Source organism: Neovison vison, chromosome 10 (assembly GCF_020171115.1).
Source record: "Neovison vison isolate M4711 chromosome 10, ASM_NN_V1, whole genome shotgun sequence".
In the NCBI taxonomy this organism is placed as follows: domain Eukaryota; kingdom Metazoa; phylum Chordata; class Mammalia; order Carnivora; family Mustelidae; genus Neogale; species Neogale vison.
This window is the reverse complement of record NC_058100.1, coordinates 43543739-43810440: the sequence shown is the minus strand read 5'-3', so window position 1 is coordinate 43810440 and position 266702 is coordinate 43543739. Positions and strand designations below refer to the sequence as shown.

The 266702-nt window shown below is 41.5% G+C and overlaps 2 protein-coding genes across 6 annotated transcripts; one reads left to right on the top strand and one right to left on the bottom strand.

Moving 5' to 3' along the window:
* Positions 1 to 89367: 89367 nt before the first annotated feature.
* On the bottom strand, positions 89368 to 158426 carry DTL (denticleless E3 ubiquitin protein ligase homolog). Of its 4 annotated transcripts, none has more exons than XM_044267136.1 (16): positions 158255 to 158426; positions 153153 to 153278; positions 152276 to 152374; positions 151198 to 151259; positions 150992 to 151112; positions 148049 to 148114; positions 146549 to 146661; positions 144939 to 145012; positions 142901 to 143004; positions 142531 to 142635; positions 140391 to 140503; positions 133861 to 133950; positions 131018 to 131153; positions 120805 to 121637; positions 118330 to 118440; positions 89368 to 89626 (listed from the first exon to the last, which is right to left on the bottom strand). In XM_044267136.1, the coding sequence occupies exons 1-15, from the start codon at positions 158304 to 158306 to the stop codon at positions 118342 to 118344; spliced, it is 2193 nt and encodes a 730-aa protein (XP_044123071.1). In that variant the 5' UTR covers positions 158307 to 158426; the 3' UTR covers positions 89368 to 89626; positions 118330 to 118341. The 4 variants fall into 4 exon arrangements, with proteins under 4 accessions (XP_044123071.1, XP_044123072.1, XP_044123070.1 ...); XM_044267137.1 differs by lacking the exon at positions 89368 to 89626 and adding an exon at positions 96807 to 97291; XM_044267135.1 differs by lacking the exon at positions 89368 to 89626 and adding an exon at positions 97298 to 99179.
* A 225-nt stretch (positions 158427 to 158651) lies between these two features.
* Positions 158652 to 250192, top strand: INTS7 (integrator complex subunit 7). Of its 2 annotated transcripts, XM_044267132.1 has the most exons (20): positions 158652 to 158855; positions 172686 to 172815; positions 175515 to 175661; positions 181712 to 181849; positions 188879 to 188925; positions 192352 to 192551; positions 193058 to 193180; positions 208323 to 208440; positions 213643 to 213777; positions 216405 to 216502; positions 219000 to 219239; positions 221031 to 221168; positions 222274 to 222480; positions 232313 to 232507; positions 233020 to 233123; positions 234179 to 234247; positions 240153 to 240285; positions 243496 to 243594; positions 245345 to 245530; positions 248694 to 250192. In XM_044267132.1, the coding sequence occupies exons 1-20, from the start codon at positions 158762 to 158764 to the stop codon at positions 248979 to 248981; spliced, it is 2889 nt and encodes a 962-aa protein (XP_044123067.1). In that variant the 5' UTR covers positions 158652 to 158761; the 3' UTR covers positions 248982 to 250192. The 2 variants fall into 2 exon arrangements, with proteins under 2 accessions (XP_044123067.1, XP_044123068.1); XM_044267133.1 differs by lacking the exons at positions 158652 to 158855; positions 172686 to 172815; positions 175515 to 175661 and adding an exon at positions 179284 to 179373.
* The last annotated feature ends 16510 nt before the right edge of the window (positions 250193 to 266702 follow it).

Here is a 266702-nt window from a genome sequence, read left to right as displayed (position 1 = left end):
CTAACAATGCTTACAAAATTCCCCCCAAAGATCAAACTTATCTGCAGGTAACTTAACTGTCCAGACACTTAGCCATGTAGAAATACCATGTCCAATATCCAAAAAAAATTACTAGACATGCAAATAAGCAGGAAACTGTGGTTCATAAACAAGAAAAAAAAAATCAATAGAAACAGATCCAGAAGTGATGGAGATTATGCAATTAGGTGGCAAGAACTATAAAAGAGTTATTATAAATATGCTCAGGAATTTAAAGAAAAACATGAAAATAATGAGGAGTGAAATGGATACTATAAAAAGGAATCTAGTGCAACTTCTAGAGTTGAAAAGTACAATATCTGAAATGAAAAAATCCATTAAATGGGCTTAACAGCAGCTTAAATCATGCCGAAGAAAGTATCAGCAGACTTGAAAATATAGCAAAAGAAATTATTCACACTACAGAAAAGAAGAGAGCCAGGGAGGAAAAAGGAATGGACCCTTGATGAGATATTAGAAAATCGTCAAAAATAGTGTAATTGAAATTCCAAAGAAGGGTGGGGAGAGCAAGAAGTAATATTTGAAGAAATAGCAGCAGAACATTTTCCAAATTTGGTAAAAACCATAAACCCATCAATTTAAGAACTCCAACAAATCTCAACTAGGATAAAAATCAATATAGGTAGAAATTTTACTGTGAATTTTTTCAACAATTCAACAATGAATTTTTTCAACAATTCAACAATGAATTTTTTCAACAATGGAGTGATTTTCTGAATGGACCAAATTAAAGGTGCTGGTTCAGGGAGGTGAGGGAAAGATCTGTAAACTGGAGGTAACTGTACAACTTATGATGTGGGAAAGTAGAAACCAGACTAGAAGATACAAACACAGAAGGATAATAAAGAAGAAGGGATGGGCGATCTGGAGTAACCAAATGTGGGCGGCGCCAACATATTGCAGAGCCAGGAGAAAAACTCACGAAAACAAAGGAGGGTGGAATGGGATCTCTAGGTTTCCTCCCTTTCTCTTTTCTTTTCTTTCTTTTCCTTCCTTCCTTCCTTCCTTCATTCCTTCCTCCCTTCCTTCCTTCTGTCTTTCCATCCTTCTTTCTTTTGATCTCCTTGTCACTATTCTTTATTTCTGGACAATAGTTATCTTAGAATTGAAGCTCCATTTGAAGCTCCATTCTTTTCCCTACCCAGTCTATCCTGCAGTTCACAGCAGGGTGGCATTCTTAACCTAAAGAATCACATCATTCCTCTGCCAGACATATTTAGAGAAAGTAGGACCCTCAGTAGTTCTTGTATAAGACTACCACAGGGATGGGTCATTGTCCCCCTTTAATTAAACAGATATGATTTGGCCCTCAGTTTTCCAAAGTTCCTATCTTTAGAGCTTCACTTTGTTCTCTACTTTGTCTTGGTTTTATTGAGCCAAAGTCTCTGTGAGTTTATAGACTATAACTATTAGAAGTGCTTTATGCTTCATTTCTCTCCTTTTCCTTCTAAGTGGACCCATACCTGTCCTTTTAGCCTCTTCCATGCCTGGAGTTGTTCAAGACGGATATTGACACTCTTAATCCCAGTTTGTAGGCCTTGACACTGGGAGGACACCAGGATATCTCTCTGGAGCCAGAGCTCCTGGCAAGGAGGGGTTGAAAAAGGTATACTGGACTTAGAATCAGGGTTTGAATTATAGCTCCAGTTGTGCTAAGAGAGAGTCAAGACTATGTTGTCCAATATGGTAGCCACTAGCCACAAGTGGCTCTTGAACTCTGTGTGATAAAGGAACTGAATTTAAATTTTTATTTAATTTAATTTTAATCCAAAACCTGAAACACTCCAAATCATTTTGCCATTAAACACATTGTAGAAAATATTGTTATATTGTTGTGTATGTGTCAGGTGTGTGCATACATATAAACACACCTCTGATCTAACTGATATCAGTGCATTGAATGGTTTGAATGAATTTTTTTACACACCAGTGTACTATTATAATATGTTTTTTGAATATTTTATGCAGACAATGCAAGTTATGGTGATCCCTGTATAAATCATAATTGGTAATAAAATTGAAATACTTTATTTTAATTATAATAAATTATGTTTCTAGTTTAAACAAGTAAGTATGGAAAAATTTTAGTACTTAAAGCACAGGCATACTACTGATGCAGAATTGAATAGAGATGCAAGAGTTAGTAGGTACTCTAAATCAGTAAAGACAAAAGAAACCAGAAGAAGGCATGTCGTAAATTTCCAAAATTAACAACAATTGCAATTTGCTGCAGCAAAGCAAAATGAAAAAGCTGTTTGTTTGTAAAGATAATAAAGTGGACAATATTAGGAGATAGTTTCAGCCAACACATAGTGAATTTGCTAAGAAGTTTCCTTTTTTTTTTTTTTAAGATTTTATTTATTTATTTGAAAGACAGAGATCACAAGTAGGCAGAAAGGCAGGCAGAGAGAGAGGAAGGGAAGCAGGTTCCCTGCTGAGCAGAGAGCTCGATGCGGGGCTCAATGTGGGGCTCGATCCCAGGACCCTGGGAGACCTGAGCCGAAGGCAGAGGCTTTAACCCACTGAGCAACCCAGGCCTCCCAAGAAGTTTCCTTTTAATAGTCAAAAGAGAATCAATATTAGTTGCCTGAAATTAGAATTCAATGTCCAAACAGATATTTTTAAAACTACTTTTGTTAGAACTTCTAACTTTGGTAGCTATAAGGTGACTTAGATTCTTAGACACAAAGATCCTTTTTACATGAGGAGATAATAAAAGAAATTATTATTTCAGTTAAGAAAATTTTGTTAGAAAATTATGAGGAAAAAAGCTTAAAAAGAAACTTTCCAAAAAAATAAAAGCTCATCAATTAATCCTATAAACCACTGCCCACTGGATATAAAATCTTTCTAATTATATCAAACTCTAATTGATGCAAAGTGTGATGCATGGCAAGAGCTTTCTTCGGTGTTGGGGAAATCATGCAATACAAGAGATCCTGTCCTCTTAATACTTGGGATGTGTTTCATCTTAAAAGGTTTTCCAATTTACTTGGGAAAAAAAGTCTTATTTCATATCTTAAAAACTGAACATGTTGGTGTAGATGTGGTTGAGTTATTAACATCTGTCAAAGAAAAACTTCATCGAGATATGAAAACATATTTTCTATCTCAGCAAAGGGTCCTCTAACTATGTAAGGTCAAAAGTCTGGATTTACTGAAATGGTAAAATAAGAAACTGATCTTTTTTCTATTGCTTCATTCTTTTTATCTGATAAATATTGGAGACATTTGTGTCCAGTTTTCTGGATAGTGTCATGGATATAGTAGTTAAAATTATTCTTAATGTACAAATGCTATGAATTATCAACTTGTGGAATTGTAGAAATAGAAAATGAATGTAATGATCTTGTTCTTTTCCAAAGCCCATTGGTTTGAGTAGGGGAGGTCTTTTACCAAGATTTATCATACTCTTAACTCAAATTGAAGATTTTCTTGAAATGAAAGGAATACCTGCTAAAAATTCAATAGTCAAAGACAAAAAGATAGTAGCGTGATTTATATTTCATTTCTGAATATCACGTTGCATTTGAATGAGCTAAATTTGAAGTTCCAAGGAAGGAAAATGTATTTGCTAGAATGTACAAGAATTTATGATGAAATGGAAATTTTTCATAATAATAATAATTTAACCCATTTTTCTAACATGAATGAATATACAGAAGGTTTTCATTGTAAGCAAGAGGATTATGTAAATTAGTTGTAAAAACTAAAGTATTGTGAACCTTTCACTGATATTGATGAATTTATAGTTACTCTTTTTTTTTTAAGATTTTATTTATTTATTTGACAGAGACAGAGATCACAAGTAGGCAGAGAGGCAGGCAGAGAGAGGAAGGAAAGCAGGCTCCCTGCTGAGCAGAGAGCCTGATGTGGGGCTTGATCCCAGGACCCTGAGATAATAACCTGAGCTGAAGGCAGAGGCTTTAACCCACTGAGCCACCCAGGCGCCCTATAGTTACTCTTAATTTATGCACTACTCTTTGATTTCAGTGTTAATACAACTAAGTTGACACAGAGTTAGTGAATTATTTAGCATGGACAATTTTGGAAACACAGAATTTGCTTCAAAGCCAGATCATTTCTTCTAAAATACAGGAACCAGTTTTGACAATATGGATGCAAATATTTAAAAATGATTTTTGGAACTTGACTCAGTTATCAGAAAACTTTTAAGTTTGTTTGGAAAAACTTGGTGATGTCAGCCTACTTTTTCAGCTATAAGTTATGTGAAATACAAATACAGACCAAACATTTCTGATGCAAATTTAGCATTTGAACTGAAATGTGCTCTGAATTGAAAAATACATGCTAGATTTAGGGATTTCACATAAAAATGTGAAACATATAATTAACTGCTATTGATCGCACTGTTGAAACACTAATATTTTAGAGGTATTTGGTTAAATATATGCATTATTAAACTTAACTTTACCTTTTTCTTTTTACCTTTTCGCATGACTACCAGAACATTTAAACTTATGCATATGGCTCACATCTGTGGTGTGTATTGTATGTATTTTTTTACTTTCCAGTTTTATTGAGATAAAGTTCATGAACAACTTTGGGTCATTTTAAAAAAATTTTTATTTAAAGATTTTTACTTATTTATTTGTCAGACAGAGATCACAAGTAGGCAGAGCAGCAGGCAGAGAGAGAGGGAGAAGCAGGCTCCCCACTGAGCAGAGAGCCCGATGCGGGGCTCGATCCAGGACCCTGAGATCATGACCTGAGCCGAAGGCAGAGAGAAGCTTAACCCTGAGCCACCCAGGCGCCCCTAGATCATTATATTTTTATGGGCATCTCTGCATTAGAGTAGAGGCTTCACAACCTGTGCTTTGAAACCAGGCAGCCTGAATTTCAGTCTAGTCGCTGGCAATACTGGTTGTGTACCTTGGGCAAGTTGTCTAACAGCTCCACACTTTGTTTTTTTCCATCTAAAATTAGGATAATGGGCTGCCTGGGTAGCTCAGTCAGTTAAGCCTCTGCCTTCAGCTCAGGTCATGATCCCAGAGTCCTGGGATCGAGTCCCACATCGGGCTCTCTGCGGAGCGGGGGAGCCTGCTTCTCCCTCTGCCTCTGCTGCTCCCTCCACCTGTGCACTTGACTACTCTCTCTCTCAAACAAATAGATAAAATCTTACCAAAAATGAGGATAATAAGAGTTCTTACCTCGTGGGGGTGGTTACAAGAATACTTAAACTGTGTCTGGCCCATGTGGAATAGCAGCTGCTGTTGTCATCATGATTATCTATTAACTCTGTGACCTTGAAAGCTCCTTAGCCACAACTTACTAATATCTAAAATAGTAACCACAGGATCTGCATCACAACATATCTTCCTGAACTAATGAGATAACGTATGCAAAATTGCTTGACAGGAGGTAGGTGACCACTGAGTGCTTGCTGGAATCTTCTAGATCTTAGCTGGCATTCAGAAGGCTCTGTAATCTGGCTCAGCTCACCATTCTTAAATTCAATAGTGGGTGTGAAAGCAGGTGCAAACCATCAAGTGCCCTTGAGTTGTTAAACATTATTTTTATTGGGGTGTCTGGGTGGCTTAGTCGGTTAAGCCTCTGCCTTCAGCTCAGGTCATGATCCCAGAGTCCTAGGATCAAGCCCCACGTTGGGCTCCCTGCTCAGTGAGAAGCCTGCTTCTCCCACTCCTCCTGCTTGTGATCTCTAGCAAATAAATAAATAAATAAAATCTTTTTAAAAAATAAAACATTATTTTTATTATTCTTTACCATGAAACTCCTTGTGTGAGTATTTGGTCCCTAAACTAGCCTTTCTTGGGGCCTCCTTAATTCTGCCTTTTATCACCTAGACTGAAGGCCCATTCCTCCATGAGGCCCTTAATGTGGACTCCAGTCCCATTATGATCTCTCTCTCCTCTAAATTCCTGAAATATTTCCCACCCATTGTGTACATTTGGCATTTAATCATATCCTATCTTGTATTGTTGTCTAAAGTAATCATGGGTATGTCTCTCTGATCAGGTTAGAGTGTACGTTTTATAATTTGTGAATTCCCCCAATAGCACATGATAATTTTTTCAAGAAATATTTGGTCAATGAGTGGGAACTATTGGAAAAATTATGGGGAATAAAGAGTTCTGATGGGAGAGAGATCCCTGTATCCTGTACAAAGAGTACAATGAAGAGAGGAAGTTTAAAGCAAAACTTTGAGATAAGCATGAAAGAGCCAGACAGAGCTGATATGGAAAGTGAGAAGGGCAGAGGGGGTAGGACACAGCAAAGGTCAGGGAGCAAAGTGGACCTCCACCCTGAAGGACAGTCCTAGAACTCAGGACACAGCTCCTTCTTCCCACAGTCCCTCGGAAAGCTATTTCTAACCACATCCAAATTTAGAAAGTGATACAAGGTCTCATCCCAATCAGTTCTCTTGCCGATTCAGATGGTTTATTCCCAGACCTTCCTTCCTCTTGCCCTGGGAGCGTTCCCCACAGCTGGGTATTTAAGATGTTTAGAAATCCCTCCCTCTGCATGAGTTTTGCTGACCACCTGAAAGTGAATGAGTTCACGTACCCTCCTCTCCTATCGTCCGCACTCACAATTCCCCTGGGGCCCTCTATCAGGAGAAGACACCCTTCTGCCTGGGTCACTGTAGATTCCAAATACAGTGTCTGTTAGCAGGTGGCCCATAACCCTGGCATGAACTAATGTCACATGATTGATTCCTGTTTGGGCCACTGTGGAGGAAAAACACCATTAATGTGGAGAGAAAAAAGCTGTTGTTCAACCATGACTCATGGATTTAACTCTTAACACAAGGTTCAAGTTTATTTTGCATTCTTGTTGCTCCAAGGTGAGGGTGAACTGGAAAGGAGAAAGGGAGGCAGCATGGTGGGAGTCAGGAAAGGTATGATTCAGGCCTTAACACTAACTTTAGTGTGAGTTTGGGGACCAACTCATTTGGGTTTGCAAAATACAGAGGTGTTGTCCCATGTCAAAATTCTGTTATTCTAGGGTTATACTGTTGTCATTAGGTATGATGCATTAATGACAATCATACCTAGAAGGGCATGGACCCTCCCTGGGGAAAAGGGCCAGTAGTCACTGGACTTAGGGAAGTAGAACATCTCAGACCTGGCTACCAGGCTCAGGGACTCATGACTAACAGAGGCCAGCTCACAGGAGGAGGCACCAAACTGTCTTCATCACTTCTTCATGCTTTCTCCATCCACCCAGATACAACCAGTCTCTTTTCCTCTCTTTCTTTCTAACTATTCCCAGCCCCCAAGCTGAAATCTGATTACGTAATTAAGCACTCAGTAAGTGTTCTCCAATGCTGATTTTTAATGAAGTTGGCCAATTCTGCTTCCTGTTTTGAAAGACACAAACCCATTTAAAAAGCTAGTCTGTGCCCCCAATACCCACTGCTTCTTAGAAACCAAATAGGCATTTTAACCATCGGTTTAGAGTAAAAATAATCATATGTAAATAGGTTAACGTTCTCACAAAAGAGATGGTAGCTGTTAAAAACAGAAAAGCTGGTAGCAGGATAGCATTGTGATGGAAAAAAAAAAACAACAAAAAAAACTAGTACCGGTCTGTCAGTCTCTCTCACTCTCTAGTTGATCCTTCCTATTCTCAGTTTGTTCTAGGTTAATGCCAAAAAGATCATGGATATGGTGACTCTTAGAGCCTGCTTTTTTCATGGGATTTTGGAGTGGCCCATAAGAGATAACTGTAAGAACTTTGAAGGCAATTTCCCAACAAATCACTTCTCAGTCTCCTGAGTACCTTTGGAGAGACCACCGTGGGATGAATTCTAGAAATTCATGTAGAGGCCTTCAAGCTCTACACCAGGCCCACTCATTTTCCTTGGTGGAAGTAGAATCAGGCTGCCCTTCCCAGTCTTCTCAGTGTGCACACTGAATAGTACAAAAGGAAAAGAGAGAGAAAGGTTGTAAGGGTAAGGGTGTTGGGAAAAATGGTGGACATTTGCAAGGGTGTTGTAGTTTTTCTCCATAAGCTCTTCTGTTTTCTCACCCTAGATCCGTGACTACCAACCACTGAAGGATTAAACTCTAACACTATTACTTCCCTACTTAAAATCTTTCATCCCCAGGTCATTCACTGCTGTATCCTTGACTTGCCAGTTCAAAGTCCATCCTGCCTGCGTCTTTAAACTCATTTCTCAACACTCCCTGCCCCACCTTGTGGCTCTCTCCTTTCAATGCTTCTGCCATCCTGAATTCCCTCTCAGGATGCTCTTTCCCACCTTCTTCGCCTTCCATCTAATGCTTGTTCTTAAAGAGAAGTCAGGTGTCACCATTCTGGATACCCCCTTGAGCTTGGTCTTCCTCCTCTGTTAGCTCTGAGCACCCAGGGAAATCTCCATCATGGTCTTCATTACAGGGTTCTGTAATTACTTCTTCACTTTACCATGTCCCTGACTAGATTGGACCATAAACTCTTTGAAGGGAAGACTATGTATGAACCATCATTGCATTTCTGGTGTCTTGCCCAATTCCATTCATTTACAGAAGATCAGTACGTGTTCAACTAGATGATTAGGTATCAGTTGGGGATAGAACTATCCCAACCAACCAGTGCCATGGAATTCAGTTGGTTTTGTCTCCAGTTCTCTCCTTGGCACAACCTTAAGCTCTTTGGACATACTCTGACCTGGGCCCTGTGTCCACACAGACTCACGCTCTTTTCTCCATCTAGACTTGGACTTATCAACTTTGAGGGAGACTCTTTCGGAAATCTGTTTCCTGCTTAAACCCACTTGGTTCTTTCCCCTCATCTCTTTGCCCCCCTCATCATTACGTGTGCTGCTATATTTGGGGTGCATGTTTCTGAGTCTACTTCTGCTTGCATACATATGTTCCCTGCCTCATCCACTCAGGTCAAAGTTTGACAGATGACCATGGCTCTCCACCAAGCCCTCTGCAACGCTGCGTGCGGAGTGCAAGTTGCCTCCTTCAATGCTCCAACACCTGGGACAATTCACAAACCCTGTGGTCTGTCACCATCACTGCAAGAGGCCAATTTGTACAGCTTTCCCTCTAGCTCTTCATTTCCAGTGAAATGAAATATACTGATCTCTGTACTAGATCCACACTGAGCTGCTGAACACTTTCAAGATTTCACTTTTGCTCAGGGATGTTTGGTGAGGTGATATGTCATGACTTCAACAAGCTTAGAACAATGACACAAAACATGATATTTCAACTGGAGTGAAAACACCTCTAACCATGACTCAATATACCTTTTGGGGGAGAAGGAGTAAATATTGAAGTTTGACCTTTTAGGGATTGGGATTCACCAAAATGCCAGGTCTCTACTACTACTAGAAAACTATCTTTATATAAGGTGGTAACTCTTGACCATCTATCTGTAGGGTATATGCTTTTATGGTTTACTTCTTAATTTTCTTTCTTAAAAGAGAAGACTATGTTAAACCACTTTTTCTCTTGTGCAGTGGTCTCCACTTGAGAAATGCTGACCAAAGTTAGGACTACCATCTGTGACCACAGGATGGAATGGGAGTGAACTAGTCCACGAAGGAATCAGAAATGTGACCTTGGCCCTATTACCACTCACCCAAGTAGGAAATGGGCCCAGAGGAGCTTGGCCTGGCAAAGTTGGAGCCTGATGACCACGAACTTGTGAAAGAGTGGACCCTGTGAATGACCAGTTACAAGTCCCTGTGGCTTCTGGGGCAGTCTGACCCCAGATCCCTGGTCACTGGCTTCCTCCCCAAAATAGTTTCCTATTTGAAATGGTCTTTCCCGCTTCAGCAAATGGGAATAAGTCAAGCTAAATGCCTTTCAAGCAGTGTGTCATGATGGTTAAGAGCAGGGGACAGAGAATGAGGCATATGTAGCCTGCCTCCCAGTACAGCCACCTGGTTGCTATCTGGTCTCGGGCAGGTAGCTTAGCATCTCTAAACCTTATTCGCTCATGTTTACAAAGGGGATGGTGACAGCACCTACTTCATGTGTGTGCTGGGGGATTAAATGAGAAAAGCCATGTGGGTGCTGAGCCCTGTGGTGGGCGAATGGTTGTACTCCCTCAATGGCAGCTCTTCTTCCTATGTTAGTGACATTAAGAACAGTAAAGATAAGAAGTCATATTTAAAATGACGAAGGCAAGTCAGGGCCCAGGTCAGCTGTACCCTCAGATCACCCCCCCATCCCGCCCTGGTGGCTCCTGCCTGCCTTCTTCCAAGGTGACCCAGCTTGGCACGGCCGGCTCTGCTCAGGGCTGCTGAGTGAGGTAAGAAATTCGGCCAGGATCAGGCTGCCTGAGCCTGACCCCGCAGCTCCAGCTGCGGGAGGAGGAGCACAAGGGGCAGGGGAGAAGCGGGGAGTTAGTAGGCTGGCCAGGACTCTGGCGAGGAAGTGGGTTTGTGGTGGGGTGAGGGCGGGGTAAGGGAGAGGGGAAGGGCAGAGTTTGAGAAGGTTCAGCAGGAAGGAAGGCAGTTGAGAAAAAAAATAATCTACCTTGTGTCTTATTGGCCCCTTGTTATCGTTTTCTGGAAATGAAGAATCAGAAAGAAACCAACACAAGGCTTCTGGGGTGTCTCAAAATATCAGGCCTTTCTCTCTGATGTTTTTGGGGGTGTCTCACTAATGTCCTATCCCCAGTTCCAAAGAAGGAAAAAATGGGCTGTGTTTTTAAAAATGGTCAGACTTTCAGACCAAGGGCTAATGTGCCTTTTTAGCCCCAAAACTCTGGTTGCACAACCCAGTGTTATTTCCACAGGCAGCTGAAGTAATTCTGCTCTTGAAATCCTGCCCTCGGTGACTTTTTTTTTTTTTCTTTTTTGTTAGCTCAGTGATTAAATAATCATGGCAGAACAGTTCCCCAGTTTCGTGGGGCACAGACCTGGGCGGTCATCAGCAGCTACCACGCATTTCCAGAACAAGTCCTGTGTCCGGGTGCTGGGGGCTGGAGTCATAGAGCTGGTCCCCACCCTCAGGGAGCACCTGGTCTAATGCCCTTCCCCAGCCTTCAGTTAACCAACCAAGATGCATGTTGGTGCAGACGGAATGACCCACCGGAGCTGTGCCCGAGGGAACCCCGAGAAGGTTCTCCTATCATAACAGGAAGCAAAGGTCACAGGAGAGCAGGATTTCAAAAGCAGGATTTCTTCAGCACCTTGGAAACACCCACTTGCCTGCCCACCTTCCCCTCAGTTTCCCCTCTTATCTCTGCTCAATGACTCACTGTTCTAGATCTTTCTCCAACTGGACTTCAGTTTCCAAACTTGAATCAGGCTTTTTGTTGGGGAGGAGGGAAGGAGAAATAAAAGATTTCACCAGTCAATGTAAATGACTCTAAGTCTCCTCCGTTCCCCCACGAAATGGCCTATCGTTTGGAATAGTTTATTCTTTGAAATATCAGAGCTCAGCGGTTCGTCCTCACCTCACCTTTTGTACATTCCAAACCAACCCTTCATCTTCATCTTCAAAATCAGCCTGGGTTCCTCCTCTCTCTTAAAAGGTACCACCATCCACCCAGCTGTTCAAGCTTTGACCCACACCTGCCAGCTTCATAAGTAGGCACCGACAGTGTGGGCGGATTCTTGGTTCGTCTGAAATGTCACTCCACGGGCTCATTGTCGCAGTCACCCCCGTAGAGTGGCAGCCTTTATCACTTCCTCATGCCTGGACTCAATAACAACCCCTCACGGGCTTCTCAGCTCACTCCATGCTGCCCAGCATGTCAAAATTAATTCACCCAGAGCACAGATTTCATCACTCCCTCTGCGGCACAGAAGCCCCTTCGTGGCCTATGGTGCCAAGTCCAGCCACACACTCAGCCTGGCATAACCCACATTCCTCTGCGGGTCCGGCCGCCAACTTCCCCAGACAATCTCCTCACTCCCCAAAAGACACCCACTGCTCCCACCAGGCTGCTTTAATAGGGCGCTCTGCTTGGTGGGGGACAGATGCTAACTCATGGGAAGGGAAAGATGGAGGGAGGCAAAGAGGGGGGAAGTACTCAGCACCATCTCCTCCACCCACCCTTCTAGCCCTTACCATGAGAACCTCCTGGGAACCACTCCGTCTGTGTCTGGCCACTCCTTAAAAAACAAACAAGAAAACCCCAACGCTTTTATCATGGAAATTTCCAAACTTACATAAAAAAGCCCTTGTGAACCCATTTGCCAGCTTCTATAGCCATCAGTTTTCGCCATGTTTTATTTCATGGATCCTCCTTCCATATTTGTAGGGGTGGGGATGGGAGGGAACCATTTTAAAGCAAATTCCAGACATTATGTCAATTTATTCCCAAATATCTTTTTTTTTTTTTTTAACACAGCTGCAATGCCATCCTGGCACCCAATAAAATTGCTAATGCCTTCCTACCATCTACCTCTCAGTCTATATTCAAGTTTCCCAGATTGTCTAAAAAAATCACTTTCAGAGCTGAGTGTATTTAATCAGGTTTCAAACAGCAGTGTACTTTCTCATTGCACTGGCTGGTGTCTGTGAGTTCTCTTTCAACACCTTTTGAACTTTTTCCTCCATGCCATTGACTAAAAAAATTAACAGACCAAGTTCACTGTCCTGTACAATGCCCAACAGTCTAGATTTGGCTGATTTTCTCCTTGTGGTATCATTTACAGACCACTCATTTCTACCCTTATACGTTGCCTTACACCGTCTTTAACCTAACTTTTGTGTGAGTATGCACTGCTACTTCCGGTGCAAGTACAAGCTCCCAAAGAAAAAGTGTGTTTGTGTGTGTGTGTGTGTGTATGTATCTGTGCGTTTTGGTTTCAGTGTTATGAAGAGTAGTTCACATATCAGATCCTCAATAAATACTTGCTAAAATAGCTTTTATTAAGCTCTACTGTCTGCAGAATTGTGTCCTGTAGAGAGACATACAGAAAGAAAGAGACAGATTCTTAGCCTTGTGTTTCCTGTGTTGTTAATTACATAGGACAGTGGTTCTCCAACTTAAACAAGCATCAGCATCAACTGAGGGCTTGTCAAAAACCAGGATTGCTGCGCTCCAGTCCCAGAGTTCCTGATTCAGTGAGTCTGGGATTGGCCCTGAGAATTTGCATTTCTAACAGACTCCCAGGTGATGCTGCTGGACCAGGGAACTTTGAGAACCACTAATATCAGATGTGAGCTTCAGAAAATCTTCTACAGTCCCTGGCGCCCGTGATGCAGTTTTGATTCCCAAGGCTGCCTACTTCTGCTACACGGTGGGTGACTTGGGTTTTCTAAAACTTTCAGTGGGGAGGAGCTACTTTGAAGATACATTTTCTGGTGGAGAGGGGTGAGATAAGGGAGCGGACTGTGGATAGAGGAGTGCCTTGCTCACATGGAGAGAAGGATCCACTAGGTCCTGTGAGTCACAGGAAGTTTGAGAGGAGCAGGCAGCAGGGGTCTGGACCCTAAAAACCTCAAGCCAGGGGCTCTGCATATAAAATGTATGCATGCAACTTTGTCCTGTACAGGACTGTCACAGGCAGGATGGGGCTGAAGCTTTTTGCTCCTGCTCTTTTTCCAGTGGTGCATCCAGATGTGGATGGAAAAGATGCCCTTTGGAAGGAGTGGGGAAAAATGAGAAAACTCAAAGTTTTTTTGTTTTTGTTTTTTTTAAAGATTTATTTATTTTAAAGAGAGAACAAGAGAGAGTGGGGGGAGGGACAGAGGGAGAGGAGAGAGAATCCCAAATATATTCCCCACTAAGCACAGAGCCCCATGCAGGGTTTGATCTCGTGATCCTGAGCTCATGACCTGAGCTGAAATCAAGAGTCGGATGCTTAACTGACTGAGCCACCCAGGCGCCCCAAACTTGAAAGTCTTTTAAGAACATCCTGGAATCAAAATCATTAAATAAAAAAAACCTTGTTACTTTCCCTATTCCAGGCTTATGTCTTTCCCCGAAGATAGTAGTGTTTTCTTTATCTCACTCAATAACAGAATAATTTGTGTTATTTCTTCTTTGTATCCCTTACCTCATTCTTCAGGGACAGACTCCCTTATCTACCTCTTAAATGTGGGCATTCACCCTGTTTTAGACTTGGCCCTCATCACTTCCCACTATACATCCTCTCCCAGAGAAACATTAGCTACTTCTTTAGCTTCAACTTCCCACCCATATGTTCATGGCTCTCCCCAAAATATCTACAGCCTAGACCTTTCTCTTGAGCTCCAGACTGTAACTCCAGCTTCCTGCTAGATGCCTCCAGGTAGATGCTCAGTATGTCCAATCTAATTTGTTTTTTCCATCTCACCATTTATCCCTTCCACTGGCCTTGGAACCCCATCGTCCAAGATGGTGTCACCATCTCTTGAATTGTTCAAGCTTGAGATCAGGGAGATCTCTTCAAATCTTCTCTTTTTCTCACCTGCCCTCTATCTAATCATTCATCAAGCCCTGTATTTTCACTCCTGCAATGTTTTTTAAATTTTAGATCCTCCTTGCAATCTCCCCTGCCTTTGACTTAGTTTCAATCCTCATCGCCTCTTTGCTAACGAGGTGCCTCCTTGCTAACGAGGCACCACATTCTTACTATGTGCCAGGAGCAGTGCTCAAACACTTAGCTACCTTCTCTGATTTAAGTACAAGTGCCATCCCCATTTTACAAAACAAGAAAATCAAAAGGCTTAAAGATATTGAGAAACTTGCCCAAGGTCCCCTGCTCACTGGTAAGTGCCCTGTACTGATATCCGGGAGTGTCAGGTGCATATTGGAAACAACTGGGGAGATTTTAAAGCCTACTCTTTATCCCATCCACATCCCAGACCAATTGAATCAAAACACCAGCTACTTCTACCACTTTCTACCCAGATGTTCATGTCTCTCCCCAAAATATCCCCAGCCCAGACTTATTTCTTGAGTTCCAGGCTCCTTCCTCAGGCAACGCTCCTGGGCAGTTGGGGTTGAGAACCACTGCTTAACTGCCCCTATGCATAACTACTTACCCTGCCCTCCATCCTGTCCCACTTCAAAGCTTCCTCCAGAATGCTCTCTACCTGTCCTTTCAAAACCCCACCAGGATCATGCTACCCCAGGGGCTCCCCTGTGCTGGTGCAATGAAGAAGATACATCTCAGTGGCGCATCCAGACCTCCACGGTCTGAATTCTCATCTGTGAGCTCCCTTCCCTTACTCTCTACTTGCAGCCACACCGCACACTTGAGACTTCTAGGACTTGGCACATGCTGTTTGCTCAGCCTGAAGTGGCCTTTCCTGCTTTTCTCTCCCCCTTACCTCTCTAGCAAAGAGCGTTTCTTTTTTTCTTTGCCGTAACATTTAAAATGTCATCTCTACAACTTCCCCGGGGTAGTGTTAATGGCTTATCCTTTGTTCTCTTTGTAATTTGCCTCCTTACTCTGAGCTGCAATGGTTTATTTACACCCTTGTCTCTTTCAAAAGACTTTGAGTCTCTAGAAGAGCTTTGTCTTGCTCATGTTTACTGCATGATCTAGCCCGTGTTAAGCACTCAGTAAATGCTGAATGAATGAATGAATGATCGAACTTCAAGACTCTTGCCGGTGTAAGCTGCCTCCTGTTGCTGGGCTGTATGGTCAAGAGCAGAGTCTTTGAGTCAGTTGAGACCAAATCCAGGTTCTGCCCCTTGACTAGCTGGTCGGCCACTCCCCAGAGGCTAACTTTATTCCCCGTTTAAGGTTAGTCTCTTCGCCTCTGAAATGGGCATTTTGATGGTCCCTGCCTCACAGAATGGCTCTAAGGGTTCAATGAGATTAGTCCATAGCACTCAGTAATGTCCATTATTATTATTTGCTTAGAAAACAGCTTTCTAGCATATCGTTTGATACCACTTATGAAAATTACAACTATATGTGTGCACGTGTGTATGTAAATATATGCGTGTGTGTGTGTGTGTGTGTGTGTGGAGAGAGAGAGAGAGAATATATAGATATCTGTATCTACATATAAAGAGAGAGACGTGGAAGAATGCTTGCTAAGGTGACATTGAGTGGGTTTTTTCCACTTACATTTTTATTTATTCTTAGACTGTTCTACAATAAATATTGATTTATACACTTAGCCACTTCAACTCTCCAAATACAGACACACACACACTCTAACCTATAATACAAACCCCACAAACACACACATTAAACACACAAACCCACATACTTCCTCAGGAGACAGAAACTCTGAGTCCAGAAGTGACCAGGCCTCGGGCCCGTGGAGAAGGTGCCTGTGGAGAGGACGTGCAGAGCTCGGGCCATCTCTGGCTCTCAGCCAGGAGGGAGGGGCGGGCCCTCTGCCAACTGTGGAACCAGGAAGTGACATTCCAATTCATCCAAGCCTTCAAGTAAACACCCAACCTGGGAGTCTGGAGAGAGGACCCCCCACACACACACTTTATGAAATGTGGCCCCTTGGAGGCACAGCCTGGCTGCAAAACTCTGTTTCTCAGGGTGGAGCAGAGGGGTGAGGAGTGGAGATCTCAAGCCCACGGCGGCACAGTGCACAAAGGACAGTTGGGAAGTTTCCAGGGTAGAAAGGAACCAACTAACTGCAGTCAGAAAATGATTTATTTTTATTCCCCAAAGTTCAGGAAATACAAGAGGAACTGGATAGAAGGAGCTCCATCCCACGGTTTAATTGGAAGTTCTTTATTTTTCCACCAAAAGGGAAAACTTGCAATGATTTTTGAACTGGCTTTGATGCTCAAGCCTCAGTCTTGCTGGAGTCTGATAACAGAGGTATTACCGCCATCAGCCTGCTCCGTGTTGACTTGCGTCGTGACCAAGAAAAACCAGGTGTCCCATGGCCTTCAGAAATCAAACTTACTTTCCCGTGGAAGGGAGCAAGTGATGCCAAGTATTAGGACAGAAATGAGGGAAATTTCTGGACCTGTGAGATCAGCAGCCAATGGAAGGATGGAAGACTTACCCAGGGCCGGCTCCAATGTCTGGCCCCAGGACTGCATTCAGGTTAGAGTCAGTGTGGGGAGGTCACAGGTCAAGGAATAGAAGAGGGAATCCCCAGTTCCCTAAAAAGACATGATCTCCGCCCTCAGATATTTACATTGTACTTGGCGAAATGAAAAGGGCACTTAGGAAATAATTAGAAAAAAGTCTCCTATTTCCTTTAACCTTCTATCTTGGGCAGGGTAGACCCTGGGTTCTGAGAAGTTTACAGAAATATGTCACTGACCGGGGCCACCACCATGTGCAGCCACAGATGTCCTACCTCCTTCAACACCTACATACGACTAAGGATCCCATTCATCACCAACTAAAAGAAGGAGTATAACATGAATGTCCAAAATTTTACTAACTTGCAGCCCTGGTGAATGAGGACTCCAGCCCCTCCTTTCACAGCCCCAAAGTTCGTTTGTTCCTTCTTTCCTTCCTTTTATTAAGATATCATTTACACACCACACAATTTACCATTTTAAAGTGCACCGTTTAGTGGATTTTAGTATATTCACAAGGTTTTGCAATCATCACCACTAATTCCAGAATGTCGCCATCACTGAAAAAGGAACTCTGTCCACGAAGCCGTCCCTCTTCTTCCTCTCTTGCCGCAGCCCCCGGCAACCACTAATTCTACTTTCCATCTCCCCGGATTTGCCTGTCCTGCACCTTTCCTGTAAATAGAATCATACACTACGTGGCCTTTGGGACCTGGCTTCTTTCAGTTGTGTTTTCAGGGCTCATCCATTGGTATCGATGTCTCAATACTTTATTCCTTTTCTCAGCTCTTTCTGGGCATCCCAGATGGTTGTTCCAATGTGCTCAAGCCCAAGTCTGCTCGGGAACTTCTGCCGGGAAGTCACTTGGGAGAAGTGCCTCACAGAGGCTGCCTCTGGCCACAGCAGATGTCCTTCTCTCCTCTCAGTAGTGGTATTACCTCCTAGTGTTCTTCAAACTGTAAACTGCTTCGTGTTAAATGATCTTCAGTTCCTATCAGTCCTTCTTCCCTCTCTGCACCGGGGCTATACCGTGTGCGGTTTCGGGAACCTGGTCTCCTTCCCTGCCCCGGGGGCTGCCCCTGTTCCCCGGGCCTGTAGGAAGACCCCACTTTCAGCTTGTAATGTCAGCCTCCTCTCCTGCCTGAAGGAGGGCCTGGCCTGTTCCCTCATCTCTCTCTAGTTCACTCGGATCCTCAAGACCAGGGCGGAAAGGGGCCCAATACAAAACAAGCACACCCTAAAATAAGAATGGAGGTGAAAGTGATCTTTATGGATGTGTTTCCGGGAAAACCCAGCAGGGGTATGGGAAAGTAGCCTGGGGTATACGTGGAAGCCAAAAAGGGAGGGAAATCCAGGGAGGTCCCACAGAGGGCAACTGGAGCTCGGTCCTGCTGGGGATCAAGGGTGCAGGCAGACCTCGGAGCAGGTGTTGGTCCTTTGCCCCGTCAGTCACTTGTGGGGGGCTGTGTACCTTCCGGACCCTGAGCTTGCAGGTTCCCCTGGCAAAGGACGTCCTGACAGCCTGAGGGCAGCCCTTTGTGGTGGAGACCCAAGGGCTGGCTCTTAGAAGTGAAAGCACACAGGCTCAGCTATCCTCCTATTCTTTTTTTTTTTTTTTTTAAAGATTTTATTTATTTGACAGACAGAGATCACAAGTAGGCAGAGAGACAGGCAGAGAGAGAGAGGAAGGGAAGCAGGCTCCCCGCAGAGAAGAGAGCCCGATGCGGTGCTCAATCCCAGGACCCTGAAGATCATGACCTGAGCAGAAGGCAGAGGCTTTAAACCACTGAGCCACCCGGGCACCCCCTTCCCTCCCATTCTTGACAACTCCTTGTCCCCTACACATCAGCGCCACGCACAGGCCATCACAGAGCACCACGCTAAGACTCAGCAGCTGTTAGTTAACAGCTGGATGATAGCTCAGTTGATGGCTCGGTGGATCAGCCGGCAGACGAACTTCATTAGAGCCCTCAAAGTAATTTTCTTTACAACCACAAAACCCTTGAAAAAAATAGAGGATATTACACACATCTCTGGCTAACCCTTTGCTGCTTCCAGCACAGATTTTGGGAATGAACGCAAATGAAGGCGACAGCTGCTGGGCTGGGATGTAAGTCCATTAGATGTCAACTAGATTCAGACATTCAGTGAACTCAGCTTCATGAGGTTCTAGGTGAGGAACTCCACTGTCAACCAAGTGTTCCAAGTTTGATAAGCTAAGGATTCAGGCTCACGTTGTAACTCTCAGCCTGGGTTCTAGAAGAGTCCCTCTCTGGCATCTGGAATGGGCATCATCTTCCTCCTTGTCTATGTGCACAGAAGCCGAGGGAGCAGCGACCAGGGTCTCTGACTGACTTAGGCATGTTACTGAACCTCGTTATTGTTCTGCTTTCTCTGCTGCTTTACTAAAGTCCCAAGGTCAAGGTAAAGATTACATCAGCGGATGTGAAAGGGCTTTGGGAAACAGACTCACCAAGGTAATGGATTATTTCTTTGAATGCCTTTTGGCTTTGTAAAAGGAATCTTGGGCAACTGAGAAGAGTTTCAAGGAGTAAAGTCGAGAAGCTTCCCTTGAGACCTTGGGGAGGCCTGAACCTCAGTGGGAGGTCACCAGGAGACCAGACCTGGCCTGTGCCCGCCCACTCACTGACCTGTCAGGCTATAACATGACCGCTCAGAAAAAGTCCACCAGGGGCCCCAGCACCACAAAGATGTAAGGAGAGAAGGCAAAGGAAGACTATAAGATAGGGTGAGGGGAAAATGAAGGAAAGTCAACAAGAGAGGGAAGGGGTAGGAAGCAAAGATGTCAGGGGCAAAGGAGAGACAGGAGACAGAGGTGGCCATGCTGGAGGGGGGTGGGCACCATCGGTGGCTACTCCCCGGATGTCTGCAGCCTGCACTTCCAGGTGCTGACTCGATGATGGAGGCCACATTCGCCACATCCTTGTCACAGTCCTGCCTCCACCCTCTGGCTACCTTCCCACATCATTTGAGGAGGAAGAAGTCCAGGAAGGTCTCCAAGGCAGTATGACCTTAACCCCCCCACCCCACCCCACCCCACTCGTCCTGCAGGCTTTGGGCAGAAGGTGGCCAGGAGAGTCAGGAAGCTGAAGGTCTGATCTGGGCCGGCAAACAGAGGGCCCTCAGTGAGTGTGCCAGCCTGTAAATTGTCCTTTTGTTTCACAGGCTTTACTGAACACGGTTTAACTTCATGTGACTGTGCTATTTCAGGAGGAGTAAATATTGCCGGCAGTCTGTTTAAAAAGGCCAGTGACCTGAAATGTGTGTGTGTGTGTGTGTGTGTGTGTGTTTCCTTTTCTTTTCCATTTGAATTATCTCCAAAAGACAGGTCTGCCCAAGCACCGTGTTGATTTAATTCCCTGGCTTTTATTTCTAACTTTCCCTTTCTGTCTCGTGATATATGGAGCTGGCAAACAAAGGGAGAAACAAGAAGGGGACAAAGACACAAGCGCTGACCTAGGCCTGAGGGAAGAGGGGGAGATGTCCAGGGTGTAGCCCGGAAGAGGGCAGGAGCCATGGGCTCTCTGCTGCCTTCGCTGCTTCCGGAACTGGTTTCTGACCTATAATTACAGCCTCTTTCCTCCGATTTCCTCTGTGAAAATAGCAACATTCAGACTAAGCACAGAATAGACAAAAGCCCTACGTAAAGGATCAGGGATTTATAAATACAGTTAAAATGATAGGATTGTTACCCACAGCCCCCCACCACACCCACCCCCGTCTAGGTCTGCAAGAGTGGGTTGGGAAAGGAGGGCATGGTTCTCGAAACTTGTCTCAGGTCCTAAGCTACCCACACGCACTCTTCCAGGGGCCTTGTCAAGGAGAGGTTTGCTACAGGTTTTTTCTCACTGGATGTCCATCATTGTAAGAGCGGATGTCTCTTGCCAGATGCATTCCCCTCTCAGGAGTTTTAGGTAGACTTTTTAAGGACTCTCACTCACCATCTGATTGTTCAGGGGGAAGAGGATATCCTTGTTTCAGCAAATACCTCCTACTCTTCTGGATTTTTCCTCCCAGACAAACACTGTATTCCCATTGGACTTGTCATGTTCTTACAGGGCCCGGCACCCTGGTCTTGGCTTACCCACGCAGGCCCTCCCACAAAGATCTCTTAACTTGGGACAAGTAAGAGATCACCAGGAAAGTTGCTGCCTGGTGATAGAGACTGTCAAGTAGAAATATGGCCATGGAAAGTGGAGTCATCCTGTTGCAGTGAAAGACAATGAAGAAACAGGGTCCAGAGGCAGAGACGAAGGCCTGTCCTCTACTGAAGTCTTTGGTTCTCATGGTTCCTAAGGCCTAGTTCCATGTATCCCTGATCTTCGCATAGTTTAGATACTCAACCTTTCCTTGAATTCCGTGAATTAGTACATTCCCTCTTTTGCCTCAACCAGTTCAAGTGGGGTTTTTGATGTGTGCAACCAAAACTCTTGACCAATAGGATAGCAGCAATGCCAAGAATTCTCCAGGGAAGTTGACAAACCAATATTATCCGTGCAGCTCCTCAAAACTGGTTTTGTGAAGGGCTGAGAACAGCATTTATACCATGCTGACTTTGACTTACTGTCACTATTTCCCAGAAAGATGAGTCTTGGGAAAAAGAGCAACAATACTCCAAGCAGCATTCATGACCCAGCTGCTGAAGAAGAGGAAGGAATCTGGGGACTGGACTTGTGTCGCGGCCTCTGTCTTCATGTGTCATCATGCCTAAGCTTTCCAGAGAGGAGGTTTCCAGAAAAGAGTAGCAGAATTATCTTCCTATCACCCACCACAATGTTTCAGCTCCCACTCTGGGGTCTACTACAGTAGTTAAATCCAACTTCCATGCCTGCCTATTCATAGAGCCAAAGAATAGTGACTGATCATGGTCAGCGTAACGGCCCTTCCTATGCTTAGAGCTGTCACCTCCACCGTAAATGACTGCAGTCCTTTCTGCATCAACAGAGCAGATGTGACGACCTGGTGTGACAGGGTAGAATGTGTCCTGGGCTGGGCATCAAAGACCTGCATTCCAGCTGTGTTTGTGCTACCAGGCACTTAGAAAACTAGCTAAGTCCATGGGTCCAATTTCCTCATCTGCTAAATAAGAAATTGGGTTACATCATCTCTAAACTCCCTTCTCGTTCTCATAAGTCATTATTCAAAGGTAAGTTCCTGGCCTGGAATCATGCTCCTCAATGAATACTATTTGCTTCCCACCAAAAGCAGGAGGGACAAAGAGGAAAGAGAACAAGACATTCAGACATTTGTTTTCCCCTCATGTTTAAGGTAAGATGAATCTTTTTACAAAATTAGGTTATTTCAATGTACTATTAGATTCTTAACTAATCAAGTTTATTACACAAGGAATACATGTTTCCTATAGAAAATGTAGATCTAAGTAAGTAAAAAGGAAAGAACTTAATCTATAAACCATCCTATCAAAGATAGCCTCAATTAATATTTTATGTGTGTAAATGAAAAAGCTTTCTGTCCACATATATACATATTTTTATGAAAATAGGATCAGAATATCCATTTTGTTTTTCAAGCTCGTCTTAATGACATACTGAAAACATCTTTCTTTCTATGTTAATAAATATACTTAAATTGATTTTAATTGCATTGATTTTTTTTTAAAGATTTTATTTATTTATTTGACAGACAGAGATCACAAGGAGGCAGAGAAGCAGGCAGATAGAGAGGAAGGGAAGCAGGCCCCCTGCTGAGCAGAGAGCCCGATGTGGGACTCGATCCCAGGATCCTGAGATCATGACCTGAGCCGAAGGCAGCGGCTTAACCCACTGAGCCACCCAGGCGCCCCAATTGCATTGATTTTAATAGCTAAATAGCAACCTGTTGTTTGGGTGTACCTTAATTTATTCAACCCATCCTTTATGGCTGGATTTTTCATTATGATAAACAATCATATATATATATATATATACTTCATGCATATATACACTTTGTGTGTGTGCGTGTGTGTATGTATATATTTTTTTAAGAGTTCTGAGTGAACAGACAGTACAAATGAATATGATTTGGGTTTCAGAACAGCGACATCCTTCCTTGTGGGCTCATGTGTTAGTCAAGTTCTTTCGGGCTTCAGGGAAGCATTTGACTCCTCTGTCCCACATGACCCTGGTCACAACCGATTGGACTGGCATTCTCTCCTCCCCCAAAGCAGCCACCTGGAGGCTGGCCAAAGGCCTACGAGGGGCCTGGCAGGAGTCCTGCGCTCTGAGAGGGAGTCCTTTCCTGGGTGCTGCTGGCCGAGCTGAGCAGATTCTCCCTCAGGGCATCGCATGCTTGATGGATGGGTGACCTCCGTAGGAGGGGCAGGCAAGGGGACAGATCTGTGGTGTAAGCCCCATGCACTGAAGTCACCGGTGCATTCATTTCCTACCACCTGGGAGAAGAAGGAATCTCTTCCCGTGTGATGGCCAGGGTTCACCTTCTCCGGCTCCAGGTAGCTTACGAAGGAGGACGAACATGGTCTTTGCAGCCTGAGATCCCGGGTTTGGATCCCGGCTCTGTACTTCTTACTGTGTGATCTTAGGCTCCTCTCTTAGCCTCCCTGTTCCCGAGCTTCCACATGTAACAATAAGGCCAATAAGGTCACCTACAAAAGGTGCCTGTGAAAATGAAATGAGTGAATGTATGTCAAAGCCTTGCGAAGAGTGCCCAGTCCACAACGGGAACGGTTATGACTCCGGCTCTGCTGGTACGTTTACTCTACCTAGACTCTCGGGAATCTTAGGAGTTTACAGGTCACTGATATCTGCAAAGACACAATGATGACTTCAGATATCCTGCTATCATTAGTTTACTCTGGAAGTACTTCTGTTCCTTCCATCAGTTTCCTAACCTCCTTAAGGGCTTGGGCTCTGCCTCAGTTCCCTCCACTCCCCCCACAGTGCCTTGTGCAGGGTGAGTGCCCAATACATGATCAATTCTGCCATTTAGTGTGAGAGCGTTTTCCAGGCAGCCCCAGCACAGCCAGCTTGGACCAGCGTAGTGGTCAGCCGGGCCAGCTGCCCAGCCAGCCCTCCCCCACCGCAGCCTACCCAGAGCCGCTGACCCCGGAAGGCAAGCAGCCACCAGCAGCCCCAGTGGCAAGCAGAATCTTGGTGCTCAGTGCAGAGCTGCAATCTCAAGACCAAAAGTTGTATCTTATTCAGTTTGCAGACTTAGAAAAAACATCCCTGCCAAAGTGACCCAGAGCCTCCTCGCCATGTGCCAGCGCTGACAAAATACGGGGTTACAATCTGTTTGGGGGGCTCCTCCCTCCAGGGACACCTGCTTGTTTCTAGTTGGGGGGTGTCTCTGAGGCTAGAGCCCTGGACAAATAATGGAATGAAGGCAGTGAAGGTTGCTGGCCCTTCTCACTTCCTTAGTCTCCTCCGGACCTACATGTTCACCAACACAGGCCACCAAATGTGGACCTTTAATGTGTGATGCTGAGCAGCTCCTGGAGCCCTGGTTTCCTGTTAGCTGGAAAGGCTTAGCTGAGCAGGGCAACGAGAAAGGCAGGAATTCTGGAGGACAGGCAGCAAGTTTAGTACAAAGGTGTTAGGGATTATTTAGCGTTTCCCTGTGCCAGCATTAGGCTGGGTGTGTTGTGTAGTATTAATAACAATAATAGTAACAGCTAACACACACATAGCACCTGCCAACTACCATTCTAAGCATCTCACACATATTAGCTCCTTTAACCATTCCTCCGAGTCACTGGAGTAGGTAGCATGATTCATTCCATTTTACATGCGAGGAAACGGAGGCACAGAGAAGTAACTTCCTTAAGTTCCCACAGCTATTATTCAGTGGCACACCCAGACTCGTACTTCATCCTGCTCTTAAAGCTTTTTGATTAACTGTTAATGTGTATGCACGCACACATTCAAAACTCAGAGGAACTCGTAATAGTTCATAGGTTAATGTGGACCCATTTTATGGAGAAGAAAACTGAAGCCCAGAGAGGTGAAACATGTTCAGGTCACACAAGCAATAAGGGGTGGATTTCACCCCAGGTCTGTCTGGCTGCATGAGGCCTCAACACAGAGAAGACCACGTAACAGGACAGGAGAATGCTCCGTGGCCTTGGGGAAGGAGGCCACTGAAGACGGAAAGAACTGGAGATCAGGCGGTCGGGTCTGCTGGAAGTAGCATCAGGCAGAGCAAAGGAGCCGGCCCTCTGAGTCCTGGTTCTTTGCTGCTTTAGGCCCTACCAACGAGCTGGCTGGGAGAGCGGCCCGAAGTCCCACAGCACATCCCTTGTAGAAAGGTGAACCCAGTGGAGCCGAAAACGGGCTCTAAACAAAGCCAGATCTCCAAATGGAAGAATCTCGAAGCTTTTCTCACTCTTCATGCTCACTTTCTAAGTCATCTAATTTTTTTTTTTCTGTGTTTCTCTCCCCGCTGAGGTTTTTCAGTCCCCCTTCAAACGATCTCTGGCTCAAGATCATTAAAATTCTAGAATCACAGAACTGCCGGGAACCTTAGCAGTGATCTAATGTCCTTTGTCAAGGCTTCTCAAGGCAACCGTTGCTTCTCATTGTACGTTTAAACCATTTCTTCCTTAGGGAGAAGACTTGCCCCTGGTTAATGGGACTGAGGACCTGGTTAGTAGCAGAGCTCCTTCAGCCACTTGCCTGGAATCATGCAATGGAGGCTGATGCCGAAGCTGCTTCGGCTGCCTCTAGAGAGATGGCTTTACATGCTAGCTCCTTACTACGGCCAGCAGCGGCAGCCGGGTCCTCACCGGGGAGGATTACAGGGTTGAACCCTCCTTTTCCAAATCACAAGGAGGCCAGGGAAGATCACCAGGAACACAGAAATCATAGGCTCTACTAAGAAATCCACAGATCCTTGGGGTGCCTGGGGGGCTCAGTCAGTTAAAACGTTAAATAAAATTCTTTAAAAAAAAATCCACAGCTCCATAATGGTAATACCGTGAGACTGTACTCACGGATACCCATACATAGCTTTATGCAAGCACAAAGCATCCAGAGACCTCACCAAGAAAAGAGCCCAGGAAAAGAAGCAAGGCCTAGAGAAACTGCAGGCCTGGAGGCAGGAGGGTTTATTAGCTGAAGGCAGGTGACATGGGTTTTGCAATTCAACTTTCCCCTTTCTACCTGGGGGAACATAACCTGTGATACACCTTGGCATTCTCAGACTTTGTTCTCACCAGGCAGCTGTGTGATTGGGTGGTTCCCCACACTGAAGAGGAAATGAATGAGTTATATTTTGTAAAGTTATACTTTACAGATTCTTATCTCCTTGTCACCTTATCAGCACCAAGCCTTAACTGATGCCCCAGCTCCTTTCAGATGGCGAGGAGGAGGAGGACAGGTCCAATGGAACGGAGGCTTATGTTGACCTCAGCGTCTCTGGTCCTATTCACTGTGGGGCTGGGTTCCCAGCTATGACACTGCTGAGGCCCTAGGCTCCCAGTGGGGAGAAAGGGCCACGGCACCAACAGGCACTTCAGGACACCGATGACCTTAATTACACGCCAGTTATCTCTTCATGGAGGCTAACAGCAGCATTAGATAAGTGTCTGCTAAGCGTCAGGCACTCCAATGACTGCTACACACGCCTTCCCCAGTGAATCAGTTCATAGTTATCCCCATTTTGTAGATGAGGAAACCAGCAGAGGTGAAGTCATTGTGCCAAGGTTGTCCCGTTGTATTGTGATCTCCACGAGAGAAGAGCCTGCTTTATTACTGCTGCCTCCCAGAACGGTGCTAGGCGTCGGGACAATGTTTAGGAAGAAGTTTTTGAATGGGTGGATGAATCGGGAATAAATGGTGAAGCAGGGAAGACTGTATTTTCCAGAAAGGTTTTCCAGGCTGACTGAAAGAACGGTAATAACCCACAGCTCTTTTAACCTCCTCTGGCTCCGTGCATTTGCCATTGATTGTTTTCCGTGGGAAGTGTCTTTCTACTCTGGGGGTGTGCAAGGTTGGTTGCTAATTTGGGAACGCGTGTGAATCCTGGGCCCAGAGTCATGACCAAGGCTGGTGAGTCATATTCCCCACAGGAGCACCCTACACACTGGCTGTCAGAATAAAGCAGAAGTTGCCAGCTCGACCCCCGCTCTGCCTGTCTCATTTTACCTTCTTGAGATGACGAAGGATGTTCTGCAGAGGGCGGGGTCAGGGTAACAGTAGACTTTGCGATATTCTTGCTCTCTGGAAACCTGAAATTGCACAAGCTCTGTTGGAAGCCTCACATTCTACTGGAAGAGTCTGTCCCTCCCCCTAGGATATCAGCGTGACCCTCTAAATGGCTGTGGTATCTTTATCATAGGCAGTGTCTGCGGGAGCTCCGCTAGGCAATTCCAGGCAGGTGTATATAACCTGCCGCCAGGAGACAGTTAGCCTCTGTAACAAAGGACACATTTCCTCATTCCTTACTCAGAGAGGAGTTTAAAAATATAAGTGCCCCCGGGAGAGGAAGCACATTGATTCAAAGTCACACAAAGTTGTAAAAAGCTGATGGCAGGTCCTTCTGGAACAGAAAGAAGACAGAATTGGGGGGAATTAAAACCGGGGCAGGAGAGGTTTGGCATCACAGACTGTTGGGTACTTAAAATACAATCTGGGGCGCCTGGGGGGCTCCATCGGCCTCAAGCTTCTGCCTTCGGCTCAGGTCATAACCTCTGAGTCCTGGGTTTGAGTCCCGTGTCGAGCTTCCTGCTCAGTAGGGAGTCTGCCCCCACCCCTTATACAAATAAATTAAATATTTTAAAAAATCAATATACTGACTCGCATTCACATTGTGGGTTATTCGGGCTCCATTGCGTGGCTGGGGTAGATGACTGACTCTTTGCCTCCAGGTCTCTCAGGGGGAGAAATATAAAGCCAGAGAGAAAAGAGAAAAGGTCTTTTTTTTTTTTTTTAAAGATTTTATTTATTTATTTGACAGACAGAGATCATAAGTAGGCAGAGAGACAGGCAGAGAGAGAGGAAGGGAGGCAGGCTCCCGGCCGAGCAGAGAGCCCAATGCGGGGCTCGATCCCAGGACCCTGAGACCATGACCTGAGCCGAAGGCAGAGGCTTAACCCACTGAGCCACCCAGGCACCTCAAGAAAAGGTCTTTGGCTAAACTCTATCACTTGTTACCTGTGAACAATACTCGGATCAAGTTCTGGTAAACAGTGAGGCTAAAAGTTAGAGATTTTCACTTTCTCTTCCAATTTGAACTTTCATAAATTCTGCCATCCTCTTTCTTATAGAGAGCCAAGAGTGTGTATTATCTGGGTGTGTGAGGACACACGGACTCCGTGAGTAGCCCCATGACACTCCCAAACAGTTCTGGAGGCTAGAAAGTCCAAGATCAAGATGATGGCCTACTCAGTTCTTGGTGAGGTCATTCTTTCTAACTTATAGATGGCCACTTTCTCACCATGTCCTCCATGGCCACTCTTCGGAGTGTGTATGTCAAGAAAGAGCTTTGGTGTCTCTCTCCTCTTCTTCTAAAGGCACCAGTCCCATCATGGGGCCCCACCATCATGTCCTCCTCTAACCTAATGACCTCCCAAAGGCCCCACCTCCAAATACCATCACACTGCTGGATTAGGACTTCAGCATATGAATTTGGTGTGGGACACAGACATTCAGTCCATAACAACTACCAATGTAACAGACTTCAGAGAGCCTCTTTCCAAATCTGTATTTTTCCCCCCTTGAATGATATGCTCTTGGCCAATACTAATATTTTTTAAGTATACTAAGACTAAACTAATTAGAGAAATAAAAAAATTAAATATCTTCATAACAACTAGCAGAGCTGTAGAAATGCAATTCATCAGTCCCTAGGGTCTCTCCACTCCACCATTGCTGGTCAAAGAGGACCTGCACTATTTATTCGTGGTAAGGAAAGCAATTAAGATCAGGGGCTCTAGAGTGAGAATGATCTGGGTTCATTGTGATTCTAGGGCTTCCTACCTATGACCTCTCCAAGCTTTGATTTCCTCATCTATAAAATGGAGGGAATGATAATAACTTCTATCATTATGTATAGTTTTACAGGCATGTGAGGGTTAAATTAAATAATACATGAAATGCCCTGCTGCAGAGCAGACACTAAATATATAATAGCTATTACTATTTTGCTGCAGTTGTTATTATTGGACACGATACTTAGGTCTTTCTGGCTCATATGTGTTCTTTCTACCATTAGGTTGAGACATCCAAGAAGCAAGAGTTAAGTTTCCCTCAATAGACTCCCTCTTACCTTCCTGAGTTTATAAAAGGTCTCCTGCTTCCTGTAGCTCATGGAGCAGCCAAGGTAGGGTTCTGCCCTTGGACAGCCTAAGAACTAATGTTCTGACGACTGGGTAGAAGGATTCTTTCAGAATCCTGAACTCCTGGTAAAACTTGCAGCACAAGGCTGGCCTTGTTTGCTAGGAGGCCAGGAGATCTTCCCCCCTCCAACCCCTACTATTCCACCCCAGTGAGCACAGATCTTCATCTATACCTCTTCACCCCGACCTGCCTGCTTCCTCGTACATGACACCTCACTCCTGAGCCCACTTCACACACTGTCCTTCAAGGGTGATCTTTCCTTCATTTTAGCTTTCATTTCTGCCAGGATGCCCTGGGGTCTGCCATCCGAGCAGGCATCTTAGAACATACCCAGTACCTCATGGATGTGTCACCTGTATATTATCAGAGTAGAAGCAGGTGTCATTCCTCCCCTGCCCTCATCATCCTAACCATACCCAGTGACATCAAAATCTGTTGTACATCTTGGCCCTGGACCCTCCTCCTCCCTGGGCTGATTACCCAATTATGTCTTTTGGAAAGCTTTCTGCCTTCTTCCCCAAGCCAAGGGTGCCTGAATTTACCTCTATCATTACCCACTGCATTGGACAGACTTGTGTCCCTATCTTCCTCCCCCATGAAGCCAAGTTCCCAGAAGGCTGGGGCATGTGATATTCATCTCGGTATCCCCAGCACTTAACATTGTGTTTAAAACATAGTAAGCATGCAATAAATGTTGAAGAAAGAGAAAGGAGGGAAGAAAAAGGTAAGAAGCAAGAAAGAAGAAGAAAGAAAGGATAAGAAAGGATGAGAGGCATAGGATGGAGAAAAGAGTGGGAGGAGGCTAGATTGAAATCTGTGGAATTCCCAGTGGCCCTGAGCATTGACGCTAAAACCCCTCCTCCTCCATATTAAATCTTCCAACTTTTCCCTCCCTGTTAATATAAAAATAGAATGAGTTTATATACACTCATTAAAATAGTTGGCTAAATAATCATGATGGTTCCTGGAGTCCTTGGCCATCAGCAAGCCCTATAAAGGACTCTCTAGCTGATAGCAGGGCATAAAAGCGTCATCAAACACAAACAGTCCTTTTTCCTGGTTACAGGCACACAATCCATTCAAAGGTCAAGGTCAGTCACTTGTGTACGTGAGGCCTCTACAGCTGACAAACGTTTCCCCATACATCCAGGGAGAGGGGAGAAGGACCAACAAGCTCTTAGGAATTCCCTGCCGGTCATAATAACCTTACAGATGTCTCCACAAATGGAGAGAAGCAGGGGCCCAGAGAGGTAAACAGCAAAACAAAAAAAGCCAGATAATCATAAAAGTGTCCACATGTGTACACACACAGACACACTCAAGGGAGTTTAACTTTCCTGATACAGTTTTGCTGAAATTAATCATTAAATGGCCCTGTGTACCTTGAATAGAAGCCAACTGCTCAGCCAAGGGAGGTGACAGAGAAGCGTATCAACAGAATCAACCTGGAATGCAGATTAGGCAGTCCACCGGGCAGATAATCTTGAGTTTCTTGCATTAACTTTTGATATCTTGTCTGCCTTTGTCTAATTTAGAATTTTAGAGATGGATTAGGTATGAGATCTGGAGAAAGTTTGCTCTACAAACCTTGGCTTATCCCTGTCAATTGGGTCATTGTTCTCTCTCCACTGAACAGAAATAATAGTTGGACCCTGAAGCCTGAGCTACACTCTGCTGGTTGTGTTTGGAGGACAACTCCTCTTGGCTTTGGGAGCTAATTCATGTGTTCTCTCCTTTCCTCAGAGCATGGCTCCTCATCAACATCATGAAATCTCTGGGAACAAAGAGTGTGTATCATCCACAATTCACTTTGCGGTCAAGAATTTCATCACTCAGGGTGGAAATCACGTGGGTTGGGAGTATTAGAAAAATGAGTGTAGTTGTAGAAAAAGGTAAATAACTATAGATTACTTTTTAAATACTGTCACGTGTTAATCTAGTCCCTGGAGAGAGAGAGGGAGAGATTGAAGTAGAGTTAGCAGCAAGTCTGACGTGAGCCAACCTAGCACTCAGGCGAGGAAGGCAGGAAATGGGAGAAAGGGGCATGAGAAGGAAGAAGGCACATGTCACAGCAGGGAACTGTCCTCCCCAAATCCAAGGAGAATGGGGGCTTCCAGGAGATCAGGTGGTCCTCCCTCAGGCACCTACCTGGTCTGGATGCAGATGGCTCCCTGGGCCCACCTCCTTCCCACTCTCCTCTTTTTTCCTCCTTCCCTCCCTGACTCTTCCTTCCATCCACTTTAATTAACCATCTGCACATGAAGTACAATGCAGGTCATGGGAATATGAAGGAAACAAAAGTTCCTAACCTCGAGTTATTGAGTAGAAAGACTAGTAACCGACGCATTTGACAAATCAACAACGCAGTCACATCCCAGCGCCAATGGGGCCTTGCTGGAAGCTGTGGCCCTTCCCACCTGAACCCAAGGCAGCCCTCCATCTAGCTGTCTTCAGGAACAATGAGGAACAATTCAGGAACAATGAGGTTCTCAAACTTCTGCACACTTATAGCTCTAGATGAAAAGAGAACGGGACATTTCAACTAAACTCAATGTAAGCATGTTGATTGGATCTTGTTGGGGGAAAAAATCCATTAGAAGACATAGAACAGAGGGCCTGGGGATGCCTGGGTGGCTCAGTGTGTTAAAGCCTCTGCCTTCGGCTCAGGTCATGGTTCCAGGGTCCTAGGATCGAGCCCTGCATCGGGCTCTCTGCTCAACTGGGGGGGAGCCTGCCTCCTCCTCTCTCTCTGCCTGCGTCTCTGCCTACTTGTGATCTCTGTCTGTCAAATAAATAAATAAAATCTTTAAAAAAAAAAAAAAAAGAACAGGGGTGCCTGGGTGGCTCATGGGTTAAAGCCTCTGCCTTTGGCTCAGGTCATGGTCCCAGGGTCCTAGGATTGGCCCCGCATTGGGCTTTCTGCTTGGCAGGGAGCCTGCTTCCTCCTCTCTCTCTCCCTGTCTCTCTGCCTACTTGTGATCTCCGTCTGTCAAATAAATAAATAAAATCTTAAAAAAAAAAAAAAGAAGAACATTTTGGAAAATTTTATGTAGATGGGAAATTAGGTGATTTAGGTGGTTATCATTAATTTTCTTAAGTATAATAAAGACGATTGTGAATATGTAGGAGAACATCCTTATTTTTCAAGAGAGAGGTATTGGAGTATTCGGGAGTCATGTCTACATCTTACTTTGAAATGGTGAAGAGAAAAATATATTTTTGTGGCAAAATGTAAACAGCTGTAGAATAAACAACTGTGGAACTAAGGAGACAATGTGAGTGCCAACTGTGCTGTTCTTTCAACTTTTCTCCACATTTGAATCTTTCCATGGCAAAACCGATGAGAGGATTCTCACCACTGGTTGGCTGTTTTACTAAGGATTTCAGTAGAATAAAGTCATTTGTGTGTCACTTAGCCAACAAATCACCACAGGTCACATTTACCATGTACCAGGAAATTCGGAGTTAACATGGGTTTTCTCCTTGAGGCCACACAGCAACATTGCATGACGGGCTTTTCTCTACGGATGGAGCAGGCAACCGAAGCTTGGCGGGAGGAACCGCTTGCTGCCTATCCCATGACCCACAGCTGGTAACTCTCCGTGCCAGATCCCAGCTTGGCTTTGATCTGGGTCCAGACTACCCACTCTTAACTGCTACTCTCCACCCACGGCCTTCTGGGAAACACCTTGACATGAGATGTCTGGGTGAGGTAATGGTGACAGAAATCAGTGCCGTGAAGGGCCATCTCTTAACCTGTGAGTACAAGCAACCATTGTGAGAGTCTTTCCTGCTTTGATAGACAAGCAGAGCCTCGAGGGGCTGCCAGGGTAGGAGAGCCCATTGGTAAGGGAGCAAAGGGCAGAGAAAGAGGGAAGTGGGGAACAGAAGCATGGCTAACCCTATGGACCCACAGCGGTTTGGGGGCAGATTAAAGCTGTTAGGCAGATATTTCTGTCTGGAGCAACAAAGTATTTCCTGTGTACTAGAAAAGTCACTGTAGTCAATGCCGCGCCACATTACTACTGAAGGCTGGAAAAAAATCAGAACTGAGACATAAAATGATGTTTTCTTCCCTAATGGTTTCTTTTTTTCTTTTTTTAAGATTTTATTGGAGAGAGAGCAACAGAGAACATGAACAGACAGAGGGGAGGAGGCAGAGAGAGAAGCAGACTCCCTACTTAGCAGGGAGCCCGATGTGGGCCTCGATCCCAGGACCCCGGGATCATGACCTGAGCCCAAGGCAGATGCTTCACTGACTGAGCCACCCAGGCATCCCACTAACAGTTTCTTAATCAAGGTGTCATTATGTCTAAAGTTCCTACTGCTGACCCACCATCCGGGACATGCACTGTGATTTCTGAGAGTGAGGCTGGGCCGTGTTGAGTCATCTTTACCCTCTCACCCCCTTATGACCACAGCCAGAAAGAGTGGAGGGCAGACTGTGCCCAGCCTATTGGCGTCTATAGGAATTTCAGCCATGCCTTGACCTTACTTGCCCTCTGCTCCAGTCTCCTGACCAGCCCGTGGCACAGGGCAAAGCCACAGCTCCACGCTAGCCTGGCAGACCCACCATGGAGGAAACCCGGGTCAAGTTCTATTTTGCTCTTGGTGTAAGAAATGTAAGAGTTAGAGAAATCATGTAAAAAGTCAAAAGGATGTCAACTTTGCAAACACTGGTCTCCCAGGGGTTTGGCATTGGAGCAAAAGTCACTTCCTTCGGTGCCCTTTTCATACAGCTTGGCTTTTCCCATGAGGCCAGAGGTACCTCAGAACACCTCTGTCTGGAGGGTGTTTCGAGTAACTCAGGACCAATTGTTTATGTAGGGGGCAAAGGGTCTCCTTGGACAGAACTTGGGGGCTGCCTCAGGGACATTCATTTTTTTTAAACACACATGATCGTGCCAAATGATTTCAGTGCCTGTTTCTAGAAGCTTCACAGCGTTGTGACAATCACAGAGCTTCCCTCAGCCCCGGAACCAGGGCAGCCCACACCGAAGCAGCCCTCGGAAGACAGAGGTGAGGTCAACTCTGATGATTCCTGTGAAGCAGAATCCATTTCAACTGAGGCAAAAAGGAAATCATTTCCCCAACTGCAGAAGGCTACAGAAAGGACAGCTAATTTAACAGTTCGAAAATGAAAGGTGCTCTTAAGGGGGAGAAATGGAACAACGGAAAAGTATTTGTTGAAATAAATGGTTTCCATGGGGCACTGCCCCCTCAAGGTCTCCCTCAATTCACCTAGTTCTCTTGCCTTGAACCCAGCTTGCACCGCCCCCCCCAGCTGTGAGCATCCCACAAGCTCTTTCTTGCTCTTTCTTCCTTGCCTATAAGCCTCAGCGCCCCCCCAACCTACCCAACAACCCCCAGCGCTGGTCCCTTTCCTCCAGCTTCTCTGAGCTCCAAGATTCCATTTTCTCAGCAATCTTTCTAAAAGTAAGCATGAGCCCCTTCCTCTCCTGCTTCAAACTTGTGGCTGGCCCCAGATCCCCTACATGAAGAAATCCCACACAATCTGGCACGGAAGGCCTTCCGGATCTGTCCCCTGCCCCTTCTCCTAGACTCACCTTCTATCCCACCCGGCATGCATCCTTTGTTCCAGTTACACAGACTTCCCTAAATTCTCACCCTGTCTTTAATAGGTTGTCTCTGTTCATAACCTCTCACTCACCATCCCCCCCATCCAGAATGTCATTCCTCAGTCCACACACGACACTGAAACTTCAAGACTCTGCTCCAACGTTCCATCCTCAATGGACTCTGCCCAGAACTACCTTCTTTTTCTCTCTTCCTCTCTCTCCATACCCCAGATGCTGTACACACACACACACACACACACACACTTTCTCTCCATGCCCCAGGTTCCTTCCCCAGCCACCCAAACATCTCACCCCTTTCCAAGGCTCGGCTCTGTCCTCTGTTCACACACCTGCTGCCCTTGAGGACGGGGTCCACACCATGCTCTTCTTTGCGTTTGGTTCTTAGCACAGTGTCAGCCGCCCAGTAAAGACTTCATCATGTGGAAGGAATCTAGACTCTAGATCCTCCCCAGCCAGCAAGGCCAGGCTCAAATTATGCCTTTCTTCAGTCTTTCCAGACACCCGACAGGAAACATTCCTGCCTCCTCAGAACCCTGTATCCTATATTGTCTGTAAATTGTTACTTCTCTCATATATATATTCATTCCTATATATAGGAATATATAATAGGAATATATAGGAATATATATGAATATATAATAGGAATATATAATCCTATATATATAATCCTATATATATGAATATATATGATATATATGAATATATATTATATATGATATATATGAATAAATATATATATATTTAGATTTGGTAGGATTGAAAAAATTTGTCCTTTGAAACTATACTACGCTCTCAGGAAGTAATACTTTTACTCCCTTTCTTCCCCGATCCGTCTTTGATTTTGTTTAGGAAATATTGTTGATTAATTAATTTGTCAGTGGTCCTTTAGGACATCAACACCAATTGTTTCATTAACGTCTCTTCACTTATAGAGAAAATGTAGGCGAAAGACTGACTTCATTTATCCCCTGTTAAGAAGCCCAGCGTTTCCGCAAGCTGAATGTTCTGTATTCGGAGGTTGCAGGGAAGCCATGGGCTAATAGAATAAAAAGGCCTGGCCCTGGGCCCTGGTCACCTTCTCCATTGTCTGTCCTTCTGCTAGGCCCCTTTCCAGGCTGGGCTGTTTCCCTTCCCAGAGCCAAAGGATTCAGGTTTACACATTGAAGTCCTCTTTGATTTTTCTGGAGATAATCCTTTCAGTGTCTGGTTCTCTGCTGTCCCAGTGATGTTTCATCCACAAGGCTGGTAGCTCTCTACCTTACCATGGCCCTATGGCCCTAAGTGAGGAAATTCATAGATATCGCTTCTTTCAAAGTGACCTTGGAGAAATTTTTTTTTTTTTTTTTTTTGTCTCACCATTTCAGAAATTCTAAAAGACAGATCTGGGGAAGGAGAAAACTATGTAGAAAAACTCTTACATAGCTTCTACCTTCCGCTTCTCTGTATCACCAGCTCCCTGAAGAGACCAGTTGCCGGAGGCCTTTGGCGAAGGACAGTGGTTTGCTAGACAGTGTTCCTGGGCTGCACTGGAACAACCTCAGAGTGGCCTCAGAGTTGAATCAGACCAAAGGGAAAGCAGCTGGCATCTCTACCACCACTCTCTCTCCAACTCTATGACCCTGGCTTATCCTCTGTAGCCATCCTGACATAAAGTACCCCTCAAAGACTTTGGTGGAGGGCCAAGTATTTGTTAGTTGATAGGAAGGAGTTTGGTTTCCATGTCAGACTTTGGTATAGGCTCCCTCCGACCGTCCCTCTTGCCCATGTTCTTCACATCCTTGCAACAGATGGTGGGTGAGATAGGAATCCAAAACCATACCGCTGTTCAGAGTCAAGCAGTGGTAAGGCATTGAGAACAAGACGGCAAGGTCTAGGACTACTTGCTGGATAGATGGACACACGTGGGTCCAGGCCAGTCTAGGAAGGCCAATGTGACATAATTACCATTAAGCAAAGATGGGCTCAACCTAGTCTCCAAGAATCCAGGAGCTTCTCCTAGGCAGTCAGCCAGAAGGCTAATAGCATCTTGGGGTTTTGACAGGTATGGGACCTCAAGCTGGGGGTCTAGGTCCTGGGGCAGGAAATAAGCTGTTGGATCTTATAAAGGGAATGCTGAATGATCAGGCAGGGGCTTGGTTAAAATAGACTATTACAAAGCAGATTGATAACGAGGAATCAAGATACTGAAGTTAAATCTTGCTCACCAGCTGCAGAGCTGCCGTGGTGGTGGGCAGCAAGTAGAGAGACTAGAGCCAGGCCTGATGCCAGACCTGGGCAAGACTTGAGTATGCAGGTGGAGTCCTCCCTATTCCAGATGACCAGCACCCTAAGGACAAGGACCACGTGTGACTCACTCTCCAGTCAGTAAGTGCCTGGCACATAGCAGGTGCTAACACTCATTGAGTGGATGACCTTGTGTAGGTTGTTGGGGAGAACAATGACGATGCTAGCACAGCCTTCTTCAATCAGAAAAGCAGAGTTAGTCCCTGTCCCGCAGGGAGCACCGTTACCAGAGCTTTGACTGGACCCTTCCAGCTCTAGCCTCTGGACTTATTGTTTTTTTTTTTTAAATTTCTTTTCTACATAACAGAATTCATTGTTTTTGCACCACACCCTGTGCTCCATGCAATACGTGCCCTCCTTAATACCCACCACCTGGTACCCCCAGCCTCCCACCCCCCACCCCTTCAAAACCCTCAGATTGTTTTTCATAGTCCATAGTCTCTCATGGTTCATCTCCCCTTCCAATTTCCCTCAACTCCCTTCTCCTCTCCATCTCCCCATGTCCTCCATGCTATTTGTTATGCTCCACAAATAAGTGAAACCATATGATATTTGACTCTCTCTGCTTGACTTATTTCGCTCAGCATAATCTCTTCCAGTCCTGTCCATGTTGCTACAGAAGTTGGGTATTAATCCTTTCTGATGGAGGCATAATACTCCATAGTGTATATGGACCACATCCTCCTTATCCATTTGTAGCCTCTGGACTTATTTTAACAAACGCTGTAACGCTTGCCTCAGTCCAGCAAAGTCAACTGACTTAATTCTCAACTCTAAGAGGTAGGTTCTTTTATTAGCCCCATTTTATAGGAGACAGAAGCACAGAGAAGTCAAGTAACTTGACCAAGGTTTCTTGGTCAAATGATGGGATCTGGTAATGAAACCAGGCATTTTGACTCTAGAGCCTGTGCTCATGTAGACTAGCCTCTAGGGGATCCAGACCCATCGCTATCCATGATTTGACATTTAGGTAGTGCCGACCTCTGTGAACTTCCAGAAGCCATTCACTACTCCTGTTAAGTATCCTGGAAAGTCTGAGCTGGTGGCAGTGGCTACCAGATGTGGAAATGCTTCCCACTGCCGTAGCATGTCTCTGAAATGCAAATGAGACACAGCTTGGGAAAGCATTGCCTAGCAGAACTCCTCCCTGCTCTGGGCCTGGACTATGTTAGGGCCAGCTTCACCTGGCTGGAGGCTGTGAACTCACACAGGTCTCTGCGCTCAGAAGGACCTGCTTGGTGTAACGCTCTTCTGTTACCATCTTAGAATTCCTTACAATTTTTTTTTTTAAAGATTTTATTTATTTATTTGACAGACAGAGATCACAAGCAGGCAGACAGGCAGGCAGAGAGAGGGAGAGGAGGAAGCAGGCTCCCCCCAGAGCAGAGAGCCCGATGCGGGACTCGATCCCACGACCCTGAGATCATGACCCGAGCCGAAGGCAGAGGCTTAACCCACTGAGCCACCCAGGCGCCCCAATTCCTTACAATTTTTGAACAAGGGTTCTGAGATCGTTACTTGGCACTGAGCTCTACAAATGATGCAGCTGGTCCTGCTTGTGTTTTTATGTGTCCATCAGATTCAACCGGATTTCTTTTCACTCACCCTCCTTTTTTTGCTTGTAGGAATCAGACTTTTACCCATAAATTCAGGGCTCCTGGGTGGCTCAGTCAGTTGAGTGTCCGACTATTGATTTCGGCTCAGGTCATGATCTTGGGGTGCTGGGATGAAGCCACCTGTTGGGCTCTACGCTGTGTTTGGAACATGCCTGAGATTCTCTCTCTCTCCTTGGTTCTCTGTCTCCCCCCCTGCTCACACACTTTCTAAATAAATTAATAAATTAAATCTTAAAAAAATACATCTGTAAATTCCTCTCATTGTTAGGTGATAAGAGAGCATGCAGGTCAACTCCAGTTTTTAAGAGTCTCTTATCTTAATCTGCTTCTCCTGAAGCCAATTTGAATTTTTCTCTCAGAAGATCTTTGACGCTGATCCTTCCCCCATCCCTCCCACCCTCTCCTCAAACTGAGATCTTAATCTTATAGCTCCCTGCCCACCCAGGAGAGAGATAAAGGAGTGAGGCAGAGGTGGGCTGTCAGGAAAGAGACACCCTGATTCAAAGGGACTGTCCACAGTGTTACAAGATAAATGGAGGCATAGTAAACTGTTCAGGAGTTTAACTTAAAAATCAATTTGGATTAGGCAGCACCAAACCAGAAGTGGTTAGGAGAGCACCACCCACAGGAGGAAAGATATTTATGGCGAAAAGTACAGAAACAAAGCCATGGATTGGCCATGGCTTAAAGCCCAGTGGGCTGCTTGTAACTGCTTGTCCTTAAGGTTTTGATTTCATCACCTTGAGGCATTTACAGCCTTAGATTCTGGTTTGCTTTCACAGGCTGCTGGGGCATTAGAGCCACAGAAGTCTGCTGGCCTCCTTGCCTAATTAATTTGAGAGTAGTCTAGATTTAAAGAGATTTTTAGGGACACACTGACCAAACTAATGTGTGGACTTCGTTTAGGTTCTGATTCAAACAAACCGATTGTAAGAAGATATGTCTTAGATGACCAAGAAACACTGAATATGGACAGGGTATTAAAGGATACTGAGGAATCGTGCTTTTTTTTGCTGGTGTGTAAAAGGCATTGTGGTTATGTAAGAAAATGCCCTTATTTCTTTTCGAGATGCAAAGTGAATTATTTAGGAGGTTTGTGACATGGTATCTGGGGTTTGCTTTAAGATGCTTTAGAGGAAAGAAGGTTTGGAGAGGGAAGGAGATGAAAGAGCTCTGGAAAGCACTGAAGCTTGTTGAAGTTGCAGATGGGGTTTCTTGTACTCTTGTCTTTGTTTATATTTGGAAGTTGTCATAATAAATAGTTAAACATGAAAGAGAGGAAGAGTGAGAGAGAGCGCATCTCGACCATAGTGTGCCCAGAAGAGCAGAAGCAGATGTTTACTGTTGTTCTCTTTTCCTGGCTCAGGGGAGTCTGATCTCTGAATGAGCTGTTTTTCACGTGTGTAGATGACTCTCGACTTGATAATGTCCTCCGAAACGTCACCTTCTAGAACCGGATCCGTGACAGTGGGACTGGTTCTGCCCAGCCATCCTCCCTCCTTCTCCTGCCTGTTCCCTCTCGTGAGTAAGATCTTATGAGGATACTAGTATAACTGGAGCTACAGAGGCTCAAACTTGTGACCTTGACTTACTAGCCTCCTTCCCTCATTTCATCACATCCAAATCCTGTTCCTTCCCTGGGCCTCGTTCCCATGCTACCTCCTCTGTGAAGCCTTCTGTAACCACCCGGCCTGGCCTGATCTCCTTGTCCTCATCTCCCACAGCAATTACAGTCCAGCATCTAGCATTTAACTCATCTATTTTGTCCCGAGTTGTTCTTGGATAATTTTGCGCGACCCATTCTTCTCTCCCCTGCCTTCTAGCCCGGCAATGTTCAGGGTGGTCTGAACAGCTCTGTTCCGCACCGAGACAGCAGGACAGCGTTTGTGTGTATGTTTATTCACTCATTCTCCAACCACTGAGCAGCTACTATGGGCTAGGCATGGTGCTAGATGCTGGGGATTTGACACTGAACAAGATAGATCCGGTCTCTGCCCAGGAGTGCTTTTTGCTCAAGGTGAGAAGACATTAATTAAGCTCACGACAAAGCAGTTCCTAACAGTGGTGGTGAGTGCCGTGAAGGCAGCGCCCACGGTGCTCTGAGTATGCCGAACCGGGGACCTGGCTGCTTTGAAGAGTCAGGGAGGTTCCCCCATAAGGAAGTGACTATAGGAAAGGACTTGAAGGAAATGTAGTAATTAGCCTGGCAAGGAGGTGGGGAGGAGCATTCCAGGCAGAGGAAACAGCATAGGGGAGGCCCCTGGCGGGGGGAGGAAGGAGTTTGGCATTCTAGAAGTCCAGTTTTACTGATACGCAGAGACCAAGGTTGAACATAAGCGTGCTTCTGGAGTTGAGATGAATTCTTAAGCACATTGGAACTGGGTTCTTATTATCATGTGAAGTAGATTATTGCGGTAATCACCTCCCCTTTGTTCTCGTCTCCCTGCATTCATGTCTCTGCAATGTGTTCCTTTCCCACAAGTGGCAGAATCTGTTTCTCTATCTGTTGAATCTGGGCTTGGCTGTATGACCTTATTGGACAAATGGGACACAAGCAAATCTGACAAAGAAGAAGCTCTTGCTCTTGGGAACTCTGGATCAGCGTGTGAGCAAGCCTGTTCCTGCCACACTGAGGATGAGAGGGACTATAAGAAAAGAAGCTCTGGCCACACCCTTGGTCCAGCATTCCACTTGAGGGCCCTGGATATATAAGTGAGGCCATCTCAGACCATTTAGCCCCAACCAAACCAGCCCGGACCAGAAGAACCACCCAAACAACCCACAGAGTCGTGAACTATAATAAATATTTGTTATTTTACATCACTAGGTTTTGGGGTAGTTTGTTATGAAAAGCTAATTGATATATCATCTTTGCAGCTCCCATCTTAATACGCCTGGCAACCAACTGTCTCCTACATTCAAAGCATTTGTTAGGGGCACAATAATAATAAAAATTCAAAGGTTACAATCTAATCGGGGAGATGTCTTACCTGTAAAAAGATAAGTAACACTGCAGTTCAAAATGAGAAATGCTAAGGGAATTCTATCAATAGATCAATAGTGCTATGCGAATAAGGAAGAAGAAATGATCCCCAAGGCAGAGAAAATTTCTGTAGGAGCTGGAACGTCCACTGGGTCTTAAAGGGCCCTGATTTAATCTTAGGTGATTGCAGAGGAATGAGGGGGGTGGATCTCCAAGACAGAAGAATGCAAACAACATGTCCAGGAAGCTGGTGAGCAGTGTGGTTTGGCCAGAGCATAAAGGAAATCAATGAGAGATAAAGTTGGAATGGGGGGAGGCCAGGCTATGGAGAGCTGGAAACCTGGGGTTAGAGGGGATAGGTTTAGCAAATAAGAACACAGGGTGCTCAGCAGTATTCAGGACATACTAATACTAAAAAATGACTTGTTGCTTATTTGAAACTCAAATTTAACTGGAAGTTCTGGTTTTTAATCTGGCCACCCTAGCTAGGGTGGCACTCAGTTGCCTAGAGAAAGAGATAAAATGAGTGAGTAACATGGGCAGGATGTAAGGCAATAGAGTAGGGTGGGGACCATGGCAAAACAGTGAAAGCGCACTTACTCCACTGAGGGTATCAGCTCGCATTTACCCCTGGCCAATTGTTGCCAAGTGAACATGTAGGTCCAACACTTCCAACTCGTCCAATTTTCTCAAGAGAAGTTGAAACCTTGCATTTCTACGTGAAATCTCCTAATTCTTGAACATAAAGGAATACTTCCACATTTAAAAAAATCTGTGTGGGCAAACCAAAACATGTCTGCCAGCTGTATCTAGTCTGAGGACCTCTGGTTTCCAATCTCTATTTGAAGTCCCAGATACCTAGTTTCGTTTTGTTTTATCACAGTAATATATGCCTATGAAAACGTCAAACACAAAACATTAAGGTGAATGGGAAAGCTTCCCTCCCTCTCCTTTCCTCACATCCTACTCCCTTCCCCCGAGGGAGTCCCTGTCAACAGTCTGGACACACAACGCTAAGGATTTTGAACTTTATAACCTGAAAGCTGGGGTAAAGACAGAATCACAAATTCTAGGAGACCTTTCGAATCGATGTACCAAAAGGTATGTGTGTAAGGAAATGCGCACAAGAATGTTTATGGCTGTGAAAAATTAAAAATGTCCTAATTCCCATTTTAGAGAACTGTATAAATAAACTGTGATATATTCACAACAAAATCCTCTAAAGAAGATGAACTAGGTATTTATGTATCAAATGGACAGATTCTCAAAACCATCAGGGGAGTATAGAAAATACATTACATAAAATTACTTTCTCTATTTTTATTTCTATTTATCCATCTGTCTGTCCATTGATTGATCAATTGATTGATCTATCCAGTCTAAGTATAAAAAATATAGGCCAGATGGAAACCTGTCTAGTTCCCTATAATGATTTCCTATTGCTGCTCTAACTAACTGATACAAACTTAGTAACTGGAAAAACACCGCTCTATTATCTTACACTTCCTAAGGTCAGAAGTCTGCATGGGTCAGCAGGGCTGTGTTCCTTCTGGAGGATCTGGGACAGAATCCTTTCCTGTTCCAGCTCCTGGCGGCTGCCCACATTCCTTGGCTCTTGGCCACATCTCCTCAACCTCTGCTTTCATCATCAGGTCTTCGCTGACTCTGACACCCTCTAATAAAGACACTTGTGATTACATTGGACTTGGTTGGATAATCCAGAATAATCTTCCCATCTCAAAATCCGTCATTTAGTTACCTCTGCACATTCCTATTTTCCACGTAAGGTCACATATCCCCAGTTTAGCACATGGATACCTTTGGGGGGCCTTATTCAGCCATGATCATGTTTATCTGGGGAAAGGGGGCAAAGAGGATCAGGGAAACAAACTAAGAGAACTTCAACTTTGTCTGCCAGTTTTTAGTTCCTTGCTTTAAAAGTCTTCTGAGACAAATATATCAAATTGTAATTTTTCGGTTATGGGTGGTAAGTGTTAGCTACATTGTTCCCTGTGTGTATACTATTCCTGCTATTAATTTTGTTTCAAAATTACCCAAAAAAGCGAAAGGGGGTTAGGAACGGAATGTATTTTCTCCTACTTTATAGCCAAGAAAAGTGTGCTGTGTTACTGTGTGAAACTATAAGGGAAGAATCAGGAAGGAAATCGAAGAAAGAAGGGAAGAAAGGAAAAGAGGGGGAAGGAAGGAAGGAAAGGAGGGAGGGAGGGAAGCAGGGAGGGAGGAGGGAAGGAGAGAAAAAGAAGGAAGGAAGGTTTTTAGACCAGACAGAAGGGGCCATAGAGAACAGCTAGGCCGGTGGTTGTCTAATAGCCCCGGGAAGGCCTTGCCTGGGACAATACTTCAAGACATTGCTGTGGCCAAGATTGAGGCCTTTAAAGGCCCCCCCCCCCACCTTCTACTCACCATTATCCCTGCCCCCCACCCTCAACCAAGACACATCTGTTTTTATCTGATTTTTATGATGGCATTTTACACAACATGTCATCATCCAAAAAGATGTTAAGTAAATACGTACACACACACACACACACACACACACGCATGCCTGAATACACACTTACACACATGCATACATACACAATTTGAGAACCACTGACCCATCCCACCCTTCATTATTGTGTGATTGGGGAATCAAAATCTGGAAAAGATGAAGTGACTTGAGACCGCATAAAAAGGTGTTACTATCTCAGTAAATCTCTTTTCTTTGTGAGTCAGAGACCAGGCTGTTATAAACCCACAGAGGAAAGCCTTAAGATTTTCCAGTAACTGGAATTGTTTTATCTGAACCCGTTTCCTGGAATCATGGATTTCTAGGACAGGGGTGTGGAGACAATGAAGGAGGGGGTGTTTCTTGAGGAGGAAAGATCCTTTTTACATCCTCCCTGCTTCCAGAAGAATATAGAAACTGCTGAAAAGAGGGTTATTAGGAAGGGAAGGAATAGTAATAAATCTTTAAATCTAAAGTATAATTTAAAAAAACCTGGTTTCCTCAGAGCTCAAGTGGACACAAGAGAGTTATTTTCTCCTCTGCCTCCTTTTCTCCTCTTGCTTTTATTAAATATATGTTTTCCTTATTCTGTCTTTCCAAGCCTGCTTTTTGTCTCTCTCTTTTGTTTTACTTTTTTATTATATTTTATTTGATGTGAAAGGATAGGGCTGGAAATCATCCCTCCCAGGCGTGGGTATGTGTGTGGTGGGGCCTCCATCCCAGAGGAGACTTTGCCAGCTGCAGAGTGAAGGCCGTGTGGCAGTTCAGAGGGTCCGCCAACACAGAGGAGAGCAGAGGAGGCAACCAGTCAGCCCTAGGACACCTGTATGGCAATGTGCTATGCAGCACAGAACACAGAGTGAAGACATCCCCAACTGGGGGCCATCAATCTCAAGCTTCTGAAGAGATTTTTCCTAGCAGCGGTCTAGTAACTCGATTTCTGAGTGAAGAGTTGTATTAAGGTGCTGACCTCAAACCTCAAACCTGTATGTATAGATTAGTTTTTGGGTGTATTGAGAGAACTGGTAACTAACATTTTTTGGACCTGTAACTGTTGGGAGACTGCCATTGTCCTGGGCATTTGCAGACTCTAGTGGGACCTGTTGGTGTCCCCACTCAACTTCCATTTCTCCCTATCTTCCTTGCTAACTGAACCCTGATTTCTTTCATCAATTCTTTCCTTTTGAGGGTCAGAGAAAGGTGACCCGTCTCCAATTCCAAAGGTAGCTATTAATGGGTCTAAGCTAATTATCATATTAATAGGTCTAAGCTAATTATCATTATCCCTTGATAATGACTGGCTTAGGAAAGATCATGTGATACAATTCTGTCAGAAATCATCCTAATTGATGTTTATAGTTAGTATTTATCACCTTTTAAAAAAAGATTTTATATATTTGTTTGAGAGACAGAGAGAGAGCACAGACGGAGAGTGAGATGGAGAAGCAAACTCTCCAATGAGCAGAGAGCCTGATGTGGGGTTTGATCCCAGCACCTTAAGATCATGATCTGAGCTGAAGGCAGATGCTTAACCAACTGAGCCACCCAGGCGCCCTGCTATTTCCTTTTTTTTATAGATTATGGGTTAAGAAATGCATTTAAATTAATACACTTGATAATTAGCTTAGCCCAAATTCAATATAGTTCTGATTTGATGGAAGAAGATGGAATGAGGCAGCACCTTAACAGCGAGGGCAGAATTTTGTTCACCAGGGCCTAGTACGGTGCTTGGACACAATACCAATCTTGAATAAATTAGCCCAGATCCCAGGTTTATTTTATGCCCTATGCTACTACATTAGAAGTGACAAGTAACTTCTATTTCTTGCAGTATAGTAGGCCAGATATTCTTTAAAAATCCCATCACTACCAAATACATAAATTATCTAAAAATACTTTAAATTTTTAAAAAATTTTTAAAATGTACTGTTGAGCTGATGTGCTTGTGTGTGTGTGTGTGGACATGCAAACACATGCATACACTCACAAAGAAACAGAAAAACTGAAAGACAAAAAAACCAAAGGAATAGCAAATTTAGAAAGGTAAGTGAATATTAGAGCCAGAAGCACCCTGAGGAAAATCTCTCAATTTCTAGCAACCACAGACCCCACAGAAGCTGAAGGCTCAGATCAGAGACCCCAGCTCAAAGCTGGGCTTCTGAAGGGCTGAACCACAGTGTGCGAGGGGCACCTCCAAAGGGACTTAACAAAGAACTACGTGTGTTGGCTTTTGCTCTCAGTTTCGGAGGAAAAAAATGTCTTCTGAAATATGTGTCACCATAAACCAGCCCTCAACTCAGTCTGGGGTCCAGATTCACCCCACTTGTGTATTCTCCAACTGAGAATTTCATTTTAATTGATCCTGGGTACTCAGCCATCAGAAAGGATGAACACCCAACTTTGCATCAACATGGATGGGACTGGAGGGGATTATGCTGAGTGAAAAAAGTCAAGCAGAGAGAGTCAATCATCACATGGTTTCACTTAGTTGTGGAGCATAAGGAATAACTCGGAGGACATTAGGAGAAGGAAAGGAAAAGTGAAGGGGGGAAATCGGAGGGGGAGACGAACCATGGGAGACTGTGGACTCCGGGAAACAGACTGAGGATTTTGGAGGGGAGGGGGTAGGGGGATGGGTGAGCCTGGTGGTGGGTATTAAGGAGGGCACAGACTGCATGGAGCACTGGGTATTGTACATAAACAGTGACTCATGGAACACTGCATCAAAAATTAATGATGTCCTGTATGATGACTAACACAACACAATTTTAAAAAACAAGTATTTGATCTTGAGTAGATAGTGATTCCGAGTGCCCAGAAGAAGCAGATATAAATCCTCGATGGAGGAAGGACACCGCCCTCAGCCAGGCCACAGAGTATTCCATCAGGTAAAGATCTAATAAATATCAACTGGCAGTTTTCAAAAACAAATCGCTAAACACACAAGGAAATAAAATATCGTGAATGAGAGTCAACAGAAGAATCAGGTTACAAAGACTTCAGATACTAGAATTACCAAAGCAGAATATAAATTAAATATATTTAGTGTCAGTGGAATAAGAGAGAAGTCTTGGGGGTAGAAAAAAGGTGAGAGAAGGAAGAGGATGTTACGCTTGCATTCTTTTAAAAAAAACATAGTTAACAGGCACTAAATACTCAAAAGTTCCAAGGACATATGCATGTTTTTAAGATTCTAACCATGCAGAATGTAAGGAAATTTGAAATGAGAAAAAGAATTTACTAAGTGTTGGGGTGCCTGGGTGGCTCAGTAGGTTAAAGCCTCTGCCTTCGGCTCAGGTCTTGATCCCAGTGTCCTGGGATCGAGCCCCACATCGGGATGTCTGCTCCGCAGGAGAGCCTGATTCCTTCTCTCTCTCTCTCTGCCTGCCTCTCTCCTACTTGTGATCTCTGTCTGTCAAATAAATAAAATCTTAAAAAAAAAAAAAAAAGCATTTACTAAGTGTCTCCAATAGAAAGCTGTGCATGGTTTCAGGTGTACCCTTTAGGATGCTCTGATTCTAGCCTTTCATTGCCTCTGATCTGTTTTACAGCTCTGAGAAGAGTAGAGTGCAGATAGCAAAGCAAAATAATGTTTGTCCATGGACACCGAAGTGAATTCTGGCCAGTGGAGAGACAATATCCCCCTCTCCATGCTAGAAAAACCAGTTTTGCATCCATTTACAAATTCTTTTCAATATTCCTGATCCATAAATGTGTTATCCTTTGGATCCCTTTGAACCAGGCATAACACCTGCCTCATCCTCTCATGAGTAATGAGTTTAAACAATATTTAATATGTGCTCATTTGATATCTGCAGGAGAGTCACAATTTTCACCTTTTTAAAAAAGTCGTTCTTAAAACAAGAAGTATAGCAACATAGCGTAAACCATGAAAAGTCTCCTTCCTTTTTCAAGCCTTGGAAACCCACTAATAACCTGGTAATCCTGGAGAGCAAGGAGGAGAAAAGGTGGTGACCAGTCACTTAGAGGGCTCCCCTCCTTCTGGGCAGAGTCTACCACTGTCCTAGAGGCTGTTCCCAGAGTTAGTTTTGCTCAGTTTTCTTTGGTGTGGGACTCTCTGGGTTCAAGTCATGGATCTGGCAGTCAACAATCCAATGGCACACACAGTGTGGCTTTAGAGAATGCCTCTTTTGGGGGTCCTTCACCAGGCTTTCTCATTGGAACTAGCAGGAGTTTATTAAAACACAAGGGCACAGGCCTTGCAGGCCTCGTACTGAATGGAAAATGCTAGAGGCTGGGCAGACTTATTTTCCCAAGAAGGGAGGGGTAACAAACAAGCCACAATTGGCCCCCACCTTGGCCAGCACTGGTTCACCAGAATATTGTTATCTGTGGGGTGCCAAAAATCCCATAAGACCAGGCAATATGGTGGGAAAGGTGCAGGCTTTGAAGCCAGGCAGGGCTGTGATGAAATTCAGGCCCAGTCCCTTGCTGGCTGTGTGACTTTGGGGAAGGTGCTTCATCTCTCTGAGCCTGTTCCCCTGTCTGTGTAGTAGAGATCATTAGAACTTTCTTTAAGCCTTTGGTGAGGATTAATTTAGGCCCAGTGGCACCTGGTGGTCAGCCAGTATTAGCATCACTTGTCTTCTTAGGATGGAGCTGCATGGAGCTGACATAGAAGGAAACTGCATTTTCTGCATGAGGAAGAGCTGCCATGATGTTGATCAGAGTTCCCGGTGGGTGGGCCACTGAGCATTCGTTCCAGCTCACAGGTGCTTGTAGTAGGGGGGCTGGTGGGGCAGCGACAGGCAGTGTTGGCAGTCAGGAGTGGTTCATTGGCTTCTTCCTTATTAAAAAATAAACTCCTGTCCATTTCCAGAAGCAAGGAGTCTTCATATTAGGTATTCTCTCCCGACATTCTAATGGGAGATAATGGGAACGGGGATGCGATGAGGTGGAGCTTGGAAATCAGTTTCAGTTTCTTTGCTGTTGTGTCTGTGCTATTCACATTATGACTTTTCTTGCTCTGGGGCTCTCACTGACATTTTGCCTTTATGTCTGATCATTGATGCCTCTTGCCTTGTTTCCAAGAGCACACGTACCCCATCTCTGTGTCAGATGTGCAGCAGAAACATCCAGGAGCCCCTAGTGGAATGTGAGCTTCTTACCCGTCTTATTCCCCTTCACAGCCCCAGCACTTAGCATAGTACCTGGCACCAAGATGGTCCTCAGACATGGGTGCTGAACCAGTGGCTCTTTACTGCCCTGGAAGTGAGACTCACTTAGAGATGGGCAGCTCTGTTTCTCTAAAAGGTGGTTCTGTCCATCTCTGGCTTAACTGGGCAAGCGGAAAAACAAGAGGTGGTTTCCAGCTTGAAACCATGGTTTCCATGACCTCCAGCTTCTCCCCCTGGGCAATGCGAAACACTTGGGATTTGGAACCTGAAACCTAAATTCAAGAGACAGACTTCCCACTTACTAACTGCATAAGCCTTGGGCCATTTTCTTAAGCCTTCTGAACTTCAGTTTGTTTATTTACTTGTTTCCAGGAAAATATAATAAGAGTTTTCTTTCCTGCTTCATAAGCAGAGAAGTCGTGACAATTACACAGATAAGGTTTATGAAAATGCTCTATCAAGAAGCATATGGGGGCACCTGGATGGCTTAGTCGGTTGAGTGTCTGACTTTTGATCTCAGCTCAGGTCTTGATCTCAGGGTCTTGAGTTCGAGTTCCACGGTGGGTGTGCAACATATATTATAAATATATATGTATATATATACACACACATATGCATATATACATATATATGCATACAAAATATATATAAAATAAGTATATGAATGACAACTGTTATTTTTTACTAAGCGATTTTACTAGAGGGTTCCAAGCGTCATGGTTCCAAGGTATTAGACACCCATTATACGTCAGGGGTTTCAGTAAGTGCCTAACAGAGAGGCGAAAAAAGTACTATGAGGGCGCCCAAAGAAATGAGCCATTCACAGACCGCACCCAGTCTGGGGGTGTTCTGGATGCTTCTGTTGCTAAAGCACCCCATAACCTTTCATCCTGTGGAGTCTGAACCTGTAAATAACACCCAAGTCATTCTCGGTTTGCTTCAGGACGCCCCCAGGCCGAGTGTGTGAATGGCTCCTTTCTTTATACCAGTACCGATCACCATCTCCGGGAATACAGACCTTCCTTGACTTATAATGGGGTTACACCCCAATAAACCCAACGTAAGTTAAGTTGAAAATGCATTTAATATATACCTAACCTACTAGACATCATCGCTTAGCCTAGCCTACCTTAAACATGCCCAGAACACTTCCACTAGCCTACAGTTGGCCAACATCATCTAGCATAAAGCCCATTTTATAATAAAGTGACGAACAGCTCATGCAATTGACTGGATACTGTACTGAAAGTGAATAACAGCATGGTCGTCTGGGTACAGAACGGTTATAAGTGTGCCGGGTGTTTACTCTCGTGATTGTGGCTGATGTTAACATCACGAGAGTACCATATCGAATATTGCTAGCCTGGGGACAAGATCAAAATTCAAAGTATGATTTCTACTGAATGCTTATTGTTTTCTCATCCAAGCTGAACCATCTTATATCGAGGACCGGCCATATTGAGGAATCAACCAAGCATGATCCCAGCGGAAGCCGCGTGTGGCTCACGGACCCTGCGTGATTTCAAGCATCAGAGTCAGTTCTAACAGTAAATACCACACTGGGGAAAATTAATAGACAAGCAAGGTGTTTGATATTTCCCTCCTCTCCCACTTCAGATCAGATGCTATAGATGTGCCAAGTCCTCTGCTGGTAGCCAGCCCTGCTGAGTCCTGGCGCTCACCGCCTCCTTCTTTGCTCTGCGTGCCGTCCCCCACACAGTTTTGCTCCCAGGAGTCTATCAGAAGCCGTGGGTGAGGGAAAAGGAAGAGCAAAGAGAAAAATTAAGAAACTACCACTTTTGTTAGGAAGCAGTGTGCTGTTTTGGATTGAAATTTGTCTGAAAATAGGCCATTCAGTCACGCAGACAATGATCCATCATATGTAAGCACCGAACACTCAGGCAGATCTTATAAACATGGCAGTCAACGTGCACGTGACCCGTGTGTACTTGGAGATGGTGTGAGGAGACCGTGAGCACAGCCTTCATGGTTAAGACGTTGGGATTGAGCACTAGCTCTGCTGCTTACTAGTTCGGCGACCTTTTCTATGATTCGTTTCTTCCTCTATAAAATAGGAACAATCCAGTACTTGCCTCATGGACCATTGTGAGGACTGAGGAAAACAGACTCTTCATTATAGCGGCCTGAAGGGAAACAGTGACCCTCATCAGACCGTTTTCCCCTGCTTTCCTCTCCCCTTGTCCATGACTTTCTTCTCCTCTCTCACAGCCACACCTGATTCAATGCGGACTCCTCCTCCTTCATGGCATCGAGCCCAGAGGACTTGCCCTCTCCTCCTTGTACTGGGCGGGCAGGGGGGGAGCTATGTTCTTGGCTTTGAGACAGATTCTTAAATTGTCTTCTGCAGTTGCAAGTGACTCAGTCGTTGCTTAGAGATTTAATTAAGCAGCAATAAGAGGCTTGAAACAGATAGACCTCTGGGGACTTTTGCTCTTCTTTGGTTGGCTGTGAGCAGGGTGAGAATGGAACAGCAAGGAAACTTCCAGAATTTCACTGACCAATATGGTAGCCACAGAAGCTACTGATCGCTTGAAATGTGATTGTCCAAATTCAGATGTGCTGTAAGTATAAAATACATACTGGATTTTGAAGATTTATATGAAAAAAAATGCAAATTTCTCAACAATTTTTCATATTGATTGCAAGTTGAAATGATAATATTGTTGACATATTGGCTTTACTTATTTTAGTGTAGCTACTAGAAATGTAAAATTGACCAATGTGGCTGCTGGATAGTGCTGTTCATAACTTAATAATGGCTAATAACATGTCAGCATTTCTAAAAAGTGACTTTAACGTAAATCTCCTTTTACCTTATGAAGTAGATATTATTATAACAAATGATCAGATAAGGGCAGCAAGACCACAGTCCATTCTGTGTTTGGACAATCTGTAAACTTGCCTGGTTGGAGCAGATCTAAGCGGATAATCAGATGGAAGAACACTGACTTGGGAATCAAACCTGGCTTCTCATCCATCCTATAGCATTAAATAGCTGTGTGACTTCCAGTAAATTACTGCCCCTCTCTGAACCTCAGGTTTTACTTGAAAAATAAAGAGACTGGGTAAATTAGAATTTAAAAGTAGGAAATTAGTAGCCGATGGGCCAGATATAGCCACAGATTTGTTTGAGTGTTTTGGCAGACACAGTGTTAGAGAATTTACGTGTTTACATACTCCTAGATAGGGATCAGGTTCTCCCACAGACCGGGGCTCTGAGCATTCCCTTTGGACTCACAATCCACCAATTTACACACTTTCATTACCTGCCTCAAAAACTAGAAGGCACTTGAGTTTGTAACCCTGGGCTGCAAATTGTTTTTTTGCACTCTCTAAATGAGTAAAAAAGATTTTAAAATCTTTTTAAAAAGTAAAATCTTTTAGAGAGAGCACCCGTGTGTGTATGTGAGGGTGTGTGCAAGCTGGAGGGGTGGTAGGCAGAGGGAGAGAGAGAATCCCAAGCAGACTCCAACGAGCACGGAGCCTGAAGCAGGCCTCGATCACAGGACCTCGAAACCATGACCCGAGCTGAAATCAAGAGACAGACTCTTAACCAACTGAGCTACCCAGGCACCCCTTAGTTGTAAATTTTAAACTCCAGGTGGAAGAATTCCATGGAAAGACTGCTGACCCTTCCTTCTGTGCATTCTAATGCACCATTGTTAGAGCTGGGCGGCCTTAAGTAGTGGTCACCAGTCTACTCCAGCCCAAATTTTGACCTCTCCTGCTAGTACTTTTTTTTTTTTTAATGACATTACCATCTTGAATTTCTAACAAAAACAGCATTATATCCTCCTATAGAATCATAAATATTAATCTAGAAGGAAACTTAAAAATAATCTATTCAGGGGTGCCTGGGTGGTTCAGTGGATTAAAGCCTCTGCCTTCAGCTCAGGTCATGATCCCAGGGTTCTGGGATCGAGTACTGCATTGGGCTCTCTGCTCAGCTGGGAGCCTGCTTTTCATCCTCTCTTTTTCTGCCTGCCTTCTGCCTACTTGTGATCTCTGCCTGTCAAGTAAATAAATAAAATCTAAAAAAAAAATTAATCTATTCAGGGAAAAACTTTCATTTTATAGAGGAGGAAACCAAAAGAAATTGAAGGCATATAGTGCTTTTATACTTGTGTGTGTCAGTGACTCTCTCATCTGTCTTTGCAAATAAGACAAAAATAAGATAAAATTTTTAAGCTATTTTTAATTAAAATACTATGCAATGCCTTTACATGAAATCCAGGTAGAATTTTCTCCTTGTTCTCCTTCTCCTTCTTTTTTAAATAAAAATTCAATGGGATGGCTGGCTAGAAAAAGAAATAGTAATCTAGAACTGCTTCCCTCCCCTCATGGTTATGCTATATAAAACTTGCAACCAAAAAATAGGTAAATGTAACCCATGCAATGCAAGTACATAGCTGAAGGATTTTAAAGCACTGAAAGAAGGCTTTTTGCAGGAATAATAGCAATTTGGATGTGAGCTACTGCTTCTGCATATTAAACACAAGTCTTTGTCTCTTTCACCTCAGTAGTGTGAGAAAGCAAAATCTGATTTGATAGAGGATTAGGAAAAGACCATAAATAAAAGGGTGTGTTGTTTCCTGAGGGACAATCTTCCTAATGGCATTCTGCCCAGAAGCCCTTTCTTCTTGGCTGACCCACGGGACCAGGATACGCTGTGTAACCAGACTGAGACCTGGGGGCGTTGGGGAGAGACCACAAAGCGGATCGATGCCTCCAGACTCCAGACTTGAGCCAGTCCTGACGCTGAAGCCTGACTGGTCAGTGCTGCTGTTGAATAAACACAGTCACGGAAACTACACGTGATCTCTGCATGGAGAAGCTCAAAGTCAGCCATGGAACAGATCCGTCCCAAGCTTAGCCAGTCACAGGCACCGCAGAAGTGTCTGAAGGAATGACCACCCCCCTGTACTGCTCCCAGGCTTCTCTTGCCAGGAGAGACATCTCATCTTGAGTACACGGCTGGATTTAGGCAAAGAATAGCTCCTTGTGTTTCTCCCGAACACATCACACATCGTGACCATGACCTCTACTCTCAGAAAGCCAATGTCCAAAAGGCGAAAAGACAGACCTGTTTTTTGTCCACAAAAATATAAACAGGTAAATGCTAGAGGTCGCTTTAGGGATTCAAGGAGGGGGGGAAGCAAAAAACAGCCTTTGTAAATGGCAAATGCCGCTCTAACCAAGCCAAGTTCACAAAAAAAGAAAAGTAATAGTAAAATGGTTTGGGGAGATAAAGGTTTTCTTAACACTCCCTGTCCTTTTCTCCTTTGTCAGTTTTCTCTAGCAGCAGGCCCTTAGTTTGCCTGTTTTCTCCAACAACCTGTCTTTCAAGACGCCTCAGGGAATCCCACTTCTCTTAAGAAGCTTTCTCTAAGCCTCCAGTCCATAGAGTCTCTGCCTTTACCATCTGTACTGTTCGTTTGTCAATTGAATATGGCCTTGAGTTGCTTTTTACTATACATTTTTTAAAGATTTTTATTTGACAGACAGAGATCACAAGTAGGCAGAGAGGCAGGCAGAGAGAGGAAGCGAAGCAGGCTCCCCGCTGAGCAGAGAGCCCAATGAGGGGCTCCATCCCAGGACCCTGGGATCCTGACCTGAGCTGAAGGCAGAAACTTTAACCCACTGAGCCACCCAGGCGCCCCGCTTTTTGCTATATTTATACACCTGCGCCTCAGCTTCCTGACTTGACTGTAGACCCTTCCCCGGCTGGGTGAAGTGTGAGTGATGGGTCTCGCTGAGCTGAGCACAGAGCTCTCGAGAGGAGACTGGGTCAACAGGCCCTCCATCAGCCATGGCCCAGGGCCTTCCCTGCTTCCCCTTCCCAGCATGCCTGGGGACACCGCTTCACTGACCACACCAGGTTCCCTTCTTTGTGGCCAGACAGGAACCACACTCACCTGTCCCGCATTTTCCCTCACCGGAGGGCCAAAAAAGAGATGTTTATCTTTTTATTCAAGAGATAAGTTATCAGGGAAACAAAGTATTATCAACTGTTTAGGGAGGTTTATAATAGCAATTGCCGTTATCCAGATTACTAAGATTTTCTCAGAAAACCAAACCTTTCCCTGCTGAACAGAGCTAGACCGTTAAGAAAAACAAAATTAAAAAAAATACAAATAAAACCGAACCAAACAAAAACAGGAAACAAAGAAAAACCTTCCATAGTTTCCTTCCGGAGGTATTTAAAAACAAAAACAAAAACAAAAACATAACAAACTTGTATTTATACAATCCACAAGTTAAGTGCAGGTAGGTTCATAAAATAAGCATTAACAATAAAATTAAGTCTGGGCTGCAGTGTCTTGGTGGCTCTGTTGGTTAAGTGTCGGACTCTTGGTTTGGGTTCAGGTCATGATCTCTGGGTCCCGGAATTGAGCCCCGCATCGGGCTCCTGCTCAGTGCAGAGTCTGCTTGAGGTTCTTTCCCTCACCCTCCCCTCCCCTCCTCCCTCTGCTTTTGTATGCGCTCATGCTCTCTCTCATAAATAAATATTTAAATAAATGAATAAATGAATGAATGAATGAATAAATAAATAAATAAAATCTTTCAAGAAAAGCTACAGTCCAGCCTGAACTGCACACTTAAATGGTTAAGATGGTAAATTTTTTGCTATGTGCATTTTTACAATTAAAAACTTTAAAAAGTACAGCCTGTACACAACATCAAGCATTATAAGAAGAGGAGCATGTTGAAAATGGACAACGTGAGGGTACAGACCGAGGGTCGAAGACACGTGAAGCTCTTTCAACCTAACTGAAGGGCAAGGGCAGTCGGTGTCCAAGCAACACCCCAGGTTAGGTAAGGAGGAAAAATAACCATTAAAATTAAGTATGGTACAAAGTTGGTATAAAGTTAGGCACTTGTTAGGAAATGAAAATTGTCCTTGGAATTCCAATGGGATTGGACACATAACTAAGTGCTAGATTCATGAGATGGCTGTTTTTGTTTATAATTTTCTGCCTTTGAGAAAGAAAATAAGGTGGAGTCGAGAATGATAATAATATTAGTCGTCTATGTGACTTCATTCTTTTCCCCCTAAGTTAAAAGTCAGAACGTGCCAAGAACATAAAATTCCAGCCAGACCAATGAGGTAAGGGACAAAGGAAGGAAATGGTCACTCAGACCGGGTGTCTTTGATGGGCACATCTGCAGAGAAAGTCGAACAGCCCTCCCTGCTCAAGACATTCTTTAAAAAGCTTCCCCATTAAACAAGATGGGATCGGGAGGGAGGCAAGCCATGAGACTCCTAATCTCACAAAACAAACTGAGGGTTGCCGGGGGGTCGGGGGTTGGGATAGGGTGGCTGGGTGTTGGACACTGGGGAGGGTTTGGAGGGTTTGTGCTATGGTGAGTGCTGTGAATTGTGTAAGCCTGATGATTCACAGACCTGTACCCCTGGGGCAAATAATACATTATATGTTAATTAAAAAAAAAAAGCTTCCCCATTGTTGCAGCATCTCTCAAACGTATCTGACTTGGGAACACTTTTTATACATAAGATATTGAAAAAAATACCTATGGGAGCTCCTGAATGCCATCATAATAATGATGATAATAGCTAGCATTTGCTGATACTTATATGCCAACACTGTTCTAAACACTTTAATATATACTGACACTGGGGTACCTGGGTGGTACAGTTGGTTGTGATCTCAGGGTCCTGGGATTGAACCCTGTGACATGCTCCCTGCTCAGCACAGAGTCTGCTTGTCTCCCCCTCTCCCTGCCCTCCCCCTGCTCATGCATCTCCCTCTCTCTCTAAAATAAATAAACAAATAAATCTTACATATACTGACATTTATCCTCAGAGCAACCTGCAAGGTAGATATTGTTAATATCTCCCATTTTACAGATGAGGAAACAGAGGCACAAACTGACATGGAGTAAATTGTTCAAGGTCACAGAGCTAGTGAGGGGTCATGTCAGGATTTGAATCAAAGTAAAGTTTGAGTCTAAAGCCTGTGTGGGCCTTAACCACTGTGGAGGACTAAATGACTGTGTCCACGATCCCCAAAATTTGTATGTTGAAGCTCCAGCCCCAGTGTGATGGCATTTGGAGATGGGGGGCTTTGGGAGGCAAAGGTTTAGAAGAAGTCATGAGAGTGGGGTCTCCACGATAGGATTAGCACCCTTATTAAAAGAAGACATAAGAGAACTCTCTGTCTCTGTCTGTCTGCCTGTCTCTTCTTTGTCTGTACAAAGAAGAGGTCATGTAAGCACACAATAAGATGGAGGCCTCAGAATGAAACCCACCTCGCCAACACCTTGATCTTGGACTTCCAGCTCCAGAACCATGAGAAATGAATTCTGTTGAATAAGGCACCAATTTATGGTATTAGTTACAGTGGCCCATGAAGACTAAGACAACCGCTAGACTACATCCTCCTTCGGCTCAGCACAGGATTGTAAGGAATGGGTGTGTAATGTTTAGGCCACGAGATACACTGAATAGTATTACAACGAAAGCTGAAATAATACACAAGATGCCTTACTGGCGATGATTATAGACTGGTAAGCTCTGCTACCTTCCCTAATCTCCCAGTGAAGCATGCAGGGCCTTGCCTGCCCCTGGGGCTTGCTGGACATACCATTTCTAAAGGCAAGGGGACACTGTAGGGTAAAAAACCATACAAATATGTTCAATATCTTAAAAAAAACTTAACATTTACTTTTAGAGTACTTTTAGAGTGACATAAAAATTGCAAAGATAGTACAGAGAGTTCCTGTATACCCCTTGCTCAGTTTCCCCTATTGCTCACAGGTTATACTAGCATGGTACATTTGTTATAATTAATGAACTGATATTGATACATTATTACTAACTAATATACATTCTTCATCCAGATTTTCTTAGTTTTTACCAAATGTTCTTTCTGTATACCAGGATCTCATCTAGGATGTCACATTACATCTACTCCTCATGTCCTGAGGCTCCTCTTGGTTATGACTCTTAACTAGACTTTACTTGTTTCTGATGACCCTGACAGTTTTGAGGTATAGGGTCAGGTATTTTGTAGAATTTTCCTCTCTTGAGATTTGGCGGATGTTTTTCTCATGATTAGGAGGATTATAGGTTTTTAGGAGAAGGAACACAGAAACCAAGAACCATTTACACCATATTGTATCAAGGGTATATACTAACAACATGACTTCATCTCTGTTGATGTTGACCTTGATCGCATGAGGTCGTATTTGTCCTATTTCTCCACTGTGAAGTTACTCCCTCTGCCCCTTTCCATACTCTACTCACTGGAAGGAAATTACTATGCACAGCCCACACTGGAGGAGTAGGGAGGTACACTTGACCTCCCTGAGAGTGGGGTGTCTCCTTGGCCCTGAGGACGCCTCATCCAGGGAGGAGAGATGCAAATGGTGGAAGCATGTTCCTTGGTACAGGACTGTACTCGGAATAAGAAAACTCTAAAGCATGGACCCGAGTCTGGGGTCCCTCCTGCCTGGGCAGACAGATACCTTTAGGGAAACAGGATGCATTTTATAAGAATCTAATCATTGTCGTGGATAAACTACCAATGGAAGTTAGTACGCATTTGGGCTACACGAAAATAATGTAGGCATAATACAAATTTGAAGGTAGCATCAAGCCCACACCTTGGGAGTTCTTCCGTCGAGTAAGACCAGGTGTCCCAACAGGTGAATGTCCCAGCTTTCAGTCCTAGCGGTTACTGTTTTCTTAACCTTCTTGCCCACTCGGGCCCTTCCTGCCTGTGGCTCCCCTGGTGGCCACAGTTCCCGACATGCCGGGTAGGACTTCCGCTGTGTCTTCTGAGACCCTTCCTTACAAACGCATTTTCTTATTCTTCTTCATCCTTTATTGTTTCTTCTCACCTGCTTCCCCACACTCTCAGAGCCTTTCTTCTGGCACTTTCTCCAGCAGACCTGCCACTTTTCCGGTCCTATTGCCCTTTGCCGTCAGCCCTCAAGCCAAGCCCGTGCTGCTGGTCCTGCAGCTGCTCCTCCGGCTCACACGCTCCCGAGACTCTCACCTTTCCTGCTGCTGGAATGCGCCCTCCCTGAGGCCTGCCTTCCGTAATGCGCAGGAGTCTTCGGCCAAATCCACACGGCGAGGGAAGCTACTTATGCCTTTCGGAAATCTCATCATTTGGGCAGGAAGTGACCGACTTCCTGGCAAAGAATTCCCAGGAACATCTTCCCAGGGGGAAGAAAGAGAAAACATATCTCTGACGTACATAGATGGTTTCCTTACTTGTCACGGGCCCTGCCCCAGCCCAGTGATACGGCTCAAGGCTGAAGCGCTCCTGCCGGTGACAGAAGCCCACCCTGTGTGACCCATTTAGGCTTGGGGCCTTGGATGTGGCAAGCGTGTGGCCTCGCCTGAATCAAGCTGAACTTCCTGGGGCTGGAACCCAGTTTCCTATTTACTCTCTTGACTCCTGTTGATCTTTTCACAGGATGCTGCCAGACGCTGGCTAATGCCTGAAAGTTAATTTTTTGCTACAGCTGAGGATTCAACGTACGTCAGAATGCCGAGTCAAGCAGATCAAGGCTGGGGTACGGAGAGGTACGTGAACTTTCTTTTAGAAAGAAGAACAGCCCCTCATGGAGCCAGAAACTACCCTCCCGCCCTTCTCCAAGAAAATCCATGAAAACCCCCAAAACAAAACAATTTGCGGTATTGACTGGAACATACAAGAACTTCGTCTCAGGATTATGTAAGAGATGGCAATAAACTAGGCTCTTTTCAGAGTGACACGATGATGTAAAAGGACCAAAGGGCTAAGAATGAGTGCTCTGTCTCTGGTTGCTGGAGAAGCTGTGAGGGCTTCTCATACTCTAGCAATGACCAAAAGTAAAGTCCCTGCTGACTTTGGTATCATACTGAGCCTTAATAATAATTTTTTCCCGGGGCGCCTGGGTGGCTCAGTGGGTTAAGTCGCTGCCTTTGGCTCAGGTCATGATCTCAGGGTCCTGGGATCGAGTCCCGCATCGGGCTCTCTGCTCAGCAGGGGGCCTGCTTCCCTTCCTCTCTATCTGCCTGCTTCTCTGCCTACTTGTGATCTCTGTCTGTCAAATAAATGAATAAAATCTTTAAAAAAAAATAATAATTTTTTCCCAAATATTTTAGTATAAATTCTAGTAGTCAAAGACGTGCCTCCAGCTTGAAAAGACTAAGAACCACCGCACCACTGCCGTGAACACTCAAGATCACCAGCCCCAGGGGCCAACTGAAACATGAGGGCTGCTCTTTGGGGTAAAATTTCCTCTTCTTGCTGGAACCTTCTTGCCCAGAATTGCTGGCTTCCTGGCAACCCAGAAAGCTTGCTGGTCAAAGATTTTTCTCCTCGGTTTGGTAGTTCCAAGGTATAGTCTAATCAATCTAATTAACTAATTTGTGCCAACATGAAAACGACATTGGTTCCTTCCCTCCATTCACCATATGTTTTTGCGGCAGTCTCAGAAGACCCTATCCCTCTAGTGCCTGTGAAGGTGGAAGACTGACATACAACGAGACCTTGTTGGGGCAGATCTTTCTGCACAGGTGTGCTTTGGGACCCTCTTGGTCTCTCCTGGCACACTGGCTGTTCTCTGTATACAAACAGTGCTCACTGTAGCTATGGGCCTGATGGGCTGGCTGACTGATAGACTTTTCTGGATGACAGATGAAGGTCCAAGGTTGTTTTTCTCAGTGGTATCTTTTAGGATGGTGTTCAGGAAGATTGTCTTGGAGGAGTGTCTGGTATAGACATGATGCACACCATAACTCCCTTTCCCCTTGAAAGCCTGAAGTGTGGCGCTGGCTGAACCAAGTGGCTTTTCTTCTCCCAAATCAGGAGGTTGGGAGACATACTAGTCACCTGCGTTGGTTGAAAAGCTCCATCTATTGTTTTCTATATGTCACTTTTGTCCCTTCTTTCTTTCCTCCTCTTTGTCTTCTTTTGGATTGATAATTTTTTTATGATTTTATTTTATTTCCACTATTGGATTATTAGCTATAACTCTTTAAAAAATTTTTCTGGTGGTTGCTCTCTATGGTTTACAACATACATCTTATCACAATCTACTTTCAAATAACTTTATAATTTTATATCACTTCACATATAGTGAAAGCAACTTACAACAGTTTATTTCCATTTCTTCCCTCCTATCTTTTATGCTGTTGTCATACAGTTCACTCCAACATAGGCTATAAACCCCAAGATAGACATTGTAATTATTTTTACATGAATCAATTATCTTTTAAAGAAATTTAAAAGCAGGATAATTTTATTTTATAGTTGTCCTACTCTTTGACATTTCTGGTGCCCTTATTCCTTTGGGTAGACTAAATTTCCATCACCTTCCACCTGAAGAACTCCCTTCAACATGTCTTCTGACAACAGATTCTTTTGGCTTTTCTTTGAAAGTGCATTTATTTTTGCTTTTGTTTCTGAGAAGATATTTTCATCAGGTATAGAATTCTAGGTTGATAGTTTTTATTTTCAACATCATAGAGAAGCTCTGCTGTCTCTAACTTGCAAAGTTTCTGACAAGAAGAGTGCTATCATTCTTGTCTTTTGCTCCTCTGTATATTCTTTTTTCCTCTGACTACTTTTAAGATTTTAATTTTTTTTTTATTTAAAGATTTTTATTTACTTATTTGATAGACAGAGATCACAAGTAGGCAGAAGGCAGGCAGAGAGAGAGGGGGAGAAGCAGGGTCCCCGCTGAGCAGAGAGCCCGATGTGGGGCTCGATCCCAGGACCCTGAGATCATGACCTGAGCCGAAGGCAGAGGCTTAAACCACTGAGCCACCCAGGCGCCCCAAGATTTTAATTTTTATCACTACCTTCTAGCAATTTATATGGTGTGTCTTCACAGTTTTCTTTGTTTATTCTGCTTGGAATTTATTGATCTGCTTGTATCTATAAGTTTATAGTTTTCAACAATTTAGAGAAATTTTCAGCCTTATTTCTTCAAAAATTTTTTCTATTGTCCCTCCTTTCCTGGAACTCAAATTACAGGAATGTTACACTTGATACTGACTCATGGGCAACTGAAGTTTTTTTTTTCCACTTTTTTTTCCTTTGGACTGTTTCTATTGCTATGTCCTTAATTCATTGATTTTTTAAAAAGATTTATTTATTTATATGACAGAGATCATAAGTTGGCAGAGAGGCAGGCAGAGAGAGAGGAGAAAGCAGGCTCCCTGCTGAGCAGAGAGCCCGATGCGGGGCTCGATCCCAGGACCCTGAGATCATGACCTGAGCTGAAGGCAGAGGCTTTAACCCACTGAGCCACCCAGGTGTCCCTTCATTGATCTTTTATATTATTTGATCTGGTTTTTTTTTTCCAATTTATTTATTTTCAGAAAAACATTATTCATTATTTTTTCGCCACACCCAGTGCTCCATGCAAGCTGTGCCCTCTATAATACCCACCACCTGGTACCCCAACCTCCCACCCCCCGCCACTTCAAACTGATCTGTTTTTAATTCCAGTTGGTATATTTTTCCTTTAGGTATTGCATCTTCCATCTCTAGGAACTTTATTCAGATCCTTTTTGCATCTTGCACTTTTCCCTTCATTGTGTTTATGTTTCCTTCTATCTTCCTCAGCATGTGGAGCAAATTTACAATAGCTGCATTAATGTTCTTGTCTGCTAACTCCCTCATTGGCGTCATTTCTGGGTCTGTTTCTACTAGCTGATTTTTCTCCTGGTTATGGATAGTATTTCCCTACTTTGATGCATGTGTGGAGAGTTTTGCTTTGTTATGGGACCTGGTAAATTGTATGTTGTTGGGTACTGGGTTTGTTGCTATCCTTGTTTTTTGTTTTTTTGTTTTTCCCTTCTCTAAAGGACCAGAGTCATGTGCTATCATCCAAGGCTTGAAACCATTGTGTCATAGTCTGCCCAGATTTTTAGCTTTTTAAGTTAAGAGAGTAAATACTTGGAGTTCCCATTATTCCATTACAGCCAGAAGTTGGGATATAATGATATAACATATCACATTTTACATCATGATGTTTTCACTTAACAGTAGATGTTGGTCATTTTTCTATTTTATCGTATAATTTTGGTAAACATTGTTTTAAACTGTATATGTACATGTACTTATCAAACAACTATCAGTTGTGTAGCTCCTATGCTCCAGGCTCTGAATAAAGCAATGAACCAAACAGGCAAGATTGCCACTGTCACAGAGGTTTTGCTCTAGTGGAGGGAAGACAGGTTAAAGATAAGAAATAAATGAGCAAACCACAGAGTGGTAAGAGCTATAAAACAGGGCAATGTGTCCGAGAGTGCAAGGACAGCTATTGAAGACGGGTGTTTAGGGAAGTCCTCTCTAAGATAAGGAACCTAAGCTGTGACTGATTGAGGCCCAGCCTTGGGCAGGGTGTGCCAGGTGGAGGGAACATAGCTATAGGAGCACTGGGGAAGTAGCAGGCCCAGCATGCTGGAGGAACAGAGAGGAGAACAGTTCAGTGAGAGTATAGTGAGCAAGGGGGAAGAGTGGTACCAGATAAAATCAGGGAGAGAGATAGGGGCCAAGTCTTTATGGGACAAAGGATACCATGCAAGCACATAATTTCTTTACTTAGTTATACCATTATATAATGAATGTACTTATCCTGTCCTGTTGAAACTTAGTTTTTTACATTTTGAAATGTTTTATCATAAATGACACTGCAGCAAACAATCTTGGTTTTCTCTTTTTTCTTTCTTCTTTCTATAGTTTGTATTCTTTTCATATGGTAACATTCCAGGACTGGAATTAAAGAGTCAGAGGTTTTGTAGTGGAGGCTGTTGATACCATGGGATTCCTTTTGCAGTCAGAGGAGTCCTTCCTTCAGCCCCTGCAGGGGCTTGACCCACTGGAGCCACCTCCCCGAATGTCTGGGAATGACACCCCTCCACAGCTTACAGGCCAGTGACTCACTAGTATGGGGATATAAAAACATTCACCTCCTTGCCTCCACGCAGGACAAGCTGTGATGCCATTTATACTCAGGAGCTCCCAAAAGAACCAGGTTAAGACCACATTTCTCCTGAAACCACACTCCTGCTTAACTTCTTTCCCTTCCCTATCCTACTCCCTTCCCTCCTTTCATGCCTCTCCTAGAACCCTCTCTCCAAAAGTCACCTGCACATGAATCTGCACATGAGGTCTTCCTCCTAGGGAACTCAACCTGCAACAGGATATGGACCTTCTGAAATTTTCTGACTTACTAAATCCTAATTAAGAATTCTATGGGTAGAAGGGCGCCTGGCTGGCTCAGTCAGAAGAGCGTGTGACTCGATAACGGGATCGTGGGTTCGAGCCCCACATTGGGTGTAGGGAATACTAATACAAATAAATAAACTTAAAAAAAAAAGAATTCTATTTGTAGAAACACTATCTTCACTGAACACAATATGAAATATACCGTTCGTATGAAGGGGATGAAGGAGGTGGGAGGTTAAGTATTGAAGGACACTGAAAGGCCCTGAGGTGAAGGACTAAATGTTGCTGATGACCACGTGTAGAAGGAAGATTAAGATTCCATCGGCTTTGGACAGGTAAGGAGCACAAGTCTGTGAAGACTTAGGAATAGCCAGACTCAGCTTCAATGAGAGTAGCTCATTGACTCCCAGGTGAACTTGTTGCCCCTGTTCTCAGCAACAATGAGAGCCTGCCCATCACCTCTCTGGTCCCAGAGCACATATCTTATTTTCCTCTGAAAGAATCTGCCATTTGATCCCAGAGGCCCTGTGGATTTAGGATAAGATGACAAGAGAACAGAAACACTAAAGCCAGGGATGGGAGCAATGGTCAGAAGAAAGACAGGGACGAGAAGACAGAGGAGAATGAGGGCTCAGACCAGGGAAGGAAAAGTCAGGGCATTCTGACCCTTCAGTCATGATTCTTTTTTCTCTCTCCTCTGTGGATAAAGACCACAGTCCACGAAAAGCTTAGGGTCAGCCGAGGCTATCACTCCCCCAACCTCCTCCCCAGCCCCTGCTCCTCTTGCCCACTCTCCCATGTCGCCACCACCTCCCCATCCTTTGAAGAAAGGATCTTGGACAAAGGACCCCACGCAGAGTGTTTAGAAGGACCCTCTTATTGAGAGTCTGGGCAGATTCCAACCTGGCTTCCAAAGTAGATGGTAATTCTACTGCCAAGCATTTCAGAAGAGGCCAAGATCTAGAATCATTAACAAATTCATCCAAACATCAGGAAGCTTAGAAAAGACGATGTGCAGGAAGGCTGGATTCTTGGGCTATGTTTACCTATGTCAGGGTGAGGACAGCAGGGAGTAAACACAGTAATCCCCCCTTATCCATGGTTAAGTCACCCCTTGCCAACTGTGGTCCTGGAGCAACGATCCTCCTTCTGACGTGTCATCAGAAGGTTGGTAGTAGCCTAATTGCAATGTCTGTGTCAGTCCCCTCACTTCGCCCCATCACAGAGGCATCTTTTCATTTCACATCATCACAAGTAGGGTGAGCACAGCACAATGAGAGAGTGTGAGAGGACGATCACATCCGTATAACTTTCATCACATCCGTATAACTTTCATCACATCCGTATAACTTTCATTACAATGTATTGTTACAATTGTCCAGCTTTAGTATTAGTTATTGTTGTTCATCTCTTTCCGTGCCGAATTCATAAACTTCATTAGAGACAGGTATGTGTAGAGAAGAAACACAGTACATATAGGGTTTGGTACTATCTGTGGTCACAGGCATCCACTGGGGGTCTTAGAACAAATCCCCCATGAATAAAGGAGGCCTGTGAAACACACCCGAATATGCCCCTATGTGCTGAACACACAGTCCTTCAAACTCTAACACGGCATGTCCCTTGAGTTGCCCAGATCCATGGATGGGTCTTACTGAGCAAGTCAGAGGTCTAAGAATAACTGAAATTTGCACAGGACTTTACAGCTTCCAAAATACTTTCATAAACATTATTATTTAGCAGCGTTTCATCTGTAAGCTCTAACTCTGGTTATGCTGTTGCTTTCATTTCTCCAGATGAGCACATGGGGAGCCAGAGCAGTTAATAACTTGCCCAAGAACTGGGTGCCAAGAGGCAGCAACCATTTTCTTCTGAATAACCATAGTCTGAATCTTGTATAGTTCTCACTCTCTCTGCCTGCTTTGTCCCCTTCTCTGCTCACTGGAGTCTTTCTGCGTCCTGGTGTTCAGGGCTACAGGATCTGATAGCCTAGTGAAGGCACTAGGGAGTTGGCCATTCATGAGTTCCAGAGTCCGCTCTCTCTCTCTCAGGGTATCTCCATACTTACTGGATAAGGAGCATTCAAGCCCACCCTTTTTATTTTGGGGTACAGCTCCCAGCTTCCTGGACATAAGAAGAACTTCTTTCCCTCCCTGATTTGCTCTTCTGCGACTCCCAAGATGGCAAGGCCTCTCCACACTGATGGGAACGTGGAAAGATGGCAAGACCTGAGAACATACCCTCGGAAGCAACAACAGTGAGCCTACATAACAGCCTGGATAGGAAGCGCGTGGGGGGTTCCACTGGCCGCAGTGAATGTTAATTATTTTTTTCTTAACCCTGCCCCACTGGTTGCCCTTTCTTCTGCACCCCCAGAGCTGTCTACCTAACTAATCTGGGAGGACGAAATGCCATTTCTTTCTCTTAGTACCCTAAATTAAGTATCATTAGGAAGATAAATGTTCTGCCTTAAACAAATAAATCACCTCACACAGTCCAGAGAGAGATGTAAATTATGAAAATTTCTAGATAATCGGTCTCTTGGGATTATCCACACCACTGTCGATTTCCCTAGCAGGAATAATTGAGAATTAACATACAAAACGGACTCACCTGACGCCCAGAGCCTCGGGGTTTACACTGACTTGCAGACGGGCTGTGAAGCTGCCATGGAAGGAAGTCTGTAGTGATAGCATTTGGAAGGATTTGTCATCCCGAGGAGCACGGTGGTGGTATTTTCAGCATTTGCAAGCTCTGAGTCATAGCAAACATGCTGTGTGGTGGGGATAGACCCAGCTCTGGATTGGATGGCTTCCCAAGGCAGAGTCAACCAACAGGCCCGGGAAGCTCGTTAATCTCTTTGGGGCGTCAGTACCATAGCCAACCCAAGCCATCGGTGAGCGCCAATGCACGGCTAAGATTCCCAGGCTGGGACGTGTGGGGGCAAGACTTGCCCAGAAAAGGATATAGTAGAGCCTCCAGACGAGAGGCCCATTCCCCGGCTCCCAGGAACAGAGGCAACGTAGTCCGGGGAGGGCGATGATGGTAGCAGAGGAGTGGGGGCCGGAAGAGGACGAGTGACTTGTACCCCCTCAGAGGAGTCATGCCTGCCATTCCTTGGCACCGCAAAAGCAAGTCATGCAGCCATGCCTGTGCCTGCAGTTCTGTTGGCTAACCTGAGAGGTCTCTGGAGGGGGATTCCTGCTTCTCTGGTCAGCAACGCTGAGCACTGAATTTGGAGCAAGAGCCCTGCCTCGGGTTTGGAGGCAAAGATACAAGGAAGAAGAGGCGTTTCCCCCTAGGAATTGCTGTGGCAATGCGGGGAGGGTTCTGGGTCAAACGCCAAAGTCCCGGGAGGTATCTAGGGGCAGGCTGGGCCGGTGCTTTGCCAACTAGCGTTCCTCCCGTCCCCCCCATTCTGCCACTCCAGTTTCCTGGAGGAGATGGGATAAACGCATCAGAAGGTACCAACATGAAGCAACAGGAAAGGTAGTGATGGAGTCGGGTCTCCACTTTTCCGTCTTATGCGTGATCCTTGTAGGCCTCAGCAGGCCCGACCACCGACAGGAGGGCTGAAGCCTGGACACCGCGTCCAGAGGGCCTATGTGTGGGAGAAAACAGGTGATTCGAGTCAAAAGTCCAAAGCGCTAGTTACACAGAAGACTGGAAGGAGAAAACGCTATGAAAAGAACTCTTTTTCTCTTACCCGCAGCTGAGAATCTGAGGAGAGACTCTGCTCTTGTTTCGGTCAAGATGTGAACTTCCTGAAGGCTGAGAAGATGATTCAGGTGTTCTCCCTGGAGAGGTGATTGGCATGGAGAGAGGGCAGGTGCAGGTGGTTCAGGGCTGGTTTGGGACTCACTGCTTTATCTATAGTGACGCAGGAAGCCGAGGCCCCTGCCTTCTGTGGGCCCCAATCCTGTGACAGGTTTTGCCATGCAAACTCGCAGGCCATTGCCATGCGGCTGCTCTGACGGGCCTCTGCAACTGCTCCATTAATGTCTCAGGGGAAGATCATTTGGGGGTCAAGATAGGGAAGGAGGGAGTTAAGGTGTTCTCCAGCTAAGCAGATTCAGCCAGGGCCAGGAAGGTTTTCTAGAAAAGGTGGATTTCAAATCTGCTTGACTGAAAAAAGGAGCTCTCTTCCATCTCATGCATCATCTACAAATGCTTCTTGTGTACAATGACCTCGTCGGCAGTGGTTGTATATCTTTTAAACATTCAAGTTGATCAATCTCCTTTGATAGATCGTGGTGAGCTGAGGTATGGAGGGAGCTTGCGTTGCCTGAGGAGTCCGGGTGGCACCCTGACATGTGCTCGGCTTTGTTGCCAGAAGGAGCTGGGCTCCAGCCCTAACCTGGGCCATTGATGAGTCATGGTTCCTTGAATAAGTTGCTTGACCTACCTGATTCCACAAGATCCTTGATTATAGAATGGAGACAGTCCCTCCATGGGGAAGGAACTGAGAATTAAATGGGACAGTATACAGCACTAGGCCAAAAGTAGCTTCAGGAATTTCATTTCTGTGTGTGTCCGAAGAGTAGTGGGAGGGCAGGACCTGGATGGAGCTCAGTGACAGGTGTGCCCGGTGTGGGGCCTTCCCTGTGCTTTCCTTTAATGGAGTGCCATTTGGAGGAGCGCCAACCTGAGCCGAAGTGCCTATCCGAGATGGTAGCTCATCCAGAGACTCCTCCACATAGAACCAGTGGTGGGTCCGGGATGCACGAGCTGCGCAGCCCATGTCTCAGCACTGCCTCTGGCAAACAGGGCCATCCCCAGGAGCACCCCCCCCCCTCGAGCCCAGGCTCCGCAGCTGTGCATGGACAACACATGCAACATAGACGTGGGATCAAAGCCCAGAAGTGGTACCTTGGCCCTGCCTATGGAGTGTCTCCTCGGGACTGATGATAGAGAAATGAAAAACAGTATTGAGGGGGACGGATTAGTTAAGATCACACGCACCAACTTTTAGTAAGTACTCTTTCATTTTTCTTCTGACTTTTCAGTATGACTTATGGGTTCTTGTATGAGGATGTGACCCTCGCAGCTTAGTGTGTCAAGCAGGAAAGAGGAATCTGAAGTCCCAGCTTCCAGCTCCAGCACTTGTAAACCAAGAGAGACCTTGGGCAAATCCTTTCATCTTGCCAAGCTTCAATGATCTCATCTGTAAAACAAGGGGGCTGACAGGGATGTCATTGGGATCCAATAAAATAAGGAATGTAAAGGCCCTTGATGAACTGGGGGCCAAAGGGATATACATGGTAGCTTGCTTGTGTGTGTCAGATGTCACTGACCTTCTGCTTGAAGCGTCTGTAATTATCAGGTTGACTTCCTGCACTATTTAACATCTGAGACTATTTCCTTTTTGGCTCTTCAATCCCTACCCCAGTCTCCCTCCTCCATCAGGTCAAAAGAACTGAGACCTTGTTGACCCCATTGAGCCTGTGGCAGGTCAGACGTTCCTGAATGGTCATTATGGACTCTTGGGGACAGAAGGGGATGACCCCAGCTTGCTGGTGTGAGCAGGAGAGTCTTTTCTCATTGCCCTGCAAACCTTCTCAAGACTTAGGTTTTTCCAGCCTTTTCTTCAAGAGGGGTCAAGAGAAGAAAGAAAATAAAAGAAAAAGGAAACAAGAGAAGACTGAAGAAAAGGTGACACAGGAGTGTAGGGGTATGGGATGGTAACTGTCATGGCGTCTGAGTTCCTGGACCCACCAACTGTCCATGAAAGTTTTGAATATGACAAATGTTTCCTGCAAAGTATCTCAAGTCCCCTCTCTTTGTCTTGCTCATCAAACACTACCAAGGTTGCAGAAGACAAGGCTATAGCCACATGACATGAAAACTAAGAGGGTGTGGGGCACCTGGGTGGCTCAGTGGGTTAAGGCCTCTGCCTTTGGCTCAGGTCATGATCCCGGGGTCCTGGGATCGAGCCCCACGTCGGGCTCTCTGCTCAGCGGGAAGCTTGCTTCCCTTCCTCTCTCTCTGCCTGCCTCTCTGTCTCGTGATCTCTGTCTGTCAAATAAATAAGTGAAAATCTTTTAAAAAAAAATGAGTTAAAAAAAAAAAAAACTAAGAGGGTGTGCAGTTTCTGGCCATTCTGTGTGAATGTGACTTTATGGTCACTTCCTCATCTTGCTTTTAGCATAAACCACCCTGTCCTACAGTTTTCTTTCACTAAAAAATAAAACCACTTTTCTGACTATAAAATAATACTTACAGGAAACCCATGAAGGAAATGATAAGAAAAAAAGACTATAATTCCACCATGGCCAACATCTTGGGCGTATCTCCTTTCACAACCACAAAATGTGGGTGATGACATGTATACAATTTTGTGTTTTTTCACTTAATGTTATGCCATGAGAAATTTCCTGTCATGTTGAAATTCTGAGAAAATCATGGATTTTAATGGCTGTAGAATGTCCACACGTATAGATGAATCATAAGTTACCGAACGGATTCCCTATTGTTCAACATTTAGACTGTTTTTATTTTTTTCCATTAAAAATAACATAGCTATTAATATCCTTCTACATAAGGACCCATGCCTCTAATTATTTCCTTAACATAAATTACTAGAAATAGAACCAGTGGGTCAAAAGAGGAGGAATATTTTTAAAAAGTCTTGATGTATGGTGCCAAATTGCCCTCCAGAAAATATGTACTGATTTGCCCTTCCAGGAATAGTGTGCGATAATACTCATTTCCCCACACTACCAACAAGGCTGCATATTATCTGTTTGATATTTATTTTTTTTATCATCTCCGTTTTAATCTCTGCTCTGTTTTTAAGATTTTCTTTATTTATTTGAGAGGGAGAGAGAGAAAAGTGTGTGACCTAGAGCACAAGAGCAGGGGGAGGGAGAAGCAGGCTCCCCAGTGAGCAGGGCCGAGGAGGGGCTCGATCCCAGGACCCTGGGATCAGGACCTAAGCCAAAGGCAGACGCTTAACCGACTGAGCCACCCACCCAGGCGCCCCTTATCTTTGCTCTTTTAATAAGTGAAATGTAGACATCTATTTTTCATTCATTAATTCACCGAAGTAACAAGAATTACTGGGCATCCATGATATGTCAAGCACTGTACTTGATGCTGAAGAAAGGAGCTCACAGTCTAGTAGAAGGAGTGGGGTATGGGGAGCATATAGGATGTTCTGAGAATATTAAGGAGAGACCTGAAGCCCAGATGGGAGGAATCAAGGAGGGCTTCCTGAAGGAGGCAGTGGCTGACAGGTGTTAGGGGTTGGGAATTTCAGGGGCAGAGAGCTGCATCTGCAAAGTTATAGTAGGCAAAGAAAGCGTGGTGTTGGAGGAGTTTCCTACTGCCTTTGCATATCTAGAACTTAGAGAGGGACAGAGAAAATGCAGGAGGTGAGGCCAGAGAACAGGGACCATAACACATAAAGTGAGAATGAAGGTGGCTAGTTTCAGGGTTCACCAGTGTGTGGAGGGACAACCCCCCCCCCAGCATCAATATCCTGCTCTCCAAGCTCTGCATCCCATCCCCTTGTCTAAAGGAAGTCAAGATCATGGCGGAAAATCAATGCTATTTTCAGGGTCTGTTGCACCAAGTACTTAGGGGACTCGTTATGGAGAAATTCCATTATGGAGAACTTTGTGAACAAGTCTAGGTTATCACCTGCCAGTGGCTAGGCAGGCCACAATTCTGCAGTCCCAGGCCTTCATGCTTCGACAAGGGTGCCAGCGCGAAGGCGGGAAGATTTGGTCTGTCATTGGCACAGACGCCTGGTAGTCGGCGGAGCTTCACACACTGGAGCATCCCTGTAAGGACCAGAGACTATTGGCACGGCTCTAGCAAGTGCTCTGGGGAAATGCTCCTATTGGGTGCAGGTCAAATAAGGTTCCACAGTCAGGCTGCTTGACTGCACTGTAATCGCTTTCCAGACGTCCACATAAGCCCCTTTCCTTCCAGGATGCACACCTGCTGCCTGAGTGTCCAGTGAGACACGTTCCAGTGTGAGCTTCTGCCACAAACCCAGAATACCATTCCCCCTGGGCACTCTGGCCTCAGTTCTGGATTTGATTCAACGGGCCAGACGCCTTCTTCTCTATAATGACTTAGTTCGCATCACCCTGCCCACCCCCACCTTTCCCACCCCAGCACTTACGATCATGCCTCCTCAGGCACCACTCCCTCCCCAGGCCAGTCCATTGGACGACTGAAATCCAGCCAGGAACAAGCGTCAGACCCTTTCTCATAGGCCAGACTGTTCAATTTCCGTGTAAATCAGTGGGTGCAAATACATACATGGAGGGAACGGAGTTCTCGAACTGTTGGGATCAAAGGCATCTAAATACCATCTCCTGGTCAGGCAGCACACCTGGCTTTGTTAAGCCACTTAGATTTTATTCTGTACATAAAGAGGATCCAATAAAGTTTTCATATAATCTATTAGTATACAAATTGCAGTATACTAATATTGTATACACTAATATACTAATTAATGATTAATATCCATAATATACAAAGAGCTCTCAGAAACTGATTTGCAAAGACAAACCTGGTAGAAATGGGTAATAATATGAATATGCAATTCATAGGAGAGAAAATCCAAATGTCCAATAAATATATCTAAAAATACTAATGAAGGGTATTTCAACAGCCCGGGTGGCTCAGTTTGTTAAGCGTCTGCCTTCGGCTGAGGTCATGATCTCAGGGTCCTGGAACTGAGTCCCACGTTGGGTTTCCTGCTCAGCAGGGAGTCTGCTTCTCTCTCCCTTTCCCACTCTCTCTGCTTGTGTTCCCTCTCTAGCTGTCTCTATCTCTGTCAAATAAATAAATAAAACCTTAAAAAAATAAAATGCAAATTAAAATTAAAGTAGTAAAGTAATATCGCTTTGTACCCTTTGGACTGGTAAACATTAGGAACAGTGATGACACCTGCTACGGATGAAAATGGAGAGGAAATAGATCCTCAGATAAGATGTGAATTGCTACAATCTTTTTGGCGATCAGGGGAAGACTATAAAATTTTAATACGTGTGTCCTTCAACCCAGCAGTCCCATTGCTAGGAATCCAGTCTGTAGAAATAAATCATAGTACAAAGGCGTTTATTGCCGTACAGTTTGTGGTTAGCAGAACACTGAAAATAAAGTGAACACCCACTTTTAGGGCAATGATCGAATAAATTATAGTGTATACTTACCACGGGGAGTAAGTAATGTAGCCATTTAAAAAGTATAGGCTAGATGTATAGTAAATGACTTGGAGGGATTTCCATGACGTGTGATTAAGTAGGAAGAGCTCTATGCAAAGGTGTATGTGTCCTCTCATCTAATTTGGCTGCTAATCGCAAAACAAGAACCCTAAAAGCTTTGTGTGTTAGTGTGTGTGTGCGTGCATGTGTGCGTGTGTGTGTGAATGTGTGTGTGCACCTTTTCCCCTGCCCTGTCTTGCAGAGAGGAGTGGCCAATGAGATATAATGGGAGCTTGGGGCTGAGTGTTTGGTGAAGTTCTTATTTGCCCCTGGTCTTCTCCTTTACTCCTTCCCTCCTCCCTCCCTTCCTTCCCTTCTCTCTCTCTCTTTCTTTCTCCTTTCTTTCTTTCTTTCTTTCTTTCTTTCTTTCTTTCTTTCTCTCTTTCTCTCTTCTTTCTTTCTTCTCTCCTCTGCCTACAGATTTCTTCAACACACAACAACCTCCTCCAGTGGGAAGGAGGTGGCTGGCCACACCCACGATCAAACCCACTTCTAAACTGGCCTTCAGTTGGGGACGCAGGCCCGACCTCAGCAAGCTTGTCGCAGCAGGGAGCCCAGCACTGGGGCCTAGACGTCTCTGTCACTTTCCCTGCGGGGAGTTGGGCAAGTGGCTCTTCCTCCAGACCTTTGCCTGCCGGTGCCAGGACGCTGCTCTGCAAAGCGGCAGGTGCGCTCTCAGCGGGCAGGTGGAGGTGGTCGTGGAGACTCTGGCTGCCCTGGCTGGTGAGGGACAGGTCGGAATGTCTCCCGGCAGACCATTTCTGCCGAGCTCCATGACTTGAAGGACTGCATGGCCTTCATGACACGAAGATGGGCGCATTCTTTTCTACCTGCTCTCGTCTGCCAGGCGTGTGGATGTCCTTCTTGGCCACCGTCCCTCCCTCCTTGAAAAGAAGTTCATAAACGGCAATAGGGTTCTTCTCAGGCATCAGCAAAGCAGCGGCTGCATTGTTTGCGTCAGGGGTGGGGACTGGAAAGCTGACTTCCCCTTTTCTTATCTGAAATAAGGATATGATGGCTGGCGCTTTTACAGCCATTTTATGGCCTTGCAGTTATGACAGTGTGAAAGATTGCAAGGCAGATAGGAACCCGGCTCCCTGGCCACTTTATGGGGCCCTGGACTTCGTATGTGTGAGGATAAACCCTCAAGGGTTGAAACCTCTGTAGCTGGGTCACTGATAGGAGGAGCCAAACACAATATATGATGATGTGAACATGGAGAAAAGGTGTGAAAGTACACACGCGGAGTTCTGAGCATTGATTCACTGCAGTGGGGTGGGGTGTAGGAAGGTATGGAAAAATGGAAATAAGTTGTTTTTTTTTTTTTAAAGTGCCTTCTACTAAAAAAAAACAACAAAAAACCAACACTATGATATTATTGTACAATTAGATGGTCATTCTTCCTGGGCCCTCTTTGTTCCTACTTGAAATTATCCTCCCCTTAGGGCTATCCTGTGGCATCTGAATCCCAGAGAAGGGACAAGATTCAGGCTCTTTTCTCATATGCTTGAGCAACATTCAAAGATTAACGAAGGAATAGAAGTAACTCGGGTAGTAAGATTTCAGGTGGTCATTTCTTTGGTCCTTATCTTTGAGGATTGTCTTATTTTTATATTAATGTGTTATTTATATAATCAGGAAAAAAAAGCAAAGCTGTTTTCATTGCAGGACAACAAAAAAGACAAAGAGACTGGATTGAGGCAAGGTTGCAGGCACGGTCACCTGGGAGGGTATTTTAATAATCTAGGTAAGAAACGATGATGGGCTGGGGTGCCTGGGTGGCTCAGTGGGTTAAAGCCTCTGCCTTCAGCTCAGGTCATAATCCCAGGGTCCTGGGATTGAGCCCCGCATCGGGTTCTCTGCTCAGCAGGGAGCCTGCTTCCTCCTCTCTCTCTGCCTGCCTCTCTGCCTACTTGTGATCTCCGTCTGTCAAATAAATAAAATCTTAAAGAAATGATGATGGGCTGAATACAAGTAATGGCAGTGGAGACGGAGAGATCCTGTTCATAGCATGAATGATTGGAAGAGGAGGAGAAAGCGAGGTTTGCAGCTTCAACAAGGGGAAGAGAGGAACGCCGTTTCCTGGGATGAGGAAGATCTATGCACACCGAAACCCGCAAATGAGTGGCAAGATCACAAAGTTTTCCAGTACAGTTTGTGCAATATTCTGTAATGATCATGTACTACCTTTATAATCACAGAAACATGTAAGATGATATTTAACAACAAGAATAACAAAAGTTTTGCGGCTCAAGAAAGGATAAAGAAAGGCCAATAGCTAAAGTATGTAAGATTGATATTTCATGCGCTCCTGATGGGACAGACATTTGCCTGTTCGTGACTTTTGAAAAAGCCTGGAAGGGGTTGAGGGGGGTAATCGTGGCAACAATGCTTCTGTAGGGCAAGACGGAAGGGAGCCTGAGTGCAGCTTGAAAAATTAGCCTTGGACAGGATATGTCTTCCTGTGATTACGAAGGGAAGGCGCTGTGAGTAGGGATAAATGCAGTAATTCAGGGATGCCTAGTTGGCTCAGCCAACAGAGCGTGCAACTCTTTTTTTTTTTTAAGCATTTATTTATTTGAGAGAGAGAGTGAGCAGGGGAGGGGTAGAGGGAGAGAAAGAGCCTCAAGCAGACTCGGTGCTGAGCACAGACCCCCGACAGGGGGCTTAATTCCTAGACTCCAAAATCACAGCCCAAGCTGAAACCAAGATTCAGGTGCTTAACCAACTGAGCCACCTAGAACATGCAGCTCTTAATCTCAGGGTCATGAGTTTGAGCCCCATGTTGGGTGTAGAGATCACTCTACATAAATAAATATATAAATAAAATTTTTTTTTAAAATGCCATAATTTGTAGGTGCAGGGGCAGGAGATCGAGGAAGTTCATGACTGATAACTTCGCAGTCTACTTTTTAAAAAGATTTTATTTATGTATTTATGCATGTGTGAGAGAGAGAAGAGCACAAGTAGGGGGAGTGACAGGCAGAGGGAGAAGCAAGCTCCCTGCTGAGCAAGGAGCCCGATGTGGGACTCAGTCCCAGGACCCGGAGATGGTGACCTGAGCTGAAGGCAGACGCTTAACTGACTGACCACCCCCCACCCCAGGAATCTCAACCTTGATGTCTATTACTGAAGCCAGCCAGGGTATCTTCTGAGAGGGAGATTTTGATGAGCTACAGTGAAGAAGGAAACTGACAGCACAGTGGCCCCAAACACCCAGCTCTGGGTGGACACGTGACTCTGCTGAGGCCCTGACCTATGTTACCTCTCAGGGAGCAGATATATCCACTGTTCTGTTGCACAGTTCTGATGTGTATGTGCCTTGCTCTGGATCTGTGGTGTCATTGCTTCCCATGTGAATTCTACTCCATCTCCCTCATATTTACAGAAATCCTACTCAGTCTGCAAGGCCCAGCTCCTTTACTCATTTATTCAGGTATTAACTGATCCAATTTCCAGTTAGTCTCTCAGAATCGCATCCCTTCGAGGGTCAGGTACTTGCAAAAGCTCCATTTATGCCTTTTTTCTTTGATACCTGTGCTATCTGATCATGAAAGAGTCATTTCAGGACAGAAGCTTGCCTTGAAGTCTGACTTCCTGATGATTTTTGATTGGGGGCCAGTATTATATTCAGTCTTGTATGAGTGTACATGTGCTTCCTCTAGTTCTGCTATTAGGGATTTAATTTACTGGAGGGGAAGCACCTGTAACCCGTTTGGAAAAATGTTTAATGGCAATTCTCCCGGATGTGACCCACTTGACAGTAAAAGTTCCCGTGGAATCATTGTAGCCCAGTTCATGTGGAGATACAATCAGGCATTTGGCTGCCTAGTTGGAAATGTCTGGGTTCTCCAGAGGACTTCAACTCCGCCATACCTAGTCTCTGATTGTTATCAGGATCTCCAGGGTTTCCACCCCTCCATCTCCACCTCCAGCACACCTCCTAACACGTTTTTCTTCCACGCCCTGCATGAAAACTGTGGCATATGCTCCGGTGCTCTTAGCATCCAAGGTTCCTCACTTTCCCATTGTATCTTTGTTCCAGGTCACCAGTCTTTAATCAATCCAGGCATCTCTTTTTCTTCTGTGTCAAGGCTACTGAGCCTTTCATCAGGGCCTAGGTTTGGGCCCCAACGTGGCCAGCAGGGATTAGAGGGACCTAAGGACAAGGAGTCAGCCCTGACGTCACTGGTAGGAATCAGTGAGGCTGCAGGACCAAGGACTGGTCTTAGAGTAGTCAGGACTTTGGTTATATATAGGTAGATTGAGCAAAAATGTAATATATCGAAGATAATGAAAGCCAATTCTCTCACTTTTAAGTGAAGGGAGTGATAAGTATGGAAAAGGGAAATCTAAGATCAACCCTGAAATGCTGGATTGGAATTGGAGGTATTAGTGAAATCTCGTGGTTTTTAATAGATAGATATGGAAATATAGATGTGGATTGTGTATTTATATTTATAGTTATATTTCCTAGCTTTGTCTACTGAGAGGACAGGGGCCTAGAAACAATGAATGACACTCTAGTAGGACACTCTAGTAGGCACGCTGAGTACCTAGATCCTGGTTTATGAATGTCTATCACCTTGCACAAAATGAATCGAGGCATCTTGCTGAAATGGCTGATTTCAGGATAAGGGCAGAGAAGTATAAGATGATCCTGGGCCTGTTATGAAAAGTAACAAAAGTACTAACATACCAAAAGGACACAGGAGATAATTTGAAGGGATTCTTACTGACCAAATGGGGAACAATTTGAAGATAAAAATAAAAAAAATAATAATAGTAATGATTATAAGTCATTAATAGTAATTCAGTGAGTTCATACAATTGACTTTTAACCAAAAATTAACAATTTGTGTGGCTTGTAACTTATAAAAATAATTGACATTATAACAATGGCATGAAAGTCAGAAAGAGAGTACTACTATTGTATGTTTCTTACCTTATACATAAAGTGATACAATTTTATAATATTATTTCAAAATATGCCTGTGATAAGTTATGAATGCATATTGTAATTTCTAAAGCAACCACTAAAATAAACAAAACCCTATGAGAAATAGCTAAAATAGAACACAAAAATGTTTTTCTATATACAAAAGAAAGCAGGAAGAGAGGTAAAGAGGAATGGAGAACAGATGGGATAAATTAAAAATAAATAGCAAAAGAGTGGACCTAAACCCAGTTGTATCAATAATTACACTAAATATAAGTGGTCTAAACACTACCATTAAAAGATGGTCTGTATAAATAGGGTAGGCTAGGAAAGCATCATTACAAAGGTGACATTGAACAAATACTTGAAGGAAATGAGGGAGAAACAGATGCAGATAACTGGGGTCAGAGTGGTTGCAGACAGAGGAAGAACATGTACAAAAGAGATACTGTTTTAAAAAGAGAGCTGATCAGCAAACTTTGCTCAGAGCCGAGACTGTTTGGACTCTCAATAACTGAAACATCCAGAAATATTCCTAGGATTATATATTGGTAAGTTATCATGGGCTTAATGCTTCACAGAAATAGCCCTTAAAACATGACTAGTTCTACTTCTCAACCAGGTCTTTTTTTTTTTTCTTAAAGTTTTTTTTTTTTTTTTTTTTTTTTGAGAGAGAGAGAGAGATCACAAGCAGAGGGAAGAGGCAGATGAAGAGGCAGGCTCCCTGCAGGGAGCCCCATGAGGGACTTCATTCCAGGACTCTGGGGACCTGAGCCAAAGGTAGATGACTGAGCCACCCAGGAGCCCCTCAACCAGGTCTTTTCTGAGCCACTTATTCTTTGTATTCTGGAGCAAGCCCCATATGGAAAAGGTACTCAGTCAAGCCTTTAAAGTATATGGTGATAATGATTACAGAGTCATGGATTTAGGGATGGGAAGATAACTCACAGCCCATCTTTTTTTTTTTTTTAAAGATTTTTTAATTTATTTATTTGACAGAGAGAGATCACAAGTAGACGGAAAGGCAGGCAGAGAGAAAGGGAGAAAGGGAAGCAGGCTCTCCGCTCGGCAGGGAGCCCGATATGGGACTCGATCCCAGGACCCTGAGATCATGACCTGAGTCGAAGGCAGTGGCTTAACCCACTGAGCCACCCAGGCGCCCCCTCACAACCCATCTTGTTCCAACCTCATACCTGTAGCATGGTTGACAGATATGAGTTGGAGTCATGCCCAATGGAATGACCTCACATCTTCTGGGGAGAACTCTGCATCCGAGGGAAGACTCTATTAGAAGGTTCTTTCTTCTGTGGAACACAAACCTGCTTCACTGTACTTGAATTTTTTCTGCATGTAAGCAATCCTGATGAATGTCTTACCACATCTAGTGAGACACAAAGTTAGGAGGCTTTCAAGTCGACCATAAGTTTCTTGGCTTTCATCACCTTCACAGGGCCTGTCAAATGGTTTAGATTTCAAAACTTAAACCCTTGGCCTTCACTAAACCTTCCCAGTACCTTCTGTCAAGAGGCTTCCTGGACTTTTGAAGGGAAAGTAAACCAAATGGGAGTTTGTTTCTCATCAGTAAAGTCAAAGTGCTTGCAGAGGCCAGCTGGTCTATTTTTGTCTGTAGGTCATGGATGGTTGCCAAGAATGAGCAGAGGGGTTTGCCTGTTGTAAAGACCAGAGACAGGGGTTGGTGAAGATGGTTACTGATGCAGAAGGAAAGCTCATGAACAGGACTCAGAAACTGGGAGCGTTGTTGAGATGGCCCTAGCTCTGTCTTCAGGCTCAGACCTCTCATTTTTCTCCTCAACTGCATCCTCTTCTCTATGGGCTCAGGACTGCTAAGGGACTCATTTCTCTCCTAACAGAAAGTAGGTCTCAAGCCTTTGGTTGGGCCAGATCTTGTAGTGCCCTCATCTTAATATATGATGCTCTGATTTTTGGTACTCTGAATCCAAAGTGTCCCCTCCATCCTCACTAATGGAGCTCAGCTTTGGCTGGACGCAAAGGCTGGGCGGGAGGACATAGCCATTGGGGGTAGCACTAAATGTCGAAGGGAGCCAAGTCAATCCCAGGGATTGCAGACTGACTCAGATTCACAAACTGAGTATAGCCCCCAAAGCACCAACTCCATAGGCCCCTGAATGCTGGGGTTTCAGAAGCCATGGGACCAGGTTGAGCTGGTATTAAAGGAAAGCAGTTTGGGAACAGGCCAACACAGTGTCCTGAGTTACTTTAACATTCGCTCTTTCCTTAAGGGTCTGTAGGGAGCCCGATGTGGGGCTCTGATCCCAGAACCCTGGGATCATGACCTGAGCTGAAGGCAGACACTTGACGACTGAGCCACCCAGGCACTCCCAGAAAGCTATCTTTTGAAAATTCCCCAGATGACTCTGGTATCTGGGAGTCATCAGCTTAAAGAGTTGGAGGTCTGGCAGATACCTGTGCTGGGTCTTTTGCCTGCGGACATCTGGAATTCCTGCCCTCAGCTTTGGGGCTGTGCTCACTTTAACTTTCCTCTCATCTACCTTGCTATTTCCCATGACTTGATCACCTGCCTGCCTAGTCTTAGCAGGTCTCAGGGCTGCTGTGAAGAGGAAGTGAGCAAATGTTCAAGACTGCTTAGCATCGAACCTCATACTCCGTAATCACCTAATAAAAGTCCGTCGTTATTATTATTATCATCTCTGCTTAAAACTGTATAGTATACCCAACTGTATGACTCATTGGCCATGCAATTATATCCCTTAAAGATACTAGAATTAGGTCAACCTGCTACCGCCATTAATCCCTGGAATCTCTCCTCCTCTAGGAAGTTTCCTGTTTGGCCCCACTGGGCTCTCACTTGGTGCCAGTTTGACTTTCTCAGGTTTCCTTTCTTTCTATTCTTTTGGCAGGATCTGGAGCAGGTGTAAGGCCCTTTGTATTTGTTTGGAAATGCTCTTGACTGGCTGGGAGGAGTTGGGCCTCCCACTCATCGTGTTTTGGTGGTTCGTTTCCATTCTTTGTGGTTGTGTTTCTGATTGTGGTACAACTACTTGGAATTGAAATGCAGTTTCTTTGGAGACAGGGGTATTCTGTAGACACAGTGTGAAATTCCTTGGGCTGGGAGGGTCCCCAGAATGTAACACAATATCTCTACTGGTTCTAGAACTACCCAAAGTAGATAGGATCCTACTGTTACAACTAGAACTAGGGTATATACAGGATTCACTAATTTGTTCACTTTTGTAGCTCATGTTTATGAGTACTTTGAATGTGCCAGGCACTGTATTAACACTGACAAGAAAAAGAGGACCCCTACCACTCATTCCAGCCCAGATCCTCTTTGTACCCTCTCCTGTCCATAGATTACAACATCAACAGTTTAAACTTCACTCATTCACACTCACAGTTACTGAACGTCTACTGTGTGCTAGTTCAAGTGTTAAGAGGCTATCCAGTAGCTTACTTTTGGCCATGGAGGGTTTGTTCCTAGACCCCCAGTGGATGCCCGAGACTACAGATAATACCAAATCCAGTGCATACTGGTTTTTCCCATACCTATGAAAAACCTATGGTTTTTCCCTTTACCTATGATAAAGTTTAGTTTGTAAGTTAGGCACAAGAAGAGATGAACCACCTCCCCAATAATAAAATAGAACAGATACAACAATATAACTGAACATGATGTGAATGTGGTCTCTCTCTTTCTAACTATGTTGCTGCAACGTCCTCACTTTCCTGTGATGACATGAGATGATAAAATGCCTGCGTGATGAGATGACATGAGGTGAATGGTGTAGGCATTTGCGGGGTAGCGCCAGGCCACCACTGACCTTCTGATAGATGTCAGGAGGAGGATCCTCTGCTTCCAGATCACGCTTGCCCGAGGGTAACTGAAACCGCGGAAAAGCGAAAAGGCAGATAAGGGAGGGATGACCATAGTTCTGGTCAGCCAGGAGTTCCCAGTGTGGTAGGAAAGGAAGCTCAGAAGCATGTAACTATCCTGTTTCAAGTCCTGTTTTGCAACAGTGAAATGTACTTATTCTACCAAAAGTTTAGTGCTAAAATAGAGCTAGAAAAGAAATGTGTGCAAAGCACGAGAGCGTAAGAATTCTGTGTGTGGTGCTGTGCTCCTCAGTACAGCAAAAACAGCCTCTGCTTTTATGGAACAGAGTCTGAAAGTGTAGGCTTAAGAGAAATTGGAGGTTCTATCTTGCTTACTACTTACTTCGCAGCTGCGTGACCTTGGGCAAATTACCCTCCCTCTCTGAGCCTCGCATCTCTCATCTAGAAGACAGAGGAAATAACACCTACCACATGGATTACTGGGAAGAGTAAATGAGACCTTTTTGTTTTGTTTCATTTCTAAAGAACTTTCTGTTTAGTCCCCTTTTATTCTAATCTACCACCTTTCATAGTATAGACTGTTGTCCTAGGCTTCGAATTCCCAAGGACCGTGACTGTGTCATATTCAGCTTGTTACCTATGGTGGTCACTGGGTGTGGTGGTGACCTCCGTTCACACCTGGGTTAGAGTCCCTCACAACGGCCGCTCCTGCTCCCATCCAGGGACGCCGGCCACCGTCCAGGGGCTTGTGGCTCGGTGGGGTGGCGTTCGTCCTCAGCCCAGAAGAACAATCTGTGGCCTGGGGGCCTGCAGCAGGACACGGCATGGCCGAGCTTCAGATGCCTGACGTGCTCCCTCTGTTTTAACCGCCACCCACGCCCAGGTTCCTCACCTCAGCCTCTGCCCCTTCTCTTGCTGTCCATGTTGCACTGCCTTGTCTCTTGGCTGCTGATTTCCTCCCCGACCTGACTGTCCAGGCTGGCTCTCTGGGCCTCACTGGTACAACTCTCTCTGCCTCAGAAACCCATGGTCCCACCGGAGCCATCCCAACTGACTTCTAACTCTCTCACCTGCACTCAGTGCCCTCGTGGATACCTTGCCACTAGTTTTTCTGCCCCAGCTGGACTTCTGTCCCGCCCTGACCCATTCAGCAAATGCGCACTGAGTTCTTAAAGTATGCCAGGTTCTCTGTGCTAGGGAACCCACAGAGGGAAAGACACGGTCCTACCTTGAATGACATCTGTGATGGCTCCTATCTTTTGGAAAAGGGCTGTCCAGCCTCCACAATGAGGTTTTCTTGCCCAGTTTGATGAGAAGACACCAAGATGCCTTCTGGTAGGGCCCTAGAGCAAGCTCTTTTTTATTTTAAAGAGTTTTTATTTATTCATTTGAGAGAGAGAAGAGCTAGTGAAAGCATGAGCAGAGGGAGGGTCAATGAGGGAGGGAGAAGCAGGCTCCCCGCTGAGCAGGGAGCCCAGTGTGGGGCTTGATCCCAGGATCCCGGGATCATGATCTGAGCCGAAGGCAGATGCTTAACCCACTGAGCCACCCAGGCAACCCGTGTGTGTGTTTTTAAGAGAGGATATACTTTCATTGTTACATAAATATTTTTTGTATAAGAATGCATAAAGAACAAATTATTATGGGCATATCTGGGGAGGAGAACAAGAAGGTACTAGGAAGCTATATTTATTTTATTTTTTATTATCTTATCTTATTTTATTTTATTTGGAACCTATATTCATTTTAAACTCTACAATGGGTACTTAATGGGTACTTTCATAATAAAAATACAAAGTTGACAGGGTACTTATGTTACTCTTATAATAAAAATGCAAATTCATATAAAGTCATGGCAAACCAAATACACTTTAATTAGGAGTTTGCTCCGAGTCTCCCTCTGGTGATAGGGTGGCCTGCCTCCTCTCCTCACTCACTACCAAGTCTGAATCTGACAAGAGGCACAGGAGACGATGGGCAAACAAAACATACAAAGACATAAACACACCAAAATCATACATGATAAAAAAAATTTCTCTAGGTTTCCAAATGGGACAATTATAACAGCAGAGGCTAAATTTTCTAGAGATGGGTCTCTCTTAAAAAGGTGTTATTTATTTATTTTGAGGGGGATCGAGGGACTGAGGGAGAGGGAGAATCTCCAGCAGGCTCCACGCTGTGCACGGAGCCTGATGCACGGCTTGATATGGGGCTCGATCTCAAGAGCCTGAGATCGCTACCCTGAGACCGTGACCTGAGTTGAAACCAAGAGTCGGATGCTCAACCGACTGAGCCACCCAGGTGCCCTTAGAGAAAGATCTCTTTGAAGCTGCAGACTTTGCACTCATATTGGAGGGAGCGGGTGCCCTCTGTATTCTAAAAACTATTGCAGAACAGTAAATTCTTCCTCCCACGCCTTTTTCCTTCTGCGCTGAAAAAGGAGTGCAGTTTAAAGCTTTCCTTCTTAAGATAAGTGTCTTCCAAGAAGGGAAGGGCTGAATTTTAGGTCACTTGTCCACCCACTTCCTGAGAACAGGTCACTTCCTCAGTCCTTATTGTGGACCCCGCCTGAGAGCATGGGGGAAGGACTATTCTTTCGCTCGGTGGCTTGGTCAAATGGCCTTTGAGGGGTCAAGTTTGTCTGGAGACCTGTTGAATTTCCTTGGATTTTTGTTAACCTGAAACTTCTCGCTCAGGGAAAAGGAGGGAACAAAACAACCAGGTCAAAAGATTTGAGAGGGTGGAGATAGTGTTTTTTTTTAATAGATTCATTCCATTCCTGCCCTTTTCCTACCTTTCAGGATCACTTAACCTTTCCAGCCTTGGAGAGCTTTCCTTCTTAACAGTGAGGGGGCAGGAGATGGGGGAAAATGCTAGTAAGTGGCCAGACCCTATAGGGTCTGACCCAGTCTTTCTGCCTCAAAAGCCTGCAGTCTCCTGGCTCATCCCTTCTCCCTGTGGAAATTCAGTGCCCCTTCAGGCTGGGCTTTTCTCAGTTGTAAGCACCACTCCCTCTGCCATCCAGACTGTTCCACTCTCCTCCTCCCCCCCCACCCCCTCCGCCACCCGCTCCCTATTCAAATACTGCCCCCCCTTTGCAGGTTGCCTTCGATCCTTTCATGAAGATCTCCCTGAGTGCTGATATTATGCTAAGAAGATACTGGATTTTAAAAACACTTCACAAACAGTGTGCAAAATATTATTATCACTGATGACCTTAGCCAGGGGGCACACTCAAGCTGTAGGCTTAGCGCCGTGGCAACCGGGCATTCTCCAGGTTGGCTTTTCCAAACAGGTGACCTAGAGCAGCAAGGGGTACCGATGGCCTAGTGGGCCAAGAAGCTCCCTAGCTCAGGGTGAGAGAAGCCAGCCCCACTCAGTTTGCTGGCCAGAGGTGCAGGGAGAAAGCAGCCTGTGGTTTGCATGTCAAACCCCAGTCTGTTTTGCCTCAAATACGAAGGGCTCATTTTCTAAGAGGAAGTCAGTTCTTGCCACAGCTTACCTGATGCCACCAAAACTCTTGGTTGCTCTCCCTCTCAGAAAACAGCAGGATACAGTGTGGTCGCAGGACAGAATTAGGACATTCATTCAACCAGTTCCTCTGACCAGGGCATTCTGGCTGTCACCATCTGACCCAACCTCTGACCCAGAGGTTCCTGTTTCCAGATTTGTTAGTAGAAAGAGAATCGGGGCTTGAGTGAGAGAATCATGAAATGGAAGTGGTAGAAGCGAATCGAGGAGAAACCCAACACTCTCTGATTAGGTAAATGAGGCCTAGCGAGATTTTAGAAGTGGTTTCTCAATGTCAATCCTTAGATCTGTCTTCTGGTGGTGGGCGGTGGCATAAAAAAAAGCATAAAGAAGTGAGTTTTTAAAAATTAACTACATTTATTCGATTTAGAATAAGTGTCTTTTGTTCTGATATTGTGGTCTTCTCTGTTTTCTTTTTTTTTTTTTTAAGGATTTAAAGTAATTTTGAATACTCTTAAGGAGTATTACCTACTTGTTTAAAAAAACATTTGTTTAAAAACATATGTAATGACTGTACATGAAATTCCAAAGTTCAGATCCCGCGGGGTTAGGTAACTTAGTAAAGGCCCTATATGTCTAGTCAAGGGCAGTGTTGACTTTGAATTTCTACTACTCATTGTTTTCTTCTAAAGCCACAGAGACACTTAATGTATGACCTGGGGTAAATTATTTACATCCTGAGCTCTGGATTTTGCCATCTGTAAAATGAGGGATAACAAAATCTGCCCTGGGTCACCAAGTATTCATGAGGCAAAAACAAGGTAAGGGAGACAAAGAAGTTTGGAAAGTGAGGTTTTTACGCTGACCAAGGGCTCGGTCAGTCCATTGATTCTTGTGGCCCTGGCTGTGTGGACTATTTGCTTTGAAGCCTCTATTGGTTTCCCAGGGCTGCCGGAACAGGTACCACAAACGGGGGGCTTAGAACAATAAGTTTGAAGCAGTTCTGGAGGCTAGACATCTGATACCGTGGTAGTGGCAGGGCCATACCCACTCCGAAGCCTCTGGAAGACTGTTCTTCCTTGCCTTGTCCACTGTTGGTGACCCCGGCTGTTCTTTGGCTCCTTCCAGCAGAACACCTTTCTCTGCTTCTGGTTTTCCATGACTGTCTCCTGTCTCTATGACCCTGTCTCTTCACACAGCAGTGTTCTTTTCATGAGGAAGCCAGTCGTGTCACCTGAGTATGACCCCCTGTTAACGTGCCTTCATCTCCAATGAGCCTGTTTCCAAACAAGGTCATGGTCTGAGCTCCAAGGAGGTAGGACTTCAACAGGTCCTCTTTGCAGGAGGGAACAACTCAACCCAGAACAAAGACCATCCAGGTACATTTTAAGGTGTGGTTTCAGGGGCCCCAGCCGCCCTGACTCTAAGGAAAGCAAATTTCAGTCACCCCACTCTTTCAAAAAGGTCCGCTATGAGGCAAAAACAGAGGGAATTGGAGGTCTGGGGGGAGAGGCTGGAGGCAGTGGTGGAAAATTAAAGCAGCTGGTTAATCAACAAACCGGATCCTTGGCTCCTGAGGGATGGCACACTTTAGAGCACCAAAAGCTTGACCAAGCTTGAAAGCAAATTCCAAGCTGTGCTCACTCCTCAGAGAACCCTTAGTCAGAGTGCTGCTCCCCCGGAACAATCTGCATTGCCAGGGAAAGGTGAGCTTTCTTAAGTCAACACACTTGGGCCTGAAGCAATATTTGTTTCTGAAGGGTCTGAGCTGGGCCCTGCTCTGCCAGGAGCAGACACACTGGCGGCGGCGGGGGCACTGCTGGCCAGCCGGGCCTCGCCAGGCCCTGGGGCCAGTAGAATCAACACCAGCCCTCTTCTTGTCTAGCTGCAAGCCTCCGCTCCCTTCCCAGAGTTTTTTTTTGTTTTTCATTCTGACTCAAAGGTCAAAAGCAGCTGTGTCCAGTTCTCCCAAGGACTGGGCCAAAGGAGGACACAGTCACAAGGAAACTCTGCTCAGATCTTGCAAAGCATTCTCTCTTCATGAAGTTTGTGGACCCTGAGACATGTTCCTTGAGGAAGACAGGGCAGCATTCTGGGTTTTGTAGGCCCTTGGCACTTTTGCCTTTGTGGGTTCCTCCCTCCATATAAAAATATTTAAAAATTATGTTTTATATAGTTGGTATAAAGATTAGCATAATTCAGTCTGGATTCTTTTTATATACATCCATTGGTTTTATATATATATATATTATATATATATACATACATACATACATATATACATAGATATGTATATATGTACATATATTTATTTTATATATCCATTGATTATATATATTTCTCTTAAAACCAGAAGGATTTAAAAGAAATTAAAATGGAACCATTTTTGTTGGTCCCTAAAATATCATGGGCCCTTGGCACTGTGCCAACTGTGCCTATGGCTAAGTCAGCTCTGGGGAGAGGCTATGCTATTTTTAAGCATGTGGCAGTGGGACAGTGAGGGGCGTGTGTCTGTATCTGTGTGTGTGTGTGTGTGTGTGTGTGTGAGAGAGAGAGAGAGAGAGAGAGAGAGAGAGAATGTGATTTAGATCTAGGAGATGATTTAAAATCAATCCAGTCTGGACACACAGGAATGACCAAAATGACCTCGTGAGGCCCATGTAGGCTCAGGAAAAGATACCAAGCCCTTTCCCTTTAGAGTCTGGTACTCCCTTTCCGCCTATGTACCCAGATATATAACCCTATCTACCTTGTCAGTGGTTCCCTCACATCCAAGTTCAATATCTGGATACCTTGCCTCACTGTCAGTAGAAAATGTAGAGGTAGATATGCAAAACAGGGTGATGAGAAAAGGAGAAAGCCAGAATTGATTACCTGGACCGCTGGTGTAAACAGGGGCCTAGGGCCAGAGATTACTGCATATCAACGCAAAACCCTCCTTGCGGAGGGTCCCCAAAAGCATTGTTCATCGGGGCCAGAACTGTTCATGGTTTTGAGCACAAAGCATTTCATCTAACCTAGTGCTTACCTACCTTCTCCTCCATTTAAGAAAGTTGTACTAGTTTTAGTGAGTCTAGGAAGCGCTCACTGAGCCATTAGACTCAGCTGTGTATTGGCAAACTTCTGTAAAGGGCCAGGTCCTACGTATTTTAGGTGTTGTAGGCCTTAATTAACTACTTAATTCTGCTGTTATAATGCAAAAGCAGTCATGGATAGTATGTAAAAAAAAAAAAAGAAGGCCACAGATGTGTTCCAATAAGACTTTATTTACAAAAACAGATGGAGGGCCAGATTTGGCCCGTTTGCCAAACTCTATCTTTTTCTTCCTGACCACATCTGTTCTTTCTTTCCAGAACATTTCTTGAGTGTCTGTTATGTGCTATACACTATCAGGGACATTATTAGGTCTTGTAATATTTAAGGTTTCCTGTTTATGCTTCCTGTTTCTTCAGTGGCATCAAAGGTCCCGTTTTCGTCTGTATCCTCCACGAGGCTTAACGTCATGCCGAACTGAGCATGGTTCGGCTTCTTGTGATATTCTTTGCTTACATATTTCTCTCTTGAAATCAATGGGGAAAGCATTAGTTAAAATCATTAAAATCCACAAATTTGTATCCGGTCCTCAATTACCTTTCCTTTCAGGTTTCTGCTTTCCTCATGGAGCAACCTCCAGCTCTGGTCTGCAAGGCCCATCCTACGGAGCTTTGCTGGCAGTTCACTACATTCAACACTTGTCAGTCAACAAATATTTATTTAGCACCTACCAATATACTCAAGACTACTATTTTTTTAAAGATGCGATCTCTATTCTAAGTGTTTATAAAGTGTGGACATGGGCGGCACACCAAAAAACCACATGTCCCACTAGTGGTAACCTTTTGAAGTCCTTTCCCACATTGACTCTTGGGTTGGCTGGGTGGCTTCCTCAGCCAATAAGATATTAATACACATGAAACAAGTAAGTGTGTAGTTGCATTTTGGAGCTCTTCTTCTTGAAATGCTCCCTTTTAGAACTCAGCCGCCATGCTGTAAGGACGCCCAGGATAACCTGCTAGAGAGGAGACCATGTGGAGAGGCCCCGGAGACTGAGGCACCATATGGAGGAGAAAGAGAAGGGCCAGCCAGCCTCCAGTGGTTCCAAGCTCCTCCGCTGAGCTATCAGACATGTGAATGAAGCCTTCTTGGATCTCCCATTACAACTGAGCCTCCAGGTGACTGTGGCTATATGAAAGACATGGAGCCAACCGGCAAAAGAACCACCGAACTGATCCCAGTCCATATTGTAGAATTCTGAGTAATCATCATTTAAGTCACTAAGTTTTGGTATAGTTTGTAATGCAGCAATAGACACATTAATTGATAACTGATCGGCAGTAATTAGGAAGAATGTACACATGCCCACACACATATACACAAAAACACCTGCACAGAGAATCTTTTTTTTTTTTTTTTTAATTTATTTGAGAGAGGGAGAGTAGGCAGAGAGAGAGAGGAGGAAGCAGACTTCCTGCTGAGCAGAGAGCCTGATGTGGGGCTCAATCCCAGGACCCTGGAATCATGACCTGAGCCGAAGGCAGAGGCTTCAACCCACTGAGCCACCCAGGCGCCCATGCACAGAGAATCTAACCAAGAAGACGCACCAGGCCATACCTGCTCGATCAAAGACTTGTATCAGCAACTCAAAGCCCAAAGACGAGGGCGGGTAAGCCTGGAAAAAAACCACTGAGGAAGAGTTCTGGGCCTGAATGACAGGATTTGAATACATATAAAAGAGCAACCTACGCAAAGAAACAGCAAGAGCAAAGGCTCATCTGTCTCCGGACTACGTGCCTTTAAAAGAAGACTTTGAGTGATAAAAGCATCCCTGAGGACAGACTCTAATGATGGACTTCCAGGAAACGTGATGTAAGGAGGCATTTTGGTATGTGGCTAAGGCACCCTCTCGTTTCTCTCAGAACATACACGTGGGTGGCAACCTACTCCACTTACTCATAAAGCCAGCCCTGATAAAAAAATAAGCTATTATCAATTTAGAAAACTCCTAGGGCAAAATCCCCAGAACCCTAGTAGGAGGTCCTCTCTTAGGAGGAATAGTCAGGAACAGCGAAGCTTTCACTGTCTATTTTATAAAACGCACACATGCAAGGTTTCAGGGTCTTGTTATTATCCATCCTGGTCCATCTTGTTTACTAATAATTTGGTTTCTTGTTTATCTATGTACTACCTAATTTTTGAAGGCAAATCGCTTCTCCACCGGCTGAGTTTTTGGTTCCCTGATGGCAACACCACTGGCTGAGATTCAGAGCTGGGCAATGATCACACTTACTGGAGTTGACTGTTGTCTTCTCTGCAATCCCCACCACAGCGGGAGATCCTCAAAGACAAAGATTTCTTCTGTTTAGTGTTGTGTCTCCATTGCCTACATATTGATTGACATATAGCAAGTGTTCAATAAACGCATAATGAATTAATGAGAAACCCAGGAATATGAGAACCACAAAACCAGGCACATTAGAATGGAAGATACAACAGGCATAAAAGATTACTAACATTTATTGGCACAACTCTATTCCAGATTCTGTATTAAGCATGGGATGAATCTTTTGTTCGCTCATAGTGTTCAGCAAGTTTTAGTTACACCTGGAGGGGTTCAATTACTTATCTGCATCTAGAATTCAACCGGGCCCCTCTATTCCCAAGTCCATGCTGGGAAGTCCAAGTTCTAGTTCTCCTCTTGGATGTTGAATACTACCCAGCCTCTCCTATTTGAGGGTTCACTGAATAGGGACAAAGACGGAGAAGAGATTGACAGGGGGGCTCCCTCAGAGAACTTTTGCTTGGCCCTCAGGAACTTTTACCTGGCCCTCAGGAAGGAGCTCACTTTGCTGAACTTTTGCTTGGCCCTCAGGAAGGAGCTCACTTACCCCGATGTGTGTGCTGAGGACCATTAGGTGCAGACAGATGTCCTCAGAATCTCTGAAGACTTTTCATGGGCACAAGGAGGCAGGAGTTGGCTCTCAGTCTGTGATGGGAATCAGGGCAAGTTCCTCCCGGGCTATTCTTTTCTCCTTCAGGACCGAGTTACTGTTCTCTGGAAGGTCTGACAGGCAGGAGAGGGCAGCCAGACCTGCCTACTCCTTGGGCGGGCCATTACAACTTGACTCTATTTCCCCAAGTTTTGTGATTAAGATCTGGAGCTCGGGTGGGGCAGGGACTTGGCGTTGGGGATGAAGTCAGTGATGGACATTCGGGGCTCACAAAGAACAGGGTGGAGCTGGGGTGACTCAGGGGGCGGCACCCAATGTGGGTCAGCCTTTGGCAGGGAAGGGCAGATCTGAGGAAAGTATCTAACTGTATCCCTGTCCCTGCAGCTTTGCAGACACCATTTGTCAGCTGCAGTGCGGTAAGTTAACCTGTGGCTTGGTCTCCAATGGTCTGGGCTCACATCCTAGCATGGCCATTTACTCTCCCGATGGCCCCGGCAAAATCATTTAAATTTTCAGGGTTTGTTTCCCTTTTACAGCATGGGACTGAAATGCTAGGTTGCAGTGACAAATAAATAGGAAAGCATGCTGAACATCTGTTCCCCTCCTTCTCTCTGTCCTGCTGGCCCCATCAATCCCCAGAACCTTAAAGGTGAGCTGGCAGGCCACGTTATGCCTCTTATGTGTCCCTTTTGCCTTCCTTGGTTGCTTCTTCCATTAAAAAAATACTAAAAATTTTATGGCTACATTGGTATAAAGAGGGATATAATTCAAACTGGGCTTATTATCATGTAGTCATTATTATTATACTCATTTTCCTCTGATTCTAACAGAAATTAACATTATAATTTTGTGGGCCCCTAAAAGCATCACGGGCCCTCAGCATCAGGCCATAAGCTATTCCTGCAGGCATGGGTCTCTTCCTTGTTCCTGAAATCTTTGAGTCTCATTGCAACCAAAATGGTTCAGGACAGTAAATTCACAATGGAAGAGATATTTTCCCCCTGAGATCTCCTGGGTCGGTGAGGGTGTGTGTGTTGCACGTGACTGTGGGTATTTCTGCAGTGGGCTTGTGTGTCTGTGCCTCACGGTGTAGCTGTTTTGGAGTGGAGGCAAGGAGTGTGAAAGCCTAAATTATAAAGTGCCTGAAACTTCATTCATTCATCCAACAAAAAAATTTTTTTTGGAGCATTTATCACATGACAAGCCCTGTTATAGGAACTGGAGATACAGTACAACCATCAAAAAAGACCAAGTCCCTGTCTTCACGAAGCTTACCTTCCAGGGGAGGGAAAGAGACAAGAAACCAAACAACTTTGTCAGGTGACAAGTGTTAAGCAAGGCGTGTAGGAAGAGCCAGTGGTGCTAAGGTGAGAATGGAGTGTCTGTTACACAGATGATCTGAAAACACGTCTTTGGTAAGGTAATATTGGAGCAGAGCCTCTAAGGAAGTAAGGAATGGAGCCGTGCGGCTATTTGGGGGACCAGCATTCCAGGAAGAACGAAAGGCATGTACAGGGCATCCGGGTGGTGCAGTTGGTTTACTGAACGACTCTTGGTTTTGTTCAATTTGTGGTCCCAAGGTCGTGAGATCGAGCCCCGCATTGACTGCACCCAGCATGGAATCTGCTTGGGATTCTCTCTCCTTCACCTCCTCCTCATGCTTGTGCTCTCTTTCTCAAATAAATACATAAATCTTTTTTAAAAAAGAAAAAAAAGAAAAAACAGAAAGGCAAGTACAGAGACCCTGTCGCAAGAGGCTTCTCAGTGAGCTTGAGAAAGAGAATGGAGGCCAGAGTCTGGAGCGGTGCGGCAGGAGATCAAGTCAGGCAGCGCAGGGCCAGATCATGCAGGGCTTTGCAGGCTGTTGTAATGACTCTAGCTTGTAGTCCAAGTATGATGAGAAGCCTCTAGAAGAATTTGTTGGAGGAGTGTCATGATTTGGCTTAGCTCTTAATAGTATCACTTAGCTGCTTGCATGGAATAGATAGGAGGAGGCAAGCCCAGAAGCAGGGAGGCCAGGCCAGGTAGGAGACAATTTATATGGATGTGGACCAGAAGGTTAGCAGTGGGTGATGCTGGGAAGTGGTCAAAGTGGGGATATAAAGGTAAAGCCAGTAAGATCGGCTGGTTATTAAGATGTCGGGGGAACCCGAAAAAGAGAGGAGTCAAGGAAAACTCCCAAACAGGAAGCATGGCATTGGCATTTACTAAAATGGAGCAAGGGAACAGGTGAAGAAAGGATTCTAAGAGTTTTATTTTGAATGAGTTAATTTGAGATTATTTTCTTTCTTTCATTTTTTTGTTGCTGTTAGTCACCATACTACAGTACATCATTCGTTTTGGATGTCGTGTTCCATGATTCATTGTGTAACACTCAGGGCTCCATGCAATCCGTGCCTTCCTCATCCCCATCTCAGACTGAAGCTCTGGCCAGGGCTTTGTAGCCCCCCAGGGACCAGTCTTTGCATGTGGGCTGCCACCAGCAAGGGGATGCAAAAACGAACCGAGGAAGCTCCCTTCAGCTGACAATATTGTCCAGAGAGGGACAGGGCTGTGGGTCATCAACAGGCAACACTCATGGGTGCTGAGGGAATGCATGTCTTAGTCCTGGAGGGGGGATCTGGATGCTGCCTCACAGTATCCCCTACAGGCCACCTTGTATGCTGTTCAAATCCACTCCATCTGGGAACAATTTCTCCAGAACTGTAATTGGTCTGTTTCCTTGGGGAATTTATGGAAGGTTTGTGGGATTAACTAGCCACACCTCTCTTTGTCTTCACTACTGTAGCTAGTCTTGAGGCCACAATTAATACCCATCATCCCTCTCCTGTACTATCCATTCAAGAGTCCCTTCATCACTGGCTGCCACCTTTGCTGCTCCAAGTGGCTCACCTCGTGCTGTGACGCAGACCCTCATCCCTAAGGGATCTGAGCAGTGGGTCACCATACCCTTCCCAGATTAAGGCGGCTGCACTTTTCCATTTACCTTTATAATCAGGAGAGGGAGTATTAAGAGACATCCCAGTAGATCACATGAGTGCCAAAGATATTCTTCATTGCTCCCAGAGTGTAACACGACACCTTGAAGATTAGGGTTGATCACCTTGGCCAATGTGGTGATCCTTTTTCTGTCTTGTAGTCTCCTGGCATGAGGAGCCTGAAGTGACCACGCAGCAGCCGTGGCTTAAAGCTTACTGGAACTCCTACTGTACCTCCTCCTGGTGGAAGCTTTCTCCCTTTGGGAACCAGGGCTTCTAGATCCACAAAGCCACAAGTTGTCACGGCTGGAAGCACCAATTCCCCAAGGAGGTCACTGGAGTGGTGGTGAATGTGTCTTCCTCTTGGTTCCTGGACCTCTGTATTCTGCCCATTAGAGAGACAGTACTGTATAATGGCTGTTGTTCAGGATGAAATCGCATCCTGGGGGACAACAACACAATTTCGTGGTGTATCAATTCCAAATTGGTGCCTCAGCTGTATCTTAAAGCAGCCACTTTGGCCCTCTATCAGGCCAGCAGCATCTGGGTATGAGATAGGACGAGGGATCCCATGATCATGTGCCCACTCCCATATTTCCTTCACTGAAAAGTGAGGCCCATGGTCTGAGGCAAGGTCACATTTGATCCCAGGTCAGTGAATCTAGTGTTCTATAAGACTTTGGATTGTGGTGTTAGCTCAGGCTCCACAGGCAGCAAATCCAGACATGAAATACCAACCAGGAATATGTCGTTTTAAAATTAAATCTTTATTTGATAATTGGAAATACACATGTGGTTGTGAAACTTAAGAGATCCTATGGACACTTTTACCCAGTTTCCCTCAATGGTACATCTTGCCAAACTATAGTGAAATGTCACAATTGGGACGTCAACACCGGTACAACTCAGGTTGCTCCCATTTTACTTGTACTCATTTGCGTGTGTGTGGTTGGGCACATGCACTTAGTTCTATACAATTTTATCACCCACGTGGGTTTGTATACCTACTGCCATAGTCAAGATACAGAACTGGTCCATCCCCATAAGGATCCCTGTATTGGTCTTTTATAACCATAGCTGCCTCCCGCTTCCTTCCCTCATCCCTAATGCTGGACAACCACGGATCTGTTCTCCATTTCTAAAAATTATGCCATTTCAAAAGTGTTTTATAAACAGTATTCTACGGTATCTAAGTTTTAGGAAATGGCTTTTTTATCACTCAGTGTAATTCCCTGAAGATTCATCCAAGACCCATTCATCAATAGTTCATTCTTTTTGTAGCTGAATATTCCATGGTACAAATATACCACAATTTGTTTAACTATTTATTCACTGGAGGACATCTGGGCTGTTTTCATATTTTTTTAAGTTGTAATGAATAAACCTTCTTTGAATATTTGTGTATAGGTGTTTGTGTGAACATAAGTCTTAATTTCTCTGGGATAAAATGGCCAAGAGTATAATTGCTGGGTCATCCCAGTAATTATATATTCGGTTTTATTAAAAAAACTACCAAACTGTTTTCCAGTGAAGCTGGACCATTTTATATTCTCCCCAGCAATGTGTGAGGGATCCAGTTTTTCTACATCCTCACCAGCTTTTGATGTCACAATTTTTTATTTTAGTAAGTATGTAGTGATATCTCATTGTGTCTTTAATTTGGCCAGTGATATTGAACATCTTTCTATGTGCTTATTTGTGTCTGTATATCTTTTTCAGTGAAATGTCCATTCCCATTTTTGCCCATTTTATAACTGGACTTTTTAACTGTAGAGTTTTAAGATTTTTATATATGTATATTTTCAGATACCAGTTCTCTGTCAGACATATGTTTAACAAATATTTTCTCCCAATTATTGTTTGTTTTTAAGTCATCTTTATAGGGGGTTTCACTGAAGAAAAGTCTTACATCTTGATGAGGTCAAATTTATCAATTTTTCCTTGTGAGTCATGCTTTTGGCGTCAAGTCAAAAAACTCTTTGCCTGGTTCTAGATCCCAAAGATTTTCTCGTTGTTTTTTTTTTTTTTTTTCAGTTGTTGTTAGTTTTATAGCTTTACATTTCACATGTAAGCTCGTGATCCATTTTGAGGTAATGCATGAGGATATGCATATGCCTTTGAGTTAAGGATACATCTTAATGCCAGTCAGACTGGTGTTTCCTCTTCCAAAGTGAGTAAATTCCAGTGTAATCAACTTGCCCCAAGTGGCTGGCTTCTGTCCTTGAAGGGTGGTTTCGTGGCAGTTGTTCTCTGGTGGCCCTAAATATGTGGCAAAATACTTCACACTTCATTCTTACTTACACAGGTCTATCCACCTGCCTCCAGACTTCCCCGTCCCTTATCTTTTAAGCTTTGTCCTTCCCAGGGCCCAGACCAATATGGCCAAGTTATTCATCACTACCTAGATATTCTTTACCTCAGGCTATTTATCTTTTCTTACAAGAGAATGACAGGTGCATGGAAGCTCTATCCATTATGAAGGTTTCCCTTCACCACTGTTTTTCAGGGCTGCCCCTGGATGGGCTGTAATGCAGCACCAGTCCACTTGTGGGGTGACCCATCTGTGACCCAACCTTGGCTTCTTCCTCCTCTATCAGCTGGTCATAAGAGACCCATCTCATGTCTCCAAGTAGGAGCTGAGGGAAATGTGGTAGTTGACACTGGTATCTGGAAGCTACATAGCTTTTCCAATCTAGCCTCAAAGTCAATACAGTATCACCACCTTGTTCAATTGGTAGAAACAGTAGCAAACCTTCCCAGATTAAAGGACAAAAAAAAAAAAAAGAAAAAAAAAATCAGACTCTCCTTCTTGATGTGGGTGTAGCAACTCACATTGTAGAAGAGCATGTGGTATGGGAGATTCTGGGTCATCTTTGGAAAATACAATCTGCCACAAGGTCTCTCTGTTCTGGCTGGTAAAAACTTGAATGATTCCCAGCCCTGCATGAGTCCTGGGCATTTTTCAGCTTACAGCTCCCAGGAATTAGTCTTTCTCTAGTGGTTTTTCTCTGTCTGGTCTTGTGAAGTACTATCCTGTGCGTATACAGGCGGGTGTTTGTCCAAAGAGTCAACTCCTCATCCAGAGCTCCTTCTCCACGTATCTCCTTCTCCATGTATCTCCTTCCTTTTTGGCATTTATCTAGCAAATTTTAGCTCTCTTGGCTTCCCCCAAACTCTAATTTGCCTCCTCAGTTCAGCAAGACCACTGGTCTCTGTTATGGTTTTCCCAAACAATCTATAAAAAAACAACAGTTCCATAAAGGAGGCTGAGTAATCTGAAAATTTCCTCCACAATTGAAGGTTATCTGTTTCCCATCCCTCAGGGACCACAGTTCTATTCTGCCTCTTGTCCAATGGCTAAAAATAGTTGTTTCATACCTTTGATCCAGTTTTTTGGTTGGCTATGGTGAGAGAGTACTTTCCATTTTTTCATGGGTAGAAGCAGAGCCTGAATATATTTTGAAGATAAGGTCAATGGGATTTGATGATGAGTTGGACATAGGTTGTGAGAAAAAGAGGGATATACATCAAGGATGACTTTAAGTTTTTTGGCCCGAAGTTGGCAGGGTGGCATTGCTATAACTTGAGGTTAGATCAGAATTGGGGTTGGAAGAGTAAGTTAGAGGAGTTTAGCTTTAAAAATGTTAAACCTAAATACCTATTAAACATCCAAGTCGGGCTGTCAACTTCTCAGTTGGATATAAGAGTCAGATGTTCAGGCTGGAGATTGGGCTAGAAATACATAATTGGGAATTGTCTCTGCATAGATGGTATTAGAAGCCATGGATCTGAATGAGATTACCAAGGAAGAAAGTGTAGATAGAAAAGTGAAGTCCAAGGACTGAGACCTGGGACACTCCAATAGTAAATATTTGGGGAGACGGAGGATCCCTGGAGTTGTTTGTGCTAACTCTCCCTCTCCTCTGTCCCCATGCTCTCTCACTCCCATGACTGTGCCCCATTCTGTCTTACTAATTTGCTGGCTCTGACTTCTGTTGACCTGTGTTGTCCTGTGGCCATCCTAGTCTGGGCCTGACAGATCGGTTCCAGGATTGACAATGGGCCTCAGAAACTGCTCTAGCCATTCCACGTCCTCAGAATCCTCTGGCGTTGTTTGAGATCCACCTGGCTCCATCAGGACTGACTCCTGCCAAAGTATAGAGTAGGAATAAGGCGAATGGCTCAGGACTTCCAGAGTGAGCAGTTCCTTGGCCATAACCCCTTATCATCTGTGATAGTACCTTCCATTGAAAGCTCAGAAGGACAGGGAAAGAACAGATAGATCATTCTAGACCAAGCCAGTTTCTTCTGCCAAAGATTCTGTCCTGTACAATATTGCTGTGTGGGCAAATTTGGTAGTGGTATTCTATGCTATTGGCCTCAAAACACTAAGTGTATATGTTTCAAATATCTCTAATTTCCCCATAACAAATTATTATTGACTGGATGGTAGTAATCAATATTAACATCATTCATCTAGCCACATGTGAAAAGGATTAGATAATTTTATCAGAGTATTATTTATGAAAATAAATAAAAATTAATAAAAATATTAGAAATAACCTACAATAACTAATAATAGGAGACAAAATAAGTATGTTGTGGTACACCCATAATAAACACATATTAAAATAATTTTGCAGATATGGGAAGATGCTTATAATATATTGTTGGTCCAAACTTATTTTTTTTCCCAGAGGGGGAGAGGAGGGGAGGGGCAGAGAAAGTAAGAGAATCCTAAGCAGGCTCCAGCCTCAAGCCTGACACAGGGCTCCAACCCACAACCGTGGGATCACAACCAGAGCTGAAATCAAGAGTCGGATGCTTAACCGACTGAGTCATCCAGGCGGCCTGATTTAAACATTTTAACAAGGCAGTACAGTGTGGTGTTTAAAAGCACTTTCAAATAAACAGATTTAAAGAGAACGCCATACCTTGAACTCTAACAACTAATGGCTATGTAGAGAAGGATGCCAAGAAAACTGAGCAAGATCAGGGTCAAGGATATAAGAAAATCATCGTGTCATAGAAGGCAGGGGAAGACTTTTTTTTTTTTTTTAAAGAAAAAAGGAATGGTCATTCATCCATTCAATAGAGTTAAATGCTGAAGAGGCCAAGATGACAAAAAGATGACCACCGTATTGACCATGATGACCACTGATGACCAAGGCCAGAGCTGTTTCAGCAGAATAATGAGAGAAAAAGCCAGACTGGAGTGGGCTGAAGAGTCCATGGGAGATGAGGGAGTAGAACTATTTTAAGGAATTAGATATGTAAGGGAAGAGAGGCAGAAGGCCACAGATAGAGGATGTATGTTCAGGGATCCTTTTTTCTTCAGAGAGACAGGAGTTTATTAAAATAACCACAAGATGGATACAGTAGGGAGGGAAAGACTGGATGCACAAGAGCAAGACGGGATCAATTACAGATAAAGTTCATCAAAAGGGGGGGTGAGGATGGGCTATAACCTACAATTGGGAGAACTGCTCTTGGTTTGATAGTGGAAGGAGGGAGTCTTCAATCGCAGCAGGAAGCAAGAAGGGTGAATGCATGGGTAGGTTTAAACATTTGGTAACACAAAGGAAGGACTCAATGACGACTTGTGTGGAGGACATCAGAGGGGTCAGGGGAGTGGGGAAGGTTTGAAGCCGTTGATAGGAGTTGATAGGATTGTGAGTTGACCAGAGACAAGGAGTAAATTTTCAACCACCCTTTTGTCCCGTGTGGGACTGGTGATCCTAAATTGGGGTGCAACTCATCTCCCCGACAGTGAGACTTTCTTCGGTAGTATTTTGTTGCTTGGGTGCAGGCAAGAAGGAAGAAGACAGAACGGTTCATCTGTGGTTGGGGCTTAGCCATAAAGGACATGAAAATGTCTCCCTCCTGCTTGGGGGGCTGGGAGGGTGGAGATGAGCCCCAGCTCTTCCCCAGAGGGAAGGGGAAAGAGGGTAGTTCCTCTGTCCCCACTAAATGAGTTGCTCTGAAGTCCACCTTCCAAACTTCCTGTCCCTGGGAAAGCCTGTCCTTTGTTAGCCTGACGGATTCCCCCACGTAGAGCTCAGCCTCCCATATGCTCTTTGCTGTTTCTGCAGGCTTGTCAGGAACAATCCCTTTTGGTTTTCAGAGAGGTCTTTTTATACGTGCTACTTCTTGATCCGTACTGTGCTTGTGAGTACATGGGAGGAACAGGGCTTGACTCCCTGAGGAAGGTCACCGTTAAGCTCTAGTGAGGACAAAATAGCCTTCTTTAATGCTCCACTCGCTTGATACTCTGGTGCCAACACTTCCTATAAGAAGCCACAGGACTTCTCTTTCCTCTGGCCCTTTGCTTCTGCGGAGAGCAAAATAGAATGGAGCCACTTACTTTCCTCAGGTCTCAGCTTTTTACCCAAGGAGAAGAAAGAGGGCAGCCAAGTTATAATTTGTGCATGTGTCACATTCCTAACCTGGTTGCCGGGCCAGGGTTGGCACTGGGAAGGGAAGGGCTGGCGGAATGGAAGGAGTGAGGGAATCAGGTTCCAGCTCCCGCACAGGCCTCAGCTGTGACTACTGCTGCTTAGAGAACAGAGGGGAGAGGGCGAACAAAAGGTGAACCACTGTTGGCTCTGCTGAAGAGTGGACAAAGTTCCCCAAGAAGACTGGCTTTGGGAACAGGCTGGCCTGGGAAGAAAAGTTGCCCTCCCACCCCCACCCGATATACATGCTCCAACCAGAAAAAGGCCACATGTGTTTCCTATGTGTTTTTGCTCCCTCCGAGCAGAGGAACCTCATTTAAATAAGCTACTGGCCGGCTGACAGACTGGGAGGTCACTTGTCATTTCTGGCCCTGTTACTTCATCCACAACATGAGAGCGGAAAGGGATGAGATCCAAGACTCTTTCTGACTATAAATCTGATAAATCTGATTGAACCGGAATGACATCAAATTTTCATTGTTTTATGAGCACTGGATCCCGAGGTCTTAACATATATTGGATGATATACACAGAGTCCCAGCTCTAGTCCCGGCAATGGTCTCAGAGGAAGGGATCGGGGAGAGAGAAGAATTTAGGAGGGCTCCACCCTGAAGAACGTGTTGCAACCCATGGCTCTGACTCTCCCTTTTTCGGCCTCAGCTTCCTCAACTGTAAAATGAGATTCTGAGCCTAGAAGACCTATAAAATGCTGTTCTGATTTTCTGGGTTCCGTGTCTCTGTCTTCAGGTAATTCTGAGCCCCAGTGGACAAAGACAGTGTCCTTACTGAACTATCTGCGTGGCATGTGTGCGGAGCTATAGTGGAACATGATTCCTATCTCAAGAAGCTCACAATGGGTTTTTAAAACTGCTAAGCCACACACATAAGAAAGTATAGTATAACACGCAGTATCATTCATGGCTAAATGTGTAACACAGACACCGCAGGCTGGCTCTCTCTGGGCACACTCATGCTGCAGGCGGGAGGAGCCACAATTACAGCTTGCTTCTCCCACAGCCTCCTTCTACTTCAGCTCTCAAAAGGGGATTTGTGGGGGTCAGACTGCTGGGTTCAGTTTTGGCTCTGCCACTTGCAAACGCTGGGGAAGCTACTCAACTTTTGTAAGCTGTAAAGCCAGTTTCCTGGTCTTCAGGATGGGGTTAATAAAAGGACTCCCTTGCCATGTTGTTGTAAAGATTATATGAATTCTCAATAACTGGGTATAGAGAAAATGCACCTCAACATAATAAAGACCATATATAATAAGCACACAGCTAATATACTCAACAGTGAAAAGCCGAAAGCTTTTTCTTTAAGATGAATAGGGCAAGGATGCCCACTCTTACTACTTTAATTTATCATACTGTTAGAAGTCCCAGTCAGAGGCACCTGGGTGGCTCAGTGGGTTAGAGTCTCTGCCTTCAGCTCAGGTCATGTTCTCAGGGTTCTGGGATCGAGCCCCGCATCGGGCTCTCTGCTCAGTGGGGAGCCTGCTTCCTCCTCTCTCTCTGCCTGCCTCTCTGCCTACTTGTGATCTCTATCCGTCAAATAAATAAATAAAATCTTAAAAAAAAAAAAAAAAAGAAGTCCCAGTCAGAGCAATCAGGTGAGAAAAAGAAATAAAAAGACCTCTGAATCAGAAAGAAAGAAGTAAAAATGTCTCTATTGACAGATGACATGATATTATTTATAGAAACCCCAATGACTCCACCAAAAAAACTCCCAAGAATAAACAAATTCAATAAAGATGTAGGACACATAATCAATATACAAAAATCAGTTGGGTTTCTATACACTAGCAACGATCAGAGGGAAATTAAGAAAACAACCCCATTTACAGTTGCACTGAAAGAATAAAATACCAAGGAATAAATTTAACCAAGGAGGTGAATGATTTGCACGCTGTAAACTATAAATCACCGATCAAAGAAATCAAAGACATAAATAAATGGAAAGATATTCCATGTTCATGGATTCAAAGAATTAATATTATTAAAATGTCCATACTGCCCAAGGCAAGCTACAGATTCAATGCAATCCCTATCAAAATTCGAATGGAATATTTCACAAAAATAGAACAAACAATCCTAAAATTTGTATAGAACCACAGAAGACTCCAAATAGCCAAAGAAATGTTGTAAAAGAAGAATAACGTTGGAAGCATCACACTTCCTGATTTCAAACAAAATTACAAAGCTATAGTAATCAGAAACAGTATGGTATTGGCATGAAAACAGATGCTGAGTTCAATGGGAACAGAAAAGAGAGCCCAGAGATAAACCTAGGCATATATGGTTAATCACTTTTCAACAAAAGACCCAAGGATATATGGTGGAGGAAAGGGCAGTCTCTTCAATAAATGGTGCTAGGAAAACTAGGCAGCCCCATGCAAAAGAATGAAACTAGACTCATATCTTACACTATACACAAACACCAATTCAAACAGAGACTTAAACATAAAACCTAAAACCATAGAAGTGCTAGAAGAAGACATAGGGGCTAAGTTCCTTTATATCAGTCTTGGCAATGATTTCTTTGGATTTGACATCAGTAGCAAAGACAACAAAAGCAAAAATAGGTAAGCGGAACTACATCAAACTAAAAGCTTCTGTATAGCAAAGGAAACCATAAACAAAATGAAAAGGCAACCTACTGAACATAAAATATTTGCAAATCATATATAAGGAGTTAATATCCAAATACATCATACAACTCAATCATACAACTCATACAACATCATAGAACTCAATAGCAAAAAAACCCCCCAAACGATTCAATTAAAAAATGGTCAGAGGAACTGAATAGACATTTTTCCCAAAGAAGACAGACAGATAGCCAATAGGTAAATGAAAAAGTACTGAACGCCACTAATTATCAGAGAAATGCAAATCAAAAGCACAATGAGCTACCAGCTCACACCTTTACTGTTAGAATGGCTATCATCAAAAAGATGAGAGATAACACTTGTTGGTGAGAAAACAGAATCCTTGTATACTGTTGATGGGAAGGTAGTGTTGTACCACTATAGAAAATATGGAGGTGCTTCAAAAAATTAAAAAATAGAACTCCCATTTGACTCCGCAATTCCACTGCTGGACATTTATTCAAAAGAAGTGAAAACAGGACCTTGAAGAATCATTTGCGCTCCCACTTCCATTGCAGCACTATTCACAATCTTCAAGGTATGGAAATGATGAAAGTGTCCATCAACAGATGAATGGATAAAGACGTGAGATACACACACACACACACACACACACACACACACACACTGGAATACTACTGTCATAGGAAAAAGGAAATCTGGCAACATGGATGGACCTTGAGGGCATTTTGCTAAGGGAAAAAAGTGAGATGCAGAAAGACAAAAACTGCGGAATCTAAAAACTAAAAAAGAAAAAAAAATCTAAAAACTAAAAAAAACAAGAGGAAAAAAGTCAAAGTCATAGAAACCACTTTTCTATGGTTTGCCGGAGGCCTGTGAAAGAAAATTTCCCCTAGTGTAATGATAAAGTCTCCCTGATGCAGTGATGTCCACGTCTGTCACAGAGACAGGTGGCAGTGATGGAGAAGGAGCCCACACCTGTAGCCATCACTGGTTTGGTTCTTAGACTGGCACAAGCCAGAGGCATGCAGGCAGGGGATGGGTCCAGTAAAAGGGGCAGAGTTCCCATTGGATTCTAACCACTGCTGTGCTGTAGAGTTCCTGAGTTCACTGCAAACCACTCAAACCTGTTGGACCCCAATTCCTTTATTTCTTAGGGGTATTTAATATAAAAAGAGAAAACTTGAATTCCTAAGAAGAAATCCCAGGAAATTAACAGGGTTTACTTTTTAAGAAAAGGGGGAAGTATAGAAGAAGTCAAGGTATTAATGGGGATTCATTCAGAGTCGAGACTTGGGAGGCCTTGAATGGATCTAACGGAGGTTGGAGGGTTTAAGGCAACCAGACTTACAATAAAAGAGCCACAACATCTCCAGGGCAGAGTCTTAGGACCTATCTGCTCAGTAGCAACTAATCCAAAGGGTTGTCCTAAGGCCCTTCAGGGCCCATTAGTTCAAGTTGTTAAAGCCCTGTGCTGATGGGATCACAGGTGTGACCTCCGTGTACATGTGACTGTCCCCATATTAGACTGAGTCCTCGCCCCAGTCAGTAGTCGCACATGTACTCACCATGGACAGAACGGGGGACGGGCTGGGAGAGTACAGGTGAATCCCTACCTTTGGAATTTAGCTCAAAGTACACTTGGCTCAAACTCCACATGTTGATACCTCAGGTTTGGTGCAGTGTTTGTATGGTGTCCTGCATGTCACTGGCATTTCATAGTCATTTTGAAAAAACATGTGAGCAGCAAGAGAAGACAGGATTCTCCTCTGAGGGCCATTAACCTGAGGCACTAGCATTGTGGGTTGACCAGTTGGCCTGACTGGCAATTCTCCTTCAGGAACTCGGTACTCAGAATTCTTGATCTTTGAGGAAACCACAGCGTTCTTTCTTGAGGGCTCCCTGGGCATCTCAGCCAGGCCTGTGGGGCTGGTCACCCAGTGAGAGCTGTATCTAGCTCAGGCATGCAGAACTAGAGGGCTGGGCCTGTGACGGCAGGTCCCAAAATAAGGTGCCAAGCCCTACTTCTCACTTTCCCCTTGTGCCCTGTGAGATGCTGGCACTGCCTTCGGAGCCATTACTCAGCAGCCAGAATGTACAGAAATAGGCCTGGTGCACTGACCCATCAGGTCACAGTTCTCTCCTCTGGCAGAGTCCTGTCCTGAGGTGGTAGGCCCGGGCAGAGCTGTGTGGGGACGTGACCTGGCCTCCCACTCTCACTTCCTGTCAGGCAGTAATCTTACCAGAGGACTGGGCTTTACTTAACTGTTTCTAGGCCATTGAACATATATCTCCTTGCCTCTGGGCTCTACAGTACATTAACCCGTGAACTCACTTCCTTACCTTCCCCACCTTTTCCACACACACTCTTCACACCTGCCTACCCTAAATGAAAACCTGACCTGCCTTGTCTCCCTGCCCTCTCCAGAGGAGGCTGCTTCTCTACCTTCCCCGGTTTTCAAGGTCAGAACAACCTGGCATTGAGTTCCCTTTGTTTTCCCTAAACCATGCTTCTCCACCCCTCTTGAGCACGCCACTCCACTGACTGGTCACCTTGTCCATTCAACTGTTTACTGATTTTTTGGCATTCTCTTATCCTCCTCAGTGGCTTAACTCCTGTCTCACAGCTTTCCTGGCCACTTCATCCCTGAGAGGCAAAGAGACCCTCCAAATACTCTGGATTCACATCATCTTGAAAACTACAAATGATTAAATTCTGCCCAACCCATCACTCACTGTGATGAACAGAATTTGAACATGGGCATCAGAATGGCACATCACCTCAAATTCTCACAGCCCTACTTGGACTACAACCTACTTAATTTCTTTCTAACTGTCAAAGTATTTCTTCTTCATCTGTTCACCCTCCCCAGAATCTCTCGCTTCCTCCACGTCCAGTCTGGACCTACTGGTCCGCCATTTCCAAGATGCTCATGGATTCCTTTCTTTATTCTTCCCTGGGTCCTTTCTTGCTGATTTCCTATCTTGGCTAATCTCTAATTCAGCTTTCTTTGCCTCTCCTCCCAGATTACGGAGCTCTGCCAGAAATTTTTAATTTCTGTGCTGCCTGAGCCCTCGACAAACCATACTGTTAAGATCCTGTATGTCTCTCTTCCCTACCATTTGTTCTCTCGTTTTTTTTAAGATTTTATTTATTTATTTGACAGACAGAGATCACAGGTAGGCAGAGAGGCAGCCAGAGAGAGAGGAAGGGAAGCAGGCTCCCTGCTGAGCAGAGAGCCCGATGCAGAGCTCCATCCCAGGACCCTGGGATCATGACGGGAGCTAAAGGTAGAGGCTTTAACCCACTGAGCCACCCAGGTGCCCCCTGACCATCTCTTTCTAAAATGACTCCTTCTCACTCACTTCTATCACTTCTTATTTCTTTTTTATTATTATTATTTTTAATTTTTAAGAGATTTTATTTATTCATTTGAGAGAGAGCACGAGAAGGGGAGAGAGGCAGAAGAGAAAGCAGACTCTCCGCCCAGCAGGGGGCTGCGGGGCTTGATCCCAGGAACCTGGGACCATGACCCAAACTGAAGGCAGATGCCCAGCCATCTGAGCCACCCAGGCGCCCCCAACTTATTTCTTTAATCACCCTCAAATGTTGGCTTTTCTCCCTATGTTCTCCCAGTAGCACTGGCCTGGCTTGGGAACTTGTTAGAAATGTAGATTTTCAGGTTCCACCTCAGACTCCCTGAATCAATAAACAATGGGGACACTCGCTCAAGTTTGAGAACCACTGTCCCACACATTTTCTCCCCAGAGCTCCAGTTGTACTCATACAACTACCTACGGGGGCATCTCCACTAGCTGTCCGTTAGGAGTCTCCCTGGAAAATAACTTCTCAAAATCCTATCATTTCTGTATCCGCTTTCCCCAAATGATACCACCGTTACTCAGTTGGCAGTGCCAGGACCCTGGGATTCACAATTCCTCGTTTACCCACAAAAGAAAACACGAGTGTGCCATTACAGGAGCAGCTCCCCCATCGGCATGTCCTCTAATCGGTACCATCATTACTTTCCCGCAGGCCCATCCTCCTCACCGCTTGGATTTCTAGTGTCCTTCTAATTGGGTCACCGAAGTCTGGTCCGTTTCCAGACTTCTCGACCCTCCACATTGCTACCAGAATCATCTAAAATAAAAATTGGACTGGGCTTATCCCCTGCTTAGTCATTCAGTGGCTGTCCAAGGCCTTTGAGGTAAAGTTCAAACTCAGTATGGTGGCACTGCAGGAGTGTTTCTGCCCTGACCCCTGCTTGCCTCTGCGGCCTCAACTCCTGCTGGGTCTTTATGTGCTCTCTCTGCTCCCACTCTAACAGGAAACTGGAACTACTTCAAGAGTTCCTCAGTCAGCCGCGCTTTCTCATACCCTCAAACCGTTGTTCATGCTATTTTGCTAGCTCCTTTGTGAGGAATGTCCTTCCTTCACTTTACCATCTGGAAAACGTTCTTCTCTAGGGCTCGGCTCAGTCAGCTTTGGCATGAACCGCCCCCCTTCCGACCCCGGATGTGCATGTTCAGTCTGGTGCGCGCCCACAGCCCCCATGTCATGTCTTCATCAGAACCCTTATGACCCTGTGCTCTGCCCCGTGCTAGGCAACTGGGAGCAGCTTGAGCACAGGCCTGTATGTTAACTTTATTTAGTGCAATGCCGGACACACAATAGGTATTCAGCAATAGCTGCTTAGTAAGAAAGATTGCTTTCTCTCTCTTTTTGAAACGCACCTACTGCTGTTTCCTGACTGCACCATCTTTTCATTCCCAGTTTAGCCTCATGATGCTATGAACAAAGCTCTTGAGAAGGACCAAGATGTGGCTTTATGTCTCATTTTAACTTATTCTGCCCCAGCGAACCACTTGTTTCTCAAAAACTTCTCTTCCCCAAGTTCCTCAACTGATTCTTTTTGAATTCTCTTTACTTTATGGTCTGCCTCTGCACTGACTCCCCTCCTTCTCCAGGGTAGTTACAACTGCTCTGCATTACAGAGGGTGGCTGGTGGTGCCGGTAGCTGGTAGCTGGCTCGCTGGGAGAAAAAGGCCCTGATTTGTGGCTTTTGTTTATTCCATAATGCAAAGACTCTCATCAGGATCAATTTCAAGCTACCAGCATTTTAACGACCAGCTCACAAAATGCCCGAGTATTTCATAACTGGCTCTCATGAACATACCATTGGGTATGCAGAAACGAGTAAGACTAGTTTGACATCTAGGAGGATACAATCTGGTGGAAGGAATATGGAAATAATTAGAAGACAAATGTGATAAGCACTACTGACAGCATTTAAACAAGGCACCAGGCATGGGGCTGAATGAAAGGCTTAATTAGGAAAAGCTGTTAATACCTCCTATGGGAAGGTAGGAGAGTTTGAACTGAACCTTAAAAATGGTATGTAGAGGGGCGCCTGGGTGGCTCAGTGGGTTAAGCCTCTGCCTTCAGCTCAGGTCATGATCCCAGGGTGCTGGGATCGAGCCCCATATCGGGCTCTCTGCTCAGCGAGGAGCCTGCTTCCTCCTCTCTCTCTGCCTGCCTCTCTGCCTACTTGTGATCTCTCTCTCTGTCCAATAAATAAATAAAAATCTTAAAAAAAAATGGTATGTAGAGGGGCACCTGGGTGGCTCAGTGGGTTAAAGCCTCTGCCTTCGGGTCAGGTCATGATCCCGGGGTCCTGGGATCGAGCCCCATGTCGGGCTCTCTGCTCAGTGGGAAGCCTGCTTCCTCCTCTCTCTCTCTGCCTGCCTCTCTGCCTACTTGCAATCTCTGCCTGTCAATAAATAAATAAAATCTTTAAAAAAAAATGGTATGTAGAGGAACGGCTGTAGACCATGAAGACTGGGGTGCAAAGAATGCGGGGTACAGAATGGATTCTGCCACTAGTTTTGTGACCTTAGTCAAATTGGTTAACTTTCCTGGGCTAGTTTCTGCATCTTGAAAATAAGAATTTTACTTCCACAGCCCATTCTGCTTGGATTTGATGATGGTCCTTGGGAAGAGAAAAATATGAGTGGGGGAGTAAGGAAAAAGGAAGAAATACACTTAGTGTGAAGCTTTTGGGAGGCCAAATGCTGTAGGAATCTCTCTTCTAACTGGTCCTCCCTACTAACTTCTGGCTCAGTCCCCATTATGAAAATCCAACCCCATGTCTGAATGATTGTGTGGTTTGCTGAAAGCTCAGTTCTTGTCTTTTTACCTGAATGAATATAGTGAATCCTAATAGTATATGTGGATGCAAGTCAGCTCATCCTTCTGTGTTGAGGGAACAGAGGATTTTCCTTTTCCCTTAGAAAGTATTAAAAAGATCCCACAAACTTCCCTAGTATTTATTCCATTTGAATAATTGTTATTATCTAATCTATCTAGAATTTCCCCATCCTTGCTTCTTGCCTAATCTGCTCTCAAGAACTATCGGATCTTCATTCCTTTTCAAAAACATTTAAAAAATCATGAATCATAAAAGATAGAAATGTGCACAAAACATAAATGTAAGAAATAATTATAAAGCAGCAAACACCCATGCAACCACCAATACTGATTTAGGAAGTCCTCCCTGTGTTATTCCCCGAGTATGACCTTCCAGGAGGGATCCACTATCTTGGATTTATTGTGATAATGATCTTTGTTTGCCTTTTACCACCCATGCATGTATCCTTCAATCCTACTTCCGTATTGCATTTTTCATTAACATTTGTTATGAAGAGAACCATACTGTATGCGTTCCCTTGTTTCTCGCTTCTTTTGTTCACCACTCTAACCTTCATACATGTTGTGTGTAGCTATTCTTTTTTTTTTAAGGATTTTATTTATTTATTTGACAGTGAGAGAGAGATCATGAGCAGGCAGAGGCAGGCAGAGAGCGAGGAGGAAGCAGGCTCCCCGCTGAGCAGAGAGCCCGATGGGGGGCTCGATCCTAGGACCCAAAGATCACGATCTGAGCCAAAGGCAGAGACTTTAACCCACTGATCCACCCAGGCACCCCATAGTTTATTCTTTTCATTTCATGGTTACACAGTGTTCTACCATGAGTATTCCAGTTCACCAATTCAACTGTGGCTGGATACTGGCAGTGTTTCCAGCCTTTGCGCAGTATCAACAATGCTGCTCTGAACATCTTCCTCATGCCCAGCATATGTGAGCTTCCCAAGGGTACAGAGGTTAGAATCATTAGGTCACAGGGTATATACATCCTGATCTCCATTCTTCATTCTTTCCCCAACATTAGTGAGCAAGACTTTTTTTCTTTTCTGAAGAATTTTAACTTCTATGCCTTTGTTCCTTTTTTCCGAGACGTCAATCATCTTTGTTAATCTTACGTTCCTATAACACACATAATCATTACTGATTCTAGCTTCTAGCTCTGTATATCACCTTCCTCCAGTAGTTGTGAATGGTGCCCACTCCAAGTAACATTACTTCATTTATTACTCAAAGAAGAAATGTATTTGGAACATTTTGAGAGTTCTTCTTGTTTGAATGTGTGCAAAACAGAAATCCTGCATTTGATTATTAATAGAGGGCCAGGGACAACTTCTTTCTTTGAGGCATTATAAGTACAGGAATTAAGACTATGGGCTTTGAGTCAGACCAAATCTGTAAGCTGCTGGCTGTGTCCTTAGGCTAATTACCTACTTCTTTGTGTTTTAGTTTCCTCATCTGTCAAAACGTGGATAACAAATTATATCCACCAATAGGGTTATTGTGTGTATTCCATGAAACAATCTACAAGTTCGATCAAAAGAGGTTTGTTAACTTGGTCTTTAGGGAGAAAGACATGGAAAGACAGGCTTTCAAAATGCTTACAGGTTATGTAGTGAGGAAATATATTATGAGTTTGTCTCCGGTGTTTATACTGAGCCTAAACACTTTCCACTCCTCTTTCTGGAACAGCTGGTTAGGACAGGTAAATGAGATGTTGCCAAGGGCCACAGAATGGAGTGAAGTGAATTGGCCTATTTGGGAATCAAATCCACAACTGGCTTTAATTACCATTCAACTGAGTTCAGTGGGCAACATAACATGAAAAAGGAGAAAGCGAATGGGACTAGAAATACTGGCAAACAAGAAAGCAAGAGGACACTATAGAATAGCTCAAATTAACAAGCTGCTTTAAATGGCATCCTCTCTTTTTGAAATTTATTGTGCAGGAGAGTTGGCTGTAACAGAAAGCATTCCTAATCATCAAAAAACCACAATCTAATTTTCCTTATCCTCCTGACTCTCCATGTATAATTCTAGACTTTGTTGCTTACATATCCTGGTTTTAGGATATAGTTTTCCACAGCTAGAAACTTAATTATAGGTTCAGCACTTCAAGGCCAATACCTAATTGCCTAATTAGGGAGCTGAAAAATGTTTAGTATAACCACCCTCCTTCCTACCCCTACCCTGAAGTTATTAATGTTCACTTCAAATTGTTTACTAGTCAACCCTTGTGAAAATACTGGTTTTGGGACTCTGAGTCTCTTAGTCCTACATAAAGCTATCTGAATTCAATAAGACTTTTGAGGAAGCAGCATTTCCAGCTTGACATTAACTGGTAGGCCAAATAATGACCCATTATAGAGACAAAAATGCTTAGTGGAATTTAATTTTAATTATTTCAGTTCCTGTACAACTGTTTATTTCACAGTTACACATAATAAACTCTATTATGCTTCTTACTGAAAATTCTTGGAAAATTTTGAGTGCATGGTAGGTTATGGAAAAAAAGGTGGAAGAGAAAAAGGGGAAGAATGGTTCTGAACGATTATTGAATGATGTGGTGTGACAGTACTTGCTAACTTCATGTCAACATGGCAAGGCCAGATGATTTATTTATAGTTTACTTTTCAGTAACATTTATTATCTGGTAGTATATTGCTGGGGGAAGGGCTGATTTGTATAATTATTTTACTTTTACTCTATGACTTGAAAAATGAGTAGGCTGATAACAGGAAACAAAAAGCCGCCCTTAACATCTTCATTTGAATTGATAGTTTTGGCACCAACCCAGGCGGAGGGCTGAGCATGGTGGGATTATCTGTTTGCAGAGGTACAGATGCCAGCTCCTAATAAGAGAACGCCACATTCTGTAAATCCCCGTAAATTTGGAAACCAGGATCCTGAACAGTAGCAGTGGCAGCATAATTTGGTGCTCAGATGCTAAGCGAAACCCCAGTGTTGTGTTTGTCTGCCAAAGTGTCAAAGAAAGCCCCATGGCTGGTATTTTGGCACTGACGTGACACTGATAACAGGTAATAGTGGCATCAAAAAGAAGCCCAGGGAAGAATCTCATTAAGTGAGAAAAAAGAATCTTGGGTCTACGCATTACTTCTCAACCAAATGTGTGAATCTTGCATCCTACAAAATTAGTTACTAAGAGAGCAATGTGGCCTGCTTTGCGCTTCATCTCATGTGCTGACTCACTGGCCATGGAACATAACAGCCTAACGAGCGATCAAGAGTTGGCCCTGAAGGCCAGCCAGCTGCAGCTTCCTCCCCAAAGGTGAACACACGTTAAACAATGTAGCTGAGCTGGGACAGCAGTCAGGAAATGGGAGGGTGGGCTCCGTGGGAGCCAATGCTTTGCTTGCTTTGGTGTCTAGGATACAGATTTGCAAATTATAACCTCTCTGAATACTGGCGGAGACCACAGATGAAATAACCTCTGTAATCTTAATGTGTGTTTGGTAGGTGAGAATCATGAATCTCCAACACCTGCAGAACTGGAGTTATTTTTGTTTTCATTTTGTTTTTCTAAAGGTCTACTTGCTCCTTTTGAAAAGCAGGACTGGGAGGCTCAGGCAACATCGAGGGGAAAAAAAAGTTTCCCATACCTTTGAGGACCACAGCTCTAGTGGAATGGGATGAGTGAACAGGAGTGAATGAATGAACAAGAATGAGTTAGAACTGAAAAGTCAGACCTTTACGCCTACTTATCAAATAATGATAGAATCCCTTCTTTCCCTATCTTGAGACTAATAGCTAACAGCAATTGTTCAATAAATGTAGCTAGTATGTGCCAGGCACTGTCCTAAGAGCTATATTCGTGTGATAACCACACAATCCCATTTTATAAATGAGAAAACTGATTCTCAGAGAGGTTAAGGAACGTGCCCAGGGCCACACAGCTAGGGCTTGGATTCAAGGCTAGGCAGTTTGGGTATAAAGATCAGGCTTTTAACTATTATTCATAATATTGTAAAGAATATAATAAAAAAATGCATGAGAAAGTCATTTTACTTTGAAAAGTTCCAGAGCTCTAAGCAGCTGTTGAATGAAGTTCCTGGAAGGAAGAGTCTGCATTGCATCTAGACAGCACTTTTGCTACATTAATAGCTGCTCTCAAACAGCATCTCTCAAAGGACTTGAAAATCTGATCTTTGCCTATTTCTTTCAAATGCTGACTTTACCCATCGAAGCACCATAGATAAAGTGACTCCTTTGACAACAAAAACTAGAGAGAAGAGCTCTGCAGACCAGGTGCCTCACACAGGGCTTGGCACCCAGGTGATGAATAAGATGGTGACTGCATTGAAAGCTTTCCAATCAAAGGCATTTTGAAATGTGGTATTCATAGTCCACAAAATGGATTGAATACAAATTATTTAGAATGTCAAAACAGGAAGGGGCATGTGGCAAGTTAAGGAAATTGAGGAGAAATGAAGTATAAATGGAATACTAAACCTTTGAAATTCAAAATAAAAAACCTGGTTATATATCCTTGAAATCCTCTTTCTTGGCTTAGCCAGGAAATAGAGGGATAAGCTTTGGGGATGGAACAAGCCTATTCTTTAATAATATAATACTTCTTATTTGTGTACTATGAACTTGCTGTAAGCCTACTGATCTGAACAAGCTACTTAATATGCTCAGGAGATTTTTTTTTTTTTTTAAGATTTTTTTATTTGACAGAGAGAGAGATCACAAGTAGGCAGAACAGTGGGCAGAAAGAGAGGGGGAAAGCAGGCTCCCTGATCAACAGTGAGTCTGACATAGGGCTTGATCCCAGGACCCTGAGACCATGACCTGAGCCGAAGGCAGAGGCTTTACCCACTGAGCCACCCAGGCAACCCTACTCAGGTGATTTTTTGAAAAGGTTGACTTTCCCCTATATCATTCCCTAACGACCCTTGTGGTTTTTAGCAGGCACTCAAACATAGCTCAGAAATAAATCAGGTTTTTCTACCACTTTAGACAATGAAATGGATCGCTTATCACAAGCTTTCCGTAATTCCCAAGAATTTAAAGACTGGTTATTTCATGATGTGGCTTGATCCAAACCTGGGACAGCCAAAGAATCTCCTATGAAGACCTGTTGAGAAGTAGTGAGACTTGATGAGCAAGAGCTCACGGGGCCCACATTCAGCCCTTTAACTACCTTAAGGAGGACAACAACTCAGTCTCCCCAGCATGACATTCTCACCCCGTCTCTCTTCTGCTGCACATCCGTAAAATGTGCATGCTACCTAGTTGTGGAACTGATTCTATGAGACTCCTGGGCCTTTGCTTTAAGAGCAGTGTGAAAGGAAGTCCAGACCCTCCTGGGACTAAGAAAAGCAGAAAAACAGACCAAGCGCGGCAGTTTGTCTGCTGTGACAGGCTCTCAAAAAGCACATGTTGCCCTGATATGTGACCTATACAAGATCATGACATAGGCTATTCTAAGCTGGGGGACAAAGCAACATACACACACAAACTTTTAGGAAATTATCTCCAGGCATCCATATTGCACAGCTGAGGATTTAAAAAATGATGCCTATACAGGGTGTTCCAAAAGTCTCAGTGAAGTTTTAAGCTACTGGGGCTGGAGATGGGGTGGTGAACTGAACTCCCCCTCTGCCAATCCTGCAGGGGTAGCTACAGATGGTCTTGATTTATCATCAGTTAAATGGGCAGCCCAGATTAAAGGAAACATTTTAAAGGACTAATTAGTCAACCCTCACAAAAGTAAATTAAGGGCCTGTGTTGAAACAGCCAAAGGAAACTCTAATACAGCACTGTAGCAATAACGCTTGGAGTGTATTCAAATGGAAAAGCTTGGGCTGGAAATACTTGTTTAGAAAAAGAACTACATCACTCCACCCTACTTCATCAATCCAAGCCATCTTAAACACTCAAGGTCCCACCAAGCAAGACATATTTTATTAAAACCTCTTTCAGCTTGAACTAGATCATATCCTTGGGAATAAACAATTTTACTCAATGAAGAAGTAGAAAGTATTCTTGATTACTACTATAGTTCTTTTGTGTAGACTGCTTCTAGGTTAATGCAAAAAGCTCAGAAAAGGATATCAGATAAGGTAAAAGGCTTTATTATTCAGGATCAGCTCGAAGTCTGACACTGACAGAGGCAGGAATAATTATTATCTCATTACATTTGACCTTTGGCACCCATTTGAAGTACTAGTTTTCCAAGTGGGACATGTTACAGCCAGTAGATTCTCAGCACAGTTTCTGTTAGCCACATTTACCCCAATTTTACTCAGCAGAGCTGTTAGGAGATGTTCAAGGATACAAAGAATATAATACCTACTTTAGCTTTTCCCCACCCCACCCCTCTGACTTTCAAAGCAAGAGATAGGTAGCATTATTAGCAGATATGGTCATAAATAACACCTTTCCACAGCCTAACATTAAAAAATCAAACACCAGTTATAATCAGAGTTTCTAAATATTCAGTTATTGCTGTGGAGTGCTTTGTTTCAAAAACAGCAATTCTGTGGCTTCTCTTTATTTCACTCCTTGCATAAAACCAAGGAGAATCCATGTTTAATTCAGATACGTAGTTCTGGCTGGTACAAGCTTAACTTAGAGGAATCAAAGGAATTAAAATTTGTCATTAAGAAGAGATTTTTAAATTATGACAAAAATATGAATAAAATCTACATATTTCTTAGGGATATGGATAAAACGAATCGAGTTTCATGATTGTTAGGGGATTCCCTTCCAAGGACATAGTACATAGAGGGTACACGGAGCTTGTGTCTCTGAGGTTATAAAGGGGAAAAGTAGAAAACAATAGTTCATTTCAAGATGATTGATATGTAACTGCTGACTAAAGGGAAGATGTTCAAAATATTTTGCACATCATTAACTGAGAATCAATCTAAACACCTTCTATATTAAATATTTAGAGAAATTTCCAGGACTTTTCAGCTCAGGGCTATACTAGAAGGTTACTATTTTTTATGTATATGAAGAGAATCCAAAAAATGAAGCTAAAGCCAAGAATTCTTTTTTAGGTTCTGGATTTTCAGTTCGGAGCTATGTTCTTTTATTAAAATATCAGTAAGAAATTATTACTTTTTCTTAAATTCAATGACTTACATTTTTAAAAAGTTGCAGCCCCTAGAGAATTGAATGCAAGTTGAATTCAAACCCCAACTTGAATGTATGACTATTGATTTTATAAATATCTTTGTCTAATAAATGGCAAAAATTGTAACCTCTTATAGAACATGATGTTGAGTTGGTACCATAGTAAATTGCTTAGTGAAAATAGAAGACCTTAAGTCTCATGTGAGAGATTATATTTGGGGGAAAAAAGACAAGTAAAGTTTCTATGTTATTCACCTAGTTTCTCCAAAGAGTTGGTAGTTATCACTGCTCTTAAAATAAAGATGATTTTAACTTAAGAGACTGTATTTTAACACTGAACACTGAATCAAGATAAATGCACTTATCTGAATATCACATTTTTACACATACTAAAAAAACAAAACAAAAAACTCCCAAAAGTGTAGTGAAAAGATTATATAAATTTTAAATGAAACTATATTTGAGGCAGCACAGAACCCGAGGTCCCCAGCAGAAGACTTCTTCAGCAACCGGCCTTCACAGACAGGCCTCCTGCTGTGACCCGCAGGTACTTTGCACTGTGCACCCTCAGTCTCAGAGTAACAACAGACAAGTCTTGCTTTCTGCCTCTACGAACTGGGATGTCATTATTGTAGAGAAGAGGCATAATTTAAAAAGTGAAGACTACTCATTCAAAAAGTTACAGAGTGATAAGCTTACTTTATGGAATTAAACGCAGCATTCTTCCCAAGGAAGCTGCATATAAGCTATGGTAGTAGAACCAGAGCAGGTAAACTTCAGAGTTGAAAGGATTTTCTCTGAAAATTTAAAAACAAAACAAAACAAAACACAAAAAAACAAAAAAGAAAGGTAGCTTTCTTAAAGATTAGAGTTATAGAATCATTCTGTTGTACTTTTTGTCTCGTTTTAATGGGCCAAAGTTCAGTTAACTCACTCAGATTAGAATCTATAATTCTGTTGACTGTTCGGGACTGCAGTAGTCATCTTGGGATTTTCTATGAAAGTATGTACAGATTTTCCTCATGGAGCTGGGAGTAATAGTGACCTAGAAAAAGAAAGTTTAGATTTGAGAGATTTTCTAAGATAAAGTTCAGCTGTTAACTTCAACAAGTTATCACTAAAAGGCATTTTAAATTAATGTCTAGAAATTTGATTATTTAGTCAGTGAGCTTTCAGTCCCAAATATTCTGATGGCAATGTGTCTTCTGGCTAATCTGTACTGAATTTAATAAAAACTGAATAGGTAGTACACAAGGATGGAAGGGAGAGATTTTTCATGTGAATGGAAAATATTCACCAGTTAAACCTTCTAGTAGGAACCAAAGGTTATAATAACCCTCCTCCTTGAAATAAATGAGCAAATTGGGGCGCCTGGGTGGCTCAGTGGGTTAAAGCCTCTGCCTTCAGCTCAGGTCATGATCCCAGGGTCCTGGTATCGAGCCCCACATCGGGCTCTCTCTGCTCAGCAGGGAGCCTGCTTCCCTTCTCTCTCTCTGCCTACTTGTGATCTCTGTCTGTCAAATAAATAAATAAATAAATAAATAAATAAATCTTAAAAAAAAAAAAAAAAGAAAAGAAATGAGTAAACCACCCCCCTTAAATTTACAAATGGAATAGTGATTCAAATGGCAGCTGCTACTTTCTTTGGAAGAAATGACATTATCATCATGCACATAAAGCAGAAAATTCTTTTAAAGAAACGTTAGCTTCAAACACTGAAATTATAAAACCAGAAATGTATGGGACCAGCACACTATTTTTGAAAGTCTTTAAAATTAACACATTAGTGAAAACAATTTCTCACTGAAATTATTTTTCTGCTAACATATAGCTGAGAACAGTTCCTCTGGGAAAAAAATAAGAAATTTGATTAGGGGTAAAAAAAACAGGTACAGTGATAATTTTGAAAGAAGAAAGGAAAGACTCCTTATAGCTAGTTTTTTTTTTTTTTTTTTAAATGTTCTGTAGCAAGTCTTGGTCGGAGCTTGTGTTTGAAGTAATCTTGAAAATATTTCTGGTTTATTTTTCCTCTAATTATGGGATAGACTTCATGACAGTAGGAGGGGAAATGAACACTTATTAAACTAGAATTGGCCTGAGGATATCTTGCCTTTGCATTTTAGATTCTTGGAGTGGATTTTAATCATTCTACCGTCTTCTTAACACAGAGCAAGAGCTACTATGAAGCACAGCAGAACCTCCCTTAGCCCATCTCGCCTTAACTTGCAAACTGATTACCTGATGATTTTTAGTTTTTTTGACTGGTGCCCATACCCACCCAATGCTCTTAGCTACTTCCCCCACCACCATGAATGAGTCACTTGCTTTCCAAGGTTCACAAACCTATTTTCTGCCAGAGTACATGTTTTTGAAATTGCTTAACTTAAATTTATGCCAGTCAATGAAATGAGTCCTAAATAGGTAAGTGAAACTAAGGTGAATGTTTTAAAAGTATAGATAGAGGCGAATTGCCAAAAATACTGGTATGAACAAGATGACTGTAAATAAGATCGGAGAAAATCATAAAAACCTAGAAGGATTCTACATTGAAATTGCTTTGTAAGTGTCTAAGTTTCACTGTATTTTAAATAATCATAAACTGTAATTACAAACTGGAAATCTATTTATGGATTTTGGTAACTTGCCCACAAATGTCAGCTTTATCTATAAAAAGGAAGGGAATCCATAAAAAGTGGTGGCCAGGGGCTGGGGTGGGGTGGGGAGGGAATAATATCAAACAATGAAGAGGGAAGATATCTTGGAATTGATATACTAGAGGATGATGAAGGCTTTGAAGAGTCAAGCAACAGGGCTAAGGGTTATAGACCTTGACAAAAGTTTTTTTTAATTAATTAATTTATTTGAAAGAGAGGGAGAGAGAGTGAGAGTACGCACCCTCAAGTGCAGGGTGAGTGGGGATGGGGGAAGGGGCAGGGGAGGGAAGACTCCCTGCTCACCTGGCAGCCAGGAGGGCTGAATCTCACAACCTGCCCCGCAATCAAGAGTCAGAAGCTTAATGGGAAGAGCCACTCAGGCGCCCCCAGACTTGGACAGAAGGCATTTTGATGGGAGTAAATAGGGTTGCTAGATAATAAAATACAGCAACACTCAGTTACATTTGAATTTCAAATAACTTTTTAGTATAAGGAATTTTTAGTATAAATATGTCCCATGCAATATTTGTCTCAAATTTTTATGTGCTAAATCTGGCAACCCTAGGTATAAATAGATTTACTGGGGGGGAAAAAAAAAAAAAAAAGAAAGAAAGAAAAGGAAAGGAAAAAGAAAGCATCCTGACTTCTGAGAAGGGATTTGTGTCTGACCTTTCAGAAAGGAAGTTAGGGAATGTATCTCCTCACTGGCCACTTTCAAGTTAGGAAATGCATCTTCCCATCAACCGCCAACTTACCGGGCCTGGAGAAGTCTTTCCGCTCTGTCTCCTGGAATTGGGGGTCTGGGAGGATGGACTTCGCGGAGACGAATTTTCAGCCTTCCGTTTGGCTGCCATGGCCAGTAACCAGTTTTTATTCTCTGGGGAGCTATTCTCTTTGCCTACCACCTCAGACCCCTCTCCACAAGATCCCAAAGGAAGAGGTAGTGTTCCGCAGCTTTCTGAAGCATAAGGACTGGCGGGAGAAGGAGGCTCTGAGATACTCATACTAGCTCCTTCAATCTTGCTTGGTTTGGCGGGACCTAGAGAGTCCTTACCAAGGTCTTCCTGGTTACCAGCAAGGCAACAGAGATCCAAGTGAAGCTTTTCAACTGGGTCATCAAGCTCAGTCACACAGTTGCAACTCTTTACACACTTCTGTTTCACACTCTCCAGACAACTTGAGTCTAGCCTCCTCTTTACTCGATTTCTAGACTCTGAGCAAGCCACTGCTTGGGATGATTTCAGACTCACAGGAATGAGGGCTTTTCTTGGAGATGTGATCTTGGTCTCAGAAGTGGGTGGCGTGATGGGCGGTGATGAGGATGGTGTTCGGGTCATCCAGTTTCTAATGGACATCTTGAAGGACGAGGGTGGCTTCGGAGAGACGGAGGAGACTGAGCCTCTTCTGCTGATAGGAGACCGGGCTTTGGCAGGAGGGGTTTTAATAGAGAATGTAGGAGTATTTGAAGGAAGAGGGAGGTCTCCTGCACAGCTTGGAGCACAAGCTGCTGATGATGGGGAAGAAATGGATGGACTGCTCCTTACTCTGGGCGCTTTGGCAGGAGTATTCTGGCTACTTGTCACTGTCACTGAAAAAAAAAAAAAAAAAAAAGAGTCACAAAAATCAGGGGTGAAAGTCAGAAAATTCCTGAATTCTCATCAAGGAAAATTATAACTAACTTACTCATACAGGAATGGTTTTCCAAGTGATTAGGTTATATAAATCATTGGATTCTTACCATACCCTAGCAACATTTTCCTTCCCCTTTCCTAACTGCCCTCCTCCCAACCACTGTTGTAAAACATAGACAATCTAGAAAACACAGAAAAATTTTTTAAAAAATTTAAATGAGTCCAGGTAAACCGCTTTAAACATTTTTTTCTATACTTGTGCATGTGATATATACATTATATATGTCAAATTTTTTCTATATGAAAACAAGACTATAATGTATATACTATTTGTATGTAATGTATATGCTAACCTTCTACTTAGCATACCATGAATATTTTGCACATTAATATAAATTTATATTATCATTTTTAATAGCTTCAAGTATTCTAAGGTAACAGTAAGACATTCAGGTTGTTAATAATATTTTGTTTTCATATGTAAAGTTGCCATTAGGATTCCTGTATATACTTTTGAGCAATGCTAGGGCAAAGAGGCACCACACAATGGCTCCCAAACAGAATTACTGGTCTAAAATTTGGCACATTCATTTACTGTTGACTTGAACCCAACCTTTTACCTCCTCTACTTCAGCTTCCCTATCTGTTAAATGGAAAGATTTTAATCTCCACAAAAAACAATCCCATCAATTACTCATTGAGGTTATTAGGCCTCACTTGGTTTTCCATCTTAACTTATGAATGGCTACTTTCCACAAGCCAAAGAATGTCAAAGAACATTTCAGAAGCTAAATGCTTTCTCTTAGTAAAGCAAATCAAACCGTGATAGAACTCTTCTCTATGTCCTGTCTCTTGTTTACAAGAAACAGCAAGTACTTTAGGCAAATTCTTTAAAAACTTCATGCTTCTTCCCCCTTAGGCCCCACCACAGACAACTCATATTTTCTTACTTTCCTTCTGAGCTTTTTAGATTGCTGAAATAGTGTTCCTATCTCCAATAACAAGGAAAGGCCATCAGTTTATTTTCTAAGTCACAAACTCTTTGAATTATAACTGATATTTAATTCAGTTTACCGAATTGTATTCATATGCAATTGAATTTAGAATGAGCTGACATAAAAATACAATCTCTCTTTTAGTTAGAATACAGATTTACAAGCATTAATTTCAGGAATTTAGTTATCCTGTATGTTCTACCCCGTGCTTTTTACTAATAAAGCAGTTTTGCCTTGAGATAGAGAAATTCTACAAACTGACTTTTACCTGAACTTTTCCCATCAACCGTATTTTTAGAAATGGGCAAAGTGATACCAATCCTTTAATAAATCATTCCTGGAAAACCCCATTTTTTTTTTTTTTTTAAAGATTTTACTTATTTGACAGCCAGAGGTCACAAGTAGGCAGAGAGGCAGGCAGAGAGAGAGGAGGAAGCAGCCTCCTTGAGAAGCAGAGAGCCCAATGTGGGGCTCGATCCCAGGATGCTGGGATCATGACCTGAGCGGAAGGCAGAGGCTTTAACCCACTGAGCCACCCAGGCACCCCAAAGAAAACCCATTTTTGTTGTAACATGATATATAAGGGAAGTTAGTGACAGGACCTGTCCCTAAAGCATCTGGTCATTGTTCTCATACTCGTGTTCTAAAGCTCGATTAGCTATTACTTCAGGAGGACAAAAACTTTTCATTTTTTCACTCCTCAGAGCAGGTCAACAGTCAGCGCACAGCCCCTATAGTCATTAGTTCTATTAAAGTGGGCTGAAGGATATGGTTAAGGCAGAAAGTCCTAAAATAGTATGGGTTTTACAACATGCAGGTTCTAAGACAGGATTACGGGAGAAGGAAAAAGCTGGGCCAGGGCCGCTGGGGTTGGGCCACACAGATAGCTAAGTTTCTGATACTCGAGCAGTAGACATCTGAAGTATTTACTGAAGGTCAGCGGGATATCTGATGTGGTGGAAAGCTAGGGCATTTCTCTTTCTTTAGGATGTTAGAATGAAGGAAGTATTGGACAATGGGGGTTCAAAGAGAAGATTTTATTAACTTGGAAGGATAATAAAACTCTAGGACAAATTTAAATCTTTTTAAAAAAAACAGTAATTAGATTATTTAGATAATAAAGTTCATGGTAAAAAAAACAAAACAAAACAAAAACTACAACCAAACAGTTAACAGAAGGGAATAAGGTGAAAAGTCAAAAGTCCCCTTTTTAATCTTCTCATTTTACTCATGTTCTTGTGCAACCCACAATTTTCTATATGCCTGTTAGTGCACACAAGGGTATATCATACCTTAAAAAACCCAACAATGGATTATTACACACATAATTGTTACACATAATGGATTATTACACACACATTCTGCAATTCGCCCTTTTCTCTTCATCTGCCCCATCATCACCTGCCCCTAGGTGCTCCCAATCTAGTCCAGCTTTTGAGCAATGCTAGGGCAAAGAGGCCTAGCACTGCATTCTTTTTAACAGCTATTCGATACATCACTATATTGGCGCATCGATTTAACACGACAGGCCCATCTAGCACATCATCTACTGACTCTCCGCTGACCCTAAGCACTGCACGAGATCTGATGACCCAGTAGCATAAACTGTATTACTATCCTAAAAGCTTCCTGAAAGTCAGCTCCTTTGAGGAATGAGAGGAGAGCTTACGAATGATCAGTCAATTTGCAGCTCCTTTCTGTACAAAAGTTTGCCATCTGGCCTCACCCCACCTTTTCAGTCATATCATGTACTCTGCTACTCTGGGATCCTGTTGCAGGAGACTACTCACTGCTTCCTGAATAAGCTGCGCCCTGTCACATCTCTGTCTTTGTTCATGTGGCTTTCTTGCCAAGCCTGCCCCTTCTTGGCCAGGCAAAAATTCTCATGTTTCAAGCTCTGATGACATCGGTAACTTCATTGTTACACAATTCACAAACTCCTTTCATTGTGAAGAATTCACAAACTTCTTTCCTCCTCTCCCACAGTAAGTAGGTTCCTTTTGTTTATGTAGCTAGGAGCAGTGTTAATAATGTGCCAAAGCTTTTGTATCTGCCTCCTGGACTAGACTGGGAGCACCTAGGGGCAGGTGATGATGGTTTACTCATTTTTTTTTTTTTTTAAGTCTAGTGTCCCTATAGCACCCAGCAAGGAATTATTAAACAATTTTTATTAAATGTCATTACTTCGGAGACAGATGATGGTGAGGTACCAGGCATCAAAAAACAGACTCTAAGAATTCTGCTGACTGGTGAGACTATAGCAAGCACATGAGATAGAACAGGTAAGGTTTCCTTCTCTTTACGATATGGACAATCATCTTTGTCACTCAATAATGCCTAGACCAGAGGTTCTCAATCCTGACTACATAAAAGAATTACTTGGAGCTTTAGAAAAATACAGGTACTTGGTCCCCATCCCAGACCTACTGAACAATCATTGGGGATACACTTTTAAAAAGCTCCACCACTGGTGACGATGCACAGCTGGGGCTGAGAACCCTTCACCTTGACAGTGCTGAGATTGCTGGTTGAAACGGTGAAACAATAGTAAGTGACAGAGCAGGTGCTGGCTGGGAAAAGTAGGGCAGAGGGAAAAGGGGCTGTGCCTTCAGTTTAAAGCCTTCTGGCTGGTGTGCTAAAAGGGCCAGAGGAGAAGATATGAAGCCTAGGACAGCAGTGAAGGTTTGGGGTGGCAATTAGAGTCAGGAAAGCATAGGACCATAACTTTCAAAATGGAAGTGTGATTAGCGGCAGCCTATCTGTTGCTGGAAGCTGGGTTACAGGGATGAATAGCCAATGTACCAGCCTTTGGCTTTCACGTGGGGTTGCTGGTCGGTAGAGCTCTTCAAGAGAACTCTAGCAGCATCCAGAAACAGAGAAATCTAGGTATAACTCTTGGTCAGGTTTTTTCTTTTCTTTTCTTTTTCCCCCCCAATATTTACTTATTAGAGAGAGAGAGAGAGCACACAAGGGGAAAGCAGCAGAGGGAGGGGGGAAGCAGGCTCCCTGCTGAGCAGGGAGCCCAACGTGGGGCTCAATTCCAGCACCCTGGGATCATGACCTGAACCAAATGCAGATGCCTGACCAATGAGCCACCAAGTGCCCCCCTTGCTCGGGTCTTAACTCGATCTTTGCTTTCCTATGTTGAGTCCTAAAGGAGGCAGTAGGGCACAGTGCTTCTAAGCATGGGCTCTAAACCCAGACTGCAAATGTTTAAACTCTGGTTCTACTACAACTTGACGGCTGTGTGACCTTAGGCAAGTCCAACTTCCTTGAGCTTCAGTTTTGGTTGTTTGGCGAACTAAGAAAGATAATCCATGTGGATCTTTAGAATGATTGTACTCAATAATGGCTAAAGGTTGTTGTTGCTATTATTTTGGTCCAAATTTGGAACCACATGTGTAAATTCTTTTGTGACTTGGCTTCCAAAACTAAATAATTAATGACACACTAAAAATACTTAGTTAAGCAACTCACTTTTCATTAATATTCTTAAAATGATTACTGCAATTAACACAGAAATGCCACCCCTGAGAATCTGTTTTAATGGGATGGGGGAACCCTTAATTCAGAGAACAATTTTCACGAAATATTGGAAACATAATATCCAACTACAAGAGAGTAGCTAAACTATGGAACATTTACTCAGTGGATTATTTTAAATATTTTGCTATAAGATAACATAGAAAGTGCTTAGGACATAAGTTCAGTGAAAGCAACCTCAAGAAATCCAAATGTATTTACAGTACAAACATGATTCCGTTAATAAGAATCTCTCCGTGGAAAAGGAGGAAAAATCTCAAAAAATAAAGTGTCAAAATTGTGAGTGGTGGAAACACTGATGGCTATTTCCTCATATGATTCTTCTCTTTTTCATTTCCCAAAATTAGGGAGAGATAAGTAACTATAAAGACAAGGCAGCAAATAGACATCCATATTCATGGATCACAAGACTTAACACATCATTAAGGTGGCAATATTCCCCAAGCTGATCTAGAGATCTGATGCAATCCATATCAAAATCCTAGAGGACTATTTTGCAGAAATTGACAAGCTTGTTCTAAAATGTGTATAGAACTACATGAGGACAAGAATAGTCAAAATAACCTTGAAAATGAAGAAAACCAGGGGACTCAGCCTTTCTGATTTCCAAACCTGCTACAAAGCTACGGTAATCAAGACAATGTGGTATCAGCATAAGGACAGACATATGCATCAATGGAACAGAAATGAGAATCTAGAAATAAACCCTTACATTTATGGTCAACTAAGTTTTGGCAAAGGTGTGAAAACAATTTATGGGGTATAGTCTTTTTTAAAAAATGATACCAAGAAACCAGGATATCCACGTATAAGAGTGAATTTTGATCCTTACCTCATATCATACACAAAAATAAACAACACAACGGACCAGAGGGCCTTAAAACTAAAAAACTCATAGAATAAAATATAGGAGTAAATCTTTGTGACCTTGAGTTAAGCAATGGTTTCTTAGATATAACATCAAAAGCACAAATGACAAAGGAAAAGACAAATTAAATTTCATCAAAATTAGAAATTTTTTTGTCAAAAAAAAAAAACCATTAAGCAAGTAAAAAGACAGCCTATAGAGTAAGATAAAATATTTTCAAATCACTGTATGACAAGGGACTTATATCCAGAGTATATAAAGAATACTTTTAACTCAACATTAAAAAGACAAATAAATTTAATTTGCCCAATAAAATATAGGCAAAGAATGTACAGAAGGCGTTCTTCCAAAGAAAATATACAGATGGCAAATAGGCACCTGAGAAAGTGCTCTATGTCATTAACCGTGAGGGGAATTAAAATCTAAACCACAATGGGATGCCACTTCACATTTACTAGGAGGGCTATACTTAAGAGCTAGGATATAAGGACATTGGAATCTTCATTTCTGATGCTGAAGAAACTCTAGGATGAGATTGTGTTGATGACTGCTTCACTCTGAATGCCCTAAAGACCACTGCACTCTGTACTCTAAATGGGTAGACTTGTGATATACGAGTATATCTTGACAAGGCTCTAATAAAAAGCCTCAAGGGGGAAGAAAAGTATAGGAAATAAAAAGTAAAAGCAGTTTACCATGTAACTCCATTCTGAATAGAAAAAAAAATACTAAATCTTGATCAAACCAAAATTATGATCTTGTATTGGAAAGACAGGGGAATGGGGAGCGTGCAGGGATTTGGAGTGGTGGAGATCCAGAGGGCTAAACCCTCCTCTCCCATATTAAGAGGTCAACAGATAACGTTGAACATTGCACCAAAACAAAACCCCAAAGAAACAGAAATGCACAAATATTATTTAGAGATGTACATATCAAAGAATCAGCTAAAACATTTGACAGAGGCTACCCCTGAAAAAGGGGAACTGTGGGGCAGGGTGCCTGGGGGCTCTTTTTTTATCTTATTCACTGCTGTAGGACTTGTTGACTTGTTAAACTATGATACAAATAAAAAACCATTTTTTTAAAAGAGAGGAAAAACCAAAAACCAAAAATAAAAGCATCAAAGGTTTTACTGAAGTAGACTCAGAATAGAAGACCCGTCTGGAGTCCAGTTCTGCTTATAACAACTTGTAAGAGACTAAGTAAGTAAGTAGTTAGAAAAATGAGTATATACTCGGTCTCACCTTCAACTCCCCATTACCTTATGCCTTGATGGCTAATGTAAAATCAATCCTTAAGCTTGAATTTCAAGCTTATTACTATGTATCTATTGATAACATCGGAATCCCCTCTGGCTGGCTCAGTGCTTGGAAGACTTTTGCTCTTGGTGCACTGTTCCACTCTTCAACACTGTCTCTGTCAGGTCACGGTTATTACAAAATCCACATACATGATACTTCCAGTACTTTGCTTGCTCAGTGTCTGCCTCCTTCTACATAGCTTTGTCCTTTCACTCACTCAAGCCCCTTATTTCTTGACCTTACTACTACCAACCTGCAAATCCTCCATTTTCTCAATGTCAATCACCACCTATTTTCCAGCTCACTTCCGAGCAATTCCAAATTCCAATTCCAAAATTCCTTCATCCTCTGGGGATCCTCAATTTATTCACCTTCCCACTTCAATATGGTCCCCTAAGTGCCACTATATCCTCATTTCCCTCCTCCCCCAGTTTCATTCCTACAGTTCATTACAGTCATCCTCTCTTACCTACCCTCAACTCCCTTGCCCCCCACCCCTCACTTCACACTCGTGGACTGAAGCCACATCCCTTAAACTCCCCACCTACAGTGTACTTGTACCTGGGCAGCAGACATACAACCACGCTGACTTTTCAACTTTCAACTCATGGCTATCAGCCTCCAGTTGACCCACTGCCCAATACCATATCTCCCCAGTCCCTTACTCTTCTTTTCTCTGTATGACTCATGTCAGACTTTCTTATCTCTCCTTGGATCTCAACCACCTCCTTCCCTATCTTTATTTTCACTTGAAGATCCTGATTCCTATCTCCCTAAGAGAAGCTATCAACTTCCACAGGTTCTGAACATCCCACCTACTTCACTGTATTTATATTTTCTACCTTTTCTCTAATTACTATGGATGACTTTCCATACCCCTGGCAAAGGCCTATCCTTTTACTTGTAAATTTGGTGTCATCTCTCTCACACTTGAGAACATTGCTCCAGCAAATTTCCCTGCATCAAGTCCCACCCCCCCCCATAGGATCCTTCCAGTCACACACAAATGCTGTTAATACAAAGCAAAAACAAATTGCAACACTGCTTCTTCCTCAGCTACCACTTCATTTCTCTCCTTTCCTTTCTAGCAAAACTCCTTGGAAGAGCCCTCTATTCTTGTAGTCTCCAAGATCTCTTCTCTGATCCTCCTTAACACCCATTAGACACTGACACTCTGCCAACTGCTTTCATTAAAAGTCACCGAATAAGCCTGATAGTGCCAAATCCAAAGGCCAATTTTTAGCCCTTGTCTTACATGGAGTTCTAAAAACATTTGACCAAATTCATCCCTCTCTCCATTATTTACTGGGCTTCCAGGATACAATACTCTCCTGGTTTTTCTCTATTTCTGGTTGTGTCTGCTCTTTCACCCCTCCAATCTCTAAACAGTGGGGTGTTCCAAGGCTCAGAACCCAGACCTATCCTCTTTTCTTAGCTATAGCTTCCTTCACCTACATGTTGTTGAATCCCAAATTTATAGCTCTAGTCTCAAACTGCAGAATTAAACATCCAACTACCTCTCTGACATCTTCATTTGAATGTTTAATAATCATATCAAACAACATATCCAAATGGAACTTTAGCTATTCCCTCCCAAACCTGTTTCTTCTGCAGTGATTCCTGTCTAGGTTAACAGCAATTCCAGTCTTCCAGCTTCTCAAGTCCTAAACTCTAAAGTTATCCTCAGTAACTCCATTACATTCCATATCTGATTCCTCATTATATTTACAATATATCCAGAACTTGAAGACTTCTTACCATATCTTTTGCTACCCCTCTGTCCAAGTCACCATCATTGCTTCCTAGATTATTTCAAAGGAGTTCAAAATTAGCTTCCAGCTTTTACACTGATCCCTTTATAATTTGTTTTCAACACAGGAGTAAAAATAATCAAGTTAGGAAAAGTCAGATCATCATACTCCTCTATTTAAAACCCTGCAATAGCTTTTCAATATGTCAGAATAAAAGCCCAAATCATACAAGAAACTCATTTTCCACTACTATTCCCATCCCTCTCGTTAGCTTGCTCTAGCCACGGGGGCTCTAACCACATTAGCCTCCTTGAGGAACAAAAAATACATCAGGCCTACTCCTGCTTAAGGGCTTCTGTGCTTGCTGCTTTATCTGCCTGGAATGTTCTTCAAAATGTCCACATGGCTCCCTGTTTCACTTCCCTTACTCAAACGTCATCTAAACATTGAGGCCTCCCTGAGCACCTAATTTTCCAGTGTTCCTTTTTTCATAAGTATTTATAGCTACCTGACATAGTACATATTTTCTTTAATTGTTCCTCTGCCTCTCATACTAATCTATAATCTTCATTTACATTTTTGGGATTTTTTATTTTTTTGTTCATTGCTAAATCTTCAGCAACTCAGAGCCGTGCCTAGCACATCATAGGTGTTCAATAAATACTTTGAAAATAAGTGATCCACCACTATATTCCAGTGCCTCTTGTAGATGATAAGCATAGTAGTGCTCAGAAAAGAGTTATTGAAAAGAATGTAAAGAAAGATGATGCTTTCCTTTAAAAATTTATCAAGTAAGATCAAATTTAGCTTATCACTCTGCATTGCAGAATGAAACCAATCAAACCATAAGCAACTTAGAAAAATGCATGGGATCCTTACCTAGGTCAGCTCTGGCTTCTTTTTTCTTCTGAGAGGCCCAGCCCACTAAGGAGAGTTTATCTCCTCCTGACTTCTCCTCTAAGCCTCTATTCAAGCGCCAGATTTTCAGTGTATTGTCATCAGAGCAGGTAGCAATCTAATGAGAATCAGGAAGGAAGTTAAGAAGTTTCAATCAAAGATATATAACAAAGTAAAAAGTAGATCTTAAGGACCCATGACTAGAGAATTATTTTGTGTGATATACCAGGATGTAGAAAAGGAGATCTAAAAAATCATATACTTCATCCCTTGCTTTCAGGAATCACTCCAAATTTCCATAGGACTGTATATTCTTTATAATTCTGATGGTATGTCTTCTGTTACCAGTCACATCTTACCTAACCTAAAGCCCTACTATAAAATCAGGTTCCTTTCGTTATTACTCTCAAAAACCTGGGCAAGTCATTATCTTCATCACTTTCTATATAATTATGAAATATAATTATGACACCCTTTTTTATTTCCTCTCTTATATGATAAACCAGTATATGCCACCAACATTCAATTTCTACCACTTTCTTCTGAATTCTACATGTTCTGGCTTACTGCTAAAGTAATGCGATCATTTCCAAGATCAGGCTTAGTCCGTGACTCTAGTAAGCTGTGATAAGTAGAATGAAACCATTCTTTGAGATTCTTTTTCAGATAGGTAAAGGAGCAATCTGGGAAAACAACAAGTTCACTAGGCTGAAAGAAGTTAAAAATAACCTTTGCCCCTTTAAAAATATCTGACTATTCCCGATCTTGGTCCCAAGCCTTTTATGGCAGAGAAAGTCCAGCTTGAAGAGCTTGTGGCAAATGGCCACTGGTACCAGAGCTGTTCCCCAGCATTTGTTTATATAATTTCTCTATTTCAGTCACTGAAGAGAGAGAAAAAAAAGAACACACGTTCTCTTAAGTCTTGGCCCCCAAGAGACTGGCAACTTTTTCCTTTCCTTACTGGGAGGCCAAAAGAAGACACACATATTTAACTGCTCAAGAAGAAATGCCTGGAATCCCCAGTTACTCGATGGTCTATTAACAAGAATTATTTCCAGAGCACCTACTGAGAGAGTAACAATTTACATTTTTTATGTTGTTTAATTCTCACAATGTAAAAAGCCTTGAACTCCAATAACCTCATCTACAAAATAAGAAAGAATAAAATTATTTGCCCAAGGTCACCACAATTAAGTGGCAGAGCTAGAAGTGAAAATTTTTCTAATTTCAAAGGCTAGATTTTAAAACCATATTTTTACCTTCTTAACTTTAGGCTAGGAACAAAGTTATTTAAAAAAAAATTTTTTTTAAAGAAGTGGTTATTAGATTAGTGTAGGTAAACAGCCTTGTCATTACCTATGAGTCTTTTCTGTGCATATATAGATAAGGGCAATATATGATAGTTGAAAAAAGAGAACATAATTAAGTGAGTAATTGAAAAACTCTCTAAATTCTACAAAGATACAAAACTCCATGTTAAAAGCAGATTATTTCACTGGGAGGTACACGGACCTCAGAAGAAAAAGGTCATTGGGATGTAATTATTGGTGATTAAAGCAATGAGTTAAAAAAAAAAAATCTGTAGGGCTGACCACAGAAATGGTTATACAGATATAGAAACAAAAAGAAATCCACGGCAGTACTGGAAAGCTAGCAGGGATGCCATGAATAGACTAGACCATAAGAAGTTTCTAGAAGATAAAAAACAGATGGGAACAAAACCTCAAAACATCATAAATGAAAGTGGAGATATCCACAGAAGTGATATTTCTTGTAAACCCCAAATAACCCAAAGACCAGAGGCAGTAGGGGCTGAGAGAATGAGTGGAACTTGGGCCAGTATTTATGAAATCCCTACATGTACACAAAGTTTATGTTTCTTGCCTTTTTACATTTCAGGTATTTTATTTGTCTTTAAGTATCACTGTCAAAAAAAATCTTAAGGGAGAAATGTCTAAAACATCTTGGAGCTACTCATATAGGGTGGCCATAGATAACCTACCATATTACAACTTCACAGTAAGCACTGTTTAGGCATGTGAAAACTAAATTTGACTGTGAAGAACAGTCAAGATGTTACAACCTTTAACATGCCATGTTGATAGTATGTAGAAAGTTAATAAAACTAGTTTTCCACCTTAGATTTTCAGATGAAATTTAATTACATTAAAAACTTAACTCTATGTTTAGGAAAGGAATTACTCTAGGGAATCAAGAAATCCATTCTAATCTCGCCATTTGCAATGACATGGTTGGAACTAGAGGGTATTATGCTAAGAGAAACAAGTCAATCAGAAAGATAATTATCATATGATCTCATTTATACATGGAGTTTAAGAAATAAAACAGGATCATAGGGGAAGAGAGGAGAAAATAAAACAAGGTGATATCAGAGAGGGAAACAAATCATAAGGGACTCTTAATCATAGGAAACAGAGGGTTGCTGGAGGGGAGGGGGATAGGGTAACTGGGTGATGGACATTAAGGAGGGTATGTGATGTAATGAGCACAGGTATTATATAACACTGATGAGACAGTCACTGATCTCTACCTCTGAAACCAGTAATATATATTATTAATTAACTGAGTTTAAATTTTTAAAAAAATCCATTTTTATTCCTTAGTGTAAGTTTCTCTATTGCTAAAGAAAAGTAGAGTATGTATGGTTAATGCAGACACAGATCCTGGATGGCCTCTAGATCTTTCAATCCCTAAAAATAAAAGTCTGTGTTAACTCTCAAACTAACCTTCTCAAACTAACCTTGGGAAAATCTACAGATCTGTGATCTATTTTTTAAACCAATGACAGAGATTTATTTACAAACCTTTGTGAAGTCTGATGGACACCAGCACACAGATGTGACCTCTTGAGAGTGACCCTGGAGCACAGTAGGAGGATGCCAGGGTGTGGAGACCTATCACACCACCAAGAAAGAAAAAAAGTAAGTCAGCAGAGCATTAATAGGTCTCTCAGATAGAGCCTTTGAATCTCTCATTTGTGTCTTACAGAGTTGTTACCAAAGATCTCTAGGTATACCTAGTTATAGCTCAGAAAAGAGTCCTAATGCGCAATAAAAGTATTTCTGTCATTAACCTGAGAAAACAGAATGAAAATAGCCAAAATCAGTTAATAATATCAACTTAAATATATAGCCTAGACATTTTCAGATCTTTTCTAATCAGCTACTTCCAGGAACAGTACATTAAATAAATCCTGAAGGCATCTCAGACGTACTACCAGTTCTCTGGCATCAAGGGGACAGTCTTTCACCCAAAAGACTCACTGATTTTTACCAAAGTCCCTAAAGTTATACCCCTTCATTTTGAAGGAATATAAACCATATACTTTTTTAAAAATTTATTTATTTTCAGAAAAACATTATTCATTATTTTTTCACCACACCCAGTGCTCCATGCAAGCCGTGCCCTCTATAATACCCACCACCTGGTACCCCAACCTCCCACCCCCCCCCGCCACTTCAAACCCCTCAGATTGTTTTTCAGAGCCATGAGAGACTATGGACTCTGATAAACCATATACTTTTAATGGCACTTCGGTATCTTTTTTTGGGAAAAAAGAAATCCTCTAAAATTTCATTTTGGTAGATGTGTTTAAAGAAATCTTAAGTTTTCAATTAAGTACTGCCACATCTTAATGAATCAAGAAGGGTCATATTGTGCAGTAGTATACACGTGACAAAGGATCAGACTTCCCCTCTCACTATATGCCACTAGTGATGCATTTGACAGTTGACTCATTCAAGAGTTGTCAATCCCTTTCAGAGGTCATGGGAATTAATCAGCACAATATGGCGTATAAACTCACGTAACTATTATTAGCACGTGTTTGAAAAGAGACATTATTCTCTTTTCATTTTCCTGAGGCTCTGAATCATTGCTCATCTGTATGAAGAAAGTGGAGGCGACTCTGGAAAGAATATTTGCAGAGAATGACTAAGAAAACTTAATAGATGCCTTCAATTGTAGTGAAGAGAGTCAACACACTGATTCACAAGGTCATCCAACTCAATTATATTACTACTCTCTTGGGTTAAATGGCACATGTAATGATTCAAAAAGCAAAAGAAAAGAGCAGAGTCTAATTTGTCTTGCTGGGTTAATTAGAGTTTAACAGAAAAAGCTTTTTTCCTGAGTATTATCTAAAAGGATCTCACTTTCTGCCTCCTACAATAGCACAGAGAACAATAACTCATTCTCTGACAAGGTAGCATATTTTAGAAAAGACTTTCAAGATAGTCTCTAAGTATTTCAGGAGCCACAGAAATTCTCCTTCCTCCTGCATTTGGGATGGCCCCAGCCTATTAAGTTTCTCTTCACTCAAGACCCAAGCAGGTCTGCTAGCCCCAAATTAAAAGGGTGAGAAAATCCTAATGTCCTCTTGACCAACCCTCCCTGGTAGCAACGTGTTCTTCTACTCCACTGGTTTACTCTGCTTGTGGCCTTTAGCCTGTCATTTCAAGATAATTGCCTCTTCTTCAATTTTCTAGGCATTACAATACCCAAGGGAACCTAAACATGTATATAAAGGATTAAAATACATTTCAAGAAAAACCATCACATCCGCCAACAGGGTATATCCACATTTTTGCATTTATCTACAGGATCTAAGAGAAAAAAATAAAAGACCCCTTGGAAAAACTTTTTACAAACTGATAATAAGGTAGGAATAATAATGACAATAAAAGTCAGCATTTGTTGAGTCAGATGCTTAGTATAGCAATAAAGTAGGGGGAAGTTAAAAGTTAAACAGAATTATTATATGACCCAGCAACTTTTCTAAAGATCTACTCATTCATTTGAGAGAGAGATTGAGAGAGTGCATGTGCATGTGAGTGGGGGGCCAGGAGGATAAGATAGGGAGAGAGAGAGAGAGAGAATCTCAAGCAGACTCCCTGCCCAGCAAGGAGCCCAATGTGGGGCTCAATTCCATAACCCTGAGACCACCATCTGAGCCGAAATCAAGAGTTGGATGCTCAACTGACTGAGCCACCCAGGTGTCCCAGGATGCAGCAATTCTGCTCTTAGGTATACACACAGAAATATATGTTCAAACATATATATATGTGTTCAAATATATGTTCAAACAGAAACTTGTACATGAATGCTCATTGTGGCTTTATTTATAAAGCCAAAATGTGGAATAATTCACATGTCCACCAACTAATAAATGGATAAATAAAATGTGGTCTATCCATATGATGGATATTCAACCATAAAAAGGAATGAAGTATTGATACGTGCAACAACACAACAAATCTGGAAAACATGTTGACTGAAATAAGCCAGACATAAAAGATCACATATTGTCAAATTCCATTTATAGGATATGTCCAGAATAGGCAAATCCATAGACAGAACATGGGTTAGTGGTTGCCAGGGCCTGAAGGCAGGGGAGAATGAAGAGAGACTCTTCAAGGGCAGTGTTTCTTTCTGGAGTAATGAAAATGTCTGGGAATGAGACAGTGGTGATGGCTACTAAAAATCAACTGTACATTTAAAAACAACTATAATGATGAATTTTATATTATGTGAATTCTATCTCAATTAAAAAAAAGGAGTGGAGGGAAAGGCATATTGTGGGCTGAAATGAGTACTAATCCCCAGCAAGTCTGTATGAATGGTAGTTACAGGAGCTTATTTTTATTCAAATAAGTTTTTATTTATTGTCACCTCATTATGATAAAACATTACCATAATATCACTTTTTTAAAAGATTATTTATTTGAAAGAGAGAGAGATGACAAGTGGGCAAGAGAGGCAGGCAGAGAGAGACGGGGAAGCAGGCTCCTTGCTGAGCAGAGAGCCCCATGCAGGGCTCAATCCCAAGCCCCTGAGCCAAAGGCAGAGGCTTAACCCACTGAGCCATCCAGGTACCCCTAATTTCTTTTTTTTTTAAAAACCTCCCTCTACTTTTAAATAGAAGAAACTATTAAGTCCAAGAGACATTTACACCTATGCATTCTGAAGATGGTCAAAACACAGAAAACTGTCCTCTCTTATATATTTTAATTGTTATACAGACTTTAATTCAAGACACGAAGAATCCCCAAGTTAAAACTCTTACAACTATGAAGGTTACTACTAGAAATAATTGGCTCTAAGCTACACATCTAATAAAACATTCTGTATCCTTAAACGTGCAAAAAAGATCAGCAACTTTCCTCAAAAAATCCCCTTACTCTGCCCAGGCAGAAACCAAATCTCGTCTTTATTTCTGCCATGAGATCATTTACACTTCCTAAAGTGTCAGGCTCAATGTTTCGCCAGTCAGCGGTAGAATGACTGTGCCAAATGAGTTTATTTATAACCACTTCAATACTATTCAGTGGCTATAACAGAAATCAACCAGGGAAGGTAAGGGTGGGACAAAGGCTAAGAAATTAAAAAGAAAAATATTTATTAACTCTTTTTATTTTTAACTCTTGGTCCTTAGTATCAGAGAGTCTAACTATATTACAACTCCCTTTTGCCGAGCAGTGGTAAAGATTAAAAGGCCATTCTCTTCTGTCTTGAGATCTCTTTTCTTTGATAACTCCTGATTCTTGATAACTCTTTTCTTTCACTCTGTTTTCTTGTGCCCATGGGCTTTTTAGCATAGGAAAAATCCCAACACTTGAGAGATTCTGACCTTTTGGAAACATGGCAGAGCTATAAGATAACCTAACGGCGTGATACTCAGCTTGCATGGAATGGTTTTTAAACTACACCCCCACTGTTCTTCTTCATCATGGAAAAGAGAAACTGAGCCACCTCACTAGGCAAATTCAATTTTAGGAGCAGTAAGCTTGCCAGGATCTCAAATATCAGAGCCTGCACACTGAGTTATGTGTGGACAGGCAGGAGAACATCATGTCTGAACCACATCATTCAGCACTGACATGTGACCCAGCCGAGGAATTTAAAAAGGGTCACCCATGTACGTGATAGCCACTGACTGGATGTCTGAAAATGGGTTACTAACAAGAGCCAAGTCTCTTTACTGCATGTCTTTAGAGAGAGAAACTATTAGAGAGAGAAACCTCAACCCTCACTCCCTGAAACAAACAAACAAAAAGCCTTTGTACTATAGAAGATAGGTAGAGAGAAACTTTCAGTTGCAAACACATTTATGTAGAATATATAATCATATGCATAATTATGTATACATAACTAAAAACTGATTTTAAATGATTTCCTTAAATGATCAGTGCAGGGCTATTTTTTGCATAATCTTTTTTTTTAAGAAATTATTTTTAAAGAATTAAAAAACTTAAAATGACACAGACTTTGATAGGAATAAAATCTTCCTACTTAGTTGAGAGCCATAGTAAAAAAAGGGATGAAAAGATAGTGAGAGAAGTTATGCTGAGTGAAATAATCAAGCAGAGAAAGTCAATTATCATATGGTTTCACTTATTTGTGGAACATAAGGAATAGCATGGAGGACATTAAGAGAAGGAAGGAAAAAATGAAGGGGGAATCGGAGGGGGAGACAAACCATGAGAGACTATGGACTCCAAGAAACTGAGGGTTTTAGAGGGTGGGGGGATGGGTTGGGCCAGTGATGGGTATTAAGAAAGGTTATACATAAACAATGATTCTTGGAATACTACAACAAAAACTAATGGCATACTGTATGGTGACTAACAGAACATAATAAAGAAGAAAAAAGAAGAAAAAGGAAAGACAGTGAGAGAAGGAGAAAGGAAGAACAAAAAGATAGTAAAATAAGAAGCATTTACACCAAATTTGAAACTCAAAATTTAAAATATAAGAACAAAGCATTAATGTTAGTAACGTATATCATTAAAGTTTAAAACTCAAGTCAGAAAATTTTATAGACAAGAAACTAGGTACAAACTTTTATGGGATCAGAGTCTCAGGTATATATTTTATAAGCAAATTTTCATTTTAAAAATATAACACATGAAAGAACTGTGCTTATAGAAAGAGACCAAGTACAACACAAAAGGATCTTGAATAGAACAATGTCTCCACCATGTGACCATCTAGGATATAATCACTAAAAACTCTTAAGTTAGTGTTGTATTTTTGCACCTCTAGGTACACAGAGAAGTCACTTTAAGTATGTCCTCCAGGACCAGACGAAATTAAACAGAATTATGCTTCATACTTGACAGGTTCTATCCCATCCTAAGCCAACATTAAAGATAACGACTTTCTAGAGGTTGGCAGGACTAATAATGATATGATTTCCTCTTGAAAAGGGATTTGATAACATTGAAACTATGAATCTATCAAGTTTTAGACATTATGACTCTAAAATCCAAAATATGGGGCACCTGGGTAGCTTAGTTGGTTAGGCATCCAACTCTCGATTTCAGGTCAAGTCATGATCTTGTAGGGCACTGCACTCAGCATAGAGCTGCTTGTCCCTCTCCCTCTGCTCCCCACTCTGCTCACTTGTTTTCTCTCTCTAGTAAATAAATTTTCAAAATAACAACAAAGAATAAAATCCATAATGTGTGAACTCTGATCGTCCCAATTCATTAGTGTCAAGGATATTTATGATATCACAGGGCAATCTAGAAGATAATTAATTTCTAGCCCTTGGAAAACTATGCCATAATGCTCTTATGTCTCTGAACTCCCAGACATTTCTATAATTAATTAGTCCCACAAGAGCTGTTTTTCAGTAGTCAGCAAGTGCTCCTTGTGTGATATTTCAGTTTTCTCCACTGAACCTCATATGGACAAATTTAAATTTCTTAGCTTACAGTAGTCACTTTATGAATCACTGTTATTTAAGTAAAAAAAGAAAATAAATAAACTTGTGAACAGAAATGGAATCTGTCAAGTAAATTAAGTAATGCCATTAAATACATAATAAAACTGATAAAAGTAGTCACATCTATTCTAGTAACCTTAAGACTGGCCACCTATAAGAGAGTAAAGAATACAATTACCATACAAATATTTTTTAGTGTTTTGTGCAAGATATTATAGTTGATTTGGGCATAGGATCCTGGGAATTAAAATATATTTTGAATGAAGAGCTTGAAAACTCAGGGCAGAAAGATAATCCAACACATTTTTCCAGGAAACACGACAAGGTAGTTAAGGTTCTCTCTAAGCTTCTGAATTCTCAATTTTCTGATAATCTGCGAAACTGCTGGAGTACATGGATGATCTATTTCTGAGAAGCTCTGGGCATGAAAGTATGATATATGTGTCAGTCAGAGCGAGGTTTGGCTGTGTTAAGAAGGAAGAAGCAACTTTTACTGAACATCTAATGTAGAAATAGTATGCATTTATGTTAAACTTACTCATCTGAGAAGAAATATCTGTAAGAATACTTAGTTCTCACATTTGTGAGGGAAGTTTGGTAACTTACCTTCCAGATGTAGGCAGCTTCATCACTTGAGCCACTGACTAAAAACTGGTCATCTGGACTAAGACTTGATTTAACATAAAAGGTGGAGTTCTGATGTCCATTGAAGACAGCCACTGTCAGAGGAAAAAAAAAAAACACGTATTACTTGATTCTTGTTATTTCTAGTGTTCACTTAAATGCAGACACTATACATGTCCTAACAAGTTTTATTAGTGTATTAACTACTGCATATTGAAACAGATAGTCAAGCTTTATTCACTAAATTAAAGGGAACTGGACATTGTCAAAAAGTAAAGAAGTCTCAGAAAGAAGTTTTTATATTAAATCCAATCTCATGATCTAAGCCCAGATATTTGGTATGGAGCTGGCTATGGAAAAGAAAGTGAAGGAAAACATTCTTAAGAAGAATGCAACCAGGGTCCACTCTTTTAGTAAATGCTTTTATTAGGCCCTCTTTTCCCACAGTAGCATATGGCTTTCTCTGTTGAGTAATACATTGGTCCTCTTCCTCTTAGACTTCAAATACTGAGGGTAAATTTCATATTTTATTCTTTCCTCACTAGACCTCACAGTGCTTTGAAAAGAGATTTCCAAACATCTGTTGCATGAATAGGTAAGAATCAGTGGAAAGAATTAAGATTTATGGATAGCTCATTTGGGATGTAGGAATCAGTTAATCAATTTACTTATTTATTTATTGTGGGAATTTTTTAATCCAAAACTTTAAAAAGGCTGAAAAGAAGGAGCTAGTGGGGTAAACTATATGTTTGTATGCAAGATACTCCAACTAGGTTAGGGTTAGCCTTTAGGTTTATTGAGACTTCTTAATATCTGTAATAAAAGGGCAAGCAATCCAGTCTGGCACAATGTGCTTGATGAGTTCTTCTATCCTAAGACGACCAAAACCTGAGGCCTCTGGTACCAGAATACTAATAGGAAATACAAGAAAAAAATCTCAGTTTTTGAAGAATTTAGGGATACATTTAAGCAGAGGGAAAAAAGTTCACTCTAATCTTCAACAGAAAGGAAGTAAGAATTATCAAGGGACATAATAGCTTTCCTTCAGTGCTCATAGAAATCTTTTCCTTTTGCCAGAACAAAACTGGAAAAAGACTTTATTTTTAGCTTTTCAAGAAAAAGCCTACATATCAAATACTCTCCACACCAATGCTTCCACTGTAGATGTTAAGCAGAATATGAATCAATTCAGATGCACATTTTTATCTACTCCAATAGGTAAATCCCCACAAAATAAACAGGCTCCTTTGCTCTGAATACAACTCTAAAACTATAATTGTTTATCTTTCTTAACTCTAACTATGAATGGAAAACTACAGACCAAATTTCCCACTAGACCTGTAAGTATTTATTGCCCTCTGCTGGTCTACTCAAGTACACTGTAAATGCTTCAAAGCATTCAAAAAATCTTTGATTAGTTCAACTTTATCTTTCTTTGATAATTTGGACTCTAAAAATGCTTCAGTGAATTGCTTCAGAGTCATCCTTATGAACATCACTTAGTATAATAAAACACTGTAAATTAAAAGTATAGGAGATAAAGTATTAAGCCCAGGACCCTTTCTGAAATTTGAAGAAGATAAGCAATTACCCAATATCAGACCAGATTCCAATTTTAATTTTCTTGAAGGGAAAAAAAAAAGGTGAGGCTGGGGAAAACTAGAGATAAAATAGACACTGCCCAACATTAAGAAGGCTGAAGTAGATAAAAACCTATCTAGGGACTTAAAAAATTCAGCCCCCTAATTTTAATAAATAACCCCCGAACAAGACAAAAACTGAGAACAGCCTTCTATAGTTTATAAAACTCGAGACATTTCTAAATATAGTCAAAGGGACATAATTTCAGGAAAGACTCAATGTTAAAATACAATTAAGTCACCATATACAGCCGGATTCTGTTTACTTGTGAAATATCACAAGGAAAATACACCCAAGAAAACATCACTGGAACTAATCAAAGACGCCAAAGCCCTCCTATGTCTTAAAAAATTTGGTTCAGAAAAAAAGATCAAAAAAATTATCATTAACAAAAATCTCTGCATTCGTTTCTGGGCAAGAGATTTTATTTTATTTTATTTTATTTTTCCAGGGTAGAGATTTTAAATGGGTAAGATCTTACCTGGAGAAGTCTTTAATCCGGTCATATTGAACATGTAGATATTGTCATCTGTGCAGTTAGCGAATAGAGTAGATCCCGTGGAATCCAAAATCAGACTTGAGTATCCTAGAAAAAGGTAACTTTAGTTAGCATGTCCTGATTACAGCAAGTAGAACTGAAGTGACAATGTTGAGGAAAGAAGATCATTCCACAAGATTATCAGAATTCTTCTTCCTCCAAATATATACAAACCAAAAATATTCTGAGTTTTTAACTTCTGAATTTCCAAAAGACACAACCACATGTTAATTTCAAGTCTATGTTGCTGAAAACTAGCTTGATATTTATTTTAAAATTGTAACAAAAATTCACAGGGTATTAAAAGGCTTACCTAGTTTTCGAGTGCTGCTACCTGGGTACAAGAAAAACTTGGATGCTATGGGTTCCTGTCGATAAGCAGTATAATTCTTACGTAAATCCCATATTTTGATTACCCTAAAAACCAAGGTAAAGAAAGTTATTTTGTAGCCAACCTCCAACTCCAACCAGTTTCAACTACATTGAACTTCGTGAAATAACTTTTAATCTAACTCCTCTGGCACATCAACCAGATATAACGAGGATATCTCACTGGGAAACAGATTGAACTATCTCATACTATAGTTTCAATGTTAGGCTAACAACTCAGGCGAAACGGAAACAGATGTGATCTGACCTAGCGATGGGTAACCTTGAGTTTACTTCAAGGGAGCGGAAAAGGAAGATGAAGGTTGGGTTCTGATGGTCATTGTTTCATTGTTTTCAGAAAAAAAAAAAAAAAAAAAGCAAAACAAATGCTTCCTAAGCCTTTAACACTCTGCATGTAACCTCTAACATTGTAAGTAACAAGCTCTGTCCCTTTGGTTTTATCTCTATATGTAACTCCTTAAGTAATCTGGTCTAAACAACTTTTCCTGTGAAATAAAGTATTTTCTCATTTCGTCTATTAGTATAATTGTCTTAATCCTCAACATGTAGTTCCTTTTTTTTTTTTTTAAAGATTTTATTTATTTATTTGAGGGAGAATGAGTGAGAGAGCATGAGGGAGGAGACGGTCAGAGGGAGAAGCAGACTCCCCAAGGAGCTGGGAGCCCGATGCGGCACTCGATCTTGGAAGTCCAGGATTATGACCTGAGCCGAAGGCAGTTGCTCAACCGATTGAGCCACCCAGGTGCCCCGTAGTTCCTTTTCTAAAAAATATGTTATTTATTTATTTATTTACTCATTTATTTATTTTTAGAGAGAAAGGGCGAGTGAGAGCAGGGAGAGGGGTAGGGGGAAAGAAAGAATTCCAAGCAGACTCCCTGCTGAACAAAAGCCCTAACTCAGGGCTCGATTTCACCTCAACCTGAGATCATGACCTTAGTGGAAGACAAGAGTAGGTTACCTAACCAACTGAGGCACCTAGGCACCTCCTCAACATGTAGTTTATTGGCAACATGAAAACACAAGCTTAGTCTAAAAGGGCACTACCATTGGAAACAAACAACAGGGTTTCACAGTCACTTCACAAGCATAACTAGTAAACTTGAGATAATCCTTCATTTGTGCCTGAGGATTTGGTCCACAGATGAGTTTTAGTGTCCAAAACACACAAAAGAAGTCTTAGTTCATTAAGCCATCATGTTTTTAAATTAGTTTCAAAGGGAGGGATGTCTTGAGAGGTATCATAAGCAAATAAGCAAAGAAGTGTGCTTAAAAAATGCCCAGAGAATTATTTATTGTAACAAAGCTACCAATGAAGTACCACAAACTTATATGGAAGCCAAATATTCAGACCAATCACAGATGGCAGGTATATGAAAGTCATTGGACCAGTCTACGGCCATACCACCATTAACGCGCCCGATCCTGTCTGATCTCAGAAGCTAAGCAGGGTCGGGCCTGGTTAGTACTTGGACGGAGAGAAAGTCATTGGACCTTAATATCAGTATAGTTAGATTAGTCCCCAAAATGCCCGTTATATACCCAGAAAATGAGATTTCTTCTTTTAGAGTATTACTAAACCTGAGAAGATAAAAATCCAAAATAATAGAAATTTTATTCCTCAAAAGCTTAAATTAGACTGCACGTACAAGTGAGCTACCCACCCAGATTCTCAACAACAGCAGCAGCAGCCAATACTGCTCCCATGTGCTAGATAATGTGCTAATTTTATTACCTCATTTATTACTTCATAATACCAAAATGGATTACCTCATTTAATTATTTGAGCAAGAGTCCTAACTAGATATTTTTCAGTGTGATCTGTAGTTCCTCTTCTCAGCTGGATATTCACTACGTGGAAAGTTAAAAGCATACATATTCGATTATAATGGGACTAGGTGACTTCCCTATCACAGTTTATGAAAGAGATCTCATCAAAAGAACCACGAAATAAAGGCTCTTACCCATCCACAGCTCCTGCTGAGACTAATGTATTCTCATCTTGAAAGAGGACCACAGTAACACTCTGTTGGAAATCCTGACAGCACAAGGCAGAAAAAGAAGAAAGTCCTATTTTCAGTATCATAATCTTCACCATCAAGAGACCAACGTGCTAAAATGATGGCTTCCCCCCACCCAAATTCTGAGTTAAGACTAAATCTTCCCTCACCAATAATCCCAAGTCAGATATTTATACTGACCAAGAAGTAATTTTAGCATGAAAATGACCTAAATATCACTGAAGTATAGTACATAGTGTTGACTTTGACTTACACTCAAAAAACAAACAGGTGAATAAAAGATTTGTCTAAAACCTACTGGTTTCTACTTAGAATCGGTCCTACTAATAAGCTATGTCTTTGTAGGAGACTCGTTTAACTTTCTTGTGCCTGTTTCATCTACAAAATGTCACCACCTACCAACACTGTTGCATAGGAATATCTGAAGAATTACTGGTGAAAGATGATTATGCGTTCCGAAAAATTTAAAGGAGCTCAATGGAATTTCATCTCCTAATTGCTGTTAATGAGTTTTCCTGGCTCAGAATCTGATTGTCTGAAATGATATTCATTTTAACTCCATCTGGCCTCCAAAACCCACTGTTAATCCTGTCAGTTTCCACTCATGTCTGTGTCCTATTCTTGGTATGCAATTATAAGTCCTAACGTTTTTAATAAACATACTTCTCCAACATACTAATTTGGATCTTACAGACCAGGAATTTTAGAAGAATAAACACATTAAAGTAAAAGCCATGGTGATTTTTTTAAAAGAAAGAAGATGTATAATGGGCAATGTTTAATTTTGAGTACAAGATGCTAGAGAGACATAATATTCTATCTAAATGTTTCAATATATTTAAATATTTTGGCGACTGTTCAAAAAAATATTAAAAACCCACAAATTTCCTAAAGTTTGTGTATTGTAAAAAACAGGGATTACCTCCCCTTATAGAAAACTGTATCATGGTATTTAATATGCTTCTTCAAACTATCACCGCTTTCCTAATAAATTATGTTGTAGACATATAAATTATGTCTACATAATTATGTTGTACATAATTATGTCTACAATAAATTATGTTGTACACATGGAGATCTCTATGGATGAAGCTCAGGAAGATGAACTTTTAATATGCTGCCAGGTGACTGTGTTATACACTAGAGTTCGAGAACTACTACTGTAGGTATTGAGCAGTAAATAATAAACCACTGAATAAAGACTCTCATTCACTTAATCTATAGCTCCTATTTCATGCCCAACAAGTTACCTAAAATGAGATCCCATCCTTTTTTTTAAAAAATTAATTGATTAATTTATTTTTGAAGATTTTATTTATTTATTTGACAGACGGAGATCACAAGTAGGCAGAGAAGCAGGCAGAGAGAGAGGAGGAAGCAGGCTCCCCGCTGAGCAGAAAGCCCGATGCGGGGCTTGATCCCAAGACCCTGATATCATGACCCAAGCTGAAGGCAGAGGCTTTAACCCACTGAGCCACCCTGGTGCCCCAAATGAGATCCCATCCTACTACAGGTTAAGATCTGCACACATGTACACAGCTCTAAAACCTTACCACAGAAGGAGCAAGTCCTTTTGAATTCTGTTTCTTCTTAGGTTTTGAAGGAGTTTGCTTGTCTAAAGTATTGTGAGCTCCACTGATTTGATTCACTTGTCTATAAAATCCATCTGAAAGATATTCCAAGCAAACTGATTTAGGTTTCAGACCTTTATTCCTATGCTGAATGTAACATTTACACATAAGATTTCAGAATTAATTATATTCTTAACAGTAAAATTAGAAGCCAGCAGAACTACTGCATTACATTTTTTGGTGCCATTATGATGTATACAAGAGAAATAAGCATATGGATATTTATAGCAGATTTATTCCTAACTGCCAAAACGTGGAGGCAATCAAGATGTCCTTCAGGAGAGGAAAGTAGGAATAAACAGCGGTTTATCCAGATAATGGCACATTGTTCAATGGTAAAAAGAAATGAGCTACCAAGCCATGAAAAGACAAGGGGGAACCTTAAATACATTATTAAGTGAAAGAAGCCAATCTCAAAAGACTACATACTGTATGATTCCAACTATATGACTTTCTGGAAAAGGTAAAATGTTGGAAACAGTAAAAATAATCAGTCGTTGTCAGGAGCTTTGGGGAGGGGGGTAGGAAAAGATGAGCATAGGAGATTTTTAGTGTTGTGAAACTACTCTGTATACTATAATGTAGACACATGTCATTACACGTTTGTCAAAACCAATAAAATGTGCAATACCAAGAGTTAACCCTACTACAAAGTACACTGGGTACTTTGGGACATTCGGTGCTTATGGTGTATCAGTGCTAGTGCTTCAATTTTAACAAATGTCCAACTCTGCCATGGGATGGTAATAGTAGGAAAGGCTGTGGAGATAGAGAGTACATTAAAACTCGAAGCACTCTCTATATTTTCTGCTCAATTTTGCCATGCATCTAAAACTGCTCTGAAAAATAGTCCATTAAAAATAAATTATTTTTAAAAAAGATTTTATTTATTTATTTGACAGACAGAGATCACAAGTAGGCAGAGAGGCAGGCAGAAAGAGAGGAAGGGAAGCAGGCTCCTGGGATCATGACCTGAGCTGAAGGCAGAGGCTTTAACCCACTGAGCCACTTGGGCACCCCTAAAAAGAAATTATTTTTAAAAAAGGAAGTAGGCAGTGAGATGATCACTGCATTCTGCTTAATGACATCATGGGGGCAATGTGAGCATAATTATGTTTAATTTAATCCAATTCTTTAAAGTTAAATAACTTTTTAGAAGATAGTTTACCACCAAGCCCATGTACTAATAATCCCAATTCTATCAATAAATGGCACAGTTCAGAAGACAGCATGAGGTAAATACAGAGGGCAATACTTGCAACAATCACAGTAATCCTGAGAATTGGAACAGTCAGCAGAAGAAATTGGGGATTATGAACATGTGCCCCCTGCCCCCTGGTGGTAACTAGATGAAATCGCCAACTCATTCGCTAAGCATAAGGTGATCCCACATGTATTAAAATTAAAATGGAACTAGGCTACCTTTTTTGTTGCACCTGGTGTCCCAGACCATAATGTTTCCATCTCTTCCACCTGTACAGAAGACAGCTATGGGGAAATAAATAGTTTATCAAGAAGTTAATAAAACCAGGCCAATAATGCATGCATTTCATTTAAGTTTCCTAGAGCATCTATTCCATGGTTAAGTATTATAATTGGCAATTAAAAATGAAACAATTTATGGCTCAACAACAAATAAGAGAAAATAAAGCAGCGAAGGGAAAGGATTATAAAGAACTCAAAATACTTATGCTCTAGAGAATAATCCCTCTGTAAATATTCTTAACACCACATAAAATACTACATGAAGTACACATATGGAAAGAATAATGAAAAAGCAATAACGAAAATATACTGAGAGTTTACTAAGTGCTATACACTATCCCATGTGCTTTATATATATTATCTCAATTCTTATTATTAACCCTATTAGGTGGGTATTATTATTCTCATTTTATAGATAAGAAAACCAAGACATAGAGAAGATAAGTGACTTATAAAGGTATTCCTAGAAGAATAAATCCAGAGCCCACTCGCCAAATCTCCAAGTTTTATGGTCTTCTGTATAAAAGTATGTACCAGATCCATACAAAACGGAGAAAGAGGATGCCTCTAGGGATGGAAAGAGAGCAAAGAGACTGAAGAAGGAAAAATAGGGGAACTTCAATTTATCTGAAATGTTTTATTCTTTAAAACAAAATGAAAAAAACCTTGCTTCATATGTGGAAGAGTGAGCACTTACGAAACCAATCTATCTGCATGAGCTCAAAAACTCTGGACAAAATAGAAAAACCAACTACCTGAGGCTCTTTAGAAACTGAACAAAAACATGCAATTTTTGGAGGGAAGTCAATACCTGAAGCAAGTGATTGGTCTCGGCTAATTTACTGGCTTCTGCAGTTTTACCTTGAAGGCAGCCACAGTTGCAGCATTAGTACCAGGCAGCTAAGATGCCAATACAGAACCTGCCATCTTTCAAGTCAGAGGAACAAGGAAAACCAGACTGAGGCAACAAGAGCTGCCAGAGCCAGAGTGAGCGGAACACTGGAGAGAGCCAGAGAAAGGCTAAATAACTCTAACATTGTGTTTAAAGTTAGCACAGGTCTCTGGTTGACCCCTGAACCATCTATGCAAGGGAAAATGAAAAGGGGCTTGTAACTAAGGCTTAAATTAAAGAACTAAATTGAGATCTGACCTCTCTGTAGGTCTGACAGTTTGCAATTTGACTTTTACGGAGTTAATTCCCTGTTAAAACAGAAACATTGGAATGCCTGGGTGGCTCAGTCAGTTAAGCAGTTGCCTTCGGCTCAGGTCATGATCCCAGGGTCCTGGGATTGAGTCTTACGTCAAGCTCCTTGCTCAGTGGGGAGCCTGCTCTCCCTCTGCCTGCTGCTCCCCCTGCTTGTGCTTGCTCTCTCTCTCTCACAAATAGTTAAATAATAAAATCTTCAAAAAAAAAAAAAAACCAGATGAAAGTCCAGAGAATAAAAACGCCTTTGCCCAAGAGTTTACAGGCAGAAACAGGAATAAAAAACAGGGGTTCTATGTATAATTGTAAAAATGTATCCTGTACAAAGGCATTTGGCTAAAGATCTAAAATCTAATCTGTGTTTACCAACCAAACTATGTGGCCATGGGGGCAGTGTCCAACCAGGCAATTCATGCTAGAACACTTACAGACTACTAGGAGCCGTGATAAAAGCTACCAGCCCCAATTTCTAATTCAACGCTTTTTCTACTAGACCATATCAGCATGGATTTACTGTATAAAATTTTAAAAATTAAGCAAAGGGAAAAAAAGATAGTGCTTTTTTTTACTGTTATCCTTTAAATAAATTTACCTTTACTAAGGTTAATTTTCATGCTCTTGTATTATTTTTAGAAACTCAGAGTCAACTCTGCCACAGTAGTAAACTAGAACATAACCATATCTAACTTCATATAATACATGTTAATGAAAACTTATGGGGAGATGCAGAGATAAAAACTATGCCATATATTCTTCAATGTTCCACTCTCAAAAGCAACCAGTCAATTAAAATTGACCTTTTTGGAGTCCAGATCAGCTCAACAACAAACATTCATCTTAAAGAAGTGGATGAATTAATTTGTCTTTAATCTCAATAACTGGACAAACTTTGCAGTCTTCTTTATCATTAAGAAATACTCTATTTTTAAAAGAAACATTTTCATTTATTCACGTGAGCACTCAGAAATATTAAAGATGAATGTTTGTTGGTCTATTTGTAAAAAAAAAATTATTCAGCGAGAAACTAATGGAGGAAGGAGAAAAGAAATGAAGAGCTAATTCAGACACTCCTGTTTTTCCCTAGTGCTATAGTACTGTGCTGTACTATATCATTCTTTAAGTCTTCCTTCTCCATTATAATAGTAAAATAAATACAGAAAGATCAATTATGAGTAAATAATAGTTGAAAATATACTAGGGAATTGGGCCACTTAAAGTAATTAAATGGTAAGTTTTTAGGTGAGAATCATGTCCATTTTAACAGGTTTCCCACTCCAGCGTCACACTCCACTTAATTAAGATTTTACTAAGAGAGTTAAAGTAACTCATTTACAAATAGAGTTAATCAGTGTTCAGTACAGGGTTTTGACTTTAAAAGACACTCAAAGTTAGACAGAGGTATTATAGCTATTTATAAATGTTTACCTTATCTGCAGGATTATAGAAAAAAAATTATCTGAAGATTCTTAACTTACAGGGACAGGCTGGAGATAATATCCATAAGAATGAGACCAAAAGTCAGCTTAATTTCATGGAGGATTTTGGTCATGAGACTCTCAGTCTCAAAGTAGGGAAAGTAGCAACTCTGACACCGGAAAGGGTGGAAACCATCAAAGCTTCTTATTAACTCACCGTAAAGGAGATTAAGGACATGAAAGAGAATAGGCACGACCTACCTTTCTCAAACTTAGAAAAGGCAACTGACTTAAGGCTGCACTGATGACCCTTGCACGTTCCAATCAGCTCACCAGCTTTTACATCCCAAAATTTGGCTGTTTGGTCACCTGCTGCTGTAACCTTTCAAAATATAAGGTATCATAATTTAATAAATCAATGCTTTATCAGTATTTAACCAGATTCCAATAAAATGAAAGTCACTTACAAGTTTAAGTTCACCAGGAACCCAGGCCAGGTCAAAGACAGCATTCCAGTGAGCCATCCATTCTAAACAAAAAAAATGGTGAATGTGAAATGTCTAGACTATGTTCAGGGGTAGCCTTGTTAATAGCAGTTTGAATTTCTTAAAAGCTACAGTGAAAAAGTAAGTTGTCAGTGCCCTGTCATCCATGGGCCAAGAGAACTTGTATACTCACAGAACTTACATATTTCCTTCACTATTGCAGAGAACTATCACTTGATATCAAACTCCTTTACATGAGGTGACTAGTAATATATTCTCCAAAATGGAATCTTTCTGAAACATTCTCCAGTTCAAAAATCTTCATCATGCTCTCTGAATGGAATCTGAAGTAGTTTGATATTTAAGGTTCTGCATGCTTTGGCCTTTATCTCTGTTGCACGGTTTATCTTTGTCTCCACATACCTTATTCCAACCAACTGGATCCCTCTCCATTCCATAATTATAGCCTATGCTTTCTTATCTCTAGGCCTTTGCTAATGCTGTCCCTTCCACCTGGCATATCCTATTCTATCTTCACAGGTTTAAATACCACAGTCCCACTTAAATGTTCTCTTCATGAAAAATTGTCCTTGCAAACTTTACCACATGAGAGCTCTCCTTTTGACACCCGTGGCATTTTTTGGGTACATCTTTATCATTTATAGCCTGTTTTACTTATTTCCACACTTGATATAACTAGTTCCCGATTATTAGCTTCTTAAGATCAGTATAAATTTGCCTTATATAAGGAAGATGCTTGGTCAACATAAATATTTTAAAGTAATGTTTCCTCCAACCACATTAAGTGTAAAAGATTTAATTTTTTAAAAGAAGAACTGTTTTTAATCCTAAACTTTTTTTTTTTTCAACTTTCAGTGAAAGTATTGCCATATTTACAATATTATTGCCAGAAGGGCCATCTACCATTTTCTTTTAGCCTGGTCCCTAAATAGACTTCATCAGAAGTGAATATAATTGGAAATATATTCAAATAACAATTTACTTGAAGCTTTATGAATTTAAAATAATGTTAAAACAAAAATTTTAGGTCTAGACTTACCTTTGACACACTTCTTTCTAGAGGCTTGTGATTCTGTGTTGTACAATCTAACGAAGCCTTCTTCATTGGCAACTGCTAGTATATGCTCCATATTGGGAGCTAAATAAGAAATAAAGAATACATAAAAAATAACACAAAAATTTTAAAGCTGAGCATAAAGCTATAAAAACAATACAATACAGATTAACTGAAAGCTACAAGTTAACTACAAAGAATCTGAAAAGATGATTCTATCCAAATAGCATTTGATTATGGTATTTGAGAGGTAATTTGAATTAAAGATTGCTTAAAATTGCCTTAATATCTAATTCAGTAAATGACTCAAAATCACCAAAATTATCTCAGATAATCTCTTACTTAGAGAAGAGTAGGACTTAAATGAAACAATAGTGACACTGACCAATGGCAAAGAAAAGCATATGATATAGACCACCAGCAGGCTGAGTCTATTAGTTAAATTTCCTTTTCATACCCTTTTACTTTTCCCCTCTCAAAACTATTAACAGTGGGGACAAGTACTCCATTTCTGTTCATATGTTCCCCAGTGCATTACAGAGAGATTCCATCAGACCAAAAGGTATATCCATTGGGCAAAACAGTTTTCATGATGGTTGAACCTTTGCAATCCTTTCCCAGTATCCATTAAAAAGAAAAGAAAAAAAATGCTGTAATAGTCTTATACTTTAGAGGAAATAAATAATTATGCATAGAGATTTTTAAAAGTCTTATTTCATAAATCAGAAAACAGCTATTAGAAAAACTCTACCATCTATCTAACCTACTTTTTCTTGAAAGGGGTATGTCCCAGTATATATTTTTTTTAAGTAAAACATAGATCATATCTGAGCAAGCCTAGGTTAGGTAGTAATTCTCTTACCAGAAGAGAAGGTACATCCAAAAGGAGGAACTGGGACTCCTGTTTCTCCATAAGAAGTGTGCTCATCATTACAGTTGCACTGATAACCAGTTAGAAGGGACTGTAGAGGGTACTGGGAAGACCATCCTAAAGTAAGACATAATTCTTTATAGATTTCAATATATCATCACATTTCAATATTTTTAACAAGTGCAGAGGTAAATACTTGTTTTTAAAAGCTTTATATATTTTATGTAAGTCCACTCACTATTTAGGGTCCTCTAAAATAGTTTCTGGTATTTTCCTAAGGGGTCCTAAGGTAGAAATAAAAAGCACTCTCAACTTCTGGTGAGGTACAGCTTTGGGCTTACCATCTAAAATGGAGACTCTTGCTGGTACACTGAAGATTTTAAGAAACAAGTGGCCTTTGTACATTAAAAAGATCTTACCCCTCCTATACCCTTTGGTGACAAGTATAAAACACAACCACAAAAGACTACCATAACCATTAAAACTGCCATTCTCTTCAATTAACATTTCGTTTCCAGAGTTTCTAAATCAACATTACTCAAATTCTTTAATTACCTGCAACATCATATATAATCCAATGGTCAAAGGGTTAAAGGAAATAATGAATGTAAATTTACCTGCCTAGCTACTAAAATATTCACAAGTAAATTCTAACTTCACTTCCTTTCTCCAATACTGAAATTCTAGGATTCTTTTTTTTTAAGGTTTTTTTTTTTAAAATAAAGATTTTATTTATTTATTTGGCAGACAGAGATCATAAGTAGGCAGAGAGACAGGCAGACAGAGAGAGAGAGTGAGAGAGAGGAGGAAGCAGGGTCCCTGCGAAGCAAAGAGCCCGATGATGGGCTCAATCCCAGGACCCTGGGATCATGACCTGAGCCGAAGGCAGAGGCTTTAACCCACTGAGCCACCCAGGTGCCCCTGAAATTCTAGGATTCTAAAATGTCAACAAGTCATAGTATCTTAAACTATATTAGAGCAATTTTAAAGTGAGGCATTATGTACCCACCACTAGAGTACAATCAATTAAGCCCGGGTTAGTAATACGGTCAGGGAAGTCTTTAGAGTAGGAGAAATCAAACACGTCAAGAGACGAGTTAAGTCTTCACTGAATATACAAGAGAGAGGAAGAAATTCAGGGTAGAGGGAGTATTTATTCTGCTTGGGTCAAAGATCAAATGGGCACTATGGTCCTAAATAAATAGTAAGCCATCTTCAAAGATTTGTTCTATTTTTTAGATATATAGGTCAACACATTTTAAATATATAAAAGAAACATTAAATAAATGGTTACTGAGAACTAAATGTTTATTAAGCATCAGAGGAAACAATGAAGTTACAATCTATTGAGAGCTGTTTAAATAATAAACTTCCACATTTTAGGGTACTTTCAAAGATCACTTTTCATCAAGAATACTCTTTGGAGGAGATATCTAAGTCTGATATAGCTTCAGACAATTCTAGCTTTGATGTTCCTAGAGATAACCTGAAGGAATCAGTACAAAAGAGGGAAAGAATACAATCCAGATTTAGTAATTATTCCTGGGGGAGTATTACCTCAAGGCCAGGTACCGTGTAAACAAGCTATTAAAAGATCACTAAAGAAAGAATGAAATATATTGTAGAGTTCACAAATATCCATCTACAGAATGAATTTTAAAACAAAACCTCTGTATATATACACTTGTGGTTTGGGAATAAAAATCATAAGCTAGTGATTGCAACATACAAATTCAAAAGGACCAAATCTTGAAAATTTCAGGTAGAACTGAACATGATAAACTTTGGATACCTAATTCTTTACAATTAAGCGGACTCCTTCAACTCTACCTCACTGCTTCCTGACTAACATTCAAACACCAACAAACAGCCTAACATGGCTTAATAACTTATCCCCATCTACCCCTCCATTTCTGTAGTCCCTACAACACACAGTTGTGGACTGATATCTTGAGCAAGTTTTGGATACGTACTGTGCTATACAGCTTCCAACATGAACACGTAATTCTTCCCCCCGTAACACTCATTTGGAAAAGCCTATTATCTCCTCAATGTACAATTTAAGCCCCTGGGATTACACACCAATTTTCCAAGGAGTATCCAAAACTCAAAGACATGAGTTTTCAGATAATCAGTTGATTACAGGTACATTTCTACTACTGATCTGAGAAGGTTGAGGTTCTTTTTCCTCCTCTCCCTTCATCACTGCTTTTCCTCCACTTTTCAAAAGACAGGCATTTCCCTGCCCCAATCTTATACCTTGCATTGGTCCAAGGTACAAAAACTTCTGGGACTCCAATTAAAAGACAATAGGATAATTCCTTTAATAAAGGCATCATAAACAGCAAAATCCATCTCTTTAAAAGATACACTTCCAATAAAATTTTACCTTTTGCTTCATTTATTTATCAAAATTAAGTCTATATTGTTTTGACCATTTGCATACTAGTAATTTTAACAATTCAATTCAGAGGAAACTCTTGACACTTAGAGCCTTATGATTACAGAAAATACTGAGTTTATTTTTTTCACAGAGAAGTATGACAGCGTGATCAATAAGGATTGAAAATAACTTTTCAAACTCAGACTCAAATTATATTAGGATAAATTCTGTGGGAAAAATAAAGTGGAAATAAAATCAAGGGAGAAAAAGCAACTAGAGCTGACCCTCAAACACAGGTGTGAACTGTGTGAGTCCACTTATCTGTGGATTTTTTCCCCACAAATACAGTAATGTACCTGTATTTTCTCTTCTTTATGATTTTCTTATTAACATTTCCTTTTCTCTAGCTTTATTGTAAGAATACAGTATATAACATGTGTAACATAAAAAGTACGGGTTAATTGACTATGTTATTGGTAAAGCTTCCTTCCAATCAACAGGAGGCTATTTGTAAAGTTTTGGGAGAGTCAAAGTTATAGGTGATTTTTGACTGGATGGGGTTTGGTGACTCTAGCCCCTGTGCTGTTCAAGGTTGAAATTTACATTGAAAATCTGGCATTTAAAGAGTTTGTTCATATTTTTAAAAAATGATTTTTATGATCATCGAATCACTATAAAGTTCATATTCTATTAGATAAATTTTAAATGACATAGCATTTTTATTTAAAAATTTTAATAAGTTTAAACCTATGATAAAAACTTTCAGATAACAACTTAAAAATAAATAGAAGAGTAATCAGATTTCTACTTTAGAAAGATTGTTGGCAGTAATGTGGAGAATAAACAGGAGAGAGGGAAACTAAGAGGCCACTTGGGAGCCTTGTTATAATAGACAAGTCGTTATTAGGGCCCAAACTAGGGGAATGAAATGGTAAGCATAGAACAGATCCAAGTTATACTGATGAAGCAAAATCAGTGGGAACAGAGAGAGGACAGACTCAAGAGATATTAAGGGACCTTTAAGGAAACTTTCTATATCTTGCAGTTTTGAGTACTTGAGTTTGAGATGTTTGTGGCACTGACCTGCTGGATGAAGATGGTCGCGCGGCTTTTATAGGAATAGATGTAAAGTTTAGGGAATGGAAGGCTGCAAGAAGTAGTGGAAGATGCCCTGGTTGTGGCTCATCCATGAGAATAGGGAGAAGGAGAAAAGGGGCCTAGAATGGAACACCAACATGGAAGGAGAAAGAAGATGGTCCTATAAGGTTCACTGCATAATCTACACCACGGAATGAATTTCAGTGTCTGACACATAACAATAAATGAGTATTTGTAAATGAGAGAGAAGAGGGAAGTCGACAGAAAGATTGGAGAATTAGGAGAGTATCTGTTACAAAATAGAGGCTAAGTATAAACAGCTTGCCCCTGGTCTTGCAGGCCCCTGGTCTTGCAGGCCGTGAGGAATGAAGCTGGAATTAAACCTCTGGCAGTTTAATTCCAAGACAGATCTCAATCACTGGGCACTGCTGCCAGTTATGACAGAGCACAGAAGTCACCCAAGCAAGTTTCCAGCAGAGTCAGAGAGGGGCATTTAGAGTATAATCAGAAAGATTATCCGGGGGGAAGTAGGTGAGAACGGATATAAAGCTCCAGTTGGAGGCAGGAAGTTGTGGGACTACTCCTCAGTCCACTTCTCCATATCCTCTTCCTAGACCTTTGCCTTAACATAAAAAGCTCCCTTCTCAGATTCTTTTTTGTTTTCCACACGGTTTCAAAGAAAAAGAAGACCTAGTCCGGTTTTAAATGAACGAGGTTTCATTTGTATCCAGCCTCAGTCTGGGTAGTAACTCCCACCTCAGAAACGTACCAGGTTTCAGGTCGATGACACCCAAACCTAAATTCAAAGCTCCCACCGCCCGTCGTTTTACCTTAAGGATGTTTTAACCTCAAGAACTGTAGCGAGGAAGTCGGATTTCCACATACTATGGAAATATCCCCCAAATCATACCGTTACAGTGAAAAACAAAACAAACATAACGTTTTGATCCCATTTCTGTAAATAACAATACATAGTACCTTGGCACTGAAAAAACACTGGGAGTAATCGACTTTAATCGATCACGAGTGGTTATCTCTGGGGGTTGCGGTTATGGGCATTTTTCACCCTGTAATTTCGTATTTTTACGCACATGCAGTAATCAGGGGGAACATTTTTCGGACCATGCTGGAAGCAGATGTTGTCTTCTCGGCTGGAATGAGTTCCTTAATAGCGGATCACACTCCCAAGTATATCTAAGCGAATAGTTGGGCTCACTAAAGTTCTACAACAAACTAATCAATGAATCGACAAATCAGTCAGCGAACACGAGTCCTGACGATCTCACAAAGCTGTGGAGCCGCGCGCACACACACAAATGCACGCATTTTCCAGTTACTGTGCAACACAGAAGCCGTAAAGAAGGCCGGTCGATTCGACTCTCTTCCCTCCGTCAGCCCACATTACGATTTTAAAAATCCCGATTACGATTAAAAGTGTCCCAAGGGCAAGAAAGCGCAGTTTGTTTCGGCAGTCCTCGCTAACACGAACTCACTCCGGCCATGGGAGAAGTCGGGGGCTGGGAAACAGAGTTGGAGTCGGCCTTGGTCCGCCGCGTTGTTCGGGGGAGGCGAAGCCCGCCAGCGAGAAGAAGCGGTTAGGGCCGTTACTCACCATTTCTCGGGACGCCGAACTGGGGCTGGCGGAGCACCGAATTGAAGAGCATCTGGGCCAGAAGAAAAGGTTCAACTGACAGAAAAGCCGTGAAAATGCCCCCCAGCTCCAGCAAAAATCGTATCTTGCGCCCCTCAGAACACGACTAGTTATTGCCTCCAACTCCCGCCACTGTAAGCCCCGGCCACCAAACTCCCCGCCAAACTGACGTCACGCCGTCTGATTGGCTCCCGTGGCGGCGTCCGGGCGCCTCCGAGTCACTTCCCCCTTCCAATCCCCGCCTCCTTTTCTCCGAGCCGCGGGAACCCAGAGTTCAGGAGCTCCCTGAGCGCCTGCGCGGGGGGCCGCAGAGGCGCTGGCGAACGGCGGGGTGACCAGGACGCATGCGTAACAGGGCTTGACAGAGCGCGGAGGAAAAATCCGCGAGAAGGTGGTGGAAGAAGATGGCGGTGCTGGGGCAGAGTTTGCAATCTTTTTAAATAGGCTAGTCGAGTGACTATTCGGGTCATGGCGTCAAACTCAACTAAATCTTTCCTGGCAGATGCCGGCTATGGCGAACAGGAGCTGGATGCTAACTCTGCCCTTATGGAATTAGACAAAGGTATTCGAAAGAGCGGGCTGAGCGGGTGAAACGGGCGTGGGGGGCAATGGCGCCACCAGGCGGCGGCAGCCGTCAGTCAGGCGCATGCGCCTAGCTTCCCGGGGCGGGGGCGAGGGCGGGCACCTATGCTTTCCGAGAGTCCAGAGCCTTTGCAGGTTTGGGAGATTGCAGGAAAATTGCAGCGTTGCTATTTTGGCTTTGCACCAGCTGAATAAGTAGAGAGCTCCAGTGACGGGCCGTGTTTGACCGCTTGAGGGCACAGTCCCCCGATTTTCCAAACAGTTTGTAAAAATGCTACATTTAAATTGTGAAATTATTTGTCAATAGGTTCAGTTGAAACAAGGTCTTCATCAAGATTGCTGAATAATAATCTTGCATCCACTTTATAACGATGTATTTCATTTCTGTAACTTACCTACGGGTTACTAGACATTAAATACGACCAAGAAAATCCGAAAAGCATAGCTCCTCTTTCGTGTAAATTCCACGAGTTCTGTTTTCCTGTGAGAGGAGGAGTAGGAGGTGTCGGGCTGCTTGGTGTAGTGAAAGGAGCTTGGGACTTAGACTGAGTCGAATTCCAGTGCCACCAATTTTATGATCATGGGCAGGTCACCCAACTTCACCCAGCCTTGTCTTTTTTGTCTGCAAAGTAGATCCAGTACCATTGAGCTTGCAGGACTGTTGTAATATTAAGCGATATAATTGTATGCAAAAGAATCCGTTATTAAATGCTAAAACAGATATGCCTTCTTAGATAAGGCTATGGAAGGCAGATGCGAATATTTGACAGTAAAGAACTCAAGTACTTAACCTTTGTTTCAGTGATTTTTATTGAATGGGGGAAACATTTGCCACGTGGTATAGTTAATTCTTCATTAACTATAACCAATATATAATACATTGAAAATTGGGACTACAGATTAGAAGGATCTGTCTTCTTTGAGCCGGTTCCCAGCTAACTTTTTTGGGATTTCATTTTCTTGTTTTCTAATCTGTAAACATTTCTAGTGGGTAGGTCTAGGTAAGAGTTTCTCAGACTTCTTAAAAAGTTTTTAACTCTTTTTGATTAACATAAAAATGTCACAACACTCCAATGAGATACTCCTTTGGTTGAGTCACTTAGTGCATCCCCTTCAGTCAAGAAAATAATTTTCAACTTTTTACTTTCTCTTACCAAAGCTGTAGGGCTTTTCCCCTATGAAATATAAAATTATAATATTAAATGTGTTTTTTAAACACTGCATAACCTTTTCCTTTCCAGTCTGGAAATTTCTTCCTTTTTCCCCAGAGAGAGTTGCAGGTCCACATGTCTAATAACTGAGAGTTGCAGGTGCACATATCTAATAACCCCACCAAATCGAAAGACATTTTCTACCACTCTGGGCCAGGTGGGCTTACATCATAATGATGGTGAGATGGGTTGGAAAGCAAAGGTCAGGATCAGACTCTGAGATGTCAGAAAATCTAGAATTGTTTAATTCCTAAAAATTTGCCATTGTATTAAGGAAAAAAACCCCACAATTTTTGCTTCTTAGAAGTTGAAATAGAAACATTTCAGAACTGTAAGAAATAAATGGATGGCCATTGAGTGTTTAAGTATAAACCAGCTGTCAGTCATAGGTGTTAAGTGGTCACTTTCAGTTCTCCCAGGTGAGTATTTCCCAGGTAAGTCTCAGGCTCAGAAAGAAAATTTGAATAATAACAAAATTTTTGTTCTTTTTCACCTCATCATACTATATACCTTTTAAGCTGTTAAGAAATTAGATTTCAGGGGCGCCTGGATGGCTCAGTGGGTTAAGCCTCTGCTTTCGGCTCAGGTCATGATCTCAGGGTCCTGGGATCAAGCCCTGCATTGGGCTCTGTGCTCAGCGGGCAGCTGCTTCCCTCCTCTCTCTGCCTGCCTCTCTGCCTACTTGTGATCTCTGTCAAATAAATAAATAAAATCTTAAAAAAAAAAGAAATTAGATTTCAGAAATAGCTAGTTTCATTAGAATATAGTTCAGTATTTTAACTATTGAGTCATTTCATGCTTTATCTTTTAAAATATTTTTATGAGTGGAAGTTCGTAGGGTCAGAAGGCTACAAGTTCTAACTTTCTTTTAAATTCTAGAACATCTAGATGGGAGTTTCTCAAAGTGCATTCCAAGGAATACTGTTTCTGATGTATTTTAATAGGAGTTTCTTACTCCCATAGCCTCTCTTCCTATTCTTTCCACCCTCCCCCCTACACATACAGACACTTACTTACTCAGGGTTTGTACTAGAGAAACAGCAACAAAACAAAGCTCTTGCCTCTATAGAACTTACCTTTTGGACAGAGAAAACAGGCAGCAAGCAAATATAGTATGCATATATTTTGACAAGTAGTGATAACATTCTGTAGAGAAAAATGAAACTAATGAAAGGGGCTAGAAAAAACTGGGTGTGGGATTGGGGTTGGTTTGTTATCTTATATAGGATAGTCAGGAAAGGTCTCACTGGTCAAGTAGAGGAACAGCAAGTGCAAAGGGCCTGAGGTTGGAGCCTGTTTTGCATGCCGGAGTAGAATGATAGACATTGAAGATAAAAAGATAACCAGAAGCCAGTTCATGTAGGGCAGTACAAGTCATTGAAAGACTGGTCTTAGTTCTGAGTGAAATGGGACACTGTGGAGGATTTTCAGCAGTGCTATGGCATAGCTGACTTAACATTGAGAAGATCAATTTGGCTGTTGTGTTGAGGCTACACTGACACGGAGGGCCAGAGATGAAAGTAGGGAAACTAGTGAGGATGCAGTTGTAACAATCCGGGAAGGAAAATAGTGGCTTGGGCCAGGCTGGTTTTAGTGAAGGTGTGTGAAATACTGAGGTTCCAGATATATTTTAAAGGTAGAGCCAATAAGATTTGCTAATGAATATGCTGAGAATGTGAGAATTAGCGGTCAGGAAAAATTTAGAGGTTTTGGTCTGATCTAGAAGTATATATTGTCATTTACTGAGTGAATGAAAGTGAAATCAGTTTGGGACGGCTAAATTTGAGATATCCCTTAGTTATCCAAATGGAGGTGTTGAGTAGGCAGTAACAGATGTGTACAGATGTGACACTTGAACTGCATTGTAAAGTAACAACTAGCGTCCTAAGATACACACTTGGGAAATGTCATTTATAACCTGTTGCGCTTTGTTCTGAGCCTTTTGAAGAAGCATGCCAGTAAGCTATTTGTTTCTGATCTGTCTAGGAATAAATGGATGCTGTTTTGAAGCTGAGTCGAGTCCATTCCTTCAGGCTGTAGTTAGCAACACAGGAAAATAATCACGTGATAGCCATTCATTCATCCAGCAGATATTTGCAGATCACCTACATTGTGTTAGTCACTGTACTCAGAGTTGGGGCTTTATTAGTGAACAAAACAGCTTTAAGAAGAAAGTAGGGCTAGATGAAATATGGCTTTGTTGGTCAGGACAAGAAGTTTGGATTTTATGCCAAGTGCATCGAGAAGACACAAAGTCTTTAAGCAGAAGATTGATTTGGATTGGTTTACATTTTTATAGATCACTCTAGCTGCTGCATAGAGGTCTTTCTATCCCCTTTATAGAGTTTTAAACAGATAATCATGCTGACTGAGTTTCTGTGAAGACTAAGCATATAGAGTTAAGTGTTACAATCAGGTATGACTTCTATTTATCTGACACACTTAATAATATGGATAATCATTAATGTAGGCATTGTAAAGGACACCTGACATAAATTAATCAGTGTTAACTTTTTCACTAGTGTAAGTTCTGCATAGTCTGAACTGACTGAAGATGTCCTGATGATTTAGGGAAACCTATGCAAGATCTCCTTCATCCTGAGTGAAAAGGAGTCTCCCTTAAATGACATCACTCCGCCTGTCTCATTCCTGTGAGGTTGCCTGAAAGGGTGAGGTGAAAGAGTGAGACGGGGAAGGGAGTGGTTCCCTTTCTTGCTCCTGGGCTGTGGGAAGGGAGGAAATACAGAAGACGGAGTTGTACTTGAGGTGTCGGGGAACTTACTGCTGCATGAAAAGTGTGATGGGGTGTTCAATGAAAGATTAAAATATAAAATGGAAAATTGATAAAAATCAGGACAACTCTGTATTCTCCATATTTCCCCTCACTTATCCTAAAACGTGAATTTTCAGACTGTGAAAGAGACCAGTGATGGCTGTTATAGGATCCATATTGGGACAGATGTGGTTGGTGTTAGGATGAACAGATAGGAAGCTTTGGAAGTATCTTCATACCCCCTAAAGAGAGAGAGGCCTCTGCAGCGTGGTCTGTACAGGTGACTAATTCCATCCCATAAGTGACTGATTCACAGGTGGACAGGTGACCCACACTGAGTCAACCAAATTCTCAAGAATCTGTGCCACCAGACTGTATTTTGTCTGACAGTGTCAAGAAGTGGACCTGTAAGGTCACGTGGAATTGACAGTCTTAACATCTCAACTCCTGATGGGCAGTCACTGGATGGGTCATGAGCTAGTCCAAAAACCCAAGGCCCTTTTTCAGTTCTTACTGAAATCCACAGACTCATTTTTATAGATGGCTGAGAGCTACTGTCTTGTAACTTACAAAATGAATTGTTAAATATTCCTGAAAGTTGGTATTCATATATAAACTAATTTGTTAATGATTCTAAATCAGTGTTCTGTGTGCGTGTCATACAATATTACACACATTCCACCATGTGCAATTATAATTTGTGAAATTCGGGTGAAGGGTGTTTTATTATTATCAGTTGAGTTGACTATCATTTCAGTTTTTTCTATTCCTGCTTTTTAAATATAATTTTCTGATACTTGCCATTATTGATTTACTAAGTGATGGGTTGTAAGGTTACCTTATAATGTGTGGTACATATTTGTGTTGGTATTTTTTTTTAAAGGTTTTATTTATTTATTTGACAGAGATGACAAGTACACAGAGAGGCAGTCAGAGAGAGGAGGAAGCAGGCTTCTTGCTGAGCAGAGAGCCCGATGTGGGGCTCGATCCCAGGACCTTGGGATCATGACCTGAGCCGAAGGCAGAGGCTTTAACCCACTGAGCCACCCAGGCGCCCCTCTTACCCGCATTTTTAATGGGTACACTTTAAGATCTATATGTTTTATGGTTATTCTTTGAGTCATCCTCACTCCTTAGCTGAAGCGAATGTGTGTAACAAACTCTCCTAGAATGTGCTTGTAAGGTAATGTGCATTAGCAGTGTTCTTTGTAATGGTACTCGTCATGGTGGTGGTCACTTAGCATCTTGTGATCACTCCTCCTGTGCCTGAGGAATGATCCACATTATACGTCCACCTCACTAGGGTGGAAGCAAAAGCTCACCTTCCTGGCTTCCTTTTCAAGAACATAGGATATGACCTTAGCCCTGCCGGCCAGACAGACCTCCTCTGGGCTCTGCTCAGCAGTTCAGTAGTGTAAGAAGGCATAGTTGGAGAGCACGGTCACAGTTCTGTGCCCTGGCAGCCACGGCAGCTATGATGTTTCTAGGGGACAGTAGCAGCAATGGCTACAGGGTTCCTGGGTGTCAGTAGAGCTGATTTTAGCATCATCTGGTATTTCCTAGCAACAGGACTTATCATCTAATCAGTCTGGCAGGGTAATATTAGGTGTTCTTAGATATTTAGCCTTGAAGCTGTTTGTTAGGTTTTTAATAAACTCATGACCAGCCAGCAGCTATGTTGCTTGAAGCTAAGAATCCTGGCTGATATATGTTACCTGGAAGTGTGTATTGTTTTGAAAACTTGATTATTGTACATAACAGTCCCCGAGTTTACCATCATTTAGTTATTCTCCCTCAGTTCCCTAGAATTTGTCTTTTCCTCAGAATTACATCACTCTAAAATCATCATTTAAATATCCCTTTTAAAATCTTAACCTCTGTCCTCTGGTTAGTTACTTTCTCGAGATGTATTTTAGCATAATCGTTCAGGACCACAGGCTCTGGAGCCAGATTGCCCAGATGTGAAACCCATGTCTGCCATTTACTGGCTATTGTTCTTAGGCACGTTGCATAATCAGTTTTTGCCTGTGTCTATCATCTTTAAAATGGGGATAATAATAGTACCTAACTTCTATGATTGCAGTGAGAGTTTAATTCATGTGAAGTGCTTCGTAGCGTGGCACAGGATATGAGCCATCACCATCATCATGAGTAACTGCTATATTGATCATTCTTTACTTTCATTCAGACCTCCGTACATTCACCTGTCTCCTTTGCCCTACCCATCAGACTCTTGCTGTTGTTTCTCTGTATCAAGCTTCGATTTCATGGTGCCACATTTTATTAACTTCATTAACTTTCTTACCTGCACTTAATTTTATTTACTTTTTTAAAAAGATTTTATTTACTCACTTGAGAGAGAGAGAGATATAGCAATAGCAATGGGAGGGACAGAGGGAGAAACAGACTCTCCTCGGAGTAGGGACCCTGGTGTGAGGTCCAATCCCAGGACCCCAGGATCATGACCTAAGCCAAAAGCAGACACTTAACCAACTGAGCCACCCAAGTGCCCCCTTGCCAGAATCATCCAAGATTCTCTTTTTTAGTTATGTGTGCCCAAAGGCAGCCAAAAATTGCTAGAGAAAGATTGTAGGGTACGTGGCTATTATCAGAAATGATTGCAAACCCAAATGGGCCTTCAACACAGACCCGTAATACTACAGTGTTTCTTTGGTCAAGACTCTCACCTTCTTTAGTGACATTTCAGATCTTTAAAATTTTCAAAACTAGAAATTCTGGGTTTTGGGTGACATCTCACTTCATTTTTAAAATTTGCCAATTAATTCAGAGCCTTTAAGAAACATTGTTATCTAGGGACACCTGGGTGGCTCAGTTGGTTAAACGGCTGCCTTTGGCTCAGGTCATGATCCCAGCGTCCTGGGATCAAGTCCCACCTTGGGCTCCTTGCTTGGCAGGGACTCCTCCCTCTGCCTCTGCCTACCACTCTGTCCGCCTGTGCTCCCTCTCTAACAACAACAACAACAAAGAAACATTGTTATCTATCAAATGAAATTTGTCTGAGGGCCAAATTCAGTAAACTATTAGCTTTCTAACTCCAGTATAGGCAGGACCATTAAATAAAAGGGAAGTGGTAGAGGATAGCTTAGGGCTCTTTAAGTTCCTGCCTCCTCAAAGTAGCTAAACAGATCCCTGGGCGCTAGCCTCAGATTTGGTAGGTTTGAGTAGAAGTCTGGCAAAGGTATATTTGAAAAGTTTTACAAATGTTTCTGATGCAAAAGCAGAGCTGAAAGCCACTAGCCTAGCAAAATGTTCTGCACATATTAAGTGCTTAAACAGTCTAGAATAATAAATTTCACTGCTGTCAAATGAAATTTGAATGAATAAGCAATTTACAGACAACCTATTTTAGTTCTCCCTAGCCTACTTGCATGTTGCAACTGATTTAAGCACTGTTTAATTACAGGCACTGAAAAGAAAGCGAGCTCTGTTTCTTTGGGGGGAGAATACAAAGAAAGATGGAGAAACAGCAGTCGCATCCCTACACCTTAATTTCTGGTTTTAGAACAAGATCTGACTGTGCTGAGTGCCTGTTTTCAGGTGCTTGCCTTATTCTAGAATCGAAATCGGTTCGGAGCAAACAAGATGGGTACATACCACCCCAGCCTAGTATTCTTGCTAAATCCTAGGTCTTAATATATTTCTTTCTTTTCTGGGCCTTAACTTCTGTCCCTCAGAGCCAGTCTTGCTTCTTGTTTCTTTTTCCTAAAACTGTTGTATCCGTTGTTAAGCAAGAAACTTACTATTCTTTAACTTTATCAGCCCTTTTATAGGAATGGGGTTCTATTTTATCTTAAGGAAGTAAAATTTGATAGTATTAGAGAAATCAAAACATATCTCTGGCCAGATTCAAAATTATCTTTGGTACAATTTAAGTCATCATATTTAAACCAATTAATGTGGTCTGTGGTTGTGTTTTTTAAAGGAAAGTGAAGCAGATCGTATTCTGTCAGCCAAACACCCTCTGCATGGGCTGCCTCCTACTGTTCATTTTTCATCCCAACCAAGGTTAATTCATTACAAACAGAACATTACTCCCTTCCGCATCACCAACTACAGGCAGCAAGAGGAGGAAACAAGTCCGATTACTGTGGATTGTCCCACCAGATTCCTGCAGCACACACACACACAAGCACATCTGTTCCTTTGTTTCCTCACCTCCATCCTCAGACTTGGCCCTTCTTCTCCCCTTCCCTTTTGTCCTTACTGCCCTGTGTGTGTGTCCTGTGACCCCTTTGTCAAGTCAGGTCTTTAGAAAAGCTTTTAAAGCTCCATGAGCCACTGCCAGTTACCTACAACATTTCCATTGGCACCGTGTTTAGTTGGAAACCGACTCCAGAAGCTTTAGTGGCAGTTTTTCTGTGTATGGAGGTGGGGGGTAGGGGAAGAAAGGAGCAGGCAAAGAAGGGCTGTGTTCTAAATATCTCAATTAGAAACTTGAATTAATTTTCCCATAGGAACGTTTACTATAAGTGGTTATTGGATTCTGGAATATGATGAGTGCTGACAGTGCTGTTTTTTTCCCGCAAGGAAATATATTCCAAGTACCAAATAACCAATGGGAGTGCATTTACGGAACTCAGGCCTTTAATGAGTTGTAGGAATTGCCTGTGCAGATTTACTCTGTGCTTGTCTTTTGTATTGAAACATAGTGACAATCAATAAAGAGTCCTCAGATGAGTATTTCCTTTGTCATTTTTTAAAAGTGAGCAGAGTTTATTGAACAGAATATTCTAGGGCACTTATTCTTGTATGAATATGGATATAATTAGCATTTTATAAGTGCTAAAACACTAAAAAATATTTGAAACTTATGCTCTTAATGCCATATCATGATATTCATTCTAAATGAATATTTTTTTGAATGTTATCTTTATTTGTTGGGTTTTTTTCTTTTTTTCTTTTTTTAAAGATTTTCTTTATTTATTTGACAGACAGAGATCACAAGTAGGCAGAGAGGCAGGCAGAGAGAGAGAGGAAGCAGGCTCCCTGCTGAGCAGAGAACCCAATGCGGGGCTTGATCCCAGGACCCTGAGATCATGACCTGAGCCAAAGGCAGAGGCTTAACCCACTGAGCCACCCAGGTGCCCCGTTTGTTGGGTTGTTTTTACGTTTTTAAAGTCAGATTTATTTACGTATATTTATAGATAATAAAATGGATACAGTCATGAAACCACAACCACAGTCAAGACACAGAACATTTTCTTTACCCCAAAAACTTTGCCTGTATTCCTTTGCAGTCTAATTTCTTTCTCTAGCCCCTGACAACCACTGATCTGTTCTGTCTCAAAGTTTTGCCTTTTCTCGATTGTCCTATAAAATAGCCATGCAGTATTATAGTCTTTTTTGGGTCTGACTTCTTTTAATTAGCACAGTGTTTTTGAGATCTACCCTGTCCTTGCAGGAATCTGCAACTGTTTCCTTTTCATTGCTGGGTGGTAGCGCATTGTATGGATCGACCATAGTTTGTTCTTTCACCAGTTGATGGACATTTGGGTGGTTTCCAGTTTGGGGCTCTTACCTGGGTGTGAGCATTTGAATACAAATCTTTGTATGGACATAAGTTCTCAAAACACTTGGATAAATATTTAGAAGGAGGATTGTTGATTTTTAGTTATTTTTATAAAAAACAGCGAAACTGTTTTCCAAAGAAACGTATAGTTTTGCATTCCCACCAACAATACATGAGAGTTACAGTTGCACCGTATCCTCCTGAGCACTTGGTATGTCATTCTTAAACTTTTTTTGCCCTTCTAGTGAGTATGTAATGGTATCGTAATGTAGTTTTTCATTTATATTTCTCTGATGACCAGCAGTGTTGAACATTTGTTAACTTCCATGTATTTCCTTGTATATGAAGAAATTCATATTTCTTTTTTAATGAAATTTCTCTTCAAATCTCGCCCATTTCAAAAATCAGGGTGTCATCTTGTGGAGGCACGAGAAGTGTGGACGCTGCCTGTGGAGGTATTGGTGGAGGCTGGAGTCGTGGGTTGTGAATTCACCCAAGTCAGAATGAAGGAGACAGTAGTTCACTGAATATGGCAGAGGAGACTGAGGCGGCAGTGCTGGAGGGGGAGTGTGGTGTAGTGGGGGAAGTGAGCAGGCATGGGAACTAGGGGATTTTCCTTTTTTGGTACCTCTGCCTGATTGTAAGTAGCCCATCAGTCAGCTAGGGCTTATGGATATTCTGAGGTGGGTCGTTCAGCTCAGTGGTCACTGTGAGCCCCTTTACTTTACTCAGTTTCCACTGCTCAAGCCTGTGGCCTAAAAGCGGCCTTCCACATCATCCTTTATGATAGGTGTTCTGTAAATATTTTCTTCTGGTATGTGGCTTGTCTTTTCATTCTCTCCACAGTGTCTTTTGAAGAGCAGAAGTTTTTAATTTTGATGGAGCTTCTCACTTTTTTATTTTATGACTTACGCTTTCTGTGTTTTATCTAAGGTTCTTTGCTTAACCCATGCTCATAAAGATTTCCTGTGTATTTTCTTTTTATGGTTTATAATTTTAGCTACATTTGGGTCTGTGGTTCATTTTGAGTTCATTTTTGTGTATGGTGCAAATTAAGGATTGAGGTTTTATTTATTTATTTTTTGCTTATGGATTTCCACTCATTCCAGGACCTTTTGTTAAAAAGAGTATCCTTTCTTGTGTGTGTTGAGTTTGAGAAGTTCTTTATAGATCCTGGGTATCAACCTTTTGTCTGTACTGTCATTTGCAAATACCTTCTCCCATTCTGTGGGTTGCCTCCTCTTTGTTTTGTTGTCCGTTTCCTTTGCTGTGCAGAAGTTTTGATCTTGATGAAGTCCCAAAAGTTCATTTTCGCTTTTGTTTCCTTTGCCTTTGGAGACATATCTTGAAAGAAGTTGCTGTGGCTGATATCAAAGAGGTTACTGCCTATGTTCTCCTCTAGGATTCTGATGGATTCCTGTCTCACTTGAGGTCTTTTATCCATTTCGAGTTTCTCTTTCTTTGTGTACGATGTAAAAGAATGGTTGAGTTTCATTCTTCTACATATAGCTGTCCAGTTTTCCCAGCACCATTTATTGAAGAGACTTTCTTTTTTCCACTGTATATTTTTTCCTGCTTTGTCGAAGATTATTTGACCATAGAGTTGAGGGTCCATATCTGGGCTCTCTACTCTGTTTCACTGGTCTATGTGTCTGTTTTTATGCCAGTATCATGCTGTCTTGGTGATCACAGCTTTGTAGTAAAGCTTGAAATCAGGTAATGTGATGCCACCAGTTTTATTTTTGTTTTTCAGCATTTCCTTAGCAATTCAGGGTCTCTTCTGATTCCATACAAATTTTAGGATTATTTGCTCCAGCTCTTTTGAAAATTACAGGTGGAATTTTGATCAGAATGGCATTAAAAGTATAGATTGCTCTAGGCAGTATAGACATTTTAACAATGTTTATTCTTCCAATCCAAGAGCACGGAATGGTCTTCCAACTTTTTGTGTCTTCTTCAGTTTCTTTCATGAGTGTTCTGTGGTTCCTCGAGTACAGATCCTTTACCTCTTTGGTTAGGTTTATTCCCAGGTATCTTATGGTTCTTGGTGCTATAGTAAATGGAATCGATTCTCTAATTTCCCTTTCTGTATTTTCATGGTTAGTGTATAAGAAAGCCACTGATTTCTATACATTGACTTTGTATCCTGCCACATTACTGAATTGCTGCATGAGTTCTAGTAGTTTGGGGATGGAGTCTTTTGAGTTTTCCATATAAAGAATCATGTCATCTGCGAAGAGAAAGAGTTTGACTTCTTCATTGCCAATTTGAATACCTTTTATTTCTCTTTGTTGTCTGATTGCTGTTGCTAGGACTTCTAATACTATGTTGAACAAGAGGGGTGAGAGTGGTCATCCTTGTGTTCCTGATCTCAACTGGAAGACTGCGAGCTTTTTCCCATTGAGGATGATATTTGCTGTGGGTCTTTCATAGATAGATTTTATGAAGTTCAGGAATGTTCCCTCTCTCCCTATACTTTGAAGCGTTTTAATCAGGAACAGATGCTGGATTTTTTCAAATGCTTTTTCTGTATCAATTGAGAGGATCATGTGGTTCTTCTCTCTTCTCTTACTGATTTTTTCTATCAAATTGATTGATTTGTGAATATTGAACCATCCTTGTAACCCAGGAATGAATCCTACCTGGTCATGGTAGATAATCTTTTTAATGTGCTGTTGGATCCTGTTTGCTAGGATCTTGTTGAGAATCTTAGCATCCATATTCATCGGTGATATTGGTCTGAAATTCTCCTTTTTGGTGTGGTCTTTGCCTGGTTTGGGGATCAGGGTAATGCTGGCTTCACAAAATAGATAATCATATCAAAAAATGGGCAGAAGATATGAACAGACACTTCTCCAATGAAGACATACAAATGGCTATCAGACACATGAAAAAATGTTCATCATCACTAGCCATCGGGGAGATTCAAATTAAGACCACATTGAGATACCACCTTACACCAGTTAGAATGGCCAAAATTAGCAAGACAGGAAACAACGTGTATTGGAGAGGATGTGGAGAAAGGGGAACCCTCTTACACTGTTGGTGGGAATGCAAGTTGGTGCAGCCACTTCGGAGAACAGTGTGGAGATTCCTCAAGAAATTAAAAATAGAGCTTCCCTGTGACCCTGCAATTGCATTACTGGGTATTTACCCCAAAGATACAGATGTAATGAAAAGAAGGGCCATCTGTACCCCTAATGTTGATAGCAGCAATGGCCACAGTCGCCAGACTGTGGAAGGAACCAAGATGCCCTTCAACAGATGAATGGATAAGGAAGTAGTGGTCCATATACACTATGGAGTATTATGCCTCCATCAGAAAGGATGAATACCCAACTTTTGTAGCAACATGGACGGGACTGGCAGAGATTATGCTGAGTGAAATAAGTCAAGCAGAGAGAGTCAGGTATCACTTATTTGTGGAGCATAACAAATAACATGGAGGACATGAGAAGATGGAGAGGAGAACAGAGTTGAGGGAAACTGGAAGGGGAGGTGAACCATGAGAGACTATGGACTCTGAAAAACAACCTGAGGGTTTTGAAGGGGTGGGGTAGGGGTGGGAAGTTGGGGGAACCAGGTGGTGGGTAACAGGGAGGGCAGGTATTGCATGGAGCACTGGGTGTGGTACAAAAAACAATGAATACTGTTATGCTGGAAAGAAAAAAAAAGTATCCTTTCCCCATTGAATTATCTTGGCCCCTTTGTTAGGCCATTGGTTTGAGACCTTTCTTCTTTCCTAATATTAAGTACCTGATGTTATTAATGTTTCTTCAAGAACTGCATTGGCCACATCACACAGATTTTGCTTTCGTTTTCATTCAGTTTAAGAGATTTTTCTAATTTCCCTTTCACCTATGGCTCATTTAGAAGTTGTTCTATTTCCAATATTTGGGCATTTTCTAACTATTTTTCCTCCTAGCAATTTCTAATTTAATTCCACTATGGTCAGAGAACATAACAAAGTATGGTTTCAGTCCTTTTAAATTTGCTGAGATTTATTTTATGGCCCCAAGTATCCTTAAAATACTCAGCCTTTTTTTGAAAAAAAAAAAAAATCTTATTTTCTTTTCATTATCTTATATCTCAAGTAGCAGTTTACCAAATTACTATTTAATAAGCCGTAATTTGTTGTTTTTTTTTTTTTAAAGCTCGTGAATTACAGTGGTACCTCATCTAATCATGAATGACTGTTATTTTATGGCTGTGGGATGCCATGGGGGTATTTGCTATTTCTGTCTTCTTGTAGCCACAGGTTTCTAAGCTGTTCTCCCATTTTCGTGCTTTTCATAGGTCTAAGATCCGGCAAACTTGGGGAACAGTGTGAAGCAGTTGTTCGCTTTCCCAGGCTCTTCCAGAAGTATCCATTCCCTATTCTCATCAATTCTGCATTCCTAAAGTTAGCAGATGTTTTCAGAGTTGGGTAAGTCTTTTTAAAGCCTCAGTGTCCTAAATTACTTTGCTCAGATTTCTCTGTTTTTGATGCTGTGGTCTTTATTGTTTTTGCCCTTCTGGACTTCCACATGGTTAGTGACCATTTTAGTGGATGTATGGGGCAGTCTGCAAAACTTTTTGGTGTGAAGTATAATGGCATTTTAAGCAGAAATGAAGTGGCAAGTCAGAGGATTTATTTCTTTGGGGAACAGAATAAATCCAATTAAGATAATCTTAATGTATATATTATTGCATCTTTTGGAAGTATCTGTGGTTTGCACATTGTTCTGAAAAGTTCCTGATTTAGTAACTTATAACACAAGATGACATGTTACTGTGAAGGGGCTGAAACATGGAAGGCTGAATAAATACCTTTCAGATTTTTTTTTCTCCCCACCAGTCCCTTTCCTGCTGCTTCCCACTGTTTTCCATGCACTTGTGTGTTCATATACACCCCAAGTCAGACTTGAAGAAGAGATGGTTAGAATTAGCTTTAGGGTGGAGGAAGATCATCTGACGTCTTGGCCTTGGTCATAAATGATGGAGGAGATTTAATTCATCCCTAGGGCTTTTCTTTCTGTCACTGCCATCTTGGTGTCCTGCAGCAGGACTGCAGACATCGCTGACTGCTTATGCTTCGTATTCGAAGTGTAGGCTTCATGCCTCCAAACACCATACGATTCCCACTTGGAGCCCCCGTTTTCTCTAAGTACGTCAGCAGAGCAGTGTCTCCAAACTCTGACTCCCGCCAGCTCTCACATGATCTCTGATCTTGAGTATGTTATTTTGGCTCCACATTCCTTTCTGATACTTGAGTGTGTGTTCCTTTGTGGTCTCCTTTCCGTAATATATGCTTAGAGCTCTTGGCCTTGGCTTTAACCTTTCTCATCCTTCCTTCTTATACATGTCTGAGGATGTCAGATAACATCCAGGCAACTGATAAAATAGGACACATCGGAAAGGAATGAAGCTGGAATTAGTTCTGTCCACTGTGGGAGGAGAGAGAGACAGAGCTGTAAATGCTGAGTTACAGGACATCTACTATCCCCTGTAACAGACTTGAGTTTTTTATTTCCTTTCAAATGTATTGTAAATGTTTGCTAAGGCAGTTCTGTCAGTTCATACTTGGACCAAGATCGCATACTTACTGACCACAACCTAGTTAGCCCGGTCTGTTAGCTTTATTACTTCTGATTTGCTAGGTATAAAATGGTACTTCATTGCTGTTCTAATTAGCGTTTTATAAATAACGTGAGGTTGAATATTTTGCCATAGGTCTCATTTTCTTTATTACAAATTTTCTATTTATTTGTTCCTTAGTTTTTGTGTTTTATATGATTTTCTTTAATGAAGATCCTCAAACATAGTAAATTTTTGTGAGTGATGTCTGTATTTGATTAGATGAAGACGTGAAGGGGTAATGGGGACATTTATTTCACAGATCTGTAATAATACGTGTAACTAACGTTTACTGAGCTCTTTCTGTGCATCCAGTGCTGTTCTCGTTTTCACGTGTGAGTTAAGTACTGTGATCAGCATTAGATAATTGAGGATACTGAATTGAGCAAAGAAGTTAAACTTGTCACAGTGATAATACGGTCAGAGAGAGAAACAGAGCCAAGATACCAGTCTTGGCAGTTGGTCGCCAGAGTCTGTGATATATTACCTTTCTGACAGTTTGAACATTTGTGTTTATTGTACATAATAAATTTAAGACGTACCTGGATGAGCAGTATGCACAACATGAACCGTTTTTAAGAAGACTGTCAGACATTTGAAAAGGGTTCCTTATGTTTTGTTTTGGCATTTCAGGTACGCTAACAAGTGCAAAAGCAAAAACTTGAGAATCCCTTTCAACATGGTGAAGTAATCAGATATGCTAACCACTCCCAGAAGCATGTCATCTGCAGATCTGGGCCGTTTCTCTTCCTTTTTGATCTGTGCACTTTCCATTTCCTCTTCTTAGTGCACTATCTTGAACTTCCAGCAATATGTTCTGTAAGAGTAATGAGAGGCCTTTTTGCCTTTTCTCCAGGATTCTGGGGAAAGCATTCATTCTTTTACCACTTAAATAGAATACTAGCTATATACAGGCTTTTGGCTTGTATTCTTTATCAAGTTAAAGCAGTTTTCTTCTATTCCAAGTTTGATTAGTCATGGATGAGTTATTGAACTTTGTTCATTGTTTTGTTCTGCATTGATATGATCATGTATCTTCTTTAGCTTGTTAATGTTATGAATTACATTGCTTAATTTTTTTTTAAAGATTTTATTTATTTATTTGACAGACAAAGAACACAAATAGGCAGAAAGACAGGCAGAGAGAGAGGAGGAAGCAGGTTCCCTGCTGAGCAGAGAGCCCGATGCGGGACTCAATCCCAGGACCCTGAGATCATGACCTGAGCTGAAGGCAGAGGCTTAACCCACTGAGCCACCCAGGCACCCACATTGCTTAATTTTTTTTTTTTTTAAATATTAAACCAGCCTGGTCTTCCTGGATTAAAAACAGTAACACCAACAACAAAAACCAAAGCATAGGCTTCAGCTCTTTTAATGATGAGAAATAATAAGAGATTGAAAAACATGGGCCTGTTACTAAAATTTAACGTTGTTTTGGTTGCTTTGATTCCTAATTAAATATTACTTTCCTAAAGTGGTCTAATTTACTTTATCTCTGGTTCTTCACAGAAACAATTTCCTGAGACTGTGTGTTCTTAAAGTTACTCAACAAAGTGAGAAGCATTTGGAGAAGATTCTGAATGTGGATGAATTTGTGAAGAGAATTTTCTCTGTGATTCATAGTAACGATCCTGTAGCAAGAGCCATCACACTCCGGTATACTCTGTTGCTATAATGAATCACCAAAGATTGTTTGAGTTGCAATTATGTACTCAAAAAGGGCAATATGTTTCCTTTTTTCATTTTGAATGTTAAGAATTTGTTTTTTCAATCAAGACTCCAGGCAGAAGTATGGTAACCACCCCAATCTATACCTGCTCTTCTGATACCACCTAGGATACTGTTTTGGTTGTGAATTATTGCCTAACTTGTGTTTGAAATGTACCTTTTTGTAGGTTGACATTCTGATCAGCTAACTGGGGTCTGATTCTAGCTTAGCCTCAGCTCATTTTGAACTCTTACCTTCCTGATCTTGTTCTGTTTCATGTTGGTTTTTCTATTCACTCTTGGATGTGTGCTCATTTTTATATGCAGTAACTTATATTTGAACTCCTTGGAGAATGCCAGGTGGAACCACTGTAGTTTCTCCAGCCTTTTCTTCTCTTTCCTGGAATCTAAAAACATTTTTTTTTTTTTTAAGATTTTATTTATTTGAGAGAAAGAGAGAAAGGGAGCAGGGGTAGGGGCCGAAAGACGGAAGAGAGAGAATCTCAAGCAGACTCCTCACTGAGTGGGAGCCCAATGCAGGGCTTGATCCCATGATCCTGAGATCATGACCTGAGCCGAAATGATGAGTGGGGTGCTTAACTGACTGAGCCTTCCAAGCATCTGCCCCCCACCCCCACCACGCATTTTTTGTTTAATTTTGCCAGCATCATTTCATATTGTAAGCCTTATATTCAGCTTGAACCATGTTGTCTTTTTAGGTCTGCTATCTATAGAATGAATGTGTAATTTTTAGACTTTTGAAATTCACTTTCCTAAATTTTAGGGCTCACATCTGACTTGCCATGTTCAGAAGTGAACCTTCTTTTTAATCATGAAGTCTAGGATGTCACCACTTCTCTCTGCTTTCCCATCAAGAGCCAAGTCTTCCCCTTGTGCAGAATTAAGCGCTTTTGTAATTCCTCTGCCTTTTGAGTGATTAAATTATGAGCAGAATGTAATATTTTAAAGTCAGTTAATTGATTTTATCTTTTAAAAACTATATATAATAGAACAGAATTAAATTTAAAGATAGTTTTACCTTTTGATTCAGCAAATTCACTTACTGGAATTTTTTTCTATAAATCATTTCTAGAAGTTGGTGAATATATGTATACAGATGATCACAGTATCTTTTTTGTAAGAAGTGAAAAATTGGGGCAAAACTGTGTATTAAAAGGGGAATAACTTATGGGCCACTGTATAACTTTTAAAGAATGAAGTAAGTATGTATTTAACACAGAGATATTAAGGGGCGCCAGGATGGTGCAGTTGGTTGAGCATCCGACTCTTGGTTTCGGTTCAGGCTATAGCTCAGGCTGATGAGATTGATTCTCTTTGGGCTCTGTGCTCTGCGTGGATTCTGCTTTCTGAAGGGAAACGTTCTCTCTTCCTCTATCCCTCCGACTTGTGTGCTCTCTCCCTCAAATAAATAAATAAATCTTGAAAAAAAAAAAGTAGTCAAGTGACATCTGTTTTTAACTCATTTTTATCCATAATATTAATATATGTGTTTATATAGGCTCAGGAAAGAATATGGAGGCATATATATACTGTTAGCAGTGATTATTTGTGGGAGGGGTTATTGGGCTATGCATCACAAGAGAGTTCTCTGTGTGGTTTTGCAATGTTTGAATTATTTTCCACAAGCATAGGGTTTTTTTATTTGTTTTTTTTTTTAATCAGAAGACAAAAATAATAGAATTTAGCTAGTGGAATGATTCTATAAATGATTTAGAACTAGTTTGAGTGTTTTAAGAAGAATATAGATTAATATTTGAATATTTCATTCATTTTGCTCTTTCCAAGTCATGGCAACTGGGCTTTGCCACAATTCTTTGTTGAAGAACTATTGCTATCAATAAAATGAGAGTTCTAGAAAGCTTCCAGAAATATTTATTTATTTAGAAAAAGCACTTTAAAGGAAAATAATCAGATTGAAATTATAGTTTTCAACATTAACATTTGATGCAAAAAATATTAAAAGAAACTTGAATTGGGGCACCTGGGTGGCTCAGTCAGTTAGGCGTCTGACTTTGGCCCAAGTTGTGATCTCGTGGTCCTGGGATTGAGTCCCACGTCTGGCTCCCTGCTCAGTGGGAAGTCTGCTTGTCCTTCTTCCTCTGCCCACTTGCCTTGTGCACACACATACATTCTCTCTCTCTCTCTTTCTCTCAAATAAATAAATAAAATTGTAAAAAATAAATTTGAGCTAAGAATGTTGAGTCCAATTAACACTTAAAACATAGTACGGGGTGCCTAGCTGACTCAGTTGGTGGAGCGTGTGACTCTTGGTTTTGGGATTGTAAGTTGAAACCCCTCTTTGGTGTAGAGATAACTTAAAGATAAAATCTTAAAAATAAATGAATAATAAATAAAATGTAGTACAGTTAATAAGATCCTTAGATATACAAGGCCTTAGATGGTTTTGCCAAATAAAGAGGGACATGTTTTAAAAACATTCTTGGTGTAGTTATTTTAGGAAGAGGAAAAAACTTGAAGATCAGGAATGGGGGTGATCAGATCATTTTGTAAAGCTTGCAGAATTATAAAGTAAATATCAAATACCAAAAAAATGTAATTGTAACAACTCAAAACTAAAATTCTAATATCAAATTTTGATATGAGAGTATCAAACCCTTCTCACAAAATAGAACATTTTTGAGTAGCCTTAAAATTTTTTTCCATGATTTCATTTTTTTCATGATACAAAAAATGACTTAAAGTGAAAAACTATTTTTTAGTTTAATATATTATTTAACGTTATATTACAAATTTTTGAAAATACGATCTTTTAAAAAGTGTAAAGAAAACTAATTTTGCCATTAAAAAAGTAATAAGGACTGGGGCACCTCGGTGGCTTAGTGGGTTAAAGCCTCTGCCTTTGGCTCAGGTCATGATCTCAGGGTCCAGGAATCGAACCCCACATTGGGCTCTCTGCTTAGCAGGGAGCTTCCTTCCCTCTCTCTCTGCCTGCCTCTCTGCCTACTTGTGATCTCTCTCTGTCAATTAAATAAATAAAATCTTTAAAAAAAGTAATGAGTATCATTTGCTACCTTAATCATGTAAGAAAGAGCATGATTTGTCAAAAAAATTTTTATTTTTATTTTTTAAAGAATAAAAATATTTACTTTTCTTTTTTTAAGATTGCCCTTATGAAGCTAGAAGCCATTGCTCTTCTGATTTTTTCTCATTACATAGATAAAATTTTTATCTGTTTTCAAATTTCATATAAGTGGGCTCATACAGTGGGTATCCTTTTGTGTAAGACTTCTTTCACTCAGTGTTTTTGAGTGTAATCTACTTTGTGTGTCAGTAATTTGGTTCTTTGTATTGCTGAGTAGTTTTCCATTGTGTGACTGTGAATCTATCTGTTCTTCTTCTGATGAATGCCTAGGCTGCTTCCAGTTTGGGGATATTATAAATAATAAAGTTGCTGTGAAGACTTGTGAACATGCTTCCCTTTCTGCCAGATATATATGTAGGAGTGAAACTGCTGAATCATAGGGTAGGCGTGTATTTAATTTTTAAGAAACTGCCAGGCCTTTCCCAAGTGGGTTTAAACATAATTTTTTCTGACCAACAGTATGGGAGCTCTGGTTGCTTCACCCTTTTGCCAGCCTTTGGTGTTGTCTGTCTTCTTCATTTTAGCCATTCTAATGAGGTGTGTAATGGTTTTGATTTACATTTCCCTAACGGTAAGGATCACGTTCTCAGGTACCGTTTGATGACAGTTTCTTCTATCTCTTTTTGGGAAGAGCTGTTTGAATTGTTTGCCTCTTTTCTTTCATTAGGTTGCTTAGATTTTATTATGTTACTTGGCTTTTTTATTACGGAATTGTAAGATTTCTTGATATATTCTAAATACCAGTCCTTTGTCAGATATATGCTTTACAAATCATATTTAAAAATAGAAACTGATTTCAGGACCTGAAAGCCATGAACGGAATGACTACCATTTTTATACTCTTCCTTAAGTTATGTATTAACATCAGTGTTTCTTATGTTTCTAAAATAACATATGCCTCAGAATAAAGATCATTCCAAAGTGGATAAGTGTCAAAACCAGCCCTGATGTTGGCAGTGGATTTTAAAAAAAAAAAAAGATGTCCATTTTTTGAAATTTGATTTGGGAAGCAGGGACCTGTTCAGCTGAAGAGAAGTTTGGCTCGGTGTATGGGGAGAACTCTCTGGTCCCAATTCACATTCTGATGAGCTGACATTTCACAAATTCTTTCCTTGATGTGAAGCAAGAGAAGTGATACCAGCTCTAATGGAGTCACTTATTTCCTGTATGGTAAAAGATTTCCTTATTTCCAAAAAAAAAAGTTTTCTGATCACTATAGAAATATAAGAACCTGGCTATTAAAATCCGTCTTTGAAAATTACAAAGCACGTAAGTGAAGAAATGAATATTCCTTCTATCATGAAATACTTGACTACAATACTTTTTTTAATTAAAAAAGATATGATACAGAACAATCTCAATGTTTTATAGGAACATGATTTTTCATTGAGGAGCATTGTAATAGCATGATGAAAAATGAGTCTGTTAAGGAGAAAAACAAAGTCTATAAAGAAAAGATGTGACCGATAAATGATAGATCAACATTAAGTACTCTTGAGTACCCATTGTTTAGAAAATTTGGTGTTTGTTTTTAGGAAAGTAGATTAAAGTGGGACCTCTGATCTCAAGGAGCTTGCTTTCTGGAAGAATGTATTAATAAGATTACAACATACGAAGGAGAGCAAAAAGTGGTGCCTCTCAAACACTAAGGAGTTCTTAGAGTCAGAATGATTTCAACTTAAAGAAAAGACAAGGAAGAGATGATATTTTAAAGGTGTTTTCTTTTTTTACCCATTACTTTAGACTTTGTAATTGAAACAAGTGGAAGAAGAAGCTGGGAGGTATTCATAGTGTTTGAAATGTAGTGCTATAAATTATTTATAATATTACCAGAAATATTTTCATAAAGTAGTGACAAATGGGATTATGCCTTTTTTTGCCCTTTTATATTTAAATTTAAATAAACTGTTAATCAAAATGTGTTGCTATTAGCCTAATCTAATCTTTCCTTATATATACTATTAAATTATAAGCTGTTTATTTCTTTGGAAAAATATAACTCATCTAATTTCAAAACCTTATTTTCAGATTGAATACAAATGACATAGTTAGCCCATTTTAGTATTTTGTTTGGTATAAACTCAAATTCTTAATGTCCAATCAAATCTCCATAAGGTAATTAGGTGGTGACACGTCAAGTTGGAAGGTTACTTAGGACACTGACCAAGAAAGGTTGTCACTGTAGGAACTCTGTTTTGTTTACCGCAGCATTTTGCAGCCCTCAAAAATCCGTGCCTTTCTGCCGAAAACATCTTTTCAGGCTTTATCTTATGTAATTTATGTTCAAACAACAGATTTTTTTTCCTTTTCCAAATGTTTCATTTATTATAAAGTAGACTGTTTTTCCAGAATGCTACCGTTCTCATCCTTGCAGATTCTGAAGTGAGGCCCAGGAAGTGTGCTCTGCCTTTGTTCTCTTGATGTTGAAGACAGATTTGAAAACCATGGTATCAGTATTTACTGTTATAGAAAAAAAGACTGGGAGTCTTACCTTTTTTACTTTCTGGATCTGCTTAAAAGCAAAAATGTTATTTTGCTAAAATGGACTTACTTATAGAACATTGGAAAATTGATATTTTGGTGCTTTAATAATTGAGAAGTTTCTGGGCTCTGGTAACTGGGAGTTACTTCAGGATGGTAATTTTCAATTTTGCTTATATAAGATAAACCATGTTAATTATTCTGACATATCAGTGTGAAAAGTGTTTAGAATTTGAGTCCTTGCTTGATTCCTAAAGTTGATGTTTCATTAACCCGAGATTTAAGGGATTATCTGCAAATTTTACTTTTGGCAATCTAGGCTTTGCCTTGCTTCTTCTTCTCTTGATTTTTTGCTTATTGTATTTCTATTCTTCTTGGATTTCTGTCTCCGTAGGATGTTGGGAAGCCTGGCATCAATAATTCCTGAGAGGAAGAATGCTCATCATAGTATTCGTCAGAGTCTGGACTCACATGATAATGTGGAAGTTGAAGCTGCCGTTTTTGCTGCTGCAAACTTCTCTGCGCAGTCAAAGTAAGCATCGGCCTTTTAATCATTTGTCTTCCCAAGAAGGGGTTTTGAAGGAATAGCTCATCAATATACATAAACACTAAGTGAAAAATGTAAATGGCAAGGTGTTTTTTCCAAGAAGGTTTACGTCCTGTTGGGGAAACAGAACTTCAGTACGTAAAACAGAACGCTTAGGTACATATGTTAGCATTGACTGCACATGAAATAAGAATTTCCAGAAGGACAAATCCGTGTAGATTACCTCAGTTAGGGAAGGCTTCATTGGGAATCAGTTTTGTCTGCTGAGGCACCCTTTCCAAACATATATGGTTCTAATGCTGAGTTTTTGCTTTCTTACTATCTTCTCAAGGTTAGCTTTTTGGTGTTAGAGCTGTGTAATGGTTTGGCAAAGGTAGTAATTCGAGCTGAAACCAGTTTCACATATTGGGGATGTCATATCCTATACTATTATATTGCAGAACAGTTTGTTTTCTTGGATGCAGTACTGACCATGGTTATGTTGCTATGTTTGACTTGTTTGGCTCCCCTATCTAAAAATATAAATTATCCCCTTCACTGACTGATAGCAAACTAGCATTGCTTTCTGGAGGGCATTTTGGTAGTATGCATTTGCCTTAAACGTGATCATCTTTTTATCCACCAAGTGGACCTAGAAAATCCACTTCTGAGAACTTACCCGGAGGAATCAGCAATGTGTACTGATACTTATTTGCAAGGATGCTAGTTGTAGTGTTATAAAAACAACAAAAAAAATTAGTAACAACCTAACTTCTAACCAGTGTGCTTAGATAAATATGATCATACAGTGAAATATTATGTCAGCTCTTAACAAGTATATTTTAGAAGTATATTTGGAAACAGGTTACATCATAGCTTATAAGACCTTGCAGAATATATTTTTTTAAAGAAACAGGTATTTGTATTGATGAAATATAAAAAAGACAAAGGATATATATATCAAAATCCTGTGTCTGGGTGATAAGATGGTACCTTATTTTTATTTTTAATTTTTTAATAAACTTCTTTGTATACTGTCAGGAGCAAGTTTGAGCTTTAGAATCAGATGATGTAATTTTTAAAATAAAGAAAGATAGCTTTTCCATTAAGAATCTCTACTAAATTTGGGCGCCTGGGTGGCTCAGTGGGTTAAGCCGCTGCCTTCGGCTCAGGTCATGATCTCAGGGTCCTGGGATCGAGTCCCGCATCGGGCTCTCTGCTCAGCGAAGAGCCTGCTTCCCTCTCTCTCTCTCTCTCTGCCTGCCTCTCCGTCTACTTGTGATTTCTCTCTGTTAAATAAATAAAATCTTAAAAAAAAAAAAAAGAATCTCTACTAAATTTGAATAAAAGTTAGAACAGTTTATCACCAACTTTCTCTCTTCAGGTTTTAATTATATGCATATTCATCTCTTCAGGTGCTCCTGTTAAACCTTCAGAATCCCAGGATTACTCACTGGGAAAAGAGAATGGAGAATAGAAAGCATGTAATTTTTTAATGCACTGCACAAAATTAGTAGGTGTAGCAGTGAGTGAGGAAGAGAAATACTGAATAAACACAGTCCTATTTGTGCTTTTGAAAACTGGTGTTTTTTTTCTTATTGAGAGTCCTTACTATCGAGAGAACTTTTTTTTTTTAAGATTTTTATGTATTTATTTGAGAGACAGAGATCACAAGTAGGCAGAGAGGCAGGCGGAGAGAGAGGGGGAAGCAGGCTCCCCGCTGAGCAGAGAGCCCAATGTGGGGCTCAATCCCAGAACCCCAGGATCATGACCTGAGCCAAAGGCAGAGGCCTTAACCCACTGAACCACCCAGGCACCCCGAGAGAACTTTTTAAAAATTGTTTTTATTGGATGGGAATTATATCTAGTGAGCAGTTATCTGATTATCACTGTCAAGGTGTCAGTACTTTATAATCTGCTTAAGTAAACTTGCATTTCTTGAGGCTCCAAAAATAATTTTCTAAATTCAGATGATAAATTAATAATTTAGTGATTATATTTTATTTAATGAGAATCATTTTTGGTTCAGGTTCTCTTATGTTATTATCAGAAGCTAATTTTATTAGTTGTGGAATTTCTGATCTGTTTTGGAAAAGATTAAGACTAAGTAACATAGAAACATGATTCTCCGCTTATAGAATTGATGACCAATAAACATTTAAGTTAATAGTTTACATAGAAGCAGTTTTTTTTTTTTTTAAGATTTTATCTATTTATTTGACAGAGAGAGATCACAAGCAGGCAGAGAGGCAGGCAGAGAGAGAGAGAAGGAAGCAGGCTCCCTGCTGAGCAGAGAGCCCGATGCAGGGCTCGATCCCAGGACCCTGGGATCATGACCCGAGCCGAAGGCAGCAGCTTAACCCACTGAGCCACCCAGGCGCCCCATAGAAGCAGTTTTTAACAGGTTTCAGTATGATATAATTTGTGACATTTAAAAATACCAAATTAGTGTAATAGGAAAGAATGAAGGGCATATCAAAATGTATCAGAGTATAAAAATTAACTAATTGTATAATGAACTGTATCTTTTTGAGATTAGCATTTACCTCTTCGGAAATGCTGACCCGGCTGGAGAAATCAAGTATCTTGACCAATACTGATGGGTTTTTGTCTTAGTATCTCTCTCAGTTTTGGATCTTAAACAAATTAGAGCAACTAGCAAATTAAGACCTTAAGAATTTATTTAATACTGTTCTCCTTTTGTCTGTTAGCATAATCACATCTAACTTGTTCTTTAAAAGGTTAAGATTTTATATATTTAGAGAGAGTCCCTATGTCACAAAGCAGGAGTTGGAAACCCAAATGCCTTCAGAAACTGGCGAAGTATTGTTATTGAGAGAGGAGCCCTCTAGCGGCCAGTGCCAAACCGAACAGCAACTGGCCATGTAAAAGTGGTGGCTGCTTCCTCCTTCACCCCAGCTGATTGTGACAGAGCAGGAATGTATGCCCAGTGTTGGCAGGGCTGACTTCTTTGGAGGGAGCAGGCGTGGCATGGGTGGAAGCTAGAAAATCTGATTATTCTGTTTATAGTCTTATTATCATATGAAACTATATTCACATACATTCTTAATATTGACATTAAGGATTTTTAAAAATAGTATTAGACAAAGAAAAGAAAGAAAACTGCAGCCTTCTGATTTGCAGTTTATTGGCCCTGAAGGCCCATAACAGATTTTTAAATTTTGAGTTGTATAAAGTTATAGTTACTGAAGAAGTGCTTATTGAATATCCGCCATGTGTAGATGGTATTCTCAGCGCCCAGGAGGACAGGGGTGGAGACGATAAAAGCCCTGTTGTTGTGTAAACACAACAACAAAATAGTTTCAGGTGTGTGTGAATGTTATGAAAAAATAAAACAACTTTGTGATAAAAATAATACAGTTTCATCGTTGTGATAGTGAACCGAGTAAGCTGCTTTAAGGAGAGTGATCAGGGAAGGCCTCTCTAACCAGGTAACATTTGAGCTGAAACCACGTGTTGAAAAGGCAGCAGGTTAGAGGAAGAATATTCTAAGAAGAAAGAATAACAAGTATGAGAGCACGCTGATAGGTGAATGAGTCGTTTATACCGCCTGATAAACCTCTTATACCTAAAAGTCGTTTGTAACCTACCTTTTCTTATCAAGTATGAAACTGATGCCTTAGAAAAGTAGTTTTCAGACTGTTTGGCATCTTTATACTTTTCATTATTGAAGTCCTCATGGAGCTACTTTTGCTCACATGGACTATATCGATAGATTAGAGTATTAGAAATTTAAATGGCTACATTTTAAAAATACATGTTCATTTTTAAAATAACAATTCTCTAAATATGTTAATGTAAAAACAAGCATTTTTGTGAGATGAGTAGCGTTGTTGTTGTTTTTATATTTTCCAACTCTCTTTCATGTCTGGCTGGATTCTTATGTGTTTCTGTATTCAACATTTCTGTTGCAGTATGTTACAATAAAATATATGAAGCAAATCCAGCCTCACACAGACATACAGTTGGAAAAGAGAAGAGTATTTTTAAAGGCTTTATAAGTAGTTACGGATATTTTTCTTTGATGTTATACAAAAACTAGACAAGTGTTGGTTTCTTAAAGTTTAATTGTAGTGTGGACTCTAAAATTATATCCATGAACGTGTACTATAGTACACTGAAATCTTTCGGAATCTTTTATCCATGTATGGTTTTATAATCTCTGCATTGGCCTTTTTGGAAACATTGGTTCACTGCATTCTGCAGGTCTTCCAAACGTCGACCCATTTCATTGATCATATCAAAGGATGATATCAAAGGATCCCATTTGTTACTTGCCACCAGTCTTATCAGGAAATTCTTCAGATATTAAGTTGTCAAGCTCATGATGATAGATATGTTTTCTGAAATTCTAATTTTTGCTTAGAAACTGAGATTGGCAAAAAGTTTTCCTAGTTATTTTCCATGAACCAACAAGCCAGCTTTACTCATCTTTTGAGAAAATGTCTGCCAAATAGCCAAGTCTGAATAACTGTGAGGTTTCATGGGAAAAAAATGACTAGTCCATCTTATAACTCTAAAAATTACATGGCACTTTTCCTGGAGACAACCACTGTGTACCTGATGTGTGGCTTCTGTTTTGTCAGAGAATAGTAAAAAGACATTTGCTTACAGGTTGAAATTCAATAAAATTAGTAATTTTTACTGTTTTATCAAGGACATTTGTAAGTGCATCTGGCTTCCTTCCTTCCTTCCTTCCTTCCCTTTTAGTGTGATTGCACAGTGGTAAAGAATGCAATGACTGCTCGGACGGTCGGAAGCTGCCTTGGTTCTTGCTAAGGTGATAGCAATTTTACTCATTGTTTTGCTACCAGTGGTGAAGACAGTAGCTTGATGTTCCAGGAAAACCATGAGGTTTTAAAAAACGTTACTTGCTTTGAAAATTTCAGCACAGCTACGGAGAATTGTTGCTGAGAATTCAAATAAATGACGATGCTCTCTTGTTAGGTGATGCTCATACAAGCAAAAGAGCACATCTAGCCATGTTTGTAGATTTTCCATTTGTGCGGCAGAGATAAAATTCTGCAGGTGAGCTATTGAGTCTTCATGTTTGCAGCTATATCTTGTAAGTTACTCTAATGCTGAAAAGTGGCAGCGCCTTTATCTCTAGTACTGACTTTCCACCCGGGTATTCAGGTGGTCAGCTGCAGAACTTCCTTATCTGTTTCGTGCGCTTTTCCAGCCAGTGCATTACGATAACTTACCCTCTTACGATTGCTAGTTTAAAAATCAATATTTTGCTTTTAAAGAGCACATTTGAAATAGGTTTTTTTTTTTTTTTTAATTCTAAATAATTAGTCTCAAAATGAAGCCTTAAGTTAACTGGTACCATGTAATACTTTCTGAAATGTCTCATTTTATAAGGCACAATAAGCCAAATTCTTAACATCTGAAAAATCGAAGGATAGCTTTAGTCATATATTTTTTTTAAGTTTTGCTTTTCTTTAGAATAGATTCTTTACTTCCATGAATTAAGAAACTCTCTGATATGTCAGCTTTATCTTTTTTAGCATCTTTAGACCTAGACAGTACAGCTGTGTGTTCAGAAGATGAGTCTTCTAAACTTTGTCAAGCCAGTGATTCATTTTTAAGTATATATATATAAAAAAAAAAAAACTTAGCTAGTAAACTTCATTTGGAATAAAATATTGTTAAATTCTTAAAAGGCAATTTTAGATAAAATCTTAGAAAAATCTTTTAGAATTCTATTGCAAAACATGGCAATGTGTACTTCCCGATACATTTCTCTATAAGCATAAGGAAAACTTAAGGATTTCGAAATAATGTATTGGATGACAATGAGGTTATAGAAATAATAGTAGTTATGTCAAATACAGTAAAAGCACAGGAGAAGAATTGAGAACTGAGTTAATCTTAGAAAATATATTTGTGTACTAAACCTGAACCTACTACCTTAGAAAATTCTAGGAAACACAAGAATGCACAATGATACATTCCATTAGCTGTCAAGAGAAGATGTCATTATCATCATATAGCCTCTGGAAAACTCCACTATTCACTTATGAGAGAATGGAATTGAAAATGGCAAATAGGGGCCGCCTGGGTGGCTCAGTGGGTTAAAGCCTCTGCCTTCAGCTCAGGTCATGATCCCAGGATGCTGGGATCAAGCCCCACATCAGGCTCTGCTTCGCAGGGAGCCTGCTTCCTCCTCTCTTTCTCTGCCTGCTTCTCTGCCTACTTCTGATCTCTGTCTGTCAAATAAATAAAATCTAAAAAAAAAAAAAAAAAAAAGACAAAAAATATCTTAATGGCAGAAAATATTTTATGTAGACATCCACTGAACTAGTGAGGGGAAGTATTTAATATCTTATATATCATTTATCATGGCTAAATGAGCCAAGCTTGATCATCTTGTCTGTATTATATTTCCTTAAATATAATGTATCTTATGCCAGATATTCATGTTATTAGTAACTTTTGCAGCACTCAGTGTCATTTTTATTGGGTCAGAATGAAAAGCAGCACCTTGGAAAATACTTTACACATACATAATATAAAAAAAACAATCGCCAACATTAAATAGTTTGGCTTTTGGTAAGAGTCTGCCCATATTTCCTACTTCATACTTAGTCTATTTTTCTAAAATGTAGACTATTCAAGATATATTTTATTGCTTAAATAATTAGCTTATGGTGTTAAAAGCTTTTTCTTAATTAAAAGCACATCCCAAAATGTCATAGATTGAGATAATGACCTTGAATCTTTCAGACAGTGGCACTCAGTGAAGCAAACTGCGGCAGCACCCATAAATCAGAGCATCTTGTCTTGAATACTGCTTGGAAACGGTGTTGGTGTGAGCCCATTTGCTGGTGGGAGTTTTGGTTTCAGTTGCATTTCTTACCCTACCCCCAGTACCTGATGTTTGGAATATGAGTTACGATTTGAAGTATTATGTTTCTCCTGTGTTGATTGTGTTCTATTTATGTCCTTAGAAAACTTAGGCAAGTATAATTTTTTTGGTTTTCAAGTTTTTGCTCTTCTCTCTTTCCAAAGGGATTTTGCTGTAGGAATCTGTAACAAAATCAGTGAGATGATTCAAGGTATGTATGTTTCATTCAGTATTATGAAGTGACTTATTGGGATTTGTGTTAATATTAATAGCTCTTAACATTAACTACTTATTTATTATGTGCTTGTCACCGTTCTATTCACTAATTCACTCCAATAATATTAAGCATCTTCTAAATGCCAAAATTGTTCTGGGTACTTAGGATACAGTAGTGAACAAAACAGAGTCCTAGCCCTAATGTAATCTACATTCTGGTGGCAGAAATGGGGGAAGGGGTGGCAGTAGACAAATAAAAATATAGCAGTTGCTATGGAGAAAAAACAAGGTTCCCCGAGGTGGAAGGAGGCACTTTATATTTTGTATATGTTGATGAAAGAAGGCCTCTAGTGAAGTGATATTTGTGTGAGAAATACAGATATTTAGGTGAAGAGCACTCCGATCTGGGAGAGCAGAGGGCTGTTAGAAGCTCTGGTGCTGTCTCCATGCTCTGTTAATGTTCCTCCAGTGTCTTCCAGTTCCAAGTAAACTCAGATCCAAATTCCTTACCATAGCCTTCAAGGCCCTACTTTTCAAATCTCATCTTCCATGCTATGCTTCGCGTGTATTGGCCCCACTTACTCCTGTCCTGGTCCTTAAAGGGAGCCCTGGGGCTCCAGCCCTGCGCAGCTCAGAGAACACCACCTTCTTTGTATTTTTCTATGAGGCATTCCTGTGAACTGTGCAACTTGGCGGACTTGGCTAGGCAATACTGTTATGTCTGTTTTACAGAAGAGGAAATAGAGCCACGTTAAAATTACTTGAAAACAAAGATACAGTGGTTGAGCTCTGTCCTGTTCTCCTCTCCTTTGTCCTTTTTTTTCTCCACCAAAAAAGGGCTCTCCTGCAGAAAGCTGTCATTTAAGGGAACGATCACTCATTCATTGAGCAGTTTCTATTGAACACGGGCTCTATCGGGCAAGAGCACAGCAGGAAATAGATGTCATGCTCAAATTAAAATAATCCAAGGAGGGTTGAAGGAAGGAACAATTACAAAGTGTAAGCAAGACGAACCGGAGGGGATAATGTATCCAAGGGTGCAGAGAGGAAATAGTTCCCAGAAACTTGGAGTCGTGTGCAGGGGCCACTTTGAAAACCTGACTTTCAGTGGGATAGGACCTGATGTGACACCACAGAGAAGGATCCAGAGAATAAATACTCTGTCCTCTTTCTTCTCCCTCGCATCCCCTGCTGGGGCGCTTCACTGGCTAAACCCAAACAGTGGGCAAATAGCAAGGGAGTGGATGGAAGCTGGAGAGGTGAGCCTCCTGAGGTGCCCAACAGTCTGTTGGGCGACGGTTATTTGAGTATATTGATATGTAAGAATGTATTGATTTGTACACCTAAGACTCATTATTGTTTAAGTTTTAGCTATAAGGAATTTGAAGCGAAAGAACAGGAACAAGGGGGCTGAAAGAGAAGGGGGGGAAAGTACAGGAGAGGCAGTGAGGGCAAGTGGAGGAAGAATGGAGCCCAAGATAAGGACGTGGTGGGGGAGTTTGAGGAATAAAGTATCCTTACACTTAGTTTTAAGTTGCTTGTGTTTCTGCAAAGTAAGAGCTCTTGAGTGTCTCTGAACCAGTAACAATGTCTGTGAACATGAAGAATTCCATGGACTGCTGGGTGGAGCACAGATTTGCCGAAGAAGGAAGGGATAGGAGACAGGAGTCTGCCAAGGGCAAAGGCCTAAGTAGGGAGAATACTTGGGAGACTTTTGTGATAATCCAGTCCAGAGATGGTGGTGGACGTGGGCCAGTGTGATAGCAGTGGAAGCAGAATGGCATAGTCAGATTTGGGTTCTAGTTTAAAGACAGAACCTAAAAGCTTTGCTAATAAATTTGGATGTGGGGTATGAGAAAAGGGAATCGGTAAAGACTCCAGGGTCAGAGGAGTGATAAAGATGAGGCTGTCGTAGACTGAAATGGGGAAAATTGCAGTTTGGGGGTGAAGGTCAGAAGTTCTCTGTGGCTCTAATTACAGAATGCTTCTAACTGTACATCGCAGGGGAGGCGACCAGGAGGTCATGCGATTTCTGTTGTCTGAAGTTGAGGGGCAGGGTAGAGGGGTACGAGGTCGTCTTTAGCGTATAGTTGAGAATGGAAGCCATGGGATTATATCACTTCACTCAGGAAAGGCACTGAGAGTGAGAAGAAAATTTATTACCATCCCCAAGGAACATCAGAAATTATAGTGTGGGTAAAAGAGATGAATACAAAGAGATTGAAAAGGAACAGCCAGAGGAAGGACAAAATCCAGGAAGAGAGAGAGTTTCAAAGACCGAATGGTCCCCAGTGTCAAATGCATTTGGTACCTTAAGGGACAAAATACTAGTAACATAAGCACCACAGGTATGACTGAAGAGGGAAAACCAGGGAGTCAATACTCTGACCTCCTTTTTCTACCTGCCATCTCCGGTGGCTCTCTGGTTTGGCCAGACTTAAATAGAGGCCAGATAGCAAGGGAGTTTGTTGATGTAAACCACCCCTGGATACTGAAACTTTCTTACGTATTTACACTAACAGTTACTTCACAGTGGTGAAGCAATGGTCTGCAGAGTATAAATTAGCTTTTGGCTTATATCCAGTGAAGAATGACTGACAGTGTTTTGTTCTCTGTGATCACAAAGCCATGTTGTAGAAGAAAAGAGTTTTCTGTTTGGGTAGCTCCGGTGTTGACAGTAAAAGATGCATCGGAGTTAATCCCCAATGGAGTCCCATCTGTATCGGCAATGAAAAAAGGCATTGCTACCCGAAGTTCAGAGAACCTCAGAAACCCTCCACGTATAGTCTGTTCACATCCGGATCTTGACTTAGTGTTGAAGGAAATAAGTAAAATTGTAAATATAATTGTAGCCATTGAGTATGTGCATTTGTAGGTGTATGTGTGCTTGTATATACATATCTTTTTAGCATGCCATGAGAAGGAATAGACAGCAATTATGACTTTGTTCTAGCGTGCCTTTTCAAGGAATTATCTCCTGTCAGCATGTCGCCTTATAGTCACCGAAAAACTAATGTTAAGATAAATGCTTTTGGGGGAAAAAAAAACCTATTAAACTTAATTGGGTTAGCTCTAGTATAATTATCTTTAATGTCATAAACGTAACTTTAGCATACTTTTTGTTTTTAAATCGTCCATGTTGCTAATTGAATCACTTTTTTTTTTTTAATTTTATTTATTTATTTGAGAGAGAGAGAGATCGTGAGCAGGGGGTAAGGGGAGAGGGAGAAGCAGACTCCCCGCCATGCAGGGAGCCCTGATACCGGCCTTCATCCCCAGACCCTGGGATCATAACCTGAGCCCAAGGCAGATGCTTAACCGACAGAGCTGCCCAGGCATTCCTAACTGAATTCCTTTTAAATGTGAAATGTTACCAAGGTGACAGTCAGCAGTCTGTCCCTAACGATTCCTCTGTGTCCAGGTTTGGCCACACCAGTAGACTTGAAACTGAAGTTAATCCCCATCCTCCAGCACATGCACCACGATGCGATCCTGGCATCGAGCGCCCGGCAGCTGTTGCAGCAGCTGGTCACATCCTACCCCTCCACCAAGATGGTGATTGTCTCTCTGCACACCTTTACTCTGCTTGCGGCTTCGTCTTTGGTTGATACGCCAAAGCAGGTAATTTCAGTTTTCTTTAAACTACCTTTTCTTCAGTAAACTATTGCATATTAAGTATAAACTTTAAAAAAAAAAAGTAACCATAAGTTTTGATCATATTAAGGTGCCTTCTCTGATAAAGATTGCTTTCATTTTCTTTTGCCTGCTTTTTTCTGTTCTGTATTCACAATTCTAATTCTGGGGAGCCTTTTAGGAACAAAAGGTGGAGGGGGCGGTATGTGGCAGAGTGTGGGGTTGGCAGGAGAGAAAAGAAAGAATCGAGTATTCAAAGCCAGGTCCTAGGCTAGAACCTTACAGGTTAAGGAATAGTATATTTTTATGCATGAAGAGAAAGTGGCCCAAGCATGGACACATGGCTAAGAAGTGACAGGGCTGTGATTGAAAGGGAGGGGAGTCCTGTCTCAAATCTAAAAGTTTTACTAAATTGTACTACACATTGCTGATGGTAATTTCAGTGACAGTACTGTTCATGAATGCCCTTTTTTTTTTTTTTTTTTTTTTCATAGATTCAGCTTCTGTTGCAGTATCTGAAGAATGACCCTAGGAAAGCAGTAAAGAGACTTGCTATTCAAGATCTGAAATTACTTGCCAATAAAACACCACACACTTGGAGTAGGGAAAACATTCAGGTATGTAGAACTTTGAACATTAATATTTGATAGAGAAAAATAATACAACAAGTAAAAAATCATTTTACTTTACGCTTTTTGTATCATCTTTGTCATCTTTTAAATGTTAGAATATGAAAAGTAATTAAGGGTATTGTTGATATTTGTGGCAGATGTTGTTTTTTAAAGTGGCAAAGTAAATACGTAGAACTTTTATCCTTTCGTGTTTTAGTTTCTTTTAGTGAGTTAGACTTGCCTCTCAGTTTCTTAGAAATTTTCCCATAGCAGCACTAAGGCTGATTATAGAAGTCCAGTGAAATCATTTATTTAATTCCTGTCTCCTTTACTCACTTTAGGGAGAACAGTTGGTGCTGATGGTGATTTATTAGAGAGAAGGTGCTGGAAGCGTAACTCAGCAAAGTATATTTTTCCTTTTCATGGAGAGGAAGGACAGTCTTAAAGTTTTCTTTTGTAAATACAGAGCAGGTCTCAATCTCTAGACATTTAATGTGGCATCTTTTATAGCATTTTTTTCCAGGTTAAGTTAATGTTTAAATTTGTTTTTTCTCAGAACAGGTTTTTGATTTATCCAAACAAACAGATTGTTTGTTTATCCATTACTGCTAACAGATGCAACATTTTCTAAAAAATGCTTTTTAAAGTGAAATGGAAGATTGTTAGAAGTTGACCTTTATTTTCATGGTTTTTATTACCTATTGGTATCATTATAGCTACCGTGCAACAAAAACCTTTGAATTTCAGATTATGAAACTAAGCTGCTGTGTTAATTGGGTTTTTTGCAATTTTCTAAACATATTTCAGTATATTGTGATTGATAGTCACAAATATCCCAAGAGATAAGCAGCTGTTAGTGTTTGCATTTAGTAGATGAACAAATTAGGGTTCAGAGAGACTTAATATGCTTAAAAGAGCTTCCTAAGAGGACTTAATTAAGATTTTAATTAAGAGAGCTCTGTCCTCTAATGCTTTTTCTACTAAATAGTACAGTCTTTCCGAGAAGAGAATGTACTCAGCTACCGGAGGGAACCGAATCTGGTGAAGGCACTAGATCATCCCTTCTCATTTTTCTCCTTATTGTATGACAGCTCACACATGCATAAAAGTATGTAAAATAAATCTTTAATAGTTTGAATAATTGTAAATGAAAACAAGGTAGCCACCGTCCCACTAGAAACAGAACACTGCAGGCTCACGGAAGCCTGCCACCTTCCTTGGCATGGTCCTCCCTCATCAGAATCGTAAAGCCAGCCTAAAGGAAACCACTATTTTGACTTCTGTGATGATCATTTTTTCACTCTTTATTGTTTTATCACCTATATATGCTTCCCTAAAAAATAGTATTTGCTTTTTCTTTGTATTTCTTGTGCTTAACATTATACTGATGAGACTCATACATGTAGTTACATGTTTTTCCCTTTAACTGCTGTGTAGTATTCCATTATTATATGGAATGGACCACAGTTTACCTGCTCTTGGTGGGTTATTTCCAACGTGCAGCTCTTGCAAACAGTGCTGCTACGAGCATTTTTCAGTGTATCTCCTGGCATTTATGTGCAAGGGTTTCTTTATATGCTTAAAGAGTGAAATTGCTGACTTAGAGGATATGTGTATTTTCAGCTTTACCGGGTAAATTCAAGCTGTGTTCCAAAGTGACTGAACCAATATAGATTCCAAATAAAAAGACTACCTATTGAACTACATCCTTAGATTACATTTTTACCAGTTTAGAAGTTGTAGTTTTAATTTTTTTTTCCTTGATTACTAAAGAACTTGAATATTCTTTTAATGTGTTTATTGATGATTTGGATTTCCTTTTTTGTGACATGGCTCTTCCAGTCTTCTTTTTCTGTGGATTTGTAGTCATTCTTTGTATATTCTGGATACTTGCACTTCAGTGGCCATTGGCAGGCTCTATACATTTCAGAAGCAGCTGATCAAGTTTCACTTTAAAAAAAAAAAAAAAAAAAAAAGCCAGAAAAAAAGTTGCTAACTTCAATGGGATTCCATTGAATGGAGAGATAATTTGTAACAAGTTGATATCTTTACAATGTTAAGTCTTCTAATGCATGAACATGCTATATCATTTGTTTAGATCTCTGTTCTACAGCTTTTGCTTTCCTCTCTTTTGTCTGATGTTAATGTAGCTACTTTAGTTTTCTCCTGGGTGTGTCTATGTGATAGATTTTCATCGTTTTAGGGGCACCTGGGTGGCTCAGTCGGCTACAGGTCTGCCTTTGGCTCAGGTCATGCTCCTGGGGTCCTGGGATCAAGCCCCACATCAGGCTTCCTACTCATCGGGGAGTCTGCTACTTCTGCTCCAACGTACAGCAGTCAAGAAAGAGGATGAGTGGGCCACCCCCCGCCACTCATGTTCTCTCTTTCTCTCAAATACATAGATAAAATCTTAAAAAAAAAAAAAGATTATCATTGTTTTACTTCCCATCTTTCTTTAATGCATCTTTATGTTTCCATTATGTCCTATGTCAGTTCTGCTGTACAGACCTTATAATACACCACTCATTTATAACCCTCTAAACTCTTATGTATTCTTTTCATGTGCCTTAATTCTGTCTTATCAAACAATTTTGTTTTATAAATTCATTGATTATTTGGACCTTCCACTGTCTTCGCTCTTCTTGCATCTCAGGCTTTCTCTCTGGGATACTTTTTCTTCTGTCTCTGGAAAGTCCTTTAGTGAGGGTCTGTGGTGGTAAGCTCTCCCTGTATATACTTGTCTTAAAATGTCTTTATTTTGCCCTCAATCTTGAAAGACACTTTTCTCTGGGAGTAGAATGCCCAGGACATTGAGGCTACCATTCTAACTGTCTACGGATTTCCATTATTACTGCTGAGAATAGCAGTACTCTTTTGAAGAAATTTTTTTTCTTGCTTTACAATTTTTCTCTTTGACGTTCTGCCCTATGAACCATCTGATTATAGATTTCTATTTAAACTCTCTAGACTATCGATTTCTCGTGAATCTTAAGATTGGTGCTTTTCAGTGGTTCTGGGAAATTGTCAGCCATAATTTTTCTGATATTGCCTTTCCTCCTGACTCTCCACTTAGATCCATAGTGGCCCTTCTGTCAATCCCCATGTTCCTTATATTCTTTTTTCTATCTTTTCATCTCTTCAGGCTGTGTTGTGAATACGTCTCCTGTTTTAGTTCAATAATTATTCTCCAGCTTATCTAAAGTCTTTGCAGATACATCTCTGCTCTCGATTTCTGTTGGCCCTCTTTCGTAGTACCCTTTTTCCTCACAGACTTGGCAGTTCTTTTACCTCGAGCTACTCCTTTTCCTTGGAAAAGTGTGTGCGGGAATTCTGTGATGAAGAATTTCTCTAGAGAAGGCTTGGATTAGCTTCTGGTAGGTGGAGAGGCTGGATAGTGATACATACTGGGGAGAAAAAGTCAAGAAAGAGGATGAGCGAGTGTGAAAGGTGGAGGCTGCCGTGTTGCACGAGGCGGTCGGGGGAGCTCTCGCTTAGAAGTTGGCACTTGAGCAAGGACCTAAAGGAGGGACCAGCAACTCCATGAGCCTCTGAAAGAAGAACATTACCAGCAGAGAGAATAGCAAGAAAGGTCCTGAGGTGAGAGCATTCCTGAGTGTGAGGTCACTGTGACTATGAGGGGAGCAGAGTCAGATGCTGGAGGATGGATGCATGGAACATGGGGGATTGACAGAAGGGCCAGTATGGATCTAAGTGGAGAGTCAGGAGGAAAGGCAATATCAGAATATCGGATCATGTAGGGCCTGTGAGTCCTTTGGCACAGGCCATTATTATTTCTTAATTGAAATATAGTTGACATCTAACACTGTGTACAGCATGTGGACATGATACACTTACATATTATAATATGATTGCCATTGTAGTGATAATTAGCACCCTATTACATTGCATAATTATCATTTCTTAATTTTAATGGTTGGAATAATTAAGTTCTAGAGTCTTGGCAAGTTTGATGATTATCATACAATATTGTTGTCCATATTCGCTCTCCTATACATCAGATCTCTCTCCTATACATTATTAGATTAGTAGTAAGTAGACTTACTACTCGTAAGTTTGTACCCTTAAACAACATCTGTCTTATCCCCCACCATCCCAAGTCAGATAGAGAAAGACAAATAGTGTATGATATCACTTACTCATGGAATCTGAAAAGGCCAAAATTATGAAAGCAAAGAGTAAAATAGTGGTTACCAGGGGTCGGGAGCCTGGAGGGCAGAGGATATTAGCAACTTGTTCGGAAAGAGTCTCTCTGACTTAGATATACTGAGACTAGATTGTAGGGACATAAGGTCAGAAACATAGAAAAACATTTGGGAGGTGACTATATAAGTCCCATTAGAAAATACCATGGTTATGTGAACCCGGGGAAGCAGAGAAAATAGCAGGGAGAAGTGGAAATATTCTGGATATATTTGAAAGGCAAAGCTGACAGATTTACTGGCAAATTATTCACAGAGTATAAGAGAAAGAAAGGATGATTCAAGGTTTTTGGCTTTAACCAATTTACTTGGAATGGTAAGATTCTGTGAGGCTTATTTCTTGAAGATCAGGAGTTCAGTTCTGACCAAATAAAGTTTACGGTGTCAGACATCCAAGTGGAGGTGTCAAGGAGTTGGGAGTTTAATGAACAAATCTAGATGAAGTTGTAAACATGAGAGTCATCAGATTATAGGTGGTATTTAAAATCATGAGACTGGATGAGTCACTTAGGGAGAGAGGATAAATGAGAAAATTCAGGGAATGATGAAATGAGAAGTAACTAGCAAAACAGCTTGATAAGAAGCAGCCAGTGAGGTAGGAGACAAGTGGAGATAGTTTTACGGGAAGATGGCTGCAGTCCATCGTGTGAGATACTGCCCTGTATTTGTATTCTCCAGGAGATGAGGACTGTAATTAGCAGAATGAAGTCATTGGTGACCTGCATGAGGAGAGTTTTATTGGAGTATTGTGAGTACGAGACTGATCGGAAAAACAGGAGAGAGATCAGAGACAGTAAATACACAGAGTGTTTTTAAAGGAGTTCTGCTTTACGACGTCCATCAGAGAAAGATATCATTTGATTTCACTCATGTGGAATTTGAGAAACAAAACAAACGGTCATAGGGGGGGAAAAAGGGAGAGGCAAACCAAGAAATACTCTTAACTGTAAAGCACAGACTGATAGGGGCGGCTGGGTGGCTCAGCTGTTTAAGCATCTGCCTTTGGCTGAGTCATGATCTCAGGGTCCTGGGATGGAGCCCCAAGTCAGGCTCCATGCTCATGCAGGGATTCTGCTTCTCCCTCCTCCTCTGCCTCTTCCCCCCGCCATACCCTGCACTTGTGCTCACTTGCTCCTCTCTCTCTCACACACACATAGCTAAATAAATAAAATCTTTGAAAAAAATGAAACTGATGGTTACTAGGGAGAAGGTGCGGGTGGGTTGAATAGGTGATGGGGATGAAGGAGGGCACTTGCTGTGCCGAGCGCCGGGTGATATATGGAAGTGCTGAATCACTAAATCTGACACCTGAAACTAATAATAACACTATATGTTAACTAACTGGAATTTAAGTAAAAACTAATAAAAAATAACGGAATTCTGCTTTAAAGAGCAAAGAACTGAGATTGTACTGCTAAAGTATACGTTGTCTCTTTGCTTTTTGTTTTTAATCATGGGAAGAATTTAAAGAAACAGAAATGCCATTAGACTAGGGGAATAGAGGACTGCCAGAGAGGTAAGGGATTTGAGTGAAGCCATGTATATACATACGGTGTCTGGCATATACATAAAAATGCTTTTTTAAGAGTAGCTCTAATTAAAGGTAACATTATTCTACAGTTTTCCTTGTTGTATACTTTGGCAGATTGTAGGGTTGGGGTAGTGCTATCTTAGTAAAACGATTTGGGGGCTTTCCTCTTTCTATGTTCTGGAATGGTGTGAATAGCTTTGATGTAGAAATTTTCTGTCTCCTGAAGATATTGCTTGAAATGTATTATAAGTCCATCTGAACCTGGAACTTTCTCCAGGGATAGTATTTTGAGAATATTTCCAATTACTTACATGGATGTTGCCCTATAAAAGTTTTCTACCTCTTCTTGAACCAGTTTTGATAATATTTTCCACTTAATTCACTTCTCAGATTCATTAGTATCAATATAGAGAAGCTTTATACTATTTTGGTACTTTTGTGTTTGTAATTTTATTTTCATTTTTTTCTGACTGTTTATGTTTATATCCCCATTTTCTTAATTAGACTTTGCAGAAGCATGGCTTTCTTATCTTTTTTAAGTGCTTGAATGCTTATTTTTATTCTTATTTAATAATGAAAGCACTTAAGGCAATTAATTTTCCCCTTAGTGCAGATTACCCACTTTTCCATAAATTGTCTTCTAGTGCTCTCATTGCCCTTAACTTGAAATGCAGTTTTAAAAAATATTTTATTTATTTACCTGAGAGAGACAGAGATAGTGAGAGAGAGCACAAGGGGGAAAGGGGAGAGAAGCAGACTCACCGCTGAGCAGGCGGCCCGATGAGAGGCTGGATTCCAGGATGCTGGGATCATGACCTGAGCCAAAGGCAGACGTTTAACCAACTGAGCCACCCAGGTGCCCCCGAAATGCATTTCTTAATAATCAGATTTATTGTGGTATAATTTATTTTCGGAAACCTTTCTAGGTATACTGGTCAGTGAGTTCTGAAAAATGTCTGTAATTGTGGAACCACCACCACAAATGAGATATAGGACATTTTCCTCACCCCAAAAGTGAGGAAAATGTCCTGTATTCCTTCAGGCTCCTCTGCAGTCAGTCCTTTTCCCAACCCCTAACAGCCACCCATCTGATTTCTGTCCCTGTAATAGTGCCCTTCTAGAGTGTAAATGAAATCATACAGTGTATAGCCTTTTAGGTCTGACTTCTTTTACTTTGCACAGTTCTTTGATATTCATCCATGTTGTTGCATTAAGCAGTAATTCATTCCTTTTTACTGCTAAGTGGTATCCCAGTGTATGGACATGCGACCGTTTATTCATTCACAAGTTGACGGACATTTGGATTTGATACTATAAATCAACCTACTATGGCACAGGTCTTTTGGAGACATTTCTTAGGTCAGTACCTAGGAGTTTTACTGCTGTGTTGTATGGTAGATAAATGTATTACTAACTTCGTAAGAAACTGCCAAACTGTTTTCCATAATGACTATCCCATTTTACATACTCACTAGCAGTATATGAGAATTCTAGTTCTCTGTCCTTCCTAGCACTTTGTATTCTATGACTTGTTTCAATAAGTGTATTGTGATATCTCATCATGGTTTTAATTTGCATTTCCTTAATGACTAATGATACTGAGTATCTTATAGGCTTGTCATCTGTATCTCATTAGTGAAGTGCTTATTCTAATCTCTTTTGCATTTTTGGGGGGTTGTCTTTTTGTTACTGCGTTCTTTATATATTCTGGATACAAATATTTTTTTGGCTGTGTATTTTGTAAGAATTTCTTACTGGTATGTGCCTTTACTACAGTATCTTCTGGAGAGTGAATATCTTTTACTTTGATGACATTTAAAATGCCCCCCCCATTTTAGGGTGTGTTTTATCTAGAAACTCTTTACAGAACCAAAAGTCACAAGATTTTGCCATGTGTTTTCTTCCAGAAGTTTTGTAGTTGTGGTTTCATATTTGACTCTATGTGATCCTTTTTAAGTTGACTGTTATATATAGTACAAGGTAGGATTTGAGTTGTATTTAGATAGCCAGTTGTTCCAGCAACATTTGTTGAAAGGACTGTCCTTTCTTCATTGAATTACCGTAACATCTTTGTTGAAAATCATTTGACTGTATCTATGTAAGTCTATTTCTGAGTTATATTGTTTCTTTGATCTGTATGTCTATTCTTTTTTTTTTTAAAGATTTTATTTATTTATTTGACAGAGAGAGATCACAAGTAGGCAGACAGGCAGGCAGAGAGAGCGAGGAGGAAGCAGGCTCCCTGCTGAGCAGAGAGTCTGATGCAGGACTCGATCCCAGGACCCTGAGATCATGACCTGAGCCGAAGGCAGTGGCTTAACCCACTGAGCCACCCAGGCGCCCTGTATGTCTATTCTTAAGTGAGTAGCACACGGCCTTTTTTTTTAAAGTAGTCTCTACACTCAGCATGGGGTTCTAACTTATGACCATGAGATCAAGAGTCATACACTCCTCCAGCTGAGCCAGCTAGGTGCCCCAGCAGCACACCATCTTGATAACAACTGTAGCTTTATAGTGAGTCTTAGAATCAGATGATGTAAGTCCTTTTCCTTTGTATTTATCAAAATTATTTTGGATATCCTAGGTCTTTTGCATTTTCATACAAAGCTTAGAATCAGTTTGTCAGCTTCTGCAAAAAAGCTTGCTAGGATTTTGATTGGTATTTGTATCTATAGATCAGTTCGGAAAGAACTGACATTCTAACAGGATTGAGTTTTCTGATCCATGAACATGGTATATCTCTCCATTTATTTAGGTCTTCCTCAGTTTCTCATCAGCAGTTTTTAGTGTTCAGCATACAACTCTTGTACGCATTCCATTAGATTTATTCATAAGTATTTCATGGTTTTTAGCAGTATTGTAAATGATTGTTTTTTTAATTTTGAGGAGAGCAATTTTGACCCTGAAGTTAATTTTTTTCTTCTTTACTCATATTGAGATGTAATTGACACACATCCTTGCATAAGTTTAAGAAATGTGGCATAATGGTTTGATTTACATTTGTTGTGAAATAACTGCGGCAGTAAGCATAAGTTAGCATCTGTCATCTCATATAGGTACAATAAAAAGAAACAAATTTTCTTATGATCAGAACTCTTAATATTTATTCTCTTAACTTCCCATATATCACACAGCAGTGTTAACTATAGTCACCATTTTGTACATTACATCCCTAGTACTTATAACTGGAAATTTCTGTTTTTGAAGTGATTCATTTTTTTGTATTCATGGAATTTTTGTTGTTGCCAACCTTTTATTATTAATTTTTAATTTTAAAGTTTCTTTTTGGCCCATATAGGAACACTTCTTAAAAATACAGTTGACCTTTGAACAACATGTGTTTGAAATCCATGGGTTCACTTATACATGGATTATTTTTTTTAATAAATACTGTACAATACTGCAAATGTATTTTCCCTGTGATTTTCTTAGTAACGCTTTCCTTTCTCTAGGTTAATTTATTATAAGTATGTTATACATATAATCTCCAAAATATGTGTTAACTAACTGTTTATGTTTAATGGGTAAGGATTCCAGTTAGCAATAGTCTATTAGTAATTAAGTTTTGGGGGAGTCCAAAGTTATATACAGATTTTCAACTGTACAGGGAGTTGGTACCCCAACCCCTATGTAATTCAAGGGTTAGCTATCATTCAAAGGTCAGCTGTAGTTTGAAGAAATTGAAAAGAAGATATATTTTTTATATAATTATATCACATATGTTATATGTAATATAACATGTAGGTAAATATATACTATATAATGTTACATATTATGTGTGTGTATTATATTAATATTGCATATTACTAATATTATTTCAATATAAAGTTATGTTGAATCTACTTTATTGATGATAGTACTCACATATGCTGTCTTAAATTAGTTTTTTTCTATTTTTGATCTGTGAGGTTTTGATGTTTATTAGTGTCTCCTACCAGTTTGTATTTAGCCATTTTAATTTAGAAATTTTAATACTCTCTTTTTCACAAATAGAACTCTTACTAATATGAAGGAATCCTCTCTTCCTGTTTTAAGGTTTTTGCCTCAGATTCTTTATGTATCATTAACATTGTTACATGTTTATTTTTGTTTGCATGTATTTATTAGGTCTGCCGATTTTATTATCCTTAACCTTTCTCTGTCATTTAGGTTTCATCCTTATAAATAACATCCAGTTAGAGTTACCTCCTTACACTTAATCTGAGTCTTTTTAAATAGTTGACATAGCTTATTTGCATTTACTGATATACCTGATGGTTCTTACTTCTTCCTCCATCAACTTTGTGCTGTTTTTATACATTCTTTGTGTTTCCTTTCTTCCATTACTTCCCTTTGTTACCTTGATTGTTTTCTTTATTCTTTTATTCTCTGGTAAATTAAAAAAAAATTATATGCTAATTAAACTTTTGTTTTTACTTTACCTTTCTCTATACTCAGTGTATATTAATCTAGGAGCTTGAGTATCTCTATTAAGCCTGAATAGTGTGGCCCTTGAAATGTCACAAATGTTAGTAGATCTGAACCTCCTCTTTTCTTCTGCTGTTCACTCTTTTCTCCCCTTATATCTTATTAAAATAATCTACAATCTAATGATCAATTGTCTTTTTTTTATTTTTAGTGCTATGCAGTGGTTTCTTTTTTGTGATAAATTTTTTCATAATATATGCACTGAACTTCGTAACCACATTAATGGTGACTTAAATGTTAAATGTTCTTTTGATTTCACAGCTTACTAGTATTTCTTTTTTTTTTTTTTCTTTTAAGATTTTGTTTTTTGACAGATAAAGATCACAAGTAGGGAGAGAGACAGGCAGAGAGAGAGGGGGAAACGGGCTCCCTGCCGAGCAGAGAGCCCGATGCGGGGCTCCATCCCAGGACCCTGAGATCATGACCTGAGCTAAAGGCAGAGGCTTAACCCACTGAGTCACCCTTACTAATATTTCTTCATTAAACCACATCTTCTCTTGAGTTTTTTATTCTGATTTATCTTTTCTGTAACTTTTTTCCTTTGGTTAATTCTAATTGAAAAAAAAAAAAGATTTTTTAATATTTGTCTCTCTCACAAAGAATTTTTTTGTGTACCTGTAACCTGAGCATATTGATCTTATTTAAATAGATGTGGTCAAATAATCATTACTTCAGAACCTAGATATTTTTGAAAATATTGAAATAGAGCAGAGGAAAACAGTGCTAATGATAAAACCTTAACAAGATAATAGTTTTTTTATTTCAAATTTGAATTCAACTCACAGTTACCAAGAGTAATTATTTTTCTTCTAAAGTTCCTTCCTTCTTCCTTCCTTCCTCTCAGCCAATCTTATCCACCGCTAATTGATCTTTGAGTTTTGGTGCTTCAAGAGTAATTGTGTCTTTTTCATTGCTACTTTTACAGTGTTTTGGTAGGCATTATAATTTCCATGTGGAATTATACCTTTTAGATTTAAAGAAAATACTTTGATTCAGAATGTTTAAAACCCAAAATGAAGGCCTAATATAGTACATTATTATTAAAGTAGTCAAAAACAGAATAACTTCAAAGGAACAAAAATATTTTCTCATGTATTTATAGTTTTGTTTGGATTTTTTTATGCCTTACATAAATATGCATTTCAGTTGGTGATAATTTGTATCAATAGTTTATATTATTCTGATGTTGTAGTCTTATCTGACGAAGTTGATTTATACAACCTGTCTGTTACAAAGTGAAAGATTATCTGCTCTGGATATTTTCAAAGACATAATTTTATTTTTGGCTTTGTATCTCTGGAGAGTTCTGTTTTGTACCTTACCTAAGACTAGGAGGAATGACAAGTTAAGCCTAAGAATTAGTTCTTTTAATCACCTTTTTCTTTGTGGGTTAGTACGATGGAAACAGAAAATTTAGAGGGGTTATATTTCTGACAGTACTTTTAAACATAACATTTTTCTGTACCTTAAAGATTATAAGCTTTTTGCTATGCTTTTCTAGAACGCATCCCTGGTGGCCAGTCCATTCTAGGGTAGAGGAGAAGCCCCTATTTAGGAACTGACCCAGAAAACAGTAATTCAGGACAGAGCTTCAGTTGAACAGTGAGGTAAACCAGCCTGGAGAGAGAAATGCAGACCAAATAGTCAGTGAGAAAGAACATGGTAGTGAGTGAGAAAGGGGGCTGTATTTGGAGAGTTAGATTTTCCCTTTTTATGAATATAAAAAGTGGACCTGGTAAGACAGTTTTGTAATAGATCATGTCCTTGGAACAGAAATGAGCCAGATTTCCTCGTTGAAACAGGATTGACATGCTATCTCTGGGGAACTTTGTGATGTGCTCTGTTAAGCTAACTGATATGAATTAACAAACCTTGAAATCAGTATGTATTTACTGAGAACATTTTAGGTACCCAGTACTGCTGAGTGACAAGAAATTAGAAGATAACATGGTAAATGATTTTATCAAAAATTTTTCTAACAACTTTCTCTCAATTTTTTAAATGGTAAAATTCTTTTTGCTTTTTAAAAATTATTAATACTGTTATCATAAATGTCTCACGTACGCTTTCTCGATTATCCCAAAAGGTTAATTATCTCTTAATACACACAACACTCTATGACATAATTTTGAATACTTACAAATACAAGACATAGTCCTTAACTTCTGGGGCTATTTGGCTAAGGATTTTATTCCTAAATATAAGCTAATTAACAGCATAAGGCAGGATAATTTCAGCAGTAAGATATAGGTAAATGGAAATGGCTTAAGTATTTGAATAAATAAATAAGACTATGATATTACTTAAACACAATCACTCTTTTAAAAACTGCTTTCTTTTGCACTTCAAAACCAGCCTCTGTGTCTGCATTTCTTTCTTTGTCCTTCACTCTTTCTTTAATACACTGGCCTTTAGATCTGTTCTGTTACTTTTGCTTAGGCGTTTCACACGACACCAGTGTTCTTAGTGCTAAATCCAGAGGCTTGTCTGCCATTGTCATCTTTCCTTTTAGTGTGCTTGTACTGTGAGCCTTACCCATTCTCTGGTTTCTTTGCACTAAACGGTCCTCTCTCATTTCTTCCACTGCCAGAACTGCATCCTGTCTTGACTCCCCACGGCCCCTTCTCTTCAGAATTGCATCTTTGAGTTGAGTCTAGGTGCTTCCGCCCATTGACTCTCTGCGGTTCTGACGGCGTCCCCTCCCATCAGTGTGGGCGTTCTCCAGCAATCTGGTCCTTCTCCCTGAGCTTCTGAACTGCTCTTCAGTGTAGTAGCGTGTGGGGCGTGCAAAGCTCTTTGACTCTCAGGAGCTTTTCCGCTTCTATTTTATTTTAAAATTATTTTTTGTGCCCACATGTTCATGTGTCAGAATTCAAAAGCTGCAAAAAGATATATATCATCAAGTATTTCCCACTTACTTTTCTGCCATCCACTCACTCCTTTGCCCAGTGGCAAACCAATGCCTAATTTCTTACACGTTTTTCCAGAGATGTTTTATATGAAAACAACAGTTCTGCAGGGTGTCTGGGTAGCTTAGCCGGTTAAGTGTCCGTCCAGCTTGTGATTTCCGCTCAGGTCATGATCTCTTGGGTCACGCACTTAAACCGTGTCAGGCTTCACACTCAGTGGGAGTCTGCTTAAGGTTCTCTTCCCTCTGTCTCTCTCCCCACTCACACACTTTCTCTCTCAAATAAATAAACCTTTAAAAAAAAAAAGAAAGAAAACAATTCTGTATAAATCTTTACCCCCATTTTATAGACAAAGAAGTTGAGACTCAGGGATTTCAGTCATCGGCATTGGCTCAGATCACAGAGATGGTCCATGGCAGAGCCAGATTTCTGATGCGAGTCTTCCAGTTAAAAATCTCTTACATGTCAGATTCCAAATGCCTGGTAGATATTTCTTCTTGGATTTCATATTTTTTCCTTTTTCTGTCCTTCCTCTGAAATTAGCTTATCCCCATAATTCTCAGTCTTCATAAATGGAATCAACATTTTCTGGTTATCAGGTTTGAAATTTTGTAATAGTCACTGAGTCCTTCTTGTTGATTCCCTCACAGGTCGTTAGTTTCAAAATGCCTCTCATGTTCACCCTCTACTCTCCATGCTGAGCCTTAAACTGTAGTTCAGGCCATTGTCCATCAGCGCCTGCCTGGATTACTGCCCTGGGCTGTAGGTTGGCTACTTGGCCCTCACCTGTTTATCTTCCCTCACGCTTGCAGTAATGTTATTCCTCTCTAGCGGAGTCCTTTTTCCTTTCCTATTAAGCTTAAATTACTCTGCCTAACTTCTAGGGTCATCTTTAATTTGGCCTAATCTTCCCTATTCAGTGTTTCTCTCTCTTAGCCTTCATCCCTTTTGGACATATCTCTTGTTAGGCCACAAATAAATACTCCATATTCTGGAGTATTAATTTAGCGGGGCAGTTATGTGACCATTTATATGACATGTCCCAAGAGTAGATGTGCAGGATAAGGCAAGAGTCACCGGAACACGTATCCATAGTTGTCGTTACTGAAAGAAACATGAGCATCTTGTTTCTGGTAATTCTTCAGACCGCATTAGGAGTAGAGTGGATGATCCGAAATGGGGGAGAAGAGACAGTACATTCACTTACATACAAAATAGATTGCCATTCTCTGTTATTTAAAAAAAAAAAAAACAACCAACCATATATGAACTAATATTTATATCTCTACATGAAACAAAGTATAGTGGATGTTCTGCTTGTGTGGACTGAATAGTACATAATTTCCAATGGACTTACTAAAAAAAAAATTAGTCATGAGGGATGCCTGGGTAGCTTAGTCAGTTAGGTATCTGCCTTTGGCTTGGGTCATGATCCCAGCATCCTGGGATCGAGTCCTATATCAGACTTCTTCTCCCTCTGCCTGCCACTCCCTCTGTGCTTGTTCTCTCACTTTCTCTCTCTCACTCTCTCTCTGGAAATAAATTTTTTTAAAAAGCAAAGCACATTTAAAAAAAATCAGTCATGATGACTTTTTTTTAAATAGACTTTATTCTTCTGAATGGGTGTAGATTTATAGAAAAATAGAAGAGATGGTACAGAGGGTTGCTGCACACCCCACACCCAATTTCTCCTGTCGTTGGCCTTTGACATTAGTGTAGCAACATGTGTTAAAATTAATAAACCAGTGGTGGTACATCATTATTGTTAACCAAAGTGCATCCTTTGTTCTGGTTGCTTTAGTTTTTACTTAGGGTCCTTTGTCGATTCCAGGATCCCACCTAGGAAACTGCATTATATTTCACTAACAAGTCTCCTGATAGTCTTCTTAGCTGTGGCAGTTTGACTGCAGTTTTTTATTATGGGCAAAAAGATGGATTTTTCTAAAAGCTGGAACACTTAAAACAAGTGGACAGTTTTAAGGTATTTCAACTTTTGTGTTCCCTTTTCTTCTGTATTCCAGGCGCTTTGTGAATGTGCCCTCCAGACTCCTTATGACAGCCTGAAACTCGGGATGCTATCTGTCCTTTCCACACTGTCAGGGACCATTGCCATCAAACATTACTTCAGCATAGCTTCAGGTAAGGAGAAGAAAGGAGAGGACATATGGGTAATGTGCTTTTCTCCTGTTGATGGTTCTGGTGGTTTCTTCTGTAAAGCCTTAGAATCCAGAACAGATTCAGTCTTGTACTCTGTTTATATGCCAGTGACTTATCTGCGAATGATTTCTTCACTAATGCCTGTGATCATAACATTTTGCATCCTCGATCACAATTCAAGGGTATTTTCTTTTCTAGATTTGCCCTGTTTTGAATAATATGTACATGAGACAATATTTTCGAGGCTACTTAACGTAGCTTGTTTGCTTTTGTATGTCTCTGAGTCCAAGTGCCCTTTGGATTTAAGGACATTTCAAAGGCCAGATGGTGGTGAATTTTAAAAGCAAATGTCACAAGCCTTCTTTTAGGTGTATATTATCCCTTTGGAAAACGATTAAAATAAAACTTTACCCCAGTTCGATAACATTTTCCTGGTTGCCCGTTATGGATGGGTTAGCTTCCAAGTGCCTTTATTACACTTGATCTTCGCCAAAAGGCTGAGAAGCGATCAAAGTGCCGTTGTTAATGTCCAGCGAGGAGCTTGCCTACCTAACAGACACGGCTGAAGTGTTCTATTTTGTTTTAATGTGGGTTTTGTGGGATCTCTATTGCTTCCTGTTTTAGTCCACTAATTTGAATTGAGGTAGTTAAACAACTGCAGTGTCCCTTTGTCCTTTTTATGGCTTCACAGCATGTGAGCTTGCTGGGTAAAGGGAATTCCCTCTCTCTGTATAAGGCTTGATAGGAAGATGAAAAGACCTGGTACTCTGTTTGTGAGGCCTCCCTGCCAGCGAGGGTGCCACGTGTGGTCTGGACTCAGCTGCCCTGTCATACCACAGGCTGAACTGAGAGCCAGTAACGATAAGAGGTAGGGAAGTGGGAGACTTCGTTCTAGTGCTAGAGCAGTGACTGGGGCCGCACGTTTCCGGAGCCTCCTGTTGCGGTGGGCATCTGCTGTCACGGAACCTCTGGCAGTGACATGGCGGAATCAGCACAGTGGTGGTAGTGCCTTCACTGACCTAGTTCTGTGCGTGGTTTGGGCTGTGATCTCCGTCGCTTTTCCTGTCATTTTCTGAACTTAGTTTTCTAGCCTTTCCAGTAATTCTGTGAGGTATTTCTGTGTCAGTTATCTACTGCTTTGCAATATGTCACCTGAAAACTTAGTGGCTTAAGGGACACATCAGTGGCTCAGTTGGTTAAGCATCTGTCTTCAGCTCAGGTCATGATCCTGGGGTCCTGGGACTGAGTCCCACATCAGGCTTCTTGCTCAGAGGGGAGCCTGCTGCTCCCTCTCCCTCTGCCACTCCCCCACTTGTACACTCTCTCTCTAACAAATAAATAAATAAAACATTTAAAAAACAAAACCAAACTTAGTGCCTTAAAACCATCACCGTTATATTTGCTCTGATTCTGCATATCAGCGATTTTGACTGACCTCAGCTGGGTCCTTCTCCCAATCTCACGTGGGCTTTTACTTGTAAGACTGCAGTCATCTGGAACCTCGACCATTCTGGATGGTCTAGGGGGTCTCATTCACCAACTGGAGGTTGAAAATCTTCCAGCAGAGCAGCTTGGTTCTCCTCCTCCTGACTCAGCAGGCTGGCTTGGCCTGGTTTATGTCATGGTCTCAGGATTCTTGCAGCAGTCAAAAGAAGGCAAGCCACCAGCGGCCCATAAGCACTTCTTAGTTTTTTGCTTGCATGTTTCTTAATGTCTCAATAGCCAGAGCAAGTGACATGGCCAAGCCTAGATAAGTGGGGACATAAACACCTCTTGAGGCAAGGAATTAGAAAATTGCACTGCAAAGGGGCATGTCTACAAGGCACGGGACGTATTATCACAGCCCTTTTTATCAACAATCTATGATATACCCATTGTACTTTTGAAGAATTCTTCTGCATAAGTCAGCCAGTCTCATTTTCTCAGCTTATAGTTACTATCCTTGACTGATGTCCTACTTTAAAAGAAGCTGGAGGAGTATTAATTATATCTTGTAATTTATAAGTGTCTTCCCATGGAAAGTCTCATTGCTTCTGTACAAGTAGCCTTTCAAGCAAAGCACATTGAAAGTTTATAAGTATTAAAATTGAGGCTTACAAAGTTTCCACGATATGTCCGAAGTCACATGCTTAATGACATGCCTTAGTCTAGACCTGAACCCAAAGGTTCTAACCCAGTGTTCTTTTTTATACTAAACAGGCCTAGAAGCAGAATGACTTTCTTTTTCTTTATTTTCTAATTCCAGAGTCATTTGCAAGCCTTTGTCAGGTTATAATATTCAAGCACTCTTGAGCTTTGTCCTTTTATTGAATTTTAAATTTTATTAAATTGCAGTTTGTATATGGAATTAAGCAAAAGGCTTAAATAACCAGACTGGGTAATGTTCACAAGAAATGAAAGTCAAGGATTTTCCAAAATTAGATTTTCCCTTAGGCAAAAGTATGTTTTCATTGATTAGATTTTTTCAATATAAGCAAGGTCATTTATAAAACAAACTTAAATTTAGTGTCTAAATTATCTCTAACAAATGTCTCTTAAGCATATAAGATGTTCAGTATTACATATACCTTAGAAAAATGCCCCCCCCCCCCAAAAAAAAAGACCCACTAAAATACTTTGCCAGTCCGTCAGATTGGCAAAGATTCAGAAGTTTGATAACCTGCTTTTTTGACAGTGGTGGGTGAACAGTCATTCATTCATTGTTGGTGTGGTTGTGAATTGTTAAATGTCTGCACAGGTGATTTGGAAGTATTCATCGAAATTATCAATGACCCAGAAATTCCAGTTCTAGGAGTTTAACCTACTAGTGTAGTCACACACTTGAGAAATGACAGAGGTATAAGGTTATTCATAGCATCATAGTATGAAATATCGAAACATTGTCCATCAGCAGGGATGTAGTAGAATAAAAAGAAATCCATCAGTAGGGATCTCATTAAAGAAATTATGATATACAACTGCAATAGAAGTCAGTATAATTTATTAAAGAATATACAGCATGGAATAATCTACATGATATGTTTAAAGGGCAATAAGGAAAGATATAAAACTGTGGAAAAAGGAAAAAGAAATTGGGAATGTGTGCTTGCAAATATACAGACTCTGGAATAATACACAAGGAGCTGATAACATTGGGTGCATGAGGAAGACTTTTCACTCCCTGACATTCTAGCTTTTTCTACTATTTATTGAACCTTTAGAACCAGGTGAATTTATCTGGTTAAATAATTTTTAAATAAAAAAAAAATTAAAAATAGCTTTGTCCCTAAAACAGTAAACATAAAAAAATGCTGCAAAATATATTTTTAAAGACAGAATATTGGCTACTGTCTACTTACTGTGATTATGTGTGACTTTTTAAATTTTGAATTTTTCTGATCTTTTTCCAAATTTTCTATGATGAGTCTTCATAGAAAGAAAAATGCATGTTGCAAAACACGTTTGTAAATCTATTAATGAGTCTGTATTGTCCAGATCACACAGGCAAGACAAAGAATGGAGGAAATATAATTTCTGCAGTCTTGAAAAAGCTTTTCTAATATTTTTCCTATTTTAAAAACACTGAGGGTTTACCTTAGCTAATACTTTTATGTTAAACTGGAAAACACATGTCCCCCACTGCCTGGGATGGTCTTGGTTTATGCCTGTTGTAATTAGGAATTAGATCCCCTTCAGCCTCAAAAAATATGTTCATCTTTGGTGTGAAAGACAAGGTTGAAATTGATGGTAATCGTGGAAAAATAAGCAAGAATGGAAGAAGGAAAGCAGGAACAAGATATTCTGCTAAAAGGCTGGAAAGCTTTATTCTCCTGATTCTTCTTAAAGTTCATTCACTTATACCTGAGACCTTCTCTACTATAAATACAAATATTCACAACATAAACATTACATTACAGAATTTCAGGTGTGAATTTTGAAAGTTGTTGCAGGGAGGGTTAAGCCTCTGCCTTCTGTTCAGGTCATGATCCCAGGGTCCGGGATGGAGTCCCGCAGAGGGCTCTCTGCTCAGCGGGGTGTCTGCTTCTCTCTCTCTCCTGCTCATTCCTGTGTGCTCACTCTCTGTCCATCCTGCTCTCAAAAAATAAAATCCTTTTTTAAAAAATATTTTATTTATTTATTTGATAGAGAGAGATCACAAGTAGGCAGTGAGGCAGGCAGAGAGAGAGGAAGGGAAGCAGGAAGCAGCTCCCCACTGAGCAAAGAGCCCAATGCGGGGCTCGATCCCAGGACCCTGGGATCATGACCTGAGCCGAAGGCAGAGGCTTTAACCCACTGAGCCACCCAGGCATCCCTAAATAAAATCTTTTAAAAAATAAAAATAAAAAGTTGCAATTTATAGCATAGAACTTGAGGTATAAAGCACAGGGTGTAACTAATACATTTTGTGATCTCAAGGGCAAGATGCTTAAAATCCTAGTTATGTCCTACCTCTACCCCTGGGCTTCAATTTCTTCTGTAAAAATATGGCATTGGATCATGTGATCCCAGAATCCTTTCCAGTTCTAAAATCATTAATTTTGGGGGCGCTGGCTGGCTCAGGCAGTTAAGTATCTGCCTTCGGCTCAGTTCATGATCCCGGCGTCCCGGGATCAAGCCCCACATTGGGCTCCCTGCTCAGCAGAGAGCCTGCTTCTCCCTCTGCCCCTTACCCTGCTTGTGCTCTTTCTCACGCATGCTCTCTCTCAAATACATAAACTCTTTTATAAATAAATAAATAAAATCATGAATTCTGTGTAAACCCTTTGCAATATAACTATCTGCCAGCCATTGAGGCGGGAAAAGCAAACTTAAAATTTTTATTTCTCATTTTCTTTCCTCTCTTGAAGGTAAGTTTTATCTGATAAGAGAAAGTGACATCTATTTTAATGAGAATCTGTTTGCACTCCCAAGATACAGTCTTTAGTTTTTTTTGGCTTTGCTATGTTCATTGGTCAGTTTTTGTTAATATTTTTGTGGGAAAGCCCTATATTATTTTAGATCCTAATCAGTATAGACTATTAAGACATACCCTATTCTAAGTTCCTTGACAGAAGAGATAGGAGTGATGGTTTATGTGGATCACGGAGTAAAAGTAGATGGAGTACAGATTTTCTCTTGAAAATGAGAACAATGAACCTATACATTGAACTGCTTTTGAACTTTGTAAGTGAATTAAGTCTGTGCTACTTTTCCCTTCTTGTTTAGGAAATGTGGGTTCTTCCCCCAGATCCTCTGACTTGGTCAGATTAGCCCAAGAATGCTGTTACCATAATAACAGGGGCATTGCGGCTCATGGAGTACGAGTCCTAACTAACATAACAGTCTCTTGTCAAGAAAAAGGTAAGTTTGATCAGGACGGATACTATGTATAAACTTTTGGATTGAAGTTTGGGTGGAATGTGTGTGTGTGTAATCCCTCCTTTTTAGCACATACGCTCTTATCTACTGGTTGCTTCCTAAAGTCTTCTTAGAGCAGGTTTTCTCAAAACTACTTAATCCTATGAAAAATAAAAGTATATATATATGAGGGCCTTGGGATTGGGATTGGGAAATGGAAAATTTCATGGAGCGTTGCCCATTTCCTCCCAGTGCTTCACTTTGCACGCATGGTGCTGTGCGTAGGGAGTGCTTATGAGTGCCCTGTGGTGTGAAAATTGGTTCACATGTACAAAAACCTGGAAAATTAAAGAAAAAATACCTTAAGTTATCAAGGGGCTTAAGTAACAAATAGTTTGACCTAGGGGCAAATGAATTAACAGAGTAATATGAATTAAATTTGCCTAGTATTTGTCTCTAGGTATTTAAAACATCAAGCTGATTTGCGTAATTTAGGATGTGAATAGAAAATAATGCTTATATTTTATTGTATTCCTAATATTTTTTACCTAAAGGCTTGAATAAGTTCAAGGTGGTATTCAAAGACAGAAATGCATTTTGGATGTTTCTTCTGTTCCGGTGTTCATTTTGATCTCCATTAAGGATCAGAAGTGGGAAATCTTATCCCTATTAGACATCAGCACTACTTATTCCTAGTACCTGTTTTTTTTCTAGCTCTCTGACCTTCACTAGACTTAATACTGTCAAGTCCTACACTAACTCAGGTGACATTTCTTTAAAAGCTGATTCTTATTTGAATAATTAAACCTGTTTTATTTTTGATACAGTAATGAGTATTTTCTACCATGTAACATAGAAAACTGTGTGTTCTCAAAGCTCATATATTGACCTTAATATGGTTAATATATTCAGAATTTTCTAGAACTTCTAGAGAAATGTTAGCTCTAAGGTAGTAGAAAGATGCTATAGGACCGCTATTACATAGAGACACCTTAAGGGATTTGTTCTTTGTGGTCTGACTTAAAACATTAATAAGGTTATGCAGGGTTTTCATTACTTCCTAAAAGGGTTTCAGTTTTCATTAGAAGGTTATACTGTAGGTGAAAGTGAACAAGCATAATTTATGTCTAGTTAGGAAGATTAAAAATTTATATCTTGTTAGGAAGATTTATGTCTGGTTAGGAAGGTAATACATGGTTTGCTGTTCCTAGTATTTTCCTCGGCTAAGCTGGTGACACTGTTTTCAGTTATGTTTTATTTATACCTTTGTGGCTTTAGCTCTTGATTTAATGTGGGTATATGTACCTTTTTCTTTTAATATTAGTTTTGCGTGTATAACATAATGATTTGATATTTGTATATATTGTGAAATGATCACCACAGTCTAGTTTAACATCAGTTACCATACATAGTTATAAAGTTTTTTTCTTGTGATGAAAACTTTTAAGATCTACTTTCTTAACTTTCAAATATGAGTTACAGTATTATGAATCGTACTTGCCGTGCTATGTTCATTTTATAACCAGAAGTTTGTACCTCTCAACTCCTTTCTCCCAGTTTGCCTACCACCTGCTTCTGGCAATGACCAGTCTGTTCTCTATACCTTGAGCTCAGTTTTTATTTGCTTGTATGTTTTAGATTCCTCATGTAGGTGAAATCATATGGTATTTGTCATCTTCTCGTCTGACTTACTTCACTCAACATAATGCCTTCATGATCGATCCATCTTGTCTCAAATGGCAGGTTTTCCTTCTTTCTATGGCTGAGTAATAATCCTTTGTGTATCAGTACCACATTTTCTTGATCCATTCACCCACTGGTGGACTCCTAAGTTGTTTCCATATCTTGGCAATTACAAATAATTGCTGTAACAAACATGGGGGTGTGTATGCCTTTGTGAGTTAGTATTTGTGAGCAGATACCCAGAAGTGGAATTGCTGGGTCATATGGCAGTTCTGTATTTAGTTTTCTGGGGAGCCTCTACACCATCTTCCATAGCAGCTGCCTCATTTTGCATCCGCACCATCAGTGCACAAGGTTCCCTTTTCTCCACATCCTTGCCGGCTTGTTACTTCTTGTCTTTTTGATAATAGCTGTTCTAACAGGTATGAGGTGATACCTCGTGGTCGTTTTGATTTGCATTTCCCTGGTGATGGGTGATGTTGAGCATTTTTTCATGTGCCTGTTGGCATTTGGAGATCTTCTTCAGAAAAATGTCTCTTTGGGTCCTCTGCCCAGTTTTTAATTGGATGGATTGTTTTTTTTGCTATTAACTCATATGAGTTCTTTATATATTTTGGGTATTAACCTGTACCAAATACATGATTTGCAAATATCTTCTTCCATTTTCATTTTGTTGATGGCTTCCTTTGCTGGGCAGAAGCCTTTTAGTTTGATAAAATGTATATATTTTTGGAATCATCAGTAAAGTAGTGGAAAAACCGAAGTCCGAAGATAGCCTTTACATTTCAGAAGTAATGGCACATGTACTTTTTCAAGAAGGTCAGTTTTACACATGACATAGTTTCTTATATCTTCGACTCCTTAATGTTTTCTCCTTCTAAGTGCGTGTGTATGTGTATTTAATCTTCTCTCCTTGACCACTGTAAACCGTAGTGTTTTTCTTCTAGACCTTTTGGCACTGGAACAGGATGCTGTCTTTGGCCTGGAATCCCTTCTGGTACTTTGTAGTCAAGATGATAGTCCAGGTGCTCAAGCCACTTTAAAGGTGAAAATATCACTTATTTTAATATAATGCCTATTTTTATTGTCTAAACTAGGGATTGGCAATCTCTCTGTGAAGGACCAGATAGTAAATATTTTAAGTTTTATAGGCTGTATACTCTTTGTCACAACTACTCAATTCTGCGGTTGTAGGACGAAGCAGCCGTTGGCAGTGTGTCAAGGGAACATATAGGCAGCGTGGTGGTGTGGGAGTAAAACTTCATTATAAAACGAGGCCGGAGTTGGCCAAAGGGCAGTGCTTTGTCAACCCCAGCTCAAACAAACATTTACCCTTGATCTTCACTTTCCAAACTATCCCACTGACCGTTGTTTTTCCGAAGGATAGACAAAGTAAAAATCTGAGCTTTGGCCTGAGTCAATAGTGTTTATTAAGTTGTAGTAAATACATATGAAAGTTCTGGACGATATAAACCAAAGGGAAATGGGCAGAGGTCCTGTACTTTACGAAGTTCATAATCTGAGGTGACACTGACAGGAGATATTTAAGATTTATTATATTTAAAATACTAGAGATATTTAAGACTAAGAAATGAAATGAGATTACTCATTTTGGAGTGATACATGAAATATAATTTGTAATCGTAAAAAATTAAGAAGAGTGGGATTAGTGTGATTTGAAGGAAGTCATAACTTCGTTTTAGCATGTTAAAGGAAGGTTTGATGTCATACTGATGAAGAGTAAAGATATTAATACCGTTAAATAAAAGCTGGTAAGAGGTGGGAAGTAGGCAATATGTGTTTGGCAAGTGATTCATCCCCAGAATCCCTTTGGAATCATAATACATTTACTTAAAAGTTTAAAAAAGAGAAAGAGAGAAGGAAAACAAACCAGATCCTTTCCCCACCAATTGTAGGTGTCATGAAACACTGGACTCTGCGCAATGGGACATACATAGATGGTCATGGGGTCCCGGTGTCAGAGCGGTTCCCCATCTGGAGGATACTGACGTTTATCTGAAGGACTAGAGTAGGAAGCAGAATGCACTAAGTTCCTTGGTACAAACAGAAGTGCAGTTCTAACGAGAGGACAGTTGGGAGTGATGCCTTTCAACTGAGGATGTTAGCGAAGATTTGAAAAGGAGATGTCATCTGAGTTAAGTCTTGGGAGATGGCGTAGAATTTCAGCATTGAGGAAAGATGATTTCAACCCAGGGGAACCACTGTCACAAAAGGCATGAAAACAGAAATGTACTTGTTTTGTTGGAAGAATTGTGAATAATCCACTGTGGCTAGATGACGTAAAATATAAGACTAGAAAAATAGTTTGCAGCGCTGTCATGGAGGATTTCAGACATCATGCCAAGGAACTTTGTTTTGTTTCTGTAGGTAGTGAGGAGATACTAAAATTTTAAAGTAATGGGCATGCTGTGACCTTCTTTGTAATTGTTGTTATTTAAATGTGTCTATTATGTGCCGAACTTTGTTGACAACTTGTATATGTATATACATTTCTTTCCTTCTTTACAAAAACGCATCTAGTGGAATTTTCCCCCTTTCCTACTCATGAGGGGATTAAGACCCAGAAAGATAAAATAACTTGTCGAAAGATATCTAGATAATCAAGGGCAAGCTGATCTTTAACTCTGGATCAGTCAGATTCTGAAGACATCATTATGTCTTCCTAACTTAACCTGAAAGCTACATGGCTGTAGTGTGAAGGGTGGGTTAATAGGCCCGTCTTTTTAAGAGACTGGAATTAGGAAGAGATTTATATGTGGTGGAGAGAATGGAAAGGACGTGGATATTGAAGACTGGACAAAAGTGGAAATGACTAGATGTAGCTGTCAGTTAGCTATGTAAAAGTGAGAGAACTTCTGGTTTCTAGTTCTGATGGCTGGGATATTAGCTGATGCCATTAATTGGCTTGAATAGAAGTTCTAAAGCCAATTGGTTGTTTTTTTTTTTAATTTCAGATGAGAAGTAAGAAAATTAGAAGCTTATTCCCTAGTTCTGTGTGCTTAAGAATCACTTGGGACACCTTTTTGACTTAGTTTTTTTAACTTCAAACTATCAATAACCCAAATACTTAAAAAAAAAAAAAGCTAATTCATTAAGTTTTGAATAGGTAGTGTCTGAGAATCTATATTTTTACTAACATCATGGGTGATAGGTAAGTTTACAAACCATATTGTAGAAGCAATTTTTGAAAAGCCGTGGAAGTGCAGGATGGTGCAATCCCATCTGACGTGTATTTTGTCTCTTCACCATTGTGATTTTCTCTTCAAGTCTTTTTTTTTTTTAATAGTTTTAGATTGAAATGAGTGGTTAGTATACAGTCCTGACTTACTTTCATTTTAAACATGGTGCATTTTTAGATTTTAGTAAGATTCAATATGCCATGTGTTCCTTACGAAGGAAAATGTTATGCCTACAAAAAGACCTTTCCTTGATTTTTCCTAATAACTGTACAGAGTTCTTTCTTTAAAGCTTCAGTTAATACCTTCAGGGTATAACTGGTCCATTTTCTATGCAATGTGCAGATTGCTCTAAATTGTATGGTGAAGTTGGCCAAGGGCAGGCCTCATCTTAGCCAGTCGGTGGTTGAGACCTTGTTGACCCAGCTGCACAGTGCCCAGGATGCTGCCCGGATCCTGATGTGTCATTGCCTGGCGGCTATTGCCATGCAGCTGCCGGTGCTGGGTGACGGCATGCTTGGGGACCTCATGGAGCTCTACAAGGTGATCGGACGATCAGCCACAGACAAACAACAAGAACTTCTGGTAAAGAGCCACTTTTTGAACCTATTGGGATTGAATAGATCTAGTTTAGTGGGAATTACTTTAGGAATTCAGTACTGTTTCATTTTACTTAAAAAGATTAAAGTAATTGGGACCTGTGGGTGGTACAGTCGGTTAAGCATTTGACTCTCGATTTCGGCCCAGGTTATGATCTCAGGGTCATGAAATCAAGCCCTCTGTCAGGCACCACGCTCTTGCTCAGCCTGCTTGAGATTCTCTGCTTCTCCCTCTGCCCCTCCCCATGCTCACTCTCTCAAATAAGCAAATCTTTAAAAAAAAAAAAAAAAAAAAAGATGACGACTAAGGGGATTATGTATGATCAAGAGTATGCTGAAGTCAGAATAGAACTGGAACCATGAGCTTTTGACTGTTTCCACCTTTGATTTACAAGGTTCTGCTTAGTTCACATCTAAAACTGCCTTATTCCTAAGCCCTGTCAAGTCAGTTTAGTGTATAAAGTGAAAATAAAATTTTTTCTTTCTTGTACAAAGCAAATAATGAACTAAACCCTGTTTTATACTTTCAAAAATGTAAGTTAAAGACCTAACAATTGACAGCGACCATAAATTAGCCCAAATTGCTTTTTTTCCAATTCAGGACCTCTTTAGCTGTTAGAATCCAGTTTAGATTTCCGGATAGTCCTGGGGCTAGGAAAGGTGCGTGCTTAGAAACAGAAGGCTCAGAAGCTGTATAATAATGTTTGGTTGAAAGTTCTCCAAGGCTGAGAGTAGGTTTCATTCTAAATAAGCAGAAATGAGATATAAGCCTTAAGGTGGCCACTCCATATTGTGGTCGTCCGAATGTAGGGCTTGCAGGAAAACGAAATGAGAGTTCTTCCTCAAGCCCGTTTTGTATTTTATCCTCCAGGGGGCGTTGTAAAAAGAGTGCTCCCATCTCATTCCTGTCTTGAAAGGTTGCCCTGATGACCAAGTGGCAGTGGTCATGGGAATGACATCATACAGTTTTCACAATATATATGGACCTTTGTATGTATCAGCCTCAGAATCCTAATAACTTTATTTATTTTGTTTATTTTTTATTGAAATGGCATTTTAATTGAAGTTTATTTTTTATTGAAACAGCATTTTCAACTAGTATTCTTTATCCCCCTTTTCTTAGTGCTGTTATGAACAGTTTTAAATTGTGAAACATAATATTCAAAAAACATAAGGAATAATAGGAAAACATTTGCATCCATCACCTAGCTTAAAGGGAAAAATGTCCCCAGTCTAGTTAAATCGTACCTCCCCATGTACCTCCCTTACAGTATCGTCTTCCTTCTTCCAGAGGTTACCACTATCCTGAATTTGATGTTCATCTTTCCCATGCATGTTATACATTTACTAGTTTAGAATATATCCTAAGTAATAAGCAGTATTATTTTGCATATCTTTAACTTTATATAAATGTTTCCTTGCTACATGAAATCTTTTGCATGTTGTCTGTCTTTGCCTATTTTGTGTGAATCATCTAGACAGAGAAGTGTACCTCTAGTTTACCCATTTCTCTACTATAAAATATTTTATCGTGTGATTATATCATAATTTGCGTACCTGTATTTATGGGCATTGTTTCTAATTATTTCCTATTGTAAACAATGTTCTGAGCAATGGAATAAATTGCTTAGTGACCTCAAAGTAGAAAATTAATAAATGTCAAAGAAAAACAAATTTGATGGGCTCTAGTTTCTGTCACATTTTGGGTAAAGTCATCTGTGACATTGGATAAAATTACATGTTTCCTTTATTTCTCTTACTTCTCGCTCAATGTTAGGTGAGTTTGGCCACTGTGATTTTTGTGGCCAGTCAGAAAGCACTATCTGCTGAAGTAAAGGCAGTAATTAAGCAGCAGCTTGAAAGTGTCTCCAATGGATGGACTGTTTACCGAATCGCCAGACAAGCATCCAGAATGGTACGTGTTATCCTTCTCTAGGACCCAGGTTGGCGAAAATGGCAAACCTTAGATTGTGTGATTCTTACCCCTAGTCAGAACTGCAAATAAATACGGAACTATGTTTTAGTCATGGGATTGAAAGATGATAGTAAAAGAACCTAGTTCTTAACTTTTCTCACTTCAGAATGGTATGTGTATTGTTATGGGACAAGTTCTACAGGATTCCAAAAATATGAGCTCTTTCTGGCTGAAGGTTATAGTGCCACTTCGTTTTGCCCTATGCTCTCATATCCACAGTCGCCTCCCACCGCCACTTCTGTCCTCAAATATCAGTACCCCACACCTTTCTTCCCCACTCTCCCCAGCTTAGTCATTTTTACACGGGGACGGGGGCAAGTTTTGGTATGCTGTTCCTTTCTCAGCCATGTGGAAAGCCTACCAATTTTTATTTTGTTTGAGAGGAAATACAGAGCTTGGGTAATATAGAAATCCTTTGGATATAAGTCCACATAGCAAAGCTTGGGAAGCATTATTCTAGGTATTGTAATGCATGTTCTCATTTTACCTTGTTTCTCAGATAGTTGGGGAGCTGTATTGGCAGGACAGTTCTTTGTTATACCCAACACCCCCAAGCGTCCAGGTGCTGCAGGGTACTTAGCATCCCTGGCCCCCAGGCCTTCCGTGGCACTCACATTCCCCCCACCAGCTCCCCTCCCCAGTCATTCAGGAGGCAGGGGCGGTGCTTCTGCTTCTGATAATCACTTCCGGGAACTTGCTGGATTTCCCCGCCCTTCCCCGCCCCACTAACTAGCTCATACAGAGTGACATACACTAAGTGTTCACACTTTCTGTAGTTTGAACTAAAATTCTAGACTTGAGTTATAGTGAATTCCATTTATTTTCTCTTTGGAACTGTTTTAGAAAAGAACTAAAGGCATTCTGTTACATAAAAGCAGCTCAGCATATTTTCTCTGAAGAAATACTTAGACCGAGTCTTTAAAAATTACATAATATGAGGAATGATTGTTAAAACTTATCCAAGCATTTGAGTTTGTCTTTCAGCTGCCTCATCAGCTAATTCAAGTATAAGAACCTCATCATGTGCCCACCCCGTCCTTTTCAGGGTAACCATGACATGGCCCGAGAGCTTTATCAGAGTTTGCTGACTCAGGTTGCCTCGGAACATTTTTACTTCTGGCTGAATAGTCTGAAGGAGTTCTCACATGCAGAACAGTGCCTCACCGGGTTGCAGGAGGAGAACTATAGTTCAGCACTTTCTTGCATTGCTGAGTCTTTAAAATTCTACCACAAAGGGATTGCTTCCCTAACAGTAAGTCCTCTTGATTCTCCTTTGGTGATGATGACTTGCATGAGAAAGGTCTTGCCTTTTTTTGTGGGTTATTCTGTTTGAACTACCTGTACAAATCCGCTGATAAGTATATTTAACAATATTAAATAATAGGACGTGGTGATAAATCCTTAACCCTTCCCCCACTTTTTCATATTTGTAAATTGATGAAAGTTTATCGTTTTGTGTTTATCAACTAGCAGGTCCACATATGAGGTGGATTACTGAATCCATATAGAAAGGTTAGGTAGAAGATAGGATATTCCCTTTCCAGACTTCTGTTCATAAGAGGTATTGGGTCCCATCAAATGTAAGCCCCACCACAACCCATTTCATGCCTGGCCGCTACTCACTAAGAAGCTAGAGTTTTTGTAGATAAAGAAGAAGTTGTCAAGGATGCTGGTGTCCCTCTTTTTCCCGCTCTGTGATATCTTCCTATTCTCAATTAACAGTCAGCTAGCTACTATTCTTATTTTCTCTGCCAGGAGACCAAAGGGGTTGCAAGAAGGGTAGACCTACATTAACATTTCTTATGTTTCCTTGGAATTAGTTATATTCTGAAGTAAGAACCTACCAAGATGAGCATTTTCTGTATTAATGCAAAGATTTATTTTCCCCTTTAAAGTAGAGTTCATGGGGCTCCTGGGTGGCTTAGTTGTTAAGCATCTGCCTTTGGTTCAGGTCATTATCCCAGGGACCTGGGATCCAGCCCCGCATCAGGCTCCCTGCCCAGTGGGGAAGCCTGCTTCTCCCCTTCAAACTCCCCCCTGCTTGTGTTCCCTCTCTTTCTGTCTCTCTCTCTGATAAATAAAATCTATAAATAAATAAATAAATAAATTGAGTAATGACACCTTCATTTAAAAAAAAAGAGAAGAGTTTATATAATCAACATTAAACATTTTATAAGTATTGTCACACAGCTTTTAAAATTGTGTATATTTAGATGGAACCATAAAACTTCTGGTATCTGTTTATATGCATTTATCCCATAATCTAAAATATTTTTAGTGGTGGCCATCCCAAAAGAAGTGCTCTGAAGTAGAATAAAGAATAAACAGATGTCACAAAGAGACAATATTCAGAATGCTGTGGGTACGTATCTTTGAAGTGTAATTTTTTTTTTTGGCTAGGACTGATCAGCTGCTATTTTAAAACAGGAGCATAGGAATGGCTTCTCTCCATCTTAAAGGTAGCATTGACTATTGTGATTCTTTCCTCTTGATTATTCTGGGAAAAGAGTGTTGCTGCCTACATCAGGCTAATAACTGTCTCAGAAAATCAAAAGGTACAATTATTGGTTGCAATCAGTAGAATTATTTCATTTTCTAGATCACGTGGAGCAGAAAATTGTTATCATTCAGTACAGTAGATGGTTGGAGCTCTGAAACAAGCCGGTAGAGCAGCGAAGCAGATAGAATTAGTATTATGAAAACCCTGTTGCATATTTAATAGTGTTCTAATGATTTGTGTGGTATGTGTATTTAATGAGGCTTGGCAGTGATTAAGGATTGAATTCTGACATAGAAAGAAAGTACTCAGTTGACAGACAAGTCTCTTGTCTTGATCTCTCTTCTGCAGTTAACATATTATGACCTAAGGCAGGTGACTGGGCCTTACATCATCTCCTTTTGAAACGGAATTCTTTTATTCAGCAGACTATAAGTACTTACTGTGTTCCAGACACTGCTTTGAGGGGGAAAAAAAAAAAAAAAGACTAGGATAGAGAGGAAAGCAGTATGATTGTTACAGTCATTTGGAATTTACTACATTTCTGATTGTAGTATACTATAAGGGTCTTTTAAATCATTTTTTTAAGGGTCTTTTAATCATTCATTTGGCAAGTATGGATTTGCAGTAGCTTTGTGTCTTTGTAACTGAGAAGATATGAGCATGGACTGACCTTCTACTCCTGCCCCATGAATGACCCAACGTGAGATTGTACAGCTGTGAGAATTCTTTTTTTTTTTCTTTTTTTTTTTTTTTTTAAATAGCCTTTTTAAAGATTTTATTTATTTATTTGACAGAGAGAGATCATAAGTAGGCAGAGAGGCAGGCAGAGAGAGAGGAGGAAGCAGGTTCCCTGCTGAGCAGAGAGCCCGATGTGGGGCTCGATCCCAGGACCCTGAGATCATGACCTGAACCGAAGGCAGCGGCTTAACCCACTGAGCCACCCAGGCGCCCCAGCTGTGAGAATTCTGCTTTTTACCTGCTTCAGCCAAAGTAAACAGAAGTTCAGGTTCTGTGCTTATGGGGGCCCCATAGTAACACTGGGTGTCTAATCTCCCAACAGTAATTAATGATAGAGTTACCTTGCTTCTTTTTTTTTTTTTTAAGATTTTTATTTATTTATTTTGAGAGAGAGAGAGAGAGACAAAGTGAGAGAGAGCATGAGAGGGGAGGTCAGAGGGTGAAGCAGACTCCCCATGGAGCTGGGAGCCCAATGTGGGACTTGATCCCAGGACTCTGGGACCATGACCTGAGCCGAAGGCAGTTGCTTAACCAACTAAGAGCCACCCAGGTGCCCCGAGTTACCTTGCTTCTTAAGAATAGATATTGTGAAAGGTATTTTAGTTTTCTGTGCTGTGTAACAAATCACCACAAAATTAGCAACTTAAGACAACACCCACCCCCCTCTTTTATTTGAAAGAGAAGGAGGAGAGAGCAGGGGAGCACAGGAGCAGGGGGAGGAGCAGAGGGAATCGGACAAGCAAGACTCCACGCTGAGCACAGAGCACGTCATGATGCTCCATCCCACGACCCTGAGATCGGGACCTGAGCTGAAATCCAGAGTCCAGTGCTTAACTGACTGAGCCACCCAGGCGCCCCAGACAGCCCCCATTTATTATTTCATAGTGTCCTCCTGAGCCAGAGGTCCAGGCATGGCTTAGCTGGGTCCTCTGCTCACCTTGTCAGAGATGTGGTCACAGCGTCATCCGGGGCCAGTCTTGTCTGAAGCTCAAGGACTTGCAGGGTCCTCTTCTGAACTCATGTTGGCAGAATTTATTTCCTCACAGCTTCAGAGTTTGTGGAAGCTTCAAGGCCTGCAGGAAAATCTCTCCTTCAAGACTGTCTTCCAGTGGGCTCACCTGATTAGGAGAGATTGAGCCAGAAAAATCTCCCTTTTAATTGATACAAAGTCACTTCATTAAGGATCTAAATTCTATCCCCCAATTCATCACCTTTGCTGTATTCCATTGGTTAGAAAGAAGTTACAGGTGTCATCTGCTTTCAGATTACTGAAGATGTGGATACCGGGGGATGTGAATCAGAGGAACCATCTTAGCATTCTGCCTATAGTGGTGGATTGCTAATTGTATTTATTTTATTTTACTTTTTAAAAGATTTTATTTATTTGAGAGAGAGCTGGGAGTGGGGGAGGGCAGGTATGTAGGCCGAGAGGAATAAGCAGACCCCACCGAGCACAGAGTCCTTCCTAGGGCTCGATCCCAGGACCCTGAGATCATGACTGAGCCGAAGTCAGATGCTTAACTGAGCCACCCACGTGCCCCATTTTTATTCATTTTAAAATAGTAAATATGTAGGACATCTCCATATATAGTGTAGAGGGTATATTAAAAAAATACAACAAATATCCAAGTATACCTAGTATCTTTAGGAAATGGGGCATGACCATTGCCTCTAAAACCCATGCATATTTCTCCTTGTTTGTATTCCATTTCCTAGCGCACAAAGGTAATCACCATCCTGAATCTTGTGCACCGTTCCCTTGCCTCTCTTTATAATTTTAACATGCATTTTTAGAACTCTGAACAAGGTACTGTTTTATGTTGTTTTTGAATTCTATATAAAAGAATCATATTTTTCTTCAACTTGCTTTAATTATCTAAATTATGTTCTCAAGATTCATTTATCGTGTTGCATGAAGCTGTTGGTCAGTTTTACTGCTGTTTATTCTTCCATTATATAAATATACATCGGTGTATTTGCCCATTCTAGTGTTGATGGAAGTTTTAATTTTCCCAGGTTTTTGCTATTCAAAACAGTACTGGTATGACCATTCTTGTACATATCTTTTGATACACATATGTAAAGCTTTTTCTAGGACAGTGATTCTCAACGGGGTATGATTCTGCCCTTCCAGAGGACATTTGGCAATGTCTAGAGACATTTTTGGTTATCATGATTTGTCGTGGCATTACTGGCATTTAGTGGGTACAGGCCAGAGATGCTGCTAAATGCCCAGCAAGTGCAGGACCATTCCCCTCACCCAAGAATTACTCGGTTCAACATGTAACTGGTATACTGAGAGTGAAAACCCTTCTCTAGGGCAGTAGACCTCAATCAAAGCTGTTTATCTGTCCCTTGCTCCAATTTAGAAGTGTGTCGGGGTGTCTCTCTTTGTCACAGGGTAAAGGGGACTGCTATTGGCTTTAATGTTGGATGTCTCATTGGAGAAGTTGTCTAATTTGGGTTAGTGGCTAAAGATGCTTCATCTCCTGAAATGCCCAGGACACTCCTGTGTCTGCTAAGAGACACTGCTCTGTATACCACCTGGGAGTGGAATGGCAAGGTTACGTACAGCCCAGTTGACTAGCTAATACCAGGCGGCTTTCTATAGTGGTTTACAAATTTATACTCCTCCCAGCAGTAGATAAGAGTTCCTGCCACTCCCCATTTACCCCCTCACTTGCTGTGTTATAGACATTCTGATTGACATTTCTCAAATTACTAATTCAATTAAACAGTTTATTTATTTATTAGATATAATTGACATAAAACATACTGGTTTCAGGTATACAGCACTGTGATCCAGTATTTGTATATATTGTGAGTTGATCACTACAATAAGTCTAGTTAATATCTGCCACCATACATAGTTAGAAAAGATTTTTATGCTGAGGACTTTTAAGATCCATTCTCTTGGCGCCTTTCAAACATTTACTACAGGATTAACTATATTCATGTACTATATACTACATCCCCGTGATCTGTTTATTTTATAGCTGGAAGTTTTTAGTTTTGACCCCCTTCACCCATTTCACCCACCCACCATCTCCCCTCTCCCCTTCCCCCCTACCCCACCTCTTCTGGCCACATCAGATCTGCTCTCTATCTATGAGCTTGGAGTTTTTTTGTTTTTTTATTCCACATATAAGTGAGATCACACAGATTTTGTCTTTGTCTGAACTTGCCATAATGTCCTCAAGTCCATCTGTGTTGTTGCAGAAGGCAAAGTTTCACTGTTTTATGGCTGAATAATACTTCATTGCATATACATACCACATTGTCTCTCTCCATTCATCGTTGATCGACACTTAGGTTGTTTCCATATCTATTGAGAATAATGCTGCAGCGAACATGGGGATGTGTATGTCTTTCGGAGAATGTTTTTTATTCTTAAGATAAATACCCAGATGCGGAATTGCTGGATCATTGGATCATGAGGTAGTTCTGTTTTCAGTTTTCTGAGGAACCTCCATACTCCTCAGGGGCTGCATCAGTGTGTACCCCACCAGCAGTGCGCCAGAGTTGCCTTTGCTCCACATTCTCGACAACACTTACTTGTTCTTGTCTTTTTTCTTCTGGATGGTAGTGCTGTGTCATGAGATATACTTGGGTTCAGCTTTGATAAATACTTTGATAAATACTGCCAAAAGTTGCCCATAAATACTGCCAAAAACTGCCCATTTGGCAGTTTCCAGCTTATACTCTTACCATTATGAATGCCTTTTGGGGTTCATAGTGCTTCTTGAATCTGTGGCTTGATAACTTTGATCAGTTTTGAACATATGGTCATTGTCTCTAACTATTGCTTCTGTTCCTTTCTTGCTCATTTGGGACTCCAAATACTGTGATGATAACTCTCTGTACCATGTCTCTTTTATCTCTTACATTCTCTTCTGCCTCTACTATCTTTTTATCTCTCTATTCTTTTTTTTTTTTTAAGATTTTTTTTTTTTATTTGACATAGAGAGAGCTCACAAGTAGGCAGATGGGGGAAGCAGGCTCCCTGCTGAGCAGAGAACCTGATGCGGAGCTCGATCCCAGGACCCTGAGACTAGGACTTGAGCCAAAGGCAGAGGCTTAACCGACTAAGCCACCCAGACGCCCTTATCTCTCTATTCTTAACTCTAATTTTTTTTCTTCGGACCAATCTTCCACTTTAGTAATTTTTTTTTTTTTTTTAAGATTTACTTATTTATTTTAAGGGGGCTGGGGCAGAGGGAGAGAGAGAATCTCAAGCAAACTCTGCTTTGAGCGCAGAGCCTGTTGTGGGGCTTATGGGGCTAGACTCTTGAGATCATGACCTGAGCCAAAACCGAGAGTCGATGCTTAACTGATGGAGACATCCAGACACTCCCCACTTCAATAACTTACATTGTGTCTAATCTGCTGTCAAACCCATTCATTAAGTTCTTAATTTCACTTATTGTGGGGGTTTTTTCAGTTCCAGAATTTCCATTTGGTTATTTTATATTTTCCAGTTCTCTGCCAGGATTCTCTGTCCTGTCATTTAATTTCTTTTAGCATATTAATCCTAGTTATTTTAAAATTTGTATCTTGTGTTCTGTTTTCTGGATCTACTGTGGTTTGTATCTTTGACTTTTTTCCTCCCACTTGCTTTGGAGAATTTTGTCTTTTTTGTGTGCTTTGTTATTTTTTTAATTTGGTTTTGGACAATGTGGATGAAAATTATAGTGATTACATCATCCAGAACCTTATGTATCTTCTTTTGCCTTTGGCAGGCAGTTAGGCTAAGATCCAACCAAGTACTGAACTGATTTAAGCAAGGCTTCAGTCTTGGGAGGGCCAGTGTGTTTTTGGATTCTCCTGACTCCTAGGGCGCAGCCCTTTGAGGTTACAGCCAAAAGTCTGAAGTGTTTCCTCAGCCTCCCTCCTCCTCTTAAGACACTGCTGAAACTTCTGCTCAGCTTCTCAGACTCTCAGGAGCAGCTTTCAAGTTAGCAAACATCTCAAGGGAGAAAATGTCACCAAATGTCAGTCTTACCTCCTTGCATTTCCTATCTTTCCATGATTTTTGGCTTCAAAATCCTTTTTGCCTTAATAAGCTCTTGGGTGCTTTCAAATTTATGTTCGTAATATTGTATTCAGTTTTCACAGCTGTTGTTAGTAGGAGGGCTGGTTTAAAATGGTCTAGTCCACGACTGCTTTATGCTTGGCTTATTCTTTCAAAATCTGCGATTATAAGATTATAAGTAAAATGAGCCAGTTGCAAGAAGGCAAATACTATGTGATTCCACTTTTATGAGATATCTAAAGAAGTCAGATTTATAGTAACAAAAGTAGAATGATGGTTATCGGTTTACATTATGGTTTACTCTTGGTTGGTGTGTGTTCTTTCCCACTGTGTGTGCTCGAACACACACACACACACACACACACACACACACACACTTTTTTTAACTGAGCTCATCAGGTAAATTTCTTTTTAGCTATGTTGATTTCTTTAGGTAGCTCCATTTAGAAAAATGGATATGTACTACAAGTCAGAAGTTCCGTGCAGTAGCATCATAAGCATGTCTAACAAAGATTTAACTTTGGGGCGCCTGGGTGGCTCAGTCAGTTTAGCATCCATCTCTTGATTTCAGCTCAGGTGGTGATCTCAAGGTCATGAGACCCAGCCCTGCATCAAGCCCTGCATCAGGCTCTGCTCTCAGTGGCAGTCTACTTGAGATTCTCTCTCTCTCTCTCAGGTCCTGCCCCCCCACTTGCATACATACGCTCACACTCTCCCCCTGAAATAATAATAAATAAATCTTGAGGGGGAAAAAAGGATTTAACTTTATATGTTTAGAGGAAAAGAAAGAAAGAACGAACAAGAAAAAATGGAAGGAAAGGGGAAAATAGTTATTTAAATAATGGGGAAGCAAAATACAATCCAAATAGTAGGGGTAGTTCTCAATTAGCTGATAACCCAGAACAAGCATTAGGGAGAGCTCTGAGTTTGTTGCTCCTTCACCTGCCTGTGTTGAATTCATTGAAAATAATTCCTCCCTGAGAAAGTTTCAAGGGTGACACTGATCACATACGGGTTTTGTTTTACCTGCTAACCTTAGATTTCCAACCTGTTTACGCTTTAGCTTCAATACAAAGAAAAGTAAATAATATCCTTTTTATTTCTCATTGGCATTATTCATAACAGCCATAATCTAAACTTTATTTCTTAGACATTTTCTTCTACAGACGTTATTACATTTTAAAGTCTTCGATAGGACAAATCTATCTCCTCCATGTTCCTTTGAACACGTGTACTCTCTCTAGCCTTGCTTTCCTTCAGTATTACACAAGCAAGAAGCACAGTCACTTTCAGAGTTTCCCTCTTACGTCATCAGTAAGATACTCAAAAATAAATCCAGAGTTGCAGTAAATCTCCCTCATTATAACTATATCTTGCTTCTCTTTCAGTTTTGTAGTGTGTGTTAGGACAAGACGGCCGGGGTTTTTGTCTGGTCAGATGGTCTGTAGTGTATTTATAGAACAGTCCTGTATACACCTCCTTGTATCCCTGACCGTTGTAAAGTCACTGACAAGCAGTAAAGTAAAAATAGCGAGTAGCAGCTTACAGGGCAGAAGAGGGGCAGTCTACCTTCTTAGAAGAGCAATTAAATCTCCAAGGAATTAAAAGCAATTAAAAGCAATTCAAGTGTTCTCTTTAATCTCCTGGTCTGTGCTGTTTCATGATTAGAACAGGCATCCTAAAAGTGTGAAAATCACAGAATTCAATATTTTGAATACGATTATTACCTCTAGCTCCTACAACTCTATTTATGTGTAGCATATATATATGTATCAATCATCGGGGGCTTTGTAATTTGAGAAGGATACTAGAGCAGGTGTATGTTCTTATAAAGGATATAGGGAGTGGCTAATTATTTCGCAGAGTAAAATATGGGTGCTACCAAATAACACAACTTACCATAAGGTCAATATGTGGTACTTGGCCAAGTGGTAATACCATAACCAACTTCTGGAAACCCAAAGTCAAATGGCCTTGCTCTTGGCTAAAAGAATAGTGTTAAGTAGTATCTGAGCACAAAGGGCATCAGCATGTTTTAAGCTCGTCCTACGGGAGAAGAAAATTGTTTTCACCATTTCCATTTATGTTACTTCAGCAGATTTTTGGTACGCCTTTTGTTGAAAGCACCATGCTAGGATCTCTGCCGGAGTAGTTGCTGAGTAGATAAAGGTGGTCCTAGCTTTCTGCCCACACCAGCTTGATTTACATTCCTTGCCCCGTTGGCCTAGCTGATGCTGCTCTTTGATATCCCACTCAGTCCTGGCGCCTCTCCTCCTCGCTGAAACTTATTTGTGCGTTATAAGCTGTTCTTCCTTGGTAGCCTCTCCGTGTGTGTGTCTGCTCAGAAATTCTTTTTAAAATTAATCTAGGCTCACAGTGGAAAACTACAGCCGTGAGGCAACACGTGACTGTCAACCACTGATTTCTCCCGTCCTTAGCTTTCTTTCCTCCCCCCTCCCAGCTTTGAAAAATCCTGTCAATGATTCCAGTGATGGGAATTTCAGGTTAGAAAGGTAGGAAGCTGGTGATGAAGGGGGTTTTGGAAGACTGGTGATGTCCTTGAAGTGTCCCTCAAATGATTTTTTACTGGTGGGCGTAAGGAACCTGAATATGGATGAGACATAGTCTTTCACAGCTGATGCTAATAAGTTTTTCTTTCTAATACTTCGTTGTTTCTCTTACAACGTAGGTGTTTATCCATCCGTGTTAGAACTACTGCTCTTTTTCACAGACGGTGACGAATACTTTGTATGGTACCATCTGGCTGTTCTATTTACTTTTGTCTTATATATATATATCTTTTTTTCCCCCCAGGCTGCCAGTACACCACTGAATCCTTTAAGTTTTCAGTGTGAATTTGTAAAACTCAGGATTGACCTTCTACAAGCCTTCTCTCAACTTATCTGTACTTGTAATAGCCTCAAGACAAGCCCCCCACCGGCAATTGCCACAACAATTGCCATGACCTTAGGGAATGACCTTCAGAGGTGCGGTCGCATCTCCAATCAGGTGTGTCTTCACTTTATTTTCTGTGCAGTTTTTATTTACACTTTAGAGGTTTTTGAGGTTAGTCGTGAGATGAAAAATCCTGAAATTTCAAAATCAGCTGCTTGACTAATGGACATTAACCATCAGATGCTTAACTCATCTGTATTGCCAAAAATAGGCTTGATGTTTTATTAGAATGACAAAATGACTGATGATGTCTCACTGGATTCTACATATTTATAACGTTTTCATTGTTTTAGTGTTTTAATTGAAGCTAAAAAAGCAGGGCTTTTTGTTTCTATGTGTCCTGTGTATTATTACTGTTAATTTTGTGAACCTTTAGAATTTCATTTCCCGTCTTAATTTTATTTAACAAAGTTTATAAGCATGAATGGAATGGAAATGGAAAGCATTGAACTACTTTTTGGATTTGATTGAGGATAGTTTTTTTTTTTTATGTTTGGTTTCTGTGGTATATCATTACATAATAATGATAGCATGCTCCTTGTAATTGATCTTTTCCCTCTTTTTAGATGAAACAGTCCATGGAAGAATTCCGAAGCCTGGCTTCTCGATATGGGGATCTCTATCAGGCGTCTTTTGATGCTGATTCGGCAACGTTGAGGAATGTGGAACTGTATCCTAAGCTGCTTCAGTGTTTCTCGTTCTCTGAAAGTATTCTTTTAAACGTAGAGTAAATGCTCTAGATATGCGTAACTGAAAATATGTATGTTTAGATAAGCCTATAAATTTATTATAATTAATAACTTCTCTTTTGAAATCTAGTATGAGTGGTTTAATTTTACTTTTTAACTTCAACCGGACTTTTTTTAAAAAGTGGTGACTCAGTGGTCATCTTTCTCCACCACTAGGACGAGCCTCCCAAACCCAGGTCCCACCAGTGTTGCATACTTTGTGCTCGCTTGAGCTACCCTGGAGAAGGCAACGCATTTTCCCACCAGAAAACCGTTCTCTCTTTTGTTACCTCTGTCTTCTTCATGGTGAATACCCTGGTTCCTGTCACCTTCCATTAGTGATCTCTAGTTGCAGTCGTCACTCTGGTTTCTTAAGTCTTCCTCTTTGAGTTCTTCATATTTCATTCGCAGCCTCAAATCCTTTTTGAAAGGAGAGAAGAGATACATTGCTTTTAAGTTGTGGACGCTATCAATCAGTAGTTCTCTAACTATCAGTCACTTTAGTTCTCTAAGTAAAAACCTAGCGAATGCTATGGACCCTTTCCTCTACAAGATGCATTTCTGCACCTACTCCGGCACATTTACATCGTCCCAGGAGGGTTACCAGATCCCTGGAGCCCCCAGCTTCAGAATCTCTGGGGTAACTACAGACCATTTTTATCGTTGTTGCTTTTAACGTTTATCACTGAAACTCCTCCATCGGAGCAGAGGAGAAGAGTTTCTGTGATTGAATCACGGAGCCTGCTGCTTGGTTCCCCCTTCCCACATTAGGCAGCCTCTGAAGTACTCTTCCTGGAGCAGAATTTAAGAATCACTATTATAAACAACATATATCCCTTAAAAAGGAAAAAGAAATAATGAAGTCTCAAACTACTTGATTTGATAATATATGGTTTCCATAACTAAAAATATAGTCTGCATTTTGACTTGATATTCCGGTAATATAAAATCTACGTGGATTTCTCTGTTTTCTTGTATAACCTTAACACTAACCCAGACAGCAGCAGAGCTGTTTACTGATATCTCATGCAATAGAAGCCCTGATTTTGGACCCAGAATCAGCAAGGTATTTCTAATAATAGTTTACATTAAAGTATATTTTCCAGTGTTACATTACCTAGTCATCACAACATGTGTTTTAGAAGAGGTGTTGTATGTGTTTTGGGAGAGGTTTTATGGAAGAACAGGGAAGAGGGACTTTGTCACTATTTGCCTGAGGTCACACACCTAGTGACAAAACTTGTTTTTTCTGATTCCATGGCTTATTTACCTCTGCCTTTTTTTTTTTTTTTTGAAAAGATTTTTTTATTTATTTTAGAGAGAAGGGAGAAAGGGTCTCAAACAGACTCCCCCACCAAGTGTGGACCCTGAGGCGGGGCTCAATCTCAGGACTCCCGAGATCCAGACCTGAGCTGAAATCAAGAGTAGGACACTTAACTGACTGAGCCACCCAGGGGCCCCACTGCCTCTTATTTTTAAAACATTAACTTGGAAAAAATAACTGGGAAGAAATTCTTTGAATTTGAATATTTTATTCTTTTATACTATAACTAAATTTTGGTGTGAAAAATTGGGTTAATAATTAAGCTTGAATTTTTTATTCTTTGATTTCTTAAAAAGATATTCTTGTTTTGCTTTATTAATATTCTTCTCTCCTTTCCCATTAACTAATTATTCAAAATATTTTATTAAAGAATGATCCATTTTTTTCCCCCATTACAATTCTGTTTTGGAATGTGCATTTTCAACTGTAATTTCCAATTTAGTAAGGCCTGTGGTTCCAAGGTCAGCTTTCTCAAAGAGAATATAATCAACAAACCAGAGATTTCTCTACCCTAAAGCATTGACTCACAATTTCTTTTCAGGACAATAGGAAGATCCTTGCTTCTGTTTTAAAGTTCTGCCTACTCTCAGACTAGGCCACTTGGCTATCTTTGTCCGCATTCAACCAGTCCATTTTAATATAATATTTGCTTATTTTTCCTTTTATCCTGTTTTCATCAGTGTTCATTTTCTCTCCAGATTTGCAGTGCTTATTTAAAAACAAAACAAAAATCCCTTCCTTTTAAGTTTCAAAATGTTCTTAAACCTCCATGTACTTTATAGAATCCTTGTCAGTTAATTGATGCTTCGAGGATCACACCATTTCTACTGTGACATACTCAATTACTTCTTAGCTCCCAGATGTCATTGTACTATTGATTGGCTTAATAAGTATAAATAAGTGTTTTTCTTGACTGACTTTTGACCGGATTGGGTGCATAGTCCGCAGGGATGGGGTGAAGGGAGCCCCCCCGCCAGCTTACACTTGCTTCTCTCTCACTCTCAGTGCTTCCTGCCACCTTTTTTCACTCCTCTCCTTCCCCTCTCATCCTCCAAACCTATTCCCTTAGCCTCTGCCCTTCATAGCAGGGAAATACTGGAGAGGAAAGCTTGTACCTTGAAGGAATGTTCTTTGGGTTTCATCCTCAATAGTATACAACCGCAGAGTGTGGCGGATTCCTTCTAAAACTTCTGTTCTTGATGTTATATTCTGCACTTTCCAAATAAATACTAGCAGCTAAGAAACCTCAAGAGTGAGGCATAACGTTAGTATTTCACTAATCTGTCCATCTTTTTCATAGCCTGGGAGCTTTTTGAGGGGAAGAGATCTTGTTTTCATATCTCTGGCACCTAACATCGGGCCTAAGCCACTAACAATAAATACGGATTAGGACAGGGCAAATGTTTATAATTATGAATATGATTGCCTCATCCCAACTTTTTAGAATTATCAAAAAGAAGTTGTCCATTGCATTTTTCTACTGTAGCTTTTTATTTGCTCTGTATGCTTCCTTTGTGCTTAATCTTTGCATTACTGCCTAAAAGGTAAGGGAACAATTTGCAACAGTGGCACAGTAACTAAAACCTGGATAAAACATATACATTAACTCTTTTCCGATGTTGGGCAATTAGGAAACTCAGAAATGTAATTCCTCAGAGGAGGGAAATAAGTAAGATAAACCCTACTGGAGTCTTCACGTTCCTCTCCCTGGAGGCACTTTTGAGACTGCCTCGCAGGGAGGAGTAACCGATGCAGAACCTGGCGGTCTTGCTTAGTTGAAGAGATAGGGATCAGGGTTCAGGGAACCAGAAGAAGCCAGATTTTGCAGGACAGAATACAGGAGAGAGGAAGACGCTTCCCCAGGAAAGAGTTCCAGAAATTTCACAGGCTATGAATATTTGGCTGAATGCTAAGGTACACATACGTAAGGTGCAACTCCCCAAGGCCAGGCAAAAAACTACAAGGGAGAGAATAATTACCAGGAAGCTGTAAGCTGAACAGAGCTCATACATGTAAGCTCACACATACTATAAGCTCCCAGAGCCCACACATGTCTGAGAAATGTTCGAGTTCCAACTAGCCAAATGGAGAGACCTTTTTAAACACTGAGAGCATTCAGAAGAAACACCAGAAGGGTCAAGAAGACATAATTCTAAATATTTATGTACAAAGTAACAGATCTTCCAAATATATGAAGCAAAAACTGAAGAAGAAAAAAAGCAAAGCAGAACTGAAAGAAAAATAAATCCATGATTACAAAGTTCCCAACATTTCCCTCTGAACAATTGATAGGACAACTTGTCAGAAAATTTCTTAAGATATGGAAGACTTTAACAACACCACCAATTATTTTGATTTAATTGACATGTATTTACCAACAGCAGCACACGTGTTCTTTTCAAGTGCATTTAGAACATTTAATGAGATAAACCATATGCTAGGATAGAAAGCAAATCTCAAATTTTAAAGCATTGAAATCATATAGAATATGTTATCTGACAAACTAGAATGGACTAACAAAAATGATCTCTAGAAAATCCCCACATATTTAGAATTAAATAAGACTTCTGAATAACCCAGTTGGTCAAGAAATCAGAAGGGAAATTAGAAAATATGTTAAACTGAATGAAAATGCGAAAACCACCTATCAAAACTTGTGGGATGCAGCTAAAGCAGAGCTTAGAGGGAAATTGATAGCTTTAGATGTTTTTGTTTTGTTTTATAACAGAAAAAGAAAGTTTAAAATCTAAATTTCTGCCTTATCTGAAGCTAGAAAAAGAAAGCAAATTAAGCTCAAAATAATTAGAATGAAAGAAATAACAAAAATATAAACAATAATCAGTGCGTGAGAAATAAATAGTGAGAAAACCAGTGAAATTCAAATCTGGTTCTTTGAAAAGATCAATAAAACTCATAATACTAGCTAGTCTGAGCAGTAAAGGAACATGAATTACCAATATCAGAAGTCAAGTAAGAGTACCAATCCAAATCCTGTAGCTATTAAAAGCCATAATGAGGGAATAACAATAGCTCTTCATGAACACAGGTATAAAGATCTTTTAAAAAGCATGTAGAAATTGAATCCAGGAATATACAAAAGATAGTACATCAAGACCAAGTAGGTTTTATCCCAGGAATACCAGGTTAACAATAGAAGATCAAACAGTGTAACTCACCATATTGCAGAATAAAGGAGAAAAGCTGGAGTGGAGGACTTAACAAACATTTCAAGTTTTACTATAAAGCTATAGTGATTAAGACAATGCAGTATTGGCTTGATTGTAGAATAGAGAGCCCAAAATATGGAGAGACCACTCACATATGTAAACATTTGATTTTTTACCATGGTACCAAGATAATTCAATAGGGAAAGGATAATTTTTTTCAGTGAGTGATGCTAGGATAGCTAGTTTATCTATGGGGGGAGCGGGGCAGAAAGTCTTGACCTTGCCTCACACCATACAGAAAAATTAATTCTGAATATATCATAGACCAAAATATAAAAGATAAAACTGTTAACTTTCTGGAAGACTACATTGGAGAAAGTCTTCATAACCTGGAGGTCAGTAGAGATTTCTTGGGATACAAATAGCAGTTACCAGAAGATAAAAATTTGCTAAGTTGAATTTAAATTTTTAAATTTCTGCTGTTTGGAAGATGCCATTAAGAAAATGAAAAGACAGGTCACAGATGGGGAGAAAATATTATCAAATATATTCTATCAGAGGACTTATATTCAGGATATTAAGAACACCCAACTCAAGATAATGCAGTTTTTACAAATTGACAGATTTGTACAGATGTTTCAGAAAAGGAGATATGCTAATGTCCAATAAGCCAACAATGCTTAACATCATTAGACATATGAGAAATGCAAATTAAAATCACAATGAGATACCTCTGAACACCCAATAAAATGGCTAAAATTAAAAAGACCTTCAATATCCGGTATTAGGGTGTGGAGGAGCTTGACTTCCTACCATTTGGGGAATACAAAATGATTCAGCTCAGCCACTTTGGGAAACTGTTGGCAGTTATCATATGACAAGTACATATTTCCACATAGAAATGTAATGTAAAATTTCATTGCAGCTTAATTTGTAATAACAGAAACTGTAAAGATCCAGATGCCTCTCAACAGGTGAATGGATAAACTCATACATCCATTACATCCATACGATGGAATACTACTCGGCAATAAAGATGAGCGACCTATTGATACATGCAAAACACATGAATGACTCTCAAAAACATGCTGTGAAGGAAACCAGACACAAAATATTGCATGCCTTGGACCTCTTTTTATATGAAATAACAGGAAACATCCCATTTATAGTGATAGAAAACACACCTATGGTTGCCTTGGGTCAGAAGTGGGAATTGACTAAAAGGGGTTATTTCAGATAGGTGTGTTCCTAAGCTTTTATAACCTATATCTCAACGAAGTGTATTTTTTACATAAATGAATCTTTATAGGTAGGGCAGTGTATTCTGAATTTAGATCCTCTTAGTAGCAGATGTAAAAGACTTAAATTTCTTTATGCTTTGTGTGTAGAGTTTTTCTTAGAGTCATATAAATGAGGTTCAGGTCTTGTCTTATTGGAGCTTGAGGTACAGTACAGAGCAGGGAGCAAAGCTTTGGAGCCAAGCAGTTATGAACATGATGAATCCTTTAGCATTCACTCTAGCTGTAGAAATATGTGCCTAGAATTTCATCTCCCTGAGCCACATGTGCGTGGACTACAGGTAACTAAGGATGCCTGTCTCCTGGAGTGCTTGTGACAGTTGTAGGGAATAACCTGTATAAGGTACCTAGGGGAAGTCCCTTCATGGTGCTTTTTAACACACACAGTAGGTGTTAAAAGGGTAATAAGAGAAGAATAAGAACAGTCTGATGCCCGGTGTGGCTGAATTACCTATATTGCGTTTGCAAGTATTCCCGTGGAAATTTAGTTAGAACACAAAAGCTTTGCTTTCTTTTCTCACTTAGAAATACTTTCAGAATTACTTTTTGGGGTGTGAGGCAGTAGAGGAAGAAGGAGGAAATCTAGGTCAAACTTTCCCAGCGTGTTCTGTGTGCTCACTTTCCCCTGAACATTCCCGCACCTTCCCTGTCTGTGTTCTGGATTCGTGCCATCTCCACAGCCCTGAGCGCCCACCCCACTTCTCTCCACATCTTATCTGACCTGCTTGCTCAGTGGTTTGTTCAGGATCCATCTCTTCCATGGCATTCCCCACTCCCCCCACATCCTGATCTTTTATTTATATATCTTCACCGGTTACCGGGCACTTAGCCTGCGGGCTTTATGCTGCTGGGTACCTTTTCAAATGTCTTGGGTCTCCTTCACCTCATGGCAGAGGCAAGGGTTAAGTATTTTTCTACTACCTAACAACCAAAGTGATTAGCCTTACATAATTTGAAGTCAGGTCTGGTGTGAATTCTGGGCTTGATACTTACTAGTTACGTGACTGAAAGCAAGTCACTTAACATCTCCAAGCCTCAGTTGGCTCATCTGTAAAATGGGAACAGCGGTGCCTACGTCGTTATTTTACCAAATAAATGAGAATATGTAGAAAGTGTCTGACATGTTTAGACATAAAGATGGTGACTCTTTTGGTTGATTAATTGCTACTGATGTGACCTCAGTTTCCAGGAATCTGGGTCTGCTGGAGCTGCGCATGCGGACAGCGAATATGAGCGGAGAATGATGTCCGTGTACAATCGCGTCTTGGAGGAAGTGGACTCACTCGATCGGAAATGCACCCCAGTTTCTTACATGGCAAGTAGCGTTTGTTTCATTGAGTTTTTATGACACAGACGTGGGTTTTTATCCAACTCGGGCACTTCCTAACCCTGTGACTTCAGTCAGTTCACCTGTCTGCTGGTTTTTTCCAAGCCGGTTTTGTAACAGACAGGGCCGCTTTCATACCTGGCTCGCAGCGTCGCCGTCCATGGTGGTGCTTGGCACCTCTGCGGCTGCTGCACACTTAGAGGAATGGGTCAAATCTCCTCCCGCAGAACATAGAGAAGACTTCTTCCCGTCCCCCGCCCCTTTTTAACAGTTTAGCTGAAATTGCAATAGTTGTCAACCCTGGCTACACACTAGAATCACTTTGGAAGCTTTTTTTTCTTACACCCCTGATAAAAGGTGTAAGTACCCAGGCCGCACTCCAGATCAGTTAACTCTGAATCCCTGCAGTTGAGGGCCAGACGTTAGAATGTTTCAAGACTCCCAGGTGATGCTGTCCTGCCATGGGGTTGAGAACCACAGGCCCGTGAAACAAAGAACAGGGCTCATTGTCTACCTGGCGATGAATCACTTCTGCCAGGGGATGCCACCGATGTCCTTTGGTGCATTGCTTCCCCTTTGGCCTGCTGAATCTCTGCGGCCTTGGGGCGTGTGGAGCTCTTGTTCCTTCTTCAGTCTTTCCCACCACAGGACAGACTGACGCACACTCTCCCAGATTTTCTCCTCCCTCTCTGGGCATTCCCCTGTGTTTTAAGTCAGCTCGGGCACCTATACGAAAATCCCTCTAGACTGGATGGCTTGAACAATAGACACCTCTTTCTCCTAGTTGTGGGGGCTGGAAAGTGCAGAATCAGGGTGGCAGCCGGTCTGGTCCCTCTGCCCTCTTCCACCCGTTCCCCCTTCTCACTGTGCCCTCAGACCAGGGAGACAAAGGAAGCTCCGGTCACTTTTTTTCTTCTAAGGACAGTAATCCCATCATGGGGCCCCACCTCTAATTACCAACACACTGGGAGCTAAGACTTCAAAATAAGAGTTGGGAGAATACAGACATTCAATCCATAAGACCAGGTCTCTGGACTCACACCCTGGGGAGTTGTCCCGCCCTGCCAGATGCTGATATCCTCTGCAGCTCTCTTGCGGCTCCTGCTCTTCGCACTCTGTCCTCTCACCTTTTATCAGGGGTGTAAGAAGAAATTGACAAGGTGTGTTGCAGAAGAGTTAGATCAGATTTCAGGACAGGAACTTTCCTGGACATACCGCTTTCCACATACGATGGTCAATACATATTTGCTGAACTGAATCAACAGGGGTAGTTTGACATTGAGATTTGGTTGCTAAGGGACAGAGTAAAGATGATCTTTGAAGGAGATAACACACATCTGTGCCAGACATTGATTAAATATCAAAAAATACAAAGGCTGGAACGTGCCAGATTCAACCACGAAGAGAGTACTGGTGCTCTGCTAGTCCTCCTGCTGGTTTGCTAACCACAGCATGGGACTTCGTGTCTCCGGATGCTTCCTGTATGGTCATCTGCGGCTGATGTGGAGGTGTGCCCCAGGTGCCGGCGGCCGGAGGCCGTCCAGGGACAGAAGACTGTCCCTGTAATTGTAAAATCTGCATCCATTCTTTTGAAAGGGAGAATGGTGCCTTTTTGCCAGGGAATAGCCTGAGGTCACTTGTGGTCCGCTTTAGTCCATCCTTGAAAGAGGTGTCTGTCTCTCTCTCTCTCTCTCTCTCTCTCTCTCTCTCTCGGCATCAGACTTCCACCCCTCGTAGGATGTCCCTGCAAGTGCTTCCCAGATCCCTTGTTGCAGGAGGATGAATAATGTTGCATTGGCAGTTAAACCCGAAGAAAGAGACACAACATGTTGGAATCTATGTTGTAGTTTTCTCAAGTAACAGATCTGCATTATTATGGGCTTGTTGGACATAAAGTGTTCAGCACCATGAAACCAGTAAGGGTGGGATCTTCGCATGTGCAGCCTTCATGCCCAACTGTTCAAAACTGTTTACAACATAGGCAACTGGGGGCCACCCTGCTTGGCGTCAGGAGCTTGGAAGGGCAGGCCGCAGGGTAGAGCGGTTCTCACCCTGAGGTTCTTTGGGGCTGCTGATGGGGAAGTAGACTGAGGAGGGGATGGTAGACCAACTGGAATAGTTCTGGGTCCCCCAGAGTTACATGTGTTCTGACGGCGCTGTAGTTTTCATCTGCTAAGCTGGTGAATCGTTGATCAAATAGAACCAAATAGAACCAAATAGTCATTGAACGAAGAGACAACCTAGGTTCTAGTTCCAGCTTGTCCCCTTGCCGTCTGGGTGACGTGTGTCATCAGCAAAATTGAGGATTGGCCTGGGTGACCTCTGTAGTATCTCTGACGGTGTCACGGGTGATACTCATCTCCACTCATCAAGTTGGATACAGTAAATAGGTACATTTATGTACCTATGTCAGCCATACCTCAATAAAGTGGTTTTAAATAGATAAATGTGTGTAATATCTTAGAACTCTTAAACGCTAGTTGTATGACCCCCTTTACTAAGCCTCAAAGGATTCATTGTGGTGATTCTCTTCTTCAGCTTTTCTGGGAGTTTCAAAACTCAGTTAAGTTTGTGAAATGGATTTTTGAAGTAAGGTCCTCTTACTGAAATTTCAGAGTTCTGTGGAGTTGAACTGTATAGTTGTTCTTACTCAGAATTCCAATAAGTTTCCACCTTCGCTCATTCTCCGGGGACCCCTGGCCACAAGGACAGGGAAGCCACCCTCTGGATATGGGAGGGAAGAACAAGGCAGCAAGTCTCCTGGTGGGGTTTGGTGTTAGGCCTCAGATATCAGTGTACTGCACTGGCTTCCTTATCATATGTTCTCGATCCTACTTTACCATAGGAAAGTGACCCTATATTTTAGTATCTAAACTAATTATATAATACTGTACCTAATAGTCTAATGCTACAGAAATGCACAATATGTGCATTATTTGGCCTGCAAGATTTTCTCCTACATTTCACGTTTTATTAAATATACTTAAAAATAAAGTAAAAATCTGCAGTTGTACTCCTTGACACGAGTGATTTGGCAAACATTTGGGTGTTCTGCCTGTTTCCTGATGGGTATATATACCTTTGCAATGTTCTTCAAAAGACCACTTGTACTTTTTAAACTTCTTCCTGAAAGTGCCATTTGTTGATGAAATTTGGAAATTTGTTTTCATTTGACTTAGTTTCTTTTTTCCCTCCCAGCATACAGCATGCCTCTGCGATGCCATCATTTCCTTGCTGAAAGTTCCTCTTTCGTTTCAGAGATATTTTTTCCAGAAACTGCAGTCTACCAGCATCAAGGTAAAATAACGCTACCAAAATACAGAGGTTAATATAGATTAAAAACCCAGTTACCTTCAAGGAGTACATGGGCTATAGCTCAGCTTCAAGATCTTACCTTTGGTTTTGATAAAATGGGCACCCTTTTGCTAAAAGTTTTTTATACCTTTATCAAGTGGTTTGGTGAAGGTAATGGGATTTGGGAGTTAAGTAAGCCCTTTCCTTCCTTACGCATCAGTGGTGGGTGGGGTAGACAGGCATTTGGCTACTGCAGCTCGGCCTCTTGTCTCCAAGAATAATTTGAGAGGTTTTCTTAATTTTTTTTTTAATTATTATTTATTTATTTATTTATTTTTATTTACTTGACAGACAGAGATCATAAGTAGGCAGAGAGAGGGAGGGGGAAGCAGGCTCCCTGCTGAGCTGAGAGCCGAGGGCTGGATCCCAGGAACTTGAGATCATGACCTGAGCCGAAAGCAGAGACTTAACAGACTGAGCCACGCAGGCATCCCGATAGGTTTTCCTCACCATCCTCTACAAGGATCTTGAGCTGAGTTCACGTCTGATTGGGCTCTTCAGACTCTATTTAGAATAATTCGGTCTGGGGGCGCCTGGGTGGCTCAGTGGGTTAAAGCCTCTGCCTTCGGCTCAGGTCATGATCCCAGGGTTCTGAGATCGAGCCTCGGGCTCTCCGCTCAGCAGGGAGCCTGCTTTCTCCTCTCTCTCTGCCTGCCTCTCTGCCTACTTGTGATTTCTGTCTGTCAAATAAATAAATAAAAATCTTTTGAAAAAAAAAAAAAAAAAGAAGAATTCGGTCTGGCAAAACATTACCAGTCCTACCTCCAGAGAGCTTTTGTCTGTGAGTATCACGTTTTGAGGAGCTGGCGGATGAGAATAGCTAGTATTTGAAAGTATTTGAGCCACTCCAAATTCAAAAGCTCTTTTTGATTCAGAGAATGGAATTGTTGGAAGAGGTGGAAAACTAGCCTCCAGGAGATTTCCTGGATTATCCCTCTGTCAGTAAATGTTTTCATTGCACTTTTGCATATCCGTTTGAATGCTTCTGGTTGTAAATAACAGAGTGTTCCATTTCAGAATGACCTGGGTAATAAGGAAAATTGATTCTCTTAGATAAGAGGGCTTCGGGTAGGATGTGCGTGGGGTTGACTGACGCGGTGTTCAGCGCCGTCAGAAAGACCCACCTCTTCCATCTTTTCATTCAGCAGAGTTTGGGCTTTCTGTAATTTAAAGGTATTTGGGATTTTTAATACGTTCTTAAATAAAAACTAATGAGAAGTTAAAATGTCATTTGGTTCATTTGTGCAAATTGACTTTTATCCCACTGTGACTTGATCGTACATGTAATTCTTGAATTTTAAATTCACTTGCCCTTGAATTTAGCCTTTTTAACATTACGTAAGACCACAGAGACAGCAGCTAGATAAGAAAATTTACATAGCGCATTTTCCTGCTAGAATTGGTTCGTTGTCAAAGAAATGCCCCGCTGCAGAAATGGGGAAGACTAGGGCCTTCACTGTTTTCTGTTACCCTCACACACAACTGGGGTTTGGGGTAGAAGATACAGTGGTATTTAGCAGAGACATTAGGGAGAAGGAACCCTTGACCTGAAAGGTGCATTTGTTTGGTTGTCCCAGCGGCCAGGTCCTTAGCTGTGTAACGCTGTAACCTGTAGACAAAAATCAGCACAAGCATTTGCTGGAAGAAAGCTTGCTCTTGCTTGTGAGCGTTGATCTTCATGTTGGTCTTCCAGCTGGCTCTGTCACCATCGCCCCGCAACCCTGCAGAGCCCATCGCTGTCCAGAATAACCAGCAGCTGGCGCTGAAGGTAGAGGGAGTGGTTCAACACGGATCTAAACCAGGACTGTTCCGCAAAATTCAGTCCGTCTGTCTGAATGTTTCTTCCACGCTACAGAGTAAATCCGGACAAGACTACAAGGTAATTTAGAAAAGAGGCACAGTTGTGATGTGGATTTTATCAGCTCATTCATGGAAGTTTTCCAGTCGTTTTCTTGGTTAAGCAGATTGCAGTTAAACCTCCCAAGGGGAGAGATGTGGACGTAAGTTAAAAGCACATACTGGGGTTTGAGGGGCTGATAAATAATACCTCTCCCCAGTTGATAGAGAGCATCCAGGCAGACAGAGATCAAAATATGAGCCTTACTGTTCAGCGATGGGGAAAGCTAGCTCAGGTGCCTGGCAACTAGGACCTCCTCGCCTTGTACCTCTGAACTGAATTTTCCCACCCAACCTCAGCCTCTGCACATAAGAGCCTGCCTCTGTAAAATCAATGGCAGGGAGGAGCATCCTGATGTCCGAGAAGGGAAAGAGAAGGTCTTAGCTCCGCATGCTCAGTTCTTACCCCAAACCTTAGCAGTCAGTAGAATTCACCTCCTCCCCGGGGACCAGTGTTGTTTATCTCATGAAAAGTCCCTCCACATGGCAGGGAAACATCAAGAGTGGGAAATTAGTGCCTCCCTAAATCCCCTCCCCCCAAAACACACATCTAATTATTTCTCTCTATTTTAAGTGGGTATTAACATTTTCTAAAGAAAAGAGGTACACAGCATTGACAGACAACGGTCAGATAAAGTAAAATCTTTCCTTACCGGTGTAACCCTAGGAATTTGCTGCTTTGTAGGTAACCAAAAGTCATGCTTGCTTTGTTAGCCAAGGCCAAGGTGCTAAATACTATGGCATACCAGTATTCCAAATGCAGAACGCTCCTTCCTTTAGACATCTCTTTCTAGTTCCTTGGTGGTTTATTCACAGAAAATAGAGCAAGGGAACAAGTACACAATTGTATGAACAGAGTTGTTCAAATGCCCAGATTGGTTATGTCCAGGTTTATTATGGGCATCCTTGAACTGAGCTCCATAATAAGGAAGGGAATATTAGTAAAGATATAAAAAGAGAACATTTTATTCTCTTTGGTGGTTTTGGTGGTTTTAGGCTAAAAAGCCATGAGAAGGTGTGGTTTTTTCTTTGGTAACTTTCTCTCCCTTCTTTGCCAGCACTGATAAGGCTCAGGCTTCATTCTTTTGCTCTCTTCGACTCCTGTAACACAGACTGCAGCGCCCTATGTAGCCCCATGTAGTAAAAGATGTGATGAATGATGAAAAAAGTCACTTCCTGTATGTAGAGTCCAAGTGTTGTGTTTGGGCGATCCTTATTGTCATGGAAGGTCATGGTGAGAATTTACATAATTAATCTACCCCAGTCTGCAGCTGTCTCCTCATTTAGGGTTGCAAGAACAGTGATTCTCTTTGTTTCTTGTATACAGTGATTTCTACTGTTAAGAAAAAAACCATTCAAGCCAGTCTTTTGCTTATTAACTTACCTCTCGAGGCATTGTGTAAAGTCAGGAAGCCAGTAGAATAAATCATACGGTACAAGGTTCGTCATGTTATTTGCAGTGAGTTTTCCACTTGAAATCATCATCTATTCAGTGATCAGGTTGCTTAGGCCAATTTCTGGTCCTTTTAAGGAAGTTCCTGGCTGGTAGGCATATTCTTTAGGGACATAAAAACCCTACAGAAGTTGTTCAAACAAAATAGGGCCTCTAAATAAATCTAAGATCTCGAATTGGTCAGTGACTTCATCTCATCAATGTTATAGGTGAATGTCTCTCTGGAAAACTGACCTCATGATATGCTCATTTAGTCACAGAGCTTTAGGGCATGTTTATATCATTGATTATGCAACAAAAACACACACATAACCTAGAGCGATTCGGCCAAATAGTCATTAAGGTTATCTTTATATGCGTTCCAGAATCAAGATCTCTCTTGGCATGCTTCACCTTGGGTACAGGTCAGGGTGTACCAGCAGGTGCTACTCTGTTCCTTGAAGGCCAGATACATGGGTGTCTAGCTTAGTAAGTGAACAGGCCCATGAACTTGTGTTTTATGATACATTGTGCTTCCAGTCTGAATAAGATACTGATTATTAGGTAAGCACAGTACAAGTTCTAAAAATTTGTGAAAGGAGGTAGGAAAGATTGCATTACTGAAGCAATGGAAGATCAGACTAGGTAAGAGGAAGAACTCTAACTTGTATTTAACTAGTGTTAGGTTCTTTTTCAGTGTCTTAGATTTTAAACTCCCTGAAACAGGTGATTACACCCTATTCCCTCAGAATCTGTCTTCACAGAGTAAAGGAAGCTGGGGATTGGAGTTGGGGTGGAGTAAGCAAGTGTAGGAAAGGAAAATTTTCTCTTCCACTGTCTTAGGGTCTCCACCCGGGCCTAAGACTAAACTGACTTTGAGGCAGATTAACATAAGAAAGGTATACACATTTCTTCGAATGGTACACGGACAAGGGAATCTTCATAAGACAATGGAAACCCAAAGAAGTGACCAGAGCAGAAAGCTTATGTGAGTTTCAGACAAAGAAAGTGTAAATTTGTGAAGACAGAGGACGAAAGGGTTGAGGGGCAGTAAGCCAGGGAAGTGACTGGGAGCGAGGCGGGGAAGAGCAGGGGTGGAGGTTGGGGGCACCTGGGGGAGGTGGGGGTCATAGGAGTTTATTTGTGGGGTGCATTTCAGCGTTGACTGCCAGCTTCTAGTGATGAGGATGTTCTCCTCTTCTTGGTACAGAGAAGGACACCTTTCTCATGGCAGATTTTATGACCTGTTGGAGGTAAAAATGGGGAGGTCAGAGCCATTCCTCCATCTGCTGTTTCTCCAGTGCCTTTAGCTTGAAATAATGTGCCAGTGCAGCATATTATGAGGTGGCATGTCCGGAGCTCCTTCACAGGGAAGAAAGGGCGGCATATGGGGGTGGGGAAGCAGGGGGAGAGGCTCATTCTACTCAATGATAGTGAGGGGGCAGGATCGCTTAATACTCAAGAGTGTCCGCTCTGGAGTTAGCCTGTCTGGGTTCAGATGCCATCCTCGCCTCTTATCAGCTGTGTGACCTTGGAGAAATTACTTAACCTCTCTGCCTCAGTTTCCTCATCTATAAGGCAAGAGTAAAAATGGTACCTAAACCTCTTGGTTGTTTGCAGGGATTAAGTAAGCACTTGGTATGGGGCTTGGCTCACAGTAAGCACTGAGCGAATATTAGCTGTTATTATCATTGAACAATTTTTTTCATTCCAGATACCCATCGACAATATGACCAATGAGATGGAGCAGAGGGTTGAACCTCATAACGATTACTTCAGTACTCAGTTTCTGTTGAACTTTGCCATCCTTGGAACACACAACATTACAGTGGAATCTTCCGTGAAAGACGCCAATGGTATTGTGTGGAAGACAGGTCCCAGAACTACCATATTTGTAAAATCCTTGGAAGACCCTTATTCCCAGCAAATTCGCCTACAGCAGCAGCAAGCCCAGCAGCCATTACAACAGCAGCAACAACGAAATGCCTACTCTCGGTTTTAGCCAGATGAAGGATATGCTCCTGGCTTTCTAGGAATCGATCAAATGGGCAAAAACAATTTGATTTTTCATATGGATTCAGATATAAAAGTTAGAATATGGAGTTTGTTTATTCATTGCTTTCTATAATGTAATACTCGGGGTTGGGGGGGAGGGTTTGTTTTTCTTTAGAAATTTAATTTGAGAAATAACTGGGCTCCTAGCCAGCAAGATTTTTTGTCCTTGTTCCTCTTAAACCAAGTCCCTTATCATCTGTTTGACATTTTCATTGTTTTATTTTTGTTTTTCTGTTGCTGAGCCTCATCTTTCTTGTTCAAGAAAAGTCATGTGTTGGGATCACTGAGTTAATAGATTTGACTCCCTGTGCATCAAAATACATTAACTCACCACCTGGCACAGACCTCTCACTCTGAGCCAGGTGTCGGGAAGTTCTAACCGGTCAGTACAAAGTTGACCTGCGGCCACAGAAAACGAGTTCTCCCCTGGATGGACTTCACTGTGTCCCCTGAAATCCATTTTCTGGATTTTGAGAGCATGCAGTCTCGCCGAATTGAAACATCCTGCTATATTATTTCAACTACTTACCTGTCTTTTCTATGCTAATGCAATCTTAATTTATTGATTTAGTATTTTATTGACCCCCCAAAAACAGCTAACAATTACATGCAAAAATTGGAGATTAATCATTTGTTTTTTCTAGTATGTATGTGGTTTTATTTATAGTATGGATTTTTTACACTATTTCCAAGAGTGAAAAAACTCACATTTACTATCTTAATGTTTTAAATTAGAAGAGCAGATCTTTTGATAGATTTGGTTTCTTCTTGGCAAGTTATGTAATTCTAGAGTTGATAGTCTAGAAAGAACAGCCTCTTTGTAACACAACCTCGATTAGTTGGGATGCTCAGGGAATAGAAGTTTTCTGGTTAGTCAGAAAACCCCTTTTTTTCAATTTCAATACTGGTTGAAAACCATTCTAAAATATAATAGTAATAAACTTTCTTATCTTAACACAGTATACTAGATGTAATTTACCTGTTCATTCTCATTTGGATCATTCAGTGCTTGGGATCATGGTTTTCTAAACATCAGGGATCACAGGGGGCTGCACACGATGATGATATGGACAGTTTGGGCTGTAAGCAGATCCTAGGATGAAGCAGGGCACATTCCCTGGAGGCTTTCTTTTTAAATAAATCGCTCATTTTCTTTGCTTCTGTTTTGCCTTTTTTTTTCTTTGAAGTCAACATTAGCTCAAAGGAAAAAAAAAAATGAATTAGTTTTTCTTTTCTCCTTGTCATGTTGCCTCCAGTGGTGAGAAATGGTTGGCAACTCAGATTCCTCTGAGATTGCTGGGCTCCATGAGCTCTTGTCCCAGCAAAACACCCTCTGCTGCCATTGGCCAGAACACGATCATAAAACATGGAAGTCCACAGCGTCCGCTGAGGATGACATCCCTTTAAATGCAGCCCAGTTGTACACAGTGCACGATGTGGACAGCTGTGACAGCGTCTGGGAACACGGGCCCAAGGAGGAATTGCCAACATGGTGCGGAGGAGGTATGCAGGACCCCTTTCCTGCTCACCAGGCATGGAAAAAACTGGACCAGAAAGCACAGGTTGTACTCTGATGAATTAACTCCGTAACCCCAGGCAAATTACTTTATCTCTCTAGAGTAGTTTCTTTGTAAAATGACTGAATTAGACAGGATCTCTTGACTCCAATCTAGAGTTTTATCGGGTGACTAAAAGACCAAAGAGCTCTTAAACGGGAGGTGGGGGGGTACATTTTTAAAAAATTCAGTGTCTGTTTTCAGAATGAAATTTTATAATGTCGATTTCAGGTTTCTGGTACTGTTTTAAGACAATTCCCAAGAAAAGAACAAATCTTGTAAACCACCAATTTTCCCCCAGTTCCCTTTGAGACCTTCCCAGATTTTATGTTCTTACAAGACGTTTTTGATAGCTACAGTTATAAACTCTTTGACTTGGTGTTCTGGATGGCTCCTGGCACAAACTTGGAAAGGAATTATTAATAAAAATAAATCCAAGTAGTTCAGAGTAGGAAAATAACTCCTGAAGGGGGGGGGGCTATTTTAATTGAGTATGTCATTAGATCCAGGATTGGAACTCTGATTTTATGTTTGGTATAATGTCTACTGCATTCTTGGCATCAGCTGCTAAGCAATTATTTGAGGTAAAGGGAAATAACATTTATAATTTCAACACTACAGTAATGAATGAAAAGAAAAAGAAATACTCAGGGAAAGATAAAGGAAAGAAAGACATACTGATCGTGAAGTGAACATGTCCCCTGAACTTAGAAATACGGATAATAAAAGGGGTTTGGCTGATTGATTCCAGAAGATGTGGCTAATTTTTCTCAGTGTTTAGCAGCTTTGCAATATAGCCTGGTGGCTCAGAGCACAGCCGCTGGAGCCACACTGTCTGGATCCAAATCCAAGCTCTAACTCTGTGACCTTGGGCCAGCAACTTGATATCTCTATGCCTCAATTTCCTTATTCCTAAAATTAGGAAAGGCGTGAGGATTAAGTGAGTTAATACAGAGGTGATACATGTAAAGCATTTAACATGCTCCTTGCGCATAGTAAACAGATACAGGAGCTTGCTGGCATTGTTACTATTATTATTAATATTATTATTATTATGTTATTATTACTTCCTAATACCGTTTTTCACAGGGCTAGGTTAATTCTTAATCGTGGCATTTTATCTATTCACAATAAAAGTTAATGCCAGTCCTCTACTAAACACACATTTTAGCTATCTTCCTCTCATTTCCAATTTGGGTATGTCAAATAATAACAAAATTAACATAATGTTGACTAATACAAAATGGAATTTCTGTCTACAACCAGTATCATAAATCCTATTAAAATATTTAATACCTATGTACATAGAAAATTATGAAAATACATTCTAAAGCTGCTGATGGTCTTCAGTAGTGACAGCAATAGTACATTGACTATTTAGAAATTAAAGTACTGTTCTATTCCCGCTTAGCCTAAGAGATCTTGTGATATGACCTTTGTAGCTCAAATTAACCGAGGTGGCAGATAATGTGCAACTGGAGACCCTAAGTCACTTTTCACATAACGTATGGTTCCCGAAAGAACCAACCAACCAAACCAAGATCCTCAGACTAGGGTCCCAGAGATGTCAGTTTAAGTTCTATATTTATAAGACTCACTTGCCATGGATCCTTAGATCAGTCCCTTGGTCCTCCTTGCCAGTAGCTGCCAACCTTGAGAATAAGAGGGTCCTGCCACTTGGTACGTAGCATATATGCAGCACTTGTCCAAGAGAACTTTATGTGATGGTGGCAATGTCCTAAGTCTGACTGGCCAATATAGCCACTAGCCCTGCGTAGCTATTGTGTGTCTAAAATATGGCTAATGTGACTGAATCTTTTATTTACTTGTGGTTCAGTTAAACTTAAATAGCCTTGGATGGCTAGCCCCTGCAGAATTAGGACAGTGCAAGAGTGAGAAGAAATGAGATTCACTATTCCTTAGGACCTAGGTAACCTTAAATAGATTTCTAGATAAGACGTCTGCATTGGAATTCTTTGGCTCACCAAAGGGTTCATTTGAAAGACAGTAGATGACAAGGAAGGTATTTGGGGTTTGTGGGTTTGCTTTGCTTCCAGTAATAACTCTGTTGCTCAACCAAACACCTGACCCTGTTCTTTCTGTAATTCACCTTGGATTTAGCCTTTGACAGTCACCAACATGACTGTCCAAAAGTCCGGCAAATGGGCTTAGATCTCTCAACAGCTGGAGGTTACGGTCTTCCTTGCTTCCTTGCTTGCCCGAGAACACAGAGACCTGTAACACCATGGGCGGAGTATTTTATTGGCTTGGCTGGAGGGAGGCCATTATTACTCTGTACTATCTCCCGGTCCAAAGTATTCATTCTATGAGTAGTTTAATTTGTAATTGCCACTGGGATTTAAACAGAATGAGTCATCGTTTTCTCCTTAAATAGTATACCAAGACTGGGAGCCATTGATACCCACTTTCTAATGAAGAATGCTAAGTGATGTAAATTTACTTTTTTCAAGTCTACCACAGGTACAAAGCATTTTTCAGTCTTTATCTTTTCCCTTATCTTCCTGCTTACTTGCTAATCTCTCCAGAAGCAATTCTGTCCTGCACAGTCAAGTTTGTTGTGCAATAATTGTCCTCTGTTTAGATGTGGTTAAAGATTGAAACATGGTGAAGTGAGTTTGGGGATTATCTTCCTCTCTACCTGTCTACAAGGTCTAGCTTTTGTCTTATAATACTTAGCGGACAAATGGAGACTAAAAATATTTTAATTGTTTATAGAGAATTATTTTTAGCAAATTATAAAGGTGTAATAGTACACATTCACTTGGTGTTAGAAAATGAATCAGTCAGCAAAATGAACATCTCCTCTACCCTCAAAAGACATGATGGGTTAAATTCAGTTTTACAGAGGAAAAGTATTCTCTACTTCACCTTTTGGTTTTCTGGGGAGATTTCCTTTGTGGATTTTGATGAAGCTTATTTATGGCTATGAAGCAAAAATATTTCAAATAGAAAACTTAAGACAACATAGAGCTAAATTAGACTGAAGAATTTTGAGAAGGTATCCATGTTTCCGAGGCCATGGAAGGTGAGAATAGGCCATGCTGCCTCGAGTCCCGCTTCCCCTTACCCCAGCAGTGAAGGTAATGATGCCTTTTGCCTGTGTCCTCTCACTCGGAGATGAGCAAAGTGATGACAAAGGGTTAACACCTGCAGCCCCCACCTTGCGTTCCCCTCCCCACCCTCACAGACCAGGCAAAGGCAGATACCGCGTGATTAGGAGAGTCCGGTCTGGAGCCCCCACCACACGCGCGTGGACGCATGCGGACTGTACACATACAATGACAAGAGTCGATGAGAAACCTATTGTGCAAATGCAAGTGGGGGAGAAGGCTCCCTGCTCTGAGCCCCACACAGTGCCCGGCTCCAAGCTGGGGGTGGGAAATGCAAAAGGAACCTTGACAGGGAGATCCCTCGGGCAACGTGTAGTCAGTCTACTGACAGGAAAAGGAAAAAAAAACAAAACAAACTTGTACAGAATGTGGAGAGAGCTTTATAAAAGCTATTGACAGAGCCCAAAATATGCCATTTCTGAAATTCTAATAGCATCTGCCCTTGTACATAACAGGCCAGGCTCTTAGGTAATTAGAAAATGGCCATCATTTGGCATTTTCTCCTTTTGCAGCACTCGGAAGAGCAAGTGTTCCTTCCTTCTCAGAGGGCCTCTCATCAGGGACAGTTGGGCACCTACTTCTTGGAAGCCAGAGAGGAACAAAAGAGCGTTTGGAAAAAAAAAAGATACACCCCTGAAGTGTGAAGTCAACATTTGGCCTTGAAGAGATAGGACCTTACACTCCAAAAGAATTAAATATTGTCTCACGTTGCAGAAGCTACTGCTGCTTCTAGCCAGGCCGCTGGATAATACAAACCTCCAATGTCACATTTCAAGGTATCAGGGCCTTGGGGAGAAATGACTGTAATCACAGAATCACTTAAGCAACATCAGATCTATCCTACTTAGTGGTTACAGCGTCCCCTGGGATGCTCAAAAGCGTATTAGCCCGGCTAGAATCGTCTCTCAGGGAGTGAGCTCATCAGGAATCTCTCCTTGAGGGCCCTTGACACAGGAGAGGGCCCGTGAGTCTATCCTAAGCCCTACCTCTCCCTCCTTCCTCCCCCGAGCAGCTGACCAGGAGTAGCTGACGGAAAGCACTTTTCCTTCACCCTGAGCTCTAGCGGTACCTCGGCGGACACCACGGGGCCCTGGGGCTCAGTCAGCAGCATCCGTCTGAGCTGCTGCTCGTGAGTTTGGACAGATTCCCCAGACCTGCACCCAAGGTACAGCTAACAAGGACACAATTTTAAAAACGGATGACCCTTTTTATTCATTCACCAAATGTTTATTGAACACGTGCCCTGTGTCAGGAGATGGGGGCGCGGTGCCGGACAAGCTCCTTGGGCTGGTAGCCATTTGCTTGTGCACAGGCCTTGGGAGGGAGCTTCCGAGGGGGCGGATCGCCGGCTCCAGGAAAGCAGGAGACGAAGGGGTTTGGACAGGACTTCCAGGCTAGAGCCACTGCTGTTTGCAGTGTGGCCCTTCAAGAAAGCGCTCAGCCTGACCCCTGGCCCTTTTGTGTCTACCATCTTCACAGGACACCAAGTGCTTCCTTATTCCCAACCTGAACCCCTCACAGCAATCAACCCCCTGCCTCAGTTCCCCGTGCTTGAGGGAAATGGAAAACTCCCCAAAACCATGGTCATAGGGAAACCCCTCTGTCCCCAGCACAATCTCTCCTGACCCCAGCTGTGCCACACTGTAAAGTGCTTCCGTCGCTCCAGGCCGGGCAGAAACATCCTCGCCATGACTCCTCCAAGCAGACGTGACAGCTGGATCCCCTCCGTGACCAGCAGCAAGCCCGGCCTCGCGTACAGCGGTCTGCGGCCTGACCTTCGGCGGCGGCGCACATGTGGACAGATGGTGGCGAAAGTCGCCTTGTGCCATCCATGGGAAGAGACAACTCGCTCCACTGTCCCACGCCCCACACCAACCCCCCACCTCTTCGGAGTCTCTTGTTTCCTAACATCTCAGAGAGATAAGAAGAAGATGAGATGAGAAGAAGCCTTGGCTTCTTCCATCTGTGAAATGGGGCTAAGGACTCTCCTGCTGAAGAGTCGTGAGTTGAATGTCACAGTGTCTGCACCAAGCCTGCTGCTTCGCAAGGACCCACCAGTTGTCGGTTGTCTTCTGCCTCTGTGGTGGGGTGGCCAGCACGACCTGGTGGCCCAGGGGATGGCAGGAAAAGAAACCTCAGCCTCGAGAAATCGTGATGTCTCAGACCAGCTCTGCCTTAAAGGAAGATGCTGTCCCCAGGCGTCTGAGGACCTGAAGGTACTAGAATGTGTTAGACTCACAAGCAATGTATTACTCTCTCGGGAGGGGAGCAGTCACATTCACCAGTGTCCCTGTCAGCACCGTCTTTGAGTGCCACCTCCCAGCGGTGGGGGGTGGGGGAGGCCGTGGGGGGAGAACAAAACAGAAGTGTCACCAGCGCAGTGAGCCAACCCAGGCTTCTCTGTCATTCTTTCTGAGTTACTCAGCATCTGCACAAGAAGTGGGCTGATAGCCAACCTCCGTCCCTGCCCTCAGATCTATTGGCCACAAGCCCCTCGATTCAGTGGACACTTTCTACCTGACGGAACATAACTATTTTCCCACTGATGAGACTTAACCTTTTTCCCCCAAATACAGAATACGAGGTAAGGAGACTTAAAATGGAGACGTTTAGGTTGGCTAGAAGGAAGAACTTGGTGAACTGTGAAAATAATTAAGGACAGGGGCTTTTGGACCGTGTGGGCTGTGCTGTCCGACCACAGGGGCGCGTTTGCCAACGGCCTCTCTGGAAGCAGAGGGATGGACTGTCTGACCTCTCGGTCCCATTCCCTCAGCGGGAGCTCCTGCCCGAGGCAGGCTCCCTGGGTGAGGGCTCTGCCTGGGAGAGGGGGTGCGGCCTTTCTCCCCACCACACACACACACACACACACACACACACCCGCAGACAGTGCTCAGGCAGTGCGGCTGCAGATGTTATCCAGTAACCCTGCCTGACTTCTTCTGGCCTTAGAGCCCACGCCTCTGGCCGTTGCCCAGAAAGACAAGGGAACAGAGAAGCGGGGGCAGGGGTGCGGGGTCAGGCCTGCCGGCTGAGAAGAGAATGCTGGTGAAGAGGTTGTTTCCTCTCACCTTCTGAGTGTGTGTCTGTGTGTGTGTGTTCGAGATAAGTGTCTAGGCAGGGATGGAGCTGTCCTACTTTTGAGGGAGGGGGACTGTCCTTCGCAGTGTTCCCTCCTTCCCTTCCCACCACCATCATCCTCGTTCACAGCCTCATTATGTCTTCCGGGATGTCACCTTCGCTTCCTGTTTTCCTTGCTGCCCATTTCTGTGTCCTCTGAGTAATCCTTCCTTCCCTTTCCTTCCCAACTCACTCTCATCTGGTCCAAAAAAAAAAATTTTTTTTAACGATTTTATTTATTTATTTATTTTTTATTTGACAGAGAGAGAGATCACAAGTAGGCAGAGCAGCAGGCAGAGAGAGAGAGAGAGAAGAAGAAGCAGGCTCCCCGCTGAGCAGAGAGCCCGATGCAGGGCTCCATCCCAGGACTCTGGGATCATGACCCAAGCCGAAGGCAGAGGCCCAACCCACTGAGCCACCCAGGCACCCCTGGTCCAAAACTTTTTATTCCGACTGGGCCCCCGAAACAGCCCGAATTCTTCAAGGTATCATTGAAGACCCTCCCCAGGGAGACGCCAGCCTAGCAGCCCCACGGGCCTCACCCCTCGCCACACTTCCGCGCACATCCCAGTCTGTGGGAAAACTAGCTTCCGAAGGACATCCCCGGAGCTCCGTACATCCCCGGAGCTCCGTCTGCACATTCTCACCGTCATGGCTTTGTTCATGTGTTCCCTCCACTTGACTCCTTCTCTCTCCATCACTGTAACGTCTGCCCATCCCCCCCATGCTCAGATTCTCCAGCCGGACACAGGAGTCAGGATTCCTGCCTGGCCTGTATCGTACTCCACCAGTGTGAAGCAATCAGGCTGCTTGGCCCTTGGGGTCAGCATGAAGGTGGACGCATGGTGGCTAATGTGACTGTGTCCCACTGATGAGAACAAATGACTCCCTCCCCTGCCCCACCCTCCATCGGCCTCTGGCTCTTCTCCGCCTCGGGCACTGGTTCTTCACATCCCTGCATAGAGCGGCCCTATCTGACCCACCTGCTGACCCCATGTTGGTCTTGGCAACGAGAGGTGTAGCGCGTGCGTTCTCCTGTTCTGAGCTCTGAGCAGTGTAATGGCGGCAGCCCAGCCTACTGGCATAGCGAGACCCAGTGGAGGCCCAGAGCACAGCTCAGGCTCCAGTCTGAGGCCTGACGCAAGAGGGAATGGACCAGTACCTAGAGCTTGCAAGGAAAAAAAGAAAAAAAATGTTTTTGAGAGACAGTGTTCAAGCCAGTGGCTGGCAGGGCATGGGGTGGTGGGAGGAGCCGGGAGGGGCAGGTGGAGAGGGAGAGAATCCTAAGCAGTCTCCACGCCCAGCACGGATCCCGACACGGAGCTCCATCTCCCAACCCTGAGATCATGACCTGAGCCAAAATCAGGAGTCAGACGTTTAACCGACTGAGCCACCCAGGTGCCCTGAAAAATTTTTTTTAAAAGACCCTTTCGGTTCCCCTGTTTCCCGGCAGCTTCTCCCCTACCCATCCCCCTCCCTCCTTCCCTTTCTCTCTCTCCCTCTGCCTGTCTTCCAGGGACTGACTGAGTGCTTGTCACAGGCAGGGCCCCGCAGCAGGAGGGCCTGTGCTCTCAGCAAGCTTTCGGGGGCTGGTGGTCATCTATGTCAGGGTGGTAAGTGTTTGTCCATACGGCTGAGGGCTAGCTGAGGGGCCAGCACGGCTTGGAGGGAAGACCGAGCAGCACACTGCGTTATTTTTCTCATTGGCAGAGGAGGTATTTCAGTGCTGTGGGAGGTGAAGGGGACGATGGAAGGAACCCAGGGAGAAAAGGCCAGGAGAGGAAGCCGGAGGTGGCCTCTTGTTTCCCACCACTCCAGTTCAGCCTGACCCCAGAGCCCACGGCTCGTTAGACTCACACAGTTCAAGTCGGATGCTTTCACTCCTGTACCCGTCGTCCACTAGAGGGCTGGGCAGCTCACGCTTCCCCCTCGCACCTCCACGTGCTTTCCCCAGCGTCCACTCCACACGCTTGGGACAACAGGACCTTGCTCTAAGTGGCCGGCCCTGGCACAGGTAACATCCTGGGCCATCCAAAGCCAGTTTTTTTGCTACAGAAAAGAAGAGGACCCAGCTGAGCTCCTGTCCAAGGTGCCCTGAGCTGCCCTTGTGTCTTACAACACAGCGAAATGTTTATCGTTGTGCTTCTCTTTTGGACACTCCCCAGTACATGATCTCTCCCTAGTCCACAATGCCCTGAGGAGTGGAGGGGTAATACCAACAGTCATCCAAAGGAAGATATCAAGAATAAAAAGAGACGGAGTGTGGGCTACAAAAATAGACAGAACAACAGGAGAGCCCGGGCCACTTTTGACAGTGGTTCCCTGAACCCCATGCATTTCACACGTCCGGGCCTCTGCACACACTTGGCCTTCAGCACGCAATGTTCTCCTCCCTACAGCTCTGCCTAGCAAGTTCAGTCTGTCTCTGAAGATTTACCCACGTGGAAAGTCCTTCTCTCCAAAAACCTTTCCCCGAAAGCCCGACAGAGCTGGATGCCAGCCCAGCCTTCTGGTCTCCTCTCTCTTACAGCACTCAGCTTCTTACAGCTCCCCACTTACATATCTGTCTCCTCCTCTGTCTAGGCTGTAAACATCCCAAGTGGGGGATTAGAAGTTCATCTTTGCATTCCTGGTGCCCGGCACATAGAAGCCGTCGATCAAGTTTACTGACTTTAAGAACTCAAATAACCTGGGGCTCCCGGGTGGCTCAGTGGGTTAAAGCCTCTGCCTTCAGCTCAGGTCATGATCCCAGGGTCCTGGGATCGAGCCCCACATCGGGCTCTCTCTGCTCAGCAGGGAGCCTGCATCCCTTCTCTCTCTCTGCCTACTTGTGATCTCTGTCTATCAAATAAATAAATAAAATCTTAAAAAAAGAAAAAAAAAAAAAGAATTCAAATGACCTCGCCATGACAGCTTCTGGCCTTGGGAGCTTAGCCATGGAGAACAGATTGTCAACCCAAGAGCTTGTGCCCAGCCAGCAGGCACTTCCAGTTTTCAGTCCTCAACTCAATAGATCAGTGGCCCAGGGGACCCTAAGCCCACCGAAAGGGCCTATCACCCCCGCCATGCCCTCGGGTAGCCTGACAAGAGTGTAGTCTCTGCCGCAGTGACGGGCTTCCTAGATGAGCAGCGTGACCCACGCCCTCCAGTCTCTGGTGGGAGCCGGACCTGGCCTTGGAACCTTTGTGACCAAGGTGAGGCTCTGTCATCCCTGTCCCTGGGCTTTCGTATCTCCATCTGCCATGTGGCTGCGGGTCTTAATTAGAAAGCTCTTAGAGATTCCTGAAAGGACTGTCACTGTACAGCGGCACAAAGGATATTATGTCACAGAAGTGTAAGAGCCCAGCAAATAATGGAAACCAGGAATAATAAGGGCACTTATTCCCAGAAGCACATTGATTTAAACCACAAAAGCTCCTTGGAACACAGCTTGAGCATTGTAAAAGCCTGAGCCATCAACAACCCCTGTGGGAGGGGAGCCCATGCCAGGCGGCTGCTGGAGAGTTCATTTGGTTGTTGTTGGCAGGCCAGTTTGGTCCCTCAGGTGTTCTCGCGTCGGTGACATTTCCCTGCTGTAGTGAGCCCAGCCTACTGGCTGGGTTCTGGAGAGAAACAACCATTATTTGCACAACCCTAGCATAGAGATGCAGAGAACTGACCTTAGCACAGTTCGGTTGACTTTTCCTTCTATGTATGATGAACATGGGTCTCCAGATAATGGAGACTCCATCACTGCTTCTGCTTCTAAAATCTGCGTTGCACCAATACCATCTGGTCACACCTTGACCCCAGCCGTTGCTACCCTGGTCAGTAACTTTGGGAAACCACTGGATGCATTGTATCCGCGGAAAATAAAGCCTCTCTGCCTACTTGTGATCTTTCTCTCTGTCAAATAAATAAAATCTTTAAAAAAAAAAAAGTACAGGGCACCTTGGTGGCTCAGTGGGTCAAAGCCTCTGCCTTCGGCTCAGGTCGTGATCCCAGGGTCGTGGGATCGAGTCCTGCATCGGGCTTTCTGCTCATCAGAGAGCCTGCGTCCCCCTCTCCTTCTGCCTGCCTCTCTGCCTACTTGTGATCTCTGTCAAATAAATAAATAAAAATCTTTAAAAACAAAGAAGTACATTTATCAAATGTGATTTAATATGACAAAAAACGGAAACAATATAATGTTTTATCAATAGGAATTGATCAAATTACACAAACTCCATAAAATAAAATTATATGTGACTATTAAGATTGGTGAGGGTGATGTACATCTTTTGATGACCATGGACATATGTTTGCTATAGATCCTTGAGTAAAAAAAAAGTCAGGTTATGAAACAGTATGGTTTTTCTTTAAAGATTTTATTTATTTGCGAGACAGAGAGAGAGAGAGAGTGTGTGTGTGTGTGTGTGTGTGTGTGTGTGAACACGAGCAGAGGGAGGGGCTGACTCCCCGCTGCCCAGGAAGCCCAACACTCCCAGGATGCTGGGATCATGACCCGAGCCGAGGGCAGATGCTTAACCAACAGAGCCCACCCAAGCGCCCCTCTTTTTTTTTTTTTTAAGATTAATTTCATTTATTTTGAAGAGAGAGAAAGAGAGTAAGCTGGGGGAAGAACAGAGGGAGAGAGAGAGTCTCAAGCAGACTCCATGCTGGATACTGAGCCCAACTTGAAACTCTATCCCACCACCCTAAGGTCATGACCTGAGCCAAAACCAAGAGTTGGACATTTAACCAACTGAGCCACCCAGGCATCTCTGATCTCATGTTCTCAAAACTATGTATTTTCAAATACAGGTGCATAAGTGAGAGTCTGGGAAGTCTATCAAAATATTAATAAGGTGGGGGCGCCTGGGTGGTTCCGTGGGTCAGGTAGCCGACTTTGATTTTGGCTCAGGTCGTGATCTCAAGGTCCTGGGATCCGGCCCTGTAGCGGGTCCACACTCAGAGTCAAGTCTGCTTGAGGATTCTCTCTCTCTTTCTCTCTCCTCCTGCCCCTCCCCCCTCAAATAAGTAAATCTTTTAAAAAATATTAATAAGGTGGCTTTTGCTAAATGGTACATGAAATTCCTTTAAAAAATGAAAAGTTTTTTTTTGTTGTTGTTGTTGTTTGGTTTTTGTTTTTAAATAGGCCACAGTATAGAAACAAATTCATCTCAGCTGCTGACTTTCCAAGACACGACAAAGAGGCATGGAAAAAGAACTTAAGAATATATTTTCTTTAAGAATATATTTTCTTACCACTGAAATCCTAAAACGCGAATGGAACTCCCCCAAAGTGCAAGGCCTGCTTACATCACGGACATATTTAGTGTAGCAAATACAAGTTTACAAAAACATTTTTTAAGTTCTCTGGGTCTTCTCTCCTCTCCTCTGTCCAAACGCTTTCTGAGATTTTACAGCAGGGAAGGCGCTTGAATGTTTAAGATCTTCAGCTGCAACCACACTTGCGAATGTGTCAACATTCCATGGCTGTTTACCAGAGCAAGGCCGCCCGGAAGGCAGGAACGAGGGCACTGGCCGAGGGTCACCTGATGTGAGGTGCAGGGTGGGTGGGTTTCTACACCCTGAATGCTCTTAGCCTCTGGGACTCTGGCCTTGACTCTGCGCCCTTCCCCACCTCACCAAGACCATCCCCCAGTCCTTCTGGAAGGACTTTAGGTGGCCAGTGCAGGCAACTGACAGCCTCTTCAGACAGGAGACTATTTACCTGGAAGCACTCACCGAAGGACTCTAGCAACCATTTCCTGGGGGGCAAGACGTCACACTCCACACCTACTGCCTTCTGTTCAGGTTCCTAACCCAGCTTATTCTCAGCTCTTTCCAGAGCCTCTCCACTCTCTGTGTCCCTAAAGCTGGTTTGAAAGCTCAGAATGTCAGTCTGGCCCCTGGAGAGGGTGTGCTTGATGTGTACCCACAAATGTCAGGCCCCCGTTTCTCTCTGCACCTTTTCCTAACTGTGTGTCTGCTGTGGGGTTCCAGAGCTGGCACATGGGTGGGAGGCCTGAGGGCAGAGAATGGCACTAACGTCTTTCACAGGAATTTCTCCATTCACCTTGTTGTCATTGTTGTTAAAGCACACATACTCCTCTAAGGGCTACTTGCTTCCTAAATCATAACACAATGTCTCAACACAAAGACAGATAAATGAAAAGCATAAGTAGAGTTTTAATATTGTTTGCCCCAGAAACATGCAAATTTGTTGTTTTTGTCGATATAGTCAGTCAAATTCATTCAACTACAGCAACGTTCGTTGAGTGCCTGAAGAGGGTCAGGGATGGTTAGGCCTGTGAGAAATACAAAGGTTAAGTTCATTCTTGCCTCCCACTGGCTTCTAAAAGAACTCGAAATATGACATAAAATACAAGATTTTATTGTATTTTATTATAATAGCATGGAGGTGCAGAAAGCAACAGGGAGCAAAGATTAATTCGCTTCCAGATTCTGTATGTTTATTCCCGAGAACCAACAACTTCTCTGATTCTCTCACTCTGTGTGTGTGTGTGTGTGTGTGTGTATGTGTGTATGGACTTCCCCTCCAGGGGGTCTGCCATTAATAGGCCTGCCTCCCCCAGACAAGCTCTTTTCTTTGTGTCTCTATATTTCAAATTCCAAATTCCTTGAAGAGAGTACCTGAGCAGGTCATAGCATAAACATGGTGGCCCGGACCCCCCAAGAGTTGCGGTGAGCATGTGTGTTTGAAGAGGGTTGGGGGTGTTGGGGTCCATTATCAAAGGAACAAGACTGAGACAAAGTGAAAGTTATGTAGAGCTTTATTCTATGCCAAGCGTTAGAAGTCAGACTGACCGGCCAAGGCCACCTCCAAAGAGAGCAACCCTGTCCTGATCTTGCAGGCTGGTTTTATAGGGCATAACTGCAGACCCAAGGTACATGACTTCTATTGTTAAGGCGTTTGCTCCCGGAATCGATACCCAGAACCATACCAGGAACTACTGGGGCGTTTATTCCCGGAATCAAGTGCGTGGATGTAAACAACAATATGGCTACCTAGGCAATATGGAGTTGCTCTGGCTAAGCAGGACCTAATAGTTAAACAGGTTTTAACATTAAATTGGCCCTAACAGGGGGAGGTTGAACTGTACCCAGAGAAGAGCAGCTGAGCAGATGGCCAACCCAGCGTATGTCTACAACAATTCTGAAATGTGTAGTATCCTTTCTTAGAAGAGTGTCTTCAGGTCACTAAAATGTGAAATGCAAAAGGCACAGACGTGACCAAATATTGCCTTCATAGTTTACATTGGTTTATAAATTCCATATTTCCCTCCCCGATAGTAAAAAAGATCCTGTAAGCTCACTGTCCTGTGATCGTACAGTCAGATGTCTAGGTGCTTTTTCACATAAAGTGTGCTACCCTTAGGTACTATATTAGGTACTGTAAGGATCACATATCCTGATTCTAAGTCATTCACTTAGGAAACTATATACTACAACTACATACTGGTACAAAGTGGCTTTGCTTGAGGAATCTACAGCCTAGGGTAGGAATCCATGATACATGGTATCAAAGTGATAGAAGCCATAAGAAATTAGAATCCGTCTTGTCTTTTAACTCCTTGCCCGTCCTAGAGAGTACGTGCAAGAAATACCGATTTCCAAATAGGTAAGTTTCCTTGACTGGGACTGAGCATAGTTGGCCACTCCAGCAGCAGGCCCAGGAGCAAATATTCATTGCAAGTCTACACTGTGCAGAGCCTGCATTATACTTTTGGGGACATCAGAGAAAAGTACTTGGGGAAAAGCTGACAGTCTCCTGCAAGAGATGGGTGCATGGACTAGCGGCTCCAGAATTTCCATACAGGAAGGACTTAGGCCCCTTGTTCGTTGGAAAGGGGAGGCCTTGGGGGACCCAGCTTGCTGTGTTTGCACAGAATTTCCTGGAAACATCAACTGTTCATTACAAAATAAGAGGTGAGTGAGGGAGTGGGATGAGGTACTGAGGGAGATGAAGAAGGGTTGCCTAAAGCCTCCCAACCCTGCTCCTGAAACCAGCACTAGGCCTAGGTAAAACTGCATTCTACCTGTAGGAAAGGAATATTGAAACATGCAAACAAGAGTTAGGGAACATGATCTCTGGTACCAGCTTTACCCCCTAATGACTAGGGCAAGTCATTTTCCTCTCTGGGCTGCAGCTGGGCTCTGCTGGCTTATCCATGATAACCCATGGACAGGGAGGACAGATGAGGTCATGTGTGACATGTAGCAGAACCAAACAGTCCTTTTTTTTTTTTAAGATTTATTTATTTATGTATCTGAGAGAGAGAGAGTATACACGAGCAAGTGGGGAGAGGCAGAGGGAGAAGGAGAAGCAAACTCCCCACTGAGCAGGGAGCCCTATATGGGACTCAATCCCAGGATCCTGGGACGATGACCTGAGCCGAAGGCAGACGCTTAACTGAGTGAGCCCCGCAGGTGTCCAGAACCAAACAAACAAACTAACAAACTCTTGTCAAGAGTTGTTAAAGTTAAAGGCCATTGCTCACCTATTAAGAAATCCAACCTTGGTTAAAGCCTCTGCCTTTGGCTCAGGTCATGATCCCAGGGTCCTGGGATCGAGCCCCGCATCGGGCTCTCTGCTCCGTGGAGAGCCTGCTCCCCCCTTTCTCTCTCTGCCTGCCTCTCTGCCTACTTGTGATCTCTCTCTGTCAAATAAATAAATAAAATCTTTAAAAAAAAGAAATCCAGCCTTGATTTTAATGGCTGGGCATAATTCACCCAGGAGCCCAAATACGCAGAGAAGTTATACAATGAGGAATGTATGTAGACAAGAAAAGGAAGAGGGGAGAATAACTAAATCTGCATAACTGAAAGAGAATTGCAGTGTTGAATCATAAATTTACCCAACCAACCACTTATATGAGATGATATATGATATATAATATGACCTATGTGCCAGCATGATATAATACATTGGCTTCCAATTCCCTTCTTACCAGAAAGCTAGAAAACACCCCTAAACAAGTATGACTGAGGGGCAGGTATCGAGGTCTAGGGTTATACATGGCAAGAGAACAGAGGTTGCAGTCTCTCTGTGTCTGGCATCCCAGATCTTACCAGCTGTGTCACTTGAGATCCATGACTTGAAACTGCTGGACCTCAAGTCCCTCATCTGTAAATTCGAGGTAGCACAACCTAGCTCACAGAGTTGTTGCAAAGATTACACGTTACCACGGCACACACTAGATGCTCAGTGCTGGTCTTCCTCTCCCATTTTCCAAGTTCTCCCATGATTCTCTTGCTGTTCACATCTCATGTCAACTGGAAAACAGTATCCTTTTTAAAATTTAGGATGCCTAACTCCATATGAAGAAACTTCTGCTGGCTGGACACTTGTTCCAGCTCTTGGACAGAGCCCCAACAGTGGCACGAACCACCATCCCGTCTCTGTCTGCAGTGAGGCATGGTGCTACATGGCCACAGGGCCCCAGCTGGAATGATTGACGGAGCCAGAGGGAGCCACCCAAATTAAGGATAACCCCTAAGGGTGGGAGGTTGGGGTACCAGGTGGTGGGTATTATAGAGGGCACAGGTTGCATGGAGCACTGGGTGTGGTGAAAAAATAATGAATACTGTTTTTCTGAAAATAAATAAATTGGAAAAATTTAAAAAAAAAAAAAAAAGGATAACCCCTAAGATTGCTTCAGGTCTAAGATACCATGATTTTAAAATTTTAAATTTTTTCTCTGTTCACTTCATCTATCCAGGTAGGCTCGCCGAGGCCTAGAGAGGCCAGCTGACTCAACAGAGTTTGCATACTCAGCAGCGGCTAGGCAGGGATTAGTAGTTCTGGCCTTTGAGCCATTATCACAAAGCTGGAAGAGACCTTGAGCCCATCCCAGTGGAAAAGGCAGACCCATGCAT

Bases quoted from the DNA above. Each gene is read 5' to 3' on its own strand.
- DTL (XM_044267136.1), bottom strand. From the start codon at position 158,306: ATGCTCTTCAATTCGGTGCTCCGCCAGCCCCAGTTCGGCGTCCCGAGA. The intron at 153,279-158,254 runs GTGAGTAACGGC...GTCTTACTTTAG, and splicing joins GTTCGGCGTCCCGAGAAATG to GATGGTCTTCCCAGTACCCT. The intron at 151,113-151,197 runs GTAAGTGACTTT...ATATTTTGAAAG, and splicing joins TTCCTGGTGAACTTAAACTT to GTTACAGCAGCAGGTGACCA.
- INTS7 (XM_044267132.1), top strand. From the start codon at position 158,762: ATGGCGTCAAACTCAACTAAATCTTTCCTGGCAGATGCCGGCTATGGC. The intron at 172,816-175,514 runs GTAAGTCTTTTT...GGTTCTTCACAG, and splicing joins GCAGATGTTTTCAGAGTTGG to AAACAATTTCCTGAGACTGT. The intron at 181,850-188,878 runs GTAAGCATCGGC...CTCTTTCCAAAG, and splicing joins AACTTCTCTGCGCAGTCAAA to GGATTTTGCTGTAGGAATCT.